Here is a 223,192-nt window from a genome sequence, read left to right as displayed (position 1 = left end):
AATGAGTGAATGAATTCTGACAGTTGTAGCTGCCTTGTGTGTGTGTGCACGTGTGTGTGTGAGTGTGCTGACACATCTGTAGAAATTCTCTTCCCGGTGAGGTCCTCAGATCCTGTGTTTCGGCTTGATTCCCTTCTCTGTCTCGTTTGGTCCCGTTCTGATCCGGGACTATGGAATTGGATAAAGATGTTGAAGGTCCCAGGGGCTCCATCATCAGCAAATACCTACCCAACACAGCCCCCAACCGTAGTAGGCACACAGAGCATCTCAAAGACCCGGACACCCAGCGCCTTCCCCCTTTCATTGTGATGAGCCATTTCAGACATACTCCACGACAACAAACCATCACGCGAAGCTAAGAAACAAGTCTTGAGGAACGCCACTGTGGCACTTCTGAGTTCCCCTCCCCTCCCCCCCCACCCAGCGGCTCTCCTTCCTTCTCTCCTCAGAGGTAACTGCTATGCTGAATTTGGGATTTACAGTTCCCCTGCATATGTACGCCTGTGTTTACATACACAAATATATGCAATGAATACATATGTATGGTCTGTTCTCATGATTCACAGTAGTTATGTTCCATGAAATCACAGCAAACACTGACTTAATGAATACCGAACCATTGCTCCTAGGGAAATAAGCACACCTATATCTCACAGAGACTATGATCTTAAATCCTAAAGCCACTCATTTTGGTAGATTCTATTTCCTTTGGTTTACAAAAGAGGAAGCTGAGGTTCAGGCGTGTCAAGGGGTTGGCCCGAAGCCGCCTCCCTACCGGGTGCCAGAGCTGGGATTCAGACCGGGTAGACCTGGCCCCAGGGCTGAAGCTCCCCCCGCGGCCTCCACCCAAGAAGGCACAGCGGCCTGTTTGACGTCAGTCGAGAACGTGTGACTCAGAATTTTTACTGCTCTGCCCATGTTGGTGAACGGCCGCCGAAGCACCTTAAAGTATTGATTTGGGGGTTACAAGTAAATTTTAGCAGAAGGTGAATTGGCAAATACAGAATCTGGGAATAATGAGGATTGACCATATATAGTCTCATGTATATGAGTCCTGTATGAATTAATTTTTTTGAGTTTTATTATTTATCTATTTAGAGAGAGAGTGCGAGCCGGGGGAGGGGCAGGGAGAGAGGGAGAGGGAGAGAACCCCAAGCAGGCTCCACACCAGCAAGACGGAGCCCGATGCAGGGTTCGAACCCACGAACCGTGAGATCAGGATCTGAGCCGAAGCCCAGAGTCAGACACTCAACTGATTGAGCCACCCAGGTGCCCCTACCTGTATGAATTCTTAAACACCGTAGAGTACCGTCTTGCGGGTTCTAAAACTGTAAATACTATCACGCCAGAACTGGCTTCTGCATGGGGTTTCCTTCCACCCCATGATGTTGCTAGTGCAGCTGTGGTTCGTTTCACTGCTGCAACAGAAAAGCTAGTGTTTACTGAGTACTTGCTATGTGCCAGGAGCAAGCTCTTTATGTTCATATCTGACTGAATCCTCAAGGCCACCCTATCACATGAATATTGCTATTATTTCTGTTTGACAAAGGAAGAAACTGAGGGATGGGGAGGTGAAATCAGTTGCCATTAAGAGCTTAGGAAACATTTAATTGTTTAAAAAAATGTTTCTTTTATTTTTGAGAGAGAGAGAGAGGGAGAGAGAGAGTAGGAGGGGGAGGGGCAGAAAGAGGGGGAGAGAGGATTCAAAGCAGGCTCTGTGCTGACAGCAGAGAGCCCGATGTGGGGCTCGAATTCACAAACGCTGAGATCATGTCCTGAGTCGAAGTCAGATGCTTAACCGACTGAACTGCCCAGGCGCCCCAGGAAACACCGATTGAAAGAATGAGTGATGAGACAGCCCAATGGTCACCGGCAGGATGATGGGTAAATAAAACATGAAATTCCAAGTTTCCTTGGACCTATAAACAGTGGTCATAGAGGAACTTTCAAGGAAGGCAGGGACTCAGGTTTGCACGAGTTCTAGGGGCCATGTGGTGTTTTGGGGGTTTGTGTGGGGAAGGTGAAGACCTGGCCGCTGGCCAGCCACATTCCGCACAAGTTACCCTTGGAGACCCCGCCTTCTCTTCCAGGGGTCTCCTGTGTCGTGGCCGAGTGGAGTGGCTGGGGTCGCTGTCTCAAGCCCTGCCAGATCTCCCATCGCGTCCACCAGAGGCGTGTCCTGCGGGAGCCAAGGAACGGGGGTGCCCCTTGCCCCCCGCTGGAAGAGCGGGCCGGCTGTGTGGATGACCAGAGGCCCCAGGGAGCAGAGTGCCAGCAGTCTCTAAGTGAGTTGGAGCGGCTCCGGGGTGGTGGTGTGGGGCAGCTGTCGGGGGGAACCACCTGGCTGGACGTGAGGGCCTCCCACGAGTTCCTGGGTGGGGTCTGAGTTTAGGACTTTTATCTTCCCTTACCCTGATTTGCCCTCCTCACCTTGTGAATGAGGTGAGGAGCTCCGGCTTCCTCTGGGCATCTCGGTGCCAAGCACTTTGCCACATTATTGACTCTATGAGGCCAGTGTTACTGTTCCCATTTTACCGTAGGGAAACCGAGACTCAGAGAGGCGCAAAACTTGCCCAGGATGCACGGCTCATTCTGTAACATCTTATTCAGCTCTCACCATAACTCTATGAATAGGTACTAATATCATCCCCATTTTGCTGACAAGGAGATTGAGGCTCAGAGAGGAGTAGGAACTTGACCAACATCACTCAGCTGTAAGAGGGAGAGCTTCTCTGGACTCTCCTCAGGGCCGTAGGTTGCACCAAAAAAGGCACTACGGATGTTGGAAGAGAGGAGGAAAGGCCAATTGTTATTACATATGTTACGGCAAAGACCAAACCCAGTCCTAATGGCAGCAGCAGGGAGAGAGGCCTGGGATGCCCTGGTGCGGCCCTCGTCTAGGTCACAAGCATCATTTAGTTCAACGCCGAATCATTCAGGGGATGGGGCAACGTAGGGAATGTCCTTTGGCTTTTTAATCTTCCTGAGGAATCTCCACTCTCTTATGGACCAACTCTCTGTTCACCTCCTCTTTGCTCTGTCTGCTCTAGGAAGAAAGAAACCTGGCAGTTGGCTCAACAAAATATTTTTATTGGTTCATTTATCCATTCCCCGGTACCTCCTTTCTTCCATCCTTCCATCTTCCTATCCACTCATTCATCTGCTCATCCGTCTACCTTTCCGTCTATCGATTTCTTTTCTTCATTCATCTATCCATCCACCTGTCATCTCTCCATCCATCCTTCTTTCCATTCATCAGCTCTTCTACCAATCATCTATCCTCCCACCTCCCCATTTATTTATCCATCAGCCATCCATTCTCCCTTTCTTTCTTCCATCATTTCAGCTAGCCAGCCATCCATTCACTCCACTGGGAGGTTTTATCTACTCTGTTTTACTCATTCATTCTTGGAAATCATTCATTTGAAACCCTTTTATTGAGACCCACTCCGCAGCCCACTGTGCTAGTCCCTGAGACACAGAGATCAATCTGACCCTGCCCCCAGCGTTGCTAAATGGTACAAGTGGGGCTCACCTACCCAGTTACCAGATCCCACGTTCTCCTTTGGGTTGCCATAGAAATAGCTCAAACACCAGCAGTATCTGACCCTGCTTCCTGTGGTGTCATAGTCTGGGGGGTGCTGGGCTACCTAACTCTGTTTTCTCCTTGGCCCACAGTCCCTGCTCTGATAGCCACAGATAGCTATGGGAAAGAGCGGAAAAAGCAAGGTGTCCCCAAGGAGCAGGGTAAGTGAATGCAAATAAACCCAAAGTCAAGGTAAAATTTGTGAACACTTTTCCTTGGATTAAATTTCCATCCTGTCCCTTTCTCTTACTTTGATAGCATCAACATCTCCCCATTTCTTGTCCTGGTTCATTTGTAAGCTCATTAACATGGATTTTGAAGTCCTTAATAATGGGTCTCCATTCAACTTCGTTGGTTTCTTCATTCATTCACTCGGTGTTTATTAAACGCCTGTTATATGACAGGTACTTGGGGCTACAGCAAGGAACAAAAAAGGACAGAAGTACTTGCAGGGTACTCACAGGATGAGGGCAAGAATCCTCCAAATAAACCACCAAAAGGGGAAGAGAAAGTGTATTGGGGAGACAAACGTTCCAATTTCCACAGGCTTTTGGTAAGAGACAGATTCTGGAGGGTTCTGGGGCAGCACAGAATGGAAGGGGCTGTGGACAGCTCTGGCTTGTCCTGGAAAACAGTCCATTCCTCAGGCCTCCCAGAGACTGCAGCCACCAGGGGGCAGCAGCCCCACACAGAGTCTCCCCCAAGTGCTCCACAGGCTGTGTCTCTTCCCAAAGGACCCGGGCGGGGGGTGGGGGGTGGGGGGGTGGGGTGGGGGGGGGCATTTCCTGCTAATTGTAGAAGAAGTTGGGTAGAAGTAAAATTGTAATTCGCTCATTATTTCAGATACTCCAGAATGGGGGACTGCCCTTTTAAATAATTCTCCCGATACATCTTTTCTATAGAATAGGATTTTTTGTAAACTGCAGTGGCACCCTCAAGAGTGTCAGCTTGGGCTTTTTTGGGTTTAGGTGGTTCCATTTTAGGCACCGCCACTTAGTTGCTGGGTGACTCTAGGCACGTTATCTCTCTGATGCTCAGTTTCCTAATCTGTAAAGTGGGGCAACACTTCAATGATTCATTCAGCAAATTTTTATGGAGCTGGATACTATTCTAGGAGTTGGACACAACTGTGACCAGAATAAACAGGAGTTGTGCCCTTGCGGCACTGGCATTAGAGTGGGGACGCAGGTGAGAAATAAGCCACATAATCTTTTGGATGTGATGCTTGAAGAGGCTTGATACACAGAAATCCTCAGTGATGTTAGTTTTTTTTTTTTTTTAATGTTTATTCATTTTTGAAAGACAGAGCACAAGCAGGGGTGGGGCGGAGAGAGAGGGGGACACGGAATCCAAAGGAGGCTCCAGGCTCTGAGCTGTCAGCACCAGAGCCCGACATGGGGCTCGAACTCACGATCCGTGAGATCATGACCTGAGCCGAAGTCGGACGCTCAACCGACTGAGCCACCCAGGTGCCCCCTCAGTGAGGTTAGTTTTAAAGAGTAGAGCCAGTCTTTTGTTTTATGCAACCATATTCAGTTGATGAATATTGGGCTGCCGGGAAGGTTTCTATTCTCAGGGAGACACTGTACCAACGTGGGTCTACATAAGGCTAGGTACCCAGCAGGCGCTCCATAAATGCTCACGGGTGTTTGGGGGTGGTGTCTCCCTGTGTGGCTGCAGGTACTGTGTTCGGTTCCAGCTGGGGCCCATTCCAGGGAGCTGCCGGCAGGTGAGGGCACTGCATGCCCGGTGGACGAGGTACCTGACCCGAGGCCACACGGTTTGTGTGAGGTGTGAGTGGCCTGCCCAGGACGCCAGGAGCCGGCGCTGCTATGGGGATGGCGGTGGGGCCGGAGGGTAAGCAGCGGAACTTGGGCTTGGGGAAGTATGATTGTAGAGCCTGCTGCCTGGGAGACAGAGGTGCTGTAGGAGTGAGATGCTGATTCCTGGCTGGGGTGGGGCCCGTGAGGATCCTGGCCCCAGTGTCCTAGAAGGAGCAGCTCCTGCTTCTTCCAGCTGCGTGACCTGGGGCAATCTCATAACCTCTCTGAACTCCAGTGTCTTCATCTGAAAATGCAGCTAATAAGAGGGCCTCCTCATGGGACAATGGTAAGGGTTAAACGAAATTTTGCAAATTGAAGAGAGAGTATAGTTGATGGCATCCAGAAAGCACTCAAGGAAAGGGAGCTGGTATTATTACTGAATCCTCACAATTCCCTTAAAAGCCAGCTTTGGCTACCCTCATTTTATAGATGGGGAAACCAAGGCTCAGAGAGGCAGTGTGACTTAGTCAAGATCACACAGCAGGATTTGACCCAGATTTGGCTTTTGTCAGCCTCTTACACTGTCTCCTAGAAAGGTAGATGTCTCAGAAAACACTTAGTATATTAATTATAATAGTAGCTAACACTTACTGAGTGCTTACTATGTGCTGAGCATTATTCTAAGGTCTTTTTTTTCATTCATTCATTCATTCAGTAAATATTTGTTGAGCACTTACTATTGAGCATGTGCCAGGCAATGTTTTGGGCACTGGGGAGACGCAATGAACAAAGCAGATGTGGTCCCTTCTCTTATGGAAACAACATTCTGCTGTGTGGAGACAGACATTAGGCAAGTAAATCTGTAATTTGTCAGATGCGAGATACGCGTTAGGGAAAGAAAGCAAAACCGGGAAAAATTTTGTTATTGTTCATGGAAAGCGATACTAAGGAGGTGACATTTGAACAGAAATCTGAAGGGAATGAGGACATGGCCATGTGGCTATCTGGGGAAAGGGCATTCCGGGCAGAAGGAACAGCAAGTGCAAAGGCCCTGAGGTGGGAGTGTGCCACCATCGTGACCAGAGTGGAGTGAAAACATGGGGGAGTGTGGAAGGAAGTGGGGACACGTTAACACATATGATGCCATTGAAACATTCCAAGATCTCAAAGTGGACACTTTTAGGACTCTCTCTTTCCATCTGGGGAGATGGAGGTGTAGAGAGGTGCCTAGGGTCACACACCTAGCAAGTGGCAGAAACGGGATTTGAACCCGAACTGATCCGACCCCCGAGCTCTAGAGACTACACTGTTTCTCGCTGACAGTGCTTTCCTAATTCGGGGACTATTATATGAGAGCCTCTCTTCTGGGGTCTGACCGGGGAGTTATTCTCACACTTGCAAGGGTATTAATTTCCTTCCTTTCCAAATTGAGCAGCCCTGGAGCAGGGAATGCCAATGCCAGATGGCGCGTCAGGAACGGATGTATCTGAACAAGAGGCATTGTCACTGCACAGATCTGGGTTCCAAACGCTGCCTTTGGCCCTTCCTAGCCGCATGGCTCCGAGCAAGCCTTCCTCCTGACCCTGACGGTCTCCACCTCTCAGACCGGTAGAAGGATCCCGAGGCCTTTGCACAGCACCTGGCCCCTCGGAGATGCTTAGTGGTGGAAGCCGCTATCATCACATCTAACCTATAAAAATAGGTATAATAATATGTACTTTGTGAAAATGAGATGGAGTGGGCATGGTGACCCTGGTGCACAGTAGGTATCCAATAAACAAGTGGCAGTCATTATGATCACCCTCTAGGGAGGCCCTGTCTGCCCACCTGCCTCCAGCTTCTCTCCCACTTACCTGTCTTAGACTGGAGGCTTTGCCATTACAGATTTGTTCTTTGGGTTAGATCCTCGTTACTTAGAGCCTCGGTCTTTCCGTGCATTTTTGGATAAGCCTTTTTAGCCCCCAAACTCTGATTAGTCTTCAGTTTCTCTTTTGGATGCAAACGCTCCAGGATGAGGAACGTGGCACTTTGGTGAGGCTGAGATGGGGGTCACAGGAAGCCCTGCTCCCACTGGGGATGGGCAGCATGGAAAGCAGAGTCTGGGCCGTGCTGGGGACACATCTCTTCCCACCCCGCCCTACCGGGGGCCAGGCTCCCAGAACAGGTGATGGGAGGTCTGATTGGGACATGAGCTCACCAGGCAGGACTGGGCAGGAGGGGGATCAAAGCGGGGACGGAGACAAGCTGTCAGCCGGATTCTTTCCGCGGGCAGCTGGCGAGGGCGGGCATGCAAAGGGCATGGGCCTGGGGAGGGATTAGCCTGTCGGTTGGGGATTTCAGGAGGGTTTATTTAGTCTGAGAAGTGTCCGTGAGTTGGGGACAGGCGGGAGGAACACCTGCCGTAGCCGTGCACCTACTGTGTGCCGTGTGCCAAGTAGGTGCTTTACATGTGAGTGCTCATTCAGAGCTCACAAGCCCTTTTGAGGCAAGGGGCATTAACTCCATTTACGTAATGAGGATGGCAAAAATAATGGTGCTTCATTCGTGAAGTCCCTGTTATGTGCCAAGCTTAGGACGGTGCCTGACATATACTAGGCACCCAATCAGTGTTGGTTGTCATTGTTAGTTCTTATTTTGCATTTTTTAAAGATTTGAATTATACCTACAGAGAATTGGTGGAAACATATACAAACAGCTTAACACATGTTTGGGGGCACCTGGGTGGCTCAGTTGGTTGAGCGACCGACTTCGGCTCAGGTCATGATCTCATGGTTTGTGAGAGTTTGAGCCCCGCGTCGGGCTCTGGGCTGACAGCTCAGAGCCTGGAGCCTGCTTCCGATTCTGTGTCTCCCTCTCTCTCTGCCCCTCCCCCATTCACGCTCTGTCTCTGTCTCTCTCTCTCAAGAATAAATAAATATTTTTTTTAAATGTTTTTAAACGCTAATGTTTGGAAAGGAGACACGCATGGATAGTCACCACCCAGGCAAGAAACAGAACCTGGGCAGCCCCCCCACCCCCCGCCCCTGCTAACCACAACCCTTCCTACATCCTGACTTTTATGGTAATCCATTATATAGTTTTCTTTTCTTTTTTTAAGTTTATTTATTTATCTTTGAGAGAGAAAGAAAGCGTGCGTGCAAGTGAGGGAGGGGCAGAGAGAGAGGGAGACAGAGAATCCCAAGCAGGCTCAGCATAGTGCCTGTATCAGGGCTCAAACTCACAAACCCATGGGCTCATGACCTGAGCCAATATCAAGAGTCAGATGCTTAATTGACTGAGCCACCCAGGTGCCCCCCCCTTTTAAAGTTTATTATAGCTTTCTTCTTTTTTTAATTTTTTAATGTTTATTTATCTTTGAGAGACAGAGAACAATCAGGGGAGGGGCAGAGAGAGAGAGGGAGACACAGAATCCGAAGCAGGTTCCAGGCTCTGAGCTGTCGGCACAGAGCCTGACGCGGGGCTCGAACTCACAACCGTGAGATCATGACCTAAGCCGAAGTCGGACGCTTAACCCACTGAGCTACCCACGCGCCCCTACAGCGTTCATTCTTGTTGCCGAGATGGTTAGCTGATGTGTCCTGATCGTTTTTATTTCCTCTGCACAAAGCATCTCTCAGAACCCCGCCAGCGCTTCAGAGGAGTGAAGGTTATGGACAGGCGTGGGCCCTTCCAGGAGCTGGGTCGCACACACCATTGATTCCAGAGCCTGTGTTCTTCGTCGCTACTGTGTTGCCTTCCAGCAGGAGGGGGAGGGGAAACAGGGAAGTTAAGCAACTTGCCCAGTTTGCCCAGCAAGGATGTGACCGTGTCACCTGACCAGACCCTCCGAGCTGAGTCTGGATTGCTCCCTTGTGGCCTCTGGGGTCAGTGCTGTGCCGTCAGCTCGGGACTAACTTCTCTATCAGGCCGCAGCGCCCGCACGCTTTTAGGGCCCACGAAAATGCTTTGATTTTAACTTCTTTTAAAATCAGAAGAAAAAAGATGAATAATAATAATGAAGATCTAAGTGTAAGTCCAGCTTGGATTATATTTGTCTTTACACGATACGGCCGCACGCTATGAATGTAAAACGTTTTCTCGGGCCGAAGGGGCTCACAAACGCAAGCGTCCCTGGAGCCCAGGAGAGTCCTAAGGCCACTGAGTCAGTCCCGTGTCTTGTAGGAACCAGCTGTTACAGTGGCAAGCAGCCGGCCACCCCCGGTGCCGAGGGACCTGGGAGAGGCTCGGGCAGCTCCGGGACTGTTCCTGCCCCGAGGTCCACAGCCTCGTCTTCATCTAGTGCCCGGAGCCCCCTCACTGCCTAGAGCCCCTCTTTCCCGAGCCTACCTGGCTGGCAGGGAGATCCCCCAGGGCTTGGGCTCCCAAGGAGAAGGCAGTGGGGAGAAGTGTGCCAATGTGGGACTGGAGGAGCAGCCCTGTCCTTCTGCTGACACTGAAAATAGCTTTGTGCTTCCCTCCGTGCTGGCTGAGTCACAGCCTTGCTGACATCTCCTGCCAGTTCAGGGCGGCCCGAATTTCATCTCTGAAAAACACACTCGCATGACTTTTACCCTATTCTCCTTGCCTGTAGACTTACCTTTTCATGTTTTGACTCTCCCCCCCCCTACTTTTTTTTAAGATTTTATTTTGAAGCAATCTCTACATCCAACGTGGGGCTGAAACTCACAACCCCGAGGCCAAGAGCCACATGCGCCTCTGAATGAGCCAGCCAGGTACCCTCACCCCTACCTTTTTTTTTTTTTTTTACTTAAATAGATTTGTTTTAAAAGGAAGCTTACACTAAAATGCAGGTGTTCGAAGAAGGAGTGTTTTGTCCTCAGAAATAAGAACAAACAACAGCAGCCAACTTTTTTCAAGTACTTACAGTGCGTCAAACACTGTCCTGACCCTTGAAACCTGTTGCCTCGCTGGATCCTGAGTGAAGTGTAATTATTATCCCTACTTTACATGTAAGGATCTTGAGGCACAGAGAGGTGAAGCCACTAGTCCGAGGTCACACAGTTAGTGGCAGAGTGAGGGATCTGAACCCAAGAGCGACATCTCCTGCTGAGATTCCCTGCTTTAGTAATGCATCAGCTCCGTGAGGGCAAGGTTTTTGTCTTGTTCCCTGCTGTGTCCCCTGTGTTTAGAACATGCAGTAATGCTCAGGACATATTTGTTGAATAAATAACTGAACGAGTGAGTAGATGAATGGTCAGTTGCCATACCTCGAAGGCAATCAGAAAAACACAGTGAGAACCAAACAAACCTGCCCAAGGAGTTGAGCATGGAGTCTGCTCTCTTCTCCTTCAAACAGGAAATTAGCATGAGTCTAACGGAGACTTGTTCTTTGACAAATGGAAAGAATTACATAAGGGGCTTGAAAGAGGGACTGATTTCTCCCTTTGGGAGTCAACTGTTATCAATATACTTTTAAACACCTTTACTGAGATAAAATTCACGTACTATACCATTCACTCATTTGAAGCGGACCATTCCGTCCATTCGTAAGGTATATTCTGTATATTCATAGGGGTTGTATAAACATCCCATGGTCTAATTTTAGAACACTTTTTAAACTCTCCCCCCCCCCCCCCCGCAAGAAGTCTCCTATCAAGAGTCCTTACCCCCGACTCATCAGATTCCTCCAGTCCTTAGCAACCACTAATCTACTTTACGTTTCAAAGAATTCGCCTATTCTGGACATGTCGTATGAATAGAATCATACAAATGGTCTTTTGTGCCTGGTTTCTTTCGCCTAGCATCATGGTTTCAAGGTTCACCCATCTTGGAGCAGGTAGTTCTTTCCTGCCCCATGCTGGGTTTGTGTAAAATCATCTCAACGACCACTTTGGGAGGCATCGCTGCAGCGGAGAGTTGTGGCTTGCTCCCTGCTCAGAGTGGTGCTGGCCCAGCTTTCCCTGCCTTTGGACCCAGGAGCTCCAAGGATGAAGCTGGGGGAGGGGTGTATCTTTCAGCTGTCCTTGGGGCTGGGCAGGAACTGGCCCACAGGTTGCTTCTACCTAGCTCTCCTTCCTCAATCAGGACTCTGGGCACTCCTGGGAATCACTGTCTGTTCCCCTCTCTGGGAGGGCGAATGAGTCACTGGGCAAACCTTTGAGAAACACCTGTGTGTGCCAGTCTGGGGCAGGAGCTGGGGCGGTGGAGGGGAGAGAGGTGCACACGGGCCAGGAGGCGAGGGAGGGCATGGCGTGACTCACATCCAGGCCAGGCTTTCCCTGCCTTTGACCCCTACACTTGTTTTGACTGCAGGAGGCCTGTTGTGTGTGTGTGTGTGTGTGTGTGTGTGTGTGTAGATCCTTTTGTGTGCGTTTAGCTGCTGTCTTCCCAAGCCAACCATAAGTGGCTGAATTGCCCAAGCTCTGAAGTATGTACTTTTTGGAGCCCTTCATAGCTACTGCTCTTACAGCCCCCAAGGAGTGATGCCTGTTCTAATCCCCTCAAGGACCCTGTAAGTTAGGTGATCTTTTACCCATTTTCGGAAGAGGAAACTGAGGCTGGGGAAAGTCAGGTGACAAGGTCTCATCAGAACAAGGTCTCATGATTAGGAAATGCTGGAGCTGGGATTCAAACTGGACCCCAAAGCCTGTGCTCTTGACCGAACAGGAAGGCAGAGGCTATAGAGATGGACAGCTGGGTAACAGGTGCCCAGAAGGCAGAGCCATCTCTTGGGTATCCCGAAATGGGGCATTTACCTTGGGTACCCCCTCTGGAGAATGTTGCTGGAGCTTGTGCAGAGCTGGGGAATCTGCTGGGGAGGGGGAGGTATCTCCATGCAGCCAATACTTTAAAAAGATCAGAAATGTGTTGAAGGCGGAGATGGGGAGTGAGCAGTGTGGTGTTCCTGGAACCTTGCCCCACACTACGGACTTCAAGTCAAAGGCCTTTGGGGATGAGTGACCGAACTCAACCAACTTTAGCAAAAATGGAAGACCACTGACTCATTCAACTAAAATATCCAGAATGGGTCTGCCTTCAGGTTTGGCTGGATCTAGCGTTTTAAAGTTTGAAGCTCATTGTATCCTTTTCCTTTGGCCATGCTCTCCTCTGCGTTGGCTTTATTCTTAGGCAGACATCTTGTGGTGGCATCGATGGCTGCCGGGAGCTGTAGACTTTCTTCCTCCCAGTCCAGCATCTCATTCCCAAAAGCCTTATCCTTAGCTAAAGTGCTGGGGTCGCTACTTGCTGGTCTGGCTCATCTCACTTGCTTATCCCTGAGCCAATCAGGCAGTAAGTAGGGAATGGACTGCTCTGATTGACTGGGACTGCACCAAGCATGCGTCCCTGGAGATAGGGGAGGGGTCACTTCTTCTTGAACCATTTAGACCAAGAGTGGGGAAGGGCTAGTACCCTCAAGGAAAATGCAAGGTGCTGGTAGCCGCAACAGCAGGAATGAGAGCTGGGCAGGTCCCAAGACCACAGATGTCTTCCTCCTGGCAAGTGGAAGGGCTGTTATCCAGCTGTTTGGCTTTGCCACCAACTTGCCGTGTGGCCTCGAGCAAGCCCTTTCAACTCCCTGAGCCTCAGTTTCCCCGTCTGTATAGTGATCATCTCCACGGATTCATCCAGCTCTGCGCTTCTGAGGCCAACAGGCTCCGCTTAGCCAATGGCCCTGCCTCCTAGCTTAACAAACGCAAGCTGCGGCTTAGGAATGCATGGCCTTCACAAACCCTGAGGTTGAACTTGGGACGGGACACCCAGCCTCCCGTTCTGCCCATCCCGGCAGGGTACAGCCTGTGATGGTGGGAGGGTAGGGCTCCAAGGAGGTTTCTTTGCACATCTCCAGTGTTCTCCATCTATAATTGGCTCCGAATGAAATGATCTCATCCCTGAACACTGAGGAAGAAGGGCGGCTTGGGGGGGGGGGGGACAGCTCACTGGCAGCATCTGACATAATTTGTGACTAACCCGTTTCTCTCCGGAAAGAGAGATGGTCTGCTCGCTCGAAGAAGACGTAAAAGTCTGAAAGAATGCCTTGGTAATCCATTGAGAAGCCTCCAGCTTTTTGGGCTTTTGAGAGGCCCGAGGTGTTTCTCCTCTCCGTGTAAACCAGGTATCTTCTGACTGTTGCTCCCAAGTCCACTTGACCGCCTGTCACGTCAGCCGCTGGTCAGGGAGGAGGGGAGCGTGGCCAGTCCATCAAGCAATTTATCTCGTATGGATTCTTGATGGGCTTTTGTGGCCAGCTGAAACTCGTTTAAATGCCCATACATTAATTTTGAAAGATGGGCTCCTAATCAACTTTGAAAAAGCTTGTCACAGCACCATCTGTTTGGCGTTTGTCACTATTGCATTACATAAGAGGAAAGACATTTTTAAAGAATGCGGCTGCATTTAGTAATTGGATCGCCGGAGAGGAGCCAAGCCGGGGCGGATGGCACCGTGATTCAGAAATGCCACAGGCCCTTCTCCCGGGTGCGGTGGCCTCCCCAGATTCCACTCAGTTTTGTCAGAGACCAGCTTGCGGGGGGACAGCCCCGAGACGGCTTCTTTTCTTCTAATCTTTCTCTTCCTCTCTTATTCTCCCCTTCCTCCCATTTGTTCTCCCTCACCTGCCACCTCAGATCAGTTCCAGCAAATATTAGCAACAGCCAAATGACTTCACTTCCCTAAGCCCCGATTTCCTCATCTGGAAAATGGGAATAATAATATAGTGTTGCTGTGCAGGTTAAATGCATTAATATATCCAGCTTCACACTTTGGGCCTACCCTCGTAGAGTTATAAACATCATTTTGAGGGAAAGAGCTTCTGTTCCTTAAATAGGCCAAGTCACCCCTGCCTCAGGGCCTTTGCACATGCTGCTCTTGCTTCCTGACATACTCTTTCCCTATATCTTTGCATGGCTGTCTTCTTATTTTGGTCTAGCTCAGGTGTCATCTTCTCAGAGAGGCCTCCCCCAACCACCTTTAGTAAAGTAGTCACACACATTCACCTATGTTATTTTCTTCCCAGAACTTGTTTTCCGTCTCCCAGAGGACCTGGTCTGTCTTGGTCACTGCTGTATCCTCAGCACCTAGACTGTTGCTTGGCGCATGGTAGCTGCTCAATAATTATTTGTTGAATGAATGGCTGAACTCATTAACTCTTCGTGACTGTCCTGTAAAGCAGGGGCAGGAGGGGAAGTGACTCTCAGGGTCACATACCCAGGGAAGGGGCAGGAAGGGAGATGGGGATCTAGGTGCCCTGCTTCCAAGCTTCCTGTGGCCCCCAGGTGGGAACAGCATAGACATGTGGACCTTTGGGCCCACCCTGCCTCCCTGGAGGGTTCAAGCGAGGAGTAAGGCCCAGGGAGCAGCCTCTGAGAGTGGTAAGAGTGAGCCAGCCAGGCAGCCAGGAGGCAAGACTATTTACAGGAGCTGGGGCCATCTCCATGACAACTGGACAACCCACAGCTTCCTGCATCCCTGGGGAGGAGGTCTACTCTTGGCTGGGATGCAGTCGGGACAATGGGGACCCTAAACGCCCAGTATGGGGGAAGGAGGCCTTGTTTCTGAGAGTTGCCTAAAGGCTGGAAGGGCCTAATGAGGCTACGTGAAGTCTGTGTGCGTGTGCATGTGTGTGTGCGTGCATGTGTGTGCACGCGCGTGTGTAGGGGAGCGTCTGGGCTGTGTGCGGCCAAGCTGCCTGATTTGAATCCTGGCTGTGCCACTTCTGCACCGTGACACCTTGTGCAACTGAATTATCCTTCTGGTGCCTAAATTCCCTTCAATGTAAAGACAGCATAAACAGTAGTGTCTTATAGGGTCGTTGGGATGATTAAATGACAGAGTACTCTTATAGCCCTTAGAATGTGCCCGGCATGGTTACTGAGTTCTGGAAATCAGCTTACATCTGACTTCAGGTGGCCTTCCTGCAGCGGTAGTGGGGAATGTGTTCTCCGTCATTCTCTGGGATCTCCACTTCCCTGGCTTTTTGCATTCATTTAACAAATATTTATTGAGCAGCCACTATGTGCCAGGCAATGTTCTAGAAGCTGGGAACACAGCAGGGAACAAAGCAGACAAAAATCTCTGCTTGCGTGGAGCTGACGTTTTTGCAGGATAGATAGACATTAAATATGAGAAAAAGGAAACATGCTATGTCAGATGATTTTAAGTGTTAAGAAGAAAAATAAAACAAGGTTGGGGGATGTGGACTGTGAAGCAGGGGTTACAGTTTCAGACAGTGGCAGGATGTGAGGGTGCCAGAGTTTCAATAAGAAAGGGACTTTTGGGCACAAGTTAAAGGAGGTGAAAGAGGGAGCTGTGTGGCTAACTGGGGCAAGAGCATCCTAGACAAAGGGAACCGCAAGTGCAAAGGCCCTGGGGCAGGAAAGTGAGCATGTGTGGCATTGTATAGTGTAGTTATATCTCTTGGCATGTCTGCATGTGATGTTAGGGGACACACATTTAGTGGTATGTGGGTGGTTCTGGATGGAGATGTTTGTACATGTTTGTTCATGCACAGGCCTGCTGTGTCCAGCCGGAGGCTGTGCCTGAACAATTCAGGGGATGCCATCCATGTAGATTACAATGGAATGCGACATCCTAGAGGTGGCCCCATGCATATTTGTGAGTAAATATTATAAAAACATGTCTGTAAAAATGTCTATAAGTGCATGTGTCTGGACATTTGGATATAAATGATACGTAAATGTGTGTATATGGATATATCTTTATTTAACATGTTAATATTTTGTTTATCATGCATTTTTGCATTCATGTTGATTTTTAAAAATAGGATTTATCTCAATTACTGAGTTTTTTTGGTGCCCTCTTACATTTTATGCCATGGCAAGTGCCTTACTCTCCTCACCTTAGTCCTGGCCCTACTCTGGCCCAGGGATGGAAAATGAATGTGGGGGAGGCCTGGCTGAGGCAAGGGAAGCCTTTCCTTCCAGTTTCTTCCAGCGTCTGTGCTCAACCAGAATCCAAACCCAGTCTGAGCACTTCCTGTTCCTTGAAGATAAGATCTACTGAGTGCTGACTACATACCGGGGACTTGCATACATTACTTCGTTTTATTGTTACAACCAGCTTCTGGTGTAGATATTTGTTCATTTGACTGAACATATATTTATTTAGGGCTTACTATGTGCCGGGAGTACCATTTGGTATTCCTGCTCACCCAGCATCTATGCCTTATTTTTCTGGTGACAGCACCCCAGTTTTTCTTTAGGGAACCTAGTCTCTTCCCCTCTGTACCCCTCCCCCAGCTCCACAGGTAGGCATGCAACTTGGGCGGCCCAATCAGCATAGTCTATCCCTCCGGCTACAGAGATGGAGAGATTGATTATGGGATGAGCATATGACCCACATTGTTCCAGAGTGAATTCTGGCTCTTTTTGCTGCCTTTCTGGGAAAAAAAGAGCTCTCTTTCAACTAAGATTTGTAGCAATACGAAAGGTATAACCCTGGAGCTCCTAGTGAAGGTCCGGTACACGGAGGGGGGTAAAAAACTGAGCCCTTATAACATTTTTAGAGCCCCTAGATCCAGCCATACCTGAAGCCATTACCCTAAGACTTTCCAGTTCTAAGACTTTACTTAAAAAACTTTTTTTAATTAAGCCAGTTTGAGAGGGCATCTGAAATCCTGTGCTTGGCATCGTTATACATTATCTCCTTGAATTCAGAGATGAACTCTGTGAAAAAGGGGTTAGGATTACAAAGAAACTGAGCCTCAGGGGGGTAAGTGGCCTGTCCAGGGTCACACAGCAGGTCAGTAGCTGGAGCTTGGACTTGAACCCAGGTCGTTCTGACTCCTGAGACTTTCTTCCATTCCACATTGTCCGAGCTCTGGACAAGAGGGTCTGTGGGGGTAATAGACAAAAGAACTGAGTCTCAAATTAGCCACCATTTTGCTGTGTGACCTTGATCAAGTAATTTCTTCAATATGAGCCTCAGTCTCCCCATTCGTGAAATGGGGAAAGTGGTGGTGGCTATCCCACTAGGTTGTCGTGAGGGTTAAATGTGATAACCAATGTAAGTAAAGTGCTTAGAACAGGGCTGGGCTTGAAGCAGTGAGCATGAGCTGTTGTTACCATGGCTCTTTTTCTGAGGGAAGGAAGTGGGTCTGGGGGCTTCACCCCTTGCCCACAGCCAACGTGCTCCCTGCTTCCCTGCTGGTCACAGGCTCCCAGCAGCCCTCAGGTGGTGCCCTCGCCCATCTCCTGCCATTTGCGCAGACCTGGCTCATTGACCCGGGAAGTGGGCACTTAAGAGCCACTTCCCCAGTTTCTCTTTTAATTTTCGTTACATAAATTTCACATTTCCTGGAATAGAGATCTTGAACGGCTGGACTCATTTGGAAATCGAGTCTGCAAAGGACCTCATTTATATTAATGGGACCTCGAGTCTGGCTTGTAGGGAGGCTGAGACGAGGATGGATGGTAGGGACTCCCGGGCTGAGCTGCTCCAGGCCGAGCCCAGACGCTGCCTTGGATAAGCAGATGCCTATAGATTTAGGCTGGGACCATTCCTATTATGTGGGAGGCTCCTGGATGCAAGGACTGTGTTGCTATCTGGCTTACCTCCCCCAGTGGCTGCCCACTGCTCAAAGTAACCCTGCTTGACAAGGTGCTGTGTGATGGGCCCCAGCTGACCTCTCCCATGTCCTACCTACCCCTCTTCTCATACATCCCTCTCCAGCCAAGATGGCCTCCTGAGAGTATTCCTGCCTCAGGGCCTTTGCACTTGCTGTGCCCTCTGCCTAAAATGCCATTCTGCCAGCTCTTGGTGTGAATGGCTCTTTTCTGCCAATCAGATCTCGTCTTATGATCACCACCTCTTGGGAGGCCTTCCCTGATTGCCCATCTAGAGTCCTCAGTCACCCTGTATCTTACAGCTTACAATCTGGTGCAGAGAGGGACAAGCCACAGTAACAAACACACATTACTGACTATGACAAGGACTTTACAAGACAGAACACAATCAGCCCTCACCAAAGCCCTTGGAACTAGCTGTTTCTAGTACTAGTTCAGGTAGCACAGAGAGGTGAAATAACTTGCCCAACTTTACACAGCCAGAAACTAGAGAAGCCAGGATTTGAACGCAGGCCATCTTGCTCCCACATTGGCTGGGTTAACCAGCTCACTGAAATCACAGGAAGTTAGAGCCTCCTGCTATAAGGGCTGCACTGCTGTAAGCTCAGGGGGCCGTGACCAGGAAAAAACCCGCCTGATCCTGCCTTTGAAGGATCAACAAAACTCCCTAAGAGATGTGGTGCCTTAGCTGTGTCTGGAATTTATTTATTTTTAAGTTTACATTACAGCTTAAGAATTTTTAACATCTCCACACTGTCCACAGCTAAATTTTTAAGTAATGCATATTATTCCGGGGAGAGACAGTGCTATTCATCATTCTGGGCAGGTGTGTGCTTGCAATTTTGATGTTCTCCCAAATGCTCCAAGGATCGACTCCCTAAGCTTAGTGAGGCAATGGAGGCCTTAAAAGCTTGGGCTCCAGACCTGGTTTCAAATCCCAGCTCCTCCCCTTGGCTCCAGGGGCGTCTCCAAAGTCACTAAGGTGGTTCAATCATCGATAACCAGAAGACCCTGCCCCCTGCCCCTCCATGGTCTATGCTGTGGTGCCAGATGAGAGCCAGGCTCCCCAGACCCAGGAGAGGCTGAGTTGACCTCCTCTCCTGCTTGGCAGGTCCTCGGAAATTAGGCTGGTTTAAGAAAATAAAGAAATGTGGCATTTCAATGAGAACTCGTAAGAGTAGTTGGTTCTGCAGAGGGAAACTGGGTGGTGAGTGAACGGGGTATGAGGGAGATTCTCCTTGCGTACCCTTTCATACCTTTCCAATTGGCATCTCTTGAAATTATTACCTGGTAAATAAGTAAACATTAAAAAAAAAACTTGAAGGGAATGTATTATTTTCACATACCTCTGTGGATTAAGCTTCATTTAGTGTGTTCATTTTCTTTACTCACTTCAACAGCCTGGGAAGTAATTATTGCCCCTGCCTGACAGCTGAGGGAATTGAGGCCTGGAGGGGGGAGGCAGGGCCTTGCCTAGGGTCACATGGTAAGTGAATTAGTGCCTGACTTGACACTCCAACCCAGGCCTCCTGGCCTTCTCTCCAGGCTGCCTCTACCCCACCAGGGACCATTTCCTTCATCAGTGGAAGCCACGTTGAGGTGTGGATTGAGGGGTGCTAATACCATAGAATGGGTATACCTCAACTCCTCGTGATCTGGGTTCAAATCCAGGGTCTGTCACTTGCCTGTTGTGGGACCTTAGGTAAATCACCAAACCCCTGGGGACCCAGTTCTGCAGTGGCCAGCCTGCAAGATGGCGTCCAATGATTCCCGTCTCTTCCTTTTCACTCCTTTGGGTCATCTCCTTCCACAGTGAATAGGGCTGACCTGTGTGGCCTATAGGATATTGCAGAAGGGGCAGTGTGTGTGTGACTTCCAAGTCTGGATAATAAAAAGACAAGACAGTGGAGTATCATTGAGCCTTAAAAAGGAAGGGAATTTTGACACAGGTTACAACATGGATGAACCTTGAGGACATTATGGTGAGTGAAACAAGCCAGGCACAAAAGGACCCATACTGCGTGATTCCATTTATATGAAGTACTGAGAGCTGTCAAAGTCATAGAGATGGAAAGTAGAGGTGTGTTGGGGCGCCTGGGTGGCTGAGTCGGTTAAGCATCGGAATCTTGATTTCAGCTCAGGTCATGATCTCACAGTTCGTGGGCTTGAGTCCTGTCAGTGGGGACCCTGCTTGAGATTCTCTCTCCCTCTCTCCCTGCCCCTTCCCTGCTCGCTTACTCTCTCTCTCTCTCTCTCAAAAATAAATAAATAAACTTAAAAAAAAAAAAAAGAAAGTCAAAGCATGGTTTCCAGGGGCTGCATGGGGGGAGAGAGTGGGGAGTTATTGTTTAATGGGGACAGAGTTTCAGTTTTGCAAGATGAAAAACTCTGGGGATGGATGGTGGGGATGGTTGCACAACAGTGTGGGTATAATTAATGCCATTAAACTGCACATTTAAAAATGGTGGGGAGGGCTCCTGGCTGACTCAGCCGGTGGAGCATGTGACTCTTGGTCTTAGGGTTGTGAATTTGAGCCCCATGTTGGGTGTAGAGATGGCTTAAAAATAATCTTTGGGGAAAGAATGGCTGGGGATGGTAAAGTTTATATGATGTGTATTTTGTCACAAAAAAATAATTGGGAGGAAACACATTGTAGCTTCTGTCTTTCTCTTGGATCATTCACTCTGGGGAAGCCCCCACTGGTACATAAGGACGCTCAAGGAACCCTGTGGACCAAGTCACCTGGTGAAGCACAGAGGCTTCCTGCCATCAGCTCTACATCTCAGCCTGATAACCATGTGGAGACGCCATCTTAGAAGTCCGCCCTCCACCCGTCAAGCCCTCAGATCCGGCTGACATCTTCATTGTAACCTCATAAGTTCCAGAGTCACACAGCTAAGCCACTCCCAAATTCCTGAGCCACAGACACTGTGTGAGATAATAAATACTTATTGTTGTTTTGAGCCACTAAGTGTTGGGATAATTTGTTACTCAGCAGTAGATAACTGACATGTTTCCTCATCTGTAAAATAAGGATGATGTTCAGTTCACAGGGTTGTTGGTAATGATAATCTTATGATGATACCCACGATGATACTTTGACAGGTTGTATTTCATAGAGTTGTTGCTAAGAATTAGCAAATGCATGTAAAGTGCTTGGAACAGTGCCTGACATGCAGTAAGCCTTCTGTAAATATTAAGTGGTATGGTTTCATGTGCTCCGTGATTTCTGGCATTGGTAGGAGCTCAGCCTAGACAATAGACCTCTATGAAAGAATGGATCTAGGCTTTATGTTGTAGTGGCAATAAAAATTGTGGTAGCTATGAGAGCTACAGCTCTATTCCAAGACTTGGGCTAAGCAATTTACGTCTTTTCATTGAAGCCCTCCAGCAGCCCCTTGAAGTGCATGCTGTTATTTTCCTAGTTTACAGACAAGAAAACCAAGGTCCAGAGAGGGAAAATGACTTGCCCTAGGTCACACAGCAAGGAAGTGCCATAGCCAGAATTTGAACTCAGATGCTTCGGACCCCAAGTTTTCTCTTCGGCACCACTAGCCCAAGCTGCAGATTGACGTACCCCTCCTCCCACCCCAAAGCCCATTGTTCTCCCTCAGCCATTTCCTGTTCATCAGCACAAGGGTAAAATTGCCAACACATCTGACCAGCAAATAATTTGTTCCTGCATCTCCCTTCTGCAAGTGTCAAGCTCCCTTTCCCTCCGGAGACCAGAGAGCAGGTCCCTTAGAAATTTTCTTTTTCTGATTCCAGTGTCCTCTCCCAGACCCGCTCCTTCCATATCCAGGGTTGGGAACAAGAAGAACACACACATCCAGAAAAGCACAAAACTGCCTGCTCAGCCCTCGTTCCCTGTGGTGTCTCCTCAGAGGCAGCTTAATTAGCCCCAAACCTTTGCAGCCAGGCACTTCCAGACACGCCGCCAGCTGGCTCCTCACAAAAGCTCTCCTGATATTTGCTGTGGGGACATGTGGCCATCAGGAGGGGCATGTCCCCAGACAGGCGATGAGCTCAGGACATGGGCATCACCACACCTGCTCCTCTCCCCGAGAAGGGGGGGAAACAGTTGGGTAACCCCTGATAACACAGCCTTTTCTGAGTCTGTGTGTGTACTTGTGTATGGGCAGGAGGGCAAATGGGGCCTCGAGGGAGGGACAAGGGTGCTTGCACCTGCAGTGTGCTAGTGGCTGTGCTGGGTCTGCTTTCTCCCATGTCACTGCTTCTCAGCTATTTCTGAATTGCAGGAAGAAGTACATTTTTTCGCCATGACCTGTAACACACACAATTGAAAGGGAAGCTTCATGAATCTGTACCCACATTATGAGCAATGCGTGTTCTGTTCCATTCTGTTCTATTCTATTCTATTCTATTCTGTTCTATTCTGTTCTATTCTATTCTGTGCTATTCTATTCTATTCTATTCTGTTCTATTCTATTCTGTTCTATTCTGTTCTATTCTATTCTGTGCTATTCTATTCTATTCTGTTCTATTCTATTCTGTGCTATTCTATTCTATTCTGTTCTGTTCTATCCTATTCTATTCCAGCCTATACTATTCTTTCATTTAAAAAGTACTAGTCATGGGGCACCTGGGTGGCTCAGTTGGTTACGTGTCCAACCCTTGATTTCGGTCCAGGTCATGATCTCACAGTTGGTGGGTTCGAGCCCTACATTGGGCTCTGTGCTGACCATGGGGAGCCTGCTTGGGATTCTCTCCCTCCTCTCTCTCTCTCTGTTCCTCCTCTGTTCTCTCTCTCTCTCTCTCTCTCAAAATAAATAAATAAACAAAAAAAAAAGTACTAGTCATGACCCATGAAATAAATTTCAAAGTTCCCTAATACCAGGTTTGTGACGTGGGTCTGTGAACTTGCATGGGACAAAATTCTGTATCTTTATCTTCACTGACCTCTGGCTGAAATGCAACACTTCCTTCAGTTATGAATATGGGCAGCAAATCATAGTAGTATTAACAGTACTTGCGACATCATCACTAACAGAAATCATAGATTTTTCTGTATTGCATTATGGCTGTTGCAGATGACTCAAAGCAGCATTTACGCTCTGCATGACCTCAATGTTTTGGTAATTACTAGACCCACTGCTAGATCTTGTTATTTGTTAATAAGGAAGCACATGTATTACTATATCACAGTGTTAAAATATTTCAATAGGCTTCTTTTGTAAACCCGTGTATTTTATTTCATGCATTTAAAATTATTTTTCTGAGAAGGTGACCATGGGGTTCATCAGACTGCATGGGGGGACAGGGCACACAAAGTTGAAGAGCCCCTGCATGAGTGGGCCCCAGCTCATGGTTTATGAAACACTGTCCTAAGCTGTAAGCGTCAGGGGAGCAGTGCCCTGGGGTGTCTAACCCGTGTGTGGTCCCTGAGCCAGCACTGAAACCACATTAATAGCCAACGTTTGTGCAACGCGTGTGTGACTATACAAGGTACTTAATGCAGATCATTCAGTTTAATCTTTACACCAACCTTATAAGGTAGGTGCTATTTTGTTGCCCCATTTCTCTCTTTACCCAATTTTATCTTTTCTTCTTTGTAGCCTCCCTCTCTAGGACCTGTTATTCTTTTCACATTTCTTGCAAGGCAGGTCTCCTGGCAACAAATTCCTTCAATTTTTGTCTAAGAAAGTCATTATTTCTCTTGCACGTTTGAAGGGTAATTTTGCAGGGTATAGAATTCTAGGTTGGTGGGTCCCCCTCCCCACCCCCCCTGCCCCCCTCTCCCCCGCCAACACTTGAAATCTTCAATTCCACTCACTTCCTGTCGCATGGTTTCTGAGAAGTCAGATGTGATTCTTATCTTGGGTCCTTTATAGGGTGTGGTGTTTTTTCCTTTGGATTCTTTCAGGATTTTTTCTTATCTTTGATTTTTCTGTAGTTTGAAAATGACATGCCTACTGTAGTTATTTTGGGAAAGTAATGCTTCTTGGTGCTTCCTGGATCTGTGGTTCCGTGTCTGATTTTAACTTTTGGAAATTCTCAGTCATTATCATTTCAAATATTTCTTCTGTTTCCCTCTTTCTTTCTTCTCTTTCTGGTATTCCCATTATGCAGATGTTATTCCTTTGGTAACTGTCCCACAGTCCTTGGATCTTCTGTTTCTTTTAGTCTTTATCCTCTTCGATTTTTAGTTTTTGAATTTATGCTCTACTGAAGGGAGGGATTTATGATCTATTGGAGGGAGGTGACAATATAGTGTGTCAGAGATAGTGTTATGGAGAAACAACAAACGCATAAGGGGACAGAGGTGACAGGGGCACGTGTGTGTGCAGGGGGGGGGGAGGTTGCCATTATACCTAGGATTTTCAGATAAAGGGGATGCTGAGAAGGTGAACCTGAAGCTGGTGAGGGAATGAACCGTGTGGCTAGCTTGGAAAAGATGTTCTAGGTAGAGGGGACAGCCAGTGCAAAGGCCTTGGGATGGAAGTGTGCTTGGCGTATTCGAAAATTGAATGGTGGCCACTGTGTCTGAAGGGGAGTGAGGGAAGGGAAGAGTAATAAGCTAGGGGATCAAAGAGGATTGAGGAGTCTGGGAGGGAGGCTGGAAAGGGACAGCGTCACTGGGTGAGTCCACACTGGGCATGTCTGAGGAACAGTGAGGAGACCAGCGACAATGGAGCCCAGCACCCTCAGGGGACAGCAATGGGAAGTGAAATCAAAGAGACAGGTGGGACCAGGGGATGTAAGGCCTTGCAGATAGTGCCAAGGACTTTGGAGTTTATTCAAAATGTGATGAGAAGCCTTTGGAACATTTTGATGACGAAGTGACATGATCAGACTGACAGTTTGACAGGATCCCTCTGGCCACTGTGCTGAGAAGAGCCTGAAAGGGATCGAGGGTGGAACCGGGGAATGTGGTCTGGAGGCTGCTGTAATCATTAGGCAATAGACAATGACGGTGTGGCCCAGAGCTGTGGCAGCGCAGGGCCGAGGAGCACAGATTCCAAATCTATTTTGGAGGCAGAGCCCACAGGAACCGCTGACAGGCCATTCATTTTAGCACTGTTTGTTATCACAAAAGTTTGGAAGCAACCTTAATGGTCAGCTGTAGGAGACTAGCCATTACTGTGCATAATAGCACACAGCACAGGCTTCCCAGGAGAATGAGAAAGCTCTTTGTGCATTAATACAGAAATACAGAATGATTTTCAAGATATATTAAATGACAAAAGCAATATGCAGAACAGTTTATGGTATGTTACTATTTGTGTGGGGCAAAAAAAGAAAAAAAAAAGCAAAACACACAGATACACACGTGGTCCTTGGATGTTCTGTTTTGTTTTTGTTGTTGTTGCTGTTTTGTTTTTTTAGTCTTTATTCTCTCCACTTTCCAGGTTTGGAATCTGTGTTCTCTCAGAGGGAGGGATTTATGTTCTATTGAAGGGAGGTAAACAATAAACAAAATACACAAATAAAATATAGTGTGTCAGAGGTGGTGTTATGGAGAACAATGAAGCAGAGAAGGGGACAGATTGTAAAAGTTGTGTGTGTGTGTGTGTGTGTGTGTGTGTCCCCAAGGCCCCATGAGACACTTTGATGAGAGAGTGGTAGTAAGGCCGAGAATACCCAGGTACAGCTGACACTAGAGCCAAATAACCAGAATTTGGACTTTGGCCCATGAACACAGCATGGGGTGGGTTACCGCTGCTTGCCTACTGGGGTGACAAGCCAGTTACATTTTCTTCAACGTTTATTTATTGTTGGGACAGAGAGAGACAGAGCATGAACGGGGGAGGGGCAGAGAGAGAGGGAGACACGGAATCGGAAACAGGCTCCAGGCTCTGAGCCATCAGCCCAGAGCCCGACGCGGGGCTCGGACTCCCGGACTGCGAGATCGTGACCTGGCTGAAGTCGGACGCTTAATCGACTGCGCCACCCAGGCGCCCCGCCAGTTACATTTTCGTACCCTCTTTCAGGTGAAGGCAATCAGTGCTGCCCCTCCACGTCCCCCAATTCAGTCTCTTGTGCAGATCTTCACCTGCCCCCCATCTCCCTGTGCCCTCCAGAAAATAAAACAAACTCCACCAAGCTTGTTTTCTCCATACCTTTTTATTGAACTGTGCATACTTCATTAAAGGACCATTTGCTTAGAAATTCTTAAACATTTGGACATATTTTACAAGACAGGACAGCAGCTGGAGGTCACAATTTCATCCCATCACATGCATAAAAAGACACGGGTTTTTTTGTTGTTTGGTTTCTGTGTGTGTGTGTGTGTGTGTGTGTGTGTGTGCCTGAGCACGCACACACAATGCTCATTGTCACCTTTACAGGAAGGACTAGAGACATCAACTGACCAGAGATGAACAGGACCCACAAATGCGACCCCGAGAGAAGAGCGGCTAAGGACATTGGTCACTTATGGCTAATGTGATTGGCTTGGCCCCCATCATGGGTGGGGTAATCAGAATGGCTTTGCTGGCAGAAAAGCCTCAACCTCACACCATAGTTCGTGGGCGAGACAGAGGGTCTTAGCTAATGGAGTTGGGACACATGCTACCAAGGGAGACACTGGGGCTCAGAAAATAGGAAAACCCGTTGGCTCTCAAGGTTGGAGGGCAGGCTGGCCCTCTTTTCCAGCTGGACTCCCATGGCTCAGGGATTGCAATCCAGTTTCCAGATGTCAGCTCCCAAATTCCTGCCCCAGCAAGTCCCAGACCAGGAGAAATCCCTTCTTTGTGAGCTAAACTAGAACATGAGGCTGAAAATGCAGGATAGGAGAGTAGGGAGGAGGCTGGGGCTGCCCCATGGGGCCCCTGGAAGTGTTGCTCTGAGAAGACCAGGGCCCTGAGGGCAGACAAGTGTCAAATGTGGACATCACCTTGGCCCCTAATTGAATCAAAGGCTAGATGGCATTGGTGGAGCTTACAGGTTTTAATGAGAGCCCCCTCTCCCCGCCCCGCCATTTCTCTTTCCTTCCCAGTTAGCAATACCTCAAGCTGGGTAAGAACTAATTAACTCCTGTATTCACTCACACATTCGCTCATTCAGAAGTCAATCATTTACACATTCATTCACTCAAAGGAACACGGGTTGGGTGACCACTATGTGCCAAGGGCATACACTGGGGGATAACCCTGAGTTCCTGGTGCAGAAAATGGTGTTTCCAGCTCTTGCCTTCGGATCAAAGCCAGGAGGTCTGGAGAGCAAAGAGACCAACTTGCCCCCAGCTCAGCAGCTGCTGATTTTCCTTTTCTCCACCCATCAGGCACCCGGAGCTTAGATGTCAAGCCTACCAAAGAGAGAGCCCGAAACCCTAGTGAAGCCTTAGGGGGCCACGATCCAAAGCCATAGAGAAGTCTGAATCTCTTGGGCATCTTCTCTTGTGCTTCCTTCCTTGTTGTCCAAACCTGGATTAGCTCAGGAGGCAAGAAGCGTGGGACGATCCACATATGATCCTCGAGAGCATCTTAATGGAACAGAATTGGGAGCCTCCTTCGTTTTCTAGAACCGACATGCCTTTGGAGCCGTTAACGTGAGCTATTTCTGCAGGACAGAGCCTCAAAGGGGGATCTTGGGAACTGGGTTTTTGTTTCATTTTGTTTTGAAGGAAAGTAGCTGATCAGGCTATCCATGCAAACCTATTGTCCTGCCTCACTTCATAATAAAACCACCTATCACTGCCTGGACTTGGGGTCTTCCTGAGGAGGAAGGCCCACCTCCTCCAAACCCACCAGACACAGTTGTGTGTGTGTGTGTGTGGGGGGGTACTTTAAAACTTCTTCTGTCAAATGGTCTCCTTGGAGAATGCAGTATCCAGACCCACTTGGGAAGGGGCTAGAGATGTGGGCGACCGGGCAGCTGAAGCCTAGTTTTGCTGTAAAAATGGATTACATCTGCTTCTCTCTTTTGGTCCTTCTGGATTTACTTCATTGGGTGGGGATTTTCAAACATCTTAAATGGGATTTTCTGTTTTATTTGCCGGTTGGGGGGGGGGGGGAGCCCTTTTGGAATGGTGCCATTTGCTGTTGCCTAGGCAGTTAGGCGGCTGGCTAATGGATAAAAGATGATTGCATCTCTTGTACAGAAAGCCTCAGGCCCATGAGGGCACAGGGTCTGGGCAGAAAAGCAGCACCGTGACATGGTCAGCCAGAGAGGGACTGTTCCTTGGCTGGTCTGGGGAGGGCAGCATAAGCCTCATCCCAGCCAGTGTGGCTCCTGTTAGGGCACTGGGGACAGGTTGGGTCATTAAAATTACCCAAGATAGGAAGCAGAGGGGGAAGCAGGGTATCTTGCTGCCACTTCCTTCCCTGGCACCCCTGCAGAAAACTCCAAATCCTAGAATTTGAATTCCTGCTAACTGTAATCCCTGCTTTTGCCTCAAGTCTTTGAGCCTGTGCCTAGACGTCCAAACCACACACACACACACACACACACACACACACACACCCCAGAGAGAGAAGGAGAATTGCCCTGGTTGTTCAGTCCACTTGCCATGCAAAGTGAGGGTCTCTCTGCAACATCCATTTTGTGCATGATCTACCCTCTTTTTATCAGCTCATCCCCCAACACGGCACCGACTTCCATGGTGAGGCAGCCCCACCTGCGGGAAGCACTTTCTTAACTTCAGCTGAAACTGACCACCTTGTTCCTCTCACTCAAGAGAGAGGCTTCACTCAGAGGCTCGCTCGCAGCCATCCTGCAGGCAGATGATGTCTTCTTCAGGAGAACTGCCCCCCTCCCTCCCCATCCTGGCCAGCCCTTAGAAGATCTTTTCGGGATCTCCGCAGAGAAGAATGGAGAGTTAGAATCGGAGGGAAAAAAAAGATGAGGGACCGCTGGATTCACCAGAGCCCCTTCCAAATCCATTTCGTCAGGTTGGCATTTGGGGAAGTCCAGGAGAAATTCCAGGTTAAGACAAAACCAGGGGCAGTGGAGGGAAGCCCAAATGACACAATCTCTCTCTAGATGAAAACAGCCACAGGCTAGACTGTTTGCTTATCTGGGCATCAAACCTAGCAAACTACTAGGAGACAATTTTGTTTTGTTCTTGTGCAAAAGTTTTTAAAAATCTCGTCTGTTTTATTTGGCTCTGGTCCAAACCAGATTACCAGGAACTTTTGGGGGTAGCAAAACTCCGATTAGGGTCATAGTCCAGAATAATACATTTGTCCTTCAATTGGTTTCCTCTTGGGGTTTATCCAAAGGGATGGTTCACTGCCATGGGGGTCCAGATTCGGCTCAAATCTCTGATCTGGCCAGAGGCCAGAGTCCTGAAGCCAACAGTGAGGCAGGTCGGGGTATGAACACCTAAATGAATGGAAGCTGAAGATTATCTGGGTTTTCTTCAATTTCCTGTAGGAGTTGAAGAGTGGAGAATCACTTTCTGCTGAAGATCCTGCTTCCTGAGGTGTCCTCTGCCCACCTGAGGCTGGAAGCTGCTTGGGGGGGGGGGGGGGGAGGGGATTAATCAGGACACTCCAGAAACTCCCTGGGGCCTGGATAGGTGGGAACTGGAGAAACACCACTGCCCTTGCCACACGTCTCTGGTGCTAGGGAGCCAGGCAGCTGGGAAGGGGAGGGCAGATGCGCTGGCAGATTCTGGGGGACACGTCTTCTCAGGGTTCGGCTGCAGGCTTGTCTATTGCTTTTTGGTGAGGCTGTTGGAAATGCATTAAAATGAGGACCTGGTAACAAGTTGATGAGATCTGAGGCCCCAGCATGTTCTCCGAGGTTTGCAAGAACCTGAAAATGCTCTGGCCTTCGGATCCAACTGATGTTACAAGGGAGCAGGGGTGTTGTAACAGGCCAGCTGAGAGGGGCTTAGGTGTATCCTGGACCCCAGCAGGAAGTTTGCTTGCAAGAGATTTTTGGTTCCAAGATCTCTGGGGATGAGAAAATTCACTCTCTTCCAAGTGCCAGCAGGGTGGGGGAGAATGAGCTGAACCAGCCCACATTCTATCCCGATCTTGAGGGCCATCCACGGCCCTGCTTCTCCTGGTCTCACTCCTGCATCCAGGCCCAGGATTAAGAACAGAAGAAACACCCAGAACGAGGGAAGTAACAGTGTCCACAGACTCTAGGCCAAGTGTCAGGAAACGCCTGCGTGAGCAGGTCAGAACCCCAAGTCTTTCCCTATCCCCAGAAAGTCAGAATCAAAAGGAAGAAAAGAAAGCAAGCCCGAGGGGCAATGGGAGGAAATGAAAAAGACCAGAGAGTATCAGCTATGGTGATGACCCAACAATAAAACTCCTAAGACGTTATTCTAGATTACAAAAGTAGCCATGAGACGAAGCGGCCCTATTACAAATTGGCTAAAAACACCTATGTACCTATATACTTTTTATCTGAACAGAAAAAGAGGCTACTCTGAGACACATGGATATCCTTCTAGAGCCAGAAAAACAGCAACAGAAAATGCAGAGGTAACTTTTTTATTTCTGGGCGTAGCCAGGCTGGTCTGGGTCCCCCTGGCTGAGCGAAAGCATGTGGATGCGGTCATGTATGTGGTGAGAAACGGGAAACTGTAACTCAGGGCTGGAGGCTCTCCACTGTCCGGTGGGGGGTGGCGGGGGTGACCTCTTCTTCCTCTCGCCACAGGAAGAGCCATTTCCCAAAAAGGATCATGCCCTCGAGGCGGTTTGCCTGGCTCTCCTCGGATTCAAAGTTACCTAACTGGAGGCTGAAGCCTGGGGTTATGTTACTTGGGGCTAGTTAGCAGAGAACGAAGAAGCGAGGGAGGGGGTTGGGGGGGGGAGGAGGAGGAGGAGAGAGACGGGGAGAGGGAGAGAGACCTGGCTCCGGTGACCCTTGTCCGCGATGAAGTTTGAATTTCCCCTTGTCCATGGACTAGACACTCCAGCCATGACTTGGAGCAAGACAGAAACGTACGATAGTTACGAACATGAATACGTCGCAGTTTTACAGAAGAGAATACTGTTTCTTTTTCTCCTCAGAAAAGGGGATCTTATTAGGAGAGAGGGCAGGGCTGAAGCTAGTCACCAAGAGGCGGTGGAGGAGAGCTGGGAGTCAGTTTGGCCAAGTTTGTGGTCGCCAGCACTTTGGGGGCGGGGGTGGGGGGTGGGGTGGGGGTCAAGCCGGGTGAGTTGAAAGGAAGTGGTCTCCTCAGGATTTTGCCGTTCTCTGTCTTCTTCTTTCTTCTTGATCCCCAGTGCTTTTAGAGAAAGGGCCTTCACGGGAACAAATGTCCTCTCCTCTTCTTTCTTTCCCCGTTAAGTGTGCTTAAAATTCCTAAAGAAGGCACTGAGAAATCTACTGCACCAAAGCCCTGTTTTTTTTTTTTTTTTTTACCCAAAGATAAAAAAAAAAAAAAAAAAAAAGTGAAAAAACCGACTCCTCCAGAGCTGGCCCTCCTCTCTCTGCAGGTCGCAGACTCCCCTGTGTGATCGGGACACACAGCCGCCTGGTCCCTAGCCCTTACTGATAATGGCGGAAGTTGGAAGCCAAGTTCGGCTGGGTTCTCGGCGAATTTCACTGAGTTCGCCAAAGGGACCAGGCATCCACCCGCGCGAGCTTGGTTTCTTTGGGTTGACTTGTTTTTTTCCTCCCACCCCCCCCCCCCCCCGTTTTTGTTGGTTCAGGAACGGGTGTGATATGGATCACCAAGGTAAAGTGGTATTGGCCTCCAGACCATGCCTTCCTCTCTTCCGTGAGGACCTGTCTGTCAAGGTCAGCTTCTCAGTGGAGACTCTTAGGTAGATTTCCCAGTGCATATACACAGGTACAGGTAGGGTGTACACGTATTAAAAATCGGGGTATGCTCCTTTTTGGCAGGTGGGGCCTGGGAAAACTTACAATACTCTATTTTGAATTGGGCACAGGGGAAAAGCTATATTCCCACAATACGTACACAAGTAAAAGGAAAAAAAAAAAAAAACATAATGCAATACTTTCTAAGCATAGTATATGCTGAGTTTCAATTATTCTGTTTCTATAAGAACTCTATAGGACTCTGGCTAGTAAGCCTGAAAAGGTAGGTTCTTAATGATACTTCTGAATTCGTCCTTCAAAAGTGACTCCATAAAATGCTACTTTAAGGTCAGACAAACTACACAGGGAAGGAAGGGCCAGGTCCTGTGTGACCACACAAGGCAGAAAGGGCCTTTGGTTACAAGGAGAGTTGCACCAATTGGTTATTAGTTAAAAAAAAAAGAAAAAGAAAGAAAAAAAAATCATATCCAATCTGTACACTTCTCATCGGCTTCAACCAACAAATGAAATGCCTTGATTTGAAGAAGGGGTGGTAAGTTCCTTCTCACTGTATATGGCTATATTTAAACATGTTCACTTTCCTGATATGTAAAATAGACTATATTACTATTGTTACTAATTTTTACAGATAGCATCAGCTCTAAAAATATCGGAATCGGAAATCACAACTATTTACTTTTATCAAAAAGCATTTGTTTTCCCTGAATTTTCACGTTTGTGCTGATGGCCGACGTAAATGGTCACGAAAACAAAGAAGAGGCAGGTGAGATGAGATGGGCCGGGGAGGACTGTCCGTCGGCCGCTCCTCAGTAGGCCCCCAGCCCGCGCTGTGTGCCCGGCAAAGCGCTTGGGGGCGTGGCTGCTTCCTCTCTCTCTGGTGCTACCAGCACAGGATGACCTCACACTTTCCCTGCCCCTTAAGTCCCTTTGCAGTGGCTGCGAGGATGCTCTGAAGATACCTCAGAGTGGCAAGATACTTCGGCATCGGCATCGTAGCCTTTGTTAACACAGCAAAGAACAGGACTGCACCCTCTTGGAAGGATCCACAGTCCCCAGAGACACTGAGAAGCAGTATGAACCAGGTACATATTCAGCAGAGCACAGGTGTTTTTAAGGGCGGTGGGATGACTCCTGTGGACACCTGTGACAGGTGGTCCAACCGCATGCCATTGTGCAGAGGGCAGGCAGAATGACTCTGATTATTTGTGTACTGACAGGTGGCTCATGCCATCACACTCACAGGCAGACCAATGACACATTGTATGAGGACCAGGAGACCCACGCCACGTTTGTTCCATCAGGAAGACGTGTGCCTGTCACCGTGCTGTGGACCGGCAGATCTACACTACTGTACTTGGGACATCGTCCATCCACGTTGTATTTAGGGAACGACATCGGTCCGTTGTACTAAAGACAGGCAGATATGTCATCTTGACTGACAGATGGGCCAACAGCAGGGCATCATGCTAACCGGTGGCTCAACCCAATGTGTCTGAACTGAGGAACGGCCAACACCACCGTCCTTACCGGACCCAAATCAGGCAGGCCAACGCCAGGTCGTCGAACTAGGACAGGAAGACCAACACCAAGAAATACACCGGAAGCACTCACAACGCACACAAATACTTATTGCTTTTGTCCGTACTAGCTGCATTGATGGCTGCAGAAAGGAGGGCTGAGTTTTAGTACAGACAGTGACACTGAAAACATACCAACAGCTGGTTGACGAGAAAGAGAACAGAGTAAACACCCAGTGCCCACCGCCTACTGTGTTCTTCGGAGATGCGCGTGTCTCCTGCACACGGGGCTCTGTGAGAGGCCCCACTCCAGGGCTCAAGTACCCTTCCTCGCAAGGGGGCCAACAGGGAGCTTCAGAGGGACAGGGAAGGAGCCCACAGACTTCAACATGGCGGACAGCAATACCCGCACAACATCACCCACCGTGGCCCGACACAGGCATGTAGTTAACAGCCCAACTGTAGTCCCAAAAAGTGGCCCACGGGAAATAGTGCTTGTTTTTAAAGTGCAAGATGTTGACACTGTCCCTGGTAGAACCTATTTTTGAAAAACATAAAGTGCTTTTTATTTTAACTTTTTTTTTTTTTTTAAACTTGAATACCACAGGAAACAAAAAAGAATTTCTATCATAGTAGATGCTTTCCCTGCTGCCACAGGAAGTATTCAAAAGTCTGAACTGGGCATTTCAATTGGGGATTTTTTTTTTTTTTTCCATTTTTGCAGGTAAAAAAAAAATCAGATTTTATTCTGTTCTTCGGTAACATACAGTCTCTTTGAATAAGCTATTTCTTTTGCATATTTGACTCTTGCATATGTTTTGAGTCTATGCTAGGGATGCACAGAGAGGGTTTTCCTTATACAACCCTAAAGCAATGTTCACAGTTCACACTGTTGGCTGAGTGCCTGCCGTCCGAACCCTTCCCACGTTGCCGGGGGGCAATCAGAATCAGGAACAAGTGGTGCAACTCACCCTGATGATATCTCAAAATAAAATCTCAGGTACTACGGAACACTGAAGTCGATGAAGACATTTGAGGAAGGGTTTTGCGCTGGGACCGTGGTTTATGGCGCAGAAATTTCCCCACGACACAAGCATCCTCTGCAGCCTTCTGACAGTGGGATCCATCCGGGAGGCGATGGACAGGAGTTCCTACAGGTGGCTGGGCAATGCCCAAAACGAAATTGGTCAACCCGGCCACTTGTTGTTGTCCAGCGTCCGTCTCCAGCCGAAGCCCAAGGGATGGAGATGTTGCCCCCTGAGGCTGCGATGGAGAGCCGTGACAGAAAAGTGGGGACTAGGTAGTCTTGGTGAGGTCTAGCATGTGGTAGTGGTGGCTATGAGTTCTGCCCATGTCATCTCCCAAAGAGGGCAGCAGAGTTGTTACAAGGAGACGCCATAGCCTGTGGCTTGGCCCACTTCATCCTGCTGTACCTGTCATGGCTCTCCAGGCCCCAGGGAGCCTCCTCTGGAGTCTCTCTTCTGCCTGGGGGCTCTGCAGAGCCCGTCTGTCTGAGTTCGTGCGGAAAAGCTCTGCGGCAGCTCAGCTGAACAGCACGCCTCTTAAGTCTTGCCACAAGTCTCTGCTGCAGGTAGGGTAGCTCAGAGGCTCTGATCCCGTGTGCTTCCGTGGGCTCCTCCCCCTGGCAACACGCGGACGTCAGGGGAGATGTGGTTCTCGAGTTTGCACTTTTCCTGACCACTGGGGCCTTTTCCAGTCAATGCTTCTGTCGAGTAAATACAGTTCTGCCTTAGGAACTTAGGGGAGGTGGGTAAGGGGGAGCTTTCAAAGTGGTTCTTCTCTGATCTTGTCCCGACGCTGAACTTGGGACTGGTGCTCACATGCACGCTCTTGGGAGGGCTGGAATCTACACTGTAGAGAACCTGCCCCTCATCGTCTGTGTCCGCATCAATGTACTGGTGGATGCCTGCTTCGAAGTTGAATGCTATTGCTGTGTGTTTCTCAGGCGACCGGGGGGGTGTCCTAGCACTTGCTGTGGTATAGATGGAGGACTCTGGGCTCAGTACAGGCCTGTCCAAGAGTGTGGCACACTCTAGCCCAGCGACAGCAGCTGCACCCCCCCGGTTCCTAAGAGGGTCATGGTACATCCCCAGAACGGGGACTAGTGGACTGGGGTCACCCTCCATGAAGTTGACTTTAAGTGCTCGTAGCTTCAGGGGGTTATTCGTCTTCATAGAACTCTTGGGGCTCTCAATGAAGAAAGAAGAGCATTGGCTGGCATCAGGGGTGGGGTTGGCCTCCACAAATCTCCCACCACTGGCACCCAGAGCTCCCCGCCAGCCCACCTCTGGGGCCATGCTACCCCCAGTCTTGCTGGGGAGCGAGGCCAAAGGGCTGTGGGAGAATCTGGTGGCTTCGGGGAAGTCTGTGGCACAGCTAATGAAGCTATCGATGCTCGACATGCTTCGCATGTCGATGACCCCTTCTGTACGAGTGGGCAGAGGGGCTACAGGGCTGGGGATACTCTCCATTTCAAGTTCTTCCTTTGGTTTGCTCTGTGTGGTTGACTCCTTGGTATTGAGGATGGGTTGAGATTGGGTCTTGGCCATCTTGTTGTACATGTCTTCCAACTGCTGGACGTTCAGGTGCTGAGGACTGGAAGATGATCTGGCCTTCTCAGGGGATCCCTGCTCCTTGGTTTCAAAGGACTTACTTGAGCTAGTTTCAGAAAGTGTCCTCTTTGTCCATTTCCATTTGTTGGGAGACAAGTGATTATCTTGTACTTTGTCCTTCTTACTCATATTTTCTCCATTTTTCTCCACCACGATGTCCATCATCTCGATGCTCCGGGCGAAAGCATCTTTCATGTTCATGGAGACAATGCTGCCATTCCTCTTGGCTCTCTCCAGAGCCTCTCTCCGCTTGATTGCTTTCTCCTGCCTCTTCTGCTCCTTGTAGAACTCAGAGAAGTTATTGACAATGATCGGGATGGGAAGAGCAATCACCAGGACACCTGCAATGCAGCAGAGTCCTCCGACAATCTTCCCCAGGAGAGTCTTGGGGTAGATGTCTCCATACCCAACCGTCGTCATGGTGATGGTGGCCCACCAGAAAGAGGCCGGGATGCTTTTGAACTTGGTGTCATCCTCGTCCTTCTCGGCAAAGAAGACAAGGCTGGAGAAGATCATGATGCCCATGGCGAGGAAAAGGATGAGCAAGCCCAGCTCATTGTAGCTCCTTCGCAGGGTGAAGCCCAAGGACTGGAGGCCGGTGGAGTGGCGTGCGAGCTTGAGGATGCGGAGGATACGCATGATGCGGAAGATCTGGACCACGCGGCGGACATTCTGGAACTGCAGCACACTCTTGTTGGATTCGGTGAGGAAGATGGTGACATAGTAGGGCAAGATGGCCAACAAGTCAATGGCGTTGAGTGGGCCCTTGAAGAACTTCCACTTCTTGGGTGAGGAGAGGAACCGCAGCAGGTACTCCATGGTGAACCACGCGATGCACACGGCCTCCACGTGAGCCAGCTGGGGGTTGTCTGTGGTCTGGCCGAACTCGTCAAGGCTCTGCAGCTCGGGCAGCGTGTTGAGCGACAGGGCAATGGTGGAGAGGACAATGAACATGATGGAAATGATGGCAAGGATCTGCAAGGAGAAGAGAGCGGGATTTAGTTACCAACCTCCAGTAGGATGATCATCCTAACACCCTGACTCTGTGGGGTGCTCCTCAACAGTTCAAGGGCACTGTCACATCTCACTTGTCACTTAATGACTGGTTGTTTGAGCTAAAAAGATCACTTATTCAAATCCATTTTTGTTTTTTTGAATCCATTCAAAACCAAAGCCCGGAGACCGCAATGATTTCAAGCTAACTATTCTAGCCCGAGGGGTCAGCAGTGAGGACACAGCGGGTTTGAAAGACAGCGTGAGGAGCAACAATTTAAGAGCTTGGACTCTGGTGTCAGGTTGTTTTGGGTTTAAATCCCAGCTCTGCCACTTCCTTACCAGGTGAGCCAGGTAAGCCAGGCTCCTTACCAGGGAGCCAGGTGTTTATCCTAAGCCTCAGTTTCTTCATCTGCAAAATGGGAGGGCAAATACAGTGTCTATTTCAGAGAGCTGCTATGAAAAGTCAAGGCGTTAATGTGTGCAAAGTGCTCAGGACAGCTTCCAGCAGCACACGGGGAGTGTCTGATAAACACCCGCTATCTTCGTGGGGGCGACCTCTCAACCCTCACCCCACAACATGCCGTCAGCTCAGACCACCCAGGCTCCGCGTGGCTCAGCTGGCCTTTGTTTCCTGCCCTGTCCCCAAATGTCCTGTTATATCCTGTGAGCAAATGCCACTGCTGCTTTGCATATGAGAGTTTTCCGTCCTTTGCAATCAGTCCTCATGCACAACACAGGGTGGTCGAGCCTACATTTCTACTTCGACCCCTCTCTTTGGGTCTCTCCTGCCACAGGTTCCCAAACGTCACACTTCTCTGGCCACACGCCATTTTTGGCCGATCCCGCATGTCTGTGTCCCTTCTTCTCTGTTCAGTGAACTCCAATCCATCTTTAAAAACCCAGCCCACGTGACCCCTCTCTGTAGAGGTCATTCCTGGTGGGACTGGCCGCTCCGTCCTTCGGGTCCCTCACCACTTCGCCTTCCCTTGCGTGCTTTTACAACACATCCCATTACAGAGGCGTGTGTGTTCATCACTGCCCAGAATCCGTGAGCTTCCGGGGGGACGAGGGATGGGTTCAGAGCTTTGTCTCTGCACCCCTCGCACTCCTAGCACCTAGCCCAGGGCAGGGGCTAGTCCAAGTTCACAGAGTGACAAGCGGAAGGAACAGGACCAGAATTCAGTTGTCAATCTGGCTACTGTTTATTGATCATGTACGACATGTGAAGCACTTTGCTAGGCACCGGGGGCACCATTGGCAGCAAGAAAGCTCTTTCTCCACCAGCCCAGATGCCAAAAGGATGTGTCATGCATTTCTCCAACCTCAGGTGCTCTATCAACTTCCTGGTTTTTTGGTTGTTTTTTTTTTTTTTTTTTTTTTTTTTTTTTTTTTGCTGTACTCATGTTCAACGTATTCTGTGTCTTTTATTTTTTATTTTATTTATTTTTAATGTTTTTTTTTTTTTTTAATCTTTGAGAGAGAGAAAGAGTATGAGCATGGGACGGGCAGAAAGAGGAGACAGAGGATCCAAAGCAGGCTCTATGCTGACAGCAGAGAACCCCATGCGGGGCACGAACTCATGAACTGTGAGATCATGACCTGAGCCGAAGTCGGACACTTAACCGACCGAGCCACGCCAGGTGTCCCCCCCAAGTACCCTGTGTCTTTTAAACAAAAGCTTTTGAGTGTTAATACCTTGATTTGCACTCACCGGAAAAGTAAAATTCTGTAATCACTTTATAAAAGGAAATATCCGATACACAAAAGTAGGTCAAGTTTATATATATTTCCGAACCATAATCAAAAAAAACACCCATGAACCCACCACCCAGGCGAAGAAACAGGGTACACAACAGAAATGCTGACACTTCTCACAGGTCCTTCCCCACCCTGTGGGTAGCCAGAAAATTTTCTCCTCCCTTGTCTTTTCTGTAGAGTTTTTTTTTTTAATTTTTTTTTTAACATTTATTTTTGAGACAGAGACACAGCATGAACAGGGGAGGAGCAGAGAGAGAGGGAGACACTGATTCGGAAGCAGGCTCCAAGCTCTGAGCTGTCAGCCCAGAGCCCGACACGGGGCTTAAACTCGTGGACCGCGAGATCGTGACCTGAGCTGAAGTCGGACGCTTAACCAACTGAGCCACCCAGGCGCCCCAAAGTTGTTGTTTTTTTTTTAAGAGAGAGAACTCGAGCAGGGGAGGAGCAGAGGGAGAGGTAGAAAGAGAATTCCAAGCAGGCTCCACAGTGACAGTGCAGAACCGATGTGGGGCTCAAACCCACGAACCGTGAGATCACAACCTGAGCCGAAACCAAGAGTCGGATGCTTCAGCGACCAAGCCATGCAGGTGCCCCATCTGTAGTGTTTAATGCAGAGGTAGATGGCCCTCACAAATTAGTACTGTGTCTTGCTCAGGACTGACGTCCCACTGTATGTGTCCTTTTGCTGCCTGTACTCTTTACTCAGTAGTAAAACAACAACAACAACAACAACAACAAACACGGCTCACCTCTGTTCTATTTTAGTCTCGTCCTGAGAAATGACATTTGCAAAGATGCTGAGTTTGGGTGCCAGGGAAAGGGATGTTAAACATTCATTAACATAAATATGTGCTTATTGGAATAAAGCATTTGGGCAGCATACTTTGGCAACTCCTGCACTGAGTTAGGAGCGTGGGTCCTAGAGGTAGAACCCAGCTGGGTGGCCTTGGCATTGAAACTTTGCCTGCCTCAGTTTTCAAATGTGTAAAATGGGGATATTCTAGTCATTCATGACTGGGGATGATTTTGACCCCCCTCCCAGGGGATATTTGGCAAACTCCACAGAAATTTTTGGTTGTCGCAACTTGGGGGAGGAAGATGCTACTGGCAGCCTGTGAGCGGAGGCCAGGGACGCTACTGAGCATCCTACTTCGCACGGGACAGCCTCACAGTGAAGAATTACCTGGCTCGAAATGTCGATAGTACCAAGGTTGAGAAACCCTGGGGAATACTGGTAGCCAGCCCCTTATAAATTGTAGAGTGGGGGACAAGGAGATTATGCACGTAGAGTTACCAGCACAGGTGGCCCTGACTTTGTGGGGGCGGCCAGCCAGGGTCTTGGGCTGAGCCCGGCAGGCTGCGGTTCTAGGCACTGACCCCCCAGCCAGGAGGGAGCCTGCAGGAAAGGAGCTGATTCCCGATTCCTGGGGAGCCTGTTCCTTTAACAGCTGGGAGGTCCCACTTCCCCCAGAGGCTGGCAAGGGAAGCCCGAGCCAGTTTCTAACCCCTAGACAACTCCAGGGAAGGCCCACATAATTGCTGTTCTGCTGACAGACGCATGAATTATGCACCCGGCATATTATGAACAGTCCTTAGGGCTTGTTATTTTAAGGCGGGCACCACCTTTGTACCTGAGAATGCGCCCTCCCCGTCCCTCCTCTCAGCCTCAGGATGCTTAGAAAAGAAGAAAAGGGGGCGGAGGCCTCACTGGGTCCTGGGGGAGGGCTGCCTTCTGCTCAGGGCTGTGTTGGGAAGGTCAGAGCACCTCAAGCCTCCTTCCCCGAAGGCAGCATGCAGGGTCTTTCTCTGCACCCTCTCCTGGCCCTGCTCACAAGAGAGTTTTCTTTCCTGAACCTACTGAAGCCTTTAGAGTCAGGGCCACACTTCCCCAGCCAGGAAGTGGCCGAGGAACTTCCAAATGGGTGTTGAACCTTCTGTGCCTCAGTTTCCTTATCTGTAAGACTGAGGGGTGGGGGAGGAGGTGTCCAGGGCAAGGATGCAATGAGAATTCAATGAATTCTCAGCTTTTATTGCTATTATCCCCAGCCTTACACTTATTTATGAGCTGGTTTTGAGTCCTGCCACTATCATCCCCAGCTGTGTGGCTTTGGACAAATCATTTCCCCTCTCTGAACCTCCATTTCCTTATGTCTAGAATGGAGATGGAAGCAATTGAGCACTTACCACATAACAGCCACTTAATACACATTATGTTACTAAGTTATTATCTGGGTAGTTTATCATCGCCCCCACCCCCAGCCCCTGGACTGGTTGCTTAGGTCTGTGGACCCCAGTGCCTGGCTAAGGCAGCAGACATCCTACAAGCTTGGGCTCTGGTCTCAAACCCAGACAGTTTTGACCCAGTCTCCGGATGGACCCCAGGGATGGGGGGACCGGCCAACACCCAGAGCCCTCCCAGGTTTTGCTCAAAACTCTGTCTGGGCCTCTGCATCTCCAGCCCTGTTTGCCTGGGATCTGAGCCCAATCAGGTTTGGGCAGGACTCCAGGAACCCGGGGAGCAAAGGCAAAAGCCGGGACAAGGGACTTGGAGGCAGTCCTCAAATTCCCTCCCTGTGAGGAGACTCTGGATCCTGGAACCCACCTGTCTGCACCAAAATGGGGGAGGAGGCTTGGGCTCTCTCGGGGGAAGACAGCAGCAGCGGGAGTCCTCAGGGTGGGACCCACGGGGTGCCGGAGCCAAGCCCTCCTCCTAATTGTCGGCTCTGGTGGCTGATCACGGGGATGCCCACCTTTGGCTCAGCAGCTATAAATACAAACTGTTTATCATTTCCTGCACACATTCCCCTGCTCTTCCAGGAATGTGAACAAGGCACAGAATATCTGTGCATAAAAGGGCACAGGCTCCTGTCTGGAAAGATGGGGAGACTCAAGCAGAGAGGGAAGGGACCCTTTCATGGTCACACAGCCCACTGGGGTCAAATCCATACAGTGACCAGAGGCTCTGCAAGCTGAGAGCTGTTCAGGGCTTGGAAGCTGCCCCACCCTTTTTTTAAAAAACAAATGTCATAAACAGTTCTTCTAATTTTAACTCCAGTATAGCTAACATACAACAGTTCTCTTAGTTTCCGTGTACAATACAGCGATTCAACGATTCGATACATTAATACATTACTCGGCGCTCATTGTGGTAAGCGCACTCTTATGCGGAAACTTCTTCATGCACAAGCATGTTCATAGCAACATTATCCATAAATTAAAAAGTGGAGTGAACCCAATGTCCATCACCTGATGACTGGATAAGCCGTGGTCTATCCACACAGTGGAATCGTATTTATCCAGAAAAAGGGACGAGGTGCTGACACCTGCTACAAGGCAGATGAACCTTGACAACATGATGCTAAGTGAAAGAAGCTAGACACAAAAGGCCACATACTGGTTGGTTCCATTTAAATAAATTATCCAGGGGCGCCTGGGTGGCTCAGTTGGTTAAGTGTCTGACTTCGGCTCAGGTCATGATCTCACAGTCCATGAGTTCGGGCCCCGTGTCGGGCTCTGTGCTGACAGCTCGGAGCCTGGAGCCTGCTTCGGACTCTGTGTCTCCCTTTCTCTGCCCCTCCCCTGCTCATGCTCTCTCTCTCAGAAATAAACATTAAAAACAATTTAAATAAAGTGTCCAGAGAAGGCAAATCTATAGGGATACAAAGCAAATTAGTGGCTGCCAGGGTGGGACTGTGGATTAACCGTTGTCAATGGGCATGAGGGATCTCACTGGGTGATAAAAGTGCTCTAACACTGAGGTAAGGGCGATGGCTGCACAACTTGGCAAATTCACTAAAAAAAAAAAAAAAAAAGAAATCACTGAGCTGCACACCAGAAGGGGGGGAATTGTATGATATGTAAAATAAGCCTTGGTAAAGTTATAAAGTTTTTGCTTTCCATAAGGAGTATCCCATTGCCTTTTTTATTTAAAAAAATTTTTTTACATTTATTTATTTTTGAGAGACAGAGCACAAGTCGGGGAGGGGCAGACAGAGAGAGGGAGACACAGAATCTGAAGAGGTTCCAGGCTCTGAGCTGACAGCACACAGCCTGATGCGGGGCTCAAACTCACAAACCATGAGATCATGACCCAAGTCGAAGTCGGACGCTTAACCAACTGAGCCACCCGGGCACCCCTGTTTTTGTTTTTGTTTTTTTTTTTAAAGTAGGCTTCACATCCAGTGTGGAGGAGCCCAATGTAGGGCTCGAACTCATGACCCTGAGATCAAGACCTGAGCTAAGATCAAGAGTTGGATGCTCAGGGCACCTGGGTGGCTCAGTCGGTTAAGCATCTAACTTTGGCTCAGGTCATGATCTCACAGTTTGTGAGTCTGAGCCCCATTTTGGGTGAGCTTGAGCCCCACATCAGGTGGGCTCAAGCCCCACGCCGGGTGAGCCCCGCTTCTCTCTCTCTCCCTCTCTCTTTGCCCCTTGCTAACTTGCACCTTCTCTCTCAAAGAAAAAAAAAAAGTCAGATGCTCCCCTGAGCCACCCTATCCCATTGCTTTTGATGTTCACAGTCATATTGATAGATCATAGGAGAGAAGCAAAAATCCAAGCAAGCCATAGCCCTGCTGTAAACCCTGCAATGACTCTCCAAGTTCTTGGATAATGTTCTAATTCTCTGCATATAGTTGGCATGTGTTTACTGAGCACTTACCAAATGCTATGCTAGTTGCTGGGGATGCAGCATGGATAAGAAAGACCATTTTCTGTGGCCTCAAGAAGCCGCTAGGGAGAAGTGGACAAAATAACCCATAGGCCCAGAAAGAACAAGATGATGTCAGATTGTGTTACGTACTACACGTTACTGAGAAAAACAAACCAGAGGGAATCAGTGGAGAGGCAAGGAGGGCTGTCCACGTGAGGTTGGGTAGTCAGAGCAGACCTATTTTGGGAGGTATCCTGGTTGCTTAGACTTGAGGATGATCAGTGCGTCGTTCAAAGATCTGAGCATGCCAGGCAGAAGGCATAGCATGTGCAAAGGCCCTGAGGTGGGAATGAGTTTGGCCTGATCAAGCCATAGAAAGAAGCTCAGTGTAGGTGGGACTGAGTGAGTAGGAGGGAGAGTTGGCGGAGATGAGGTTGGAGAGGCAGGAGGAACTGATGAAGAATGATAAAGAGGTTTGGATTTTTATATTGACCATCTCTCTTCTCTCTCTCCAGATTTTTCTGAATTTCCCACTGCATATTCCATACTGAATCCTGCCGTACCACCCTGGTTGCTCATACGTTCATATTCTCACCATGCTGTTCCCTCTGCCTTCAGTGCTCTTCCTCCCCCACTTCTCCTGGCTGATTCCTACTGCCCCATGAGGCCCCAGCTCAGGGGCCATTGCTCTAGTGAGCCTGCTCTGACCCCCAGGTCTAGGTTGGGTGTGTCCGTCCTCCAAAGCCCCATGTAGCACTGATGTTGCTGAGCTGGAATTTTCTCCTCTGTGCCCTGCAAAGAATGTCAGCTCCTGAGGACCCGGGCTGAGTCTGTCTTCCACTGCTGTGGCCTTGGTTCCTGAAACAGTGCCTGGCACAGCGTACGTGCTCCCTAAATAGTTGACGAATGAATGAACAGGCAGATGAATGAAACGGAGGCCCAGAAAATGAAGTGACTTTTCCAGGGCCACACAACACGTGAGAGGTAGATCTGGTCCGTGGGTGTCCCGAAGATGTTTTCAAGGACACAGGAGGAGGCAGCTTCCGGACCATCAAACCTTTCGCTCCTTTTATGGCCCTTCCGCTTCCGCAGCTTTAAAGGGGGATTACAGCCGGGGAGTTTTAATTAGAAGGGTCACTGGTGCAGATCCGATTAAAGGGATTGGGAGCAGGCTGATGGTCTGTCCCCCCTCCCCGGCTGGTGGGGGCCAGCAGTGGGGGATAGGTAAGAAGTTGGAATCAGAAGCCTGCAGGTGGCGCTCCTGGGCACAAAGGGACGGGAATCCAGGGATCATGTGCTTGGACAACAAAAGAGGAAGGCAGAGGCCTTGGGGTGAGCCAAGCAACAGTGGCCTTCTCCATCAGAGGGCAACCGAGTCACAAAGGTGGAAAAGGCAAGGTACAGTGGCATGGCGGGGGTATCCTAAGCATTATAAACCAGAGGCCTTGGGGCTAAGAAATTTATTTTTACTTATTTGCCTAAGTTTCAAAATTGCAAGATTTCACATAAAAATCCAGATTTTCACATTCCCTTGGAAAATCAGATGATACCTACACTCATCCTGCATTCCCGACAGCAACCACTGCCAGGAGCTAAGGAGCAGCTGCCCCTTTAGACAGGGCATGGGGTCCCCAGTTTCCCTAGAGGCCCCTTGACTCCTTTTGTTATCTGTCAGGTCACTGTATGGGTTGGGCTTGCAGTTCTAGACCCACTGGCACAATATTGAAGATCGTAACCACTTAATGACTTGCTACTGTATATGAAGAACTTTCCAGACAAGATTTGCATCTAATTGCACAAGAAAGGAACCTAGGGGTCCCCCTTCTCCCCATATCCAATCCCCCACCAAGTTGTGTCAATTCTGGCTCACACACATCTTTGGGTCTGTTCCATTCCCTCTACCTGTGAGCCACCACCCTGCCCCAAGCCACCATCACCTCCCACTGGACCACTGCAAACAGACATCTTCCTGGTTTCCCCAAAGACACTCTGGCTCACTGTGGCAAAGACCACTAGATGTCCTCAATCTCTGTTCTTCCCTTCTTCCATTGTCATAAAGTTTTAGCTAGACACGAGCTACCCAGAATGAAGACTACATTTCCCAGCTTCCCTTGCAGTTCAGTGTGGTCATGTGACTAAGTCTGGCCAATGGAACACGAGCAGAAATGAAGCCTGTCTTTGTGTCCTCTTTCTTGCTGGCTGGGAGGCAGATGTGATGGGCAGAGTTGAAGCAACTATCTTGGATCTCAGACGGAAGCTAATCCCAGCCCTAGACTGGCCCTTTAGTGAAAAAGTTTGCCAACTCCTGGTCTACCTTATAGTATCTATCTTGTTTAAGCCACTGTATTTTGAGGTCTCCCTGTTACAATCACTTAGTCTATACTCTGCTGAACTCTCCAGCCTCATCTTGTACCACGCTCCCCTTTGCTCTTTCACCTCAGGTGCATGAGTCTTCCTTTGGTCCCTCACGGTTCTCATGATCCTTCTTGCCACAGGGCCTTTGCCCATGCTGTTTCTTCTGTCTGGAATGCTTTTACCTCCGCTCTGTCTGGTCAGTTCCTAGTCATCCTTCTTAGCGCAGGCATCACCTCCTCCAGGAAGCCAACCCTGACCCTGATTTGATCAAATCAAATCCCTAATTACAGGCTTTCTGAGTACATGTCCTTCTATTCATAATGCTGTCCAAGTTGCAATTTTACAATAATGTCCACCTCTATAGAACGTAAACAATTTAAAGGCAGGGGCTTTGTCTGATTTTTCTGAATCTTGAATCCTCAGAGCACACCACAGATTCCTGGTCCGTATTTACGGAACGAAGAATCATTTCATCCCAAAACCCACCTGCAGGTTGTGCTGTGCCCTTGCCACCATTTTATAATTGGGGAAACCGAGGCTTGGAAAGACAATATCCAAAGTGACAACGAGGGAAGTGGCTGAGGCAGCGTTTCATACCATATCTACTAGTCTCTAAAGCCCTTCTTTAACACACGAGGACCTTTCTTACCCTAGAATCTTGGGGTTCAGGTTATAGTTTTTAACATGTCCTCACTTGAACCATCTCCCCCAGGTGACCTGACTCTTCTCTGGGTTGGGCATCCTTCCCCTAACCGGTCAGTTAAGCTCCCGTGAGCCCTGTCAAAGCAGGGATTCTGGGAGCTGGTGATGTTACAACCTCCTGCCCGTCGAAGGACAATGTCTCTGGTGGTGGTGGTGGTGGTGGCGGTGGAGACCTGACTCTGGTTCCTGCAGAGGAAGGGGGTGGTAGTGAGAAACGTGATCAGAGCAGTGTCCTTCCTGCCTGAGTAATTGCCAATTCCCTGTATTGGCTGAAGGCGAGCGGAACTGAGGAAGGGACCGTCGGTCTCAACAGTGATGAATGGTATCAGTCCATCCATGCTGCAGAGAGCAGTGTATTGAATAAAAACGAAGAGAACAGGAAATGTTAGGTAAGGATAGTGTCCACGGGTCCTGCTGAGCCACAAAGCTGTCCCCTTGCCCCCTGAATCTGGCAGGATGGGAGCGGGGCGGGTAATGTTTGAGAGCCTGGCCAGGGCAGCTGGGGGTGTTAAGGGAAGCTAAATACATTAGTCTGGATGCTGGGATTGGACACCACTCTGGCTAATGTCAGAATGATGGTTCCATGAGTGGTCATTCTCAAAAATAGCCAGATTTGCTGGTTAATGTCCAATTTACATTTAGAAGGAGATAGTGGGGTGGCTTAACAAGAGATCTTTCTCATGTAGCATTTTTTTTTAATGTTTAGTTTTGAGAGAGAGAGAGAGAGAGAGAGAGAAAGCAAGCACGGAAGAGAGAGAGGGAAACAGAGGATCAGAAGCGGGCTCCATGCTGACAGCAGAGAGAGCTCACGTGCTCACAAGCCGTGAGATCACGACCTGAGCGCAGTTGGACACATAACTGACTGAGCCACCAGGGGCTTCTTTCATGTAGTATTTTAGTCTCACTAGAGATTCACGCTGAGGTTAAATGGATGCGTACCTATTCTGGCGGGGCATCCTGAGGCAAGTGTCTTCGCATCTCTGGTCTTTCTCACCGAACAGCCACTGAGAGTCTGCTGGGTCTCCAGCATAGCTCCTTTCCAAGCGGCGACTCAGGGAACCGGTGGCTCTATCCTCGCAATCTGTGGCCTCCATTCTTGCCAAGGCAGGGGAAGGGGTAGCATGGAGAAGTCACACTTGCCCGTGGCCAGAAATGATACAGGTCATTCCCTCCCCTGACAGTGAGGTCTGAGATCTACACCCTGCCTCCCTCATGGGGAGGAAGTAAGTGCTCTGAGACCTAGAAAATGCTTCGCGAAGGCTAAGGAGGTGGCCTCCAATGCAGGTGTGTGCAATGTGATGCACTGGGGAGGTGCAGGATGAAGTGGCTGGCGCTTGGTGAGGAAGTCCTAGACGCCTGCCAGCCAGCGTTGCACCCAGAGTCAACAACACCGCAAAGCACACTAACAAGAGGGCAGATATTGCACTGAGTGTTCTCATAATAAAAATAACTGGGATAGATTTAATGAAAAATGATAACATTAGAGGCAGATTTAAAAAAAAGAGAGAAACTACCGCATTTCTACTTTTTAATGTAAAGAAAATAAGGGGGCGCCCGGGTGGCTCAGTCGGTTGAGCTTTCGACTTCAGCTCGGGTCATGATCTTGCGGTAAACGAGTTCAAGCCCCACGTCAGGCTCTGTGCTGACAGCTCATAGCCTGGAGCCTGCTTCAGATTGTGTGTGTGTGCGTGTGTGTGTGTGTGTGTGTGTGTGTACCACTCTCTCTCTCTGCCCCTCCCCTGCTCACGCTCTCTCTCTCAAAAATAGATAAAACATTAAAAAAATTAAAAAAAAAAAGAAAGAGGGGCGCCTGGGTGGCTCAGTCGGCTAAGCGTCCGACTTCGGCTCAGGTCATGATCTTGCGGTCCGTGAGTTCGAGCCCCGCGTCGGGCTCTGTGCTGACAGCTCAGAGCCTGGAGCCTGTTTCAGATTCTGTGTCTCCCTCTCTCTGACCCTCCCCCGTTCACGCTCTGTCTCTGTCTCAAAAAAATAAATAAACGTTAAAAAAATTAAAAAAAAGAAAGAAAATAAGAAATCCAGTTTCACTGACATTGAGTCCACGTATCAACTCCGGCATCCTGTTCACTCTGTATATGAGACAGCAGTAGGGGAAACAGAAGTACCCTGAAGGAGGCGAGGGAGACCTTGGCTCAGCGGGTTGGCAAAGAAACCCTCACATCTTTGACTGCAGCGATGCAGTGTATACATGCCTGGGGTGGAAGAACCTTCTAGCCCTCACTCGTATCTGGCTCTTGTCTTCTTCCCGGGCATGTTGGAAGGCTCTGTTTTCTCTGTGCAGAAGGTGTGGCAGGCTGTGGCCCATGGGCTGTGTGCAGAGATGATGTAGGTCGCTTCTGGGCTGAGCGTGAGTGAATGTGGCTGTCTTCCTGTGTCCTCAGCAAGAATGGAGGTCTTGGGCACCTGGATGGCTCAGTCAGTCGAGTGTCTGACTCTTGATTTTGGCTCAGGTCATGATTCCAGGGGCATGGATGGAGCCCCACATTGAGCTCCATGCTGAGTGTGGAGGCTGCCTAAGATTCCCTCTCTTGTTGTCTCTATCTCTCCCCCCTCTTCTGCTCCTCTCCCCACCCCCCCGCCCCATTCCTTTCCCCTGCTCTAAAATTAAAAAAAAGAATGGAGGTCTCATGTTGAGATGACAGCTATCGGATCCTGAGTCACCACTTGGAAGAGAGCTGTGCTGCATGGTTCCCGGGTCCTTAGTGGTAATCACACAAGTGAGAAACAAAACTTCAATATGTAAAGTCATGAGATGGTGTGTTTCTTCATCACTGCAGCATAATCTAGCGTATTCTGGCTAATTCATCTAGTTGAGTTGGAGTGCAGATTCTGTTCTCCATTTTTAAGCAAACTAGTCCTTGCAGACAAAGACAAATGGCTTACAAAGATCCTTGTAAAGAAACAACAGCTTGGAGCAGGTATTAGAGATGTGAGCCCAGGTAAGCATCAAGATAAGAGCTAAACTGATATCCCTCCTGGTATGAGCCCATCGGGCACTGACAACATGAGGTTAAAGACAATGATGGTCTCATCAGATCAGACAAAAAGTTAACTAAAAGGGTCAAAATTACCAGGAAGACCCTGTAATCTGAATTTCTGAATTTCATCCTGTCTTTTACAGTGAACCCTTTCTTCATTCATCTATCGAACACAGAAAGAAGGCATGATAAATGAATAGAAAAACGAATGAATAAACTAAGTCCAGCAGGAGGGAGGCACTAGAATGTATTGGTTAAGAACTTGGACCTGCATTTTAATCCCAGCTTCCCAATTTTCCAGCTGTGCGACCTTGGAAAAGTTACTTAACCTCTCTGAGCCTCAATTTCTTCATCTGTGCAGTGGAGATCACCATAGTTCCTACTTCATTAAGGATTCAATGAGATGATGCATGAATGTGGCGCCTGGCATGTAGTAAGGGCCCAGGGAATGTTTGCTGCTTACTTGTTTTAAACTGGAAGAAAGACATGAGCTCAATGTAATACCATTCTAATGCAGGCACTGTTACAATAAGCTATTATTACTATTCATTGGCAGGGCTACTGAAGAAAAGAGTGGAGTTGGTGAGGTCTGGGTTCAAGTCCTGCCCCTGGACAATCAACGTTCCCCATGGGCCCCTTACACAGCTGTATTAAGTTTACACGAGAAACTTCACCTCTCTGAGCTTCCATTCCCTTATCTATAAAAAGGGAATAATAATATGTACAAGGTCAGATTTTCATAAGGATTAAACTCGCTTGTTCATTGGTCCATCCATCCATCCATCCATCCATTCGTTCGTTCGTTCAATGATGTGCCAGGTACCACCTGAGGTTCCGGATACAGCAGCGAACAAAGCAGGCAGAAATCCTAGCTTGTGTGGAGCTGACCATCTTATAAAGGGAAAGGATACACAGTGAACAATAAAAGATCAACAGGATAATTCTGGGTGATGCCAACTGCTTCGAAAAAATTAAGCAGGTTGGTAGGAAGGGAAATGACTAGGAGATGTGTTTACTTTACCTGAGGTGGTCAGGTAGGGCCTCTCGGTGGAGGTGACATTTGAGCGGAGACTCGAATAAGGAGGAGCTGCGCATGTGACCATCAGCGGGAAAAGCATTCTAGGCGGAGGGAACAGCAAGTGCAAAGGCCCTGAGATGGGAACATGCTGGGCCAGCATGGTTCGAGTAGGGCAAGTGAAGAGAAGATGCATGAGGCAGGAGAGGGAAGGGGGCAGAACTTCAAGGGTCTTCAGGCCTCCCACGCACAGCACAGAACACCGTATGGTTCTCATTAATACAGTTAGCAGTAGTCTTCCTCTGACTCCTTCTTAATGCCCCACTAAGGGCCTGCTTTGGAAAATAAGGACAATCATTCTTGCGTCCAAGAAGAGTCCCTCAGATGTTCAGATACTCAGCCAGAATCCCCCCTCCCCCATTTTTAAAAAACTTTATTTTGAAAGAGTGTGAACAGGGGAGGGGCAGAGAGAGAGGATAAGACAGAAGCCCTAGCAGACTCCATGCTGTCAGCCTGGAGCCTGATGTGGGGCTTGATCCCATGACATGACCTGAGCCAAAATCCAGGGTCAGATGCTTAACTGACTGAGCCACCCAGGCGCCCCCAGAATCCCCCTTAATGTGCTGTTTTCTCTTAGTGATTTTCCAGCCACTGAAGTCACCCTGCTCCTTGGCTGTAAATTCCCACTGGCCTGTGCTGTACTGGGAGTCGAGTCCAACCTCTCTCCCCGCAGTAAGATCCCATCGCGGTGGTCCCTATACGGAGCGCAACGTCCTGGATAAAGTCCGCCTTACCGTCTAGAGCAAGTGTCATTAAGTACCTTTTCTTTAACACCTTCCTTCTCCGGATCCTCTGTAGCCTCTCATTTTCCTGTTATAAAAGAGAAGTCAGCAGAGCCCTCAGCACGATTCCTTTGCTGTCCCTTGGGCCTGGAGAGTCCCTTTCCCGTCCCCTCTTGCACACCCAGTTGGCTTTGTCTTTCTTCCAGGACTTGGCAGAAATGTCATCTCAGAGAAGCCTTTCCAACTTTTCCCCAGACTGAATTACCTCCCCTTCTAACGTGTCACTCAACCCTTTCATTGTCCTTGTCATAGTCTTTAAGGGAGGAGCTAGGTCTTGTCACTCTCTTTCTTAAAACCCTTCAGTGGCTTCCTCCTGCACTCAAAACAAGGTCCAAACTCTTACGGGGCTTACAAAGCACTGCCTGATCTGGCCCCCATGTTGACCTCTTAGATTTTCTCTTTCCCACTCTCCTCCAGCCACACTAGCCATCGATCTGCCCCTCAACATGCCAAGATCATCTCTGCCTCAGGACCTTTGCACTTGCTATCTTCTCTGCCTGTGATGCCCTCCTTCCAGATTTCTCTAAGGCTGGCTCCTTCATATCCCTCATATTGTCTCCTTACAGGGGCTGTCCCTGACAACCTGATTCAAAATAAACACCCCCCGGGGGCTCTTGGCTGTCTTAGTTGGGGGAGCAAGCGACTCAGGGTTATAGGTTCGAACCCCATGTTGGATGTACAGATTACTTAAAAATAAAGTCTTAAAAAAAATAAACTCTTCCCATTACTCATTCTTCCCACATTGTTTTACCTCCTTGGTGATTTGTCACAATTTACAGTCATTGTGTTTATTTATTTGTTCACTCATTTATTTTCTGCTTTCCCACTGACCCAGATTAGCACTGTGACGGCAGGGACTGTATCTGTCTTGCAAAGCTGGATCCCCACTGGCCGGCACAGAGGTTTGGTACGGTGTTGGCCCTCAACGAACACTGATACATTAAATGAAAAGTGGATGGATAGATCAATGGATGGTTGGAAGGATGGGTTTAGAAGGCATGGCCCAAGTTGGACCACTCAAGATGCAATGTTTATTGAGTCCTCACCCTGTATGAGGCACTATGATGAAATACGAGCTTCAATCAGCAGCTCAATGTCTAATAACAATGACATAATAATAACAGCCAAAGTGTATCGGTTCCTCCCCATGGCAGGCACTGTGTCCACTGCTCTACATGGCTTGTCTCATTTACTTCCTTTTTGAAAAAAATGTTTATTTATTTTTGAGAGAGAGACAGAGACAGAGACAGAGCACGAGCGGAGGAGAGGCAGAGAGAGAAGGAGACACAGAATCCAAAAGAGGCCCCAGGCTCTGAGCTATCAGCACAGAGCCCGACGCGGGGCTTGAACTCATGAATGGTGAGATCACGACCCACGCAGAAGTCTGATGCCCAACCGACTGAGCCACCCCAGGCGCCCCCTTGTCTCATTTCTTCTGATGTCAACCCTAAGAGGCAGATACTCTCAGAATCCCAGGCTCACAGAAGTGAGGCTTCATGGAGGAGGAATCATTTGGGCTGGGCTTTGAAGGATGGATTCCAGCAGGCGGGACGGAAGGAGGACGAGTTTAGGTAGAGGTAACCACAGGTGCAAAGGCTTGGGAGTGGGGAATGACAGTCAACCCAGTATGGCTGGGACAGGAGTGCACAGAGAGAGAAGGCTGGTAAGAGTGGAAGCCACCACTTAGTGAGCGCCTACGGCATGCCATGTCCCAAGGCATTTGCTCATCACCATCCCAGGAGGCAGGGCCTCTTTTCATTTCCATTTTTCAGAGGGGCAATCTGAGGCCTAGAGCAACTAAATAACTTGCCCAGAGTCACGCATCAGAATTAGGATTGAACTCAAGGTCGCCTAACTCTGGGGTGGACACGCTGGGTCAGAGAGGTATTCAGGAGTCCAAGAGGGAGAAGACAAAGGCAACCTTTTAGCTGAGCACGTACTAAGAACCAAGCACAACATATGATCTTGTTCAATCCTCACAAGTACCCAGGAGACATTACTGCAGTGGATATGATTTTGGGCTGCTTAGCATCATTTTTTGAGAATCACCCCACGTCCACTCTCATGTACTGAGACAAGTTGCCTTTACTCCCCAGTCCCAGTGGGTAAGAGTGAGACCCAAGTTTACCATTTAGGATAATCCATACCCCTAAACCACAGTTTAGTAGTGTGGACATGACTCACACTGGCCAATCAAGTTTCATCCTGGGTTTTTTTTTTTTTTAATTTTTAATGTTTATTTTATTTTTGAGAGAGAGAGCACACGCGCGAGAGAGTGAGTGAGCGAGAGAGCACATGAGCAGGGGAGGGGCAGAGAGAGAAGGAGACACAGGATCAGAAGCAGGCTCCAGGCTCCGAGCTGTCAGCACAGAGCCCGATGTGGGTCTTAAACTCACAAACCAAGAGATCATGACCTGAGCCGAAGGTAGTGTTTAAATGACTGAGCCACCCAGGTGCCCCTCATCCTGGGATTTTTTTCCTGGAATTATTGCGGAAGAAGTGTTCCCTTTCGTCAAGGGCTACTGACTTATCAGGATGTCAACCTGCAGAGGCCAGAGTCCTCATTGGCCCTCTGGAAAGAATCTTCCAAAGAATACAGCCAATGCTGAGGGACTTTGTGCCAAGGGACAAAGGCAGGTTGCTGATAACCCTATTTAAGCACCTGGATACAGCCATTCCTGAAGCCAGTGTCCCTGGATTTTCCAATGACATGAACTGATCAACACCCTATTTTGATTAGGCCAGTTTGGGTTGGGTTTTTGACCCTTGCAAATAAAAAGTGACCTGGCCAACATAATTCTCATCTTCATTTAGCAGGTGAGATAATATATTCATAGAAGTAAAGTGACTTGCCTAAGATCCCACAGCCAGGAAGTGGTTGAATCACACTGAGATATCACATAGAAGGTAGCTGGCATCTAATAGGTCCTCAACAAATACCATGTTCTTTTCTTCCACTGACCAAGAAACGGTGGAGCAAAGGACTAGAAAAGATATACCACGTGGAACCCCGGAGCTCCAAGCTGTTGGGCAGATTCTGGGTTCCTTCTGGAATCCTCTACACTGCACTGGGGTCTGGCAGGAGCAGGAGTTGGTAAGTAAAGTGAACTAGCTACCAGGATGTCTGCATGTGAACAAAATTCCTGAGGTCCCCACTCCTCCAAAAAAGGCCCTCTGAGGGTCCTGGCTGTAACCCAGGGTTTCCAGGGAAAGACCTGAGGTCTTAGCACTTACTTACTTACTGATTGAAAGTACAGTTGACCTTCCTTCTTTTTTTTCCCCTTTTAATTGACCTAGCACTTCTTAGAGACTTACACTTGGTAGGAGCTCGCACAGATAATAGACTCAGTACTGCCAAAGCCTCTGTGGTCATTCGAATTTTTCAAAGCTCCTTCACACTGGAGCTGACCAGCAAGTAAGGGGTTAGCCTGCACACTCTGATGCTGGACTTGGAATTGGCTCGTGACAATCCTGGCTCGTGTGAGCTTGGTGACCTCCGATATGTTACTTAACCTCTCTGAGACTTGGTTTCCCCTTGAAATGGGGAAGGGGCAGATTAGGGGAAAGAATAAGACAAAGCACACAGACGCTCTTAGGACAGACTCTGGGACCTCTTCAGCTTTTGGGCCACGCAAGCGAGTGCCACACATGGCGTGGGTAATTAAGTCGACTCTCTGAGCCTCAGTTTTCTCATTTGTAGAATGGGTGCTTGTGAGGCAGCAATGAAAATCGTGGGTGGAAAATGCACCCAGGGCATGCCTCTTGGTGCCAGGGAAGGGTGAGTGGCCACGCCACGTGTGAATCGAGGCCGCCCTGCCAGCTGGAGGGCTCCACCTACCTGTGGGCAGGTTGTTTGGGCCCACACAGTGGATTATTTGCCAACACTTATTTCCCCTATGGATCCAGATTTCCAGCTTCTCAAAAAAAGAAAAAAACAAAGCTGTAGCTCTGGCTACTCTGGACGTGTCTTCCTCGGTGGCAACCGGGCAGGATCTGAGCGCCGGCTAATCCAGGCCTGTGCTTTTAAAGTCTTACACACGGCCCGCAGGAGTTGTTTATGAGGCCTGCTTGGCGTCTGCGAGGGATCTCGGTTTGTGAGCCTGGGAATAAATCATTACAAGTGTGGCCAGCGATGAGGGAGAGGATTGAACAGTGCCAGGGAAACAGTCACGGCTTCCTCAGAATGCTGGGCCTGCAGCTGGGTGCACGGTATGCTCCGAATCAGGCAGGTGGGGACGGGAGCCCCTCACCCATCTGTACTGTGGCCTGCTTGTCCTGGTCTGCTGGGAAGCCACGTTGCCGCTTCCTTGGAGTCCTTGGCTGCATGTTCTCCCCTGTCTCTCCTGTTTCCAGACTTCTTGAAGCCCCTTCCCATTCTCCACCACCTGCTCTGCTGGCAAAACAAAGTTATGACATAACAAACAATAGAGTGCCCCAGGAGGGCCGCTCTGAGGAGGTGACATTGGAGTGGGGATCTGACTGACTGAACCAGCCAGCTGCCCCTCATCCTGGGATTTGATCTGAGGACAGGGTGTTCCAGGAAGAGGTAGCGGCAAGTGCAAAGGCCCTGAGGCAGAGAAGAGACTGACATATAAGAACAGAAAGGAGAACAGTGTACCAGGGACATGGCCAAATGTGGGTTTATAGAGCTTCCAGCTGTGTTTGGTAACAGACTGTAGGTGGGTTGGAACAGATGCAGGAATCTAAGTGAGGAGGACTGGCAGGTGTCCAGGTGAGGGACTGTGGCTGTTGAGAATAGAGAGGACAGATTCAAGGCATATTTTGGAGGTGGAACTAACCAATTTGCTGATGGCCCAGACGTGTGGGGTAAGGCAAAGAAAAGTCAAGGAAGAGTCCTGGGTGTTGTTCTAAGCAACCAGGCGGATGAGAGTGGCATTTCCCGAGATAGAAGGACGGGGCGGAACATCCTGAAGAGGCTGGAGGGGTACCTGGGGTCAGATCAGGACAGGTTGTGAGCACAGGCTGAGGGGTCTGGATGAGACCCTGTAGGTAATGGGGAGCTATGGAAGGCTTCCTGATATGTTCCCTTTGATACTTCAGTTTCCCATTGTTTATGGTTTAGGAATACCTAAAAGCGTTCACTGTTAATAAAACAGTGTTACAAGAAAAAAAGAAAGAAAGGAAAATGGCAGAATATTCATTCAGTCTTTTAACAGGCGTTTATGGAGACAGGTGGTCCACTTTTGCTCTCTCGCAGACAGCAGAGCTCCCCCAACCAGCTCTGGGTTTGGGAGTACAAACCACCTTCCTGGAACCAGGGTGTGGATCAAGGGATCTCACCTGCTGACCCATGGATTCCCTCCCTTTCCTTCTCCATCTCCTCATTAAGGAGCCAAAGTGCCTTCAAAAAATCTTTATTGAATTACCGACTGCCTGTCTTCCCCTCCGAAAGCTCCGTGAAGGTAGGGACCATCTTCAAGATTTCTGTGTCCCCCGTTGCCTGGACCTGTACCTGGCACACAGCTGGTGCTTGATAACCATTTACTGAGGAACTGAATTCAGAAGAAAAAGCCCCCGTCTGCCATCTCTAAGGATCAACTGAGATACTATAACGTGCCGGGCTCGGGGCCGGGTATCCGTTAGGCATTCAAGAAATGGAAATAAGAGTGCACAGAAAATAGTCACACTGTCTGCAGCCCTGGGCCAGTCTCTGGTGGGTCTGGAGGCTTCTCCAGGGGAGGACGGGCCTGAGGGGTGGGAGGGAGAGGCGGCCTGTGACCCATACTCCCGGGCCCCTGTCTTGGGCCTGGACAGGATAGGCGTGGTGTGTGGACTAATCCCGGCTAAGCAGCCGGATGTGTAAAGATGTGTAATCCAAGGCCTCAGCGTCCTGTCCAGCTGGCTTTAGCCTGACCTTGGCTGAGGATGACCCAAGTGAAGGTGGGTGCCCTGGCCTCCCAAGGCTCCCCAGAGCTGAGACCCTTTATATAGCCAAGGACAGAGACCAAAGGGAGGCCTTTTTGGAGTGCAGAAGGCGGCAGGCTCCCCCAGGGTTCCCCCACCCTCCACCCCTGCAAGTCTGGAAAGTGCATCTCTGCACTCCTCCCCTGTTCTTGTATCTCTGTCCTACAGCCCTGTTGGGGGAAATGCTGTACAAAGACTTTGTGTCGGGGAAGAAGAGAGGAATCCGTTCATTCATTTAGCAAACATTTACGAAGCCCAAACTATGTGCCAGACCCTGGTCTAGATTCTCGGGATACAGCGGTGACCAAAGCAGATCTTGTCTTCAGGGAACTGACATTTGGGTGGGGGCGAGCAGATATGAAATGAGGAAACATGAATTAGCAAGGTCACTTTGGACACTACAAAGACAAGCAAATGGGCTACTGGGATAGAGAGTGAGTGGGTGTAGGGGGGGCATCATTAGCTATGGTGGTCAGGGAGGGCTTCTTTGAAGAGGTGACATCTGAGCTAAGACCTGAAGGAGAAAGATCCAGCTCTGTGAAGATCCAGGAGAGGAGCATCCGGGCAGAGGAAAGAGATTTCAATCCTCACAAATCACGTTTGACATTATTACCTCCATTTATTGAGCACTTACTATGTGCCAGGCTCTCTTCTAAGAACTTTACACGCAATACATTGTTCAATACTCCCCAAATCCATGACCGTCATCCAATTTTACAGATGAGGAAACTGACTCACAGAGAAGTTAAGTACTTTGTTCAAGGCCACACCGTTAGCAAGTAGCAGAGCTGGGATTTGAACCCAGGTCTGCTCTATCTTCCAGCTTATATAGGTTGTTCCCTATCCTCAGAGCATAGGGAGGAGAAAAACTAATTGTTGAGCACCTACCAAGCACCAGGCTCTTTGACTTCTATCATCTTTACCTGCTCTTACCTCCGAAGACTATCCACGGTCCCCTGCCACGCACCCCTGCCACGTACGTCTCTTTCCTCCTCTCTGTTGTCACCTGTATCTACTTCCAACTCCAACAGTGGCCATGCAACCCATTCTGGTCCAACCCCCATAGTTCAACCCTTCTAGTCATAGTGATTGGCTGAAAGATGGGCATGTGACCAAGATGGGCCAATGAGAGCAAATCCTGGGACTTTGGCTGAACTGCCAGGGAGGACGAGTTCTTGTTTGAGGGGCACAGTCTAGCTGGGAGGCTGGAAGTGTGGAAAACCAGAGAGCTTGGCTGAGAGTGCAGCTGGCCCAGGGGAAGGCAGAGACAAAAGACAGGGAGAAACTGAGTTGCAATGACAAGTCCTGACAACATCGCTCGAGGGGCTGCGTGTCTGGAGCTAGAAGCCAGAGCTCCTTCTGGACTTGCCAGTTGCTTGAGCCAATAACTCACCCTTCTCTTTCTTTTCTAGCTTAAGCCAATTTGAATTGGATTTCTGTCACTTGCCACTGAAATGCGAACATTTTTTTTTTTCTCCTGGAATGTCCTCCCTTCGCTTCTCCCCTGCCACCAAGTTTTCTTCTTCCTACCATCAGGACATAACCAGCACTGCCGTCACCTGTGCACCCTTACTACTTTCATTAATACCTGTGTTACCACCGCCAGCAATAACACCATCACTGTCACCATGAACTCAATTACCCCTGGGGCCATGATCGCTCCTACGACTGATGCCGGCACCTCTGCAAATGTCACATTCTCCCTCTGTAAATCTGTCCCCAGCATACAGGACACTTTCACAACCCAAGCCAGGTTCCACTGAGGTCCCATTGGAGGAGTAAGAAAACTGAAGTTTGCAAAGAGGATGGAATCTGCCTACAGCCACAGGCGCGGCTGCTCAGATTTTCACTCATTCATTCACTCATCTCCTCATTCGTTTCTTAAAGAAATGTCACCGACTGCCTTCTGCGTGGAGATGGGCTCCCCTAGATGCTAGGATGCCTGGGTGAACCCAGGCCTGGTTCCTGCCCTCACTGAGCTGGGTCAGGTGGGCTCTAGGACATTCCAAGGAGACCCCCTTGCAGGCTGCACAGGAAGCCCGGCCAGGATCCTTCTCTCCTCCTTGGGGTTCTGAGACCATGATGGAAGAGGCCAGCTTGTAGGCAGAATTGAAGGGCTGCTGGGATTTTTTTTTTTTTTTTAACCTCTTACCTGAGCTGCCTTGCGCAATGGACAGCCTCTGATTCTTGCTCTCCAGCCAGCCAGAGAGTTCCTTGTGTAGGTGTGTTGGGGTGAGTAGGGATTCTTTACTGAGTTGACTTCTCTGTCTCTGCACAGTGCCAAGCTTGGGGCCGCGCACACAGTAAGCACTCAGTAAATGCTTCCTAATGGATTGTTTCTCAGAGACAGAACTAGGGCTCCTTCCTTCCATGCACCCACGCACTCACGCACCTCTCCACCTGCCCATCCTTTCTTCCCCTTCCCTTCGCTCCTCTCCCTGCCTTCATTCTGTCCTGTGTCTACTCATTCTCCATTTTTAAATTCACCCATCTTCCACCGACCTCACCAGCATCCAACATCTAGTTTTCTATCATCTATTTACTCACCCTTTCCTCTCTGTGTTCCCTTCCTGGGTTTGTCTTTTAAATAATCCATTATTTAAATCAATTCTTTATTCATCCCTCCAACCTGTCAGGTCTTGCGTCAGCTGCTATGGGCAAAGTGACCCACCATCACTTGATCCCTTCCTGGGGTGGGGAGTGTGTGTGGGGGGGAGGGGAAGCATACTTGAACGTCACCCCGTCCCTACAGTCTGTCTCCTGAGCTCTCTGAGGGACCCCAGCTCTCATCCAGGCACACGAAACTCTTCAGCCATTTTCCTTTCCTGCCTGTGTTTGGAATCCTCCCTAGAGTTCCAGCCTGCAGACCAGGCAGAGGTTATAAACACAACCACTCTCTTTGGCTGTTCGGGGAGCCGTTCTTAACCCCTGCCTTCAGAGAACACAGCCCTGGGCGGGGCCCAACTGCTGCACAACTCTGTGCAGCTGCATACAAAAACAATACAGTACTGCTTAAGCGCCTACTGTGTACTGGCATCACGGGGAGTGTAATGAGGACAACCTTAAAAATTTCTGAGCCTAAAGGCCTCTTCCCAGATCAACCCTACCCTTTTCTTCCACCCATTCCCCCCCGTAGGAGGCCCAGAGAGGGGATGACTAACCGGGCCGGTCTGTGGCAGAACCTGGACTGGAGTCGGGGGCTCCCGACTTGGTGCTCTGTCCCCCACCTCACTGCCTCCCAGCCCCTACCCAGTCTCATTGGGTGATGAAGGATGATTCCAGCCTCCAGGTTTTCCTTCCTGCTACGCCTCTTCCCAGCCTCCTTTCCTAGATTGTTAGCGTTTTCCCAGCTCTAAGCAATTTGCCAGGAGCAAGCAAGACTGAATAAACAAACAAAAACCCTGATTCTCTGAGCCACTTTCTGAAGCACTCTGAATTCCTACAGGACTTCTTATCTTTCCTGACAACCCAGCCCCAATCCCGTGCTTCCTTTTAAAAACCTTCCTTCCGGTTTCCTGAGTGGTGTTCTTCTCCGCCCCCCCCCCACCACCCCCCCCCACCACCCCCAAGCCCTTGCAGGCAGCCTGGGGTCCAACACGCAGCCTTCAACAGGGGCCAGGCAGGAAGTGGGAACAACCAACGTCTGCTGGATGTAAAATGCCAGGAAGGGTGAGGGATGTTCAGGCCACCTCTGGCCAGCTCCAGGAGGGAACAGAGATGGCTCAAAGGTGGCCTCATTTTCCAGCTTCTCAAGAGAAACAAAAAAATCGAGTTCTTCCTGCTGAAATCTTCCAAATTGTTAACGCTGGCAACTAATTAAAATACGCAAATGCAGTTCAGTTCAAACAATACACATTAAATGGCTAGATCTGCGCCTTTCCCCTTGACAAGTCGTCCGTGAGCCGCTCCCTCCTCCCCCACAAATTGCCACCAGAGAGCCTCTGCTCCAAGAAGAGTTTATCGCTTTGAATACAAACGACTTAATAACAACAGTAGCAGCTACCGCGACTTGGATATCCAAACACTTCAATCCCTCCTAGCAGATACTTTTATTGCCATTTTACCCAGGAGGGAAACAGGAGGCTCAGGGGGGTTAAGGAACCTGCCCAAGGTCACATAGGTAAGTGACAACTTGGATTTGAGCCCAGGTCTGCGTGACTCCAAGACTGAGATCTAGCTCAGCGGGCAGTGGCACTGACCCCCGGGAGGCACTTCAGAAAAGTGAGGGTGGGCAGGCATTTCTGAAGGTCGTGGTGATGGGGTGGGGGGTGCTGCTTGGGACGGAAGACGCCCTGTGATGTGCAAACAGCCCTGCGTCCTGAGCTTCCATCCTGATCCCGTCCCCCTGCCAGTAGGGCCCCCAGCTCTCGCTCTCCCTGGACAACGGCAGCCATTATTGAGTGCCAGCTGTATGCCAGAGATTTGAGATCCAGTAGCCTGGACGTAGATAGTATTAGCATCGCAACTTCAAAGAAAGAAAAACTGCGGTTTGGGGCTGGGGTGACTGAACAAAGGTTACACGAAGTAGCCCAGGGCCAAGGCCAGGGTGAAGCAGTTTAAGGGAGTCCCCCAAACTCAGGAATCCAGATAAGTAAGCCCTTAATGCACTATTTTAGAAAGTCAAAAAAGTTCAAGACGAACACAATATCTCAATCTTACGTAAAGGTAGCCTCTGCCATGTCGAGCCATCCCCGGAGTCTGAGAGAAAAGGCAAATCAATCACGGGGACCCTGGGTTTTTGTGCCTGGGGTAAGTGCCTCACCTGCCTCCCCCTAGTCTTGACCCTGAGCAAGAACCAGGGTTTGAACCCAAGGCCTTAGGTACTGATGGTACACCCTGGGGCCTGTCTATCACTAGCCTCAATAAGCCGGGGAGCGGGGCAACCAGTCCTCCCCCCTCAACTCGCCAGGCCTTGATTGTAACTGGTTAAATTACAGGCCCCTGAAAGCCATGATTTGTAAAGCAGAAGACAGACAGGCCTTTAATTAGAGCCAGGCGGGTGGGTGGCTGGTTAATACTAAGTTCCGTAATAAGTGCTGTATTTTTGAATTTGTTGGCTCGATCACGCACATTCTGGAGGCCTCTTTGGAAACCTGTTCACAGAAAATAGGGTAAACAGCTATTTCCACCCTGAGAGAAGGAAAGTGACTTTGCAGCAGGGTGAGCGGCACGAGAATGGGCGCTGGGGGCAGCGGATCTGGGACAGATCCCAGCCCTGCCGGGACAAGCCCTCTCTGAGCTCCTGCTTCCTCGTCCGCACCATGGGAACGGGGAGACCCTGCAGGTGGTGAGGAAGATGGGAAATAACACCCAGGACATGCCCGTCTCCCAGGGGTTTGCCCCAAGGGTGTCGTTTAGGAGGAACATTCTTCATTTACTCTTGAAAATCCCTTTCAATTGTGACAACCCCGAACTCGCAAGTCCAAAAGGCGAGACATCACGAACTTTATTTCACATGCGGCAGGATGTACATGTCTGATGGGGTGAGGAGCGGTTAGGGAAAGAGGAAGAAATACAGGCGAGGATAAAAAAATCTTTAGCGAGAGAGCAAGAGAGCGAGAGCAAGGAGAGAGGGAGGAGAGCGAGTGGGGGAGGGGCAGAGAGAGGGAGACAGGATCTGAAGCAGGTTCCAGGCTCCGAGCTGTCAGCCCAGAGCCCGACGCGAGGCTCGAACTCACACGCTGTGAGATCATGACCTGAGCTGAAGTCAGATGCTTAACTGACTGAAACACCAAGGTGCTCCTCTCTTCCCAGTTCTCATGCTGGGATAAGAAAACCTGTTCCAGCTAAAAGTCTGGCATGCAGAAAAAGCTCATTACGGTTCCAGATCTAGGAAACAATAGGCAGGGGTTCCAGACCCCACGAGCTCCCTGTGTGTGGCTCGAATCACAAGTGGGAGCTGGCTAATGTCCACAGTGTTCGTCTGGAGTGGCCGAGAGTCCTCAGTGGATCCAGCCAGGAGCTGCTGACTTCCATGGGCGTCTCCAGCAGGGACGAGTAGCGAGGCTGCTTCGGACCAGTCAGGAGATAGTGCGTGCTGTTTTTGCCTCCTTGACCTCCAAGGGCAATTACCAAGGCTGTGCACAAATTGGACAAAAAGACAAGCCCCTCACAGCGTGCAAAAACTCTAAGGCAGTGTAAATAAATAAACCGCCAGGTTGAGAACGGACAGAACGACAGATAACAAACACGGCCCTCTACTCAGAGGCTGGCTGGCTGGTAGCTGGAGGTTGGGTCCAGGGACTCGCAGTGGGGCGGTACTGCTCAGCGAGCGCTGGTTCTGGAAATCCATGAGGATGTCCTGAGGATGGAGAGGACGCCTCGGGCACTGAGTGGGTGGAGGCTGGCATGCCAGGTGACCTTTAATACCCAAGACGGTGCTGCTTAGGGCTTCCTGAACCTAGACTCTGACTCCGCTTTACATATAAACACAACGAATATCTTCTTCTTCTTTTTTTTTAATGTTTATTTTGGAGACAGAGAGAGACAGAGCATGAACGGGGGGAGGGCCAGAGAGAGGGAGACACAGAATCGGAAGCAGGCTCCAGGCTCTGAGCTGTCAGCACAGAGCCCGACGCGGGGCCCGAACTCACGGACCGTGAGATCATCACCTGAGCCGAAGTCGGACGCCTAACCAACCGAGCCACCCAGGCGCCCCCGCACCGAATATCTTCTGCCAAGGTTTTAATATACCCTGAATTTTCCAGAAATGCAACCACTAGGTAAAGCAGAAGGACTACTTTTTTCTGTCCAAACTTTCTCAAGAGTTAGTCACCCCATCAGAAAAATCACGTGGCCGGCTGACGGCAATGCCGCTTGTGGTGTGTGAGATGCCAACCTACCTGTAGCTGTTTTTGTCACTGTCACACTCACAGTGCTTCTGTGTATAGTGGAAGCACCTGACACTTTCATGGTCTTCTGGTGTCTCCGTCGTGATCAGGCATTTGCATACTGAACTGCATACTGGTTTAGTATAAATTACTTCCCTCGTCATTCTCCTTTCTGCTACAGGCAGCGTGTCCCCTGGAGAAGGGTTGTCACGCTGGGCTTGGAGTGGGGTGGGGCTGAGTGACGCCTAGTGGCATCTAGAGGGCAGAGGTCAGGGAGGCTGCTAAACACCCTACAGCGCACAGGACAGCCCCACAGCAAAGAACTTTCCTGCCCCCAACATCAGCGGTACTGAGGTGAAGATGTCCCGCATAAAAATCAAGTCCTGCTTCTGGGCCACATCGGCTCCTGGGAAGGTCCCGTCGGATCTCACTGTCTTTCTACTTGGTGACTAATCACCAGCCTTTCTACCGCAATCTGGAACTGGTCTGGAGAAACCATGCTTTCTCCCCACACGCCCGGGGAACCCCGCTAGCCCCCAGCTCTCCAGCTCACACTTTGATTTCTCTGGTTCAAACTTCAAAGCGCCCTAGACATAGGTGCCTGGATGTTAAGACCCCTCTTTTGCACACAGGCAGCGAGAAACAGAGAGAGAGTCACCAGCTTGACCAAAGTCACACAGAGAAGTGCGGGGGGCTGGGATTTGAACTCAGGCGCTGTGACCCCCAGCACATTCTCTGAAGTCGCGTTTTGAGAAGTGACCTCCTCGGGGGTTCAGGTTTCTTGTGACCTCTCTGCTCGCCACTTTCCATGCCCTTCTGGTTAGAAATGAGCCCTTAAGTTACAGTGGAAACAGAAACAGAAGCTGGTTTTGAGCCCTCTCCCTCCGTGATAGGCTGAGGCTCTGAGGTCGATCTTGGAAGGTCTTCTAATGACGGCACGTTACGTACAGTGAAATGGAGGAGTGTGCCGTGAGCAGCACAACATGGGGGCTGAGGAAACAGACTCTGGCTCCAAACTGGGGTCTAGTGTCTGGCTTCCAGCCCAGACCCTGGAGAAATTCCTTCAGCTTCCTGAATCTCAGTCTCCCCATCTGGGAAATGGAGCAGTGATACTTCGTCAGTCATTGAGTTGTGAGGATTTGATGAGACTATTCATGTGGAAGGCTGGCCCAGGGCTTGTTCAATGAGGCGAGCTGGGGTGGCTGTTAGCTCCAGGGTCTGTGGAGGCAGGGGGATGCTCTGGAGAATTCTAGAAGGTGGCAGTGCGTCCTCACCTCCAGAGAGTCGAGGAAGGAAAAGGAAAACAATGGTCTTGTTTTCTCTTTTAAGAATTCTCTCCAGCACCCCTCTTTGCCTATGTTCATGCCACAAAGTCATCATGCCGAACCCTTAACCAGCAGCCCCCCCCCCCCCCCCCCCGCCGGGCACTGAGTGCCAGGCACTCTGCTAGGCTCCAGGGGCAGAACGGGAATGAGGCAGCAGTCACTGTCCTAAGCAAGAGAAGGAGTCAACAAACACACACATGGACAAACAGCAGAGAGGGAGTTCATGGGTGATGGGGAGAAGTGTCTGTGGGAGGTAGGCAGCTGGTCAGGAAAGGGCCCCCTGAGGACACCTGCTAAGCTGAGGTCTGAGGATGAGCATAGAGTAAGATAGCCGGAACAGCAAGTGCAAAGGCCCTGAGGCAGGAACAAGGTGTGTTTAAGGGCCAGAAAGAAGGCCAGTGTGGAAGAAGCAAGAGAAAGGGGGCTCAGAGATGACGACAGAGAGGTAGGCAGGAGCCAGATCATGCAGGGCTTTGAAGGCCAGAGTGGGGGGAAGGGGGAGCTTCCAGTTTATTCTAAGAACCCAGAGGAAGAGAAGGCTCTAGGCCCTGAATGGAAGAGCTGCCTTATCTCTTGGGAGCACCAGGGCTCACAGGAGAACCTGTCACCCCTCCCCTGGAAATCTGGCTGGTTTGCGTATGGCCGGCCCCTGGGTACGATACCTCACTGCACGTGCTGGCCTCATTCCTGCCTTCCCACCTTTTCTCAGGCAGGTTCCTCTGTCTGGAATGCCCTTTCCTTTCCCCTAAACTGGTCCAACTTCTCCTCAGCCCACCCTTCCTGAGGAGGCCCTCTCTGACAGCTACGGCCCATGGCGACTTCTTCCTCTCCTGAGCACCTCTCTGATATTGAAATCATTTTGCTGGCAGTGTAGATTCCTGGTTCTCCCCAGACAGACTGATTCAGGAGACTGCGATAGGAGTCAGAAATCTGCATTTTAGACAAACTCTTTAAGGGGACTCCATTACACGGCCTTGGAGAGACCTAGGTGCTGACGTTTTCCCAGAGCCAGCTCAGGCAGTAGGGTGTGAGGAGGGTGTATGGAGACGGAGGGGAGGGGGGGGGGGAGGGGAGGGGGGCTAGTCACTGGAACCAAAAGACTGCAGGCTCAAACCTCAGCTTTGCGCCTTATAACCAGCTGGGTGCCCTTTGGCAAGTGCCGTCACCTCTCTGAGCCTCAGTTTCTTCATCTACAAAATGGGGACAGTCACACCTAACTCGAAGTGTGGAGATGACAAATAGATGGGGCTCCCCCAGGGGGTGGCCGGCTGGCTTAAAAAACACAGTGTGGTCCCCACCCCACAGCTGCTTCCCAAGGACCTGAATACAAAGAGCTATAGCACGGGGCGCCTGGGTGGCTCAGTCGGCTGAGCGTCCGACTTCGGCTCAGGTCACGATCTCGCGGTCCGTGTGTTCGAGCCCCGCGTCGGGCTCTGTGCTGACCGCTCAGAGCCTGGAGCCTGTTTCGGATTCTGTGTCTCCCTCTCTCTCTCTGCCCCTCCCCCGTTCATGCTCTGTCTCTCTCTGTCTCAAAAATAAATAAACGTTAAAAAAAAATTAAAAAAAAAAAAAAACAAAGAGCTATAGCACACTGAGGCTTGCTGTGTACGGGCAATGCTCTCTAGCCCAGGGGTCAGCACACTTTTCCTGTAAAGGGTCAGGTGATGAGTATCTCAGGCCGCGGGCCATGTGCCTGTCACGACGACTGCACTTTGCACGGCAGACAAAGGCAGCCAGAGACAACCCGAAACAAACTGGCATGGCTGCATTCCGAGGCACCTTTAGGGACGGACGCTGAAATTTCAATTTCATATCATTTTCACTTGTCGTGAATGGAACTCTTCTTTTGATACTTCTCAGTGCCTTGGGAATGTAAAAGCCACGGTTAGCTCAACACAAAAACAGGGCATGGGCTCGATTTGGCTTGTGGGCCCAGGTTTGCTGACCCTGTTCCACACGCTTTGCAGGGATTCGTGCCTGGGACCCTTACGAGATAAGCGTGTGGTCACAACCTTGGTTTCAGATGGGGGAAACAGAGGCTCGGAGAGACTCTGTTGAGAGCAGCAGTGGTAGGGTCTGAAGTCGTAGGAGACAGATTCAGGGCCCATGCTGTTCACCACTGTGCTCTCCTACCTCGCTGGGGCCACACCAGCCTCAGATGCAGACGCCGCATTTCCAGAACCGGTGACGTCTCTTTACTGAGAAAGAACTCTGATATTGTTCAAGTCACTGCTACTCGAGTCTCTATCGCAAGAGCCAATCTGTATCCTAAGTGATTCTGAAAATGCCCGGGAGTCATACTAAGTGGGGTGGCCAATAATGGCCTTTCTGAGACGAGATGCTTGAGCTAAGAGCCAACTGTGTGAAGGGGCTGCTTATGAGAAGCACCTGAGGCAGAGAACCCCAGGCAGAGACCGGTTAAGTGCAAATGCCCTAGGGTGGGAGGACCCCCTTCCCCAGGGCTTCTGTAGCTGCCAGGGCACCTCCTACCAACAGGCTGTTATGATCATCCATGGGGTTCTAACTTCTGTGGCAGGTGGCTTGATTTCGTTGAGCCTTAGTGTTCTCAGCTAAGAAATGGGATAAACGGTACTCTTTTCATAGGGCTTTTGTGAGGATCGATTGAATTAATGCACATAAAGTTCTTAGGAAAGTGTCTGGTGCATAATACATGCTCAGTAAACGATGGGTTCCCTTCCCTGTCTTCTCTGAAAAGAGATGGTGTCACACCTCTCTTATTTCTTTTTCTACTCCATCCATCCATCCATCCATCCGGGAAGCATTTATGGAGAACCTGTGCCAGATTCTGGAGATGCAGAAACTAAATAAATTCAATCTATGCTCTTGAGGAGCCCAAAGGCCCTTATGCAGGATAAGTACCTAAGTTGCCTTATAGAACATGACAGAGGGTTGGGTTTGCCACTTCTCCCAAATGGCCTCGAAGTAGTGATTTCACCTGTCATCTCTAACTTCTTACAGTAAACCAGAGGTGATAATCCCTACCCACAAAGATTAGATGAGATCAGAAAGTTAAATTACTTTCTACAGAGCTTGGCACATAGTAGGCATTCAAAATATGGGGCGCCTGGGTGGCGCAGTCGGTTAAGCGTCCGACTTCAGCCAGGTCACGATCTCGCGGTCCGTGAGTTCGAGCCCCGCGTCGGGCTCTGGGCTGATGGTTCAGAGCCTGGAGCCTGTTTCCGATTCTGTGTCTCCCTCTCTCTCTCTGCCCCTCCCCCGTTCATGCTCTGTCTCTCTCTGTCCCCCCAAAAATAAATAAACGTTGAAAAAAAAATTAAAAAAAAACAAAAAAAAACCAAATATGGTTCCCGTTATGCTAGTGGATACCCCGGAAGGTTTCTTGGAGGCTTCCAGGCTCGCATAAAAGGATGGAAAGAATTTGGATGTGCGAGAGTGGCAGAGGGGAAGGGGAATCCCGGGCAGAGGGCACAGCAGAAGCAAAGGCAAAGAGGCAGAGAAATTCAGGGTTCAGAGAGGGGCCAGAGGAAGAGGAATGTTCTGGGTCCCTCTTTCAGTGTTCTCAGGGCAGCGGGGTTCCCAGAACTGAAAAAGACGGCTGGGGTAGGATGGGCTCCGAGGGGTGAGGTCTTGCAGTCCGGGTGACCCAGATAGCCGGAGGCAGACGAAAATGGGTCATGGAATTAATCACTGCCACAGGGCGGGCTCCCCTCCACCCACCGTCTGGGCTGGTGGGGCCTGGCTGGGGAGGAGGAGATGTGTTTGGACATCTGGATGTCCCATGGACTTGTCAAAATTAACGAGGTCGAGTGGAGGGGGTGCCTGGGCTGGCTCGGTCGGTAGAGCATGCGACTCTTGATTCTGGGGTCGTGAGTTCGAGCCCCACATTGGGTGTGGAGCCTACTCAAAAAAAAAACCGAAAACTGAAAACAGGGTCAGTGAAGTTCTTGATAACCTACCAACTGCTCCTTGCTGGGTTCTTCCTGCTTTGGCAAACGGCAGCTCCCTCCTCCCGGATCCTTAGGCCACAAACCCAAGAGGCCTCCTCGACTGTTCTCTGTCTGCCAGCAAGCTGTGTGGGCTCCACCCTCAAAACAGACCCAGAGTCTGACCACTTCTCACCTCACCGTCACCTGGTCCAGGCCACTGACATGTCCCACGAGGACTATTCCACCTGCCTCCTCGCTGGTGTCCCTGCGTCCTCCCCCACCCCTACCATCCATTCGCTACAGTTCGTTTTGAGAGAGAGAGAGAGAGAGAGAGAGAGAGAACACAAGCGAGAACAGGGGAGGGGCGGAGAAGGAGGGAGAGAGAGACTCCCAGGCAGACTCCACAGGGTCAGCACAGAGCCCGCTTCAGATCCTCTGTCCGCCCCCCGCCCCTCCCCCACTTGCGCTCTCCCAAAAATAAACATTAAAAAAGAAACCACTTGGGGGCACAAGGCTGGACCCGGCTGGCAACACCCTCTTCCTGAGCTGCTGACTAAAAGGACAGAGCAGGGATTGGCACCCGTGGAAAAGCAGGCGGCTAACCCTCCCGAGCTCTCTGTGCCAGGCCTTGTTCAGGACGCATTGTGTGCTTTACCTGTTATGTTTTGCTCCAGCCCCAAAAGGCAGGTGCTGTTCACCCCATGAGCCCCTTCACCACCTTCACCCCTACGAGCAGTGAAGCGGGCTGCCCACAGCTTACCAGGGGCAGAACTGAGTTCCCTTGGGCCAGACCGGCTTTGGCCTCAGACCATGCTTCTTGGCGGGTGGGTAAGGGTGAAGAGGGGCCTGAGAAGGGGATCTTTGAGCTAAGACAGACAGGGGCTGACCACCAAATGATGGAACAAAGAGTGTTGTAGGGTGGCTAGAGGGGTGTATATGCCCAGCCCTACTGCAGTCCCCCCCCCCAGGTTCCCATCCTTCCTAAAATGTGCTTGGCCCAGGCCAGTGTGGGCACTGGGATGGGCCAGAGGCAAATCTGCAGAGCTGTGGCAAGGCACTGGGCTCTTTCCTTTCTGGGGGTGACCTTGGGGAATGCTCTAAGAGGGGAGGGACCACCAGTCTCTCCAGGAACCAGAGGTCAGGAGAGGGCCATGTCTGTCTCTTGCAACATAATGTCTTTTCGGTTGTCATAGATGTGGCTTCATTTACTCACTTAATCCCACCTCACCATGGCCCACTCGTGCCCCTCCTCCCCCCACAGCCTCTCTAACCTCATCTTGTGCTACTCACCCCCTCATATGCTCCAGCCACAATGGCTTTCTCGGTGTTCTCCTACTGTGTTGAGCTCATTTCTGCCCCAGGGCCTTTGCACTGAAGTCCCCTCTGTCGGAAACATTCTTCCCCCATTTTGTGATGTTATCCTCAAACCCCAGCTTCCAGGAAAGGGTTGGGAGTGTGCAAAGGAGAGGCCATTCCTCCCAGACCTCACAACCCCTAAAGGGCTTAAACAAGAATTTTCATGATAGAGACTTAAGATTACTCACTGCACCATAGCTTATTAGATCAGAAAGTTTGGAAACAACCTCAGTGTCCATCAACAGAGGAAAAGTTAAATCAACAGTGGGCCATCCACGCAATGAAATACGATGCAGCTATAAAAGAATGAGGTGGCCCAATATGCATACATAGGAAACAATTCCTATTAGCAACAAACAAAGCAAGATGAGAACATCATGTACAACCAGCTCCCATTTCAATAAAGCAAAGAAAAAAGAAGGTACACATATGGATTTGGATTTACTTATATATGGATACACTATTTCTGGAACGGATCAGAAGAAATTGGTAACAGTGGCTGCCTCTGGTGGGGAGTGGGCAGCGGGACTGGGGACAGGGGCAGAGGGAAGGACTTTTCACCGTGTGCCCTTTTGAACACTTTGACTTTTATACTGAGAAAATATATTACCTATCCACAGAACTGGCATTCCAACATTTTTAGGATTTTGACCTTATCTCTAAATGGGTTACGCACACAAACAGAGACAGAGAGGGGATGAGCAAAGGCTAGGTTCATTGAGCCACGTCACCCTTACATTCTGTCACCGGCTCACTCGGAGAAAACACCGTGAATTTCAGATATAAATGTATAGATAAAGAAAACAAATCCCGCGGTTATCTTGCGAGCCTCACACTTCTATGTTGCATGGTAATTTCATGCACGTGGGTCAAAAGCACGAGTTTGGTCAATTGAATATTTTAAGTGAACCGTAACTTTAGGGATGTCTTCTTCTTTTTTTTTTTTTTTGTTTTGTTTTGTTTTTAGATAAATTAATATTCTGGGAGTCTCAAAAAATAGAAGTCTTAGAAGTCTCCCAGGCTTCTGTTGGCCCGAGGGGACCCTGTCCCAGTTCTCTTCAGGGGGAGACCGGGGAGGCTCGGAGGACAGGAACAGTAAATCCACAGTTCCACATTTAGCTGCCCCTGGGGGACAATGACCAGAAGCAGGGCCAGCCCTGCCACTGGGAATGTGGCTCCTGATAAGTGTGGGCACAAGCGAATCCCCAGCTTAGGAGGCCGGTCCTGCTATAAACTGGGGGGACTACCTGTTTTTTAGCTTCCTCTTCTGGAAACAGCCCCTCACAGTATGGAGCTAGAAGCTCTCCTCAGTTCTGTCCAAATCCAGGGCCTCTGAGCCACTACGTCAAAGTGAAGGATGCTGATTTAGCCATGGCTGTGGCCTGACCTGAGCCAAGGTCAAAGTTTCCTGAAATGCTCAAACAGCCCTACCAAGGATACCTAAGACTTTGACCCGTTCGTGAGTGCCGTCCTTTGCTGCCTCCGAAGCTCATGTCCAACCTGCATCTCACTGGATTGTCACGACTCCTCTAGGAGGTAGCCGGGCTGGCTTCATAGCTCCCATTGTACAGACAGGAAAGCTGAGATTCAGAGGGGGAAGGGACTCGTCTAAGGTCACACAGCTGGGGAATGTCACACATGGTTAGGTTTTCCAGTCCAGAGCTCTCTCTGAGACACTACCTGGAGGAAACCAGGGCAGGTCTAGCTCGGTGCCTGGGTCCCAGGGCATGGATGTGCGAGGCCCCTTCTCGCCAGGCGGGCAGAGGCCAGATGGGTCCAGCCACCTGTCCTGCTGAGCCTGGTAATGAGGGACTCCTGTGGAGCCACCAACAGGGCATCATAGAATATCTACAGGCTCAGCAAGCTCTGCCAGATCCGCCTCCAGAAGGTATCTGACAGGTACGTGCCCACCTCTCACCTCGGACGGCCCCTGGGCCAGGTCACCATCCTTTTCTTCCTGGAGGAATGCAGTCACCTCCTGTCTTCCTTCTGTCCCCCACAGTAAAAACACACTCCGTTTTGCACTTTCCTGTATTGGGGTCCTGCGAGAACCTAACCCACATCTCATAATTCTTCTTTGTTCAAAACACCCCCATGTCTTCCAATGCACTCAGAGCAAAAGCCAAAGTCCTAACAATGGCCCGCAAGGCCCTGTATGGTCTGGCCACTCCTCACCTCTGCCCCACCTCTTGCCACTCCTTTCTCTCACTGCATCCTAGCCACCCCGGCCTTCTGGCTGCTCCTGAAACGTACCCAGCACTCTCCTGTCTCAGGACCTTTGCACTTGCCACTCTCTCACCCACGTGGATGTTGGTCTCCTTTCTTTACCTCTTTTATGTTTCTGCTCAAGTGTCACATCCCCAGAAAGGCTTTCCCTGACCTCTGTATTTCAAACGGCACCCACCCCAGTTAATACTTGCGCCCTTACTTCTGACATATTACATCTTTGGATAGATATATTTAATCGTATCTTATTGCTTATTGTTCTTCTCTCCCTTCTGGAATAAACTGTGGGGTCTTGGTCCTTTTCTTGACCGCTGGAACCTCAGGGCCTGGCAAGGGGCTGGTATACAGTAGATAACAAGGATTTGTTGGAAGGACAAACGTGAGAATTCTAGGTCTCCAGATGAACTTCACTGGGCTCTGACTGAGCCTTCCCACTGAGGCTGGGCAGTTTACCTGCTGGCCACATGTCTGAGACCACAGTGACAGCACCCAGTGAGTACGTTTTTCTGATTGGAGACAAAACACACTCTGTTTCCTCAAGGTAGTCAAACAAACGCAATGAGAACTTTCTGGAGCTCAAGGTAAAATGTGTACAGTGACATCTAGTTCCAAATGTGTGGTTTACGAGGGACCAAAGAGGACCCAGGGATTATTTCTTTGAAAATAGCAAATGAGATCTTATGTAAAGTTGGCTTCCCTTGGGGTGGCTCCCATTTCCAAAAACCTCATTATTATGCAGAAAATAATCATTCATGATAGTTACCATTAACTGAGCAGCTATTATGGGGTGAGGCACTGTGGACTGCTTTGGATATACTGTCTACTCAATCCTCAAGAGACCTTTGAATAGTATCCCTGCCTGAGAGAAAAAGGAAACCAAGGCCCAGGGAAGTGAAATGCTTTGCGGGCTGTCCTACAGCCACGAAGAGAAGTCAGCACTCAAACCCTGGTCTTCTCACCCTGAATCCTAGAAAAGGTCCATAAAGGACCCTGGCCCTGGCAACCTGCTGCTGAGACAGCCGATGCAGATGAGCATAGGCCTGCTGACCAGGGCCTGAAAAAAAAAAAAAAAAATTCTAGGTCGTCCAAACAACAAAGCCAGTCATGCAGCACTGGGTTTGGGCTGGGGTTATGACTCACTGTGTGTTCCTAGAAGGTATCCAGAGAGCTCTGGCCATTTTCTCCTAAAAGCTTTGGTGAAAGGTGAGGGAAATTGTGTTTGGGAAGCCTTCTTTGGATTCCATTAAAGCGGGTGCTAGGGGCCTAGAGCAGCAACAGGTGCTTTGTCTCCACCAAATCACCTGTGGGTCTTTCTAGTTCTCAGGCTGGGCAAGAAAGCCTGGGTTTTCAAGGACACAGTCCCTTGGGGGTGGGGATGGGGGTGGGGTAGGGGCACTGCCCTGGGGCATAGAACAGACAGGGTGGGGACTTGCTTCAGGCTTGCCCCATAAGGCAAAATGGAATTTGGCCCAAACCAACTTTGGCCAACATGAAGTGGTAAGGAATGTCTTATTCTGAGACGGGCCCATATGGTTTAACAGTCCTGTGGAGCATTTTCCTCCCAAACCTCTCGACCTACTGACATCACTTTCCAGCCACCTGGGTCTTCAAACATCACCCCCACTTTGCCTGCCACTCCTCTATCAAAAGGCAAGGGTTATGCCCCTTCCTCTTGAATTTGGGCTCTGCAATTGCTTATTCAGCAGACTGTGGCAGAAATGACGTGGAACCCAAACCTTGAGAAACTGGCATCCTTCCCTTCCTGTTTTTTGGTCTGATCACTCTTGGAACCCAGTCGCCCTGCTGTGGGGAAGCTCAAGCTACTCCATGGAGAGAAGATGCCAGCCAGGAACAACCCCATGTCGTGGGCGAGCCCCAGGTAAGCCACCCCCGCGGACACCATGTGTGGGGCAGAAAGGAACCGGCCCCACACAGCCCTGCACCTGCAGACCCATAACAAGTGACTGATTCTGTTCCAAGCCACTGAATTTTGGGGGTGGCTGTATGTTACACCCCAATAGGTAACCAGAACACCTTCCCAAATTAGACGGAATTCCTGGGTCTTGCAGCACCCCCAAATCCAGATGGAGGACTTTAATAATAACAGAGAGGTCTGGTCGTCTGAAGGAAGGCTAGCAAATCAGGTCGGAAACCTTCATCTCATCGGTTGGAATAGCTAAGAATAGTCTTGGGCTCTTCCCTATTGCAGATAGAATCCTCGGTCAACCAAACACACCCCTAGATGCTCTGTGGTCGGGGGTTAGGGTGACAAAGGCAGATTTCCCTTAATTCAGGATTTTAGATATTTTTCACGGAATCACCTGGTAGTTACCATCCTATTTGGAATATCAAAGGAAATAAGGCCACTGTATAGGAAAGCACCAGAAACCTTTCCTTCTGCTCTTTTAATGATTGTGTGGGGCTGCCATGGAGATAAAACTGGGAAGAGGTGGAGGAAGGCAGCCCATAAAATCACTGTGCATGCCTCTTTTTCTGGGGCTTGGCCTGGCTCCATGGAAGTGGGTTAGTCATGTGATTCAAAAAGGCTCCAAAACTCTGTCTGCCAAACTGTCCCTCTCTCTTAAGTTAGCTAGAACTCCTAAAAGGACCATGACAACGGGACAATGCCCAGGAAGCACGAAGACAGAGATCTGAGGGCTAGCAGTCAGCGCCTCCTCCCTAACGGACAGAGCCCCAAAAAGCTTCCATCAACAGTATGCTGGAAAAGATAGTGAAGCGAAGGTGACTGGATACAAACCGTGGTCCATCCGAATGTGAGACTACTCAGCACTAAAAAGGAAGGAAATACTGCCAAGTGCTACGTAATGGACAAGTCTCCAAAACACGACGCAGAGTGAAAGAAGCCAGACCCAAAGTGCCACATATCGTACGATTCCATTTCCACGAAATGCCCAGAAGTGGCGAATCCACAGAGACAGAACACAGATCGGTGGTGGCCTGGGGCGTGGGAACGGGGAGGGAATGCACGTAGGCATACGGTGTCGTTTGGAAATGTTCTGAGATTGGATTATAGCGATGGCTGCACAACTCTGTGGGTTTGCTAAAGAATATACTGAGTTATACCCTTAAAATGAACGAATTTCATGGTATATAAATGAGTCCTCAATAAAGCGGTTTAAAAACGAGAAGCCAGGGAAGTCAGAGGGAGGAGACGGAGGTGAACGCTGGGGGTTTTTAAGGCATCGCGGAACCTAGGAGATAAGTGGTTACGTACTGCTCGGAAGGGATAGAAACTGTGGGGAAATCACAGAGCAGAAGACCTCTGACTTCCTACTAGTCAGGAAGAGGTTATACCACGAGCAGGATAAATGCTGAGAATCATAATGATAACGGCTAACACTTATTAAAGTTCTGATTCTATGCCAGGCTGTGTAAAGCATTTTATACGCATGGACTCTTTTGTTCCCCCCACCAGCCCTACACAGAGATGTTGGGAGACAATTCTCCACAGGCCTCTCAAAGTCTGCATGTTTTCTGAGCAAGAGACACAGAGAGCTTTGCCCTGGACTATCTTCTCAAGATTGTTGTATAGCAAACAGCCTTGGAAGAGAAAAACTGTATCTCCCTCTGGGGTAGAGGGCAGAAGGCAGAGGGCAGAGTTGTTTCCTAACCAGTATAATAAAGAACACCTCTCTCCAGGGCAAAGGCTGGGCAGGTCTGCCAGGAGCCCCCCTTATAAGACTGGGGATTTCCTAAGCTTTAGGATCCCCAGTTGTGGCAAACGCAGGTGGTGTGGGATCTATGTGGGGTGCTTTGCAATGCTCCCGTGGAACTTAGGGGCAAAGAGAACTGATGTGAACATGAACTCATTCCACCTGCTGGACTGTGAGTAATAAAGCCCTTTGTCTCTGACCCAAGAGTCTCGTGTTTTCTGCCAGCACTTATGAAACCGGCAGGCTCACCTGTTAGCTTATAAACAAAGTAAAATCTCAGACCCTCTGCATTTCTTTTTCTTTCTTTTTTTAAAGTAGGCTTCACATCCAGTGCAGAGCCCAACGCGGGGCTGGAACTCACGACTCTGAGCTCAAACCCTGAACCGAGATCCAGAGTCGGATGCTTAACCGACTGAGCTACCCAGATGCCCCTGAGACCCTGTGCGTTTGTTGACAGTCAGCACTCACATCACCCCCATTCTACAGATGAGGACTCTGAGGCCCAGAGAACTGAATGTTCTTGCTCAAGGTCACACAGTTAGCAAGTGACGGAGCTGGGACTGAAACCCAGACTGACTGGGAAAGGCAGGAGACCCGAGGAGGGGGGGGTTTGGTGAAGGCACCGGCTGATACTGATGAGAGCTGAAAGCTCCAAAGATACACAGAAGGTCGTACCTCTCAGCCTCCTCACCCCGCACACCCCCAGATGCTGCCTGTCCCCACATCCGGCTGCTGGGGCTGAGCAGCCAATTCGGGACGGCCGCGATATATTTAACGGTGAGTCACGCTCTCCCCCAGCAGTCAGCAGTGGCAGGCTTGGAGGATGCAGGGAGCATCTCTGGGAATCCATGCTTGAGGGTTGCCATGGCAACCCACCCGCCCCGCTTGCCAGCAGCTGGGATGCCAGCGCCTGAATCGAAGCAGAAAACAGTCTCACGGCCGAATGTGGCCAAGGACAGTAGCAGGCCCGCCACACGCCATCAGCAGCGGGGTCACCAGGGGTTGCTGAGGGGGTCGTGGGGACCGGCGCGAAGGAGGTCTTGTAGGCATGCGTGTGAGCTCAGAGCCAGCCCATGGAGGCCCAGCGTCCCTGGCTGGCTGGGATGAGGGTACTTGACTGAGGGTTATTTTGCTGAGTGCCACCTCTTTTTGCCTCGGTTTCTCTTGGTTTCTCTCTCTCATACACACCCACCCTGACAAAGACCCCTCTCCGTCTGAGCCTTCTAACCAAGCACAATTACAACAGCTAAAGACTGACGGCAACTTGGAGTGTTGACCACAGATCCATCTTCCAGGGTCCTTCTGAAGACTTGAGAACGTATGACCCATCGGCCACCCCCACACTGGTATGAATATTCCAGTGAAAGCAGTTTGGAATCCATCCATCCATCCATCCATCCACCCATCCATCCATCCATCCATCCAATCTCTTAACTGTTCCTTCTGAATTACATTCAGGGTCCTAAGGGCCCTACATAGAGCTGGGTTTGGTTCTCTCTCTCTCTCTATCTCCTTCCACTCTCCCCGCCCCTCTTACTCCTCTCTAGCTCACTACCTTTGCTGCTGTTCCTTGAACATACCAGGCACTTCCTGCCTCAGGGCTTTTGCACTTGTCCTACCTGCCTGAACCATTCTGCCCTCAAATAGCCACAGCCTGACTGCCTTACCCCCTTTAAGTCTCTGCACAAATCTCAGAGAGATACCATCAAGTCCACCCTGGGAGAAAGCACCCAATCTGGCCCCAGGGAGAAGGCCAAATATACACACAATATAACACAAATTATGACTTGGTTTCCTCTGTTTATGGTAAGGAGAGGGAAGTGGAAAGTTAGTGACTTACAGATTGAATATGGTCCACCGATAGGTTTCGTTTTGTCTGAATGGTGTTTTAAAAAAGTTGAATTAGTCGCTGACATTTATAGAATGTGGGAGATTTCGTTTTTCAATCCCACTTTTCAACTTCTCTTGAAAAACCGGAGGATCAAGGTGCACATTCATGTGTTTGTAACGGCAACTGGCTGGGGCTGAGTGGAGGTCACCCCTTTGGACAAGGCGTGAGCACTCTGGTCTGCCAGGGGCCCCACTTGGCCCTCATCATTCATTTATGTGGCCGCAGACACCTCTGTCACTCTGTGCTTACAATCTGGGCCTCCAGTCGGAGCTAAGGGTCTTTGGTTTGGGATGGAAGGAGTAGACAGCATGGCAATCGTTTTGCTTCCATCAGAAGAACTGAGTTTCTGGACTCATCCAGGCATCCCAGGTGAAGGCACTGGGTAAACCAGAGCTCAGAGGTGTGAGAATGTAGGGCCACCAGAAGAACGGCCAGTAAGTAGTCTGGCGTGGGAAGAAGCCAGCAAAGTCATTTGGGACCAGAACCTTGAAGGGCCTTGAGTATCTTGATAAATCACTTCAATTTCTGAGGATAATGGGGAGCCACAGAAGATTCTGGAGCACGAAGAGAGACACGATCAGAGTTAGCAGTAAGATGGGGAGGGGGAATGAGAATCACCCTTGATACCAAGTCTGGCTCAGGGTTCTCTTGGGGCCAAACCCCAGTGTGGAGCGTATACAGGGGTGAGAGGGCTGTGTCTCCCACCTCCGCACGCGGCCCCCCGGCTCCCTCCTGGCTGTCTTAGAATAACAGTGTTTTCAATCTGGACATTCTGGGTCCCCTGCGGCGGATCTCTCAGACATCCTTCTAGAGAGAAAACAAAAAACACTGTTTTTCCGTGTCTATTTTAGGCTGCTGCCTACATCTTTGTTCTTCGTGAGGAACACGCACTCCTGGGGGGCCCCGTTCTCAGCTGTGGCCCGGCAGCCAGGTCTGGACCACCAGGCTGGGTTCCGTTATGGGAAAGGACCAGCAGATGTAATGGCATCGTGCCAATTAGGCCGGGAGCGGCACGGGGACGATGGAAGTCAGGAAGTCCCCGAGACGTGGAGGTGAGGGGGAAGGCAGCTCGTTCCGGCGCACGTGCCCCTCCTAGACAGACGCCCTTTGACCCTCCTGAGCAACTAGCACGAGTCCACTCTCCTCGTCCCCCGAAGAGGCTGCCTGGAGCTTGGAAGGTCCGTATCGTGTCGTACATTCACGCCCGTCTTACTGAGAGAAGCAGAGACCCAACTGTACCTGGATGGATCCTGCTGACTCATTTTACAGATGGTAAACTGAGGCCTGAGAAACAGGCATGGTCTGCTCAAGACCGTAGAGCAGTTGGCCACAACTCGCGACTGAAGAGACCAGACTATACAGTCTCACAGGGCCTGGCCCTTGTCTGCCTTGGTCACAACTCTATCCCCGTAACACCTGGCAAATGGCAGGTGCTTGATAAACACATGTTGCAAGAATACATCACATCTCTGCAGCTGCTCTCAGCCTTTACGAATAAGTCTCTCACACGTTCCCATGACTATCTTTCCAGCCAGGAATGACATTTCTCCTCATTTTGCAGGTTCGGAGAGGTTTGGCCGCCTACCTGAGATCACACAGCCCGGAAGCGGCAGGGGCAGGATCTGCATCCACAGCATCTTCCCGTAAAGCTGGTCATCCCTTGAATCTCCAAGAAGAGGAAGAGACCCTGGAGCCCCCAGCTATGAGGTAAAAAGCCTGATCCCTGAGGACAGCTCTGGTCTGAATTCCACTAGACAATCTCCGGGGGGAAGAGGGAGACGAAGAGAGCAGTTTCCCAAAATGCGAAACAGAGTCGCCCTCTGACCCACTCCTGGGTAGCTACCCAAGATAGCCACACAAAATTGTCTACCCACACAAAACCTTGGACATGAATGTTCACGACAGCATCGCTCATCATAGCCGGAAAGTGGAAACGATCCAAATGCCCGTCAGCCGACGAAGAGCGAACACAATGTGGTCTATCTGCACGATGGGACAGGATTGCGCCACGAAGAGGGAGGGAGTACTGACACCTGCTACAACACGGACGAGATGTGAAAACACGAAGCTGAGTCAGAGAAGCCAGACACAAAAGGCCACAGAGTGTATGATTCCATTGATATGAAATGTCCAGAAAAGGCAAATCTCCGGAGACGGGAAGTGGGCTGGTGGTTGCCAGGGGCTGAGGGAACGTGGGATTGGGAAGCGACTGTTAACGGGCACAGGGCTTCTTTTTGGGGTGGTCAAGATGTCCTCAAATTAGGTCGTGGTGATGGCTGCACAACCCTGTGACTGCACTAAACACTACTGAATTATACATTTTAAATTGCCATGTGAATTATGTTCCGACCAAACCATTTTTTAAGGAGACCCAGAGACGCATTTCCATGACAAGGGAGTTTTAGAAGGGGGAACACACAAATGAGATAATGTTCCCGGCATGGGCAGTCCCGTCCTGTCTTCCTGGGTGTCTCAGGAAGGATTTCGACCCCAGGCCCCGAGGACTCGCCTGAGGGCTTGTTCCTAGAGAATTGAGAATGTGCAGTGCACCTCTTCCAGGCAGCCCTCCCAGATATCCCACTCAGGGTCAAGAAAAGGAACCCAGCATGATGACTGGGCATTGCTCGGGGTCCAGGGGCTCTGTTGGTGATATGTCACGGAAGCCATGCGACAGACAGCCCTGCTGTGTGCAAGGCAGCATCATCACCCCATTATCCAGGCAAAGAAACAGAGGCTCAGAAAGAGGAAATGACTTGCCCAAGGTCACACGTGCTGTGACCTTCACCGTCCGGGTAGAGGCTTCATTCGGTCGGAGCATCCCCATCTGCCACTGATATAATGGTGCTCCACATTTCATCAGATTTCATTTAAACAAAGCCAAACATCTTTCCCAGGGCCCCACCTGCCACGGATTCCAGGCTTGATTGTGCTGTTTTTCTCGACTCTATCCTGCTAATGTCTGGCACGCTGCTGTGGGCCGTGGACTCTGTCACCACGTCTCAAATAACCCTGATGTGGGGTTCAAGGAAGGAGACAAAGTTGCTGCCTTGTGAAGCATTTGCATGATGCAATTTTTATGTGTTCTCTTCTCTCAGCACTAAATGAAATGAAAGGCTCTCCCTTCTTCTGATGCTTTAGGTGCAGCTCTGGAGTTTAGAGGTCTGAGAGCTGGCCACCAAAGTGCACACGCAGAGCTGGAAACACACACCCTTTCACGTCTCCATCCATCCATCCATCCGTCCGTCCGTCCGTCTGTCCATCCGTCTATCCATCCACCCATCCATTTCCCCATTTACTTCATTCCTTCATTAATTCAACATTTATTGAGTGCCTACTATGTGCCCGGCACTGGGTTAGTCGCTGGGTACAGTAAAAGAAAAGATAATACAAGCTTTGTCCTCATGGAGCTCACAGTCTAGTGGAGGAAAACAGGCCTCAGTAGACACACAAAATGTTAACATACATTGGGATGAATGTCACTGAAGAAAAGTTCAGAAAATAAGGGGGACCTAATTTCATTTGCAGAATAGGAGAGGACTCTCTGAGGAAGTTGATAATGTGGGATAAGTAGGATTTATGACTTATCAGTGAGGAGTGTGCTTGGTTTAAAAGAAGTAGAAAATGTTGGCTAAAAGGGGTTGAAGGAACCAGGAGATTTATCATCCCACATATTCAAAAAGTCCTGAAACAAGGATCCAAGTTCTCTACCACTTGTTCTACTGTCCTCTAAGGACTGACTGGTTCCATTCCCAGGCTGGCTCACCTCATGGACCCAATGTGGCTGCCGTTGCTCTAACCATCACATGAAGACATGACCACACCCAAGAGCGGGGAAAAAAGATCCTCTCATTCTCCTATTATTTCCCGAGATAGAGGAAAACCTTCTCAGAAACTTCCCGGCAGACTTGGTGGGTGGCCACCCATCACATATCCATGTGTAAACCATCACTGGTAAAAGGAATGGGGTCACCATGATTGTCTCAAACAAGCAGTTCTTATCCAGTGGTAATTTTTCCCTCCAGGGAACATTAGGAGACATTTTGGGTTGTAATAGTTATTATGCATGTGTGTATGTGTGTGGGGTGGTTGCTATTGGTATCTAATAGGTAGAGGCCAGGGATGCTGCTAAATATCTTACAGTACCCAAGACAGCTCCCACAACACAGAATGTTCCAGATGCCAACGGTGCCAAGGTTGAGAAACCCTGCCTTGGGCCAGTCAGAATCAAATCCTGAGTCACGGGGGCACCAAGTGGAAGCAGGTGGGAGAATTAGTTGGGAAGGGTTTCCCAGAGGGTACAATAGCTCAGCAGACTCTAGAAAGATGGACTTTGGCTAAAGCGATCCAGGTAATGAGTCAAGCCTCCCACCTGGCCATGTGGATGAGCAGAAACGCAGATGACCTCCTCTGTCTTTGCTGCCTCTTCCAGTGGGAGGTGAGTCCACATGGGCAGGGAGTCTCCTGTCCCGCCCACTTGTTTATCCCCATTCCCAGTTCGGGACCCGCCACAGTAGTTGTTCAACATACTGTTGTTAAAGAATAAGCAAATCAGATGGTGGAGACCCGCTCTTGACCGAGAAATCTCAGCTCAGGAAGCTCCTGAACGCTCCGTTCCACCCCAGGGCCCCCCCTAGCCCTCGCCCATGTACAGGCCTGCCTAGTCCCAGGGGTATCCTGAGATGGCAACCCAGCCTCAGCTGATGGGTCCAGCGTGAGGGGCCAAGGCCACGAAGGGACCCCAGGCAGGACACTCTCCCCCCCCTCTCAGAAGGAAGCCCTCGGTGGCCATGGCAACACGTTGCCACTGGTAAACACACCTTCCACCTGAATGCACAGATGACGAGTACATCTCCCTTCTCAGCTCAGGCAACATCAGCTCCTGGCACCCCAAAAATCTAAGGCAAGAAGGGGGAGGAGTGTGATCTGCCTTCTCCAATCTGGCCCCCAAATGCAGATGCCCCACACACCCCCACGTGTTCAACCAAACGAGAGACGGAGCGTTGGGGGAAGGGGGTTGTTTGAGATTCCATCTTATGTAAAACAACCAGAAAATGTTTGATTAGAGACAGAGGAAGGCGTGGGTGTCTGAGCCGGGGCTCTGATTCTGGGCAAACGTACACATTCCCCGTCGACGCCCTCCCCTTCACTTCCTCTGGGCAAAAGCAGACTCTCCTTGCGGCTCACGGCAGCCAGCTTCCCCTTAGCCGTGACCCAGCCCTTTGTGGCATCCTGGAGTCCCCAGCGCATCGGTATGTTTCTAGGCTGCTTACACAATCAGGAGGAAATAAGGGAATGCCATGAGAATCTGTCCGAAATAAGGAAAAACCCCACGCAATAGTTCCCTGTGAATCGAGAGGCTGAGACCCAGCACAGCAGCAGAAAGTGGAAGCCTGGTTGAGAAAAGGCACACAGAGAGGAGTGCCAATTAGCACCCAGGTCCCCCTCTGAGAGTGTCAACCATAAATATTAATGGCCATAATCATCTGGTATTAGTCATAATGCCGTGTAAATTAAGGTCATTTTACTGGGGGTAAATAGCCGCATTAATGGCAGCACCAGGGAACAGTGCCGCTGGCCGCTAGCCAGGTGTGGCCCTCCGAGGCAATGGCATGAATCAGAAGTGGGACAAGGCATCTAGGGCAGGCGGGGTGAGGGGGCAGGAGGCGTGGTGGACCCTCTCTGTGTCTGCTGCCTCCAAGCGGGGCCCTGGGGGCAGATCTGATCTGCGAGGCTGAAGCTTCAGGCGAATGATGTCTGAAGATTCGAGAGGAGGAGCTTCCAGGGAGGGGTGAGGCCTGGTGGGCAGCGAGAGGGGTTCTCGAGGGAGCCAGCCCCAAGGAAGCAAAGGCTTGGGCTAAGGACAGAGGGAGGGAGTTCAAGTCGCTGCCCGTAAGTTTTCATTTTGCAGCTCCTTGCTCCTCTCCCTTCTTCCCTCCTCCTCATCGTCCCTCCCCGCCTCTCCCCTGCCAGGGCCCAAGTCTCCATTAGGCACAGGAGATACAGAGCCTAGAACTCACAGACACCTGGGGCCCCTCCCCAATGTTTTCATTTCTTTTATAATTAGAAGGGGAAAAATGAACTCTTAGACTGCAGAAAATACTTTGATTTGTAGTATTAATACATTTACCTTTATACCAATGCAGCTATAAAATATAAGCTTTTATGGAGAAAAGGCACAAGGGCCCCAGGGCCCAGGAAACTCATCACATGCTCCTGCTTTCTGCTGTCCCCTCCTCTCCCATGCCTCCATTCCTTCTCTCCTTCTCTATCTCCTCCCCCTCCTCCCCGAACCATGGGATGATCTTAGGCAATCAGCCTTGCTTTATGGAGCCTCCGTTTCATCCTGTGCAAAACAGCCTAATAATAATAATTAATAACAGTGACGATTGAGTGAAATAACATCAGTGGAAGCTTTTGACACAAAGTGGTATTCAGAGGAATTACTTCCCTTCCTTTCCAGAAGGTTCTGGGATCCTGGGACTCAGAAGCATGATTTATTGTTGGAAAATCTCAGGGGAGACAGAGTCTCCAGTAACGTGGTCCCTCACCTCCCCCTGCTAAGTGCACCATCAGGGCCTCTCCTCTCTCTCTCCCTACCCTCCTTTCCTCTAAAGGGTAAATGCTTTTCTTGACCTTCTGAGAAAACTCACAAGGCACTTGATTAGGCTAGATACATCAAATAATGCCCCTAAATTCCATCAGAAAGAGAGCACCCATTATGGCTGGCTCAGGCAAGGGAGGGGGGCTGCCCAGCTTCTGTCAGCCAGGACTGTATTGTGGATACACAATTGGCAGAGCCCCATACAAAATGAACCACTGCCGATCGCAAACATCACAGACCAGGAGCAAAAATAAAATGGAAGCATAACGGTCAAAATAATAGAACCCCAAATTTCTCAAGCACTCGATATATCCTGGCCTATTTGAATGCTTACACCAACCTTCTGAGGTGGGGCCCAGGATTATCTCCTTTGGACAGAGGAAGAGACTGAGGCCTAGAGAGGTAAAGTCACTTGCTTAAGGCCACGCAACAGAGCGGGGCTTTCATGAAGGCTGATGTTGGACCAGAGCAGGGAAGGGAAAGGGGGGTCCTGTTTCTTCCTTTGAGGCAGGGACCCACAGACCCGTAGGGAATGCTTCGTCCTGGGAATGGAGTAGAGAGCGTTGGTGACAGAAGTGAAGAGTATGGCCCCTGATTGAGTGCTAAGGCTGAGTCCTGAGGCCTATTGTAAACCCTATGTTAAAACCTGGGTTCTACCAGTACATCGACCTGGAAGGTCATGCACCCTGATCTGTGCCTCCTCCCGACTTTGCTGACTTCACCTCCTGCACCCTCCCCTCCCTCACTCCATGCCAACACACTGGCCTCCCTAGTGTTCCCAGACTCTACCAAAGGCATTCCCACCTCAGGACCTTTGCACTTGCTGCTTCCACTTCCAGAGCACCGTCATGCACCTATTTGCAAGGCTACTTGTTTTTCTGGTTTAAATTCAAGGGCCACAAAGCATGTGTGTGTTGGGGGAGCATGATAGGTCTTCTCTGACTGCCTCACCTGGTAATATATGTAAAGGGCTTCCACAGCACCCAACACTCAGTAAACACCACAGAAGTGACCAGAACTGTTTCTATCATCTAAATTTGCAGCCCCTCCACCTGTCACTCAGTTCCCCTTTCCTTCTCTGTTTTTCGTCATTGCACTCACCCCTTCCTGAAATTATCTTACATGCTTGTCTACTTTGTGCCACCTGTCTCTCCCACTAGAGGGTGGGCTCCATTGGGCTGGCACTTTGTCGCAGTCACTTTGGACCCCCAGAGTCAGCACAGGGCTCTGGTGTGCTGGGGCCAGGAAATCAGCTCCCTGAGCCTTGCGTTCTTCACCTGTACAAAGGAGGTACGGCAGCCCCCACAAAAGCTGAGGAGCAGAAGGAAGGGGGGAAGGCCCTGGCAGGGTCCTGTGATGCCGGTGAGGGAGCCACAGCGATGTCCCAGTTCCTAGAGCTTAGCTCTGAAAAGCTGGCCATAAGTGCTGCTCAGTGGCCCAGACTCGCCCAGGATGTCAGGACTTACTGCCCACCAAGCCTCTTCCCACCCAGCTGGCCATCGGCTGCCTGAGTCAGCACGGAGGGCCGGCCTGGCCTGACCCGGGAGGCTGTCCAGCCTCGAACAACATCCTGGGGGTCACCCGGGCTCCAGGCTTCAGCCCTGCCGTGGCCCAGAGGGCAGCTGAGGGGGCTGGGCCACGCAGACCCCGGTATGGACCCTCACCTCACAGCACGTCATTTGACGCACAGGGAAACGCAAGTCAAAAACACTAGGAACAGGGGCACCTCCAACTTCGGCTCAGGCCATGATCTCACAGTTTGTAAGTTCGAGCCCCGAATCGGGCTCTGTGCTGACAGCTCAGAGCCTGGAGCCTGCTTCGGATTCTGTGTGTGTGTGTCTCCCCACCCCCCCGCCCGCCCCTCCCCTACTCGTGCTCTCTCTCTCTCAAAAATAAATATTAAAAAATTTTTGAAAAAAGGCTATGTCTACACAAAAACTTGCATACAAATGTTTGCAGAAACATTATTTATTTATAATAACCAAAAGTGGAAACAATCCAAATATCTGTCAATGATGAAGGATAATCCAAAAGTGTGATGTCCATGCAATGCACTATTATTCAGCTATAAAAAATAGCAAAGTACCGATCTATGCTACATGGATGAACCTTGAAAACATCATGCAAAGTGAAAGAAGCCAGACATCAAAGGCTGCATAGTACATGACCCATTCCTATGAAATGTCCAGAAGAGGCAAATCGAAGAGACAGACAACAGATTAGTGGTTGCCTAGTCCTGGGATGGTGGTGGGGAAATGGGGAGTAATTACTAATAGGTATGGGACTCCTTTTGGGGGTGGTCAAAATCTAAAGTCGATTATGGTGATGGGCACACAAGTCTCTACATACTAAAAAGCATTGAATTGTATACTTCAGATGGTTGAATTATATATCCCCGCCCAGTAATATCTCAACAAAGCTGTTGTATATATGTAGAGAGATAATATGTTTATGAAGTGTCTACTGAGTCAAGTGAGCCAAACAGAAGAAAATCCCTGCCTTGTCAGGAAGTTAACAAGGAGGAGACAAGAGTACATCTAAAAGTGTAATTTGACTCATGATAAGAATGAAGCAGGAAGGGAATCGTGTAATGAACGGGGCTGGAGCTACTGTAGACGGTGGAGGAGAGGAATCAAGGTCTAGGAAGGCCGCTCTGTGGAGGGGACATGTGAACAGAGATCTGAGTAAAGAGATAGAGGGAGCCACAGATACCTGGTGAAAGAGCACCAGTAGACGCGGCAAGTGCAAAGGCCCTGAGGTGGGAGCAATAGGCCAGTGGGAAGGTGGTAGGAGATGAGATCAGAGAATTGTCAGGGGCTGGATCATGGAAGGTCTCATAGGAACCCTTATTTTATTCTGTAGGAGCCACAGGAGGTTTTAAGCAGAAGAGGGATGTGTTCTCACTAAAGTGCTCACAGAATCCCTCTGGCTGCAAATGGAGAATGGACAGGGGGGAGGAGGTGGGCAGGATGGAAGGCGGGAGACCAGCGAGGAGGCCACAACAGACCAGGTGAGAGACGATGGGGGCTCGGCCTGGGGGGTGGAGGCAGAGAGGAAAGTGTGGAGAAGTGGTCGGCAGACAATCCCATCTGTGGCCTCGCCCAACCGCCCCACAGCCCCGATGTCTGCAGGCGACACTGGCTGCCATTTAACATGAAACCAGCGGTCAGCTGGGAGCAGGGCTTCCTTTAACAGTCCGAACTCCTCCCACTCTCCAAGGTCCATCCCACATCCACAGCCCCTGCCCAGAACTCTGAAAAATCCCACAGATCCGTAGACTCCAGATCCTTGCTGCTTCAGCCCCTGCATCCAAGTGTCCTGACCCCATCCGGGCCCTGGTTCAGCCCCCCACTATCAATTTCCATGAGACACTTAACCCCACCCGACTCTTGATCATTCTGGCAACAAAAGACTCAGCTTCTAGATCTATAAAATGGGGAGAATAATAGTAGATGCCTCCGGTGACTGTTGCCAGGGTTAAATGAATGAATGTACATCAAAGCACTTAGAACAGTGCCTGGCCCTCAATAAACGTTGGCTGTTATTATTATTGTGCGGCTGTATTCCCATCAGTGGCGAGGGGTATTTGGTAGGTGGCCAGGCGAGGGGGGTCATGTTGTCAAGGACGCCCGCCCGGAGCAAATTACCCTAGTTCCACCAACAGATTCCTCTCTTTGTCACCTGTGGCACGATCTCACCCCCTTTCTGGGCAGCACTGGCCCCACCCATCCACACCCCAGAGGGGCTCACTCATTTCAGGAGGTCTTGAGAAGCCATCCAGAGCAGCACTGGGCCCCTGGGAGGAATTCTCCTGCCAGCCGCGAAAAGCATAGATCTATCTGTATCTTGTTCACGGAGACGGAAGCACAGAAAGAGGGGGGAACAGGCCCAAAGTCACAAAACTTAGATTGGACAGCGCTGGGAATGTAATCCGCAGCTGATGCTAAGTGACCAAAGACGGAAAGCTGCTTTTGTTGAAAGCTTATTATGTTCCAGCTGCCTCTTTAAAGACTAATTTTACACAAGTTATTTTTTTTTGAAAAGGTGCATACAGTTGGAAAAATCAAAAAGGTAGAAAGGAATATACAGTTAAAAGGGTGTCTCTCTTCTGTCCCCAACCTTTGTCATTCAGCTTCCCTCCCCCCCACCGCAGGCAACGACTATTCCCATTTTCTTATGGATCCTCCCAGCGATGGGCTACCCGATGTCCTACCCAATATCCATCCTCCGCCTAAGAGAACCCCGATTTTGTTCAGGCGACAATGCGTCCAAATTAAAAATACTCAGGTTCCTAGACTCCCTTGCCACTAGGAGCAGCCATGTGACCCAGCTCTGTGCCATAAAATGTAGGTGACAGTCCCTAGGCAGGGCATTCCTTTCTACCCCCCTCTCCCCTCCCCATAAGACAAGGCAACTGAAAGAGAAGACTTTTGTCTTTTTCTTTTTCCTTTTGCCCTTCCTTTTTCTTCCTGCCTGGAATGTGGACGTGATGCCTGGAGACAGAGCAGCCATTTGGAGGACATGAAGATCAAAGTCTCATGCTCAGAATGGTGGAGTGGGAAAGAGGAGGACGCCCCAGTCCTTGAGCAGCTGTGCCAGCACCGGTCCACCCGGCTCTGGACTTCTTGTTGTGTTTGTTCAGGCCATCCCTTGTGGAATTTTCTGTTCCTCGCGGCTGCATGCTTTCCTAACGTGTGCTTGCCTGTGTGCTGTGCATGCATAACCATTTATATTTATCTACATTCTTTCTTCCCCACAAAAATGGTAGCATACCGGTACTATGCTCACCCTTCGGGATCTTATTTCTTCACTTAACGACGTCTGTTAGAGTTTGTTACAAATCGGTAGGCACAGAGCTGCCCAAGCTTTTTAATTAATGTGTCAAAGGCTTTGTACAGATGCCCCAGAGAGCCTTCAACCAGTCCGTTCTTGGGCCACATTTGGATTGCTCTCAAATTCACAAAGATTATCCAGGTACATATTTCATTCCCCACGTGCAAGGGTTTATCTAAAGGAGAACTGCTGAATGAAAGAGGTTTGGCCGATTTGCATTCCACCGGCTACGTGTTAGCCTACCTACACACGGTGTCTAACCCCTTCAGCAACAAAATAGAGTAACGCTTGGGGAATTGTCCGTGGCCTTCCCAAGGGCATTGCAGGCAACAGGTGGAATTTGTGCTTAGAAACACTTGCACGGCATTGCTTTCCACGTAGGGTGGATTTCAGGGCTTCTCAGCAAAGCGGGAAGAGTGAATACGACCGGGTCCTGGTCCTCGCCTGGGAAGGACCACCAGAGTGGAGCCGTGGCAAGATCCGCGTGTGTTCTAGGCTGGCTTCCAGCTCAGGTGTGCCACTGCCTTGCCGTGTGAGCAAGTCCTGCCTCCTCCCCAGGCCACAGTCTCCCCATCTGTGAAACGGACCACTTGGAGCTGTTGATCTCTAAGACCCTTTAGTGCTCAGCTTCTGGAAAATCCCCATGTCTGAGGGTCTCCCGGGAGCTGCTTTTCAGCCCCGAAAATGGAAACAGTCTTCTGAGCAATTTTTCCTCCATTCCTGACCGATCAGAGGTCAAGCGCATCCAGGGGGTTCTATTTCTATCTGTGGACTGTGGCCACAATCCCTGGGGGAGGCCACGCTGCGGGAGCAGGGAACAGCCTGGCCGCCCTGCTTTCTCCATGGATCACATCTTCCTCCAGCTCTCTGACACCCAGACTCTCAGGGCAACGATTCCAATTATGGTTTCATATACCGAGAGTTCGCGTTGGTCAGGCCCTTGCCAAAATTCTTTACAAATATAATCTATACAAACCTGGAGGAGAGGGACCATTCTTATCCCCATTTTACAGATACGGCCAAAGAGGCACAGAGAGGTTAAACAAGTTGCCTAAGCTCACTCAGTCAGCAAGTGGCAGGCCGGGGTTTGGACCCCAGAAAGTCCGGTGCCCTTAACACAGGATTTCTTCACCGTGGCACTGGTGACGTTTGGGGCTGGATCCTTCTTCGTTGTGGGGAGCAGGATGTCTAGCAGCACTCCTGGCCTCCACCCACTAGATGCCAGTAATACCCATTCTCCTGGCATGACGACCAAAAATGTCCCTGACACTGCGAAGTCTCCCCCGGGGGCGGGGGGGGGGGGTCCAAATCGCCCTTGGCAGAGAACCTCTATCGTAACCACAGCTCTGGAGGAACGGATTCTGTGTCCTTTTGGGGACTCCTAGCCTCCTGAGCCCAGCTTTGGCTCTTGGGAGGCACGGCCAAAGGCTGCGAGGACCTTGCCCGAGGACCACGCCCTGCCAGGCCATGCAAGTGTCACAGGGCAGAATTCTCTGAGACGAATGAGGGGAAAACTCAGTGAGGGGCACCAGTGTGCAGGTGGTAGGGTGGGTTTTGGAGGTCAGCTGTGTGACCCACATTAGTGTCTTAACCTCTCTGAGATACAGTCTTCTCAGCCGAAATCAGAGATAACTGCTCGCAGAGTTGAAACGTGAAAAGCTCAAGTAACGTGTCATCATTATGGGTGAGGAAAAACGAAAGCCAGAAACTGCCTCCATGCAGGGTCTAGTTACATCAATTATGGTACATCTACAACACGGAAGATTATGGAGCCATCAAAACAAATGAGACTAATGTGTTTTTGCCGATGTGGAAAGATCTCTAAGATTTATTAGCTTATGTGTAGTTACAAAGCAAGGTACGGAGCAGTGTCTATGAGACAATCCCACTGGTATTAGGAAAAAAAACCCCTGAACTTTCAACATACCCTGATCGGAAACTACTCCTGGCCACACACTGTTCTAAGCAGTGGGAACACAGCATGGCCAGAACAGACACAAACCCCTATTTCCACGGAGCTGGTAGACTGTGGCTATAAAAATACAACACGTGAAGATGTTACAAGGGCGCACAAGCGAGGCTCCTCTTTGAACCTGTTGAAGCGGGGGTGAGATTTCTCTCTCTCCCTGGCAGACCCCTGGGTATTGTTTAAGCCAGTCTTCACTAATTGTATGCAGCCACGTTAATTTTCAGTTTTTAAAAGACTGCATCAGAACATAATTAGAGGGAGGGCCCAGTGCAGCCCCTGGTCCACTGGAAATGGTTGCTTTTGGTACGATCACATATTCTGTAAGTGTTTCTTGAGCACCTTCTATGTGCAGGTACCGTGCTGAGGACACAGCAGAAAGCAAGAAAGATAAGCCACCGCCCTCAGGGAGTGGGAGTGGACAGTCTAGTTGGTGGGGGAACACGGCCATTAGGGAAGCAACTTACAAGAACCAGTACTCTCACAATGGAGGGGACTAGGGAGGCGTCAGAACCTCACAGAGGGGTGGCCTACCCATCTGGGGAGGAGGAGCTTGGGCCCTCTCTCGCCGATGTGACTTCTACCCTGCACTGTTTGGGCAGCTAATAAGACAGCTAAAACGGATGGAGAAATGCCAACCAACCAGGCCCTCTGTAGGCACCTTGCACGTATTAGCTTATTTAATCTTTACTAGAACCCCAGGAAGTAAACACTATTTTTGTCCCCATTCTGCAGATAAGAAAGCTAAGGCACAGAAGGGATGAGTAAGTTGCTCAGGGTCACACAGCTAGTGAGTGGCAGACCAGAACTGAAACTGGGTTGTGTGATTCACACTGTAACCACTTCTTTCCTGACTCTCTTCGACTTTTCCTTCTCTTCCCTGCTCATCAGGAGCAGTCCCCTGCCTCCACACCTTCCCCCAGACATGAGGCTGGCCTTCTGGTCTCACCTCGGCAGAACATGCAAGGATTGGAGAACAACCGTCCACACCCTCACCTGCCCCAGGGGCTCACGAGGCATCTTAGTGGCGTCGTCAGAGCCCAGGTGGTGGAGGGAGTAAGGATGAACAGGAACCACAGGAGCATATTGGCCCCTCTTCCCACCTGTCCTTTAGGGTTAAGGTATCTCGGTTGACTCTTACAGCCAAGGATCCAGACTGAATGTAACTCCAGCCCCTGAATGAGTCCTGACCGGAGACTTCACTCTGGTCATACTGAATCTGGACTCTGGCCACAGATTCCTTCATGACTCTGGTCCTAGCCTAAACCCCGACCCTGGCCAAAACAGAGCCCTGACTTTGGTCACAGACCTGATCCTAGGCTGAGTCATGACCCAGGTCACACATTAATCCTGACCCTTCTCATTGGTTGAGACCTGACTCTGGTCACATATTGAGTTTACTTTGACCTCAGATACACAGCCGTCTCCAAATGCTGCTGTCCACTGTCCAGGGGTCTGCAGAACTCCCAGAATGCCCCCTTCCCACCTCCCCCAGAACTTGGACCAGTCATCCCCTCTACCTGGGCAAGGACTGTCCAGCCTGCTGTCTCCAAGGGCCAATCTGGGGGGCCGGGGGAGCCAGCCCTAAAGGAAGGCATGATTTAGACAGAGCTAAGTTTTTGGGAGGTCCCTTTTTCTGTCCAGAGGCTCTCACACCCCAATTTCTCCCTGCCCATCTCCTGCCATGTTCATGCTTGTATTTATCCCAAAATAAAATTCATCAGCGGAGTTCTGTCTTTAAGGAAGTGGGGGTCAGACGGCAACCCGCCCAGCAGCTGGGCAGGATCCTATCATCAGGAGGCAGTGTCACCAGCAGGAAAAGACTGTGCCTTCTCCCTCCCAGCAAAGCATTACTCATTCTGCCCTGGTTCATTCTGAGGGACTGTGGAGTTCCTGGTGCTGGAGGTGTGCTGACCCAGGGAGCCTGTCCTCCCAGCATGGCTGTCTGCCCCCCACCCCCGTGCTGGGAATCAGCCCCAGTGTCTGAACAAGTGTGTCGAGATTTGTGCTTCCAAGGATGACGTCGGGAAAATGTCCTTGCGGCATCTTGGAGGAGTGAAGTTGCCTCCAGGCCCCGGGTGTTCTTAAAATGGGGCTGGGGAATGGGGCGGGGAACACACATTCATCGTGCCTTCCTTACCCACACAGAGTGCAGGCATTTGAAATCGAGGAAACTGAGCAGGTGCTCAACTCTCTGCCCCGTTCCCCTCTCGTCTCTGGAAGGGAAAAGACTTTAGCTCCTCTGGGTTGAGAGTGGGGAGAGCCACGGAAGGAAGGAGAGAAGCGTGGGGTGTTCCAGATGTGCATCATCCAAGCCCTACCACTACCTAGGACAGCCCCTCGGTAGTGTCCTCCTTGGGGAGTCAGGAGTCATAGCCAGTGAGCCAGTCAGGTGCACAGAGAGGTGGAAAAACAGCCGGTCAGCCGGTCAGCCGTCTTGCCAGTCAGATACAGAGAGAGGTGATGGTCAATCACTCACCCATTTGATCAGAAAAATGGTCAGTGAGTCAGCCAGACAAGGAGATGGACAGACTTTCTGTCCTCATCTGTTAGATACAACAGACACCTAGCAGACAGACAGACAGACAGACAATCAGGCTGTCTGCAGGCATCCTGTCAGTCAGACATGGAGACAGCTAGCAGGCAGGCCAGGAGATGGAGAGATAGGCTCAGGTCATTCACCTAAGTACAGACAGCCAAACAGACTGTCAGCAAGTTGGACAGACATGGAGACAGGCAGATCATCTGTCAGCTGCTCAGTCACTGGGTCAGACACTCAGAGGCAGACAGACAGATACTTGGCCAATTAGACATCAAGAAAGGCATTTAAACGAGGAAATGGGCAGAGAGGAGATTTGTTATGCATCTAATTAGATACAACAGCCAGTCAGACAGGCAGACGGATGGTCCACCAGCCATCCATTTGGTCAGAGCTCCGACAACACAGTCAGACAGGGAGACAAACAGCCAATCACCCATTCAGGTGGACACATGGCAGTCAGCCAGACACCTATGTGGACAGAAAGACAGTCAGACAGCCACCCATCCGGTAAACCATCCGGCCAACCAAACACCCAGGAAGGGGGCCAGACAGACTGACAGTGATCTAGGCATGTAATAGTTTGTTAGCTGGACAGATCATCAGGCAGGCGGACAGCCAGTCATTCAGACACTCTGTCTGTCAACCAGTGGTGTGGTGGACAAATCAGATGTCAGACACTGTCAAACAGACCCAGCCTGCCCCCTGGCCAGTCACCCAGCTGGTTATTACGAGGACATTCAGGCTGAGCAGAGTTGTAGCTGGACCCTGTGAGGGATGTTGGGAAATACGACAGGTGGTCCCGAGCTCACAGAATGACTGGGGTCAGAACACGCCTCTCAAGACTCTGACACAGCCCTGGAAGCAGTCAAGGAAGGCTTCCTGGAAGAGGAGGTAGGAGGACCAGGGTCAGCCGGCAAGAACAAAGCATTCTGGGTAGCCTAGCTGCCTGTTCCCTGGCCAGGATTTGAGGCATTTTTCCTGTTTGTCCCCTCCTTTCCTTAACCCCAGTGTTTTTTTAGCCAAGGGGATGGGGTCCACACACATTCCCCCACCTCTTTATCCACAGCATGCCCCCCCCCCTCCCCAGCAGCCACTGCTTCTCCCTCTGAACCACAGGAACACATTGCCAGGGCCTGGGAACACCCCAAAGGCTTACTATTTTTACAGGCCACAGGACTGGAGAAGGGGCTGCAGTGAGTGAGTGTGTGTGTGTGTGTGTGTGTGTGTGTGTGTGTCTGTGTCCTTTGGGGGGTGTGTGTAGAGTCTTGTTGGGCCCCCTCCTTTCTCCCAGCTCTGCCAAGTTCTCGCTTCCTCCCTCCTCCACTGGAGCTGGGGGTGGGGAGGCCCTCCCAGGCCTCTTCCCATTTTGGGAATTGGGCTGAGAACTATGCAAGGAGACAGAAATAATTCCTTTTTCGAGCCTGGCCAGGGCCATAGCAGCCCAAACACTGGCACAAAACCAGTGCGGGCGGGGGTGGGGGGGGGGTAGGGGGTGCTGTCCAGGAGGGGGAGGGGCTCAGCCCCAGGGGCCCCAGGAGACAAAGGCCCAGTGTCTGCAGAAAAACTTCCTCACCCAGCCCCAGGGCTGGATACCAGCAACCTGGAAAGCTCAGCAGCTCCCAGTGGGGAGCTTAGCTGCCAGGGCTGAAAAAGGTTGGAGGGGTGGGGAGCTGGAGACATAAAGAAAGAACAGAAAAGTAGTCACAAGCCCCAGGAGGGGCAAAGACAACTTGAAAAATAGACCATTTCTGGGAACCAAGAAGGGATCTCTGATTATCTCCTGAGAACACGGGGGCATCTGCAAAATGGGGCAGACCCACTGACTACTCAAGGAAAAAGATGGTCGGGGGTCGGGGAGCGGGGAGCACGGAGCACAGAGCAGATGCACACTTAAAGCAAGTGATCTGATCAGAAATTGAACACAGCCAGCTTCGCACCCCTGCTGCGTTGCCTCCCGGTCTGTGACCCTGCGTAAGCCACTTTCGCCTGCTTGGTCTCCTGTCTCAAGTCTGTAAACCCGGAGCAAGGACAGAAGCTGCTCTCCAGGGTGGCTACAGGTTTAAGTCACATGAGGATGTGGGAAACCTAGCACGGGGGTAAGGTGTGCAATGCATTCTAGTCTTTCCTTCTTCCTCCTCCTTCTCACAGCGTTGTTATTATTTCAGTGGGGTCTTACAGCAACTCAGCCCAAGGCAGATCTCCGTCTACATTTTAACGGTGACACCCACCTGGAACCAGCCTCTTCTCTCTGAGCCTCAGTTTCCTCCTTGCACTAAATGACCGTGAAGGACAAGAGGAGACATGGTGAAGACATCCCCCCCCCCCACCTGGATCAAACCTCACCGGGCCTTTTCAGTTATTCCATCCAATAAATGCCCTTTATTGTTTATGTCCGCTTGATTTGACTTTCTGTTTCTTGCATCCAAATTCGCCCTTGCAGACATATTTCCTTTACCAAAGTTTTTTTCCCCCCAGTGTTAACCCTCATCATCACCCTTCTGAAAAGATATTATTGTTCTTCTCAGCTGAGAGATGAGGAAGCTGAGGCTCAGAGAAGTGAAGTGACTTGCCCCAAATTTGAACCTGGAAATGTCTTATGCTCCTTTCAAGACCTCCCATTTCTCATCTACCTCTGAGCAAGAGAGAGGGAGAAACACACTAACAGACACTACCAAACTTCAGTGATAAGTGTCCCAAAGAAGACAAATCCCATAATGTTGAAGCCTGGAAGAAGCTTAGAGATCCTCAACGTTCCCATTTCAGAGATGAGGAGACTGAGGCCCATAGAGAGGAAGTGTTACAGGGAGCAGGAGGCAGACTGGAAGCCAGGGCCTCTGAGGGCAGAGGGGTCCTCGGCTGTGTCACGCCTGTCAGGGGGCTTCCTTGTGGTAAAAAAATTCCTCTCAAGCTTTTGGGAAACCATCCCTCCACTCTGGAGCGACATGTCCCTCCTGAGGCTAACCCCGGGCTCTAGCTCCAGGCCTGGCCAATCAGAACTGCACATTCCCCCGGTGATGCCAATTGGCTGGGTCTGGGCACTGACTCAAGCCAATCAGAGTGAGTCTGCCTGCCAGCCTAACCAAGCTCTGTTCTTAGCACAGAAAATGGGCTCTAGGTTCAGAAACTGTGGCAGGCCACGGGGCCAGTTACAGCTTGACGATCTAGTTCATTTTCACGGTATTCATTTTTTAAAAATGTTTATTTATTTATTTTTGAGAGAGAGAGAGAGAGAGAGCGCGAGAGAGCGAGAGAGCGACCAAGCACAAGCCAGGGAGGGACAGAGAGAGAGAGAGAGAAAGGGAGACACAGAATCCATAGAAGGCTCCAGGCTCTGAGCTGTCAGGACAGAGCCCTACTCGGGCCTCAAGCTCACAAACTATGAGATCATGGCCTGAGCCGAAATCTGACACTTAACCGACTGAGCCACCCAGGCACCCATCGTAGTATTTATTTTTAAACGTCTTCCATTTAGGTTGACCTACTCAACCTGGTTTGCCAGGATTTTAAAACCCTGATTTTTAAATGGAAAAGTTCCATGTCCCGAGAACCGCCTCAGTTTCCAGGCAAATGGGGGCCGAGACAGGTGGTCACTCTACTTCAATGTATGGGTAACAGATCCCAGCTCCCATTAATGGCAGGTTCCTTTTACAATAAACTTACTTAAATTTAAAAACAGAGCTGGCTAAGGGAAAAAATACTAACAAAATAGTATACCTTTAGTGAAAGGAAATGGGAGAAAAATCACGAAAGCTGCTCGTGGGTGTGAATTGTCGTTGGGAGATACTCAATGCCTGCAAGGTTGGAAACCCACGCTCAGTCCCTGGGTCAGTGGCCTACTGGCTGTTTGACCCTGGATAACTTGCTCATCCCCTCTGAGCCTTCGGGTCCTCCCCAGAGGCAGGAAGGGTGTGGGCAGGAAGGCTCTGTTAACTCGCTAAGCATACAGGCTCTTCTCAGGGCAAGACCTGTAGCCAACAGCAGCTCACAAATCCTTGGGAGGCCTGTCACCTCCCTACTGTGCTTGCCTGATGGAGCCATGTCTGCCTGAAACAGTGCCTGGCATGTGGTTAGTCAGCTCTCAATGAATGAGATCTCATATGGATCATTTTTCCCCCAATACTCTCTTATTAAGGTATGATTTACACATCATAAAATGTCCAAGTTTTAAGCGTTCAGCGCTTAACCATTGATAAGTGGTTACACCTGTGTAACCACCACCCCAACTAAGTGTAGAACATTTCCACCACCCAGAAAGTTCCCTCGGGCCCCCTTCCAGTCAATATCCCCAAAGGCAACCACGGGTCTGATTTCTCGCACCATAGCTTAGTCTTGCCTACTCTTGGAGTCCACATAAATGGAATCATACTGTATGTTCTTCTTGATGATAACTATTACGCGTGCTCAAATGTGTGCACGCGAGTGCGCCCAGACACATACACCTGCACGTGTGTGCCGGGAACTCACGGACGCACCCACGCACACAGTATTTCCAAGCTGTAAATCTCTCGGCTTCAGTCTGCAGCTCGGCTTGGCGCCCCCACGCTTTCTGGTGGCTCAGGGAGGTAATGGGGCTCCCACCCCTGGGTCCAGACCTTGGGAAGGCTCCCCCAACATCTCCTTCAGCAGCTTCTTACTGGATGACCTCAAGCAAACACTTAAAATCTGCTTTCTCCTTTGTAAAAGGAGATGATTAACACCCACTTCATAATAAACAACTTCCCCGGACTGACCACTTACTATCCTGCCAGGCATTGTTTAAAGGGATGCACCAGTCCTAACCCAAGTCCATCCTTCCAGCAACCTTAGGGTCTAGATACAGTTATGTATGACCCCTCTCTTATAGGTAAGGAACGCGCGGCACAAAGAGGTCCAGCAGCCTGTCCGAGGTCACACGGCAGAGGAAATGGCAGAGTTGCATAGGAACTCAGTGTGGCTCTGGATTCTCCCCTTGCCACCATTTCAGTATCACTGCTCACAGGGAGACTATCAGGGTATTATCATCTTTGTCCGTGCCCCAGCACATGGCAGGCGCTTAAGCAATGTCTGATGTGGCTACTACCAAGAACATTTGTATCTGCCATCTCGGTAATGCCTCAGAACAACCCCATTTTGCAGATGAGGAAACTGAGGTTCAAAGAAGTCAATCGCAAAAATTCCAGATCTTCTAATTCTGAATCCCACATTCTTGCTATTTTCCCCACTGGTGGTGATGTTCTCCCCACCAGGGAGGGATTTTGCCTGTTTTGTTTACTGCTATGTTCCTGGCACCTATAAGAGTGCCTGGCATATACTCAGTACTCAATAAATGTTCTTCCAATGGATGCGTACAGCAGGGAAACCAGTGCCCTTCTTTACAGCAGGAGGACCTAAGACCTGGGGAGGGGTGTGACTTGTCCAAGGTCACGCCGTGCCTTAGCGCCACTGCATCTATCATTTTCTCCCTGCCTGGCTCACCCTCTCTACTTCCTGACCTGAGCAGGCCAAAAGATTTGGGAGCCCCCGACGCACTTGCAAAGGCCCACATTAATGGGAAGCTGGCACGGAGCCTCCCCAACTTCATTACACCGTCCAAGGTCGGTGCAGAAGCCTGCCAGGCTAACACTCAGGAAATGCCGGTCAAAGGGAAACAAGGCCCTGGCTTGCCAGAGCTTCTCCATTGGAGAGGGGGAGCATTCCTGGCAGAGAGGGTGGGGAGGGAGGGCCAGGCCAGCCTTTAAAAGCACTCTGCAAACACATGCTTGGACTGCAGCCCACTCTGGCCACGGTCCCCACCAAGTCAGCAGAAGAAGCAAAACTCTTGGGCCCTGCAGGACACTGCACGGGATGCGGCCTGGGGGGGGCGGTCTGTGTTCGTGAGGACTGAGCCAATAAGAGCCCACCCTGAAGATCGAGGGGAGACGGCGATGCTGGGGGAGGGGACAGACTGCCCTAGGCGGAGGGTCAGTCTTAATTGTCAATCCCCAGCACTTGCACATGGATGGAAGTTTTAAACACACCGACCACTTCCTCTCAGGATTCAGGTGGGTGCTTCCAGACGCAGAGCCTGAGGCGAGGATTGTTAGGTAGCAGATGCATTGAGGAAGTACCTTTGGGAGAAGGGAGAGTGAGGGAAGCCGGACCTGCCAGGGCAGGACCTGCATTGGAAAGTGGTCTCAGCAGGCAGCTCGCTCAGCTTGAGCCCACGGGGAGCTCAGGAGTGTGGACAGCACCCAGAATTGGTCTCACCTTAAAGTAAGAAGGCCTCCGCACCCTTGATTCGGTGAGTCACTGGCTGCAGGCCGCCCGCAGCGGGGTGGGAGCTATTGTGGGTTGCAGACCCCCAGGCAGGCCACTCCCACTGGCCGAGGGTACTACGAGCTATTAACAGTCGGTGGGCCGCACCAGCCTGGAAAGGGGATGTGGGTGAGGCCCCATTGCGTCCACCACTCATTGCAATGACTGCCCCCCTCATTGCATTAATTCATCGGTACCTACACCTCCCCACCTTAGGGCCAACCCTCACGAGAAAGGAGGAAAAAACTGAAAAGATATGATGTTTTCTTCTACCCCCCTCCATGGCAGGCCATTGCATCTGGTGTTTGAAGAACAACAAAAAAAATCAAACCAAAATAAAGAAATAAAAGCACTTCACATGTCCAGGCTAACAGGATTCCAGAGTCTGCAAGGCACCGAGGGTAGCACATTGGAAGCGTGGCCTCCAGGCTCTCTGAGCTGATATGCCCGCTGCAGAGGCCTGACCCAGGACAGCATGGGGCCCGGCTCCAGGATCAGGCAGGGCAGATGAAGTTACAAGGTCAAGAAAGACAAAGCGGCCTGGCTGGGCCTCAGGGGAGGCTCCGGGACCGTCCAAGGCGGGGAGGGGGGTGGGGGTGGGGTGGCAGACCCGACCCTGGGGGGAGGTGGCATGATGGAGTAGGAGCCAGGGGGCAGAGGGTCCCTGGGAAGGTGACAGCCTGGCCTGCAGCCCCCATCCCAGCTGTGAGCCCTGAGCAGCCCTGAGCAGGGCCTAGGGCAGGGCCACTCCTCACCTTTACCTCTGCCAAGTTGAACCCTCCCTCCCCTGGGCACAGCGCTCTACAGTGAGCAAAACACCTGTAGCTCAGCATGTTGAGGTGGGCGAGCCAAGGGCTCAATGCTACACATGGGGAAACTGAGGCTTAGAGAGGTGCACAGTGACCCCCTTGGTTAACAAATGTTGATTAAGCACCTACTGTGTACCAGGCACTCCTTCCGGTGCTGGGGAGACTGTAGTGAACAGAAACCCCGTTCGCGTGGAGCATATATGCAAGGGGTTCAGGGGTGTGGAGAGCAAGACGGTAACAGTTGCTCTGGAAAAGTAACAATAAAGCGGGGAAGGGAGAAAGAGTGCCGCGGTAGAGGTGGCCGTTTAACAATGGACGGTGAGAAACGGGAGAACACCAGCTCTCGAGTTTGGCAGGTTCAGTGTTGAGATCCCAGCCCTGGCAGAGTCTTGGGCAAATGACTGGGTCTCTCTGAGCCTCCGTTTCCTCACCTGCAAAAAGGAGGCTGTTGTGAGGAGGACGGGGCTCGTATGGGCTGCACCTCTGGATAAGGGGCTCTCGTGACGAACCCTAAGGCACAGGCAAAATACGCTTTTAAAGCACACTTGGAGGGCCGCCTCGGTCAGCAGCAACGGAGATCCTTGTGAGAATGTATGTCCACTAGAGACCTCCATTCTGTGATCTGGGGGGAGAGACCTGGGAGTCTGAATTCTGCTCGGGTTTGGGAACCCCTGACCTCTCAGGCTTGGGTGTGGGGTTGGCCCATGGCTGCCTCCCTGATGGAAACTCACAGGTGCCCAAAGGCGAAAGGCACTCAAGGATCACAGGGCTCGGCCGTGTCCTCCCATGATGCAGATGGGGAACCTGAAGGAAGACCAGAGCAGCTGGGTGACTTGTTCAAGGCCACACAGCTAACGAGCAGCAGAGCTGGGTGTGAGGCGGTTGACGGATGGAGAGAGTTACCAGCTGGTTCAGGTACCGAGCAGTGGGTCCCAGATGGTGGGGGTGGGATCAGTGTGAGAGCTGAACTTCACCCCAGGAACCTGCACTTCCGACCCTCACCGGACCCCTACTCAGTTCATTCCTTGGAGAAACAGGATCCTACTCTCCGTCGCACTCTGACCGGCCCAGGGCAGCCCAGTCTCCCAGTGAGCCCCTTCCTGCAGCCCGGTGGACCCTGCCCATGCCAAAGTGGGACACATACCGGCAGCGCTAGAGGCGCTGAGATCTGGATTTCTCAGCCTCGCCGTTAGTGGAATCACCTTGGGAGCTTTGAAAAATGCCAGACCGTGGGGCCCACCCTAGAGATTCTGATTTAATTGGTCGGGGTGGGGGGGGTGGTGACTTGGCATTGGGACTTTCAAAGGTCCTCAGATGGTTCTCAACGTTTATTTATTTTTGGGACAGAGAGAGACAGAGCATGAACGGGGGAGGGGCAGAGAGAGAGGGAGACACAGAATCGGAAACAGGCTCCAGGCTCTGAGCCATCAGCCCAGAGCCCGACGCGGGGCTTGAACTCACGGACCGCGAGATCGTGACCTGGCTGAAGTCGGACGCTTAACCGACTGCGCCACCCAGGCGCCCCCTCAGATGGTTCTCATGTGCAGCCGAGACTGGTTTAGCCACACGGGGACAAGACGTCAACTCACACTGATCCAGTGTGAGTAGTGCTAGCTTTTCCGATTCTCCTTCAAACCTTTGGACTCCCTTAAGGGGAAAGTCCACTTTTAAAGCTAACGGGATTTTAACACCTCTCAAACACATGTACATCTCCCCTTTTAACCCGAAGAAAGCAGGTGTCAGCCTCCAGCATCGGGCTAGAATTTCACAACATGATTTATAACTAATGGTACCAACTCTTCATGATACCAAATTTCCCCGCAAAGCAACTTGATTTCAGTAAAATAAGAGAATTAATGTAAAGAAGAATATTAAGCAAATTCTATTTCCCTTGGACCCAGTAGTCTATGACTCAAACTGGTCTCTATTTCCCTTGGACCCAGCAGTCTATGACTCAAACTGGTCTCACGTTCTCCTCTGGCCACAAGAATTGTTTCAGAGGTGAGCACGTGACTAAAATGTACCCAGTCAGAGCCAATTCCGGAACTTTTGCCGGAATAGCCAGGAAAAAAGGCCTCTCTTTCTGCTGGCCTTGGTGCTTGTAGGATATGGAGTCTGGAGAAAAAGTCACTTCGGAGAGGGGAGTGACCTCCTAAGGCCACAGGCACTAGGGCTGAGATTTGAACCATGTGCCCAAAGGTAGTACAACTTCCAAATAAACCACATTTCTGGGGGAATTCACTGGGATCCCTCAGAACTTCTGTTACCTGGGTTTAGAGTCTTTATATGCAGCATTTGTTTAAGAAAAATTCAATAGCACCCAAGCAGGTACCTTTAAAAGCTGATACAAGACACTGTCATTATCTTCAGCACATTCTGAGCACCAGAGAAGATTTGGCTATGTGTGAAGATTTTGGCACCCTTGTTCCTTTCAGGGTTGGATGGTAAGAAACTTCTGGTTGGAGTCTCAGCTAGACATTTCAGACTATCTCACCCACACCCCCCCCGAAAGGAGTGTGATGTCTGCCTTCTGCCTACTGTGATAACCTCTGAATCCATCCATCCATCCCTCCCTCCCTCCGTTTTTCTGTCTGTCCATCCATCTATCCAACACAATTTTACAGAATACTCCTAAGGAGGGAGGCACCGTGCCAGGCGCAGGAGAGACAGGTGAATACATAAACAAGTCAAGCCATCAGGGAGCCCACAGTCCACTCCAAGTGGGGGAGGGCAGGCAGTAATCAGATAATTGCATGCATGAATGTGACATTACAGTGGGAACAAGGCCAAACCAAGGGAGACAGGTAGAACTTTGAAAACCATAACTGGGGATTTGGCCTATTCAGAGATCAGAGAGGGCTTCCTGGATGAAGAAGGCACATTCGACCTGAAAGCTTCAGGATGAGCAGGCAATAACTGGGTGAAGTAGAGAGGAAAAGCATTTCAGGCAGAGGGAACAGAATGTGCAAAGGCCTTTAGTAAGTATGTGATCAGTGTGGCTGCACACAGGAGGCCAGGAGATGAAGTCAGGGGTGAGTGGCTGGTCACATGGAGCCTTTTGGACCCCTGGGAGAAGATGTGCCCCCTTTCCTCGCCCCATTTTCCTTCCAATCAAATGGAAAACTCCCACCTTTCCCCTCCTCCCTCTCTTACATGATAAAGATGTGAAGAAACCAAACACAACGCTGTCCTTATGATTTCTGGGCTTGAGCAGTACAGCAAAGCATATGCACAACGAGAGGGAGTTTGGGCTGCTTGCAGAGACAAGGGAGAAGAGAAGAAAGAAAGACAAGCAGTCTAGGAGTAAAACAAAGAAGGGAAGCTTCAGGAGGAGCGGAGGGCGTGCAGTGGCTCAGTGCCCGGGCTCAAATCTGCACCTTTAGCTGCATTCTCGCATGTGTCACTCGACCTCCCTGGGCTCAGCTTCCTCATCTGTAAAATGGGGGATAATAACAGTACTTTCCTCATAGGGTGCAGTGAGGGCTGGATGAATTGACGAGTTCACCAGTCTGTCTGTAAAGAGGGACGTAGGAGTGACACGTGGGTGTTATGCGGGTCTTGTCAGAACCCAGTCTGTCTCTAAACTCCTCAGAGTCCTCAGGACAGCTGGAAGGGGAGAAGTAGCTGAGGGGACAGAGGGCCCGTGGTGATGAGCTGTATGGGACAAGCTTTGGAAGGCAGCTAAGAAATCTCCCGGGGAGACCAGAACTCCTCCCTTGAGCGAGAGCATCTCATATCTGGGGGAAGGGCCAGGTTCTACAGTTTTCTGAGTAAAAAGGAAGGGGCTCTTGCCACCTCCCTCATAAGAAACCTCTAGTTCAGGGAAGGTTATCCCCCACTGTTGAACTTTGGAATCCAAAAGCACTGACTGAGGGGGCTAATGGCAAATTCTTAGAAAAAAAATGCGAGGGCCCATCATGAGGGAAATGACATTCAGTTTGGGAAGTCAGGAGGAAGATATTTAAGTGGAGTCATAAAAGATGAGTTAAGGAGACCAAGGGGGTCAGGGTGGGGGGGCTGCAAGATTGTTCTAGTTAGCACAGCATGTGCAAAGGTCCTGAGGTAAGACCCAGAATGGAGTCCTGAGGATCTGAGAAAAGAGGGAGTCATTTAAAGTGTCTAATATGAAGGCAGGGGTAGTTCTTATAAGCCCTTAGTGGTCAAATAAGGGCTTTGGAAATTATCCTGAGAGCAATGAGAAATCATGGAGGGGTGAATGCCCCTCCCTCTTGCCACTTCCCCTCATCCCCATCCAAAACCTCTGTACAGATAGAGTGGATGAGACAGGAGGCAGACTCTGCATGAAATAATATGAGGCTTGAAAAACTCTCTTAAGTATCTGAAGTGGCAACGTTCATTCGGTCAGTCAACAAATATTTATTTAGTAGCTACTATATGCTAGGCACAGTTTTAACACCGAGAAGACAAGAAGACACAAGCAAAACCTGACCAACTCTCTCTCTGATGGAGCTTATAATGTAGCGAGATGAGTCAGATAAACCTAGAATATACCAGGTGGTGAGAGGGGCTTGAAAAAAACCAAGGGATGATAAAGGAATGGAGTGTGAAGGTCGGGGAGGGAGGAGGTGAAGGTCAGAGAGCAGGGCACGTGAAGGTCGGGGAGGGGTTGTCTAGCATTTACTACGGGATGAGACCTAGCGAGTGACCTGTCCCTGCCAAGCGCCACCGTCAATGAAGCTCCCCGCCCAGCTGGCACTCACAGTGCATTTGTGGGGACCACAGTGACCAGCACACTATTCCACTTCTCCACAGGCTGCCGCCAGCCACGCCTCTCAAGAGCCAGGAAGCCACACGCCCCTGGCATCCTTTCGGACCCTTGCCTGACACCGTTTGCCTTTCTCTGGATAATGGGACAGTGACATCATCCGGGTTGCCCGCTGCCCCCCCCCCCACTCCCTTGGGGTTGGTAGGGCTGCTTCCCTGGGCCCGCTCCAGGTCAACTGGCAAGAAAAAGAAGATTAAATGGAGTTGACAACAGGTCAAGGGTCTCTGGCTGGGGAGTCACTGTGCAGCCGCTTTCCTGAGGATCGTGTCACTTCTCACAGCGCCGCCTGAGGGGATGGGCATCAGAAACAGCAAGAGAAAGAGGCATAAGTAACAAAATCTCACTGGCGAGATGGAGGTTTGGGGACTTTCTGTGGTTTGCATTTCCTCAGGAACTGCTCCCTGGAGGGTGGATGATGAAGCATTAGTGACACACGTAAGGGATGAAACCCACAAAATAACGAGCCAGGAACAAGAGTTCTGACTGCAAACATCAGTGTTCTCAGTGCGCCTGCCAGAACGCCAATCAAGAATGCCACTGACCTTCAAAATTCAGGCTCTGAACATCAGTTCCAACTTGGAACATCAGCGTTCCGACCTTGCCCGCTACAGTTTCGATCACGAGTGGCGATACCCTGGCCGTGTACCCCTTGGGTCCAATTACGGATTGAGGATTCTGACAATGGATGGCAGCCTCCCCACCTTGAATCCCAGAACTGCGACCCTGAATACCGGTGTTCCAACAACGAACATCACTGCTGTGATCTTGAACATCAGAATTCCAACACTGGGCACCCCCATCTCTACCAAGAATTCCCGAATGTTCAAGCTTCCCAGCCTGAATTTGTAAAGCTGACATTACTTTGCAAGGATACAAAGTTTAATTCTACACAATAAACTCTTCCATGGGCCCACAGTCCCTAGAAATAAGCCAAATGCTTGCATAAGGAAGAAAGATGAAAATAACAGTGAAAAGCACCAGCTCATATTGGTTGCACATCAGGCACCTTGCTGAGCACTTTCCATGCTTTTTCTCATTCAGTTCTCTAGACAACCCCATTTTACCGATGAGGAAACTGAGGCTCAGATCCAATCCAGTTTGCTGACTTAATATCCAGTGCGTTTTACAGCAACTACAGTAGCCTTTTCTTCCTGCTCTGGTTGGAGGCTGGGTAGGGGGATGTTGGATCCTATTAGCTAATTAGTTAAGGAGTCACCTGTGAATTTCCCTGACTTGTGTTAACATCCACCGGGGGTGACTTGGGTTTTGAAGCCAAGTCCCAGCTGGGTGGGACACTCATTCATTCAACAAACACTTGCCACCCTGTCTTGTGCTTGACAGCAGAGAGTAAGAAAAGGGGAGGGGGACCCGTTGCTACTGTCCCCCAAGCCCCACCCTCACCTCTCCCTTCTAGGCGGGAGGGCCTCAGAGGCGAGAAATGATTCCTCCTTCTCCTTCTAGCCATCAGAAGGCTCTCTGCTTCAAGGATCAAATGTGGACCCCTAATGGCTGAAAGTGGTCCACAAGACCACTCTGTCTGGCCCACTCAAATGTTTTAATTTTTAAAAAACTACTTGCCAACATTAGTAACTTGGGATGTCTCATATGAAAAATAAAATCGCTGGGTGGGCCCAGAACCCAGCCCGGAGCTGAACAGCAGCTGCCTCTCTTGATGGGCACGTATGCCCCAGTCCCCACCACTCCCCGCTGCCTCCTTGACACTGAGGCTGAGTGTTAACTGTCTTGCTCATTGAACTTGCCCTATTACAGTTCTTCCATCCACCTGCTTCACTTGTTATCACTACCCACCTGGCCCCTGTGGCCATCTGAGTCCAAGGTCCCAGCTCTGGCCTCCGTGTCCCAAGGCAGGGAGCTTGGGGAGGTACTTTTTCCTTGATAGAGTCACCGGGACTGAAGGACTTTCCACACTCCTCACCCCCAGGACTTCTGAGTCTTTCTTCCTAGCAGGCAGGGCCGGCTTCACGGGGGGTGCAGCCTGCATGGTCCCACGGGGCCCTGCGACCAGAAGGGCCCCGAGTTTGGCTGCGTGCTCTGCTGTCGCTGTCTTGAAATGCTTAGAGGTTTTTGCACAAGGGGGACTGCATTTTATCTTGCAGCGCACCCCTCCCGCCACCCTCAGATTCTGCAACCAGCCGGGTTAGCGTATCACTCAGTCATTAGGGGCATCCGGTACGCGCGCGCGTGCACGCACACGTGCACGCGCACGCACTTCTCTAATCTGTCTGGAAAACCACCTCTTTGGATTGGTCTGTTCTCTTAATCACGAGGCCGGCAAGGGTCTCAGACTTTCATGTAGGGGTGGGGGGCGTGGGGGCAGCAACCTGGACCGAGAGGGAGGGGGACTAGGGGACCTGCCTTGGGTTGCATTTACACAGAGCTTTATGTAAGATAAAGCTGCCTACCCTCCAGCCACTCCCTAGCACAGGCGTCGTGCGAGGAATTCGGGCAGGCAAGGTGTCATCAGAGGCCTCGTTAGGGCAAGGTTTGGGGTCGACTATCTTTCTTCCCTCCCTCTTGAGAAAAGGAGGCGAAGATGAAAAACAACATCATGAACACAGCACGTGCGCTTGGCCCGGCTCAGTGCTGGCCGCTCGGCGCGCAGATCTTTCCTGCTTGACGATGCCATACCCATTTCCCAGCTGAGAAAGCTGAGGCCAGAGATGAAGGGTCTGTCTGCCCAGGTTTTCGTAGCTCATATGGGGCGGTGTTGGGATCATGAACCCAAGCGTCCAGAGTTCTTTCCACTTATGCTACCAGGGAGGTGGCACAGGAGATGAGGGAAAACACCAGTGAGGAGAAGGGTGTCTGCGCCCAGGTGGCCCTAACTTCAAAATAAAGCAGAGAGACATCTTATCGCGGGAAGAGGGTAAGTGCCATCAGATCCAAGCTGGTCATTCAAGGTCAGGGAGGGCCTTTCTGAACAGGTGACATAGGAGCCGAGATCTGAAGGATGAGAAAAGGCAGCTGGTGTTGCAAGATCCGGAGTCAGAGGACCAGAGAGGTTAAGTAATTTGCTCAAGGTCACACAGGTAGCTTGTACCTTCATTCCCTCTGGCCATCCTCCAAAGCCCTCCTGACAAAGCCCCTACCCTGCATCAGGCCCCGAGGCGACTTTAGAATACAGGCCGGCAAACTTTTCCTGTAAATGCTGTTGTAACTAAAAGCAGGTTCAGATAATAGGTAAGTGAATGTGGCAGGCGTTCCAGTAGAATTTTATTAATAAAACAAGCAACCCACCTACCCGGCTTTAGAACACAGAAATGAATACAAAACAGTCCTAGATTTTGAGAACTTCCTGCCTTACTCATGGAGATAAGACAAGGTCAGAAGAAAATAGAATAGAATCCAAGAGGAAGGATGCTAAATGGCGCAACAGAGAAAGAACTTGAAGAAAGATTGCTTCTGCAATTTGGGAAGGAAGGAGGTCAAGTACAGGTTCTCAGAAAGGACCATCTGCCCTGTGAGGCCCTCTCTGACCACACCCTCTTGTTCTCTGTCAAAATACCTTGCTTCAGGGGCACCTGGGCGGCTCAGTCGATTAAGTGTCTGACTCTTGGTTTCGGCTCAGGTCATGATCTCGCGGTTTGTGAGTTCGAGCCTCATGTTGGGCTCTGCGCTGACAGCTCAGAGCCTGGAGCCTGCTTTGGATTCCGTGCCTCCCTCTCTCTCTGCCCTTCCCCTGCTAGCACGCGCGCTCTCTCTCTCTCTCTCAAAATAAATAAACGTTAAAAAAATTAAAAAAAAAAAAAAAACACCTTGCTTCTGTCCTTCACAGTTGTACACATTATGCTCTGTGATTATTTTCATTTAGTTTTTTTTAAATGCATCTCTCTCTCCAGTAGGCTGTAAACTCCATGGCGGCTGTAGATTTGCCAGCTTACGTTTATTTCCTGTCTTGGTAGCAGCACTTAATCTCTCCTTGGGGTGCCATCTCCTTTACTTCCATCTCGGGGTCCCCTCCCAGCTCTAAGATGTGATCCACACTTGGTGAAGTGATTGGCTTAGGGACAGGCCAATGAAAACAGCCCTGGGGTTTTGCTGGATCTATTTGGAAAGAAACTTGCTTCCCACCCCCTCCCCACCCACCATGGAAGCCTGCAGTTGCTGGAGATTATCTTTCCAGCCATGTTACAGCCTGCTGAGAAGCCAGAGCTTAGAGATACCGGAGACTAAGTATTGATGGCATATTTAAGCCCCTGGATCCAGCCCTGCCTGAGGCCATCCCTAACCCAGGACTTTTCAGTTACATTTTTTGCTCAGGTCCGTTTGAGCTGTATACTTGTTACTTGCAACCAAAAGAATCCTAACCAATGGATACACAAGTGCTTCCCAAGCACCCAGCATGGTGCCTAGCATATAGTAACAAGCCCGTGGATGTTTGTCACACAAACAACATTGTGACATTGAAGCAGGACCTCAAAACAAGCACACGTGTCCGTAGAAAGTTACAAGAACCAGAGGAGACCAGAATGGAAGCTAACTTTGAATCCAGGAGTGGGACAGGATGACTGAAATTGTGGTCACTATTTGAAACACTAATAAATGATGTGTACGCATATGCACAGCACAGGAGATGGAGGAAAGTCGATCCCTCCAAAGAGACGCTGGGAATTCCAGGCACGAAGAGAAGACAGAAGACAGGGCCAATATCATCATCCCATCTCTACCTTCTTTTTGCTCCTCACGTGCCCCTGGCAGGGGAGTCTTGGGCTGCCTCACTGGGGCCCTTGGGTCCACGAGGACTCTACGAGGCAGAGCTGGCCAAGGTGAAGGGCCCCGTGGATCACACAGGCCTTGAACGACTCCAGGATGGGCCCTGGGTAGCAATAAGTGAAATATGATGACCTATTTTTAGAAGCTGTTTGATTCCAGGTCCATTACCTGGTGGATGTGAGTGATGGTGCGGAACTGGCAAACGTAACATTATTCTCGTAGACGGCGTCCGCCTGCCAGGCCACAGTGGGCAATTATGGTGGAGACCAGCCTTGTTGCAGAGCAAAAATGGAACAGTCAGGGCATGAGGAAAACACCTCAAGTGTCTAATTTAATTGTGTCTCCTTGTTGTGAATGAAGGCCAGAGGCCACTTCTTCCTGGCCCAGGAAACATGGGCCTGAGAGTGGACAGGTAGAGACCAGGAAGGTGGGAGGATACGGAGGAGGTACACCGAGAGACCCTTGTTTGTAGGGGAGACCCCTCTGACCAGTCATCACATGATCACGCAAGTTTCCACACTCATTCACTCAACAAACATTTACTAACACTTAAGCAAAAATAATAACAACAACAATAGTTAACTTGTACTGAACGCTTGCTGAGTGCCCACGACCGCTCTGAGTGCTTCAGATAGAACTGTCAGGGTGCCTGGGAGGCTCAGTTGGTTAAGCATCCGACTTAGGCTCAGATCATGATCTTAGGGTTCATGGGTTCGAGCCCCGCATCGGACTCTGTGCTGACAGCTCAGAGCCTAGAGCCTGCTTCAGATTCTGTGTCTCCCTCTCTCTCTCTGTCCCTCTCCCACTCATGCTCGGTCTCTCAAAAATAAATAAACATTAAATTTTTTTTTTTTTTTTTAGATAGAACTGTCACCCTGGCTGTTGTGAGACTCCTCAAATTATGGATCAGGAAGTCAAAGCCCAGAAAAGTTAAGTCATCCTCCCAAGGACACACAGCTTGAATCGTCACTGAGCTGGGATTTGAGTCCGGCCAGTCAGGCTGCAGAGCCTGCTTTTTTAAGCATTCCTGTCTCTCTGTGGGCCAGGCCTGGCATCACATAACAACCCAGAAGCTACACTTAACAGTGTTTTGTGCGAGGAAGGTATGAACATCAGGTTTTTGGAGCACAGAGGAGGGAGCAGCCAGTGCTGCCTGAAGAGGATGTGGGTGGTGAAGGAAGAGAAGCTGTGGGTAGATGAGAGGAAGAAAGGGGACAAGGCAGAAGAATCGGTCTGGCCAAAAGTATGGAGCAGGACTTTTGCATTCTGGGAATGCAAAAAGGTGAGTGTGGTATGAGTAGAGGGGCCGTGGACAGGGTACGGGCAGAGTGAATATGGAGTGGTTGGCTGGAGCCTTGAAGGTCAGGCTAAGGAATTTGGGCTTTATCCTGGGAGTAGTGAGAACCATGGAGGGGTTTTTGGAAGCGGGGATGTGAGCAGATTAGATCTGAGAGAGATGCCTCTTGGTTCTCTGCAGAGGATGAACTGGAGGAGGAAGGCTGGAGACAGGGAGGCCAGTGTGGAAGTTCAGTGGAAAGGTCAAGTTCCAACAGCGACAGCTCACCCTCTGATCTTATCTCCCCACCTCGCGGGCTGGCTCACTCTGCTTCAGCCACACTGGCCACCTGGCTGTTCCTTGACTGACCCAGACATGCTCCTGCCCCAGGGCCTTAGCACATGCCGTTTTCTCCATCAGGAACACTCTTTCCCCAAAAGTCCACATACCTCCTCCTCTCCTCTTCTGATAGTCTTTATTTAGTTGGCATCTTCTTGGTAAGCCCTTTCCTATGCCCCCCCCCCCACCCCGGTCAAATACACTCTCTCCTTCCTGCTGACCTTTCTTCATGGCATTTGTTATCAACCAAAATACTACATTATTTGATCTTGTAATCTCATCCAAAATACTCCAGTTTGTATCTCTAAAAGATGAATATTAAAAAAAAATTTTAATGTTTATTTATTTTTGAGAGAGAGAGAAAGATTCAGAGCACAAGCAGGGGAGGCGCAGGGAGAGAGGGAGGCACAGAATCCGAAGCAGGCTCCAGGCTCTGAGCTGTCAGCACAGAGCATGATGCGGGGCTCGAACCCACTGACTGTGAGATCATGACCTGAACTGAAGTCAGACGCTTAACTGACTGAGCCACCCAGGCGCCCCTAAAAGATGAGTATTTTAAAACACAACCACAATAACATGATCATACCTAAAAAATGGCATTAAGTCCTCAATAGCACCAAATATCCAGCCAGTGTTTATCTTTCCCGGTCATTTCATGACTCCTTTTTCACAGTTGCTTTGCTCTGGTCAGTTTCCGTATTTGTTAATGCTTTGAATGGTTTCACTCTCTCCCCTACTAGAATATTAGAGCCATTAGAGCTGGGATCTTTATTTTCTTCTCTGCTGTGTCCCCAGTACCTGGCACAGGGCCCAGCACACAGTAGGTGTTCAACAAATCTTGCTGAATGAACACAGCCAATCATAATCATACAGCTGATACTGATCTTGTGGGCATTACATGTTTCTTATCGTTATTTACCCTATTACCTTATCTAATCCTCATAACGTCTTTGTGCAGCAGGGGCTATGATTGGACCCATTTTACAGAAGGGGAAACTGAGCCATGTGGCTCAAGGACTCACAGCTAGAAAACGGCCAGGGCATAAGACCTGAGACACAGACTGAGCGTCCGTGGATGCTGATGGAGGCTGAGGGTTTATGGCTGCCCAGAAACTGCCCCCACATCCCACATAGTCTTCACAGATTCCTCTGCCCCCACCCTCCCCCACCCAGGCCGCCATCTTCTCTTGCTTGGAACATTGCAACATCCTCCTGGCAGCTGGTCCTCCTTTATTTCTGTAAAATGCCCACTTTCCAGGCAACATCCAGGGGGTGGACGTCCACGATGCACAGGACAGCCCCTCACAACAAAGAATTATCCATCTTCAAAGGTCCAAAGTGCTGAGGTTGAGAAACCACGCTCTGGTTGAGAAACCAGAAGTATCCTGCATCCAGAGCTTAGCTGAAGTCCATGCGAGTCAGACTTCCAAAAATGTGTTAGTGATAGCAATGAAAGTCCCAAAGTTGGTACGCCAAATTGCTTTTTTCATCAATTAGTGTGTATTCTCAGTTAACTTTAGGATAACACCTTTCATTCCTTTGACAAACATTTACTGAGTGCCTGCTCTATGGCAGGCACTCTTCTAGGCACTGCGGACACAACAGTTGAACAAAACAGACAAAAGCTCTGCCCTTTGAAGCTGGTAACCAAGTGGGGAACAGAAAAAGTAATTGCATAATTAAGTAATTATATGCTATGTCAGGTGGAGAAACATAAAGCAGGAGAGGGGAATGGAGAGTGTTGGGGATACTGTTTTATAGGGTGGTTGGGAATGCCTCGCTAAGATGACATTCGAACTGAGATCTGAAGAGTGTGGGCAGTGAGTCTTACGGCTATCTGCAGGAAGACTACCAGGCAGAAGAAACAGCAAATGCAAAGGCCCTCAGGTGGGAGAGTGGTCTGCCTGAGGAATAGCAAAGAGGCCACTGTGGGTAGACTGCAGTGACGGAGAGAGGGAGGGTGGTAGAGAAGGAGGCCGGAAGGACGTTGGAAGAGAGAGGAAAGATGCCAGACAAGGGCCCTGGATGATAGGACTTGAGCTTTTTCTCCGAGGGAGATGGGAGCCATGGGAGGATTCTGAGCAGGGGGGTGAGCAGATCTGACTCAGAAGTTCCTCTGGCTCCATGTGGAGGACAGACTGCGGGGGTGTGGGGAGGTGGGAGCACAGACAGGAAGAGGCTCCTGCAGTGGTTCAGATAAGAGAGAAGGGGGACCTGAGTCAGGAACGCAGCAGTGGGGCAGTGAGAAGTGGCCACATTCTGGACAGGTGTCACTGACGTGTGTGTGTGTGTGTGTGTGTGTGTGTGTGTGTGTGTGTGTGAGAGAGACTGGCATTCCACAAAGCTTTCTTCAGTGGAAAAGGAGAATGGGGGGCCATGCTGGATGTGTCAGGGACTGTCCCTTATCTCTGTCAACAATTACCCAGACGGCACCTCTCTACATCCCCAGCACGGTGTGCAGAACTCTACATCTGTCAGGACCTCTGACTCTCCTTACCCCAGGGCTCTTCCCAGGAGTCAAAGTCATCTGGAGCCACAAATGGTGCTGGGAAAACTGGACGCTCACGTGCAAAAGGATAAAGTTGGTCCCTTACCTTACACCACACACAAAAATTAACTCAAAGTGTTTCAAAGACCTAAACGTAAGACCTAAAAGTATAAAACTCTTAGAAGAAAAGATAGGTGGAGGACATTGGATTAGGCAAGGACTTCTTCGCTTCGACACCAAAAGCACAGACAACCAGAGAAAAAAATAGACACATAGGACTTCATCAAAATTAAAAACTTAGGTGCATTAAAGGACACAATCACTCAAGGGAAAAGGCAACCTACAGAATGGTAAAAAATATTTGCAGGTAGGGGCGCCTGGGTGGCTTGGTTGGTTAAGCGTCCGACTTCAGCTCAGGTCATGATCTCACGGTCCGTGAGTTCGAGCCCCGCGTCAGGCTCTATGCTGACAGCATCAGGCTCTGTGCTGACAGCTCAGAGCCTGGAGCCTGTTTCAGATTCTGTGTCTCCCTCTCTCTCTGCCCCTCCCCTGTTCATGCTCTGTCTCTCTCTGTCTCAAAAATAAATAAAACGTTAAAAAAAATTTAAAAAACAATATTTGCAGATCACACATCTGCAAATAAGGGGTATTATAATACCTAGAATATATGAAGAACTCTACAACTCAACCACCAAACACAAACCACTTGATTAGAAAATAAGGAAATTACTTGAATAGACATCTCTCCAAAGAACGTGTACAATGGCCAGCAAGCACACGAAAAGATGCTCCGCATCACTCATCATTCGTGAAATGCAAATCAAAACCACAACGAGATACCACGTCACACCCAAAAGAGTGGCTGTTATCAAAAGAACAGAAAATGCCAAGTGTTGGTGAGGACTGGAGAAATTGGAACCCTTGTGCACTGTTGGTGGAAATGCACCATGATGCGACAATATGGCAGTTCCATGGTGGTGATCGAATTACCACACGATCCAGCAATTTGACTACCGGCTACGTACCCAAAAGAATTAAAAGCAGGGCCTTGAGGAGGTATTTGTACCCCCACGTTCATGGCGGCATTGTTCACGGTAGCCGAAAGGTGGAAGCAAGCCAACCATCCATTGGTGGATGAAGGGCTAAACAAAGTATGGCCCGCACATACAATGGAGTATTATTCAGCCCTGAAGAGGAAGGAAATCCTGACACAGGCTATAACACGGATGAACTGTGAAGACGCTGACCTAAGTGAAATAAACCAGTCATAAAAAGACAAGTACAGTATGATTCCATTTATATGAAGTACTCAGAGCAATCACCTTCATAGAGACGGGATGATGATGGCCAGGGGCTGAGGGGTAGGGCATGCATTGAACGGATACAGAGTTTCAGGTTTGCAAGATGAAAACGTTCTGGAGACTGGCTGCACAGCAATGTGAATACACTCAACCCTATTCAACTACACACCTAAAAATGGTTAAGAGGGTGAATTTTATGTTATATGTATTTTGCCATAAATAAAGCAAGAAATCATCTGGGGGTTATATTCCTACTGTGGGGCCCAGGCAGAAGTGTTTCTCAAAGCTCAAGGGACGTGGACTTTATCGGTGAAATTACCTACGAAAATAATGCTTAATGCTAACCCTGTGTCTCCAGTGGTCCCATCCAGTAGCCTTTGGGGGCAAGGTCCTTATGGATCAGGAGCCAGGAACACCCCCAAGTCAGGTGGGAGACACCAAATACATCTCTCCCCTCACAGCATTCTCCCTACGGTGAGAAGGCAAAGCTGGGGGTGGCATCCCTGGGCTCGCTTCTTACTTCCGGAAGGCTATCCACACGGCACAGAGGCCAGACCACGGGCTCCCGGTCAGGGAGTCCTCCTATTCCCTGTGTGACCGTGGGCCAGCCACTTTGCCTCCCGGGGTCTCAGTTTCCATGGCGGCAAGACGAGGGTAATTTTCCCTCCCTCACTGGGTGATGTGGGAATTGGATCTGGTGGGCATGTAATGTTCCTTGCACTGCGCTTGGCTCTCCTCACTGGAAGCCGTGAGTGGTAGCTACGGCTGCCATTGTTTCTCATTTCATCGGGGAGGGATGGGGAAGGGGCCGACACAGCCCGCTGGCCCTGGGTTTTCTTCTTTTAAGACCATCTCCGGTGGGGGTGTTGTCGTAAGAGGCCTTTCTGGCCCGCAAGACAGTACTAGGACACTGATGAAGAAACATTTCCCACAGATCTTTGGCTCGCTCCCCCAGGACCAGATCCGAAGTCAGGGATCCAAGCACAAGTAGCTTGTGTGGGAAGGGATCCCAGAAAACCCTGGTAGGGGAGAGGGGACGTGAGACGGGGAAGGGAAAGAAGTAAACTGGGTGTATTGTCAAGCAAGGAACTACTTACTGTAGGCAGCTGGGGCTTAATTCTTCTCAGGAACTCTGGGGCCCAGTGTAGACCATCCGGTGCTGAGTTATACCCCCCTCCAGGGTGAGGGAACTGGAGTGTTTGCAACCTTCCCCCATCAGGCAGCAGTTGAGGGCTGCTCTGGGTGGGGCATTAGGTCCCTGTCTTTACTGGACTCCACTGGCCAGAGGGAGCCTCTAAGGCAAAGAACAGCAGGTGCTGGTGGCTGGAAGTTGGGCTAGTGGCCCCGAAATGGTAAGAGCTAAAAGGATCTGGGTAAGACCTGCATGGCCTCCCTCTATCAGGGCTGAGTCCCGACGGCCCCTCTTGCTGTTGAGCAAGTTATAGAACTTCACCTTACCATGAGCATGTACCATTTTAAAAGAAGAACAACTCTTTGAAAAGGAGCTTATTTATCCGGCAGGATCGTCAGGAGGATTAAATGAGACAATGACAATTAAAAGCAAAACAAAACAAAGCCCCCCAACGGTTACTGAATGCTTTCTCTGTGCCAGACCCTGTTCGAAGTGCTTTGCGTGCATTAACCCATTTAATTTGGTAGCAACTCAAGGAGACAGGCACTGTTACTGCCCTCATTTTATGAGCGAAGGACCCAGGGCACAGAGAAGCACAGCGTTTCGTCCCAAGTCACACGGTTAGTGACTAAAGGAACCAAACTTTGAACCTGGGCAATCCAGCTCTAAAATCAGGGCTCCCATCCATGAGACTTCCTATTAAGTCTAGGAAGTACACAAAGTCCTGGGTATGGAATTGGTGTTTATTATTCTCTTTCAGTTAATGAAGCTTTGGCCAAACGTTCATTTGGCCAACACTTTCCTTCCTAAGCATTTTCACGTTCTCACATCTTGTAGCCTTTCAAAACCCCCAGGAGACCCACTGCCAAGGTGCGATCCTGATTGATTCCAAAGGAATGGAAAGATCTTTGAGCCTTGATGAGGGTACCAGTGAGGTCAGAAAGGCCTGGAAACGGTCCCTGACCTTTCACCAGCTCGATGCAGGACCCAGGCTAGTTGAAGCATCCTCTGTGTTTCCTTGTATCAAAAGGGGGTACGGCATTTCTGAAGCCCGACTTCAATGCCTTACATCCACTATCTTACTTAATCCCTCGGGCAACCCCATGAGGTGGGTTTTATTATCATCCTCATCTACAGATTAGAAAACGGAAGCTACGGTTGCTGGGATTCCAACCCAGGACTGTGTGACCCCACAGCCAGGATTCTGGATCTCTGCAATTTCGTCTCCAAGGAATAAATACAGACATCTAGGATGGCTGACCTGGGGCTGGCAAGAACCTCAGCCGGACGACTTAATGATAATACATGAAGCCCCCTGGCTCAGGTCAAGGAAGCAGAAGCATCATCACATTAGAGGCGTGAAGTCCCAAAGGGGCAGGCAGTGACCCGGCAATTAACAACACTGTAATAGGAGAGGTTGCCAACCAGGGGTGTAGCAGGTATAGAGGAATTCCGTGATAACATTAATAATCACTGTTGTCATTTATCGAATGCTGACCACGTGCCAGGCACTTTATGCAGCTTATCTCCTCATGGCCCTCTGAGGTGGGCTCCCTTATAATTCCCATTTCCTAGATGAGGAAACTGAGTCACAGAAGGAAAGGAACTTCCAAGGTCATATTACTGGCAAGCCATGGAGTTGAGACAGAATCACATCTGCTGGACCCCAGAGATGATTCTTTTTCTTCTTTTTTTTTTTTAGATTTTATTTTTATGTAATCTCTACACCCGAAGTGGGGCTCGAACCTACAACCCTGAGATCAAGAGCTGCACACTCCCCGGACAGAGCCAGCCAGGTCCTGCCCCCACCCTTTCACCTGAGATGATTCTTAAGCAAATCTGTGGTGGGCAAAATACTGATCACTGCCATTACATAAAGACCATTCCTGCTTTTGAATATAATAATATATAATGATTATTCACACATATAAAGTACTTTCCACTTGCAAATTATATTCACATCTGAAATCTCACTGAGTCATCAAAACAGCCCAAGAGGTGGGCATGGCTATAACTACCATTTGGCCGATGAGCTTACTGAAGCTCTGACAGCTTGAAAGGTCTACCCAAGATTCCAGGATTAAGAAATGCAGGCTGGGAGCCAGACCAAGCTGGGTTCAAACCCTGGTCCAAACCCCATTTTCATTCCTTCAACAAATATTCGCTGAGCATTTGCTTATGTGAGTTCTAGCAAATGACTTCACCTCTCAGAGCCTCCATTTACTCTCTGTGAAAGAATCTGTTTAAAATAATTTTTTTTTAATATTTATTTTTGAGAGAGAGAGAGTGTGAGTAGGAGAAGGGCAGAGAGAGCCAGAGACACAGAATTCGAAGCAGGCTCCAGGCTGTGAGCTGTCAGCACAGAGCCCAACACGGGGCTCGAACTCACAGACCGCAAAAACGTGATCTGAGCTGAAGTCAGACACCCAACTGACTGAGCCACCCAGGTGCCCCTGAGTCTTTTTTTTTTTTTAATTTTTTTTTCAACGTTTATTTATTTTTGGGACAGAGAGAGACAGAGCATGAACGGGGGAGGGGCAGAGAGAGAGGGAGACACAGAATCGGAAACAGGCTCCAGGCTCTGAGCCATCAGCCCAGAGCCTGACGCGGGGCTCGAACTCACGGACTGCGAGATCGTGACCTGGCTGAAGTCGGACACTTAACCGACTGCGCCACCCAGGCGCCCCCCCTGAGTCTTAATACCCCTCATCAAAGCCATTCTTTCCCGCATCTGAAAATGCCACACTTGCTTCCCCCAGGCTTCCTTGCAGTGAGAACACGAGCGTGTGACCAGATCGTGGCCAATAGGATGTGAAAAGAAGTCTCATAGAGCCTCCTGGGAAAGGTTTGCCTCTCAGAGAAAAGGTGGTACACAGGAGGAAATATCCCTCTTCACTGGGTGGATCTCATGGGCCTACATTAGCCCTCTTGTGACATGAGGCATCCAGCCTGAGGACCAAGCCAGCTGGGGGACTCTAGATTCTAGAATCCTGATGGCATCATGGAGCCATTAACCAGACACCAGCTACCTTGGAGCTTTCTGTTATGTGAGAATCTTCCCTCTTGTAGAGGCCGCTTTGAGTCTTCTATTTTATTACTTGCAGTCCAAATTGGCAGATTATCTGATAGGATTGTTGAAGGGATTTCAATGAGATAGGACATATAAAGTACCTCTAATCAGTAGCCAATCTGGAAATCAGGAAATTATCTCAGACTGAGATATATGCCATGAGACTATTCCAGGGAGGGCAGACACTCCTGGCCTCGCAAATTATTTCCCTCTTGCTCTCCTGCTAAGAAAAGCCTGTAGAGTTTTCCGAGAAAGCAGAAACCCAGTGGTGGCCCAGGACCACAGCCCTGTCGCTCCAACGGGGCTGACCCCAGCTTCCCAACAAGAATCAATCACGTTGCCTTTTGCCTAATGGATTTTGATTTCCACGCCCCTGACGGTGAAGGCTAGGGCCTGTGCTTTGGCTTGCCTCCCGTTGCCGAACATCCCATCAATTATTAACAGCGTCAGCTCTGTCTTCCAGTACTGCTATCAGAAGGAAATAGTTTGTCGCAACTCAGCCCACCTGGTCATAGAGAAGGGACTGCGCTCATTATTTATAGCAAAAAAAGCCCCACCTACTCCTACGCGCCCTGTGCTAAATCTTGACAAACATGGTTTCTTGATGACCCTGCAAGGTGGGCCTTTTAGCTCCAACTTATAGGTGGAAGGCTAGGGTTTACGGAGGCGAAGAACCTACGTGAGGCCCGAAACTGGGGAGGTGATGCGGCTGGGCCCAGACCCCTGGTCTGTCCTTGCTCTAAACACATGAGGTAAGGTTGTTTCTGTATCTCACAACCACCTGGGAATGATCCTTCATTTGACCATCTCCTTCTGTGGTCTCCAAGAAATTTCCATAGGCTCTACTGTTCTGACAAGCAAGACAACCAAGTGGGGGGATGGACGGGGTGGGATGGGCAAAGTGCAGACAAATGAAGGAGGCCAGAGGCCCGGGAAGCTGGGCTGCAGGCAGGCAGTGAGGAAGGAGAGACAGAGCCCCCAAACCTGAGACACCCTGACCGACGGATTGCTTGATCCATTCATTTATTCATTCCACATGTAGTTATTTGGAGCTCCTCTGCACCAGGTACCTTGATGGGTGCCGGGAACAGAGCAGCAAATACAACGCGTGGCACTCACACCCTTGAGGGGGAGAAAGGAAAGGAAGCAAATGCCATTTCAGATGGTGCTTAAAGCCTATGCAGCAAAGACCCTGAGTGAGGTCGCAGAGACTAAGGAGAAGGAGGCTATTTTGGACTGGAGTTAGGAAAAGTCTCTCTGCGGAGGGGTTATTTGGACAGGGACCTGCTCAAATGAGGAATGAGGAGAAGCAGCTGGCCACGGGACAAGTTGGGGAAGAGCACTGTAGGCAGCAGGAATAGCAAATGCAAAAGTCCTGAGGAAGGCTAAAGCCTGCCCTGTTTCAGGAATAGCAAGGAAGCCAGTGGGTCTGGAGCCCAGTGAATGACAGGAGATTGAACAGGTGAATTCAGAGAGGACGTGGGGACCGATTCAGTAGCGTCTGGTACGCCATGGTGGAGGGAGTGGATTTTATTCAGAGTGTTGTGGGAAATCTCTGGAGGATTTTAAGCAGATGAATAATGTGATCCAATTTATATTTTGAAAAGCTCACTCTGGCTGCTGTGTGGGCAATGGATCGCAGGGGGCAAAAGTGGAAGCGGGGAGACTAGGGAGGAGTCTGTGGCATTAAATCATTATGGAAAGAACAAGGTCTTCAAAATCACACTTGGGTTTGAACTTCTGGCTACTCCTGTTTGCTTGCTGTGTGACCTTAGGCAAGTTATTCAACCTCTCTGAACCTATTTGTGAAAGGTGGGATAACAACAGAGAGCTGGTGTAAGGATTAATTGTGTTGTTACATTTTGTACACAGTAAAATATTTGATCAATGGTGGTCAGGATTTCTGCTGAGGATCAATGAGCCTGCCTGCCTCCCCATCTCAGTTCTGCCTGAAGAATATCCTAGACTGTCCATCTGCCAGGAATGTGAGCTGACAGCCTGAGCCTGGGATCACGGAGAGGTCATGAAGCTCGTCCCTGCGAGCGGATTAACCCGAGGGCAAGATGAGGCTGTTTATTGCCAGACGGCGTCTTTTGCAAGCCTGAGCTCCCCTATCTTGCTGCCAGACTCCAACCCAAACACGGTCCTTTGCCTGCTTCTTCTGTGGGAGGGCGGCTCGACCCCCGTGGCCCCTCAGTCTCATGTCTTAGGGACAGGACAGGGAGGGGGAAGAGTCATGTTTGGACCTAAATAGGGTGTGTGTAGGAAGAACCCATGTCAGGCCTGGAAATAGCAAAGTAAGTCTGCTGATCCTAAGCCGGTTAAGGGTGAGTGACTGTCTTAAGAGGGAGGTTTTTTGGACACGAAACCTAGGGCAGGATTATGGTCAGAGGCAGCCCACAGAAGAAGAAACCAGGCCTAGAAATCTCTACTTAGGGTTGCCAGGGAAGAGAGAAAACCTTCAGGCCTCCCTCCACCGTCCTACCAGCCACCTCGTCTTGCATTCCTTCTCAGAGGCCTCTTCCTGGGCAGCCAGATCTAGTAAAAGGACCCAGCCTTGCAGGTGGATCTTCAGTAATGGGCTACCTCAGCCAGGGGAATCCCACAAGGAGAGGCCAGGCCGGGCAGGAGGCAACCTGAGCAAATACATGATGCTGATACATATGCTTCCTCCTGCCTTTTTCTTTTTGCCACGAATACATTTACCTACCTGCTCACTCCACCCCCACCCTCCTCTTGGCCCCACTCTTCGAAAGTGAGTTATGTCCAACATATCTTTCCCAAAGTGGTCTTCCTGGATTTCAACATCAACACTTCTCTTTTCTGGCTCCCTCCGGGCCTCCCACAACCTCTTTTAGAGTGCTGAGCACACTGTGTTGTCATTTATTCCCGACACCCTGCCTGTTGGCCACCTGAAGACAGGCCCCATCTCTCCGAGGCATTCCCAGAAGCCAGCTCAACACAAAGAAGCCACTCATCAACCAGTGACTCCCTTCCCTGGCCTGTCCCCCCACCCCAAGTCTTCCTCAGTCTGTTACAGCCTCTGCCTTTACCCAACAGCACACTGGTCCACTCAGTGTGACTGAAGCCTTTCTGTCTCCTTCTGCTTCATTTTCCACATTGCCTCATTTTTCTCTCTTATTTCAAAATTTACATCCTCTTCCGACAGCCCAAGCATCTTTACAAGCTGCACCAAATCATTCTTGGAATAAACTCACCAAACAAATAAAGAACAAACCAGGGGTGACCCTTCGCCCACAAGCATCCACAGCCAGCTGCATTCGTCATGCATGCACACACCCACCCCTGAGACTCTTTGCCTCATTTTCCTTACTTATGTTAAAACTGCCTGACAGTATTTCAGTGTCCTCCACGCATGTCTGTAAGCTGCTTTCATTCCTTCCTTGGGGCAAAGTGGGGTTATGAATACAGGGATAAGTATTAGAATCGCAGGTGACCACCCCCCCTCCAGTCTGGGTCTAGGACTCCACAAGGGAGCACTGTGTATACAGACCACACTCTACTCCATCCCAGCAAGGCTTTCGCGTCGCTCTGTGCTTCCTTATTTACAGCGCCCACCCCTTTGCTGTGGATTTTTTATGCCTCCACAAATCCTTGTCTCCCACAAAGTCGAGGTATTGAAAAATGAAGGGATGAGGTCACCAATGCAAATAGAACAGTCCAAAGGGGTTGGTCCTCATCTCCGAGGCCTGGGCCATAGCCCCTCCCCTTTCTGGTCTCATTTGGGAACTAAACCAGAGGACCCCCCCCCCCCAACACACACACCAGGCCGTGGTCCTCGATCTGGAGACACAAGCAGAGCCACCGATGCAATCTCCCGCAGATCCCAGACTCACCTTGGCAGCCACGGAAGAATTGGGCTTCTCCAGGAGGTCCCAGAGCTTTTTCCTCTTCTCTGCACAGCACGTGTTATCGAACTCCTCCCCCTCTCGCTCCCTCAGGGTCTCTGCCTCCCGCTTGAGCTCCTCGTTCATCTGCTCCTTTTTCTGGTGGTAGCGGGCCTGGCAGCAGGACTCCAGGTAGATTTCGTCGATGCCCCAGTAGTCGAGTTCTTGGCTGAAGCTCAGCGCGCACATCTCCTCCATCATGTGCAGCCGCCCGGTGCGGTAGAAGTTGAGGATGGAGGTGAAGGCGCCTGGATGGCGGTCGAAGAAGTATTCGTTGTCGTCGAGGCTGTAGTCGTCGCATACCTCGAGCAGCGAGTCGTGCGTGTTGCAGTCGCGCAGCTTGCCCAGCCGCGTGCGGGGCAGGCGGTCCAGGGTGCGCCAGAGCACCTCGTGCGCCAGACCCCCGACGTTGAGGCGGACGCGCCGTGAGCACGCCTTGCTGCGCACGATCTCCATGGGCTCGGGCGGCAGCGAGCTGGTGGAGCGGGAGCCATGCTTCGTCATGCCCGCCGGCATCGCTGGTCCGGCTGCCCCCGCCCCCCCTGCCCCCCCCAGGCCGCTGTCACTGGACGGCAAGGCCGGCCGCCAAGGGGGAGGGGGGCAGGGAGCGCTGTGGGCTGCTGGGGGTGCAGGGGGCCGCGCAGGCGCGCGTCACGGCCGTCTTCTCACCTCCATCCCGACCGCTGCAAGGCAGGAAGCGGACGCGGGTCAGCAAACAGAGAGCTGGGCGCGGCCCCTCCCCACCCTTCCACCGGGACCCCAAGCGGCCTTGACCTTCCCGGTGCTTAAGCGGCTCAGGGGGTGGGGTGGGGGTGGGGTGCAGAAAGGCTTGGCGCTGTCCCTCCCGCCGGTGCTGAAGTCCGCCCCACCCCATGGGTGGAGGGAGGGGCCGCTCTTCGGGGGCGGGGAGAGGGCCCCCAAGAGACGCTCAGGGGACCCGGGAGGCCCCACCCCGGGGTTCTGCGGCCCAGGCCCGACCCAGCCGCCCGGGGCGCTGTCCTCCCCTTCGAGTGCTGAAACTCTTTTCTTCTGGGTCTCCCCGTCGAGTCCCGAACCAGGCCCCGCAATGGGCAGAGAGGGGCGCTGCATGAAAAACTTTTTTTTTTTTTTTTAGATTTCTCATCTATTCCTTCCCCCCCTCTCCGAAATAATTAGAATTTGAGCTCTGGGGTGGGGGCGGGGGGTGGCAGCGGGTTTGCTTTTTTCTAAACCTTGAAAGCTTTGGGGGAATTTTTTGGTGGGGGTCCAGGTGCCCACCTGTCGGGGGTCACAACAGATGGGGTGGTCAAGACCGCGTCGCTGTTCCGGAGCGACCCCGGTCCCTAAACCACGGGAGCGTCTCTTGAGGTCGCCCTGGGGACTAAGTGAGCTCCGAAGATGCCAAACCGAGGTCTGCAGAGGAGTCCCGCCCCTCCCTCTGTGCCCCCTACCCCACCGCAGGAGGGGCACGCCGAGCCCTGCGGATCCACCTGCTCCATTCCTCCTTTCCTCCTTCCCCCCACCCCTCCTCCTCCTCGCTCCTCTCCAGCGATGGCTTTTTATAACTCCGGGTTCTGCGCCTTTCCCGGGGCTTGGAAGGGAAGGGGTGGGGGAGGTGGGAGGCGGGGAAAGGAGCTGAATTTTCTGGCCTTTTCAAAACGTGCCCTCCTCCCGCCGCGCGCCAGTGATTTCGGGGGCAGTCCTGAGCCCCTCAGCATATGAGCCTGACGCCCTCTCCCCTTGCGTCTCCCCAGGCCCCAACCCTTGCCCGAGGACCCCCCCCCCCCGACACACACACACACACACACACACACACACACACAACCCCCCTCCCCGATCTGAAGCCGCGGAGCCCGGGTAGACCAACAGGCCGAGCCGCGGCAGGCGAGCCCCCTTTCGGTGTCCCCCCCCCCCCCGTGTCCCCGCTGCTGGCCTCGAGCCTCAACACTCACCCCCAGGGCGGCCGCTTCCCGGGGCCAGGGACCGCGCATCGCCCCGGCCGCCCGGGCGCCCCCGCCCGCGGGCAGCGGCGGACCCGGGGCCGGGCCGGGCCCGGCCTACGCCGGCCGGGCAGGCAACGCGCTAGGGCTGCAGGCGCCGCGGGGCCGGGCGCCCTCTCCGAGGTCGGGGGCGCGGGCGAACGCTGGGTGCGCGGGTGGCAGGTCCGCGGTCGGGCGGCGCCTCCTGCCCCACCTCCTCCTGCTCCTGCTTCTGCTTCTGCTCCCGCGGCGGCGGCGGCTGCTTGAGCGAGATCAACAAGTCGGGGCTGAGCTTCGGCTCCGCGCTGGCTGCGATTCTGTCCCGCACTTCGGAGCGCCCGGAGTCTGGCACAGAGGCGGGACGGCGCCACCTGCGGGTCGGAAGCGTGAGCACCGCTTAACTCCTGCCTGCCCGGCCCAGCCTCCAGGTGAAGCTGGGGGCGGGCTGGGGCTTTGGGCGAAGGAGATGCACCTGGCGGTCCGGCCCTTCCCACCTGGGCTGCCTTCCCTGGCTGAGTCGCAATCCCTCCATCCTTTGTCAGGTATACAACGTGGGGGTGCGTGCCTTCTATGTGCTAGGCACTAGGATCAACGTCTGAGAAACAGCTGTGAACCAAACACAAACGTTGGGCCCTGGTAGAACTGGCTGGAGACAGATGAAAAACAAGAAAGTCAAGTAGTAATATGTCAGGCAGTGATAAGCGCTGAGAGGGTAAGGAAGCAGAGGAGAGGGATAGAGGCAGCGGTCGGGTGGGGGCAGATTGCAATTTTAAATAGCCCTTGCTTTCATGAGCTTCCATGCTAGTTGCTAAAATCTAATTCCAGAATGGAATTCTGGGTTCTAGTGGAGGAAGACGGACAATGAAATACATCAACAAATAAATATGCAATGTGGCAGCTGGTGATAATCACTAAGGTGAAAAATAAAGTAGGGTGAGAGGAAGAGAGAGTGAGGGGTCAGCTGATTTATATAGCCTGGTGATTCATTCATTTATTCATGTTACCTTGGGCATCTGGTTTTTGAGAACGTCCTGTTTGCCTGGCCCTGTGCCAGGCTCAGCAAAGGAAGCATCCTCCCTTGGATCTCCTGTCCAGTGGAGGAGACAGAATCCATCAAATAATCTCCAGAAATGAATGTAGAACCAAAGCTTCCCTAAAAGACAAAAACTGACTAAAGCCATAGGGCCCCTTCCCCTCTCTGGCTCTTCCCTTCATTTCTTAAACGAAGGGATTCGTTTCCATAGTGTTGTGCATAATATTACTATATTTTTAAAATTTGTTTACTTCTCATCACCTCCATCATCATGAGCCTTGTCCAAGGTGTCATCATTTTGTGGGTAGAGGCCAGGGATGCTGAGAAACATCCTCCAGGTGCATAGGATGGACGGACAGCCACAACAGATAATTTTCTAGCTCTAAATGTCAATAGTGGCAAGGCTGAGAAACCCTAGATTAATTTAGCAGAAGGCAAAGGTATTCGCTGGTCTGGAAACGCTATTCTCTCAACCAATAATTAGTGAGCACCTACTATATGCCAAATGCTACTCGAGACACTGGAGATACAGTGAGAAGAATAAAATGGGCAGACCCTGTGTTCATGGACTTATATTCTGGTGGGGAGTACAGTTAATAAACAAGCTAAATAAAGAAACCAGATCACTTGGATTGTAATAAATACCATGAAGAAAAGTACACAAGTGGAAGTGATAGAGCATGTTTGAGAGAGGTGCCAGCAACTTTAGATAGAGTGGTTGGACAGTCAAGGAAGACTTCCCAGAGGAGGTGATATATCTAAGGTGAGAACCTGAGGTCAGGGACAAGACAACCATGTGAAGTTCCGAGGAAGAGGGGACAGGCAGGGGAGCCAAAGAGAGCAAAGGCCCTAAGGAGAAAATGACCTTGGGAAGGGAGGTTAGAGAGGTGGACGGGACTAGGTCATGCAGAGCCTTGTTGGGATTTTACTCTCAAGTTTAAGGAATGAGTTTGAGTTTTTCCTAATCCTGATGGGAAGCCATGATCAGAGCTTTAAGCAGGGAAGTCCCATGTGCTGATATATTTTTTGAACTGATTCTTCCAGCTGCATTATGAAGGGTTGGGGGACAAAGGTAGCAGGAAGACTCCTTGTGAGACATCTGCAATTGTCCAGGCCAGAGGTGATGGGCTTGGGCTGGGATGATGGTGGTGAAGGTGGCTAGGTAATTTCACAGCCACAGGGTTCTGCCGGGGGAGATTCTTCCCCAAGCCCAAGGCTACTTCTAGATGTTCCTTGTCATTCAGATTCTTCCCTCTGGGTGGCCCAATTCCTTCAAAGTTTGGTTCCGGATTTAGATAAAGAACATCTAGACCCACGCCTGGATCTTGGAAGTGCAGACAGTGGAATAGGTCTAGTCTCTCTCTGTTTCCCCAGGCTCTGCACTGTACCCAGTTGAGAATTTTTATTTTCTGAATGAAGACTGTAACTATTTGGAAACATCTGGCCTTCATTTCCTAGAATTTTCTGCCATCATAAGAAGAGAGACTACCTAGAAATAAAGCCAATTCAGGGGAAAGTAGACCCAGAGATTGAGATACTGGTCCTGACAATAGCATTAGAACTTCTGGATCCAGATGTGCCTGAAGGTAATACCTCTTGATTTTTCCAGCTGTGTGAGCTAGTAAATACTCCCTTTTTTTCCTAAGCCAGATTAAGTTATGATATTTTCCTTTATGTCCCAAAGAGCCAACTGATACAATTCTTTCTCCACAAACCCAAAGTTTACCATCTCCTTAGAATGTACTTATAAGAAACAGGGGAAAAGAAAATGAACTCACAGGACCCAGGGCAAAAAGAACAATAAAATTTTAAATGTTTTATAGAGAAGGGGTCCCCCTGTAAGAGTTCAGGTCATATTACAGATGGGAAAGATACAAAGCTCACAAGGGGAACAGCATCCCAAAGGTCAAACCAGAGAGTGGACAGCTGAGTACCAGCAGCAAGTCACAAACCCTATCTGCTCATGGCCTCTTGGCAGACTTCCTGCTAAAATGTGTTGAGATTTTTACCTGAGGCTGAACGACATCAAATCAGCCCAATTCGTCACTGTAAATACAGGTGAACCCCCTCTAAACTGTGGTAGCAAGTGATCTATCCACTCGAAGCCAGTTTTTCCTTCTTAAACTCCATAATAACAGCCATCACTTATTTATAACCCCACGGAGTGTCCTCAGTTTTCTTGGCACTTCTGGGCACTGAGCATGACTAATTAATCCCCTTTCCCCTCTCCCCCACAGACCCCTGGGAAGGAATAATTACTCTATGAGGGTAGTTATGGGGGCACCCAAAGGCTCAAGGGAAATCATTGACATCTCTGAGTAGATGTCACTCAAGACAACTGCTCTTTGCTGTGGCTTGCCCAAACTCCCAGCAGCCCCAGGGAATTTTCCACCAGCTTGAACTCCAGTCTTCTTGCCTGTTTCTCTTTTGTCACACCCAATAATAATAATAACCATAATCATGAGTAAAATGGGGCTAATGATAGCATCTACCTCTCAGAGTTGCTGGGGGGACAAATGAGATAATGCATATGAAGTGCTTAGCACCATGATTAACACTAAGAAGTACACGTTAATATAACAGTAGTACCAACAACTGTAAAATGGCACCTAACATTGGGCTGTTACTATATACCAGGCATTGTACTAAATGCTTTGCATGTATCTAACCTCACTTAAGAGTCTCTCTAGCTCTCTCACCCTTTGGCTGAATATTCTAATATAAATACCTATTAGCTGTTGGATGACCCTTGAGCGACCAGATGTCTGATTCTAGTGCCCATTCTATGCTAGCCTGATAGCCTTTATCAAGCCCTGGGTTTCCTGGCCCAGGTTCCTGGTAAATGGGTGAGTCTGGATTTCTTACCAACCCAAACATTTACCCATTCTTCTTCCATCTTTTGTCTACCACCTACCCATCAACTCAGCCATTCATTCAACCATCCATATACTATCCAACCATACAGCCACCAGACTATCCAACTACACACTGAACCATTTATCTACCCACTCATCTATCAAGCCATGTACTCATACGCTCACACATCCATCTTTGTTTCTATTCATTCACTTGTTCTATTCACTACGCATCTTTCCACCCATTCATTCACCCACCAACCATTTATCCAACCATCTAACTGTTCATTTATTTACCCATTCACCCACCCACCCACCCATCTACCCATATACCCAATTACCCACCTACTCACACATCCACCTATCCATACACCCACTCATGCACCTATCTACCTACTCATTCACTCATTCATCCCCCCAACATGATCATCCAGTCCAAATATCCATCCATCCTCCATCCACCCACCCACCCACTCACTTGGCCATCCCCACTCATCTACTACCTAACATTTCAAAGTGTTCATTACATGTAATGCTCTCTGCTAAGCCCTGGCTCCCTCTCTGGGAGGAAGTATGGGTACCCCCAGAGGACCACACACAGGGAGATAGGCAAAGCTGCACATAGTCCATTGAACCCCTTTGTGGCCCGGACTTTGCCAAAGCCAGTCTCCCAGGGTCTGTGGCCAAACAATGATGAAATACAGGGCATGGATGGACTGAGGCACGGGCTTCCAGCAAAGCAATTAAAGGTAAACTAATATCTCTTTCCTGCAGATAGCCCGGGAACTCCAAGATGTGATAGAAAAGGAGCAAGTCAGCAAAAGGAGGAAATCAAAGCTACAGAGATCAAGAGCTAATGAACGGATTCTTGTAAGATAACGTTTCTTTGACATCCAGATCCCCTGCCCTTGGGGACTGAGGTCTCTTACCTGCTTTCCACTGCCCTTGCCCCCCCTGCCCAGTCTTGTCTGCCTCCTCTCTGATTTTCCTCCCCTAGGTGCATCCTTCCTCTAACCCAACCTCTCCCCAGCTACCAGGGTGGACCTTTAAAGACAGAAGTCTGACCATGTCACTCCCCTGTTTATAAACCTTCATGACTCTTCAACGTCCAAGGTAAAGGATAAACTCTCCCACAATGAGGAAAAGGCCATTTGTTCACTTAGTGCATATTTTCCGAGCACCTACTATGTGTTGAGGAGCAGTGAAGCCAACCCACCCTCCTGGAGCTCACATTCAAATGGGAGACATAAACAGAGACATTTAAAAATAATCTAACACTGATAATTGCTGAGCAGGAAATGCAAAAAGTATGAAAATGGGAAGGAGGGGGCGGTGATGTTGCAGATGGGTGGTAAATCAGAGTAATCAGTAAGCCATAAAAAAGCAGGGGGAAGGGCATTCCAAGCTAAAGGTAGAAGGGGGAGCAGATACAAAGGCCCTGGGGCAGGAGGGGGGGTTGAAGGAGATGTGAGATGGTGGATGTGGTCAGAGCAGAGTTGGTGAGGGCAAGAGTGGTCCAAGATGAAGTAGGAAAGAAAAACAGAATGAGAAAAATCATGTAGGCGAGGGCTGTGGGGAGGTATTTGGATTTTATGTCACGAGTGTTAAAAAGTTTTAAGCAGGGAGTAGCTGATTTGATTTTTACCTTTAGGATGTAAAAGACTGTTTTTTTAAAGACTTTTTAAAGAAATTGAGATCTCAGTTTCTGCTGTGGCAGAGGGAGGGAGAGTGGTGGCCCCTCTGACACACGGTGGGTCCTAGATGGCCTCTAACCATCATCCCCCTCCATGGAGATGGGGAGACAACTGATGGCATTTTGGGTTTGGGGAGACAGTTGCCAGAATTGTGGTATTTCTTTCTCACAAAGATGGGGTGCTTCTCTCCCCCGCCCACCAACTTGGGATTGCAGGGCATGGAAACTTGCATTTGACCCTTGCCCTGTCTGCTTTTCCAGCTTCATCACCCACCACTACCTCCCCACGTTGCAGGCAAAGACTTTCCAACCTCTGGCCCAGTAGTAGCTGCTTCCCAAAGATGGCCCCCCATGAGCCTGCCTCTTGGTAGGCACACCTTGCCCAGTTCCAATCCACATTGACTCTGGGCTTGGCCTTGGGACTCATATTTACCAGCAGAACATGACAGAAGTGATGCCATTTCCAAACTTAAGCCCTAAAGAAGGTCTGACAGCACGTACTTCTGTGCCTTTGAGAGCTCGGATACATAAGCCCCGATGCCCTGCTGGAGAGGCCACGTGGAGAGTGAGAAGCCCTGAAACTACATGAGAAGAGACAGTGACTCAGCTACCTCAACATCTCAGCTGAGCACAGCCTGTCAAGTGTCCCTGCCAAGTCACCATCTGAGATGTTACAGATGTTACCTGCATCTGACTACAGTTACTTGTGAGATCCCAAGTGAGACCAGCAGAAGAACCATCCCGCTAAGCCCCAGTCAGCCCATAAAACCATGAGAAATAATAAAAAATTTCATTTTTTAAAGTTTGTTTATTTATTTTGTATGTTTTATTTAATTTCTTTGGTAATCTCTACACCAGATGTGGGGCTCGAACTCATAACCCTGAGATCAAGAGTCACAGGTTCTTCCGACTGAGCCAGCCAGGTGGCCCTACAACAGTTTCATTTTAAATCGCTACATTTTGGGGTTGTTAAACAGCAACAGAAAACTGATATACACGGGGCCTTTGTTACACTGTTTCTGTTGCTTGGAATGGTTCCCCAGCTCCAACCATCGTTTTTCCCACATGGCGGGCTCCTAGTCACCTTCCAAAGTCCAGATCCAGTGTCCCGTTCCCTGCCTCCTCATGATCCGGATTAGTTTCTTTCCTCTGGGAAACTCTATTGTGAGGCTAACTTAGGATACTCATTTTTCCTGTCTCTTCCACGGGCTGTGAATGACAATATTACCTCATCTAATGCTCACAAAACCCTATGTCATTGTCCTTCATCCCTATTTGACACACAGAGACATGACCCAAATCACCCTGATCTCAGCAGAGATTCCCACCCAGGCAGAGCCTGTGCTCTTAACCACTATGGTATGTGGTCCCTAAGTAGAACCTGAACAATGATGACCTTGATTATTCCATTGAACACAAAATCCAGGAGTAGGTGATGTGAGGGTCTGTCACAGCAGCAGCTCAGAGACCTCAGGATTCTTGGTTTTCTCCGAGATTCTCTTATCTTCATGATCACACAATGGCTGCCATGGCCATGGCATGACAACCCCGAGAGAAGGAGGAAGGAGGAACTTCTCCCACACTTCTGAAGCTCTCCAGAGACTTTCCTGATCATCTCATTGGCCTGTACTGGGTCACATGACAACTGCTAGCCCAATCACTGACTAGAGGGGCCTGATACCTGTATTTGGCTCAGCTCCAGATCTTGATTTGGAGGTTGGACCTCGGCTCCCTGATATGTGAAGGAAACCAGGGTTCTTTCACAGGGATATTTGGGGTTTGCCCCTTGGCCAACCCATCAGTATTTCTCCACCTGTGGTCAGCCCACAGAACCCCTGAAATAAAGTCATACAGACAGCCCATTCTTCACAAGGATCCAGATGCCCCAAGGGCTCCCTTCTCAGGTTTGCCTAATGTAGGAACACCTGCCTTGTCTTTCCCAGGCCACGCAGGCCACACTGGGGTCCACGGGGAGGTCCCAGGGCAAGTGGATAGCCCCCCACCTTCTCCCCCCACTTGGCACCCTCTTCCCCACACACGCAGATGATGGAGTGACCAGAAGGGCCTGGTGATGGCGTAGCTGAGCCTCCACCGCTGGGGTCCCATATCTGCGTGCAAGGGAGAGAAACGTCTGTGTTGAATGTAAACATTTTATGTGCAAAGTGTTGCTGTCTTACTTGAGAGGTCTATCCGAGCCAAGTTCAATCCCACCGAGCCTGCCTCCATTCCCCCTCGAGGATGAGGAACCCGATGTGAGGGACATTTGCCTCCAGAAATTATTTTTTACTCAAAGATTTGAGAGGGAAAAAAAACAATCTTCTCTTTTTTATCTTTCCCAGATCTAATTCATTTCCCCTCTTCTTTATTATATTAAGACAAGTGCATAGATTATGGTGAAGGAGAGAGAACCTCCAGTGAATTTTTAAGAGATTTTTTTCTGCTTGTCTTACTCTGGGTTGTGAGCCCCCATTTTCTGCCATCGGGAGGATTGCCGATAGAGGGATCCTGAACATGGTCTCAGGAGGCAGAGAGGCCTATGCTCAACTCTTGCGGCTACTAATTAGCCATGTGGCAAGCCCCTTCACCTCTCCAACAGCCGGTTTCTTCATCTACAAAAACGGAGATAATAATATATGCAGGGCAGCTGGAGGTACGGCTGGTTCTAAAGGCCCTGTCCTGGGGCGCCTGGGTGGTGCAGTCGGTTAAGCGTCCGACTTCAGCCAGGTCACGACCTCGTGGTCCGTGAGTTCGAGCCCCGCGTCAGGCTCTGGGCTGATGGCTCAGAGCCTGGAGCCTGTTTCCGATTCTGTGTCTCCCTCTCTCTCTGCCCCTCCCCCGTTCATGCTCTGTCTCTCTCTGTCCCAAAAATAAATAAACGTTGAAAAAAAAAAAAAATTTAAAGGCCCCAAAGCTGGCGCCCAGTAGGTGCTCTGTTGTCTCTTCCCAGAAACCAACCTTGCCATTCCGGACACGGCCGACGCTCCACCTAAATCACACTGAGGCAGTTCGACAAACAAGGATGATTTAATACATTTCAGCACATTTCTGTTCAACAATATTATATGAAAATAGAACTCTTTATTACAACAGCAAAGCATAATAATCACGGCTACTCCCGAAACACGGTGTTTATCAAAAAACAAAAACAAACGGGTGGGGCGTCCCCAGCTCACTGCGAGCAGGGCTGGCTGGTGGCAGGAGAAGACCCTGGGCTCAGACACACACCCTCTGCCCCCTTCACCTGTGACTGTCAAGGAGAAAGCCTCGGGTGATGCTGGCCTGGCTGTAACACCCCTGGACCGCCTCCTTGTCTCATTTTGTAACAGAGAAGAGACAGACCTCGGGCTCTGAGCCTTGGCGACACGGCACGGAGGCCCTCCCACCCCGGCAAATTTATATTTCACAGCCACTTTCTATTTTTGGCAGTGAGAGATACATGTTGTCCGTTACTGGCAGTGATGGAATAACGTTCCCTTTTAAGCAAATTTAAGTGTAAAAAATGAGTCTGTTTCAAGGAGAATATCTGGTAAACAGCAATACAAAATATAGCAAAAAAAAAAAAAATGACAATGGGAAGGAAACACTTCATTAGGTCAACCTAAGAGCATTAAAAAAAAAATGTTTATTTATTTTGAAAGAGAGAGAGGGAAAGGGAGCGTGTGTGAGTTGGGGAGGGGCAGAGAGCGAGGGGGGACAGAGGATCCAAAGCTGGCTCTGCACTGATGCGGGGCTTGAACCCACGACGTGTGAGATCATGACCCGAGCCGAAGTCGGACACTTAACCGATTGAGCCACCCAGGTGCCCCAACCTAAGAGCATTTCTAGCATGTGTCCTGCAAGTTTGTGATTCTAAAGCAAAATATGAAGAAATACAATGATGTCCGGGTACCTTGCTAACTAACCTGTGGCAAGGAGCGAACACACTCCCCTTTCCCTCTTTTCACTGTACCTTATGTTTACATTGATTTCTTTTTAAAGAACGGGAAAAAGGGGGAAAAGAATAAAGATTAAAACAAAGGAGGATTTAAAGCGTCATCTCTCAAGCTCTACTCCAATATCTCTGGTACCAGCTGGGGCTACCTGGTGGGAGACCCGTCTCTTCCTAATGACTGTGGCTCCAAGGAGGTGCCACCTTTAAAAGGAATTGGCCTTTTGGGGACATGGGTGAGAATCTAGCCCCGGGGACCACGCAGCCCTGATCTGTGGGGAGTCATCGGGGCTTTTCCCCAGCGCACCAGGGTACAGCCCTGCACGAGAGATCTTCTGCCAGCCTTCTTCCTTCCCTTCCAAGCCAGGAGGAGGCAGCTACAGTTGCCATGGAAACCGGCACCGTCCTCCCACAGAAGGCTGCCAACCCTGATTTCCTGCGGAGTTAAGAAGCAGGTGGCAGCAGGGGTCACCCAGGCGTGAAGATGGGTTTCCCTGGGGATATCCTGCCTCCTGCCAATCACAGGGTCTGTCTGGGAATCCTGGGGGTGCCTGGAGGCTGAGGGCCAGGGAAGCCCCCAAGCCCCTGGAACGTTTGGAGGCCTCAGGTCCTCTCCTCCCTCTAGCCAGAGCTACGGGGACTGAGCTGTACGTACATGTGTGTGTGTCTGTGCCTTGTGCGATGCTAAACAGGACTGCCCCTCCACCACCCGCCTGGAGCCCAAGGAACACAGAGCTACCCACCCAGCATTTGCTACTGGGACACGAACTCTGCCAAATCCTACCAAGTCACGGCACCTCCCTGAGCGCCCTTCCTCATCCATAAAGAAGGCATAACCGTCCTCTCTTCACAGAGATGCCGTAAGAAGTGGGAATACTGCATCTACTGCACCTGTCACAGGCATTTAGAGGGTCCTCAGTAAACAGGACCTAATGTTAATAATGATACTTAACATCACAAGAAAGGTTTCCAGGCAGTTTTTCTCTTTGATCTGTCCCCCCACCCCCCGACCACAAAGCTGACGCAAAAGCAAGTTTTCATCCTTGATCTGTTTGTACGAAGGGGGGTGCACCCAGGACAGGTGGACCATGGGTCTGAGGACCAATTAGTAGGTTGTTACCACCTCCTACAGTATCACTTCTAAGAGTTAGAAGAGGGTTCTCAAACTGGAGTGCCTTCAAGGGCCTGGGGATACTGGGAATGGAAAAGCAGAAAAATCTCCACCAAGTGGAAACCCTAGCGAGCCAGAATGCACGTGCCCTGGATAAAGGAGGTGGCTGTTTCTCAGCTCTGGCCAATAGCCGCCCTTGGGAATATGGGCCCAGCGTGGCCAGGCTGTCCACGTTTTCAAGAGAAGCTGGACATTTTAAACAGACTCTCCCAAAGAGGACACGGTAACAGCTAATGTATTTTTTCGAAGTCTGGGCCACACAAAACAGGTCTGCCACTGGAGCCTGCAAGCTGGCAGTTCCAGGCTAGGGTGCAGCAAACCAACACCTCCTTTTCTGGCTCCACCAGCCCAGGGAGCCCTGGCTGGTTCCTTCCAACGGGGCCAGCCTGCTGGGGCTGTCTTTCTCATTCCCTACTGGAGTCTGGACACTGGGAAAGCTCTCCCGTCTGGAGCCCGTACGTCTAGGACAGAGCACAGAGCCCAGTCTTTGGGAGGAGCACATGTTCTGTGCCTTGAATATTCACCTTTGGGAAAACCTTCCTGAATTTTCTCAAGCATTGGTGTGAATGGAGAGATAAGGCAAGTGTGGCAAATGGGTCCAGTGGGTAAGCAGACAATTAAGGGACTCCTTTGGCTTAGGCTAGTTTAATGGTAATTTGGGGACAGAGCCTGTATCAATGGACACATGGCTAGGCCCTGATTGGCCTTTTTATGGCCAGCATCTGCTTTGACAGGCTAAGGCCTGGACCACATCACTGTCGAGGACCTGGCCCCTTGGGGAGCGGGGGCATGGCAGACCAGTCAAGACTCCTCTGCTTCTGCCCTGTGGGTCCCAGCTTTTGTGGATATCAGGAGGTGGGGGGCAGGGCAAGGTGAGTCGGGAGAGAAAGAGACTCCTTTTGAAACTCGACCAGAACAGCAAACCATTCACAGAGCTTCTGGTGTCCCTTTTCCATTCACCCCCTCTCAGCTTCCCTTCGTTCCCCTCCCCTAGACATAGCCTTCCAAGGAAGAATCAGGAAAGTGGTCATGCGGGCACCGTTGAGTGTTGGGAAACGCAGACACAGAAAGCCGAGTGACGGGAGGGGCGGGGGGCAGGCTGGGTGGAGGCAAGTGCACGGCAGAGCTCACGGCCGGACGCGGTAACGGACAGGCACGTCGTGTTCCGGCTGCATCAGCCCAAAGCCGTACCTGCTGAGGTCAAACTCGGGGATCTCCGCGTCTGGGTTGATCAGCTCCAGGTCAAAGTGCACCAGCACAAGGAACACGAATCTGCAGAGAGATGGTGTCGCAGGTGGGAAGGACCGGAAGACTCGGGGGTCTCCTCTGGAATAAGGCAGGGGGGCGATGGCTTCCTCCTGAGTCTGACCCCAGCTCTCGCTTTGGGAAAAGTGGGAGGAGAGCAAAAGAGCACAGGTGCTTCCTGCCCAAAGTCCATGAGCTCGTTCACCCCGGCCAGCCCCTGGGGCTAGGAGGCCCGCCGGCCAGTTCTGCTGACAGGCGGTGACCAGAAATGACAAATGTCGGTTCCACGCCAAAGACTGCTCGGCCGACACGAGACTGTCAGCGTGTTCTCTGCCTGATGGCTGCATGTGCCTTGTGTTGGGGTGATGGGGCGGGGAGATAGAAAGAGCTTGGCCCTGAGTCTCTGTGTGGAGGGGAGGGACCCCCAAACCCACAACCTACTTTGTATGAGTAGGAACTACACCTCTGTTGTGACAGGCCAGAGACTTGGGGGTCATTTATTACAGCAACAGAGCCTGACTCCTCCTGACTCAGGGACCCTTTCTGACTCTCCTGCCCGCCCCTTGTCCTCTCCCCACCCCTTGTCCCCACACAGCTCCTGGAGCCCTCACTGTCTGCTCTGGTCAGGGCTGCTGCTAAACCAGAGGCTGCCTTTGTGAGCTTAGGGAAAGGTACCCCGCCCCCAAGGCCTCTTACTGCCGTCTCTGGGGAACCTCCTGACAAGCATACGAGCCGGGGGCAGGGTGTAATCGTGTGCCGCTAAGTGTGGAGGCAGCCCTACCTGATGTGAACTGGCCCCAGCCCACCTGCCTTAGCTCACTTCCTGTGTCAGTGGGGTCAGGACTGGATCTTCCACTGCTCAGTGTGCCTTCACCAGCCCCACCGAGACCCAGGTGCCAGTGTGGGACCGAGGACGCTTTAACCTCACTGAATGGAGAGGAGGGAAGGCGAGGACAGAGCCAAGTCCACACCCCAGGCAGCAGAGCTGGATGAACTCAACTCTGCCTCTTGAGTTTCCTCCCCACCCTGGGCCTCGGTTTCCCTGTCTGGTCAAAGAAGGCCCAAGAGGTGGGACAAGCCCCTCCGAGCTCTGAAGCTGTAGGATGCTAGAGATCAAGTTTGTATCGGGCAGGGAGCTCTGTGCTGACACTTGGATTTGGATCCTGGCACCTCCCCTCACCAGGTCCATGATCACGGTGGCAAATGATCTGACCTCTAGTCAGTATCAGGCTGACCCCTGCCTAGCGGGGGTGCATGGCAGTGAAGGGAGATAAAAATACCAACAAATTAGCTAATTTACTGAAACCCTAGGTGCAAGGCACCGTGCTAAGCATTTAGTATGCGTGGTCTCTTATTATCTGTCCAGAAACTTTCCGAGGTAACAACCTCAGTCAGTTCCGCTACACTTTTGAACACGTGAGTCTGTTCCAACCTGATGGATACACTGGGACACCAAGGGGGCCTCATGCAGATTCCTCATTTGCTTATGGGTTTCGTGTGGGAGAGGCACAAGGAGAAAGCACGTAACACGTGTGAGCCTGTACGACCATCTCTCCCCCGGGTTCTTATCTTGCATGTGTTACTTCACGAGGGTTTTTTTGAATATCGGATCCCCGGCCCCATTTTTCCCACAATCCCTGTTGATTTTATTGTGTGGCTTCACGTGGGTGTGAGTTTTACGAAAGCGCATGAAGCAGAACTTACCGCCAAGAAAACCAAGACCAAGAGGTTAATGCAACGTGCCCACCCACCTAGCATAACTCTTCCACGTTAGTAATAGTAATGTGAGCAATTGTAATGATTAACACTTATTAAATGCCTACAATGAGCCAGGAAGTGGGGTAAGTACTTTGGAAGACCCAATTCCTAGATTCTGACACCACTGGGGACACAGCAGGATTAGGACCCCTGCCTTGAATAGTTGAGGAAACAGGCACAGAAGGTCACCCAGCTTACGATTACACAGGGGCAGGACAGGACAGGGCAGATGTCATAACCCTGTCTGTGGTCCGGGGGCCAAGGCTCTTGGGATCCAGGGAAGAGAATTTATAAGGCATTCCGGCCCACAGGCCTTGAAATAACCAAGAGGGAACAATGACGTTCGGCCAGTTCCTGCTGAGAGGGTTCTGAACACGCACAGCAGCTGTGGATAGCAATGGTCAGCTGCACAGAACGTCCAGTGTTTGGTATTCTGGGAGTTTGGTATTTGGACACCAGGCTTGCAGGGACGAGCTCATTGCCAGATCTGATGATTTCAAAAGAGATCAGAAATCTGGCTTTTTATGCGTGATCTTCTGATTCTTAAAAAGTTAGCACACATTTTAAAAAACACAAATAAATAGATCTGTGGGCAGGAGAAGGCTCATGGGCTGTGTGGAGCCTCTGCCCATTCTCCTGGCTGAGAACCCCTGGTCTCCGGAGAGGAGGGCGTGTGCCAACCAGCTGGAGCAGGAGCCTCCCCCTCCAACCCCAGGCCCGCACCCCGTGCCACCGCCCCCACACTCACTGTTTGATGCTGCTGATGGCATAAGCCTTCCCCAGGCACTGGTTGTGCCCAGCGCCCCACGGCATGCTGTAGTGTTTCAGTCGCTTCCCGTCCTTGTAAAAGTCTTTCTTCTCTGACCCATCTGAGTTCAGGAATCGGTTATACTTAAACACCTGAAATAGAAAGGAGGCCCATTTCTGGCTCCACCCCCCACAACACGCATGCCGGGAGGAAACTGTGCGGGTGTTCATCGAAGTCTTGTTTACAAGAGGGAAAAACGGAAAGCAACGTAAAGGCCAATCAACAGGGCAGTGGTTAAAAAATTACCGCAGCTTAGGGCACCTGCGTGGCTCAGTCGGTTGAGCATCCGACTTCGGCTCAGGTCATGATCTCGCGGTCCGTGAGTTCGAGCCCCGCATTGGGCTCTGTGCTGACAGCTCAGAGCCCAGAGCCTGTTTCAGATTCTGTGTCTCCCTCTCTCTGACCCTCCCCCGTTCATGCTGTGTCTCTGTCTCAACAATAAATAAACATTAAAAAAAATTTTTTTTTTTTAATTACCTCAGCTTTTAGAAGGGTAGGCTTGGTCTGTGTGTGCTCACACAGAAAGGGTTCTTTTTAAAATTTTTTTTTTTAACATTTATTTACTATTGAGAGACAGAGAGAGACAGAGCATGAGCAGGAATGGGGTAGAGAGAGGGGGAGACACAGAATCCGAAGCAGGCTCCAGGCCCTGAGCTGCCAGCACAGAGCCCAATGTGGGGCTCGAACTCACAAGCTGTGAGATCATGACTCGAGCTGAAGTCAGACACTTAACCGACTGAGCCACCCAGGCGCCCCAGAAAGGGTTCTTTAGACTGGTTGAGTTAAAAAGGCAAGTTTCAGAATAGCATGTATTGTGTTAGCCTGTTCACACACCTATTTATTCACACGTGTGTCAGCATGGTATGTGTGTCTATAAAGGCATAAAATAATTTAAAGGATACATTCCAAACCATTGTTAGGGAACTCTGTATAAGTGGAGAGTAAAGGCAGTGAAGAAAAGTTTTTACTTTTAAACATATGTGTCTGCATATTTCTACTTTACAAGTATTTATTACTTTGGCAGGGTAAATTTTAAAATTATTTTTAGAGGTGCCTGGCTGGCTCAGACGGTAGAGCATGCAACTCTTGATCTCGGGGTCATGAGTTCGAGCCCCTCACTGGGCATAGAGATTACTTAAACAAAATTATTTTTTAAACAGAGGATGTCAATTTCCTTTGGTTACATTGTAGGGTAAGGTGAAGACAGTGTCTGAGAACAGGGCTTGGCACAGACGAGGAGCTGAATGAAAGATGGGCAGAAGGACAAGTAAAAGGACCAGGGGATGCAGAGACAGAAGTGGGTAGGTGGATGGATGGATGGAAGGAAGGGTATGTGGATGGATGTACAGCACAGGGCCTGGCTCATGGCAAGCACCCAAATCTGTCAGAAATTATAAAAGTTTGACCCATCTATCTCAAAGTCCGAGGAGAGAGAAAAGTGTTGATAAGCTGACATAACATTCTGAAAAAAGGAAAATTGCTCAGCTATCACTTACGAAGCATTCCATGCATGCCAGGCACTGTGAAACCCTTTCTTACACGCTCTCCTTTAATTTTCCTGACAACCCAATGAGGCAGGTGCTATCATGAGGTCCATTTCACAGGTGAGAGACACAGAGAGGTGAAGTAATCTGGGCATGGTCACACAGCAAACAAAGAGCAGAGTTGGGCTGCCACTGAGATCTGGCTAGTCCCGAAGCCACTGATTTTTTTTCCCACAGTCCCTGGTATGCAACTTACCTCTGGGTCTGTGTAGATTTCCGGGTCTTTCTGGGGACTCAGGAAGGGAAAGAGGAGGAGGCGGTCTCCACGTCGCAGGCTGAATTCCCGCCCATCTGCCATGGGCATGGCCAGGTCCACCATGACCTCCCGGGTAATGAAGGGCGCAGCAGTGAGCCTGAGGCTCTCACTAAGCACGCTGTCTGCATGGGCAGGTACCAGGAAGGGTCAGCAGCTGTCCTCTCACACATGCAAATGCCACCCCCAGCCCTCATTTTACAGAGGAAGGTGGGCAGGCTCAGAGAGGGTGCATAACTTGCCCCCCATCACACAGAAGAGCCAAAAAAGGCCAACTGATGAGATATGATTACTATGGTCCTCAGATATTGGATGTGAGGGTTTGGGTCTGACTCTAGAAGCTGTGAAGGACTGTGGGAGCCAGAGAGATATCAGGGGAGACTGGGGAGAGCAGGGCCATCAATGTCGGTTGTTTCTGTTTGACCAGCTTACACTCCCCATCTGGAAACAGTTCCCTGATCTTCTTCTGGAGACCACTCCTCTCCTGCTGTCAGAGATTGGGCTGTTGACTTCACTCCCAATTCCATGGGCTGTGTGTGATTGACCAATCAGAGCATTTCAACCCTCTGAACCTGTCACTGGCTCAAGATGGGCATGTGACTCAAAGACAGCCAATGAGACACAATCCTGGGACTTTGGGTAGGAACATCTCAGAGAAGCACCCCCTCGCAGGACTCACAGTACGTCAGCCCGGACTGGTGGCCATCCTGCTGACCTGAGACTGGAGCCAACCCAGCAGGGCAGGGCCCAGAGGGGGACAGACTGAGTCCTAATGATGTTGTTAAAGCACCTGGGTCCACCTGTGCCTGAAGGTAGCTGTCCTCTGGACTTCTGAGTTAATGCCCTCAAAGAAAGTCCTTTGTCTGCTTCAGCCAGTTTAAGTTAGGTTTTTTGCCATTTGCAACCAAAAATCTACAGAGACCATGAGTCCTGGGCAGCTGAGTGAGGGGCACAGAGATACCAGGTCTAAGAAGATAGGAGGTCTTGGGAGACCCTAGGTCAGAGGACACTGATGGACTCTGGATGATGGGAATCCATGTTAGGAAGGGCTTAGAGGGCCCACGATGACCCAGTCTTTGGGGCTAATCTGGAGGGTCTGTCTCACCAAGCACAGGCATGCTGTCCAAAAGCTTCTGGGGGAGGGTGGTCATTTGCGAAACAGTCTGTTCTGTTCTGGAGAGGAGCTGCTCAAGCTCTCCACGGACAGCAGCCAGGGCCTCAGGATTCTTGAGGAGGAAGAGCAGAAGCCAGAAGGCAGCAGGACCCATGTTGCCCTGCAATGAGAAGGAGCCCCTGTTATACCATCAACAGGGCAAACCTGGGGTGAGAGCTGACTGGTCCGTGCCACAGCCAAAGCCCTGGTCAAGGCACAGGGGTCAGTAGGCCTGGGTTCCCATGCCTGCCAAACATCTAGGCATGACTCATGTTTATCTTCAGCTCAGGACATGGCCCAAATATGCTCTGGGGCTTTGGTGTAGCCCAATGCCTACTCTCAGGGCTATTCTTGGCATCCCTGACCTTGAGCAAAATCCCCGAGCTGAGCTCACACAGGTGATCTTCATAGCTAATCAGAAAAGAAGTGTCAGTAGTAGGAACAAGGTGTATCAGTTAAGATTATTGTTAACATCTAGGACGACCGAATCCTTAGCTCCGGTTCTCCACCCTTCCCTATATCCGTGCTCCTTGTCACGGACTTTGCTCTGCCTCCCATTTCCGAGGCACAGTGTATTTCCCCAGCCCCCTGAATCTGGGCTCCGCTGTGTGACTTGTTTTGACCAACAGCATCGATCAGAACTGACCGAGCAGCAGCTCTGAGCACGGGCCTTAAGAGACCTTGTCTGTTTCCACTTGCCCGATGGCTTGCTGGTCCCACGAGGAGGATGAGACACACGTGGGACAGAGCCGGCCGTCCTGCTAAGCCTCGTCCGGAGCAGCTGACTCCCAGCAGACCCACAGATGTGGGAGTTAAATAAATACTCATCAGTGTGTGCCACCAAATTTTTGTGGTTTGTTGTCACACAACAATAGCAACTGATGTAATACCCAGGTATGTACTTTCAAATATTTGCACATTGTGTGTGTATGTTGTGAAGAAGCGATAATCAACGACGACCATGAAAGCTAGTAATTTCTTGAACAAAAATTACGTAAAAGTTCTCAATAGTTCAGTAATTAGGAAAATGGATAAAATCTCTTGCTCTAGGGGCACCCCGCTGGCTCGGTTGGAGGAGCATGTGACTCTTGATTTCGGGGTTGTGAGTGTGAGCCCCATGTTGGGTATAGAGATTATCTGGATAAATAAAAAACTACAAAAAATATTTTTAAATTTCTTGTTCCAAGACTTCAGCCTTAGCTGAACACTTTAATATTCAGGTACTTCCTGCAGCTAAAATATGTGTGGGGTACCCCAAAATAGGCTCCAGGCATGGGTGGAATACCAACTAACCTTGATATGGGGGACGATATTTGTCTACCATCCCATCTTGATGATGGTCATTAAACGCCGTATTTCCCCAGTAATTCTATTACAGACATAATTGCACACGGACAAAAGGACATTTGCACAAGGATATTGATCACAGTGCTGATGTAACAACAAAAGATTGGAAGCAAAGCCGGTCTATCAATAGATCAATGAGATAAACGATGATCCCTCCATAGAACGATGATACAGGAAGTCGTTAAAAGGCAGCTGGCTCTGTGTGCGCTGATGGGACAGTAGCCAAGATGCCCTGAAGCACAGGGGGACGCAGAACAGGGATTCACTGTGCTCCCATTTGTAGGTTTGAAGAGGGATCCCATGGAGAAGCAGGGACCATCTCTACAAGGAGCCTCTGGGACCGAAGCGGCAGGGGCGGGGGGGGGGGGGGGGGAGTGGCAGGTACTGATTCTCAGTACATATGCCCTTTTACACTGTTTGAATTTTTTTTTAATGGACGCAGTGCTTTTAAGCCAAAGAAAAGTGGGGTGATTTTTATACTGATCTGCAATGACATGGAGAAATGCTTGTGACATGATAGTAAGTAAAATTAAAACTTGGATTTTATTTTATTTATTTATTTTTTTTTTTAAATTTTTTTTTTCAAAGTTTATTTATTTTTGGGACAGAGAGAGACAGAGCATGAACGGGGGAGGGTCAGAGAGAGAGAGAGGGAAACACAGAATCGGAAACAGGCTCCAGGCTCTGAGCCATCAGCCCAGAGCCTGACGCGGGGCTCGAACTCACGGACCGTGAGATCGTGACCTGGCTGAAGTCGGACGCTTAACCGACTGCGCCACCCAGGCGCCCCAAAACTTGGATTTTAAAAACTGCATGATCTTGGGGCACCTGGTGGCTCAGCTGGTTAAGCATCCGACTCTTGATTTCAGCTCAGGTCATGATCTCATGGTTTGTGAGATCGAGCCCCGAATCGGGCTCTGCGCTGACAGGGCCAAGACTGCTTGGGGTTCTCTCTCTCCCTCTCTCCGTCTCTGCCCCTTCCCTGCTTGCATGCACTCTCTCTCTCTCTCTCAAAAAAAAAACAAAACAAAAAAAAACCAAAACCTAAATAACAACAAAAAACTCCATGATCTTAATCACAGAAAAGAAATGTACAGAAAAAGGCAGAAAACAAATGGACCAAAGCATCAATGATGGTGAAACAGATTTTCTGGGTTTTTTTTTCTTTAGCTGCTGTGAATTCAGCACCAAGGAAGTGCCATTGTTCCCTCATTCAATTCTCCCTTCAAGCAGGTACCATTATCACCCATTTCACCGAAAAGGCCAACTAAGCACTCCCCAGTCCCAGCGCACAGCAGGAGTTCAATGGTATTTGTGGAAGAATCCTCTATGCCCAAGGCAGCCTGGGAGGTGGGCTGGCAGAACCCTGGACTGGACCAGGCAGAGTTGGGTTTACAACCCAGCTCCCCGCTTTTTGTGACTCTGGACAAGTCACTTCCCACTCTGGGTCTCAAAACCTCCGTCCTGGTTAAGTGGGGTAACATAAGCCATCTCCGCCTGCTGGGCACAGAGTAGGTGCTCAGAAATGGTCTCCCCTCCCAGCACCCCTCCTCTCCTCCCCTACCCCGTTTGGGAACGAGGTGGGGCCTTGGACTCTGAGATTTCCTCTGGCACCTCAGGTCCTACAGAGACAAGCAAGGTCACTTGCTGTCCATCACTTAAACAGCCAGGGGGGTGTAGGTGATAAATAATTCAGCCTTGGGTGAACCCAGGGCCAAGGCCATTTTGTCTTGCCTGGACAGTCTGATGGGGGCCACCGCTCATTAATCACAAAGCATGAGGCGAGCATGAGGCTGCTCAGTGATCTCTGCCTTCCAGAAAAAACCGTGGCAAGTTAGGGAGGCGGCAAAGGCTGCCTTCCACCCACCGCACAGACGTGTGAGTGTGCACGTGTATGTGATCACACCTCTACAAGAGATCTTGAACTCACTACCCTGGAAGCCGAGCCGTTTCCCATAGGGCCCCGCCTCCGTTTACCCAGGAGAATAGTTCCCGTCTAGCCTCATTCCCCACCCCTGCAGCCAAAGTCCATTCACCCAGGAGCGCCTGTCCTCTGCTCTACCTTTCCTGTGAATGGCAGCAGCTGACCTCCAGGGGGCGCTCAAAGTGCACCGGACACGGCACTGGGATCCTGTGCTCCACTTTGTGGCCACCTCACCACACAGCCAGGTGGAGTGGGGGACACGTGCACCCTGCCTGCCCTGCTTCCACTCCCTTGCCTGTGGATAGCAGCACCCCATTTTCCTTCGAAGAAGTACCTCCTACTCCACTCTGGGCATCTGGGGCTGAGCCACACCCTCCAGACCTCAGGTGTGGCCTTGCTACCCGGGCTGGGCCACTCGGTGATATACTCAGAGGGGACGTGTGACTCGGGCTGGGCCAATGAGCCTCAGACCTGGGATTTGTGGGAGAATCCATGGGATGCCAGGAGCTGCTGGCACCCTTCACGGCCACCCTCTGGGGCAGCCTGTCTGGGCCTGGAGCCACCAGAGAAGAAAGCAGAGCTGAGGGATGGGAGGTCACAGGTGATATCTCTTTTCATTTTTTGTGATTAAAAAAAAATCTGTTTTTTTTTAGGGTCGACACAGTTGCCCCTCCCCCCGCCTAATGCCTCAGAGCTGGGAGGGAAGCCTGGGCCGCCGTGGGCCTGCCAGACAGGCCTTCGTGAACGCCTCGCTCTGCCCACCTCACCCCTTCAGAGCCAGCCCCTTCCCTGACCTGGGCGGCCCTCTAGCCCCCGGGGGCTCCACTCTGATCTGACGATAGCAGCCAAGCTACCATCTGGCCACCTCTCAGAACTTTCTGCAGCTGGCCTCTGGGTGGCCCCCTCCCGGTTCCCCTCCCACAGCCCCCGGACCACTCCTCCTCGGTTTTCATGCAGACTCCTCTCCGCCTTCCTGAACCCCATAGCTGGAGAGGCCAGGGGCTGGGTCCCCTCTCCATCCCCCTGAGCCCCTGTGGTCTCCAGACCAGTGGCTGCCCAAACCACCACCACACCAACACCTCCCAAGGGCACATGTCCCTCCTGGACCTCAGCCCTGAATTCCATATTCTTCTTCACTCCAGCTGTGTCCCCCACCCCCTACCCAGTTCTCTGTTTCAAACTCACGCACCTAAAACCAACCCTCTGATTCTCTCCCCGCACGCTTGCCCCATTCACCATCTTGCTCATCATTTAACAGCATCTTTGTCCTTCCTGTTGCTCAGGCCAAAACCTGGAGGCATCGCTGTTGGTACCTTCTCTCAATATCCCGTCCAACAGCAAATCCTGTTGGCTCTACCCAGAAATGTGTCCAGAATGCACTCACTCCCTCTCTTGGCCTCGGCACCTGCCCCGGTCCATCACCATCCTCTCTTGCCTGGACATTGCAGTGGCCTCTCATCTCTGGTCTCCCTGCCTCCACTTCCCCCCCTACAGCCGATTCTCAGTGATGTAGCCAGAATAATCCCTCTAAAGCAGATGGCAGGCTATGTTGCTCCTCTGTTCAGAGTCCCCAAAGAATTCCTTTCTCAGAGGAAAAGCCCAAAGCCCACAGGGCCCTGCTACCTCTCTATCACATCACCCTGATCCCCACCTCAGGGCCTTTGCACTTGCTGTGCCCCTGCTTGGATGCCCTCATCCGATGTATCTATATGGCTCCCTCCCTCCCTTTATATTTCTGCTCAGATGTCACCTTCCTGATGAGGGCTTCCTTGGCCACCCTATATAAAGTAGCCCTCCCCACCCCCTCCCCCACTTTAGCGGTTCTCTACAGAACTTGACTATATTTACCTTGGCTATATTTTATATGCTGACTTGTTTACCAAGTGTCTTCTCCCAGAATATCAGCTCCATAAGGGCAGGGGTCTTTGGTCTGCTCACTGCTCTATCCCCGGCTTCTAGAATGTGCCCAGCACACAGTGGCCATTCACTACCTAATTGTTGAACACGTCTAGTGAGCTCTAGTCACCTGCCCACCAATTACAGGTTCGCCATCATCGCTTTCTCCCATCCTCACCACAGCGCCTTGAGGACGGTACTGACTGCCACCTTCACTTACAGCTGAGTAAACTGAGGCACCAAGAACATAAGGGACTGGTTTGCCAGGGAGTGGCAAATTCAGGATTCAAATCCAGGCAGGTGGGTCACAGCGCCTGTGCCCAACACCACGGGGCTTCTCAGCATCTTGGCCCTGCTCTTAAGACTCGAGCCCTCAGGGCGCCTGGGTGGCTCAGTCTGTTGAGCGTCCGACTTCGGTCCAGGTCATGATCTCATGGCCCGTGAGTTCGAGCCCCGCGTCGGCCTCTGTGCTGACAGCTCGGAGCCTGGATGGAGCCTGGATGGAGCCCGCTTCGGATTCTGTGTCCCCCTCTCTCTCCACCCCACCCCTGCTTGTACTCTGTCTCTCCCTGTCTTTCAAAAATGAATAAACATTTAAAAAATTAAAAAAAAAGACTCAAGCTCTCGAAGCATCTTGTCACCTGCCTGAATTCTGCACACTGTCAACAACGCAGAGTCAGAGGATGTCCTGTCCCCAAGCCCTGCTCAGTTCTCCTGGCCCCACCAAAGGCTGTTCCCCAGACTCTCTGCCACTCAAGCCCCCAAGCCAGCATCTAGTTCTGCTGACAGAGGTCATTCTGCAAGGGATTCTGGGGGCGGTTGGGAGCTCCAAGTCTCTACCCATAAATATGTTATTAGGCACTAATGGGGCCCCAACTGCTGATTAAACCCAGCCCTTGCCCCTTGCCAGCCTTTGCCTGCAAGGACAGTTAATGGCTCTGAGAGAAAACTAAAAATAAGCTGCAAGTCGATGGGAAGGGAATTACCCAGAAATGTCAGTCTGTGCAGCTGTCACTGCTGAGGAGGGGCCAAGAGAAGGTGCAGGGCTCTGGGGTCCAGGAGAGGACAGGAACCAGGCCTCGAGAGGTAGCATCCTCAGCCCTGCTTTCTCTCACCCCAGTATCTGGTCCATTACCATACCCACTGGCGCTGGCTTCTCTGTTTCCAGAATTTCCTCTTCGCCTCCACGGCCACCACCTGGTCCTACCGCCACTGTCTCATTGGTGTCCTTACTTCTGCCTTTGCTCCCGAGATCCTTTCCCTCCTCTGCTTAGAACATTCCCAGGGCTCCCACCTCAGCCACAGAAAAACCAACCCCAAGTTCTTATTTACTGGGACCCACATGCCATCCTTGATCTCTTCCCTCATTCCTACCCCTCCTCACTCTGCTTCAGCCACACTCAACTCCTTCCATTGTCCAAACACTGGGTATGATGCAACCCCAGGGCCTTTGCACTTTCTGTTTCCCCTACTCGGAATGCTCTATTCCCACATCTCTCCCAAGCCCCCAACTTGAGCTCTTTCTTATCAGCCAAACCTCTCCTTCTCAGAGAGTCCTCCTCAACCACCTTGATGACAACAGACCCCCAGGATCTCTCTATTCCTGACTCCATTTTACATCCTGTATATATCCACATCTAAATTCACCCTGTACAGGGTGCCTGGGCGGCTCAGTTGGTTAAGCGTCTGATTCTTGATTTTGGCTCAGGTCATGGTCTCACCAGTCTCCTTGTTGACAGCACAGAGCCTGCTTGGGATTCATTCACTCATTCTCTCTCTCCCCCACTCCCTCCCTCTCTGCCCCTGCCCCACTTGTGCAGGTGCACACCCACTTTCTCTCTTTCTCAAAATAAATAAACTTAAAAATAAAATAAAATGAAATGAAATGAAATGAAATGAAATAATAAAATAAAATAAAATAATAAAATAAAATAAATAAAATGAAATGAAATGAAATGAAATAAATAATAAAATAAAATACAATAATAAAATAAAATAAAATAAAATAAAATAAAATAAAATAAAATAAAATAAAATCACCCTGTATGCACTTCCTTGACTGTCAACAGAAGCAGATCTTTGAGGTCTAGGTAAGTACTCAACGGAACTTTTAAATAATTCCTCACAATGACTGCTCTGCATACTTCAAAAATGTCAAGGTCATGAAAAACAATGAAAGGCACAGAAACTGTTCCACATTAAAGAAAACTCAAAAGACAGAATGACTAAAGGCACCGTGTGATCCTGGGTTGGATGTCGGACCAAGATGAGCCATAAAGGACATCGTTGGCACAAGGGGCAAGACTGAATCGGGACTATGAGATAACGATCCTGAATCTGGGTTAATTGCCCTGAATGTGATCCTCGTACTGTGTCATGTAAGGGAAACTTCTTGTTCTTAGGAATATACCCTGAAGTAATTAGGGATAAAGAGTCATGATGTCTGCTACTTGTCTGCAAACGACTCAGTAAAATAACCCCAGTAGGAGATAGGGAGGAGGAGGAGGAGGGGAGGGGGAGAAGGCACATGTGATAAAATGTTAAAAATTGGGAACGCAAGGTGAACTGTGTATGTTTATTAAACTATTCACACAGCTTTTCTCTCTTTTTTTATTTTTTATTGACTAATTTTATTATTATTTTTTAAAATATTTTTAACGTTTATTTATTTTTGAGACAGAGAGACAGAGCATGAATGGGGGGGATCAGAGAGAGAGGGAGACACAGAATCCAAAACAGGCTCCAGGCTCTGAGCTGTCAGCACAGAGCTGGACCTGGGGCTCGAACTCACAGACCGTGAGATCATGACCTGAGCCGAAGTCAGAGGTTAAATCGACAGAACCACCCAGGCACCCTCTCTCTTTTTTTTTTTTAACGTTTATTTATTTTTGAGACAGAGAGAGACAGAGCATGAACGGGGGAGGGTCAGAGAGAGGGAGACACAGAATCTGAAACAGGCTCCAGGCTCCGAGCTGTCAGCCCAGAGCCCGACGCGGCTCTCGAACCCACAGACCGCGAGATCATGACCTGAGCCAAAGTCAGTTGCTCAACCGACTGAGCCACCCAGGCGCCCCAACACACAGCTTTTCTCTAAGTTTGACATTTTTCCAAATTACAATAAACTAACACTGAATGAATGATCCCATTCCCGATACCGTCTGATGGTTAAGAAAGTCCGGGAACTGGGGCAGACAGCCGGGTATGTTCACATACCCACACCCACGCTCATGTGGAGAAACACTCGCAGATGCACACGCCCACGCACGCACACGCCTATGCACACTCACACGTGTGCCTGCGTGTGCCTGATGGCACACACAGAGACACATGCACTCACACGCACAACCACACCCGTGTGTACCATCCACCCACCTGTGTGGCCCAGAGCTGCAGCACCAGGGCCCGGGCCTGCATGTCCTCCGGCACCCCTATCTCCTCCAGGTACAGCAGGTAACTCCCCAGCCACTTGCTCCGGTGGGCCCGAGCAGCAAGTCTGGCTGGGGACAGCAGCTTCCACAGGTGACCTTTGACTCTGCACACGCGGTCCTTATCCCCTACAGGGACAGAGCACAGGGGGGCGGGGGTTACAGATCCTCCCCGGGCCCAAGGCCACCCAGCCCCAATGTCCCGGGAGGCCAAGGCTCTTCTGGGTGTCACTCCTCGGAGTGGGGAAAGAGGACCCAAGAAAGGCCTTCAAATGCCAACTTGTTATTATCTGTCTCACCCCAGTGGCCAGGAGTGAGGGGTCCTGTCTCGCTCACCTCTGTGAGCTCTGTCTCCAGCACGTGGCCCGCAGGAGGTGCTCTGTTAACATGCATTAAATTAACGGTGTTTCTCACACAGCAGGGGAAGGAAGAGGAAACGCGGAGCCCCATTCTCCCTTCCCAGGGTCCCATCCCAAAGCAACGCCAGCCGTGTGCACAAGGAGACGACATGAGCCGACTCGCACAGCTCCGTTCAGGAGACGTGGGAAATGACCTAACTGCTATGGAGAGGGGAAAGATGGGTCTAGGGGTCTCAAGCTCAACTACCTCCAGGGAAGGCAGGTAAAGTAAATGAAGGAGGAGGGCCAGGACGGGGCCAGGGGGAACAGGAGGGTCGGGGTGACCACCAGCCTGGCAGAGGAACTTGGCCCAGCACGGCCAGGGAGCCTGAGTTTTCAGAAGAAAATGAAAGTCCAGATGTTCACAGGGAGTCTTCCCATGTGCTTTAAGGCCGGCATCTGGGCAAGAAATGTTCGTCACTGTGCAGGCCACAAAAGCCTCTCTGAAGGGCAGCTCTGGCCCACGGATTACCAGTTCACAGGCACCTTTAAGTAAACAACAGGGTGTTAGGCTCTGGGGCACCACAGGCAGTGGAAACCGAGGTACGGATCCAGATGGGCCCGGCCGGGCAGACTGTTAAGGGCACAAAGCCAGGTGCTTATTATTCATACACTGTGTTCACACCGCAAGACGATGCTGTATTTACAGATGTACGTGCAAATAAGAGATTTGGTTCTTCCGAAATCACCCCTTGGAAAAGTGGGTGTCGCTTTGGATGGTTACAAAATTCCCAAGGACTAGAGATGCTCTCACTGGCTTTTTGGAACCACGAAGCAGTGTTTCAGGAAGACCCATCCACCCAATGGTTCTAGACTGGGTTGCATATCACAGGGTATTCGAAAGGGTGGAAAATGTAGGGTAAACTTATTTTAAAATATACATATATTTTAAGCATATTATATTTTCAAATAATACGCTCCATATGCTTTTCTTCAACCTCCGGACCTTTTCAGGTGATACACTTCTCAATTTAATATTTTTTAATGTTTATTTATTTTTGAGAGAGACAGAGCATGAGTGGGGGAGGGGGAGAGAGAGAGAGAGGAAGACACAGAATCTGAAGCAGGCTCCAGGCTCTGAGCTGTCAGCACGGAGCCCAACGCAGGGCTTGAACTCACAACCTGTTAGATCATGACCTGACCGAAACCAAGAGTTGGACGTTTAACCGAGAGAGCCACCCAGGTGCCCCTGTACTTCTCGATTTAAAGCAATGAGCCCAACTGTTCATCTGAAATACATTATCTTCCTATGTCTCTCAACTTTTGGGGCACTGGAGAATCGCCCAGAAGCTTTAACTCTCTGGATGCCCAGGTCCCACTGCAGACCAATCTTGTCAGAATCTTGGGGGCATGGGACCTGGGCATGTGGAGGTTTTCAACAAGTGAGTGGAGGGTAAAGGAAGAGCGAAAGGCCCTCGGTTGATGCTCACGCTGGATTTGTAAGAGTTAGCTGATGAAATAGCTAAAGAAGGGAGCAAAGAAATTTAACACAGATTTGGAAATGACTGGGATTCTTTGAGGTCTGACAGCACAATTACAAACCTTGAATATCACTGTCAACACAGCTTCTAAGGATGACTTTAAAAAGCAACACAGTATGAAAAGACAATGAGCAGAATGAGAGAAAATACTTGCAAATCATAGATCTGGTAAGGGTCTAGGATCCAAAATATATAAAGAACTCTTGCAATTCAACAACAACAAAAACCCACCCCCCCTCACAACTCCTCAGTTTTCAAACCTGTAAACTGCGATAACAAAAGTACCCCCACAAAGGGTTGTGCAGAAATTGAATGTGTTAACTTAGAAAACAGACAGTGATTCCATGGAGAATATATTCATGTACTGTTTCTATACTTAGCAAATAATAATAATATGTGAAATAAAGAACACACAGTTGGCAGCCAGAGACCCTGGTAGAAATCCTAGCTCTGTCCCTTCCTAGAAAGATCATCTTTTGCAAAGATTTTGGATCTCTGAGCCTTGACCTCCCCATCTGTAAAATGGGGGCAACCGAGCTCATGGGATCACTAGGAGGATATAAAAACACAGAACACACTTGGTACTGGTAGGGGCCTAGCATGTCATGCTTGTTACATTCTTGCCATTATTCTTAAGTATTATTTATCAGCCCCAGTGTAATGACTCAGTGCTGTGAATCAGAACTCCCAGGCCTGTGTAACTAGTAATTGCATTGCAGGTTCAAATTCCAGACCTCCCATGCTGTGTGGCCTTGGCCAAGGCCCTGTCCACCACTGGGTCTCAGTCTTCCCATCTGTAAAACGAGGGGCCCAGAGTTGAGTACCTCTCAAGTTTTTCCTCAGAAGCCCCTCTGTGCCCTAGAAACCTGGGCATAGTCCAGAGAGGGACATATCTTTAAAGTCCTGTGTTTTCGGGTTCGAGCCCCACCTCGGGCTCTTGTGCTGACAGCTCTGAACTTGGAGCCTGCTTCGGATTCTGTGTCTCCCTCTCTCTGCCCCTCCTCCACTCGCACTCTCTGTCTCAAAAATAAACATTAAAAAAAAATTAAAATCCTGTCTTTTCCCTATAAAATGCATTAGATTTTTGCATCAGACTCTGTGATTCCTTCTTTTTTCTTTCTTTCTTTCTTTCTTTCTTTCTTTCTTTCTTTCTTTCTTTCTTTCTTTCTCTTTCATGTTTATTTTTGAGAGAGACGGAGAGAACATGAGCAAAGGAGGAGCAGAGGGAGAGGAGGACAAAGGATCTGAAATGGGTTCTGTACCAACAGCAGAGAGCCCAATCACAGAGTCAGATGCGGGGCTCGATCCCACGAACTGCGAGATCATGACCTGGGCTGAAATCAACAATCAGACACCCAACCCACCGAGCCACCCAGGCAACCCTAGACTCTGTGATTCTTTATTATAAGGTTGCTTTTCCTCCCAAAACAATATTCAAAGAAAACACGCCCCTCCCAAATAATTTAGTAAAACGAATGTTCCAGAAAGCAGTATATTTAGCTTGGGGCTCTATCTGCCCCCAATTCCCTCCTATATGAGAAGCACCAGACTCTGTGATCTAAGCATCCCCCAAAGGGTCAAATTTCTTTTAAAATATGTTTATACATTTGTTTTAAATGGTGCTTTTAGATGTTTATTTATTTGGAGAGACAGAGAGTGAGAGCAGGGGAGGGGCAGAGAGAGAGGGAGGGAGAGAGAATCCCAAGCAGGCTCTGCACTGTCAGCATAGAGCCCAATGTGGGGCTCGATCTCATGAACCATCAGTCATGACCTGAGCCAAGATCAACAACAGTCAGACACTTAACCAACTGAGCCACCCAGGTGCCCCAAAATGTTTATAATTTTAATAGTGGAGGAGAAATAATGCATCCACGTGGCAAAAAAAAAAAAAAAAAGGTAAGAAAAAGAAAGAAAGCATCCCTAAGAGTCCAAACGGGCATTTCCATCCCATCTCAGCCTTCTCAGAAGCAAAATGTTCCCACAGGCTTAGAAAACAAAGATGTTGGGGCGCCTGGGTGGCGCAGTCGGTTAAGCGTCCGACTTCAGCCAGGTCACGATCTCGCGGTCCGTGAGTTCGAGCCCCGCGTCAGGCTCTGGGCTGATGGCTCAGAGCCTGGAGCCTGTTTCCGATTCTGTGTCTCCCTCTCTCTCTGCCCCTCCCCCGTTCATGCTCTGTCTCTCTCTGTCCCAAAAATAAATAAATAAACGTTGGAAAAAAAAATTAAAAAAAAAAGAAAACAAAGATGTTAACCACACTTACCGTGGCGCTCATTTCACAATATATGTAAGTCAAGTCATCATGCTGTATACCTTAAACTTACATGGTGTCGTGTGTCAATCATTTCTCAATGAAACTGGAAAAAAAAAATAAACTAGAAAATCCCACAATATACCCACTCTTCTGCATGGTTTTGGTGTATCCCGTTCTACTTGACGGTTGCTGTTTTCCTTTATGTGAATGTATAACTTATTTCATCAGTCCCCATGGGTGGACATACAGGCTGTCTGCAGCATTTGCTATTATTACAAGCAACGGGGCAATGAGGATCTTTGTGCATCTCTAGATGTGTGCAAGCACTGGCTGTAGGATAATTCCTAGTAGTAGAAGTTCAGGTTCGAGGGAATGAGCATTTATGTTTTGACAGGTTCTGCCACATCACTCTTCCAAAGAGGCTGCCCTCTTCACAAGCCCAGCAAAGTCTGAGGGCAGCTGTCCCTCTGTCCAGCCCCAAGATGAGAAACCTTCCCCAACACTGCCACCTGCTGCCCACACTGGGAAATGCAGCTTTCCTATACCCAGCCCAGGGCGGCTCCCTGAATGACCCAGGGTCCCCTATAAGAGCGTGGGTACGGATGGATGAATGCGCGATGGAGAAACCACTCTTTCCTGGAGAAGCAACCGATGCTGGGAGGTGCCAGGTGCTTTACACACAGGATTTTGCAATCAGACCAAGTTTTTCCTTTTGCCGGCTCTGCCTCCTAACAGTTGTGTGTCCCTGACAAATGACTTCATCTGTCTGGGCCTGTTTCCTTACTTGCAAAATGGGTATAATAATATCAACCTTCTAGTACTGATGGTTCAATAAGATCATGAATTGTCTCTAAAAGGATGATAAGAGGTAACCCGCGGAGAGGAAAAGCAAATGGCTAGTGAAACACGAAAAGCTGTTCCATCACAGTGATCAGGGAAATGCCCATAAAGCCAGATGCCCTTTTTTGTCCATCAGGTTGGCAAGGTCTTAAAATCTGATAACTGTTTGTTGACAAGGCTGTGGGGAAATGCAAATTAAAACAACAAGTTACCTGCCTCTGCCCATCAGATTGGCAAACAAATGGAAAGACTGATAACATCTGGTGGGGGAATGAGCAGACTCCTTCCCTTTGGGCAGGCGTATGAATTGCTCCATGGTTTTGGAAATGATGTGGCCGCAGCTAACAAGAATTTTAATGTGTATGCCTTCTGACATGGCAAACCCACTTCCAGGAAACTGTCGAGAGGAATAAAATCACCAGATGGTAGCAAAGATACAAGTACAATGAAATACTAAAGTAGCCACACACACACACAAAAGGAAACAATTATAAGTATCCATTGGAGGGGGATGGCTGCCTAAATCCTGACATGCAAGGGCTGCAAAGATGACTCAATTCTCTGCGTGCTGATTTTATATCCTTCTACTCTGCCAGTCTTTTTCACTTGAGTTAGTTCTGTCATGGATTTCCTGGGGTTTTCCCAGCACAGTATCAGATCTTCTGCAAACAGGGATAGTCTTACATCTTCTCTACCCATTAAAAAAATTTTTTTTAACATTTACTTATTTTTGAGAGAGAAAGAGAGACAGAGCACGAGTGGGGGAGGGGCAGAGAGAGAGGGAGACACAGAATCCAAAGCAGGCTCTCCAGGCTCTGAGCTGTCAGCACAGAGCCCGACGCGGGGCTTGAACTCAAGAACCGTGAGGTCAGGACCTGAGCTAAAGTCAGATGCTTAACCGACTGAGCCACCCAGGCATCCCTTCTGTACTCATTCTTATACCAGTAATTGATTTCTCTTATCTAATTGCATTGGCTAATACCACTAGAAGATACTTGTATTGACAGGGGAGAATACACAGCTATGTTGTTAGGTTAAACAAAAAACCAAGCTGCGGATAATAGATATAATTCCTTCTTAAAATACACCCAGTGACACTCTAGATATGTGTCTTTGTCTCTGTAAAATCGAGTATTCCTACAAAACAGTGTGAAGGGATATATGCCAGCATCTTTGCATTGTTAATCACGAGACGGTTTCCTTCTTAAACAATCTAATGGGCTAAAGTGTGGTTTTTAAAAACTACATAAATAAAGGAAATGGGGTGATAAGCTGTTGTGAGCACTGAATGAGACCATAGTTAACCTGGTATCTGGCACCTAGAAAGTGTTCAACAGAGAAGTGTTTTCTCTTATTACCTCAGCCATTCCCAACAGTCACCCTGCAGGAAGAGCCTATTGTTCTCCCCACTTTACAGATGAGATCGCTGAGGCACAGGGACACTATAGAGGAGCCAGTAAACTACCCCAAGCCATCTGAGCGGAGCATGTATCAATCACTCCCTTCAACTGCCCGTCTGGAGAAAGGACCTGGGGTAAAAAAAAGACCAGTAACTTGCCCCAAATCATCAGCTCAGAAGCCCCACAGTAGGCATCTGAATCCAGATTTTGCTGCAAATGTCTGAGTCCAGGATACACACGACTTCTCAACCTTCCTGTGCCGCTTAGAATACATGCAGTTTCCCGACCTCCCTGGAGACTTGGATTCAAGTGGACCGGAAGGGATCTGGGGGCTTGTATTATTAACAAGGGCCGAGAGGATTCTTCTCACGAGAGAAGTTTGAGACACAGTGGCCAGAAGAGAGTGCAGCCCAGTGGTTCGCATGGCCCCTGTGGGCTGAATCCTGCCGGAACCTCTTTACCAACACCGAGCTCCCTCTGTAGCCACAAAAGTAAGTGGGGTGGATTTTCACAGACCCAAGCTGAAATACTCCAGATGTGGAGTTCAGGGAGAATGCTATGTGGCTAGACGGCTCCTTCAGTGTGCAAGATCAAGGTCAGAAGAGCGCAGGGCTGATAACAGAGAGGTGAAGGCAGGTGTGCCATGGGAGACAGGTACAAAGAAGGTTCGCAGAAGCCCGATTCACAACAGCCCCAAACTGGGAACGACCCACACATCCCTCCACCAGGGACGGACAGACAGACAACTCTACTGAAATGCTATGCCACGGGGAAAACAGACGACTGACACATATGGCCACCTGGCCGAAGCTGACAGACGAGAGGCTGAGTGAAAGAAGCCGGGCACGAAAGGACACATGCGGCGTGATTCTATTTATGGGAAATTCGCAAACAGGTAAAACTAATCCGAGGCGACAGGAACCAATATGGCGGCTCCCTCTGCATGGTGGGTATTGACTGGGAAGGACACGAAGTATTTAGATTTACCTCTCAGCCGTGCATTTAGGACCTGGGTGCTTTCCTGCATGAAAATCATACCTCAGCAGAAAAAAGTAATAGAAACCTTCAAAAATAGGAAATAATAAAAATAACGCACAACGAGGTCCCCAGGCCCCACTCTAGATGTAACGCATCCACCAGGAACCCCAGCTCTGGCCCAAGCCCTGCCTCCTACCACTGTACTCTTGCATATGCCTGGGGACAGGGATCTCACTGCTGCCCAGGGCATGAGAATGTCCTTCCGCCCATGTGGCCTGTGAGCCTTCAGCTTGAGTGTGGGCTCCCCCTCTGGGTCCCTCTGTCTGCCCCACCGCCCACCAGGGTCCCCCACGGTGCTTACCCACTGACAGGGAGCCACGTGCCAGTTTGGGGAGCAGGAGGTCGAGCTGGCGGAAGGTGTGGAAGACATCGGCTGAGTGGGTGCGGTCCTGGGCCCGGCTCTCACGGGTGCGTGGCAGAGCTTCGACTCCGTACAGAGTCAGGTAGCCGGCTCTGGGGGAGGCGAACGGCGGGTCAGGGGGTCCTCCTTGGACGCTTCTGGCCAAACCCTCCCACGGTGGCCTACAAGCTTTTCTTCATGCATACAGCTAATAACCACCTGCCTTTCCTGCTTTCTGCCTGGACTGTTCTGGGCCAGGGAGTCAGCAGTGGAGAAAACAGACAAAACCCTCAGGCCCTCAGGGAGTGGACCCTCTAGTGCGGAACACAGACAACAGGCAACAGACTCAGGCGAACGAGTGATACACCAGCTGGGGCACAGAGGTGCAGACAGACAAAGGCGGCTGGAATGTGGCGGTGAAGGGTGGGGAGGGGCTCAGAGACGCAGAGCTCATGACCTGCCCAGCCCACTAGACTAAGGCAGCAACCCTTCCTTCAGAACAGCTGAACCTCCCGGGGTCGTACATGCGTCTGTGCGTCGGCACAGAAGGAATCCCACCCCACCTCCCGCCGCTCCCCCGGTCACGTAAGGCCCTGGGTCCCTCTTCTCCACACCAGTGCCCTCGGTTTCCTTAAGGCAGAGCTGTAAAGGTGTAGCTCACAAACTGGATTCATCCACCAACATGTTGTGTTTGGTTAATAGAATTTTCCCATGAACAAACTGAACAATTGGGGAACCACACAAAAGCTTCATTTCCCCCTCATCTCATCTTGAAAACGGAGAGAATTTGGGCCCCTGGGAGCCTGTGGTCCCGCCTGCCAACCCTGGACAGCAGAGGAGTCCCAGCCGCTCCCTTGTCCAGGAACAAGCTGAGTCAGCTGGCCCTGTGGTCTCTGGTCCCATTTGTGCTGGTTTTTTCCTTAAAGCAGAGAACCATTTCCCTGTATATATATATTTCTATGAAAAATATGCAACGAAACTAAACCACCAGAACCCCAACAAAACCCAAGAAGGCAATGAGGTTTCACACTGTGGAAGTGAAGGCCCTTCCCAAGGCCACCTGCACTTCTAAGTGACACAGAACTTGGCGGAAGATAGAATAAATCGTCATGTGTTAACACCATGTGACCTATAGGTGGCGCCAGGAGCCATGAAGAAGAATAGGACTGGACTAGAGCTGGGTAAAGAGAGGGCTCTCAGACTAAGTGGGGGGAGGTGAGGAAAGGCCTCTCTGAGGTGACACTTGAGATGGGAATGAAGTGAGGCGAGAGTCATGCAGACATGTAGGGAACAGCATTCTCAGGCAAGGGAACAGAAACTGCAAAGGCCTTGGGGTGGGAGATCACGCGGGATCCTGCGGCCCGGGTTAGAACTCTGGATGGGACTCTGAGCAAGGCAGGGGTGCCATAGGACAGGTTGGGGGGCTTAAGTGGTGGCATCTCATGGTTTGGGGCTACATGAACCTGCACCTCCTGTCATCCAACCCAATCATCCCCTTCCTGTCCCAGGGGCCGCGGACGGCCCCAAGAAGGCCCAAGCCCACCAAGCCAGGAAACAGGAGCTCCAGCCCAGCCAGGCCTCAGACCCTGAAGACACAGGGGTCCATTTACATCTGACTCCACCCCCCTCCCCCCAACACACACACAAACTGCTGTTGCCAGGGGCCTAGACAGCCCAGCCACCGCCCCACTGTCCCCACTTCCCTGATGCCACAGCTTTTCCTCTCTCACTGCTTCTCTCAGAGAAGGACACGGGGCCACGGGAGCCAGGAGACGTGGGAGATGCCCTGCTGGGAACTTGTGGAGTGGTTTTAGCTGCTCCTCTCTGGACCTCGGTGTCCCCATCACACGAGGACAGGGTGGACCAGACCAGCATCACCCAGATGAATTACAGCCCTTGATGGTGTGGGCGCCACTCCAGGGTGACAGGAGAAAAAACGTGGGCCACCGACACATCATAGGTCGTGCTGGAAAGCGTGGGCTCTGCGGACAGCCCTGCCAGGACCCCTGCGACGGGACTCGAGGCAAATGCCTTAGGTTCTCCCGGCCTCGGCTTTTGCATCTCTCAAACGGGGTTTGTACACTCCCAGCCTCGGAGAGGGGTTGTGAGGGCGAAACGCGTTTACACCCCTTGAGCCCACACTGCGTGCACATACATAGCTGTCCCAAACGTGCCTGGGTCCCCATATGTGGCAGCAAATGCCTCTCCTTTATTCTGAAACTGTGTCTCCAATTTTTTTGAAGCAGCTGAAATGAGCTTTGGTTTATGAAATGCTGGTCAGCTAATGGCACCAGCAGCAATCAGCGGGCTGTCCTTATTCCTCTCCCCACTCACAGCCCGCACCCCCGCTCCCCTCCCCCCCACGGCCCCAATCAAATCCTCAGCAGGTCCCGTCAGCTCTGTCCCCCAGAAATACCCCATTGTTGCCATCTCCCCGTCACCTCTGGGTCCAGGCCCCCGGTCTCTCACCTGGGTGACTGTAACAGCCTCCCAATGGGCCCTCCTGGCTCTCCTGCCACACACCCACCTCAGGTTAGTCTCTGTCCACAGCCAGAGAGAGCTGTGAAGCCCAAGTCCAATCACGTCAGGACCCTGCTTAACCCTCCCCGCCCACCAACCCCGGTGTCACTCATTTTACTGAGAATGTATTCCAAAGCCCTTCACGGCCTCGCGGCTCCGTGAGACTTGGTTTCCGCAAGTGCTCTGACTCATCTTAACCCCACTGCCTGGGTTTGCTGCGCTCAGCCACAGTGGCCCGCCGCCCAAGCTTCCTCCTACCTCCGCGACTCTGCACCTGCTGGTCCTACCGCCTACTTGTGGCCAGCTCCCAACTCTGAGGCCAGACCCGCAGAGAAGCCCTTACTTTCAGCCTGGTTCAGAGAGCTCCCCACACACAATCAGCCCATCTGCGGATCTCCGTTGTCTGCATTTGTCACTCTCTGACATAACTGTCTTTATTTACTGGTTTATTATCGGTCTCTCCAACGAGCGTCAGCCCGGTGAGTTTCAGTCTGTTGTCTGTCTTTCCCCTGCTGTACGTCCTGTGCCTGGAATAGTGTCTGGACCTCCTGAAGGAAGGAACGTTAGTGCAGTTTTTACTACAAGTTTACAAGTTCTGATAAAAAGTTGAAGTCCTGGGTTGGCCTCCCGAACGTTTTGTTTTCCCGGTCCGTGAAGTCTAAGGTTTGGAAACCACAGGAAACGATGGTCTCTGAAACCTTGTTTTGCTACTCCCTCTCTGGACAGCTGGCAAGGCCCCTTTCCCTGACTCGTGCCTCCTTTACGACTCACAGCCTGAGCCAGGTGCACGCCTGGGGTCCCAGACACGAAAGGTCATCTTGCAGTCTTTGCTTCTGAGTGTCCCAAACTGCTTCCCCACCCACAGAGTCTTCACGGTTCCCGTGGCCACTATTAACGGCTGACCCGGGTGCAGAGTGCTGGGCTCCACTCCCGACGAGGGGAGCCGCACCGGCTCACCTGAGCAAGAAGTTGTAGGAGAAATCGAGGAGACCCATCTCATGCCAGCCACCGCCCGCTTCTGTGGCGTCCCCCAGCAGGACAGTGCGGAGGTTGGTGTACATGGCTTCCGTGAGCGCCTGGAGGTCCTTGTGGAGGAGAGTCCTGGGGCAGGAAACAAAGTAAGAGCACAGCTTCCAGTGGGAAACGTATGCACACAGGCGCCCCTATTCCCAAAGCTCAGGGTCCCGGGGCCCCAGGGCCCCGCTGGCAACGGGGGCCTGCGGACAACTGGCTTAACCACGATGGTATTACTATTAGTATCATCATCAACGACAGTGACAGTTACTCTTCACGGTGCTAAGCACCATGATCCTGTTTCATCTTTTGACAACTCTAGGGAATCACAGTTGCTGTTATGACAGCCATTTTACAGACAGAGGAACTCAGGGACAAGAGAGGAACGTGACTTTCCCAAGGTCACCCAGCCACAGAGTCTTGAATTCCTAACCGTGACAGTCTGCCCCTCCTCGGGGCACACAAGCTTGGATAAGGAACCCAAAGACGTCTGGAAGAGAGAGAAACAGCAGGCCGACCCTTCCTCCTTGAGACCCAAAGTTAGGCACACCTGTTTGGATAAAGTGTCCCCTGACCAATGATTGCCAGGTAGGACACAATCCTGAGTGACCCTGATCTAGCTGTTCCCTAGACCCCACTCCAAGCACTTGATGGAGACAGTAGCCCTTAACGGATGCAGGAGCCACGCCCAGTAGACAACATGTGGGCTTAGGAGAAATTTCCAGAAACTCTTAGGGCAGACACTGGAGGAAAGTGGGGTCCTCCTTGGGTAGCGGGGTAGAATGCAGCGAACCGAGGAATCTTATTGCTAATGGGACCCAATGGTCCCCCTAGAATGCCAGGACCTAGGACACTTGGGCTCAGAAATCTCCTAGCGGCCATCCCACAGAGCCAAGTTCAGACTGGGTACTTCCTCTCATCAGCATTCACCTCATACTCTGGCCTTTCCTCAGCTTTAGCAGCCCTGCAAAACCCAGTCTTCTAGAGACTTTTCCTAACCCCAGGAGGCCAACCCTTCCTGGAGACAGATCACTAAGGATTCCTGTCAGACTGCACGAACTCTAGGGATGCACACACTGTCTTATTTCCTCAGCATCTCAGCTGGAGTCTGCAGACCTGGGTTCAAATCTCAGCTGTGCCATTTACCAGTGATGGAACACGCACGCCACTTCACTCCTGAGTGTGTTTCCTCACCTGTAAAACGAGGATAAAAATATCTACCTCTTGAGGTAGATTGATTGCACAGAGATGTAAGTGTTCCTATCAAACACCCGGCATATGACTGGCATCTTCAAATTGTGGTTGGCATCATCCTGGGCCCCCTGCATGTGGACCAGTGTATAGAAAGTCCTCAGATATTTGCAGAAGTAATGAACGCAGAGTACAGGTGCCCACATGTCCTCATGTTGATATAATTATTCCTTATGTTTCAGGACCTACATCACTTCCTCGCTGTGTGACCTCGGGCAAGTCTTCTCTGAGCCCCAGTGTCTTCATCCATAAAGTGGGGCTGTAAGTTACTCACCCTCCAGCATTGTCATGAAGACTAATGAGACCACAGAGGATGGACTCGAAACTATGAGCCCCCCCCCCCCGCCCACCTCCCTTCCTTTCACACGAGGAAACAGAGGCCCAGAGAGGGCAAGGAATTTGCCCCAAGTCACACAGCTAGGAAGTGGGGGAGCTGGGATTTGACTCTCGGTCTGGCTGACCCAAACCCTGGGCTCCTTCTACTGAAATCAGACCTGTCTCCTAAAAGAAGTAAAGATGAGAAGAGCCTTTCTTCAGCCCAATTCTTTGGGGCTGTTTTTTTTTTGTTGTTGTTGTTGTTTTTTGTTTCCTTTGTGTCTGTCTTCTCAAAACAAATGTCTTGACCGGATACCTGGTATGGACACAAACTCAAGCCACTCAGCACCTGGGCTATGCAGGCAGAAGCAGGTCACGCCCTCCCCCGCCCACCCACGGGGGCCACCTTGAGCCACTCACGGTTTCATCTTGGCCTTTTCATCACTGGGGCTGTAATGTGGGAGCTGCAAGTCAAAAATCCTCTCCATGAGGAAGACAGCATAGGGGTGGAAGTCCAGCTTGGTGCGAGGCTCCCACACCACCGTGTCATAGGAGTGGGGGTCCAGGAGGACAGTGACATACCTGCCCCCCACCAGCACCTGTGGGAAGTCAGCAGGGACGAGGCGAGGAGAAATGCCATGAGGACAGGAGCTCTCAGTGGTCAGGGGCCTACCCTCTGCCAGGATCTGACATTTCACAGACAGTGTTCTCCCATCCACTCCTCACGACTGTCTGTGACGTGGGGACCACTTATAGCCGAAAACTGAGGCTGACAGAAGGCAGGGGATTGCTCAAGATCACACAGCTGAGACACAGCAGAGAAAGGACTGGCATTCAGCATTTTTTGGTAGCAAACGTTGGGCTCTTAACCACCTCACTCTTCAGCACCTGCCATCATTATCTTGGTTACTGTCGTATCTTCAGCATCCGGGAGAGAGTCTGCCCACAGAAGGCAGCAAATGGGTGTTGTGTGTGTCATGGGTGGAGAGACTGGATAGAACAGGTGGATAGATGAGTGGATGCTGTTGGATAAATGCTAGTGAATGTGCCAGAAACGCCCACTTCTTTGGGAGGCCGAGCCCTGAATGTAACCTGCTGCCCAAGAAGGTAAGGAAAAGAGAAAGAGCTGTAATCCTGTAATTAACAAAGGAAAGGGGATTTTCCCTCAAACGTCTGCGTGGGGGAGTGGCCACACAATTCTAAACACCCACGCAACTGCCTTGGCCCTGTTTCCAAAGTGTGATCTGGGAGTCATGTCACTCAAACTCTCTTCTAAAATGTAGGCCAAAATCCAAGAAGAATTTATGCTACTGGATGGATTGTTGGGTAAATGGAAGGACATCAGTGAATGTATGTTGGATGGAAAGATGAATGGATGAGGAGGTTAGATGGAAGCCGAAAGTGTGGATGCATGTTGGGAACAAGGTGGCAGCAGGCTAAGTGGATACTGGGGAAAAGGAGCGAAGGATGAGTGTTGGATGGGTGGGACTCAAAAGGATGCCTGAAGGTGGATGGGTGTGGTGGCTGTTTGGATGTTGAAGGATGGATGGATGGATGGATGGATGGATGGATGGATGCTGGATAGATGGAAGTTGAGTGGATGGATAGAGGTCAGTTGGATGGACGAACAAGAACTTCATAGACACTGAATGACTGCATCACCTGATGCTGGGAAGAAGGAATGGATGTTACTAAGTGTTGGCTGTACAGCTGGATGGGAAAATGGATGGAAAATTGGCAAGACCACTGGATGGTAGGTTAGGGTATGGAAGGATATAGAAGGAATCAGTGAACACCAGACGACAGGCCCACCTGCTCACCCCCTTCCCTCCCTCGACGCACATGAGGCACTTACAGTAAATATATCACCGTGCTTCTCCTTCATCCTAGTGAGGAAGCTGGCAGCATCTTTTCCAAATTCCAAGGCATGGCCCAACCACGGGATACTGCCCACGTCCAGAGGAGGCTCACCAGGTCGCCTGCAGAAGCCACAGTACTTATCACTATTTGATAAAGTAGGGAAGAAGAAAAAGAGTGTAGGGCATGGGGTATGACTTTTCAGCGGAGAGAAGGCTTCCCTGGGACATTGGAGAAAGACCTGAAGGTGGTGAGGGAAGGAGCCACGTAGATATCTGGAAGAAGAGCCTGCCAGGCAGAAGTAACAAGTGCAAAGGCCCTGAGGCTGGATCATGCCTGGCGTGTTCCATGAACAGTAAGGAGGCCAGTATGGCTGGAGTGGAGGGACCGAGGAGAACAGGAGACGTTGAGGCCAGAGCAGGAACAGGTGTCAGACCATGCAGAGCCTTGGAGGCAGCTGTGAGGACTTTTAACTTTTTCCCTGCATGAGGTGGGAGCCATGGGAGAGCTTCGAGTTGCACAGGGACATGATTTGACTTAAGTTTTTATAGGATCCTTTTGGCGGCTGAGTAGAGGAGGGACTGCAGGGGGCCAAGAGGAGAAGCTGGGTGACAAGTTGATGTTGGTACATCTTAGGGAATCCAATCGAGGTGGGCTTTCCCTGTGGGTGGGAGAGCTTTCTAGAATCCAGAAGTACAAGGACACAGAGTTCTCTGCCTGAGCCAGCGTGGACAGGGCTTTGGTCATCTCACACCCCCTGCCATGCCCACAGAGAAAGGATGAGACTGGAGACACGGTTGAGTGATTGAGCGGCAAAGGGTAGCAGAAGGACCGTCCTCATCACTGACCCCTGGCTGTCCCTGCCCCACCATCCTCTGGGGGAGGGGCTGTTCGCTAGGGAGAGCTAATCATGATCACGAAGTGGGCCTCAGATAGCAAGACCGCTGCTCATGGTGGACCCCTGGGAGGTCCTTAAACCCAGGCTAGGACCCCTATCTTTGTCGTAGAACGATCAGAACCACAGGCATGCAGAGAGCTCCCTGTCTGGTGAATAGTAAGCCATCCCTTCTCTTCTCACTCGCTCACCGAATAGTAACTAGGAAGCAGGCACTGCTCCACGTGCTGGGGTTACAGCAGTGAACGGGACAGGCAAGGTGCCTGGCTTCATGGGGCTTCATGGGGCTTACTAATAAGGGGAAGGCAGACAAAAGCAAAAAAAAAAAAAAAAAGCAAAATCATTTCAGAGAGTGACAAGCGTGATAAAGAAAATAAAGGAGCTACGAGTGAACGATGAAAAGACAAACAACCCGATTTTTAAATGCACGAAGGATGTGAATGGACAGTTCTCTGACGGAGATGCACAAATGGCCGGTGAACAGATGAAAAGACGCTCGACATCGTGAGGCACTGGGGAAAAAAATGCAAATCGAAGCCACAGTGTGGCACCATTTCACACGGAGATGGCTCTCCTCTAAAAAAAGAAATAGTCACTGTTGGCAAAGATGTGGAGAAATGGGGATCCGCATATAGTTCTGGTGGGAATGTAAACGGTGCAGCTCGTGTGGAAACTAGCCTGGCAGGTCCCTGAAAGGCTAACAGAGTTACCACACAACCCAGCAACATAAACATACCCCAAAGAACTGAAAACATAAGTTCATATAAACCTGTACGCTGCTGTTCACAGTGGCATTATTCACAGTGGCCAAAAGATGGACCCAATGCAGATGTCGCTGACTGATGAGTGGACAGACAAAATACGGTATGTTCATGCCGTGGGACATTATTCAGCCACAGAAAGGAATGACTGATTCATGCCACAGTGTGGAAGAACTTTAAAACCATTATGCCGAGTGAAAGAAGCCAGACACAGAGGTCACCTCTTGGGTGGTCGACTTCTATGCAATGTCCAGAAAAGGCACATCCAGAGGGGCAGAAAGTAGATTAGTGGTTGCCAGAGCTCGAGGGAGAATACAGAGGGACTGCTTATGGAGACAGGTTTCCAGGCTTCTTTTGGGGAATGACAAAAAATATTCTGGAGTTAGGCAGTGGTGAGGGCGGCACAACCCTACAAATATTCTAAAAAGCACTGATTGTATACTTTATTTTTTTAATGTTTATTTATTTTTGAGAGAGAGAGAGAGAGAGAGAGAGTGGAGGGGGGGGTCAGAGAGAGAGAGACACAAAATGCAAAGCAGGCTCCAGGCTCTAAGCTGTCAGCAGAGCCTGATGTGGGGCTCAAACCTACCAACTGCAAGATCCTGACCTGAGCCAAAGTCGGACGCTTAACTGACTGAACCACCCAGGTGCCCCTGAATTGTATACTTTAAAATGGTAAATGTAGGAGCACCTGAGTGGCTCAGTCTGTTTACCATCTGACTTCGGCTCAGGGCATGATCTCACGGGTCATGAGTTCAAGCCCTGCATCAGGCTCTGTGCTGACAGATCAGAGCCCGGAGCCTGGCTCATTCTGTATCTCCCTCTCTGTCTGCCCCTCCCCTACTTGTGCTCTGCCTCTCTCTCTCAAAAATAAACAAACATTTAGGACATTTTTTTAAATGGTAAATGTTATAGTGTGTGAATTATATCTCAGCAAAGAAAAAAGAAGCTAGGTGACAAGGACTGGTCAGGGAGGGCCTCCCTGTGGAGGTGCCATGTGAGCAAAGACCAGCAGGATGAGAAGGGAGTGGAGCGCCAGAGTGGGGAGAGAATGAATTTAGGCAGTGGGAACAGCGAGTGCAAGGGCCCTGGGGTGGGAGGCTCTCCAGAGAGCAGGCACTAGTGTGGCTGGAGTGGACTGTAGGGGTGAGAGGCAGGATTTGACCTGCAGCCAGGGTCAGGTTTCCATGCCCAGTATGATGGGGAGCCCCCGGAGGGTTAGAAGGGGGGGCTGGAAAGTGATGTGGTTATGCTTTTAAAAAGTCACAACACAGATCATCCAGGAGCGTGACAACGGAAGTGGAGGTGAAGCTAGCATCCGACTCCCCCGCTTCCAGGATGGGGGGCTTCTTCCTCTAAGACACCTTTGGGGGTATGAGCAGGGGCTATGGCTTCCTTTCCCTGCTCTTTGTCCAGGCTGCGGCCAGAGCTCCCCAGTGAGCCAGGTGTTATTTCTGGCAGCTTTCATCTTTCCCCAGAAAAGTCCCAAGGAGGCTCAGACAAAGGCAGGAAGCTGGGAGCCCAGGAGTCTGACCCGTGCGATGTAGCCGGCTGGCTCTTGGATCCTAGGCCCTGCATCCAGCTCGGGCCCAGGCCACATTCCAGGGTGACTCAGCCGTCAGCCAGCAGGGATGAAGGAGACTCTATTTTGGGGTCTGCGGTCTCCAGCCTCGCCCACGGACACCCTCACTGTTTTGAGATACGGCCAGGCCCTTGGAGAGGAGGGAGGTAGGGCTGGACCCCCTCATCCCCGGCTCCTGCCCACACAGCCTGTCCCTCCGGTTTCAGATGCCAAGACACCTTTTCTGATTCCCCACTTCCCGTCACATGGGCCCCTCCCCAAACTGCCCACTTGCCACTCACGGACTCCACGGCCAACCTTGCCACCCGGCCTCCTCTCTCGCGCTCAACCCTCTGCAAAGTGGGGGAGAGGGTTAAGGATGGGCAGCACCCAGCTTTGTGCCCTGAAGTATCACACCCACACTGGACGGAAGTGCCACGAATATAGGCACTTGACCCCCGACACTTAACAACAGTGCCTGGCACAGAGAAGGCGTTTAATAAATATGTGTCAGATGAATGATTTGCGTATACAGGTGGTGCTCAAAGAGCAGCACCTGCCCCTCCCCCCACCCGCCAGAGTCTGCCCAAGGGGTCAAGGGACCCAACGCAGGCTAAGTGCCTGATACACACAGTCCGCATTCTGGTTTGAGCAGAAGCGGCATCATTTAGCTGTGCCGTGTTAGTGGACTGCCTCACATCTCTGTCTGGTAGTTTCAACTCAACTCAGGGCCTCAGGCTCTGGGAGGACTTCATAGGGGGGGGACCGCAGGGTTTCAGCAACCTGAGCGTCTATTCCGCCCCAGGGTTCACCCACAAGCTGTCGGCCATTAATTCTCTTCCCTCCCCCACTCCTTGCCTCCCACTTCGCAGATGCAGCATGCGGCCACTTTGCTCTAGTTTTTGTTTTCCTGTTTTTGTAACTGACGCAGAAGGTTCGGAGAATTCTCAACGTCATAGGAGAATGGTTAGGGCAAGCAGAGTGACAGAACAGATGCAAACTGGAGAGACAACAGGAGGGGTGGGGACGGCAGCAAGGCTGAGAGAGGGCTCTCCTATGGAGTCCCCAGCAAGGGATGGTCCATTGTCGCATTTTGCAGGAGAAGCTGGAGACCTGGTGTTTTGTACGTGGAACACCCTAATTTTCTCCTCTTGCTGTGTGTGGTACACAGCAGACCTATCTGGGCTGCATCCAACCTCGGGCCACCACTTGGTGGCCTCTGGTCAGTGCGGGTTGGAACAAGGCACATTTTCTGTGCCCAGAAACTCCGTACCCTGCAAGGGCCCAGATCTTTTCTTGAGCCACCGGGAACCGTCACCTGATGCCACGGTGACCTCCCCACACCTGGAGTGTTCTTCCAAGGCTCTCTAGACCAGACGCACAAGCCCAAAGAGGAAAAGAGACACACGCAGCCCGGTAGGGTGGCCAGGGCACGGGAGATCGGCTACGTGACACTTGGTGGACAAACCAAGGTCCAAAAGGACAGCAGGAAGGATGTTTCTGACAGCCACATGCAGGTCATCAGCCCCGGTGGCACAGAAGTCAGACTCCTAATTCCTGACCCAAGGTCTCCTAATTCCAGCTTACAACCTCTCCCAAGAGAAAACACTCACGGTTACCCAGGCGCGTTTAAAAATCTTTGCTATAACTGCCAAAATTGGAATTTGGACTGGAGACTACACAATATTAATCATTTTTGTATTCTGAGGTAGGATAAGAGAATTGTGGTTGTCATTTTTTTTTTTTTTTTGACATGCATTCTGAAATATTTTCTGGAGAGATATTGTAACATCTGGAATTAAAAAAATTTTTTTTTAATTTGAGAGAGAGCATGAGAGTGGGGGAGAGGGGCAGAGAGAGAGAGAGAGAGAATGAAAATCTTAAGCAGGGTCCATGCTCAGTGTGGAGCCTGATGAGGGGCTCAATCTCATGACCCTGGGATCATGACCTGAGCCAAAATCAAGAGTCAGACGCTCAACCGACTGAGCCACTCAGGCACCCCGATCTGTAATTTTTTGTAAAAATGTTAACCATCAAATAAGGGGATGGTTACATGGGAGTTCTTATACTATTCTTTCATTTTTCTGTATAGTTGAAATTTTTCATCATTAAAAATTTTAACTTAAAAAAAAAGCTAGAGGTAAAGACAGTTGCTGACTGACTGAAGTTCCTTTTTTTTTTCTTTTTTTTTCTTTTTACTGAGAAAAGCATGAGTTTTTGAACTGACTGGATGGGGAATATAATTTCAGTGTGGCCCTAAGGAGGTCGCTTAGCCCTTCTAGGCCTCAGCTGTAAAATAGGGTGATGAACATTACCTCAAGGGTCAGTGAGGAGAAAGGAAGGTGTGGGGTCTTGCTGGTTTGATTCATTGTCTACACAGCATCAGCATCATCCACCTCTTTTTCCAACACTTGATTATTTGTCCTTAAGAATCTTCTGGGGGCGCCTGGGTGGCTCAGTGGTTAAGCATCTGACTTCAGCTCAGGTCATGATCTCACGGTTCATGAGTTCAAGCCCCACATTGGGTTCTGTGTTGACAGTGCAGATCCTGCTTTAGATTCTCTGTCTCCCTCTCTCTCTGCCCCTCCCCTACTCTCTCTCTCTCTGTCTCTCTCTCCCCAAAATAAATAAATAAATAAACATTAAAAAAAAAAAGAATCTTCTGGGAGTAGCCGCAACTTACTATCTTACCATCATGTGCTTCTAAGACTTTTGAGCGTTCAGATTAAAAATAAAATGTGTGGGAAGCATGGAAATTCATTTTTCCTGGGAATTACAAACCCCTATAGCCCAGATGCGTAATCCAGGCAGATCCTGCACAAGTTGCTTAGCTTCTCTGAGACTCAGTTTCCTCCTCTGTAAAATGGGAGTAACAAGAGTGCCCCTTGCTGAGATGGGAGGAGAAAATGAGATTGGGACCTAAACTGGGGTGCCTGTGGGGTCTCCCCAGGGTCCACCCAACTAACTGCCCCTGAGCTCTCAGTGACCCCAAACCCATACTTCTACCTAGGACCCACTGTTGATCCTCCTAAGCCACCAGGTGTAAAAATCAACGACTCACCCTCAAAGATAAATTAGCTCTCTGGATTACGGCAAGAATTTGCTAAAATAATGTTTAACTGGCCTTTCTTCTAACCCAGAAGTTCCATTCTCAGCTGCCACTCTCATCAGCATCCCCATTTTAAAGATTGAGACACTAAGGCAGAGAGCGGTTACCCAATTTGTTCTTATTCCTAGAGGCTGAGAGTTTCCACACGCTGAGCCCCCAGGGACCCTGCTTCCCAGAATCCACATAGCTTACAGCCACCACCACCTCGGCTGGGGCGGGGGGAACACAGAGCAAGAGGCCTCACAGGAAGACCACAGCACATTGTCTGAAATGGCCAAAACGCTGGAGACAGCCTAAGGGTCCATCAGTTGAGACAGGAATAAAAAGGGAAAAAATAAACTTGCCATTCATTCATAACATGGAATACTACACAGACGATCAAAAGAGTGAATCAGAGCTCCACGCAGCAACATGGACGGACATCAAAACTAAAACCCGCAGAGAAAAAAGCAAATGTGCGATCCGAAAACATCCCTGGACAGAGTCTCCCCAAAAGCCTAACAACTTTGGAAGAATAATTCATTTCTTTACAGAAGAACTTATTTGCGGACTTTTCCTCTTTCTTCCTCATTTTTTTTCAGGCAAATGAACGAACACATAGTTTTAAATTTAACCTGGGAAGGTGTCTGAAGGTTAAAGAAAAAGATCACGAGGTTATTGTTTGGAAGTTGAACTAACCTCTTGTTTAAAAATAAAAAGTTTCCAGAAAAGTTCTGGAATTTTCAGACACTCTCATTTCACACACACACACACACACACACACACACACACACACACACACGCAGTGCCCTGTATTACCTACAACCTCACCAAAGAGGGATCACGGAAGGCAGTGTAGTACTCTGGACTGGATCCTGGCACAGAATGAGCCCATGATGGAAAAGCTGATGAAATACAAATGAAGTCTGGAGTTTGGCTCATCTTAACAGACCAGTGTTGGCTTTTTAGTTTTGACGAATGTACCACGATAATGTCAAATGTTAACAATGGCGGAAACTGGATGGGGAGGCCTTTGGAAACTGGATGAGGGGTCTTTGGGAACTCTTTGTACAACCTTTGCAACTTTCTTGCAAATATAAAACCAGTCTCAAATAAAAGGCGTACTTTTTAAAAAATCTGGAAGGTTCCCCTCCAGCCTTGCTCTGGCCGCGCTATGCAGTAGCCTTGATCAACAAGAAAAGTTTGGAATTGCCGGAAGGGAAGGGAAGGGCAGGGCTTCAGTCTTATCTATAACGGGATAAATATTTAAGTCAAATACATTCAGCTATCCCATGTGCAACTCAGATGACTTTTTAAATTAACTTTGTAAAAAAAGGACTCACTGCCAAGGCACTGATTTCAAGTGTATGAGATTTACTCCTCCTAAATCACAGATTCTCAGTGGAGCAGGACAACCTTTGGGACTAGGAAGCTGAGAAGTTTGGCGTGGGTTCTATCTACCCTGCCCAGGCTGTGGGGTCTCAGGGGAAGGGAGACCCCTTTTCTGGACCAGAGCCCCCTCGTCCAGGTGGGGGAGGGAGGCCTCCCATGGAAAGTGGTTCCAGGGCTCTGCATTCCCCAGCCTCAACTCGCCCATCTGTGTAATGGGGTGAGGATCAAGGCCACCCCCCCCACCCCACCCCCAGGAACCGAGAAAGCCTGGGGATTGGCTCAAGTAGGTGCTGGATCCAGGAGGGGGCTTCTCGCACTCACCCGGAGACCCTCTCCACAAAGCCCTTCGCAGGTGCCAGCCGAGCGCGTGTGCACCGGGGGCCGTCTGCCGGGTCCCCCAGCCCCGTCGCCCACTTCCCGGGCCTCCACCACCCCCCCCCCCGGAGCCTCACCGCACCCCCCCCCCACCCCGGCGACCTGGCCGTCGTCCTCCCCCCCGGGGTGGGGCGGCGGATGGTCGTCGAGCCCCTTCGCCCCGAGGGGCCGGCCGGTGGGGGAGGGACGAGCGGCTCGGGACGCCGGGGGTCGCCCCTCTGTCCGGGCGGGGGGCGAGGGCACTCACCGCGAGCGTCGACGGCTCAGCAGCAGCAGGAGCAGCAGCGCGGCCAGCAGCCCGAGGAGCAGGGCCCAGGACATGGCCGGGCGGCGGGCGGGCGGGCGAGGCTGCGGCGGCGGGCGGGCTCCGGGCGCCCAGGTGCCTCTCGGCCCGCGCGCCCTCCCTCCCCGCTGGCCCGGCCACGGCAGGACGGGGGCGGGCCCGACGGCGGCGCCGGGGTCCCGGGGGGCGGGGCGCTCTCGGGGAGCCCCTCCCCCAGCTCGGCGGCGCCGGCCCCCACCTCGGGCTCGGAAAGGGTCTGGAAAATGTCGGGGGGAGCGGAGGGGAGCTGCGGGCGGGCGGGCGAGGTGGGAGGGGGGTGCTGCGAGGGAGGGATTATGTGGGGGGGGGAGGGAAGGAAGGGAGGCACTGGGTAGGAGGGACGGAGGGGTGATGGGGATAGAGCAGGGGGTGGAGACGGGAGGGTGACGTGGGGGCGGAGGGGGAATGTGGTAGGAGGGGTGGGAGGGGCCCACGTTCTACCTGAACCGTCTCCACCAGCCTCCTCCTCCTGGCCCCGTCCCCACCCTGGGCCTGGAGTTTTCTGTCCCGTGTGTCTGGGCCAGGTGGGGTTGGCCGGATGGCACAGCACCGTATTTACCTTCAGGAATATAGTGACGGGGTTGCAGGAGCTGCTCGGATTCAGCTCTGAGCTCCCCTCCCCAACTGCTGTTAGAGCCAATGACTGGAGCACAGCAGGGGCTCAAGGGTATGGTGGCCATTGCCAAGATCGCCTGGTGCTTAGGGTGCCAGCCTCTAGGTCTGCAAGAGACCACCCCTGGGTGCTAAGGGCAACCCAGGCTCACCACTCACTCCCCCACCGATTTGCACCCTGGGAAACCTTGTGCAGGAAACCTAAACCCTCTCTGAGGCCAGTTTCTTGTCGGGGAACAGACAGGTCAAAGGCGTGAGAAATTGACCAGAGCTTGTCTAAAAGGTTGCCAAGTACTCCTTGCTTGGCACAGGTGAATGCTGTGAGTCCGGGTGGAGGTCTGATTCTAATCCTGTGTCTGTTTCTCACTGCTGGGTGCCTCCAGGCAGATTTCCTCTCTTCTTCCCAGTAGCCCCTGGAGAAGCTGTCACTCCTCCCCCTTCTCCTGTCTTCAGCCGCCTCCCTCCCTCTACAGAAGGATCCTCTTAGAACCCAAGTCAGAACCTGTCACCGGATTTTGCTCAGAATCCCCCATGGCTCCACCCCACTCGTCACTCAGAACACAGCCCCAAGTCCTTATAAGGTCCTATAAGCACCGGCATTTTCTGCCCCCTGCCACCTTTACCCCCCTAACCTCATGCCCCCCCCCCAACTCTGCTCCAGCCACACCCATCTCTTCTCCTTCCCCAAATGTGCCAAACTCACTTCCACCTCAGGGCCTTTGCACTCGATAGTCCCTCCGTCTAAAACAACCTTCTCTCAGACACTTGCGTAGCTGGTGCCTTCCATCACCTTCCCCATCCCTCTGTCTCTGCTCAACTGTCACCTCCTCAAAGAAACCTTCCCTGACCACCTGGTCTAAAGTGTTCACACCATCATTCTCTCTTGCTTTAGTTTGTTTGTTTGTTTTTCCTTGATGGTACTTAACATTCCTGCTATCATGTTAGAGATTCACTTATTTGCCTGTTTAATGTTGGCTGTCATGGCAGCTGGATGACCTTCTGTGTCCTCTGGATTCAGAATTTCAAGAGGCAAAAAGCACTTCCTGAACCTCTTGTTTATTTATCCAGCTTCTCCGCCTACAAAGCCAACGATCCCAAAAAGGCCACCGAACGGGCCGGGAGGGTTTTCTCCAAATTTGGGGGAGCACTGTGGGGCGGCCTTCTGTCAGAGGGGTTCACAGCCCAGCCTGGCCAATGCTAAACTGTGTAACTGGGCAGTCTGCTCCACCTCCCTGAGCCACGGTGCCTCATCGGTGGAGTGGAGTTGAAGAAATGACCTAATCCAGGGGACACGCCTCTCAGAGTGCTGGATACACAGTGAGCAGTAGTGAAAGTTAACTGCTGCCAGGACTTATTCCTGTTTAGCCTCCCACCGTGTGTGTGATCAGGGCTCGGCCTCAGTTTTCTCATCTGAGAAATGGGAAGAATAGTTCCTTCCTCACAGGCCTGTTGTGAGGACTGAATGAATTGATGGGAGCGTGAAATCACCCAGCAGGGGGCCTGGAACACAGTAGGTGCTCAATAAATGTTAGCTTTTCCACCCCACATCCCAGGCTGGAGCGTAAACCAGTGGCATCCCAATCTGAATCACTCCCAAATGGCATGTCTCTCTTCCCCCTCCCCTCCACGGAAGGAACACACCAATGAGAGAAGAATGTGTTGGCGCCCCTGGCCTCTTTCTTCCTTGCTAATGGAACCTGATTTTATTCAGGAATCACCCACATGTTTAGGAGGGTGGCCCCATCTTCTTCTCATTGGTCTGAGCCGGCCAGGGCTCTCCCTCTTTGCTGGGAACCATCCCAGGAAACACCGATCTCCAGACTTCTTGTTTAAGAAATGATCAAATGTCTGTTGCTGAAGACACCACGAATCAGCTTTTCTCTTACATGCAGCCAGAAACATTTCGAGTTAAGAGGACCTTCCAGTCAGGGCCGTGGTGAGGAGCCTGTGAGGTAAGAATGCACCCAAAGCACCTGTCACGGTACTCGCCCACAGTCAGCTTTCAAAAGTGTCACTTCACGTTATTATTCTCACTTTTATTACACCTCGGGCTTTCTAGCTTTATTAATAGGGTATCGTATCCATAGAGTATCCTAACTCTGATGTCTGCAGAACAGGCAGGAAACTCCAAACTCCCCTGACTCATGAGGCCTGACAAGGCCCTGCTCTGGGCTCATATGGCCTCAAGACTGAAGGTGAGGGAAAACTTCGCCAAAAACCACCCCTGCACGCCATGGTGGAAGGGTTGGAACATACAAGGCTTGAGAGCTAAGTTCAGATCCCAGCATGGCCACTCACTTGCCACATGACCCTAAGCAAGGTTCATCTTGCTGAGCCTCAACTACTTTATCTGTATAATGGGCATGTTGCTGGTAGTGGTGATGGCAGGGGAGTCGACCAGCAGGGTTCCAACCCTGGCATCCAAATCTTCATAGGAAAGTAAAGCCCACGTGTCAGATGGAGTGTCAGGAAATTCCTTCTTCCTTCCGCCTCTCCCAGAGGCTGTCACCCAGGGACAAGCATCCACACATTCTCCCGTAGGAGTCTTGTGTCCAGATGTCCACTGTCCAGTAGAGATAAGTCATCTGGGCAACTCTCTGATCCGCCCAACTTCTCTCTCTCTCTCTCTCTGTTTTGTTTTGTTTTGTTTTTTAATTTATTTTGGGTGAGACAGAGACAGCACGAGTGGGGGGGCAGAGAGAGGGGGAGACAGAGAATCCCAAGCAGGCTTCTCACTTACAGTTCGATGCAGGACTCGAACCCACAAAACCGCTAGATCGTGACCTGAGCTGAAACCAAGAGTCAGATGCTCGACCGACTGAGCCACCCACGTGCCCCCCGCCCAACCTCTGCTCTCTTCTCTGGTTGCAGTAGGGTCATGAGGATAATGTCAAGACCCAACTCCAGAAAATGGGGAGCTCTGCCTGGAAAGGACAGTCCTTGCCACCCCACAACCCTGCTTTTTCTCTTCCAGGGACCAAGTCTGGTTTGTGTCTGCATCCCAAAGACTATAAACAAATTGTGTTTGGAAAGGAAAATATGCGTATTGCCTTCTTCAAAGCTAAAACCCAGCCCCATCAGAGAAGGCCAGTTTTAAATGTTTTTGTAATGATGACTCTAACTTTAGTTGGTGATTTAGCCCACTCAAAATACTTTTTCATATTAACCCATCTAATCCCCACTGGACCCTGTAAAATGGGCACTGTTAGTATTCCCAGCTTGCAAATGGTGAAACCAAGGCCCAGAGAGGCTCAGTAAGTTACCCAAAGTCACACAGCACTTCCTTTTTGCTGTTGTTAATTTTTTTAATGTTTATTCATTTTTGAGAGACAGAGACAGAGTGCAAGCTGGGGAGGGGCAGAGAGAGAGGTGGGGGGACACAGAATCTGAAGCAGGCTCTAGGCTCCAAGCTTTCAGCACAGAGTGTGATGCAGGGCTCGAACCCACAAACTGTGAGATCATGACCTGAGCCAAAGTTGGGCGCTTAACCAACTCAGCCACCCAGCTGCCCCGCCCTCTGCCTACCGCCCCCACCCCCCCCCCCCGGCCCCAGCACTTCTTTTGACAGGCTGTAGCGTGGGGATTTAATGCCTTCGTAGGACAGACTCACTTCCCCATGTGGTGTGAACACAGCCTGGACTTTCCTACCTCTACACCTTTATTCATGCTGTTTACCTGCCCTCCCTCTCTCTTCCTTTTGATTTATCCAAATCTGTGATGGGAAGGGACATTAGTCGGGGTCCTCTGAGATCCAAGGTGGGATGAAATATCCAAGAGATTTATTGGGGAAAGTGAGAAGGGAGACAGAAGAGGCTGGGAGGAAGGAAGGAAGAGAGGGAGGGAAATTGGGTGGTTGTAGACTGCAGTATCATTCTAAGAAAGTTCTGGAAGGCTGACCAAAGTCCCTGTGCTTCCAGAGGAACCCTGTGTCTCCTGGGAACGTCTCCTCGGGATCCCTGCCTCCTTCGGTGATTAACTGGGAGCAGCCCCTGGGAAGTGTGGTCTTTGGCTCAGCTGTTAGGATGAATCTATGGTCCATCCGTCAATTAGGCTCCACACAGGAGACATAAGAGGTGATTTCCATGGCTGCTGAGTTGAGGAAGTACATCTGTCATCTAAAAAACAACAAAAAAACATTTTTAAGCTGATCATATCAGTGCAAGAATGCATTCTTCTATTTATAGACACAGGGGCAGGTTGAGAGGTGGAGGGAGGGGAAGGAGAGACCAAAGCTGCAAAGTTTCTACTGTTCTCATGCTGCTAAAGAGAGGGTAGCAAACTCAAGTCTCCTAGCAAGTATGGTCAATGAATGACCATTGAATGCAGGGCGGGGGTGGGGAGCGGACAGTGGAAACCCCAGAGCACTGCCCCATCCCAAAGGAAGCCGTCTCTACTCAGTTCAGCCAGCTATGGCCGTGAAGAACAATGCGCCCGTGTGGCCAGGTCCTCAGATTCAAGAGAAGCCAGAAATGATAGCTCACATTATTTCAAAACACCCTGTAGGTCGACAACACATATCTGCCACCTGATTTGGGCCCTGGAGTTCGGCTATGACAGAGGCCAGTGGCTAAGCCATTTGGGGCATGCAAAACAGCTCTGGAGTTGAGATATTGAACTAAATTGTCCTGTAGTGTTAAAGAAGAATAATGGAGTTTTAGGGGGAAGCCTGAGAGAGAGGAGGTGAAAGTCAGGCTGACATGAGGGCAGGTTGGCCGTCAATACAGAAAATCTGCCAAGTGAAATTCCCCGTGGAATTAGGAGTGGTCAAGCAACCATTGCGATTGGAGACATGTAATACCGAGTATTTATTTGTTTGCTGTGCGGGGCTAAGCAACACTTGTGCACACGTTCACACACACTAACGTGTCACCCCAAGTTGCCCCCAAACGTTCAGGAATAATCTGCTGCAACACACAGGGTGACCCAACGCATCCTGCTTTATCTAGACTTCCCCGGTTTTCGTGCTGAAAGCGCCGCGTCCCAGGAACTCCCTCAGTCCCGGACAACCAGGTCAGAGTATCAAGGCACATCAACACACAGCAGTGAGTGAGTGGGTGAGACTGATGGAGATTGGTTGCGAGCTGTGGCAGCCATCTTAGTCCCTGAGGAGAGTCAGTGTCAACGAGGCATACACCTCGTTGGCCACCTTGGAACTGTCCTGTTGTAGATTAGACCATGGCGTCCAATTCTTCAATATTTTATTTATTTATTTATTTATTGTCAACGTTCATTCACTTTTGGAGAGACAGAGAGAGACAGAGCACGAGCGGGGGAGGGGCGGAGAGAGAGGGAGACACAGAATCCGAAGCAGGCTCCAGGCTCCGAGCTGTCAGCACAGAGCCCAACACGGGGCTCGAACTCACGGACCGTGAGATCATGACCTGAGCTGAAGTCGGACGCTCAACCGACTGAGCCACCCGGGCGCCCCCCATGGTGTCCAATTCTTACCCTTCCCCATATTGGAATCAGACCTTCACACCCTTTGCCACACGCCTGCAGTGGCTCTCACCGTGGGCAGAGAATATCTCCCAACCATGATGGCGGACTCGGGGGGGTGATGTGCTTTTACCAGTAGAATGGTGTGCCAGTTCTGAGTACAGATCTCGAGAGGAATCATGCATTTCCACTTGACCTTCTTGGTTTCTGCCATTCGTCATGACATACGGAGCAAAGCTGAACTCATCCTGAAACCCGAGGCAGGACTGTCCCAGCTGACCAGACCCATGAGTAAGAAAAACGAAGACGTGCTATTATAAATCATGGAGATTCTGAGGCTGTCGTTACCAGCAAAAACAGACTAAACGTATGCCTTGTCTCTGAACCTTTCTGAGTCAATTTGGTTAGATGTCGCTTGTATCGGACACAGGATAGGCTCCTGTTTATGCTTGGAAACTTGGTTTTTCTCATCTGTACAGGGGGTAGTGACAGGGTCTCCTTCCCAGGGTGGTTGGAAGGACTCGAGAAGAGTATGTCTCTAACACATACAGTAAGTGCTTAATAAAAGGGATGAAGTGTAACACTCGCCGAGTATTTATTTGGCAGGACTGCGTTAGCCTCTTTATCAAGAATTTTGGAGGAAGTAGAAAAGAAGGCCAACCTCCCCTATTTGGACATTTTCGTACAGGAGTAGGAAAAACATGTCTGGATCCGACGCAGAGGGATGGAGGAAATGACCTGTTTTCTGACATCCAGGCCTTGCTGCTGACTGCCTGTATGATGGGGGCATGTCCATGGGGTAGGAGATTGGAGGTTGTCTAACGCACAAGGTTTTCGGCTGCAATGAAGCTGTCCTCCAGGATCCTCCCCGGGCCAGCCAGGATTATGCAGGGAATGTAGTCGGCAAAGCGCCCAGAGGCCGGGGGCAGCTACCCGTGGGCAAGCAGGGCTGAGCAGGGCAGCCTTCTGCACAGCTTTCGCAGGCTTGTTCCCAGGCTGGGATATGATGCTCAGGTGTGGTCTTGTCCTGCCGTGCCGGCTATCTGCCGGAGGGGGTGGGTGCTGGGGGACAGGGGCCCCAGCAGCCTCCCCTCCTTCGACTTCCCCAGGACGGGAGTACAGGCAGTGCCATGGCTCCCAACCAGCTGCCTTGGCACTCTGGAGTGGAAAAAATGATGCCACCAGACCTCAATCAATCTCCTCCACTCCTCGCAGTCCTGCCTGAGTGCTAGCCTGTCCCACAGGACAAGGAGAAAGAAAACACACCCGTGTCGATCCAAACCCCAGGGCAGACTCCCAACGCTGGCCACCCTGTGGCACCCTGCGAGCCGGGCCACCTCTGTTTTCTCGTGCGGAAACACGGGGACAGCAATCAGAGCTGTTTGGTTATGTCTCAGAGTAGCTGAAGAGAACCCCGTAAGATAACGGGGTAGGAAAAATGACTGCATATGGCAAAGGGTTTCCCCTTCGCCTTTTTGAAATTACAGCAAAGCATCAAGGAGAGCTAAAAACAAACAAACAAAAAGAAAACCCAAAAACCCAAGGAACAAAAACCGAAAACAACAACAAAAAACAACCTCACAAACTCCACTTTTAGCAAAACCAGGAGAAGGATGTAACCCATAAACTTCATGGGGTGCGTACAATTTTCCAAGGACAGCAGGGCAGAGGCCACACGGGATGCAGTGAGCGGGCCCAGTGGTGGCAGATCTCAGAAAGCAACAAGCAGCAAAAATGCACTTCCCGGGGGTGAGCACTCGCCCTGACGTAAAAAGCTTCTCCTTCTTTATCAAAGTGAGTGTAGGACCTGGGGCGAGTGGTGTGGGCAGCAGGAGCCCTCTTGGATTTAGAGAAACAAAGTGTAACAAAGACACGGAGAGAAGACATGTGCAGGAAGCAGCAGGAAGCAGCCCGACTCTCTGGCGGTGAAAGGGAGAACCTTTCAGTCATAAAGCCAGGGGACTCTCCTCCTTCTTCCCCACACCCACAGGAACAGTTAGCAGGTAGGTGACCCGGGACAATCAAGCCCTTCCAATCGCAAGTTTCACAAAACGGGTGTTAAAGCTGCGATACAAAGACATCGTAATAAAATGCTGCAGAAAAGAGCATAAAAGTCTACCAACAGATGAAAAATGTCAACCCGGGATGAAAATTGCATCCAAATAATTTTGGCATGAATAAAAAAAAAAATCTTGAATGAGCAATGACTTCTATGAAGGAAAACAATAAAGCAGAAATGCTTGAAGAGCTCAGCAAGAAGATGGTCCACAGAAGGTAATGATCATGAACCAGCAGAGCTCAGGAAAGAAATAGAAGGGGAAAAAAAAAATCACAGAAAGTAAGACACACTTGGAAGAAACATGAAGGAGAACAGACCTTGTGGAAAATGCAGGAAGGAACAGAGATGATAGCAACAAGGAAAGGGGGATGTGCCTGGGTGGCTCCGTCGGTTAAGCATCTGACTCTTGATTTCGGCTCAGGTCATGATCGTATGATCATGAGATCGAGTGAGCCCCACAATCGAGCCCTGCTTTGGGCTTAAAATTCTCTCTCTTTCTCTCCCTCTGCCCCTCTCCCTGGCTCGTGTGTTCTCTCTAAAAAACAGAATAGAATAAAATAAAATAAAATGCAAAATAAAAGGATCCTAAGAAACTAATTTTTAAAAATCTTTGAAAATAAGATGTGGGGCACAGGGGATGGGGGGAGAAAAGAAGACTAATAAATAAATCCCCAAAGCTGGTTATTTTGATGATGGCAGAGAGGGGTCATCAACAAGTAAAACGGATAAACCACTAGTTAATATGACCCAGAAAAAAATGGAGACAGTGTAAGTATGTATAATAAGAAACAAGGGGAGAATTAGCCACAGAAAAAGAAAATTAAAAGGATCACAAGGGTCTACTTTGTTCACCTCTCTATAATTTAAATGGAAAATCTCGATGAAAAGAAAAATTCTCCAATAAAATATAATTTACCATATTTGGCTTCAGAACAGAGAAAAAAATAGACCGATTCCCATAGAAATGCTTCTGTCATGAACACACAGACCATATGAAGATCTTATAAAAATTCAGATTCCAGTTCTGGGGTTTTGCCCCAAACCCTCAATTCTGTAAAGTTCCCAGATGCTGCTGCTGCATCAGGAGGAGGGTAAATGTCATGGGAGAAACAGAGAAAGTTGTAGAAGGTCTGTACTCCCCTCACCAAAAAAAAAAAAAAAAAAAAAAAAAAGACTAACTTAGGTAGCCTCACAGGGAAATCCTATGAAACTTTGAAAGAGTGAACCATCCAGGAGTGCCTAGGTGGCTCAGGTCACGAACTCACAGTTTGTGGGTTCGAGCCCTGCGTAGGGCTCTGTGCTGAGAGCTCAGAGCCTGGAGCCTGTTTCGGATTCTCTGTCTCCCTCTCTCTCTGCCCCTCCCCTGCTCTCTCTCTCTCTCTCTCTCTTTCTCTGCCTTTTCCCTACTCACTCTTTGTCTCTCAAAAATAGATAAACATTGAAAAAACATTTTTTAAAAAGATTAACTATCCAAAAGCATTTAAGTTATTTCAGAGCATAGACAAAGAAAGAAAACTTTGAAATTATTTTTATATAGCAGATGTGAGGTTGATATTGAAACTTTGGCAGGCACGAAGAAAGTAATAACTTTCACTTGTAACTTTCCATGCAAAAATTCTAAATAACATGTTAGCAAACAGAACCAGAAGCACAATAAATATAATTATAAAAATGATAACATTATAAATATATAAAAATATTATGTATTTCAACATATAAATTATTAAAAATTATAAAAAGTAAATCATAAAAAGTAATACATCTTGGGGCGCCTGGCTGGCTTAGTCAGGGGAGTGCGCAACTCTTGATTTGGGGCTGTGAGTTCAAGCCCCACTCTGATTGTACAGATCGCTTAACAATAAAATCTAAAAAAAAAAAAAAAAAAAAGAATACATCATGACCAAGTGGTTTTTAATCTAGGAATGCAAAGCTTCAGTATTAAGAAATCTGTTAATGTAATTTATGATATGAATACATCTGAGGAGAAAAGCCATGATTCTTTTTAGGTGCTGAAAAGACATTTGAGAAAGTTCCAACATCCATTCTTGATGAAAACACACACACGTGCATTCAATAAATAAGAATACATGGGAAAAAAAAGAAAAAGAAAAAAGAAACAAAATGCATGGGTACTCTGTAAACTAGAAATAGATATTGCCTCTTTCACATAATAAAATACATCTGAGTACATCATGCTTATTGGAGAAAACCTAGGGGCATGTCCACCAAAGGACCAAGACAAAAAAATGTCTATTTTCACTACTATAACTTAACACAGAAGTGGATATTGAAGATGATACTTGTTAGTGCCAAATTAGATGGCAAAAGGGATAGAAAGACATAAAAACTGAATGGATATGCGTATGTAACGATTCCGGAGGTAGGAAACCCAGGATAATTCGGTAAGGTGTCAAGATACAAAATTAGCATGCATCAACCAACAGCTTTCCTATATTCAAACAACCGGCAAGTGGAAGATATAATGAAAGAAAAATGTCCACTTCCAATAACAAAATCAATATCAAATAAATGCCTAGGAATACATTTAACAAAAGATGTATAAGACCTACACGAAGAAAACTTGAAATCACTATTGAAGGACACACACACACACACAAAATCTTGAACAAATGTACTTATTATACATTTCAAATACTTGAACAAAAGTATACCATGATTTTGGACGGGAAGTTCCGTCATTAAAGCAGTGTCCGTGTTCCTTAAATTACTTTATAAGTTCAATGTTATCACGATAAAAGTACCAACAGCTTCTTAATCAGACAAGCTAATTTAAAAATTAGTAGTACGGGGGCGCCTGGGTGGCGCAGTCGGTGAAGCGTCCGACTTCAGCCAGGTCACGATCTCGAGGTCCGTGAGTTCGAGCCCCGCGTCGGGCTCTGGGCTGATGGCTCAGAGCCTGGAGCCTGTTTCCGATTCTGTGTCTCCCTCTCTCTCTGCCCCTCCCCCGTTCATGCTCTGTCTCTCTCTGTCCCAAAAATAAATAAACATTGAAAAAAAAATTTTTTTTAAATTAGTAGTACGAAAAAAGAATAAAAACAAGCAAAAACATCCAAGAGATCTCTGGAAGAGAGGAGTAATGAGGGGAGAAGAGCTCTACCAGGTATCAGACCATATTATAAAGTCTCAACAGTTAAAACACTATGGTATGGGTATATAGCAACAGACAGATTAAACGAACAAAACCCGAAATAGATCGAAATCTGCTTAGGAATTTAGTGTGTGACAAAGCCAATGTGGGAGGTTGTATTTTCTAGAAACAGCCACAACGATGATTCTGGTCCCACATACTCTTGCCCCTCTCTTGAACCAGGGCAGGCCTTTGTGACCGCCTTAATTGATGAGCTACAGTAGAAGTGATGCTATTTAACCCCAGAGACTTTGTCATAAAGGCAATGCAAACTCTGCCTGGCTTTCTCCCTGTATGTGGAGATGTTTGCCTTTGGATGCCAGCCTCCCGGTTGTGAGGAAACCCTGGGCACATGGAGAGGCCTGGGTGGAGAAGAATCAAGGTCCCCAAATCTTTAATCCCAGCTGAGCTCTTAGCCAACAGCCAGCACCAACTTGCCAGCCATGTTCGTGAGTCATCTTGAAAGTGGATCCTCCAGTCCTTGGTGGACCCAGCCCAGGGGACGTTATGTAGAGCACGGTCTCCCCTACAGATCCCTTCTCATGTTGAAGATCGATTCATGAAATTATTTTTTAAGCTACTTTTGAGATAACTTTTATGCAGCAATAGATAGCCGGAACAGTTAACATCTGAAATCAGCGGTGAGTTACTCTATAAATGGTGTTGGATAACCGAATAGTTGTCAGGAATGAATTAATGACAGATGCATGCTTCACACCTGCACTAAAATAAATGCAATTGGATCAGAACATTTAACATACTAGGGTAAAACGTGAAAGAACATCTTGTTTATAACTGGAAATAACTTTCTAGCCATAAAAGAAAAAATTGACATATTTGGCCATACAAAGATAAAAAACTGTGTCTGGCCAAAGTTATCATAACAAATTATAAGCTGGCAAAAATATTCACAACAGACAAAAAAATCAATATTATATAATGTGTTTTATCATATATAAAGAGCTCCTAGAAATCAATAAGAACAAGACCAGTGTTTTGCTCGCATATTGTTGGATGATAAACCTCCTGAAGATTTAGTGGCTCTAAATAATGGCCATTTCTTATAACTCAAGATTCTCTGGGTTGGCTTGGTTCAGCTGGATGGTTGGTTTCTCTGCTGGTCTTGCTTGGGGTCTCTTGCACAGTTTCAGCGATGTGGCAGCTGGTTTGCTAGGGTTGGATGGCTTCTATATGGTCTCTTTCTTCATGTAGTGTCCATTACAAGTGATGTGTAAGAATGAAATTAAACGTGGTGCAGTCTACACTATGAAATGAAAGGAATACGTATGATATGATATGAACTCATTTTCCCAAAAAGAAATGATAGGCAAACCCATGTAGTTATATCTATTTGCTTCCAGACTTGTTGCATGGACATAACTCTGGGATAAAAGACCACACATGTGTCCAATGGACATCTCTGAGCGAAAGATGAGTATAATTATTATTTTGTCTTTCTCTGTTTTTTACTTTTTCTGCAATGAACTAGTTCTATTAAGGTAATGCAGAAATAATAAAGATTTTTTGAACTGTTTAAAAAATTTTAAAAGTTAGCTTTAGCACTTTGTATGTCATAAACTACTATATATTTTTTGATTTTTGTGTTATAATTATTTCTGGGTTTCTCAACTTTGGGCTCTAAATGGGTTGGGAACTGAGACAAGGACACATACATTCAAACGCAGAAGTTTGTCAGGGGTTGATTTTCTTTTCCGAACCTTCAGAGAAGATATCTAATCATAACAAAGTCCTTAGAAATCATGAGATCTTATAGTTTCCAAACTGCTCCTGGGGGCCTCTGGCTTCTGGAACCTCCAGGGAGGGAGGGAGAGTTGGGGCAGCCAGACCGGGCCATGACTCTTCAGCCCCACATCCATATGCATTGGTTCATTGGTTTGTTTTACATTCATATAAGATCACATCTAAAAAAAAATCCACTGCTTTTTTAAAACTTAGAAAGCCTTGGGGCTCCTGGGTGGCTCAGTCGGTTGAGCGTCCGACTTCAGCTCAGGTCACGATCTCGCGGTCCGTGAGTTCGAGCCCTGCGTCGGGCTCGGTGCTGACAGCTCAGAGCCTGGAGCCTGCTTCTGATTCTGTGTCTCCCTCTCTCTCTGCCCCTCCCCAACTTGTGCTCTGTCTCTCTATGTCTCTCAAAAAATAAATAAATGTAAAAAAAAATTTTTTTTAAATAAAAATTAGAAAGCCTTTGGGCAGCTGTTCAGCCATGCCTGTGGTCCACAGCTCCAAATTCTGATGCAAGGGCCATCATGTAGCCCAAATGTCTATGATTCTGCTTCCATAGAGGTGCTGCAGTGTAAACGCTTGAGCTCCAGAGCCAGACTGAGTGGACTCAAACCCTGGCACCTCCACTAAAAAGCTGTGTGGCCCCAGGCAAGTTTCATAACCTCTCTGTGCTGCATTTCCCCCATGTATCAAATGGGGAGTGTCCTAGAACCTATATCAAGGGTGATTGGGAGGATTAAAGAGTTAGTGTCTGGAAGTTTTGGGAGCATTGGATAAATGTAGCCTCTTATCACATACTTATCCCACCCATACTCAGCATGCTTATCACAGCCTTTCAACCTTCTTCCATTAATAAAAAAACACACAGAAGAGGAATAAAGGGAGATTTACAGCTGTTTCCCTCACTTTGGTGAAGGAAGATGTCTCCTTTCTCGGGGACCAGAAGGATTTCTAAGCTGGCAGGATACTGGGACCATTTGCTTTTCCTGAAGAGAGCCTGTCTGGAGAATGAAACCAACTCACAGGGAAATCGAGCCAAGAGACGGAGAAAAACTGATTTCTTTCGGCATAATCGGAACCTCTGGATCCAGCCATGCCCCAGGACGTTCCTGACTACAGGAACCATTCGATTCTCTTTTTCGCTGAAGCCAGTTTGGGTTGGGTTTCTGTCACTCGTAATCATAAAAAGTTCCCTATTCTGAGGACTAAACGAAATAGTGTATGAAAATATCTGTTCCATATTTGGTGCTCAAGACAGGGGCATGGAAGTGGTCCAAGGTCACACAGCAAGAAAGGGTTAAAACCGGGAATCAAATTCTGATTCCAAGGCCCACGTTAATAAGATCTATGTGCCAGGGCCTCAATAATTCCCCATGTCTGGGTGGCACTTTACAGTTTAGTGTATATAATGTGGCCCTCACACCAACTTTAGAAGCGGCAGAAGCCAACCCTGGCTGATTTAAGCCAAAAAGGAGAAAAGAGGGTTATGGAAGGAGAAGTTGACCAGCTGGGACTTGGAAAGGACAGTGACAGGTCAGCTCCAGGGACATGGGAAGTAGGAGCCAGGACTGTGGGGAGCAGGAACCAAAGGGCCAGGTCTTCAGGGCACTAACTGTTCCCCCTCTTAGCATTAATTCCCCTTAGGGGCTGCTCTTCCAAGAGAGGATCTGATTGGCCGAGTTTGTGTCATGTGACCATCCAGCTGCCCTTGATGGGTAGCCAAACAAGACTGGAGGAGTAGGTCCCTGAAGGCAGACTGGAAAGTGGAGTGGGAAGGCAGGATGTCAGGCGGGGATGACCACGTGCCCACGTTACAGATGAGGAAAGGGAAGCCCAGAGAGGGATGGGAATCAGCAAGGCCCCAGAGCCCTGGGATGGTGGAGTCTGGGCTCTGAGGAGAGAGACCCTTTGCTCTCTTCCCCCTCCGGGCTCTTTGTGCTCCTGGCCGGAATGAATGGCTGGCTCCTGGGGATGTGCCTGACCCAGACGAGACCTCTTGGGCACAGGAAACCACCTCAGACCGACCTGTATTCCGGGGGCTAGGCCTCCCCAGCTCTCTCCTCCTGCAGTGAACAGACCCCCCCTTCAAATCCAGCCTTGCCCCTCAGCTCCAGCCCCATGTTTTTTTAAGAGAAGCAGGGGGTGGGGAGGAAGGCTTATTTTTTCAAGATGCAAACTACTGCAGGGATCCAACAAAATCTGTCCAGTCTGGAGACAGACTAAGGACAGCCCTCCTGTAAATCCTGGAACGCTCCTTTGTGCCCAGAGACACTGAGGCCGTACGACTAGGGCTCACACTCCTAGGGTTGCACTATTGCACATTTCCTTACTTTGAATTTGGATACGCAAAGAAAATAGCCTTTTATACTTTCCTTACAGGTCATCTAGTGCAATGATTAGGAGTGAGGGATATTATGGAGCCAGAGGACCTGGCTTCAAATCCCAGCTCTGCCACTTACTGTGTGACCTCAGGCAAGTCACTTAACCTCTCTGGGCGGCAGTTTCCTTGGGGGGACACATATAACCAGCATCTGGCATACAGTAAGTGCCACAAAAGTTCTGCTCGGGTTCCTGGCCTGATCTTGTCATGAGCCTTCCTGTGGGAAGAAATACAGAATCCTAAGCCAGGACGATAATTTAAACTGTTTGCTCAGGTAAGGTGGCTTTTACCTGGGTGCTTCGGGGATGAGTGTGGTTCCTCGGTTTCCTTCCCTCCCCTGCTTCTCTCCACGATGGCATCTGCCGGCACCCCGCCTTGGTCACAGGGAAACTGAGCTCCAAAGAGAAAAGTTGAGGCTCCCGAGTGCCATTTAGTGAGCGTCCCCTCTGCACTAAGCAGCTGCTGGTGCATGAGGTCCTCAAATCCTCACAGCCCCAGCCCTGTCTCCGTCTTCCCACGGCCTCCTCTGCCATACGACCATCTACTCTCCCTCTTACGACGACGGATGTGGTGGCATTTAGAGGCCAGCTGGATAATCCAAGTTAATCTCCTCTCGAAATCCTTGACTTAGTCACATCTGCAAAGACTGCCGTACACGGTAACATTCACAGGTGCCAGGAATTGTGGCCTGGTATCTTGGAGGTCTGCTCTGTAGCCCATTACACCAGCTGTGTGACCTTGGCAAGTGTCGTAACCCCACTGTGCCTCGGTTTCCTTACTGGAAAATGACAGCAACTACCTCAGCGGGCTATTAGGAGGGTGAAACAAAATAATCTCATCAAGTACTTGAATGGGTGGCCAGCACATAATAAGAGCTTTGTTTGTGTTAGCTTCTAATCCACTGGAGAGTCTTTGGCCCTGGCTAAAATTCCCACAAGGACAGTGCCCTCCTCTATCCTGTTCACCACTGTCTTCCCAGTAGCTGCCACAGAGGCTTGCACATAGTAGGTGCTCAGTAAATATTTAATGCACGCATGCCACTGGCTGGCCGTGTGCCTTTAGGGAATTAGGAAATTTCCGCTCTGGGCCTCGGTTTCCTCCTTCCTCCATGAAGAGCTGCTGCTGGAGAAAGTACATTTCTCTGTCTGGAAGGGTGTGTCCCGATTAGGGGTGGAAAGCTCCAGGATCAGGGGCCAGCCACAGCTGCTTTCTCTCTGAGTCACCAGATTTCTAGACTTAAGACCAAATGTCTAAATATTATGAGCAAGTCGGTTGGAGATAAGGTGGGGAACCACTGATGTGGCCAAAGCAGCTTCAGCCAAGGCGCTGGGGCTGGACTTCCTGGAGGCAACATGACTTAGCGCTCAGCACCTGCCAGGAAAACAGGCTGCTGACCCACAACCAAGCGGGTCGGCTCAGATGCCTGGCTTTGGTGGTTAGAGCCTGCTCTGGCCATCTTGGCTCCCACGGCCAGTATTTAGCCAAATTCTCGTGGCTCAGGTGGAGAAACGGCCTCAAAAGAGTGAAGACATGTTCAAAGTTATACTGTGACGGCTGCCAGATGAGGCTAAGACCCAGAAGTCCTAAATCCCAGCCCAGCACCTTCAGGCACCACCCAGGCAAAGGGAGAGGGAAGGCTGAGAGCAGGGCTGCAGCCTGTGCAAATGCCCAGGGGTGACAGGCAGGACACAAACTCAAAACCTAGGGTGAATGAGAAAAAGAGGGCCCAGGGCTTTAGACTCCATTCTGAGGGAAAACAGACTCATTGATGGTTTTAAGAAGAGGAACAACAGAATCTGAGAGTCTTTTTCCAAGTGTGGTGCATAGACCATCAGCATCAGAATCACCTACAGTGGGGATGAAGGGGAGATTGTGGTATTGCAGATTCCTGGGTCCACACCAAATGGTTCTCCATTTCAACAGACCAGTCCCCTCCTTGGGGTGACTTTGAAGCACACGCACTGTGTTTTCGTGAGTACAGAGATGCTGGGTACCATTCCAGTGAAAAGATCAGGACTCAGCCAAACTTGGTCTCAAATCCCAGCGCTGCCACTTACTTGTTATGTGACCCTGGGCTGGTTACTACACTGAGCCTCAGTTTGCCCTTCTCTAAAATGGGGACAATCTTAGTATCTGCCACCCCCCCCCCCAGTTCTTCCAAGAATTGAGTAACACAATACACATAAAGTGCTCAGTGTAGATCTAGAACATTTTTAGCACTCAGAAAACACTGGTTATTAGGGATTCGCAGTGGTGGGGGTGTGGAGGAGGTGACAGAGTGGGGCAAACATGGAGGCCAGGAGCCCAGTGAGGCGGTGGCTATGGGAGTCCGGGCAAGAGGCCTGTGGTTAGAATGTGGAAATGGGGAAGGATAGGTACTCACCGCACGGTGAAAGGTACCCCTTGGTGTAGTGCTAGGAGATGGCCTGAGGCTGGAGAGAGAAGGAAGGGGTCAACAGACAGGACGATGATATATTCTTTTAAATTTCTTTTAATGTTTATTTATTTTTGAGACAGAGAGGGACAGAGCATGCACAGGGGAGGGTCGGAGAGAGAAGGAGACACAGAATCCGAAGCAGGCTCCAGGCTCTGAGCTGTCAGCACAGAGCCTGACGCGGGGCTCGAACTCACAACCGTGAGATCATGACCTGAGCCGAAGCCGGATGCTTCACCAACTGAGCCCCCCAGGCACCCCATTATAATATTAACTACACTGGCAGGACTGGGTATTTAGCACGGGCCAGACCCTGTATTAGCTGCTTGGTGAACTTGGTCCTCCCTAGCAACCCTGCCGTGAGGGGATCTCTTTCCCCAAGCATCCCTCAGCCTCGACACCGTCGATGTCTGTGCTGGATCATTCTCTGCTGTGCAGGCTATTTAGCAGTGTCCCCGGCCTCTACCCACCAGATGCCAATAGCAGCACCCCCCACCTCCAAGTTGTGACAGACAAAAATGTCTCCAGGCTTTTCCAAATGCTTCCCAGGGGGGCCAAATCACCCTCAGTTGAGAACCACTGACGTTACCTCATTTTACAGGGAGGAAATGAGAGGCTCAAAGAACCAAAGCACCTTACGCATTGGCCATCCAGCTAAGTAAGAATCGGCAGATTTCAAACTCAAGTCTGGCTCAGATCCCCGGATGTTAACCTTTGTTGCGAACGAGGCCGGAGCTTTACATGGTGGGCCTGGATGGTCTCTGTGGGAGGAGCTGGGGGCCAGCGGTCGGGTCTGAAGGGGCAGCCTACTAAGGCCAGCTGCACTGGCACTGGCCTAGATTGTGTGTTTATCGGGGTGCTTTGGGGAGGGATGGCAGCCACTGTGGGGGAGCCTCCCCACCGAGCCCCCTCTAGGCACCACTGTCGGCTGCCCTGGATTGTGGGGTTGAGGGAGGTGGTCGTGGAGGACAGGCAGGCGGGAGCAGGATGATGCTGTTGGAAGAGCTGAGGGGTCAGCTGTGCCTGGAACCCCACAGCCAGGAGCCTCCCCAAAACGCTCCCCAAGATCTTTAAGCTGAATATTTATGCTGTGAACTTTGCTGCCTTCCTGCGCGGACCAGACGGAGGCTCAGAGACGGGTCCAGGAGATGTGGGGAGTCAGGATGTAGGGAAACACGAAAGGTCAAAGCTGGAGGTCAGAGGTCAGAGGTCAGGAGAAAGTCTTCCGAGGAGGCCGTCCCCTCAGCTTGAGATCCAGAGCCTTCCAGAGCCAGGCACAGGGCCAACAGTCTCCTCCCACAGGGAGGAGAGGAATTCAAATGTGTTTTTGTTTTCTTAAGAAATGTGGACTAAAATGACATGTTTCTTTTTGCCCAGTCTTGATCTTTTTCAGCACAGGAGGGAGCTGGAGTGAGGGGACAGTTAATTCAAAAGGTCTTGCCCAGAGAAGAAACCACTTTTTTAGACCCTGAAATACTTTGTTTATACAGATGGCTTCTATGAAAGGCCTGACTCTGAGCCCTTAAAGGAGGCGGATTTACACCAAAGGGGCCTCTGGTTGAGTCAGCGCGAGGCCCCAACAGGACAGCCGCGTGGCTCCGCTCCCACCAGACCAGACAGGCCCTGAACAAGGATAAGGCCCTCGAGTTACCAGTTTTACTGCTGGCCTTCAAGTGTCTGAAGTGTCACCTCTAACCTCTGGGCTGGGATGACCCCCAGGCCTGCAGATCTTGGTGGGAGGACTGCATGCAGTGTGGCCCGTTTCAGTAGGAAATGCCTTCATGGGAGAAATAGGGGCCTCTTCGCTGTCACGGCAATGGCGAATGGCACGTCCAGTGCTGTGTGTGTGTGTGTGTGTGTGTGTGTGTGTGTTTGTGTTTCGTGCACGCGCATAGGGCACCTGTGCCTGCATTTTCTTGTCCTCCTTCATAATTCCACCACAGCGAAAGCCTTCAAAGGTGTCTGAGAGATGAAAAACAGAGGGTAACAGCCCTTCAATCCACTCTTCCCTCTTGGGGGACAGTAATACCTTCCTGGATGTTTCTAGAATGAGACCAGTTTCATCTCCCACGTGCATCTAGAACACCTGGGTATCTTATTAAAAAGCAAATTCTGACTCCATAGATCTGGGGTGGGGCCTGAGCTTCCGCTTATCCAAGCCACGCCCAGGTCTGGGGATCACGTCTACAGCAGCCAGGCCTTAGCATGAAGTCACGTGCCTGCCTCTAGACCTTCGCCCGGCCATCTCTGCCATCTGGCACGCCCTCCCCCTCTGCTAAGCCTCTCTGTGAGCCCCTTACCTTCTCCAGAGCGTGCCTGTTGCATTTACAGACCGAGGGGATGTCTGAGCCAGAAGAATCTTGGAGACAATCCGTCTCTCTTCAGAGTTCCCTGAAGCTTTAGTGACAAGAGCTAAAATCCCTGCTCAACCTGGCTGAAGCAAAATAATTATGATAATAATTATTGTTAATAGCTCATGTAAATGAACGCCCAAAATATTAAACAACATTTGCGATCATCAAAAAACAGCAAACAATCTAATGTCAATCAGGAGGGACCAACCAGGAAAACCATTGCTGCCTTATATTCTGGAATGCTATGTCGCTGTTAAAAAGGATGGGAAGGTTTGCCTAGGCTAACCTGAAAAATCTCCAACATTCATTAGAAAGACAGAAAAGCACGAACATGATAAAACACATCAAAAAGATCTTTATATTTTCTACAGGCGGACCTTTGTGCGGCTGCACAGACTGAGGCAGGGTTTCTCAGCGTCAGCACTGTTGACATTTGGGGCAGGATCATTCTCCGTTGTTGGGACTGTTCTTCTTTGTAGAATGTGTATCCTCAGCCTCAGCCTCTGCCCATCAGGTGCTGGTGGTACCTCTCTCCTGGCTACGACAACAAAAATGTCACCAGATGTTGCCAAATGTGCCCTGGGGACAAAATCGCCCTGTTTTAGAACCCCTGGAGTAAGATGGAAAGGGACTGTTTTGAAGAGAGAAAATCAGTTACATCTGGGAGGATGGGAAGGACTGCGATGGTGATAGAACGTCTTCATTCATTACTGATTTCATTCATTTATCTATTTCACACATATTTGTTAAGCACCTACTATGTACCAGGCAGTGTGCTAAGCGCTAGGGATGCAGCAGGGAAGAAAACGAACAAAAATCCCTGCCTTTGTGGATCTGACATTCTTGTGGGAGAGACAGACAAGAAATAAATGAGTAAAACCTCAATACGTAAGATGGGGCTAATTGCTTGGAAGAAAAATTAGGCCGGGAAAGGGCTGGGGTGGGGGGGCTCGGGCCAAGGTGGGGACTTTACAGCCTCAGTATAATGGTTTAACTTCTTAGAAGAAAAATATTTCCATGTGTTGACTGGTTTTAGATTCTTTAAAGACTGGGTGGGCCTGGCTCCGGGCAGATGTGATAGCCTTCGTGGGATTGCACTGCCGTGCCTGAGAAGCAGCTGGCCCAGCGCCTCCTTCCTTCCCCACATCCTCCCAACTTTGGGCAAGAAACCTGACAGATACCCTCAGCTGTAGATGACGGCTGTCAGGCCGGCCAGACACATGGAGACCTCATGGTGCTATAAAAATAATACTAATGCTCCTTGGGGCCCTGAATGTCTGGTCCCTCCTACCCCTCTGACTTCATCCCCCACTTTCCCTCTGACTCACGAGGATCCAGCCATGCTAACTTTCCTTCTGCTCCTTGAATATTCGAGCTTGGCCCTGCCTCTGGGCCTTTGCACTTGCTGTTTCCTGTTGCCTGGGCTGCCTTCCCCACGATCTTTCCATGACCTACTGGTTCTTGTTAACCAAGTCTTGGTTCGGCTATCACCTCCCCAGAGAGGCCTCCTCCGACCACCCTAGTCCTCCAAATCTCTTTCCACGGCCCTCTTCCCAGGCACACTGCCTTCATTGGACTTGTTACTTGATGACATGATTTGGTTTGATTATTTGCTGGACGGTTATTGTTGGTGTTTTCCACTAGCATGCCTGTCCCATAAGAAAAGAATCTTATCTCTTGATAAGGCATCCGAACAAGTGCCTGGCACATAGTAGGTGTTCAATAAATACTCATCAGCATATGAGTCAATGGATGGATGAAGAAACAAGCGTCATCACAAGTATGATGACTGACTGCCTATCGTATGCTGAGTAAACCTTCCTCCGTTAACTCTGGGTTCTTTTTGTCATTGTTTTGCCATATCTGTGTGCTCTCTGTACTATTATTGCTTAGCATCTTTCTTTAGATCAATTCCTTGATTTAAAGAAACTGATAGAAAGACATCTTGACAATAACACCCTGTAGGGGGGAGAATCACCATATACTTTCTATAAATAGCAGCAAAATGGCACAAATAAGTTCCATGAAGACACAATAACATCATCAAATGTTGGACATTTGCTATTGCAGGTGCTAAGCCAGGAGTACTCTGTTGTTGTTTTTTAAATTTTTTTAGTGTTTATGTTATTTTTGAGAGAGAGAGAGAGAGAGAGAGAGAGAGAATGAGCAGGGGAGGGGCAGAGGAAGAGGGGGACCCAGAATCCGAAGCAGGCTCCAGGCTCTGAGCTGTCAGCACAGAGCCCCACGCACGGCTCGAACCCACAGACCGCGAGATCATGACCTGAGCTGAAGTCAGATGCTTCACCGGCTGAGCCACCCAGGTGCCTCCGTTTTGCTAAAAAGGAGACTGGCAAGGATCAGAGAGGCGCTGGAGACAGGGTGACCCCAGTCTGCGGCTTTCTCCTTGCCACCATCAGCGACTGGCAGCCTCACTGCACGACTTACCATCATGCGAGGTCAAATCCATAGACGGCCTCAGCCCGCCTACCACAGCGGTGGCTCTCGAACTTCAGGGAAGGCCGTGCTATCGCGCGTTACTTTATGAAAGAGGTTCCTTCCCCCTTTTACAGCTGGGGAGGCTGACACTCACTGGAGCCAGTCACACAGCCAGCAGAAGGTAGAGCCAGGATTCGAAACACTCAACTCACACCCCAAGTTCTTGGCCCATTCTATAGAAAGCACGACCTCTGATCCCAAGTGGACTATCTACTTTCTGACCTCTGAGTCGGGCAGGTCCCGGCTCCCCTGCTGTAGGACGAAGCAGGGCTCCAAGGGTAACTGCAAGGTGGACAGAAGTGAGGATCTGGAGGTGCCCAGCCCTGCTGTGAACCTGGTTCTTTCCCTGCCGGCTGCAGGGCCAAGAGCCAGGCCACTTCCCCTCAGCGAGCCTCCGCTCTCCCACCCTACACGGAAGCAGCCTCAGGACCTGCCTTGAGGCTTCTTGGGAGCGTGATGGTCGGTTCGAGACTCTGGTGCCCAGTTAGTCAGTCAAACATGGGCACAGATGGGGCTGCTGTGAAGGTGTTTCGTGGATGTCACTGGCATCTATAATCGTTCCCTGTATGGAGAGGAGATCATCCTGGATCATTGGGTGGGCCTGGCCCAATCAGTTGAAAGGCCTTCAGAGTAGGTCTGAGGTTTCCCTAAGGAAGAAGAAATTCCACCTGTGCACCGGTATCTGCTCTGTCTGCTCCTACCTGAACCTCCAGCCTGCCCTTCGTGATGTCCTGCCCGGCTTTGGACATGCTTAACCAGACTGCCACCACATAAGCCAAGCACTTAGAGTCGACCTCTCTCTCTCTCTCTGTCTCTCTCTCAATCCTGGATCTGCTTCTTTGGCAGAACCTTGACTGACTCAGGAAGGATAAATAAGATAATACTTAGAAGGTCTGGCACAGGGGCGCCTGGGTGGCTCAGTTGGTTAAGGCGTCTGACTTCGGCTCAGGTCATGATCTCGCGGTCTGTGAGTTCGAGCCCCGCGTCGGGCTCTGTGCTGACAGCTCGGAGCCTGGAGCCTGCTTGGGATTCTGTGTCTCCCTGTCTCTCTGCCCCTCCCCTGCTCATGCTCTGTCTCTCTCTCTGTCAAAAATAAAAATAAACACGGGGTGCCTGGGTGGCTCAGTCGGTTGAGCATCCGACTTCGGTTCAGGTCGTGATCTCGCAGCTCGTGGGTTCGAGCCCCGTGTCGGGCTCTGTGCTGACAGCTCAGGGCCTGGAGCCTGCTTCAGAATCTATGGCTCCCTCTCTCACTCTTTGTCCTTCCCCTGCTCATGCTCTCTCTCTCTCTCTCTCAAAAATAAATAAACATTAAAAAAATTTAAAAAAAAATAATAAAAATAAACATAAAAAAAGAAGGTCTGGCATATGGTAAATGCTCAAGAAATACTTGTGCCATTATCATTGCTTATTCTCCCCTTCTCCCTCCTCTGAAAGAGCAGACCTCACTGAGGCCATTCTGAGACCAGCAGATGTGGCTGACAAGACTCTGACCTGGGAGTCGGAGGACATCGGCTCCGGCTCAGCACCACCCCCCCACCCCCCGCCCCTAGCAGTGACCTCCTTTGAGCCTCCACCTCCCTCACCTGTAGAGTGACAATAATCTTACCCCCCACAGCCTTGCTGTGGTTTGATGTCACCCTGACTGTGTAGCACCTGGGACACCAGAGATACTGCGAAGAGGCCTCACGGGCCTCCACACCTGTCTGTGGACTCAGCATGCCACAGGCACAAATGTGCTAGGCATTGTGGGGGATTACAACCCACATGGAAGTCGGGGCATCACACGGCCCGTCTCTGAACTTAGACACACACAGATGTCTCTGAAGGAGGACACCCCTCTCCCTGGAGATCCTGGGATGGGAGAAGGCCAGGAGGGAGGGAGGTAGAGGTGGCCTGGGCGACTGAGGTTGGGATCATATGACCCAGTAATTTCCCCTCAAGATCAGTGTTCTCAAGATTAACGCCTAACCACCCAGCCACTGGCCCATTCATCGAACACTCACCAAGGGCCTACTACCTGCCTGCACTGTGCAAATAAGGGACAGAATATGGACTAGACAGGCCTCTCTCGACCCCGAGCCTCCTTCATTCCTGCTTCCAGCCTCTCCTTCTGGGGAAATCCCTCTCCTGGGACATCAGGGGACAAAGACATCCAGGGACTAGGAGGAGAACTAGGGGCGGCCTCTCTGAGGAGAGATCCAGGCCCTTCCCACCATGTGGAAAAAAGTAAAAACCTGTGGTTTCCCTCCAGGGCCGGAGGCCAGGGAGCCTGGGGCTGGGGCGGGGCTCCTGGAGTGCCAGAAGTGGCTGGTGGTGACATTTCCCCTGGGAGCTTTCCAACGGGAGTGGGAAGAAGTAGGGGGGTGGACGGGGGAGGAGGGGCAGGGAGTACTTGTATCACCAGATGGGGGAGGGGGACTAGAGGCTGACCGAGACTGAGAGACAGAGCCGGTCAGGGAGAGGAAGACTCAGGAGGACAGCTGGACGTAGAAATAGATCTGGGAGAGGGGACGGAGAAGGGGAGAGGCTGAGACAAGGAAGAGAGGTGAATCTCCACGGATTGTGAGGTGGTGCCCTGGGTCCTGTCCCTCCTGGTCTCAGGCCTCCCGGGACCCCCATGAACCTCGGGACAAGCCCAACCTCCCCTCACCCCAGCTTGTGCCCTGGCCCCTCCCAGACTCCCTCCTGCCCCTCTCCTCTCACACCCCAGCGCCTCACTGACCAGGCTGCCATCTCTCCCTGGCTTTTGGGACTTGGCCCAGGCTGTGCCCTCTGCCCGGAACCCTTCCCCTCCTCCTCCCCTCTGCACATCCTGCATGTCTCAGCTCAGACCCTGCCTCTCCCAGGAAGCCCACCCTCAATCCCTCTCCAGGGGCAGATGTCCCCCTCCCCCCAGGCTCCCACAGCCTCTGGGCTTTCTTCCCCCTTCCCAACACTGGCTTCTGTGTGGAGGGATTGTCTGGGTCCCTGTTTGTCCCCCCACTTGACCGGCAGCTCCAGAGGACCATGTTGTCCTCTCCGTGTGCCTCAAGGTCAGGCACTCAGTGGGTGCAAGGGACTGGAGGGGTGACTGGGATGGGGACACCTTTGGCCGAGGGGCTCAGGGCAAGCATGCATGAGAAAGATGGGGAGAGAAAGAGAGTCAGAGACAGAGAGAAACAGATGTTCAACAAAGCCCCTGCTCTGGCAATGTGGCTCTAGAAACCACAGCATCAGCCCATGAAGGCAAGATCTTGTCTGTCTGGTTCAGGGCCTTGGCCTGGCGTCGGGCCTATGGTCAATACTCAGTAGCTTTTGGCCAATTGTCAGTTGATCAGTCCACTGTGGCTCAGAGGCAGCCCCCACCACTGACTCTGTGACCCCGGCCGGCCACGGCCCCTCCCCGAGCCTCCCTTCCCGCATCTGTAAGTGGGCATTTTAAGACTTGGCTCTTAGGTCCTACACATATTAACACTCGAGGACGAGCTATTGAGTGAGTGAATGGACTCTGAGCCAGAGGGGCCATGAGAGTCCAGGGCTGTGAACTCAATCATCCCGACATCACAGGACACAGGAGAGTCATAAGTGACCAGGTGAGCCGAGTCAGCTCCAGTCACCAGCCACCGGATCTCCTGGTCTCTCAAGGGCAGCCGTAAATACAGTCTTACGAGAACTTTCCTGACTTTTAAATGGTGACAACTAATTTACGACACTTAGACACATCTGTGAGCAGGATATAGTTGCAGGCTGTTGGTTTGAGCCTCCCCAAAGGCCAAGTGCTGCGGCTCAGAGGTGGGGACTGGAGCCCAGAGAGGGTGAGCCAGCAGCCCCAGGTCACAGAGTACAGGAACTGGAGGGAAAGTGGCCATCTTTCTCCCCAGGCCTCAGCCCAGCTGCCCAGGCTCAGGGCACAGGCTAGACTACTTGGCCACAGTCCCAAGGGAGGCAGCCCTGCCTTCTCCACCCAGGCCTGGCCGTCCTGGGACCAGAGGTTAGCACATTTCTGCCCACCCCACCTAGACCAGGCCGTATCAGGCACTGAGATCCAGAGAATAAGTCTAAGCAACGGGCTGGCCTAAGAAGCAAGAGCTGGGGTGGGCTGGGGGGTGGGCACATTCCTTCCTCACTTCAGCAGAGCTGGGAAAGGGACAGATCTTGGTTCAATTCCTGCTTGGGGAAGTGTGCTCTGCTTCCGAAACTAGACCCCCCCACCCCCAAGCCGAGCACCACCTTTATAGATCTTGTCGGGCAATATCTGTACCAGGCCCGTCTCACCAGAGCTCATTTGACCCCTACACCCTCCCTGACCTCCTCTCTCCATCTCCCCCACATCTGCCCCAGTCGCAACAGCTAGTCCAGACATGCCCCCACCTCAGGGCCTTTGCACTTGCTGTTGCCTCCGCCTGGTATACTTCCCCCCATTGTCCACATGGCTCATGTCCTCACCTCCTTCAGGCCTCTGTGAAATGTGACCTTCTCAGTGAGGCCCTCCCAGCCTGTTCACCCGGTTGAAAATCACAAACCATCCCAACATCCCCCTTCCCCATCTGGCTTTGTTTTTCCCCATAGGACGTCTCACTAACATCTGATACGCGACACTTGTTTATTTGTATATTGGTTTCCTGTTGCAGCTGTCACAAATCACTGCAACTTGGTAGCTTACAACCGTGCAAGCTTTTTATCTCATAGTTGTGGTGATCGGAAGCTCAAGCTGGGTCTCATTAGGCGAAGCTTAAGGGGCAGGAGTGAGCTCATTCTGGAGACTCAGAAAATCTGCTTCTTTTCCTTTTCAGCTGGCTACAGGCCACCTGCCTTCCCTAGCTCTGTCTTCCATCATCAAAGCCAGCAGTGGTGAGTCTGGTCTCTCTCGTGCTGCCTCCTCCCTCTTGGACTTAGAGGGACCTTTATGATTCCACTGGGCCCACAGGATGGTCGAGGATCATCTCCCAGCTCAAGGTATGTTGATTAGCATCTTTGATCCCCCCTTGCCGTGTCACCTAGTGTATTCATTCTCAGGTTCCAGAGAGCAGGCTGTGGACATTGTGGGGTGGGGTCTCACATTATTCTGCCTAACACACACACACCCCAAATTGGCTCCAGGAACACACAGGTTATTGTCCATCTGGTCTATACTAAGCCAGCGCCTGGTGCTTAGTGGGTGCTCAATAAACATCTGGCGATGGATGGGTGGATGGATTATATTGTGGTGGCTGAAGGATAGAGAGGCGTGAGGAGATTCGGACACCCCAAAACTACCCCTATCTGACTCATGAGGAGACTTTGGCTCAGAAGGACCCAAAATGCCAAAGGTGAGGGAGCTCTGACTTAGCCTCTGGCCTTCCTACGCCAGCCAGAGCGTGCCCATGTTGTCATCCTGCGCCCACAAAGACAGGGTGGACACGGGTGTTTTCATTCCCTTATCGCTTAGCTCTGCCCATTCGAGGAAGGAACTGAGCTCCTTGTCCCCTGACAGGCTGAGGGCAGCGTGTGAGAGCCCCAGGGAGAAGGCCTGAGGTCTGGGCAGCTCAGACAGGGGAGAGGCGTGGCCCTGAGCCCACTCTCCAAAGGCCCGCTTACGACCTCAAGCTCTCTCCCCAGGCCGTGCCAGGCTGTGCGTGCAGACAGCTGCCGGGGCCCAGCCTGCCCATCTGGGGGCTGCGGCAGCAGGTTGGGGGGGCTGGTGGGGGGGGGGGTGCAACAGGACCCCGCGTGAGTCATGCAGGGAAATTCTCTCCCTCCCAGCCCTGCCTGTCTTCCCGACTTGAGAGAGGACGGGCTCGGGCCCAGGTTTCCTCATGACTGAAAAATGTTCCACCCCAAAGGACGTGAGCAATTGGGCTGCTGGAAAGGATGCAGAAATAAATGGCTTTTCGGCACCGGGAGGGATGCTCAGCCACATGCGGCAATGTGTGGAGATCGTGGGAACAGCATGCTGAGTCAAAGAGGCAAGAAACAGGAGAACCTGTCCTAACGTAGAAACACTCACGCAGAAAATAATACTGCTCGTTTCACAAAGACACGTATACACCCAGGGACACATGTCATGGGCCTGGGCATCAAGAATGAAGGGAGAAATCAAACAAAATAAGATAAAAAGCGGTGGAAATCCCTGACACAAACCAATAATGACAGGTTTGACTCCACAGCTAAAAAGAACTCCACTTCACCCTCAGTTTATAAAGAGAAGTTTATGGGGCGCCTGGGTGGCTCAGTCGGTGAGCATCCAACTTCAGCTCAGGTCATGATCTCACGGTTGCTGAGTTCAAGCCCCATGTCGGGCTCTGTGCTGACAGCTCGGAGCCTGGAACCTGCTTTGGATTCTGTGTCTCCCTCTCTCTCTGTTCCTCCCCTGCTCACACTCTGTCTCTCTCTCAAAAATAAATAAACATTAAAAAAAGATTTTAAGAGAAGTTTAGGGGCACCTGGGTGGCTCAGTCAGTTCAGGGTACAAGCAGAGCCTGCTTGGGATTCTCTCTCTCCCTCGCTCCCTGCCTGCCCCCCAACTCTCTCTCTCAAAACGAATTAAAAACACTTAAAAAGATCTTTAAAAAATAATTAAAGTAAATAAAAAGAGAAGTTTAAACTACATTAAGATACATGCTTTCATCTATTAGAGTAACAAAAAAATCAAAAAGCTCCTAACGCACAGTGTTGGCAAGCTTATAGGGAAACGGGAACCCTCACACGTTGTTGGGGGGGGGGGGGAATAAATTGGTGCGACCTCTACAACGTGCAATTTGATCCTATGGACCTCAAATGTCAAATGCGCAAATTTGTCCTAAAATCTGACCTCAGGGATTTTCCCCCACAGATCTTCGCGCCCGCGCACACGCACGCACAAAGGCGTTAAAGGAGAAAGACAATTACTCTGGTATTGCTTGGAAATGGCAAATAGCTGGAAATAACCGAATGGTTCAACAGTAAGGGAATGACTAAGGAGGATAAGGTCCCGCCACACAGTGGAATACTGCTCAATTGTAAGATAAGAAAGGATGACGCCCCCGCATAGGTGCCAAATTAAGATCAACAAGACGTGCAAGGGCGCCCTCTGGTGGCTCAGTTGGTTCAGCATCTGACTCTGGGTTTCGGCGCCCCCGCCCAGGTTGGGCTCTGTGCTCACAGCGTGGAGCCTGCTTGGGATTTTCTCTCTCCTTCTCTCTCTGCCCTTCCCCTGCTCATGCATGCTCTCTCTCTCTCTCTCAAAACAAGATATGTCATGTGAAAACAAGCAAGATGTGAGACAGCGGGAACGTCATGCTTCTATTTGTGTGTAAAGAGCATCTACGGTCGCGTCTATTTGCATGCTTACGCTTTCTCTGGAAGAGCCCACAGGCAGCTGCGCACAGGCCTGCTTGGGGGTGGGGCTGGGAAAGCTGGGGGCTGAGGGTGGGGAAAAGACTTCATTTTCACTACATACCTTCTTGTGCCATTTGAATATTTTACCATTTACATGTCTTACCAATGTTTTGGGCATGCTTTTTTTTTTTTAAGTTTATTTATTTATTATGGGAGGGAGGGGCAGAGAGAGAGAGAGAGGGAGAGAGAGAATCCCAAGCAGGCTCCATGCTGTCAGGGCACAGCCCGACACGGGACTTGATCCCAAGAACTGTGAGATCACGACCTGAGCCAAGATCGGACGCTTAACCGACTGAGCCACCCAGGTGCCCCTGAGCATAATTTTTAAAAAATAGAAAAGCCACACTCATTTCTCCCCAAATTTAGTGAAATGCAGATAATATGAAACCAATCGTCTCTAACCCCTCCCCTGAAACAACGACTATTAACAGCTTTCCAGATTTAGTAAATGATCTCAAATTTTGACATGCTTCTGTATTGTTTGAACTTGTATGACAGGGGCATGACCCAAAATTAAACATAAAGTCTTTTCCCGTTTAAGTCAGAACAAGCAAGAAGTCTGTTGTAGTGGCAAAGGTGAGAGAAAATGGTGGCCTGGACAGGCCGTGGAGACAAAGAAGTGGCTGGCTTCAGGAGACAAGCATCAGGGACAGTTGCACAGGCAGGTGAGCAGGGACGGTGGGCCACAGGCTCCTGCGTCCAAGTCCACACTGGGATGGTAGGCCTGTCCTGGTCAGATGGGGCTGAGTACAGGGTCCCGGATAGGAGCCCAGACAGGATCAGAAACTCAGGGATGGTGGGCCTGGGGGCACGGGGAAGGGGTACGTGGGTCCTGGATATTAGAGTCTGGAACCCTCAAGCTCAGAGCAAGATTCATGGATGACGCACTCAGTTTCAAGAGTGAAACTCCACGGGTACATGGAGTTCTGGAGTCTGGACTCATTGCTGTGAAGTCTGGAGGGAGACGGTGGTGACAATAATATTAACGATCACGATAATAATTACAATAGCCAACACTTTGTAGCACTAACTAGAAGCCAAGTGCTTTATACATGTTAACTCACTTATTTTTATTTTTTGATATATATTTTTAAATTAATTAGAGAGAGAGAGCACACAAGAGGGGGAGAGGGGAAGACAGAGGGAGAGACAGAGAGTCTTAAGTAGGCTCTGGAGCTCAGCATGGAGGTGGACACAGGGCTCGATCCCACGACCCTGGGATTACAACCCGAGCCGAAGTCCAGAATCAGATGCTCAACCGACTAAGCCACCCAGGTGTCCCTGTTAACTCTTTTAATCCCCATAACCATTCTCTAGATAGGTGCTGTCATCCCCATTTCACAGATGAGAAAACCGAGGCGCAGAGGGGTAAAGCAAGTTGCCTAAGGTCACACAGCTTGTTGACATGCACACCACTCAGGGCACACCGCTGAGTAAAAAGGAGGTCCCTTCACCCTAGAGCCCCAGATTCCACCTTCCTCACTCTGCCTCTCCAGCCCACCACAGCGCAGGCAACAGCAACAGCCCTCTCCTCCCCCATGGTCCCTTCTCTACCCAGCAGCCAGAGAGGCAGTCCTAAAGTTTAAATCTCCTCGTCTCTTGGCCTGGTCCCTGGTAGGGCCGGGGATTCAGGTGAGGCAAGGCCCAGGGCACATAATCTCAGGAGACCCTCACCCTCAGGTGAGACTCTGCACCCGCCCGGCCCCATTAGTGAGGCCCCCTAATGTCTCACCCTCGGCTTCTCACAGGTCCTGGTCTTGGGCCTGCTATTCTGTACCCTTCTCTGGCTCCCCATGGCCTTCTAGAAATGTCCAAAGTCCTGAGCAGCTCTTGGAATTCCTGATCCGACCTGCTGGCCTGCTTCTGTCTCCATCCCCCTCCCTTCTCCTCTCCACTGGCCCAGCTCCCGGTGCCCTGAATCTCCCACATCCTTCCCACCTCTGGGCCTTTGCTCAGGCTGTACCCCACCCCCACCCCCGCCCACTCCACCTTTCTCCTGATAAAATACTGTTCAATGATCAACTGTTCCTCACTTGATATCCACCCCCCTTGTCCACCCCCCCCCCCGGTCCCCACAGCCAGAATTAACCTCTTGGCTGCATGGATCCCCCATGGGGTCTGTTCCCTGGGGACCTTCCAGAGCGTGAGTCCCATATTCCTCTGCGTCCTCTCGCCTCCCTGGGCCCCTGCACAGGCTCTGCTCAGAGCAGGCTCAGTCACCACAGCAGGAACGGACCCTCATTTTACATTCTCTCCCAGCAGAAGGGGCTTCTAAGGCACAGTCTTCAACTCAGGGTGGAGAGATGGAGATCAGAACAAAGTCCGGGAGAGGTTCTCGGGCCGGTACCCTGGCCTGCCTCAGCCCTCTCCCCTCTTGCCCTCGGCCCTGGGCTCTTTCTGTAACTGTCTCACTGACAGAAGCATCCGGAAGGAAGGAGTGGGCTTCCGAGGTGGTGCCAGGGAGACCCATATATCCACTGCACCTGGCACTCCTCCCCCAGGCTCCCTGAGAAGCTATCCTGTGCCGGGTGGGGGACGGGGTGGAGAGGAGATGTGGGGGTGGCCGTCAGAACCCCCACCTGTATTCACTGGGCACTCACCAGTGCAGTCCACGCCCCAGTGCCCTGCAGCGGGCCCCTGCTGTCTCTTGAAGGCACGAGGCCAGCAGCCCTCGTAAACTAACAGACCCTTTCCCTACTCACCCAAAAGGGTCCCAGAGAAGATGCTCATTGACGTGGCTTTGGTCACTCTCCACGAGTTGCCAACTGCTCTGGTCACAGGATACTGACTTCTGGAGCCAGAGGTGGGTTCCACCCATCAGTCGGGATCCCCGTGTCCTTGCCTAGTTGTAAGTAAAAATTCAAAGCAAGTGAAGGCAAGCCAGAGGCTATACATCATCAATGATTACTTCTTCCAACCTAGAGCCCAAGTTCTTACATAGAAGTTGTATTTTTTTTTTCTAATTCCCCTTGAAGCTCTTCAAGTTTCCCCTCTCAGCATTCTTGGTTCTAATTCCCTAAGGTTCAAGTCTCCATCCCTGCAGGGGACATGAAAATAAAGCCCCCAAGTAATGATTAATTAAAAAGGGAAAAAGTATTTACAGGAAAACTTTTGTTCAGCTTAGCCAAATGATCAAAGTGAACATCACCAATAAATGATAGCAATAATAATCAACAATCGTTGGGGCGCCTGGGTGGCTCAGCCGGTTAAGCATCCGACTCTTGATTTCCACTCAGGTCATGATCTCACGGTTCAGGAGTTCGAGTCCCACATCAGGCTCTGTGCTGACAGTGGGGAGCCTGCTTGGGATTCTCTCTATCCCTCTCCCTGTCCCTCCCCCGCATGCACACACACACTCTTTCTCAAAAATAAATAAAGGAACTTTTTTTTAATCAACAATTGTTAATGATAACCAGCATCCCGGGTCGCCTGGTAAGATGTACCCAGAAGGTTCCGACGTTCACTCCACAGCTCCGGACAAAAGCATACAACCTGAGTCTACACATGAGGAAACACCAGGCTGACCACAGAGGAGGGACAGTCTGCTCAAAGGGTATCCAGATCAAGGACAGAATCTCTCAGAGTCAAAGAGACCAGAGAGGCATGATGGCCAAATTAGACTCGGGATTGGGGAAAAACTTGCTGTGAATGACGTTACTGGCACAGTTGGCAGAGTGGTTATGCATTTTAGATGGTATCTGTGTCAACGCTGCTGAATTTGATAGCTATGGGGTTGTACAAGAGAATGTCATTACCCTTAGGGAAAACACCCCAAAATATTTAGGGGTAAAGGAGTATCCCGTCTACAATGTATTCTCAAATGATTCAGGGTGGGGGGTGGGGTGGGGAATGATCCCGAAGAGAGAAAGAATGAATGATTAAGGAAATGGCAAGATGGTAACAACTGGTAAGTCCAGGTGAGGGGTTTTAGGGTTCTGCATCACCATATTCTTGCAACTTTTATTTATTTCAGAATTAAAAGTCTTTTCACAAGATCCTAGGATCCCTCCCTTGTCATCAGCTTAGGTGGCATTTTCTACTCTAGTGCCGTCCATTTACAAGGCTACTTGTCACGTTTTATCCAGAATCCCTCCGTGCTCTGGCAGGAGGGTTTCCCAGTTCTCTGACCTGTCCCCAGACTCAGCCTCAGGGCTCCCTGAGGGCAGGAATGTGCCTCTCGGCAGGAATGTGTCCCTGTAACCCCTGCAGCCCAGAGGTGGGCCTGGCGAATATTTGCTGAACGAATGAACAAAGCCACTGGTTACCCGCTGGGTTCAAATTGCAGCTCTGTACTTCCCCACTGGAAAGCTTCTTTGCTCAGAGGAACCTCCCTTTCTCCCTCTGCAAGGAGGATATTTCCAGGGTTTTTTTAAATCTTTTTTCTTTCTTTCTTTTTTTTTTTTAAATAAACCACAGGTACAGAAAACCATGTGGCACAAATCGATACCTTAATAACTACGGTAAAAAGAATACACTTTCTTGAGATCACCTCCAGGTGGAGAACAGGACTCGGCTGGCTCCCAGAAGCCCCAGCAGGAGCCCCGTCCCCCAGCCCCTCCTCCCTCCCAGCAGGAACCACTGCCCTGGTTTAGTCCTTTCTCTACGGATGTCCCCAGACAGGACACTTAGTCTTGCCCATTTTGAAAAAAACTCCGTGTCTTTTAAGTCTCTCTCCCTTTCTGTTTCCTGCCCCATGTCTTTCTCGTCCCTGCCATCTGTCTGCTGCAGGCCCTGTGCCCTGTGATCTGCAGACTCTCCCGGGGGCTGGGGGGCTGCCGGGGGCGGGGGGCTGCTGGTAGTGCTGCACATGTTTCAGCTTTGGCATTTCCTGCAAAACAGCAGCTGCATCCAGAGGCTTGATCAGGGTATTTGCAAGGAATGAGGGTGTGTAGGCAGTGCCTGGCTTGGGTGGGCAGCCCGAAAACCGAGACTATTTGGGGTGCCCACGTGGCCTGACCGCAGCTCAGCCAGGGCAGACATCCGGGCTCCACAGCCCCCAGCTCTGAGTCCTGCCCACCCCACCGTCGGCAGGCTTATCCCAGTGGGAGCTGGTGGCAGAATGGCCAGTAATTTTAGCCCTTTGTCTTCCCTAAAATTATTTCTCATCTGGAAACGGTTTCCAAACCCTCCCCAGGAAGGAGTTAGTGGCACAGGAAACGTTTTTCTATTAAAAACCAGAAAAGAGACACTGAGCACAGAGTCTCTGCATCCCCGGTTCTAGAAGCCTGGCCAGCACCCGCTCTGTACCTTGCCGGAGCGACTCTGCCAGGGAGAAGCAGAAAGTGACCTCCGTTGCCAGGATCTCCCATCCCAACCTGGGCACGGACGCAGGGTCTGTGGGTGCAGGGCCTACAGGGACCAGAACGAGCTGGGGAGAAGCATGTGGCCTGGGGTCGAGCGGCTTCCTCAGCTGCTGGGAGACTTGAGGACTGTGGATTGTTCTAGGTAATATAGGGCATCAGGTCACAGAGGGGCTGTTTTCCCCACAGGGATTCTCTCATAGCTGCTCTGAGCATCTCAAGGAATAAAGCTCTCTTGCTGTTGGCATGTTCTTATCACCTGGATAACTAACCCTCTCTCGTGTCCTTCCTTCCTTCCTTCCTTTCTTTCTTTCTTTCTTTCTTTCTTTCTTTCTTTCTTTCTTTCTTTCTTTCTTTTTCTTTTTAAGGTTTTGTTTTTAAGTAACCTCTACACCCAATGTGGGGCTTGAACCCACAACCCCAAGATCGAGAGTCACATGTTTCTCAAACTGAGCCAGCCAGGCACCCCTCTCATGTCCCTTTTAACAAAGCTCCAGCAGGCCTCCGCTCCCAGGCCGGACCAGCGAGAGTATCTGGCAAGAATGTAACGACATTATTTCGCTCTGACTGTATTTATTCCCACCTTTATCTTCGTGATAAATGACATAGGATTTCCATTTCTGCTAATGATATATAGTTACCTTTGTACAGAAACAGATTCACCTACAAAAAAAAAAAAAAAAATGTGGGTGGGCGTCCATTCAAAATCTACATTAAAGAAGGCAGAGCACAGCACGAAACTCAGAGCTGACTGGAGACTGGACAACTGGGTGCCCCGGGTTAGAAGGCAGACTACAGAGCCTGAGGGCCTGGGCGCAAATCCTGCTTCTGACATTCGTGGGCTGTGTGATCTTGGGCAAATCACTTGCCCTCTCTGAGCATTGGTTCTGTATCTGTGAAGGAAAGGAAAATAATAGCACTTCCCTCATAAAATTATTTCTGAGGATCCAATAAGACAATGCTGGGAAAAACACTCTGCACACGGGGATGTGAAAGATTCAATAAATTCATCCATTAGGTCAGAGCACATTGAACCTCTCTCCTGAGTTCATAGTGTTTCCTCAAGAAGCCGCGAAGCATCGGGGCAGCTGGGTGGCTCATCCAGTTAAGCGGCGGAAGTCGGCTCTGGTCACGATCTCCCAGTTGGTGAGTTCAAGCCCCGCATTGGGCTTGGGACTCCCCCCCCCTTTCTCCCCCCCCCCCCCCGCTTGCTCACTCGTGTTTGTGCATGTGTATGCACGTGTGCTCCCTCTCTCTCTCTCTAAATAAATAAATGAAAACTTAAAGAAAAAAGAAGCCGCAAAGCATGGAGGTTTGCCGAGCCGGTTCAACCCCAGCCACTTCCTGGTTGTCTGGATAACCTGCACCCGCCTCTCTGAGCCTCAGCTTCCCTGTCTGCAAAAGGGGAGGCTGATATCCCCTTGAGGTTCCCGAAGGAGGTGGAGGGCCATTTTCTGGGACCCCATGTCTCCCTGTGTGTCCTGTGTCTGACCCCAGGCCCTGCCTCTGCCGCTCAGAGAACTCAGCCCCACAATCTCTCTGCCCCATCCTGCCTTCTTCCCATCTTTTTTAAAAGTTTTTTTTTTTTTTTAATGTTTATTTATTTTTGAGAGACAGAGCTCGAGCAGGGCACGAGCAGGGGAGGGGCAGAGAGTAGGGGAGGCACAGAATCCCAAGAAGGCTCCAGGCTCTGAGCTGTCAGCACAGAGCCCGACGCGGGGCTCGAACCACGAACCATGAGATATGACCTGAGCCGCCCGGGTGCCCCCTCCCATCTTTTTATGCCACTCTAGCAGACCCAGCTATTGGGGCTCCTGGAGTCACCCCGGGGCTTCCGTGCGCACCGTCCCCTCAGCCTGAAGTGCCCCACGGCTTCCACAAGGATAACTTGTTCCTCCCCGAAAAACCCAGTGGGCTTCCCCCCTTCCCCTGCGGCATCCCCTGAGGCTGGGTGAAGCTGCCCCTCTCTGGGCCGTCCCAGCTCCCCGGTTCTCTGAGCCTTCCTGATTCCCCCATACGGAGGGCCCACAAGTGTGTTAAACAAACGACTGTGCTCTGCCCTAGCCCACCCTCTTGGGCACACGTGTCCGCCTCCCTCCCTGTGGTCAGCACGCGGATGCGCTCATCCCCTCCTCGCAGGGGACCTGCCTCCCTACACCGTGGAAGGGCGTTGTGTCTGCCCAGGGACCTCACCCGCCCGGCCTCAGTTACCACCTCTGAATAATGGGGGCAGTGACAGTACCCGCCTCATTCCGGTCGTCCTGAAGAAAGGAGCTCATACGTGCGGGATGCCCACAGCCCCTTGCTCTACGCAGAGCAGGAGAAACGCCTATCTGGTAGGACAGAGCCTCTTAGACCACAGCCTGGGCTAGTGTGAGGCGAGTGAGGTGCCAAGGGTGCAAAATTTCAGGTGGCGCTCACTCCTGTGGCGGTGCTGGTCCTGCGAGCCACGGTCGTCCCGGAGCTCCGTTCGCCCCTGCTGGCCCCTCTGCAGAATGACATCCCTCCCTTCTGCTCCCGTGGGTCTCCCACCCTCATGGCCAGAGCTGGCTGGAAAGAGGGCACCTCACCAGCCTCTGCCCCCTGGGAGCCTCGGTTTCTTCACCCATAGACCAGGAAAGCCTGCCTCACAGCGCACGACAAATAGAAGGCATGCCTCAAACATTTATGTACTTCCCTTCCCGCAACACCACTATTTAATGAGCACCTACTGTGTGCAAAGGACTGAAGAACATGACTGAGGTATAAGTCTTCCCCTTCAGGGGCTTAGGACATGGAAGGGAAGGAGGCAGAAGTCTGGGAATGGTGACTGATGTGAGGCACTGTCTCTACTGAGCATGTCTACAGTGCCACATACGGTTCTAAACGCTTGTGGATTAATGGTCTCAGAACACGATGAGTGGGTGCTATTGTTACTTCTTTTAGGAAGCTCAGGCCCAGAGGAGTTAACTAGCCTACCCAAGGTGGCACAGCCTTGGTGGTGGGGGTGAGATTAGAACCCACAGATTGCTAGTGTGAGGCTGTGATCCATTCGGCAAATACTTGTTGAGCACCTGTTGTCAGAGCTGGACGCTGGGGAGAGTGCAGTGACTGAGCAGACACACCCCTGCCCCCCAGGAGGCTGTTCACAAGGAGCGGGTGGGCAGGAGGGGAGATAAGTAAGCAAAACATGTCACTGCGGATTCTTGCTGTATATAAAAAATAGAGGGCAGAGGGCAAGGAGGCAGGCAGGGATGCTTTTCGATTTTAAATAGCGGGCAGGGCTTTGGCTTTCACTGTGAATGAGGTGGGAGCCACGGGGGGTTCTGAGCAGGGAGGGACATGGGGGTGACCGAGAGGAGTGGGGACAACTCCCTGAGCCTCCCTCCAGGTGGAGCTGCCTTTGAGCCAGGGAAGGTGGGGAGTTTGATGGGTCCATTCTCGGTTGCTTGTTAGCGTGGGGACGGAGCTTGGGTTTCTCCGCATGAAACACCTCGCATTAACCCCGCACGTCGTGAGCCAGCCGGGGGCGAAGCGGGATCGCTGCCACCATTGATACTTGTCATCACATGAACCCTGGAGGGATCGGTTCTGAGTCTTGGCTTCTCCCGAGGCTGCTGCATTGTCCCGCGGAGCCACCAGGTGGCGCGAGCGCGCGTGCCTCCCAACCAGCGCGGTTTGGGCGGGAGCGCTCTGTTCCCTGTGCCCTGCGCGCTCTGTGCCCTGCGCGTCGCTCAGCAGCGTCTCTGGGCTCCACTCATCCCGGGTCAGCAGCATGCGCCCTCCTCCCCGGCTGACAACCCAGACTGTCTCCAGACATTGCCAGGCATCCCCTGGCGGGAAAAATTCCCCGGAGCAATCAGAGCCGAGACCTTGGCGCCTGCGCCGTCGCATCCATTTACTGAGAGCGCCCACTGTGTGCCCGAGCCCGGGCTCGGCTGGAACTTGAAGCCCAGAGTAGGCTGCCAGCAGAGACCACGGCCAGACACAGCTGGACCCCAGGTCACGGTGAGGCCGACATTCAAGACAGTGGGACACCAGCCCTGGGTTCGATCCAGGGGTTGCCATCTATTAGCCACGTGACTCTGGGCAAGGCGCCGTAGCTCTCCGAACTTCCCCGGAGGTAGAATGAAGTAGGAGCCCGTTTCGGAGCCAAGCCCCACGCCGGGATCTGGGATCCAGCCGCAGGGAGGCCACCGTCCCCCTCCGGAGCCCACAGGCTTGGACCCGCGGCATCTGCAGGGCGAATCCTGCTTATGCCAGTGCCTGCATGCTCCCCGACGCTCCCAGACGCTTCCCGGCCCGCGTTTTCTCCACTTCGTCACCCGACACACTGTTACATTGACTCACTTCTCCGATTTATCCCCAGGCTTCTATCTCAAGCGCGTGAGCTCCCTGAGGGCAGAGGTTTTTGCTACAGTGACTCACTGCCGTGTCTCCGGTGCCAGGACTGTGCCTGGCACACAACAGGGCCTTCATTTGGTTGGGTGAATAAATTCCCTTCTTCCCTTTTGGCCCCATCTAGTCCGTAATCAACAAGGCAGCTTAAGGGGGGCTGTGGAAACCCACCGCAGATCATGTTCCATGGAACTCTTCTCAGAGTAAAAGGCAATGTTCTCCCTATGGCCTGTAAAGCCCAGCATGATCTGCCCTCCCTCCCCCACCAATCTTATCTTCCTGACTTCATCTCCCACCATCCTTCGCTCAGTCTCTCTGTGCCAGACACACTGGCCTCCTTGCCGTACCTCACACACATTGGCATAGTCCTGCCTCAGGACCTTTGCACTTGCTGTTCCCTCTGTCTGGAAATCTCTTTCCGCCAGATATTGGCATGGCTCCTCCCTTCCATCCAGGTCTCTGCTCAAATGTCACTGCCTCAGAGAGACCCCCAGCCCAGGCACTGGTTATTTTTACAACACGTATCACTAGCAGAGAGGATTTTATTGGGATATTAACTTCTTTATTGTCAGTTTTCACCCCACAAAAGACAAACACCTTCCCTCTTGGAGCTCATGTTATAGTGAGCCAGATGGTCAGGAAGGGCCTCTTTGAAATGGTGACGTTTGAATTGTGACTTGAAGAATGAGAAGGGACCGGTCGTGGGAGACTGAGGAAAGTGTCTTGGAAGGAGGAATGGCAAAAGAGCAAAAACCCTGGGGCTGCTCAACCCTCAGAGCCTGCCTCAGAGCAGGCTCCATCTAGGCGGGCCCTGCTCTTTTGGGTGGTGGTTTCCCAGGCCAGGCCCACTTTTGGCTTGAAAGCCCTTGAGTCATCAGGAAGCCGTATACCGTGGACAGGGGCTGGGCCAGACCTGGCCGCACAGAGGCTTATGGACAGCCAGACAGGAAGGGCCCGAGGTGGCCCGAGCGGTGGCTCCTTCTTGCCAGCTCCCAGGATGCTCTGGCTGGAACAACGGAAAGCCTGGAGCTTCTCAGTAGATTTGTGTTTCCCAGAGTAAGGGAGAGAAACACAGGTGGCCTGGTCCCTTGGACACACAGGGCGGGTGTGTAAGGGCTCTGAGTTCCCACAGCACCGTTCTAAGTCCAGCCCCGCCCTTCGCTAGCTGGGTGACCTTGGCCACGCCCTCTCACTCTCTGGGCTTCCGTTCCCCCCTCCCCAAAATGGGGTGATAAACAGGCCCGGCACTACAAGGATGGTGGAGGTCGCATGGGGGAGCAGCAGGAACCAGACATGAGCCGGGAGGTGTTTGACAGCAGGGGGTCCGCTGCGGTGGCCGGGTGCGGGGGCCGTTGTGGAGTATGGGGTAGGCTCCCGTGGTTCTAAGCATTAAGACCAGAGGGGAGCATGACTCGGGTTTCTGGTTTGGACCAACCTGGGTTGGCTCAGGTTTCCTGCTTTCTGGCTGAAGGCAGGTATGATCTCCCCGGCCATGCCTCAGTTTCCCCATCTGTAAGGCAGGGATAACAAGAGCCTTACACGGGACAGTGACTAAGGCAGCCAGACTGAAGGCCCCCTCTGGTGACAGAGAACAGAGAAAGCACCAGGGCGCACCGGAGACGGGAGGAGAGCGCAGATGTGCGCAGGGCCTGGAGGCAGGTGGGCGACCCCTGCACATGCATCTGAACAGATGTACAAGCTCGACCGCAGGTCAGGGTGGTTGAGCACGTCTCAGGCTCGGGGAGCCACAAGAGCTGAGACCCTGGGAACAGAAAGCCACACGGCAGCGGCCGAGGCCACGGGCACCTTGAGAAGTCCTGCTAGAAAAGTCGGCAGGCCCCAGGAAGGGGAGCGCAGACACCCCGAAATCAGGAGTGTGGCCATGGGGAGCTGTGGGAGGTTGGGGAACTGAGAGCCAGACCGTTGTGCCCTTGAGAGCTGGCACGGAGAGGAGGGAGACCGCACTTCACAGCTTCGTCTCCAGCGCCCAGCTCGGGGCCTGCGGGACAGCTGGTGCCCGGGGAGATGGTTTGGGATGAATTCGAGAGTTAGTGGGGGAGGGGGAAAGCTGAGCCTTCCCTGGCCCTTCTCCACCCGCATAGCCCGGGGTTCCTTGAAGGACTTAGCAGTAGTTTTTCAAAAGCTATAGTAGCTGCTGTTTGTAGAGCATGGTTTACTGTGTATCTCCTATGTGCTAGGTACTGGCGAGAGCCAAGAACTAAGCAGACCTAGTCCCAGCACTGGTGGAGCTCACGGTTCAGTGACAGGTAAACCGACAAGCAGGATGCCTTCAGGTAGAGTGCTCAGTGCTTGGGAAGAAGCAGGGTGGGCGTGTGAGGGAGCGAGGAGAGAGTTGAGGACACAGCCGCAGGAATAGCTGAGGGAAAGGCATATCAGGCAGAGGGACCGGCACAGGCAAATGTCCTGAGGTGGAAATGGGCTCAGTGAGACAGAAGAGCAGCGAGGAGGCCAGGGAGGCTCGGCAGAGAAAACCAGAGGAGAGGAGCCTCGTAGGGCGACGAGATAGGAGGGCACTTCTGCAAGGTTTTGCACAGGGGAGTGAATGGCTTGATCTTATCTGCACTTTAAATCCTCCTTTCTAAGGGTTTAATCGTTGCTATCCCCATTTTACAGATGAGAAAACTGAGGCTCCAGAGTTTTCATGATTTACCGAAGGTCCTACAGCTACTAAGAGGCAGAGCCAGGGTGCAACCCCAGCCTATTTGTGTCTGGGGTCTGCAGGGATGAAAGGGATTAAAAGATGCCTGCTGTGCCCACAGGGCTCCTGAGTCATGGGTCTGGGCCTGGGGCTCGCCTCTAGCAGCCAGGAACTGCCCTGGGAGGTGTCCCTCACAATGCGCCAGGGGTCTGTCAGGTGCTTCCACACCCTTTCTACTCTCCGGGCAGTTCCTGTCGCTGACACCGGGGCTGAATGCCTTGAAGGAGACTGAGTGACAAGCCGCTACCCCATCTGCCCCCCTGCTTTTGCCATGTGGCCTTGAGCGAGCACCCCACCCTCTCTGGGCCTGCCCTGTGCCTGCTGCCTGGCCCCACCCCAGTGCACCATGCCCCTCCCTTTGCACCCCGAGTCCTGGCCGATTGCTGATACTGGGTCCGGGCTGAGGGCAGAAGGGCGGGGCAGATAAATGCAGGCAGTGGAAGGCGCCCCCGGCCCCACAAGCCCAGATGCCTCTGAGAGCGGCCGAGGCTCAGGCCCCACCCGGATGACAGGACCCAAGAAGCGAGAGACTCCTGCACCGGCATTTGGCCGCCCCGTTCCTCCATTCGGTCCCACGTCAGGTTTCTGACCCACTTCTCACCCTACCACCCTCCTCAGCGTCCTCCAACCAGATTTCCACCCTCTGTGCCACCAAATGGCTCTCGATGTCACAATTCTTGCTGCCAGGCCCAAACGTGGCACCCTCTGCTTGAGACATTCTTGCTCTGCTCTGTCTTTGGACCTCCTTCCATGTCCTTGGTGACCTCCCCCATTCCGCTGCTTTAAATAAACGTGCGTGCGTGCGAGAGATGACTCTAAGATTCCCATCGGCATCCTGATCTCTCTCCTGGACTCTGGACTTGAAACATCCTAAAAAGACATCTTAATTTCCCCAAACACGTATTTCCCTCCATCCCACCCTGAGCCTCCAGTCTTTGTTTTTCTTTTGCTTCTGTCCAGCTCTGTCGCCACCACCCTGGCCCAAGCCACCACCATGCTTGCCTACGGCCCCCTTGCTGGGTTCTCTGCCGCCGGATTTGCTCCCCACAGCAGCCAAAACATGCCATTCCCCCACTGAAACTTCGCAGTGGCCTCTGGCTGCTCTCCCCAAAGCTCCAAAGTTCCGGACGTGGCCTACAGGATCCCACCTTTTCCTCCTCCCCTCCCTTTCAGCCATACTGGCTTCCTGGCTTCCTTTCATTTGCTCCAACAAGCCAGATTCTTTCTTGCCTCAGTGCCTTTGCATTTACCCTTCCTCATCCTGTAACTCTCTTCACTTTTCTTGCCATAACTGCCTCATTTCTTTTATAACCCTCAGCTGAATCATTAGCTCCCCAGAGGTGTCCTCCCTGACCATCTAACCAAAGGAGCCTTACCCTGTTCCTGGTCACTGTCAATGCCATCACCCTGTTCATTTCCTTCATAGCTTTTAGCATGTCTGGAACCCGCTTATATACTTCTATATTGTCTATCTACCCCTCCTCCCCAGACTGTTTGTTTGAACTGTCTTGTTCACTGCCAGAGGTGGAAACCAGGAGTACAGCACAGTATCTGGCACATAGTACATGCTCATTAAATATCTGTTGGATGCAAGGATGGCTACATGGATGGATATATATGCAACCAAGTAAGTGAACCTCAACTACACCTTTATTCGTGCCACTCTCCCACTCAAGAACATTCTTTGGCTCCTTACTGTCTATAGAATGAACAACAGATTCTTTGTGCATTCAACGCTTTCTGAATTGTTTCCAGATAGGATGGTTACTGCACCCTAAGAAGATAAATGATCCATTCATACTTAACCATTAGGAAGTGGATCAGTTAGCTCAGAAGATAAACGGTGTATCCATACTAAGCCTTTAGGGAGTGGATCGCTTAGCTCAGAAGGTAAACTATTCATTTATACTAAGCCCTTAGGAAGTGGATCACTTAGCTCAGAAGATAAATGATTCACCCATACTAAGCCCTTAGGGAGCTGATCAGTTAGCTCAGAAGAGAAACAATTCATGCATACTAAGCTATTAGGGAGTGGATCTGCCTTCCCCACCTGGCCAGGAGCCATTTGAGAGCAGGGTCTTAGTACTCTGTATCTCTGTATCTCAGCACATAGCCCCTGGCCAGCAACATCAGAAGTTTGACGAATAAACACAAGAATCAGTGAGTGAGTGAGTGAATGAGTGAGTGAGTGAGTGAGTGAGTGAAAGAACCCATGGTGACCCTAGAAGCCAGCAAGTAGGAAGGCTCAGAAACAGAAGCTTCAGACCCAGACAGATGACCTTTTCAAATTTAGAATATGGGAGTAGTTTCGCCGTTTCAGGTGACTGCTCCTGGTCGGGGTTTCAAAGTGTATAAAGCTGGAAAGTGTGGTGACAGGGAAACTTTGAAGCCTGCCAGAAATGAGGCAGGCAGTGTCTCCTCACTCTCTCGGGAGGGGATGATTTGACTAACAACTCCGATTATAAGACCCCGGTGGTGCTGGTTCAGAAAAACACACTGCAGCACCGGGAGCAGAGGTTCTTGAGGCTTCTGGAAGGTCTTGTGGACTCGCTTGCTGTCTTTGCATGCCTCTAAGCCTTTCAGACTCAATTCTTTGGTCCCCGGGTGGGGCGGGAGCAGCGCTGTGATGGAGGGCAGGCAGCTGGGTGACCGTGGGTGCGGCCTGGCCTCCTCTGAGTCACCAGCTCTGGAGAACGGACCTGCCCCACAGAGCGGCTTTGTCCTTTTTTATTGCTCTTGGGCTCAGTCCCTATCTTTGGCTGGGTTCACTGGAAGGCAGACTCAGAGGTTTGCACGCAGGCCTTGTTTGTCAGGCCCTTTGCACCTGCTGTTCCCTCTGCCTGACGCTCCTTCAGATCTCCCACGGCTGATTCCACACCCTTCAATCTGCCATGTCCCCTCCCTACAGCCCTGAGCTGCCCCGGACGTCACCACTGACCACCAGGAGAAGGAGGACCCCATCCCCCAGACCTGCTTGGAGGCTCCTGGTGTGGGACAGACACAAAGGCTCCCCATAACCTGGCACCCATAATACCGCAGCCATACGTAGTCTGTTCCCCTAATGACCGTGATCGCTGAGTAATGATTCATGTTTACCATCATGTGCGAATGTGCTGTGAGGACAAACTCTTAAGGTCAGTTTATGCCACGTAGGCAATGAATTCTGCTTGTTGCGGGCAGAAAATTGCCGGGGAGGGTATGAACCGTGCGGCTCCCTTAGGAGCCCAGCCTTCCGCCCTTTTCTCTCACCCCTAAAGGCGGGCCTTTCCTCTCTGCCACCTGGCCCTGCCTCTCCACTCCCCACTACTGCTGGCCAGGCACCGACAGAAGCGGTGTGCTTTATTTCCAGAACACTGGCGGGTGGCTTAGGGAAGTAGCCAAATAGGAAAGAGGTCCCTGCTTTGCGGAGAGCCTAGAGGTAGGAGGAGGGGAGGTCGGGGAGTAAATCTCTTGCTCTTAATTCTAGAAAGAGCAGGGATGCGGAAAGATGTTTGATAGCCAGGGGCGCCTGGGTGGCTCAGTCAGTTAAGCATCCGACTTCGGCTCAGGTCATGACCTCATTCATGGTTCACGAGTTTGAGCCCCGCATCGGGCTCTATGCAGACAGCTCAGAGCCTGGAACCTGCTTCTGATTCTGTGTCTCCTCTCTCTGCCCCTCCCCCACTCACACTTTGCCTCTGTCTCTCTCTCTCTTAAAAATAAATAAACATTAACAACAACAACAAAAACAGATGGCTGATAGTCAGATTCTACCTTCTACAACCAGAGCTCCACAGCCTGGAGAAGTTCCTTCACTTCTCCGTTTCCTTCGCCGTTAGAGAAAGAGAAATTAGATAAAACCAGGGGTGGCCCATAGTTTTCGTAAGAAGGACAAATTGAAAAGTCTAGGAATCTGGGTAGATGGCCATCCCATCCCATCCCCCCCTCCTACACATACCTCCTGTCTCTCTTTCGGTTTCTCTCTCATTCAACACATTTTTTCAGAGTTTATTTATTTAATTCCAGAGAGTGTGTGTGTGCAAGTGTGAGCAGGGGAGGGGCACAGAGAGAGGGAGAGAGAGGATCTCAAGCAGGCTCCAGCACGCAGCCCGATGTGGGGCCTGAGCCCACGAACCGAGAGATCATGCATGACCTGAGCCAAGATCAAGAGTCTGAGGCCTAACCGACTGAGCCACCCAGGCGCCCCATTCTACAGATATTTCCACCCCACGTACTGGCTCACGGAGCTGTGGGTGGTGGGGAGCACAGCTTCTTTGTCGTCCAGAAGTTTACAGCGTCGAGGGGGAAGGCAGCTAATAAACCAGTGAACAAGCAAATGAGCAAGGAACTTCTTCTAATGATGGGGTGTGAAGAAAAACCAGCCAGGACTGGGACGGTCAGCTGTTTCAGACTGGGTGTTCCGGGAAGACATCTATCATTTCTGAAGTCAAAGAAGTGCTCCCAGCAGAGGGAGCAGCACGGGGGAAACCCCCTGGAGGCTCATGTCCCAACGTCAGCTCTAAATGCATTCCAATTCTTACCCTGCACACGAAGCGTCGGGCTCACGTACAAAATTGAATACTTTGTACAGGAAACGAATCAGTTAGGCAAGAAACTGGCACAAGAAACTGTCAAGGGCCAGAGGGTAAACATTTTATGTTTAAATGTTTATTTATTTTTGCAGAGGGAAAAAGTGGGAGAGGAGCAAAGAGAGAGAGGAGGGGACAGAGGATCTGAAGTGGGCTCTGTGCTGACAGCAGGGAGCCCGATGCAGGGGCTTGAACTCACAAACAGCAAGATCGCGACCTGAGTGGAAGTCAGACACCTAACCGACAGAGCCACCCAGGCGCCCCAATAGTGACTATTTTAGGTATGGGGGCCGTACGTAGTCTGTCCCAACTGCTCTGTTCTGCCGCCCTCCCTTGAGGTAGCCACGGACAACTCGTAAACAGACGGGCAAGGCTGTGTTTCAGTCAAAAGTTTATTTACAAAGACAGGCAGCCGGCTGGCCATAGTTTGCTAACCCCTGAGTTAGGCTAAAAATATACAGAAAAGTGAGCGGTGAAGGAGGGATCAATAGCAGTACCGTGGAAGGAAACCGAACCACCCGACAAGAGAAGAAAGACCATTGAGGCTCTGGCGACGCAAGGGAAAAGGGAGCAACAGAGAAGAGTGACAGGTGACACAGAAACACGGAAAAGCCAGGCTGACGGGGGAAGAAAGGGCACACCACAGGAAGGACGTGCCCATTAAAACATCGAACTGTAGCTTCTTTGATCCTGGCACGTGGCCGCAGAGAGAGCTACTGGAGATTTAGGGCAATGAGGGACATGACTTCTGTGGTGTCTGCCCGAACCAATGACCAAAACCAGCATCGAGGCAAAATAGGTTTTTTAAAAATGTACCACTTAAGGGGCGCCTGGCTGGCTCAGTCAGTTAAGCATCCGACTTCGGCCCATGTCATGATCTCACGGTTCGTGGGTTAGAGCCCC

The 223,192-nt window shown here is 50.6% G+C and overlaps 2 protein-coding genes and 2 long non-coding RNA genes across 6 annotated transcripts; 1 reads left to right on the top strand and 3 right to left on the bottom strand.

Annotated features, from left to right (window-relative positions):
* Nucleotides 1–25,936: 25,936 nt before the first annotated feature.
* Nucleotides 25,937–126,522, bottom strand: KCNB1 (potassium voltage-gated channel subfamily B member 1). The gene is made up of 3 exons (XM_045444277.1): nt 126,167–126,522; nt 124,185–124,918; nt 25,937–36,702 (listed from the first exon to the last, which is right to left on the bottom strand). Exons 2-3 carry the CDS (start codon nt 124,749–124,751, stop codon nt 34,696–34,698), a joined length of 2,574 nt encoding a protein of 857 aa, XP_045300233.1. The 5' UTR covers nt 124,752–124,918; nt 126,167–126,522; the 3' UTR covers nt 25,937–34,695.
* On the bottom strand, nt 89,514–109,612 carry LOC123580049. The gene is made up of 3 exons (XR_006703102.1): nt 104,381–109,612; nt 93,899–93,904; nt 89,514–89,526 (listed from the first exon to the last, which is right to left on the bottom strand). It is a non-coding gene; the product is annotated as an uncharacterized LOC123580049 (long non-coding RNA).
* A 4,288-nt stretch (nt 126,523–130,810) lies between the features above and the next one.
* LOC123579627 lies at nt 130,811–132,532 on the top strand. Its single transcript, XR_006702859.1, has 3 exons — nt 130,811–130,951; nt 131,079–131,194; nt 132,036–132,532. It is a non-coding gene; the product is annotated as an uncharacterized LOC123579627 (long non-coding RNA).
* Nucleotides 132,533–134,782: 2,250 nt separating this feature from the next.
* PTGIS (prostaglandin I2 synthase) lies at nt 134,783–175,447 on the bottom strand. Of its 3 annotated transcripts, none has more exons than XM_045444275.1 (11): nt 175,251–175,447; nt 166,930–167,053; nt 165,495–165,673; nt 163,452–163,595; nt 159,936–160,087; nt 152,174–152,355; nt 143,587–143,755; nt 142,425–142,606; nt 140,625–140,776; nt 138,065–138,145; nt 134,783–136,593 (listed from the first exon to the last, which is right to left on the bottom strand). In XM_045444275.1, the coding sequence occupies exons 1-11, from the start codon at nt 175,322–175,324 to the stop codon at nt 136,518–136,520; spliced, it is 1,515 nt and encodes a 504-aa protein (XP_045300231.1). In that variant the 5' UTR covers nt 175,325–175,447; the 3' UTR covers nt 134,783–136,517. The 3 variants fall into 3 exon arrangements, with proteins under 3 accessions (XP_045300231.1, XP_045300232.1, XP_045300230.1); XM_045444274.1 differs by lacking the exon at nt 134,783–136,593 and adding an exon at nt 139,688–139,821 and having other exon boundaries at nt 137,954–138,145; nt 175,251–175,440; XM_045444276.1 differs by having other exon boundaries at nt 134,783–138,145; nt 175,251–175,446.
* Nucleotides 175,448–223,192: the final 47,745 nt, after the last annotated feature.

This window comes from Leopardus geoffroyi, chromosome A3 (assembly GCF_018350155.1).
Source record: "Leopardus geoffroyi isolate Oge1 chromosome A3, O.geoffroyi_Oge1_pat1.0, whole genome shotgun sequence".
NCBI lineage: Eukaryota > Metazoa > Chordata > Mammalia > Carnivora > Felidae > Leopardus > Leopardus geoffroyi.
Note: the sequence above shows the minus strand (reverse complement) of the source record. Positions and strands in the feature narration are given on the sequence as shown.

Excerpts from the sequence above, each read along its gene's own strand:
- KCNB1 (XM_045444277.1), bottom strand. The coding sequence starts at position 124,751 with ATGCCGGCGGGCATGACGAAGCATGGCTCCCGCTCCACCAGCTCGCTG. Across the intron at positions 36,703-124,184 it reads ATTCTTCCGTGGCTGCCAAG|ATCCTTGCCATCATTTCCAT; the intron begins GTGAGTCTGGGA and ends TTCTCCTTGCAG.
- PTGIS (XM_045444275.1), bottom strand. The coding sequence starts at position 175,324 with ATGTCCTGGGCCCTGCTCCTCGGGCTGCTGGCCGCGCTGCTGCTCCTG. Across the intron at positions 160,088-163,451 it reads TCCTACAACTTCTTGCTCAG|AGCCGGCTACCTGACTCTGT; the intron begins GTGAGCCGGTGC and ends CGCCTCCCCCAG. Across the intron at positions 136,594-138,064 it reads CCCGAGTTTGACCTCAGCAG|GTGCAGTAGATGCAGTATTC; the intron begins GTACGGCTTTGG and ends TGCCTGTGACAG.